This window comes from Sorex araneus, chromosome 5 (assembly GCF_027595985.1).
Source record: "Sorex araneus isolate mSorAra2 chromosome 5, mSorAra2.pri, whole genome shotgun sequence".
Taxonomy (NCBI): domain Eukaryota; kingdom Metazoa; phylum Chordata; class Mammalia; order Eulipotyphla; family Soricidae; genus Sorex; species Sorex araneus.
The window spans coordinates 108775245-109013301 of NC_073306.1; the positions used below are offsets into that span (position 1 = coordinate 108775245).

Consider the following 238057-nt stretch of genomic DNA (forward strand, 5'->3'; position numbering starts at 1 on the left):
ATTGCCGGGTGTGACCTAAAAAGCAAAAAATAAATAAAATAAATAAATAAAAACAAAGCTTGAGCCAGAGGGATAGTACAGTGAACAGAGCATTTGCCTTGCAAGCAGCTGATCCAGATTCAGCACCACTTATGGAGTGATTTCTGAGTGCAGAGCCAGGAGTAAAACCTGAGCACTTCTGGTTGTGGCTTAAGCAACAAAAACAAACCCCAAAAACCTGAGATCTGACATTTTCGGGTTTTTATTTTTGTTTTTGTCTTTTGGCAGTAGGGGTGGGAGTTCACAGTGGTGCTCAGGGCTAACTTCTGGCTCCGCACTCAGGGATCACTTCTGGCAGGCTCAGGGGACCATATGGGGTACCAGGAATCAAAACAAAGTCAGCCACATGAAAGGCAAACACCTACTCCCTGAATTATTCTCTAGCCTCCCAGACATCTGGCATTTTCTATTTGTCTTTTTCCACAACTTACCAAATTTGTACATTATATTTCTATCAACACAGTATAGAGGGGAAGAGCAGAACTGTTTGTTAGTGGCTAAATGAGCTTGAAGACTTACTGAAGGGGCTGGAGAGAGGGTACAAGAGTTGGAGACATGTCCCCAGCCCAGTTCCATTGCCTGCACCAATTGGTTCCCAGGCATTGTCACATGTGGCCGTGGAGACCCCGAAGCACCCCCGAGGTGACCTTGGTCCCCCTGACCCCTCGAGACCAAACAGCACTGCTCCCTTGGGCCCAAGCACCAAATCCCCAGCAGAGTTTGGCCAAGTGTCACTGAGACTGGTTTTCAGGGCTCTGTGAGCACCTTGTAAGTCTCCCTCACAACAGACTTATTAAATAGGAGCCAAGGAGATGGCTCAAGGGACTGGGTACACAGAACCAGTAAACTGTAGCGGGGGCAAGGGGTGTGGTGGGCAGTGGGAAACCTTGCCCAAAGCAAACTGTATTGCATGCTTCATGTCCATTCCCTGGGCCCCCAGGGCCCTCTGAACATCATTGGGAGCTGCCCTAGCACATGCGTAGGTATGCACACACAGACACAGAGAGAGAAGAGAGAGAGAGAGAGAGAGAGAGAGAGAGAGAGAGAGAGAGAGAGAGAGAGAGAGAATCTGATCTTCCGGGGCATTTGCCTTTCATGCGGCCGACCCGAGTTCTAATCCCAGCATCCCATATGGTCCCCTGAGCACCGCCAGGGGTAATTCCTGAGTGAAGAGCCAGGAGTAACCCCTGTGCATTGCCGGGTGTGACCCAAAAACCAAAAAAAAAAAAAATCTGATCTTCCATTAGTTAGGTTTTGGTTGTGGGGAACGCTCATCAACCCTTGTGGACTATTTCTCCTGTGCATTCTGTGTGTGGGTGGGGGGGTTACTCTTGGTGCTTCGCAGAGGACCATGGGTGTCCCCCTGATGCCCCAGGGCTTCTATATGTGAAGCATGTACACCAGCCCTTTGAACTCTTTCCTCATGTCCTGTTTGTTCTTTCATGACAGAGGTAACGTGCTGACGCCAGGTTTGAGGGGTGGCCTCTCATGCCGGCATGAACTGGTCATCATTCGTGCTGGTCATCATTCCTAAGAACCTTGAAAGGAACAAGTCTGCAATTTCTAATCTGCAAGACATGGGCAATTTCTTAGTGCCCATGTCATGTGATTATCAAACTAGATTTCTCAGCACAGCATATAGATATGTTCTTCTCATTTTTCTAGTGTTATATGTGAACCCCTAGACCTCCAGAAGAGACCATTATTCAGTCCATCACCAAACACTGGTTGTTGGCAAAATTGTGTGTCTGTGGGGCCAGAGAGTACAGTAGGTAGGGTGTTTGTCTTGCACACCCCAGCCTGGGTTCAATCCCTGGCATCCCAAATGGTACCCTGAGAATCACCAGCTGTAATTCCTGAGTATAGAGCCAGGAGTAATCCCTGAGCATCACCCTGAAGCAAAATGAAAAAGAACTGTGTGCCCAATATTATGTTAGATTGTCAAGACACAGAAGTTGGGCTGCGGGGACGTGGGAAGAGGCAGAGTGATAGTGCAGCTGGTAAGGCACTGCCTTGCACCTGGCCAATATGGGTTTGATCCCTGGCATCCCATATGGTCCCTCATACACTGCCAGGAGTGATTCCTAAGCACAGAGTCAGAAATAAGCCCTGAACAATGCCAGGTTTGACCCCAAAACCAAAAAAGAAAAGAAAAACGTTCATCCAGGGATGGAGAGATAGCTGACAACTCTTGTTTAGCAAGTGGATGCTGTCTTGATCTGGTTCAAATTCTGGCACCACATATGGTCCCTAAGCACTGCCAGGAGTAAATCCTGAGCACTGCTGGATATGGTTCAAAAGCAAAAAGGCAAAACAAAATAAAACGGAATAAAAACAAAACCAAAAGCTAGTAAAATTTGTTGATGTTATCCTATATTGGCAGCGTGATGAAGTATTGCATACAACTAGGGAGAAAACTGTTTTGTGAGAGGAGTAGGGAAATTAGGAGAAATTAGGGACTTAAGCTGAACTTTGAAATATGAGCATTTCTAGGTTGTTGCAAGAGAAAGAGTATTTTTTTAGTGTCTAAGGTGCTGAGAGATAGTACAGCAGATAGGGCACTTGCCTTGCATGTGACCAACCCAGATTCAGTCCTCAGTATCCCAAATGTTCTCTGAAACACCACCAGCAATGATTCCCTCCTGAGCTCAGAGTCAGAGTAACCCCTAAGCAACACCAGGTGTGACCGCCCCCCAAAACAGCAAAAGCCTGATTCCTGTCACTTGTCATTATAATTAGATAAAACAATGAATTAAAAATTAGATAGAGGTGGGCTGGAGAGATAGCACAGCAGTAGGACATTTGCTTTGCACATGGCTGACCCAGGTCTCAGCACCACATATGGTCCTCTGAGCCCAGCTCAGGGTAATCCCTGAGTGCATCAGAAGTAAGTCCTGAGCACTGCTGGGTGTGGTTCCCCAGAAGCAAAACAATTAGATAGAAAACTAACTTTATTTTATTCACTTATTTATATGTTTATTTTTATTTTATTTATTTAGAGCTAGGGTTTGAGCCCAGAATTTCTTACATGCAAGGCATGTGCCTTACTACTTAGCGTATATCCCTTTAATTTATTCTCTTCTTTATTCAATTGGAAGGGTTTTTTACAGTCAATAAGCATCAGATATATAATTGTAAATAAAAACTAGGTCTGTGCCTTCCATGGAGCTTTGACAGTAGTAAGAGAGACACAACTTTATCAAGTTATCACAGAGATTTGTGTAAAACTGAAACATAAGTCCTTCTCAGAGGAGAAGACTTGGTGCCTGGTGAGATAAGACCATGAAACAAGGAGAGATAGATTACGGGTGAAAGTACACTTGTTGGGGCTAGAGAGAGAGCACAGCGGGTAGGGCGTTTGCCTTGCACGCGGCCGACCCGGGTTCAAATCCCAGCATCCCATATGGTCCCCTGAACATGGCCAAGGGTAATTCCTGAGTGCAGAGCCAGGAGTAACCCCTGTGCATTGCCAGGTGTGACCCAAAAAGCAAAAAAAAAGAAAGTACACTTGTTGCATGTGGCCACTCTCAGTTTGATCCATAGCCTCACATGGTGATCCAAGCATTCCTGGATGCAACCCTCTACACACACACACACACACACACACACACACACACACACACACACTGTCACCGCCCCCCCCCCCAAAAAAAAGAGGGAGGATTGACTTAAACAAGAGGGTTAGATTAGGTTTCCTTAAGAAAGTGATGTTTTGGGGCTGGAGCAATAGCACAGTGGGTAGGGCGTTTGCCTTGCACGCGGCCGACCCGGGTTCGAATCCCAGCATCCCATATGGTCCCCTGAGCACCGCCAGGGGTAATTCCTGAGTGTAGAACCAGGAGTAACCCCGGGTGTGACCCAAAAAGCAAAAAAAAAAAAAAAAAAAGAAAGAAAGAAAGTGATGTTTTAGGGGGCCAGGAAAATAGTATGGAGATAGGACATTTGCCTTGCACTCTGCCAACCGGGGTTCAATCCCAGCATCCCATAAGGTCCTCTCAGAGCCTAGCAGGAGTTGATTCCTGCGTGCAGGGTTGAGTAATCCCTGAGAACTACTAAATGTGCCCTGACGCAAGAAGAAAGAAGAAAGAAGAAAGAAAGAAAGAAAGAAAGAAAGAAAGAAAGAAAGAAAGAAAGAAAGAAAGAAAGAAAGAAAGAAAGGCGGGGCTGGAGCAATAGCACAGCAGGTAGGGCGTTTGCCTTGCACGAGGCCGGCCCAGGTTCCAATCCCAGCATCCCATATGGTCTCCTGAGCACCGCCAGGGGTAACTCCTGAGTGCAGAGCCAGGAGTAACCCCTGTGCATCACCCGGTGTGACCCAAAAGCACACCCCTGAGCATTGCCAGGTGTGACTCAAAATTAAAAAAGCAAAAAAAACCCAAACATTTTTAAGTTACAGTGAACCACATTATTTCATATTTTATTATAGCTTCATAGTAGTTCATGGCTTATAGTCCACAATTCGTTTGCCCATTCATTTGTCATTGGAGACTTGTGATATTTTAATATCCCAACAATTGTACTAAGCGCTGCAAATATCTTTTGAATTCGTGTTTCTGTGTTTTGGGGGAAGACACTAAGGAGCATAATCAAAGGTCATATGGAAGCTCAGTTCTTACTTGTGAGGCTAAGAAAATAATCAAACCTATTTTAGCTATATTCAATTATGAAATGGAAAACAAGTTAATAAGAATGTATATTAAATCTCAACAGAAATAATATGTTTCAAAATAATTATTTTAGAGCTATAAAAAAAGCAAGCAAACAGAAAATGAAAACTGGGTTAGGTCCTGGTCCAAGGAGCAATTCCCTTCGCACATATCCAGGAATAGTCTGGAGCTCTAGTAAGTGTAGCCACAGAACAAAATACAGCATTCCAGCCTCTCCATCTTCCCTTCCCTGCTAACCGTCACCATCTGACACACTCTGTTTTGCTGATTTGTCTTCTTCACCTCCCACCCTCATTCTTTGATCAATGCCAGCTCCACAAGCTTTGCTAAGGCAGAGGGCAGAGGAATTATTTTGTTTGCTGCTATTGGCCCAGATCTTGCACATAATATTAACACAGTGATCATCAAATGAATGTAATATATTAGCATGAGCATGTGTGATTGTCCATTTATTATTATTTTTGTGTTTTGGGATGGAACTCAGGGCCTCATAATTTTAAAAACTGAATTGGTGAGATACACAATTATAGAGTTGTTCATGATTGAGTTTCAGTTATACAATATTTCAACACCCATCCATTCACCAGTGTATACACCCCCCACTCTGCCAATGTTCCCAGTTCCCCCCAACACACACACACACACACACACACACACACACACACACAGAGTTTATAGTGATGTGCTCTGCCATTGAGTCACATCCCAGACTCACTGTAACTTTTTTTTTTTTAATTTGTGGGAGCTATACTTAGAGATGCTCAGGGGTTATTCCTGTATCTGTGCTCAGGAGTTTACTGACAAAAGCCAGGAGATACATATATATATATATATATGTGTGTATGTATATGTATATATATGTATATGTATGTATACATATATGTGTATATGTATATATATATTCTTTATTTATTTCATTATGAAAATTAAGTCAAACTCTCTCATACTTTTCTCTTTTTTGGGGTTTTGGACCACACTCAGCAGTGCTCAGAGCTTACTTCTGGCTCTGAGCTCAGGGATCACTCCTGGCAGACTCAGGGGACCAGATTGCCACGGGTCAATTACCAGGGTCTGATGTGAACTGCAATGCCCTAGCCACTGTAATGTCTCTCCACTCCCTCTGCTATACTTTGCATGTAGATCCTAAAAGATACTTCCTGACATAGTATTAGAAATTGGGTTTCGGAAAAACAAACCAAGAGGAATTCATTTTTGCTCATAAGATTCATTTATGGCGCTGGAGAGATAGTACAGCAGGTAGGACATTTGCCTTGCACGCGCCTGGCCTGGGTTTGATTTCCAGTGTCCCATATGGTCTCCTGAGCACCTCCAGGAGTAATTCCTGAGTGCAAAGTCAGGAGTAACCCCTGTCCATTGATTGCCGAATGTGACCCAAAAAGAAAAAAAAAAGATTTATAATGTGGCATCTTTTTCTCCTACATATTTCCTTTTTTTTTTTTTCTTGACTTTTGAACTGCACCCAGCTGTGTTCAGGGCTTTGCACTCAGAGATCACTCTGGCAGGTTTCTGGAACCATATGTAGTTCCAGGTATTGAACTGCAGCCAGCCAACTACAAGGACAGCAGCGTACCCACTGTACTATTGCTCCTGCCCTGCAGACAATTTTATTAAGACTAAAACAGTAGGAGTCGGAGTAACAGGAGAGCAGATATGGCTAATGTATCTGCATGCCTTGCACGCACTCGACCCAGGTTCAATTCTCTGCACCACCATATAGTCCTCTGAGTCCACCAAAAGTGATCCCTGGACATAGAGCCAGGGGTAAACCCTGAGTCCTAGAGGGTGTGGTCCAATCTCCAAATTTAATCGCTGTATCAATGTATCACTGTCATCCTGTTGTTCATCAATTTGCTCGAGTGGGCACCAAGAACATCTCCATTCATCCTAACCCTGATATTTTAGCAGCCTCTCTTTACTCATCTTTCCCAACGGTGAAGGATGTCCTCTCCTAAATTAAAAAAAAAAAAAAGACTAATACTGTAGGTACTGTATCACTGTATCACTGTCATCCCACTGTTCATCGATTTACCCGTAATGTCTCTATTACACTCAGCCCTGAGATTTTAGCAGTACTGTAGGTACTATGAAACAAAAATACAGAAAGAAAAAATTATTTTACCTATTTTTTTTTGGTTTTCTGTGTCCAACTCATTGATAATTGGGAGTTACTTTTGCCTCTGTGCTCAGGAGTCACTCCTGGCAGGCTCTGGTGACAGGAAGGGGTAGGATGTGGGGTGGGACTCCATCAGCACTGTGCAAGCAAGAGCCTTACCCACTGGATTACCAATCTGGCCCCTCAAAACATTATTTTAGTCTCATTTTTCATTAATGATAAGAGAAATTCTTCTATCCATGTATTTTCTAAAGTCATGCCAAAACCACTGCCAAAAGCAGAGGTACAAGCACTAGAATCCTCTGTTATAGTGACATGTAAATAAAAAAATTTTTTTAAATACCAACTAGGATTATGGGACGCACATACAGAGGTACTCAGGGCTTAATCCAGGCTTTGCTGTCAGGAATCACTCCTGTCAGGGCTCAGGGGATCATAGGGGTGCCCGGATGGAATTTGTGAAGACTGAATGCAAGGTAAGTGCCCTACCTGCTGTACTGTCTTGCAGAACCCCAAATAAATTTTTTTTAATGGTGGACAGGGAGGGGGGTCACACTCAGCAGTGCTGAGAGTTTACCTCCAACTGTGCTCAGGGATCACTCCTGGTGGGCTAGGAGTGAACCCGCAGTGGCCAAGAGCAAGGCAAGAGAGCCTTGCCTGCAGTGTAGTCTCTCTAGCCAAGATATTACAACAGGGCTGGAGCAGGTAGGGCCTTTGCTTTGCATGCGGCCGACCTGGTTCAATTCCCAGCATCCCATATGGTCCCCCAAGCACCGCCAGGAATGATTCCTGAGTGCAGAGCCAGGAGTAACCCCTGAGCATCGCTGGATATGACCCAAAAGCAAAAAAAAAAAAAAAAGAGAGAGAGATATTATAACAGTATCTCTTCCAAGATTTTTTTTTTTTTTTGGTTTTTGGGTCACACCCCGCGATGCACAGGGGTTACTCCTGGCTCTTCACTCAGGAATTACCCCTGGCGGTGCTCGGGGGACCATATGGGATGCTGGGAACTGAACCCAGGTCGCCAGGGTGCAAGGCAAACGCCCTACCCGCTGTGCTATCGCTCTAGCCCCTACCAAGATATTTTTAAAAAGTCAAAACCGTCGGGGCTGGAGCTATAGCACAGCGGGTAGGGCGTTTGCCTTGCACCCGGGCGACCCGGGTTCAGTTCCCAGCATTCCATATGGTCCCCCGAGCACCGCCAGGGGTAATTCCTGAGTGCAAAACCAGGAGGTAACTCCTGTGCATGGCCAGGTGTGACCCAAAAAGAAATATATAACAAAAAAAAATTAAAAAGTCAAAACCAAAAGCCAAAAAAGCCCTAAAAACACTTTTTTTGGGGGGGGCAGACATTAGGTCTTCTTTGTTGTTGTTTTTATTTTTGTTTGTTTTGATCTCCAGCATTGTGCGTTGCTTCAGGCAAAAGGCAAATTTTATTCTTTTCTGTAGATGTGAATACTACCTCAAACATAAATTTAAATGAAACAAATGAAGGGCTGACAGTTTAGAAATCTCTCTGAAAAGAACTAAATGGTTACCCTTGTTAAAGGAAGCATAACAAAGAATAAAGATTGTGTGGTAATGGGGGTAGGACAGTGTGGAGGTGTGGAAGACTATGTATAATAGAATGAATCTTTCCACTCGGTTGAAGTTTGACCCGGGAGAATGAGTGTTTTCCAAACAGTATTTGCCTACCCACTGAGACCTGATTAAAAGGTCTGGATTCTGGGGCAGGGATGTGGCTCAATGGTAGAACCCATTGATTTGCATTTGAGTCCCCAGGTTTGATTTCTAATATTGAGGGGGTGGAAACATATTTAAAAAAATTTTAAAAAGGTCCTGAGGGCTAGTACCAAGGGCACAGTGGATGCCCACGTTTGTTCGTTCTTAAGCATCTCATGTGATCCCTAGAGCCCTCCAGCACTAATCTCAGAGCATTGGCCTGTATGGCCCCCTCTGCCCCCCGCCCAAGTTAAATAGAAATATCCTTTTCCGTGTAATGACTCAGAGTTGGAAGAAAATACAGCCATATAACACTTAGGGAGGAATCAAGATATTCAGTGTCTTAATTTTGCCTGAACACCACTCTTTACCTTTTCTAAAGATAAAAACTTAAATTTTTTACATTTTTTGCTTTTGGGTTGCCCCTGGCTCTGACTGGAAGCTTACTCCTGGCTCTGCATTCTGGGCTCTCTCCAGGCGGAGTTCCTAGGACCATAAGGGGTACTGGAGAACGAACCAGAGTCCGCTGTGTGCAAGGAAAGTGCCCTACCCACTGTATTATCGCTCCAATCCTAAAGATAAAAATTTTCTGTGCTCTTCTTTTTTCCTAAGGTGAGCATACTAGGTGTTACAGGTTCAAGTAACTAACACAAGTTAGTTAAAAAACAACAAAAGAAAACCTAACAAGGGTGAACTTTAAAAAAAAAAAGGATCATTTTTATATCAAGAACTGAGTCAAGGGGCTGGAGTGATAGCACAGCGGGTAGGACCTGAGTTCGATTCCCGGCATCCCATATGGTCCCCTGAACGTGGCCAGGAGTAATTCCTGAGTGCATGAGCTGGGAGTAACCCCTGTGCATCGCCAGGTGTGATCCTAAAAGCAAAAAAAAAAAAAAAAGAACCGAGTCAAGGGTGCACAAGAGCATTGAAGCATCTCCTCTCTCTTTGCGGTATTGAGGGACGCTTTTTTTTTTCTCTCCAGGTCTAGCTACTGACAATGCTGTCACATGTGACTAGACATCCCATTTACATCTCTACAACATTAAGTTTAGACACACACATCCCCCCCAAACACACACATAAAAAAACCATTTTTTTCTCTCAGCCCAAGAGTTCTTTAGAAAACAAGATAACAAGAAAATCTTGACACCTCTCTTCTCTCCAACACTCAAAGCTTAATAACAACGACCAAAAAAAAAAAAAAAAATCCCCCAAATCAAGCAAACCAAAAAAGGATGTAGGGTGGGGGGTGCGAGGAGGGCCAAGGGGAAGAGGAGGGGTCGAGGGGAGTCCCGCTCCTGATTGGGGGAATCCAGCTCGCGTTTTGCCTGTCGCCCCGTGGTGCAGGGTCCAGCCGAGGCAAAGCCCCATATCCACTCCCCGAGGTCGGTCCCAGGGAGCCTGCTGCTCCGGGGGGCTGACCTGGCGGCCGGGGGCTGCGCTCTCCGCTCGGGCGCCGCTTTGTGCGCGCAGCCGCTGGGTCGTCCGCGCGCGGGACTGTCCCCCTAGGACGCCCCCTGCACCGCCCAGCCATGCAGCAGTACCTGCCTCTGTGCCGCGGACCTCTGCCAGGCAGCCGCCCACCCCGGGGGCTCGGGCCCTGACCGTGTCCGGAGCTGGTAGGTGCCCTCGGAGGGCCCGTGCTGGGGCCGGGGCCCCGGAGTTGCGGGGCTGAGCGCGAGTTGGAAACTTTGGTGCGTGCTTGGAGCCGAGGGGGCCCGCGCTGCGTTCGGATCCCCGCTCCGCCCGCTCTGAGTTGGGGCCGTGGCAGGGGGCAGGGATGCGGGGACCCGCACCGAGGGGCCTCCAAGGGGCTGCTCGACCCGAGCGGGACCCGGGCGAGGGCTCGGCGTGCGCGGGTCCTCCCGGGCCGCGGGGGAGGGCTGGCTCCCCGCCGTGACTCCCCAGTCCGGGCCCTCGGGGCGCTTTTGTTGCGGGTGCTAAACAATGCCCCCTGCCACGACGCGGCCTTTGGTGTCCTTCCCCTCCAGCGGGGGGCCCGACGGTGGCGCGGCCGTGGGGGGCAGCGGGTGACCCCCGCCTTGACCCGGGCTCTCCTGGATGCCGGGCTGGGGAGGACCAAGGTGTCCCAAGGACCAGCCTCGCTGCTGCGGGCGACAGGCGCACCTCGGGGTGAGCGCGAGTGGGCGCAAGTTTTGGGTGGGGGACCTTAGCCGCCCCGCGCCCTGGTGTAACCCCCAACGAGTTCCCTCCCTCCCCCGGTGCCCCTTAGCGGTCTGGCTGTTGGGGGGACGCATCTTGGAGCCGGTCCCCCCCCTCACGTGCGGCCCCCCCCCCGCCTACTCCGGGCGGGGGCTTCGGGGTCGGCACCTTGGGAGCGAGGGGAGCTTGAGGCGCCTTGCCCGAGGGTGACGTGGAGGTAGAGCGATGGGGGGAAGAGGAGGGACTAGGGGTCTGGGTTCGGGTTGTCAAGACCGCGTTGAAAGCAGCTCGGCGCCCCGGGAGCCGCGGAGCCGCACGTGGGGGGGGGGGGGGCGCTCGGGGCCGGAGCGGGCGGCCGGGTGGCCGGGTGGCGCTTCACGTGCGGGCGAGGGACCCCGCCGCATCCTTCTCTCCTCCCTCCTCACCTCTCCCTCCCTCCCCTTCTCACCCCCACCTCCGGATCCCTTGGCGCCGGGGGGCCGACGGCCCCGAGCCGATTTCTGCGGGAAGGTGCTGGCCCGCCCCGGGAACTTTTGCACGTGAACTGAAAACCCAAAGAGGGCATTTCCGACCCCAATAAAAATTAAAGTGTCCTCCCGGGTACTGGCTTTGCTTGAACTGCGGGAGTCCTTCCTTCCCCCATCCCCAGCACGTCCTCTTCCCAAACGAACCATCTTCCTTTAGGTGACCCCACCCCACCCCCGCCCACTCCTTGCACTCCCCGGCTGAAAAAAAAAAAAAGCTGCAGAGTACCTCACTGTTCGGCGGTGTTTCGGAAGCCTTGTTTGAGGAGTGCCTCGGGACTTGGAGGGAAGCGAAGATTAGGTGCAAAGCCTCCAGCCGGCGGGGTGGCCTGCGCGGTGCCCGGGAAGGGCTTGAAGGGCCGCCCCCTCCGTCGAACCCGAATCCCAATGCGAGCCCCTTCCCCCTCCTAACAACCTAATAAATTAAAACATTGACTCTTCCTTAGGCCTCAGAAATGCCAAAAAATGAGCATGGCAAAGGATCGCCAGTTTTGACAGAATTATTTAGGGCGTTTTAGGAATTTATGACTGGGATTAAACAAGGAAGGTCAGGTAGCTAGGTGGGTGCACAAATTAGGAACTGTTTTAGGGAACGCAAAGACTCGGGTCACGTCGCCTTGAGTGGGTTTCCACACTTTGTGGGTTTTCATTACTAGTCTCTTTCCTCCTCTTAATTAGGCCGGTTGTCAACCTCTGACAAGTCTTTAAAACCCGGTTAGGATTTCAATGAAACTTCGGCGTTGAGATAGGCCGAACATATAGGGTACCTTCGAGACTGAGTGGCTCTTCACTCCGGAGACCCCCACTTACCATTTTAATGACTTAACTAGCTCTGGTATTTCAGAATTGATAGCTCCGAGGTTTGGGTCACCTCTGTCCCTGCCCTTTGTCTCTCTTCCTCCTTAAATCTTCTTTATCTGGTTTGTTCCTCCCCTCCCCCCCCTCTGCTTTGAATTTGTATCTCCCCCCCCTCCACCCCCCCACGCACACTTAAATTTCTTCCACCCCACCCCAGTCTGCTATCTTCAGCGTTTGATCCCTGTTTTCTTAAGCATTATGCTTGTAAATTTCTTCCTCCTGATTGGTCTTGCCTCTTTATTATTATTATTTTGACATGTTTTCTTCTAATGCTTCTTTTATTTCTTCCCAACGTGTTTTATGCTGCTCTTGTTTTTGGATGGAACTTTTTATATCTCTATTTTAACATCTTCATACTGCTTTCTGTAACCCTTCTCCGTCTTTTTTTTTTCTTCTTTTTTTTTTCTCTCTGCAGGGCTGCAAGGATGTTTTACATATGGAAGGAGGCTTTTAACTCAGTTGCCTGGCTAGCTAGTGCGTTTTCCTGAAGTGTCTGTCCACGTGGTGAGGGCTCTCATTTCCTGTAACAGAATTACCTAGGAATGGCAGTCTTGCCTACCTCCTCTGCCTAAGAACCTGGAGGACAGGATGAACATGGAGTATGTGGACCCAGCTGGTACCTTTTGAAAAAAGACTTGTTTTTAAATTTCTGTATTACTCAGTCAAGTGCAATCATTTTGAAAATTTAAGGCACTGAGGGGTAATCATGATATAGCTGGGTAGTCATATTCTTTGCAACTAGCTCTATGAATGCAAATAACACTTTGGCTACTGCTGGTAGTGGGAAGGATTGCAATATAATTTTAAATTGACATATGGGCTGGATGGTTTTTATCAGTTCAATCACTTCCTGCCCAGGGACCTGGGGAACTCCATCCTGGACAAAATGTAAGTGGGAGGGAATTGGCTGACAATATACTGTCAATAGTGTTCTTTCTAGACAAATAACACGGCTCGGACAGTGAGATTTTTATTAAACCCTCTCTGAAAAAAAACTCCAGTAAATTCAAGTCATACTGAGGTTAAAATTAAAGTCTGACTTATTGATGATCATGGCTAGTTATTGTTATTATTATTACTATTACTATCACTATTATTATTATTATTATTATTTTGGGGCACACCTTGTGATGCTCAGTGCTTAGGGGTTGCTCTTGTCTGTGCCTGAAATGAAAAACCCTGGCCTTCAGCCTGCAAAGTATACACTTGGGCTGTTCCAGCTATCCTTCCCCGCCCCTGGTTCATTTATTTTACTTTTTTTTTGCTTTTTGGATTACACCCGGCAATGCACAGGGATTACTCCTAGCTCATGCACTCAGGAATTATTCCTGGCAGTGCTCGGGAGACCATATGGGATGCTGGGAATCAAATCTGGGTCGGCCACATGCAAGGCAAATGCCCTACCCTCTCTTATACATTTCTGTTTGTTTGTTTGTTTGTTTGTTTGGGGCCATACTCCATGGAATTTAGGAGCTACTGATGATTCTGTGCTCAGGGGCCTATATGCTGTTCCAGGGATCAATCCAGGGGCAACTTGCTTGCAAGACAAATACCTTACCCCCTAGTACTATCTAGACAAAGTTTAAATTAAATGTGATTGTGACAGGAGATAGGTTAGTGGTAGAGCACATGCCTTGCTTATGCATCCCTGGGTTCAATCTCCAAATTAGAAATAATTAGCAGATTCATGCTTGTCATCATATTTGTAACAAAATGAGGTGGGTTGTTTTTTTGTTTGTTTGTTTTTGTGGGGGAGAGGTTTGTGCATAGTCCTTACTCCTGGCTCTGTGCTCAGGGATCATAGCTGGTGGGACATGTGGCACCATCTGTAGTGGGATCAAACCCAGGTTGGCTGGCTGTGTGCTAAGCAAGTGCCCTTCCTGCTGTATCATCTCTCTGGTAAACTTGTTCTTTTGGGGGGCCACACCTGGCAGTGCTCACGACTTATGCCTGGCTCTGCAACTCAGGGATCATCCCTGGTGGAGCCCAGGGATCACAAGGGGTTCCAGGATCAGTCCCGGGTCAGCCATGGACAAGGAAAACGCCCTACTTGCTGTACTATGGCTCCGGCACCTGGCTTGTTTTTACCAATGTGGGGTACTAGGGATTGAATCTAGGTTGGCCACATGTACGGCAAATTCCCTACCTGCCGTACTCTGGCTTTGACCCCTGGAATCCTCTTAGCACTTTCTCACTCTGTTCACTGTTGGATTGGTTTGATGTTTTTGTATTTCAGACCGTGGGTTGGTGTGTATATTTCCTTGTTTGTTTGGGGGCTACATCCAGTGGTGCTCAGGGTTTTCTTTATTTTTGGGAGGTGGTCACCCTTGGTGGTGCTTGGCTCTGCACTTAGGAATCTCTCCTGACAGGTTTAGGGGGATTGAACCCGTGTAAGCCTTGTGTAAGAGGGTGCCTTACCCACTATACTACCTCTCCGGCCCCTTGGGGTTTACTCTTGGTTCTACACTCAGATATCACTTGTGACTGGGTGGAGGACCCTGTGGAATAGTGGACTGAACTTAAGTCGGCTACAGGCAAGGCAAGTGCCCCCAGATTAAAATAAATACAATAAATGTACTTATGATTTAATAACAGTAAATTTTTTAAATTATTATTATTATTTTGCTTTTTGTGTCATACCTGGCGATGCTCAGGGGTTACTCCTGCCTCTGCACTCAGGAATTACTCCTGGTGGTGCTCAGGGGACTATATGGGATGCTGGGATTCGAACCCGGGTTGGCCGCGTGCAAGACAAAGGCCCTACCCGCTGTGCTATCGCTCCAGCTCCAATAACAGTAAATGTTTGACTTTATACTTATCTTATACTTCTATATACCATGGGGGTTGGAGCGATAGCACAGGGGGTAGGGTGTTTGCCTTGCATGCGGCTGACCTGGGTTCTATTGCTCTGTCCCTCTCGGAGAGCCCGCATGGCAGAGCTTGGCAAGCTCTTCTTAGCATATTCGATATGCCTAAAACAGTAACGATAAGTCTCACAATGGAGACGTTACTGGTGCCCGCTCAAGCATATTGATGAGCAACAAGATAACCGTGATACAGTGATATACCATGGATCTCATAAAAATTTCTCAGATGTGGCCCAAAAAACCAAATAAAAAAATTCAGCAAATCTCTGAGAATAATCTTATACTCAAATTGAATCTATTTAATAGAAGGGACTGGCAGAGCTGGCAGGGAGTACAGGGACCCCCAGAACAATACTGAGGTACCACACAGAGGTTCTCAGGGCATCATGTGGTTCAGGGCTGTAATCTAGCGCTCTCTCATGCAAAGTCTGCGAAATGGGGCACAGGAGTATGGCTCTTGCCTTGCACATGGCGGCCCTGGTTCTGTCCCCAGCACCATGTATAACCCTTTGAGCACTACCAGGAGCCCAGAGCCCAGAACAGCCACTGAGCCCCACCCGCATTACTTTCTCTCACCCGCAAATCCTGCACTCTGTTCCACAGCGATCCCTGTTTTCTATATTATCTCTTTTTTACAAACAACATTTTTAATGAGTATTCCATAATTTTTTTTTTCTTTTTGGGTCACACCCAGCGATGCTCAGGGATTACTCCTGGCTTTGCACTCAGGAATTACTCCTGGCGGTGCTTGGGGGACCATATGGGATGCCGGGGATCGAACCCAGGTCGGCCGCGTGCAAGGTGAACGCCCTACCCACTGTGCTATCGCTCCGGCCCCCTATTCCATAATTTTTTAAAAAAGCTTACCAGTTCTCCCCACAGAGGTCAGCCATGGGTCAATTTAGTTCTTCGTGAAAGGTTATGTTTTATCAGTGGAGCCAAGGATGATACAATTAAGATCTTATTTTGTTTCTGATTATCTGCTGTCTGGCTGCTACCAGTCATTTCTCTCATGTGGTTGGGGTTTTCAGGGGTCATCGGCCTCTTTCATGATCTCATAAAAAGGCAGCTACCATTTAAAGAGACCACATGCCTCCCATCCTTGTTGCTCATACCTTTTCCATTTCCATTTTTTAGGAGATAAGGCTTGAATTGTAAATAGTATCTTAATTACAAGTCTGAATTTCTAAAGCATTTCTTTTTTTTTTTTTTTGCTTTTTGGGTCACACCTGGCAATGCACAGGGATTACTCCTGGCTCTGCACTCAGGAATTACCCCTGGCCGTGCTCAGGGGACCATATGGGATGCTGGGATTTGAACCCGGGTCGGCCGCGTGCAAGGCAAACGCCCTACCCGCTGTGCTATATCTCCAGCCCCTCTAAAGCATTTCAATTAAAAATTATAAAAGAGAATAGAAGAGACACACCAATTTTAAAGCTACTTTCAAAACTAGATCCCAGTACACCCTTTGGCATATCCAGATTACTTTCCCTCATATGTGAATTTTAATTTTCATGGGTGATTGCAATAGCTAGATTATATGCCCCGAATAATTTTTTGGCATTGTAATCTTGATATGAGAAATGAAGCATGTATATTACTGATATTATTGATTTTTTTCAAGAATGGAATGTACTTTTTTTTTTGGTTTGTTTTTTATCTGAAAAGTATCCTGATATAGAGTGGCAATTTGCCAGAGGTTGGAATTAAAGTCTTTTGTTTTCTAAAAAATGTTGATAAAACAAGCAGTAGTTTTTGGAGAGATTATGTTACTGTTCTACAACCAAAGAGAGTAAAAGCCGAAACATTTTCCCCCTTTGGAAAGACAAAAAAGGACTATATTTAGGTGTAAGACTTACAGTATTTATTAAAAATTTAAAAAATTTTTTGTTAGTTTGTCAAAAGTTGCGGTGCTTGGGGCTTACTTATTACTCAGGAATCATTTCTGGTGGTGCTTGGCAGTGCTCAGTGGACCATATGGAATGTCAGGGATCAAACCCCAGTCTGCCATGTGCAAGCAGGTTACCTAGTCACTGTATTTTGCACAGATTTATTGAAATGTTTTTTTTTTGTTTTTGGATCACACCCAGTGATGCTCAGGGGTTACTCCTGGTTCTGCACTCCGGAATTACTCCTGGCATGGGATGCTGGGGATCAAACCCGGGTCGGTCATGTGCAAGGCAAACGCCCTACCCGCTGTGCTATAGCTCCAGCCCCAAATGTTCTTTTCTTAAGGCGAATGCTATCACTTGTCTTTTTTCCCTTTTTCTTTCTTTTTCGGGCATCATCCAGCTATGCTCAGAGTTTACTCCTTACTCTGTACTCAGGGATCACTCCTGACAGGATCATATATGGTGTCAGGGAACAAACCTGGGTCAACCACATGCAGGATAGACTCCTTACTTCCTGTACCATCACTCCAGCCCCATTATTTAAATTATTTATTAATTTAGAAAGTCTTCTTTTTTTCTGGGCCACATTGATGGTGTTCAGGAAGGATACCGTATGGTACCAGGGATCAACCTGGGCCTACTGCATATAGGACACACACTCAGCCTGTTGTTTTGTTTCTGGTCCATAAAAAGTCTTTCCTAAAGGCTTAATTCTCTGGGGGGATCTTGGTGCTAGTTGAGGGGTTTGGGTGCCAGTGGTCATATACCTGACCTGGGTCCCATCTCTGACATTACATGGCCCCCAAGTGCTGTTGTGTGTGGCTGTGGGGGCCTCCAGTACCTTGGGGCTCCCCAGTACGTTGGAGCAAGCAGCACATTTCCTCTGGCTCTGCACTGATTTGCTCACTGTATTGGCTGAGAATCACTGAAAGTGGCCCCAGGCTCTCTGCGCCCTTTAGGACACCCTTTATTCCCCAAAAGAAAAATAACTACACAATTCACTCTGGTGGTTTGGAATCTTTTATCAGAGCGTGTGGTCTACTGGGTGGGAAAAAAATAGTAAAAATCTAGGTTTTTAGTTGTATCTTGCTTTGAATAATATGGCAGACTGAGGGTTAATAAAAACTTTTTTTTTTTTAAACTCTTTTCTTTGGGTTTTTTTTTTTTTTTTTTTTTGGTGGGGCACTGGGCCTTGGACGATCATGATTGTCTTAGTACATATATGGCTCAGGTGTTAAGCTCATAAACTCTTGCTCAAGGCACTTCCTAACCCATCTTCTGGACACTTTTTTGGGGGAATCTTTTAACTATCTTTCTGCCCTCAACAGCTGGTTGCAACCTACGACATCATGTTTTGAACCTCTGAACTTACTCTTGCCAGTCAAGTGCTTTAAATGCTGAGCCATTTTCTGGGCCCTACCATCTCTCTTTTGTATTTGGAAGTTATAAATGGCATTTTATTTATTTGTTTATGCCTTTGGTCCATGTCAGTCACTCAGGGTTTATGCCTGGCTCATATTTTGCTCAGGGATCAATCCTGGCTGGATCACTCCTGGCTGGGCTCAGGAGACCATAGCGGGGGTGACCGAATGCAGGGCAAGTGCCCTACCCACACTGTACTATTGCTCCAGCCTATAAAAAACATTTTTTAAAACTTCTACTGGGAGCAGTAGTGGATAGGGCTTTTGCCTTTCATGTGGCCAGTTCTGGGTTCATTCCTAGAACCCAATATGATCGGACCAGGGTTGTAATTGAACTCAGATTGGCTGTGTGTATGACAATCACCCTGTCTGCCGTACTGTTGCTCTGGCCCATTCCTCACTGACTTTGGAAAAAAACGCTTTATTTTTGTTTATTTAGTTTTGGTTTGGGGATCATACCCAACCAAGCTCAGGGAGGGTTACTCCTGGCTCTGCACTCAGAAATTATTCCTGGCAGTGCTCAGAGAGCCATATGGGATGCCTTACACTCTGGATGTGGCTTTGGCACAAGTGATGCTCGTGATGAACATTCTGGTTAGGATGCTCATGGAGGCTGCGCTGGCTGCAGTGTTTGGTCTCTGTTACTGACAGTGCTCAGTGGGTCATGAGTGAGGGGATGCTGAGGGTGTTGTGAACCTCCCAGGACTCCTCAGTGTGTGGGGGTACTAATAGGGACCTATTCACCATCATCACCTTTGCAAGTCAGGTGCTTTCCGCCACTAACCAGTTTCTGTTACCATACTCTTGACTCTGATCTTTAATGAGTCTAATAATATTAATTTTATTATTAGTGATTTATTTTTGGTGGGGGGGTGGGCTGTTGGGTCATACCTGGCAATGCTTGTGGTTACTTTTGGCTCTTCACTTAGGAACTATCCCTGGTGGGGCACAAGGGTCCATGTGGGATGCTGGGGATCAAACCCGTATCAGTTGCATGCAAGGCAAGCGCCCTACCTGCTGCACTATCACTCCACCCCTTTATGGTGGTTTTTTTTTTTTTTTCCATTTGGGACTTACTGGCTCTGCTACAACCAAGTACCCACTGCACTATCGCTCTGGTCCCCCTCTTTTTTAAAGTTTTAAAAAACTTTTTGTTGTAGGTAATGTGACATTTTTACAATTGTGTTAATATTTATGATCTTGATGTACAGTTACTGTCCCTCTATTTTAGTCTACTTTTTTTTATTAAGCAAGATTTTTTTTTAAAGTTTTTTATTAGTGAATCACATGAGCTACAGTTACAGACTTACAAACTTTTGTGCTTGCATTTCAGTCATACAGTGGTCAAGTACCCATCCCTCCACCGGTGCCCATTTTCCACCACCAATGGTCCCAGCATACCACCCACCATCCCCAACCCATCCTCCCCCTACCCCACCCGGCCTCTGTTTCAGGTCATTCCCTTTTGCTTGCTCTCTCTCTCTCTCTCTCTCTCTCTCTCTCTCTCTCTCTCTCTCTCTCTCTCTCTCTCTCTCTCTCTCTCTCTCTCTCCTTTTGGGTGTTGTGTTTTAAGCAAGACATTTTTTATTGAGGGCTGGAGCGAAAGCACAGCTGGTAGGGCATTTGCCTTGCACGTGGCTGACCCAGGTTCGAGTCCTCCGCCCCTCTCAGAGAGCCTGGCAAGCTACCCGTGGCATGCAAAAACAGTAACAATAAGTCTCACAATGGAGACGTTACTGGTTCCTGCTTGAGCTAATCGATGAGCAATGGGGTGACAGTGACAGTTTTTAATTGAAAAGAAAGAGTTAGGGAGAAGAGCCTATTTGTGAGAACACAGACTACTCTAGAGTGGGAAAAGCAAGTGAAGAAACTGACAAATGAGTGAGATGCCTGTTCAAGGGAGAACAGGGGCTTTAAAAACAAGTCTATTTTAGGCTACTTTTGTGTTCATGTGAAAAATTCAAATTTTGTGTTTTTTTTTCTTTTTCAAAGTGAAGAAATTTTATTAAAAGGAGGAGAGAGCAGGGCTGAAGAAATAGTACAGTGGGTCGGGCATGCTGCTGACCTGAGTTCAGTTCCCAGCACCTCATATAGTCCCCCAAGCCCTGCCAGGAGTGATCCCTAAACACAGCCAGAAGTCAGTTTTCAGCTCCTCTGGGTATGGCATTTTTTTTTCCTTTTTGGGTCACACCCGGCCATGCACAGGGGTTACTCCTGGCTCTACACTCAGGAATTACTCCTGGCGGTGCTCAGGGGACCATATGGGATGCTGGGATTCGAACCCAGGTCAGCTGCATGCAAGGCAAACACCCTACCTGCTGTGCTATCACTCTAGCCCCCGTGTATGGCATTTTTAAAAAAAGGGTGGGGAAAGAGTGAGGAAAAGAATGAAGTTAGCTAGTACGGCGGGTAAAGCACTTGTCTTGAACACAGCTAACCTCAGCTCTGCCAGGAGTATGCCCCAAGCACAGCCTGCTATGGTCAAAAAACCCAAAAAAATTGAGGAAGAAAAAAGTCAGCATGTTCAAGAGACTGTGCCAGATTTACCCAGAGAGAAGAGAAAGTTATATGAAGTAAAAAGGAATTATATACCTCCAACTAGGATGTGGGTGATTTCAAAATGGAATGAGCCTCAAATTCTGTGCATTGTTCATTGGAATATGGCATTAATATGATCTGATCAGAAGTGGTAGAGTATCGGGGCTGGAGCGTTTGCCTTGCACGCGGGGTAGGGTGTTTGCCTTGCACGCGGCCGACCCGAGTTCGAATCCCAGCATCCCATATGGTCCCCTGAGCACCGCCAGGGGTAATTCTTGAGTGCAGAGCCAGGAGTAACCCCTGTGCATCGCCAGGTGTGACCCAAAAAGCAAAAAAAAAAAAAAAAAAGAAGTGGTAGAGTATTTTAGAGTATGAGCCTCTTTACCAGGTTTACTTTCAAAGAGACGATACTCTGCCTGCCTGCTGATATGCCTAGGAAAGAGATTGAGAGATAAAAGGTGTGGGGCTGGAGCGATAGTACAGCAGGTAGGGTGTTTGCCTTGCGTGCGGCCGACCTGGATTCAATCCCCAGCATCCCATATGGTCCCCTGAGCAACACCAGGAGTAATTCCTGAGCACAGAGCCAGCAGTAACCCCTGAGCATCACTAGGTGTGACCCAAAAAGCTTAAAAAAAAGAGAGAGAGAAAGAGAGATAATAGGTGTGGGGGCACCCAGCACTGTTCAGAGGCTTGTTCTTTCTCTGTGCTCAGAAATGAGCATATGCAGTGCTGGGCTTAGCATAGGCAAGGTAAGCACCTGCCTCCTGTACCACACGACCTAAATGTTAAAATATTCAAATTTATGCAGATTTTGACATTGACCTTAAAATACATGTAATTACAATAATGTTAGTTAATGATGTAAAGAATCTTGTAAAGGACTCTCCTCCCCACCCCACCCCCACTTATTTCTAAAATGCCTTCAGGGTTCAAAGAGAGTTCTGCAGGTCAGGCAACTGCCTTACATGCTGCTAACCTCGGTTTGATCCCTGGCCCCCCAGTGTATAGGTCCCCCAATCCCTGCCAGGAGTGATCCCTGAGTGCAGAGCCAGGAGTAAGCCCTAAGCAACACCAGGTATGATGACAAAACAAAATCAATAGAAAAATATCTTCAGGGTCTGAAGAGACAGTCTAGGAATTAAGGGTCTGAAGAGACAGTCTAGGAATTAAGGCCTCTGTCTTGCCTGCGGCTAATGTGAGTTTGATTTCTGGCCACTACGTACAGTTCCGAAGCCTATAGCAGTGACCCTTGAACACAGGAGCCAGTGATAGCTTCTGAACACTGCTGGGTGTGGGCCAACACCTCCCCCACCCAGTAATTAAAAAGTCTTTATTTTCCTTAATAAAGCTCCTTCATTAAGGAGCTTTATAGTAGGACTGAGAACATGGCTCAAGCGGTAGACGGCCAGGATTCAAAAACTGACATCACTTGGGGTGTTTCTGGTGACCTCTGGACACTGCTAGAAGTAGTCTCAAAGTAAAATAAAATCAAATAAAAATGACTTAATTTTGAATCCAGTGCTTATAGGATATGTTAGTATGTGCCAATTATATTTTCCCATTGCTGTAAACATTGCAACTCAGTTCCCTATAATCATTGCTAGCACAATATATATACATATATACACATATATATATATATTTTTGGGGGGGGGGGTCACAGCTGGTGATGCACAGGGGTTACTCCTGGCTCTGCATTCAGGAATTACTCCTGGTGGGGCTCGGGGGGCCATATGGGGTGCAGGGAATCAATGTATCGATGTGGGTTTTGTGGTGTGTGTGTGTGTGTGTGTGTGCGCGCGCGCGCGCGCGCCACACCTGGCAATGCTCAGGGCTTCTGCCCCTGCACTCAGAAATTATTCCTGGCAGTGCTCTGGGGACACTACGGGATGCCTGCAATCAAATCCAGGTTAGCCGTATGCGTGGCAAGTGCCCTACCCACTGTACTGTAATTCTGGCTCCCAACTGTGAGAATATTTAGGGACAAAGACTGACGTGAATAATTTTTATTGGTATTTCAGGCCAAGACCTCATGTGACTGAGTTCAGCCATGGTGCACCCACTTTCTCCTCCAAAGTGAGACTTTCAAGAGGACCGATGATCCTGTACCCTGGGCCTTACCACTTCCTTTTACTCCAAAGCTATGTCTCGCTCCCGCCAGGCCAAGTCTTCCAAATCAGTCCGGAAGGAAGACCTCAACAAAAAGAAAAACAGCCAGCTGAAAAAGAAGAAGGCCTCCAAGCCCATTCATAAAAATGTGGCCTCAGGAAAGACTGTAACCCCTGGAAAATCAAGGCAATCGATTCACGAAAGAGATGGGAAGAAAAAAACCGAACCGAAGCCACTGGTGCCCATCAGAGGCCTGCTGACTAGAGCTGGAGCAGCGCGAATGAATCTGGATCGGACCGAGGTTCTGTTTCAGAACCCCGAGTCCTTAACCTGCAATGGATTTACAATGGCTCTTCGCAGCACCTCGCTCAGCCGACGGCTCTCACAGCCCCCCGTGGTCAGACCCAAGAAAGTCCCACCTCCAAAGAACACAGAAAAGCAACCGAAAGCCTCTTCCGGCTCAGGAGTCAAACACTCAGAAAAGGATTCCACCCCAGTGCAAGATCCCGTCGTTCCTCTCGATCCACAGAATCAAAGTCTCATTCCAAATGCATCTCTAAGCAACGGTGAGAGTCAAGATGCCATTCTGGGGACCTCATGGCCCCCCGAGGTCGAGGATTCCAGAATCCTGGGCTCCACCCTCAGTGGTCCTGCCGCAGAGATCTTCTCGGAGTCGCCGGGGAGGACACTGGCCAATGAAGGACTGTTTTCCAAAGAGATAATGACTGATGCCTCTAGAATGTTTGCTCAGGACACCCCGTGTGCTCCTTGGGTCCAAAGAGCCACCCTCCAGGTTACCTCCCAAGAAAACCCAAACAATCAGCTAGAAGATTTAGGTTCCCGGGTGGAGTCTCTCAAGTTAACTGACTCTTCCCTGGATCCCATGGAAAGTGAACAGAATTACTGCCCTACCTCCAGTTTTAACCACACGGTCCCTGAATTGGACCTGCAGGACTGTTTGTCTGCTGGTGGGTCAATCTATCCTACCTCATTAATAACGCTCCTCTTGAACAGTGCAAAGCAGGAAGCCGTGGGGGACGAACCAGCTCACCCAGAGATCCTCCAGGCGCCCCCGGGGCAACAGGACGTTCCACATTCCACCCCTGTCCTGGAACCGGCCTTCCGTGATCTGCCACATCCATGGGGAATTCCTGGCGCTAACACAGTTCACAGAGCAGCTCTGGGCCCGACCCCAGGCCCTGCCCAGCTCCCTGGTGCTATTGCAGTCCAAGAAGAGGTCTTTGGTGCTATCCTAGATCAACCAGTCTTTGATGTGGGTGGGGGGATTGCCTCAGCCCCATCTAACTTTCTTCCCGCTCCTTTAAACCCAATTCCTACCTTTCCACCCCTCCCGGCATGGCCTGAACCCCAGAGCGCCATTCCATATGGGCCTGCGGTTCAGTGTGCTCTGCCAATATTAACTTCGGGACCCAGTGAGACTCCTGCGCCCTCATCAAGGCCAGAGATCAGTTCAGAACCTCCAGTCAGAGCCACAGGCAATCAGGACTGTGGGCAGCAGTTTCCCGGAAGCTTCCTGGCGCCTAATATTCCAGGGTTCATGTTAGATGCCAAGAAAGGTTTCCACCAGAACTCACACCCTCCCCAGATTTGTCCCCACCCTTCGGAAGGAGGAAACCCCCTCGTTGCTGGGACGAGCCTGGCTGAGTCCAACATCCCAGTGGGGTCTGCACCAGGGTCACTTCCCAGGACAGCTGCTTTTCCTTCCTCTACCGCTGTGCCACCATTGGAAAAGAAAAAAAGAAAGAGATGTGGGGTCTGTGAGCCCTGCCAGCTGAAGGTCAACTGCGGTGAGTGCACATACTGCCAGAACAGAAAGAACAGCCATCGGATCTGTAAGAAGAGAAAATGCGAGGAACTGAAAAAGAAACCTTCGCACACGGGGGCTTTGGAGGTAAGTGAACACTTAGGGTCTGCCGTGCTGGTTGGCTTGGTAGAGTGGCGTTCGTGGAGTTTGTGGTGTTATTTGCACAGGGGCCACTCCAAGCAGTGTTCAGACCCTACTCTCAACTTGGTACTGGGGTGGCTCCCTCTGTGTCAGGGTCAAACCTTGTGCTGGGGCTAGAACCCAGGGTTCCCACATGCAAAGCCCCTGTGCCAGTACTTTGAGCCATTTCCCCAGCCCTAAGGATGATGTTCTTGAAAAGAACAGTGCAGAGTTCAAAAACAGCAGTGCAAAGAAAAAAACAGTGCAAAGCAGTGCTTCTGTCTCTATGATCCTGGCTCTGCCTGAGGTTTGGCTTCTGCATTGATGCTCTAGGCTAGCTAGCTAAGTAGCTCTGTATTTTTTTGCTGTACAGGAATGAATGAACCCAGGGCCTCATACATGCCAGGCATTCCTGCTGTTGTGCCATATCTCTGGCCTTGTGTTGGCTTAGAGAGGGAGGGCTGTTTCAGCCACCACAGCTCTGCTCAGGGGCTACTCCTGGCTCCGTCACTGTTGGGTACTATAGGAGTGTCAGAAATTCAAGCCAGTGTTGGTGGGATGCAAGGTATCTTAAACCCCTATACTATCCAGCCCATTCATCATCATCATCATCATCATCATCATCATCATCATCATCATCATCATCATCCCGTTGATCGTCGAATTTCTCAAGCGGTCTCAGTAATGTCTCCATTGGTCCTAGTCCTGAGATTTTAGAAGCCTCTCTCTATTCGTCCTTCCCAATGATGCAGCATTGGAGGCTCTTTCAGGTCAGGGGAATGAGACCCAGCTTGTTACTGTTTTTGGCATACTAATATACCATGGGGACCTTGTGAGGTTCTCCCATGTGGGCAGGAAACTCCTGGTAGTTTGCCAGGTTCTCCCAGAGGGAGAGTCTCTTGCCTGCGCACCTGGCTGTCTTCCCCAGGGCCCCTCAGAGGGGATGGACTCCAGCTTTCCCTCCCCGCCCCAAGCAGAGCTCCTGGCGGCCAAAGACCTCTGGAGCCTAGCCACAGCCATGCTCATGGCCCCTCTCCACATGTTCAGACAAGCCTCACGCATGAAGGTACTGGCACAGGAACCCAGGTGTGTGGGACCCAGGCTGAGACCTTCAAGCCTGCTTGGATCAGGACTGGGCCTCATCCGCCCGAATTTCCTATTTCCCAGTAGCTAGGGGTTCACACCCAGGGACTGCCCCCAGCGCCGTGTAATACCATCCATGGCCAGCATCCAGAGCCTTAAAAGCAAGCTCCCGGAAGTGCATTATTGTTATTATTACTACTTTGTTTACTACTTTGTTTTTTGGGTCACCCATTCAGTCATGCTCAGGTGTTACTTCTTAGTAATAACTTAGGAATTACTCCTGGTAGTGCTCAGGGAACCATATGATTTGCTGAGGATTGAACCTTTTGAGCCTTCTCTAGTCCTCTCAGTTTCAGTTTGCTTTCTTTGGTGGCTAGGAGGCATACCTGTTGATGCTTCTAGGACATGTGGTATCAGGGACTGGCCCTGGCCTTCCTCACATACTTTGCATACCTTCAGCATGGTGAACTATATCTCTAGTCCCTAACAATGCATACATAGTTTAAGGGGTAGGAGATTAACCTGGCTGATTACTCCTGGCTCTGTGCTTAGGGATTATTCTTTACGTGACACAGATCATATGTGGTGTTGGGGATCGAAGAGGGGTTAGCCACATGTGGGGCAAGCACTTTAATCTCTGTACATTCTCTCTCTGTCTCTCTCTCTCTCTCTCTCTCTCTCTCTTTCTCTCTCTCTCTCTCTCTCTCTCTCTCTCTCTCTCTCACACACACACACACACACACACACACACCACTTACTTTGGGGAGGCATACTCAGTGGTGTTCAGGACTTCTGACTCTGTACTCAGGGATCACTCCTGGTGGACGTAGGGCCATCAGATCAAACTGATATATTTTAAACTCAAATAGGCTTATGAATTTAAAAATAAATTTTCTGTAAACTTAAGTGTAACAGGCAGGCAAGTGTGGCCATTGTCAAACTCTTCTGATGGTGTTTCTGCCTATTGGTCAGGATTTCATAAGCACTACTTTCTTCCCTTTTTCTTTTGGTTTTGGGACCACACCCAGTCGGTGCTCAGGGCTCACTCCTGTCTCTGCTCCGAGATGAGGGGACCAGGGCTTGAGAGATACTATAGCAGGTAGGACACTTGCTTTGCATGTGGTCAACTCAGGTTTGATGCCTGGCACCCCATATCATCCTCTGAGCCCACCAGGAGTGATCCTTGAACACAGAGCCAGAAGTAAGCCCAGAGCACCTCCTAATGTGACCCAAAATCCCAGAGAGAGAGGGGGGGGAGGGAGAGGGAGAGATAGGTATCAGGGGAATATATGTGGTGCCACAGATGGAACTGGGATCAGCTGCGTGCAAGGCAATCACCTTGTACTAGCTCTCTGGAAAAAACACATTTTGTTCATAAGTGTCATCACTATATTGGCAAAGTGAATGTAGTGGGCAAAAGTTCCTGGAAGGGATTCCCCACTACTGCCCGTTGATGTTTTTGCAGTTGTTGCAATGACCCGAGGTCACATGCCTGGCTGTGCTGCTGGCACATTTATTTGCACTGGCCAATTCTTCAGTTCCGGTGCTTGGACACATTTGGACCTCGTTACGGTGCTCACTTGTGTTTGCTTTTAGTGGCTTCTGGGGTTGATGGTTGTGTTTACACATGTGTTCTCAGAGGGTGGCTCTCCAGGTTTAGTGCTTGCACATTTTCGTCACAGTGCTCATTTAGACACTAGGGTCAGAGGCAGCCTGGCCCCTGGCCCTTGTTATGCAGCCCAGCCTGAGTGTGTGACTGAATGCAGAATATCCTCCAGCACAGAGCTGGGCTTAGCTCAAGCACAGCATTGGGTGTGGCTCCAAAATCCAAATCCAAAGACAAAAACAAAGTGAAATAACCTGTAAGCCAGAGCCAGTACCAGGCAGAGGGCATTTTCCTGACCCTGGCCCAATTCTATCCCCAGCACCCCATATGGTCCCTCAACCACTGCCAGGAATGATTCCTTAGTGCAAAGCCAGGAGTAACCCCTGAGCATCACTGGGTGTGGCCCCACAAAACAAAAACAAACGTCAAAAGTAACCTGTTTTTGGACCAGAGGTGTCCAAACACAAAGAGTGCCAGGAATGTAGGACCAGCCTGCAGAGGCCCGAAGCCCAATTCTGGGCACCCCAGTCATCCCAGCACTGGACCCAAGCACTGTCTCATCTTGCCTGGCCAAGCGTCTCTGGTCGTTGCTCCAAGGCATCCTGAGCATGGCTCGGAAACCTCCCTTCCCCCAGTGTCCCCATTGGGGCACCTTATGTGTTTAACTCAGAGTTGTTAGTAAGGAGGAGTCATGTTTTTGATCACTACCATACTATTATAGTAAGATCCCACCTGCAAAAGAATCAGACTAATGTAACTCACTAGGGTCATTCTTTAGATAATGAGACTTACTGGCGTGTTGTGTTTGCAATGAATATAACCTAAGAAAAAGAACTCTTGGGGCTGGAGGATAGTATAGCAGGTAGGGCGTTTTTCTTGCACACGGCCGACCCGGGTTCGATTCCCAACATCCCATATGGTCCCCCAAGCACCCCCCAGGAGTAATTCCTGAGAGTATGAGCCAGAAGTAACCCCTGTGCATCGCCAAAAAGCAAAAAAAGAAAGAAAGAAAAAAAGAGGAAAAGAACTCTTGGGCTATGCTGGAGCTTAGCATGAAGCACTTGCATCCTGGGCAACATGGATAAAGAAGGAAATCATAGAGGCTGGATGTAACTCTGGTCATGGACTTACATGGGAAGTGTGGGTTCAGGGTTCAATTCTGGCTTTTTAACTTTGAAACCACCCAAAACATGAGTTAAGAGAAATCTTGATTTTGTCTGATTTATGTCATATTAACATGGAATCACTGTGATTTTTTTGAGGGGAGGGGCTTGGGCCTCACCTACCTGTGCTTAAGTCAGGGTCACTCCTGTAAGGCTCAGGAGCTGTTATGGGGTGCAGGGGATAAACCAAACTTGGCCACGTGCAAGGCTAGTGCTTTCCTCACAATACTGTTGAGCCCATCATCATTTTCCCCCTAAATATCTGAAATATTTATTCTACATTTACATTAGTTTTTTAAAAACTAATATTAGATGGATAAGTAGATAAACTTTTTTGTGTGTGTGCTATAACCAGAAATGCTTAGGACTTACTCATGACAGGACTGGACTGGGGGATCATATGAGGTAGGGGGGGTTGGGGAGGCTCTAGCCTCAAGCAAGACAAATGCCCTACCCACTGTACTATTATGGCCTCATAGATTTATTTCATTTAAGTCACTCCTGGCAGTGCCCAGGGTACCATATAGGATGCCAGGGAATTGAAACCAGGTTAGCCCCATGTAAAGCACCGTACCTTATCCACTGTGCTATATCTTTGGCCCCAGATTGACATTTTTCTAATTGATAGTCACTTTGTGTCAAAAAGTCAAGCTAGGGCTGGAGCAATAGCACAGTGGGTAGGGCATTTGCCTTGCACGTGGCCGACCCGGGTTCGAATCCCAGCATCCTATATGGTCCTCCGAGCACCGCCAGGAGTAATTCCTGAGTGCATGAGCCAGGAGTAACCCCTGTGCATCGCCGGGTGAGACCAAAAAACCAAAAAAAAAGTCAAGCTAATCATAGAAAAACTGGAATATCAGAAAACTATAAAGTGTTATTTTCTCTCTCTCTCTCTTTTTTTTTTTTTTTTGGTTTTTTTGCTTCTTGGGCCATACCTGGCAGTGCTCAGGGGTTACTCCTGGCTCTGCACTGAGGAATCACTCCTGGCAGACTCCAGGGCCCATATGAATAGCCAGGGATCAAACCTGGCTGGCCGTGTTCAAAGCTAGAGCCTTACCTGCTGTTCACGCCCCTATTTTCTCCTCTTTTTAAAAAACTTAAAACTTATAGGTTTACATTTAGTTCAGTTTTGTGGCCACACTTGACTGTGCTCCTGGCTCTGTGCTGAGGAATCACTACTGGCAGGGCTCAGAAAACCATATGAAGAGCTGGTGTTTGGACCCCTGTTAGCAACTGTTGTATCTCTCTGGCCCTTTTCACTGTTGTTTGTTTTGAGGCCACACTTGGTGGTGCTGTGGGATGTACATAGAGCTGGGATTGAACATGGACCACCTGCATGCAAAGCATATATGTTTTACACCTGTGAACTATTTCTGGCCTTCCCATATATATGTACATTTTGAGGGAGTTGGGGGCCACACCTAGAGGTGCTTAGGATTTACTCTTGGTTCAGCACTCAGGGGTCACTTCTGAGGACTCAGGAGCCATATGGGGCCGCGGAGATCAAACCCAGTTCAACTGCGTGCAAGGCAAACACCCTACCCACAGTACTCTGGCTCTGGTCACCCCATATTATGCACTTTTTAACTGGTTTAACTCATCTCTCTCCCTATCTCTCTCCCTCTGACCCTCCCTCTCTCTCTCTCTCTGACTAACACTGTGTGTGTATATGTATGTGTATGTGTATGCGCGCACATCAAACAGGGCCTCAGACATACAGTGGTAGTGCTTTATCACTCAAGCTACACAGCTGTATCCCCATGCTTAGTGTATCAAATTAGCACCTAGTTTCTCCAAAATGTTTTGAGATTTATTTATACATGGCACATTCTCTTTCCTTTCCTTTCTTTTCTTTTTTTTGGGGGGGTGCTGGGGATTGAATCCCAGAGCTAACACGTGAAAAGTAAGGGCTCTAGTGCTCAGCTGCTTTGTCAGCTCCTATTGATATAATTCTCAAAGAGAAAGATGTATGCAATGTTGAAATCAAGAGTGTATGTGTGTGCGATCTGGCAGTCCGGAGGCTGCTCCCAAGTGTACTCAGGGATCACTCCTGGTGCTCAGGGGACCGTGTGGTGCTGGGGATTGAAACCAGGTCAGCCACAGGCAGGGAAAGAAACTTACCTTATCCTTTCAACTATCTTTTTAGACAAAATCGTCTATATTTTTTATTGCAAATGGAACTTAGAAAAATAATTCTAGAAGGAAACCTACCAAGATAAGCTGTTGGAAGTTTTTATTTTTGTAGATTAGATTATTCTGGATAGAGGAAGAGAGTGTATTAGAAAAAATATGTTACTTGACATTTTGGTTTAAAATTCTAGGGGCTAGAGCTATAGTACAATGGGCAGGAAACTTGTCTTGCATGCACTGACTTGGATTCAATTCCTGGCGTCCCTTATGGTCCCCTGAGTAATACCAGGATTAATCCTGAGCACCTGGGAGATATGGCTCAAAATCCAACCAAATAAGTAAATAGATACAAATAATTTTTTTTTATTTAGGGCTAGACATAGGATACAGCAGGTAGGATGCTTGCTTTGCATGTGACTGACATGTTTCCATTCTCAGCATCCCATATGGTCCCCTAAGCACAGCCAGGAGTAATTTTTTTTTTTTTTTTTTTTTGCTTTTTGAGTCACACACGGCGATGCACAGGGGTTACTCCTGGCTCTGCACTCAGTCAGGAATTGCTGCTGGTGCTGCTCAGGGGACCATATGGGATGCTGGGAATCGAACTTGGGTTGGCCGCGTGCAAGGCAAATGCCCTACCCACTGTGCTATTGCTCCAGCCCAACCAGGAGTAATTTCTGAGTGCAAAACCCAGGAGGGACATCGGGTATGTTCCTTCCCCACCCCCCAAAAAACCCATAAAATAATAAATAAAATTTTCTGAGGTTTTAATTTTTACAAAATTTAATTTTTACATAATTTTTAATTTTTAAAAATTTTTAAATTTTACATAATTAATTTTTGCAAATTAATTTTATATACACAAAATTTTACATACAAATTTTTACATGAGTTTGTTTTTCTTCATAAAGTAACTAGGGTCACGGACCAGAGCCATAGTTCAGTGGGTAGAACATTTGTCTCATGAGCTGCAGGCCTGGGTTTATTCTCCAGCATCCCATATGGTTCCCCTGAGCACTGTCCAGAGTGATTCCTGAGTGCAGACTCTGGTAATCCCTGAGCACTGCCCCCAACAAAACAAAACAGAAAAGTATCTGGGGTCAGAGATAAAGTACAAAGGGCAGGGCTCTTGCCTTGTGTACAGTCAATCTGGTTGATCCTAAGCACCACCAGAAGTGATCCCTGAGCAGTCAGGTGTCACCCCAAAACAAAACAAAAGGTAGTAACAAGAATAATAGGTGGAATGTAGGAAATTTAGACATAGAGGGCAAAGATCCCTTAGTACCTCACCTTTATCAACCATTTATGTATAAATCGGCATATTTGCTTCCAGCGTTTTTCTGTATTAGGGTAATGGAGATGGTGCTTTCCCCATTGTGGACAGGCCCATGTTCTCTCCTGAACACGAATTCCTTTCACTCCCCTCATATCACTCTCCAAATTTCTTTGAATGAAAGCTGCTTTTCTTCTCTGGAAAATAAATTAGCATAGGTGAGGCCAAAAGGGTCATTTTTTTTCTTTTTTTTTTCTCTCAGCATATCATCAGCATGCTTTAAATAACATCAACTTGTAATTAAAAATTTATAAATATATTTTAAATGTTCTTAATGTTTCCATGGTAAATAAACTTGGCTACTAAATTGCTTTGCATAACTGGATACTTCAGTTTGCTAAGATTTTCCCATATGCCAGTGAATTTTTTGTTGGTTGGTTGTGCCACACCAGTGGTGCCTGGTGGTGTTTGGAGTACCATGTGCTACCAGGCTGTAAACTCGGCCTGTCCAGTATGTGCTCTAGCCCCTTCAGCTGTTTACCTGGTTTGGCAGTGAATGTTTTCCTATATTATCTTGGTTGCTATTTCAGATTATTTCCTTGACAGCAGAATTATCAGCCCTTTATTTCATTTCTTTCTTTCTTTTCTTTTCTTTTTTTTTTTTCTTTTTTGGGTCACACCCGGTGATGCACAGGGGTTACTCCTGGCTCTGCACTCAGGAATTACTCCTGGCGGTGCTCAGGGGACCATATGGGGTGCTGGGAATTGAACCCGGGTTGGCCGCATGCAAGGCAAAAGCACTACCCGCTGTGCTATTGCTCCAGCCCCAAGCCCTTTATTTCAAGTTTAAAGTATGAGTATAAGCAAAGTATGTATTCTTTTGCTGTTGAATGAATACTTAATAATTTTGGAAAACAAGTTTGTGGTCCAGGTGTTTTTTAATTTATTTTTAAATCCAGAATCACTTTCTAGGTGAGAAACAAGTATATTACATCCATTTTTATAAACATGTCTAATGCCCTCTCGAGCTGTTCCGGAGCTGGTATTTCAGCATATCTACTAACTACAGCCTGGATATTATCCAGTTCAGATTTAGTACTGGGACTGGAGCAATAATGCAGTAGGGAAAACACTTGCCTTGCGTATGGCCAACCTGGGTTCATTCCTTGGCACTGCTTTGGGTTCTACCAGTGTGGCCAGGAGTTATCCCTGAGCACAGCAGAGTGTGGCCCTAAAGCAAAAAAAAAAAATATGAAAAAAAGGTTGCACAGGGGCTGGAGCGATAGCACAGCGGGTAGGGTGTTTGCCTTGCACGCGGCCTACCCGGGTTCGATTCCCAGCATCCTATATGGTCCCCTGAGCACCACCAGTATTAATTCCTCAGTGCAGAGCCAGGAATAACCCCTGTGCATCTCCAGGTGGGACCCAAAAAGCAAAAAAGCAAAAAAAGATTGTACAGATTAAGTACTGGATGTTTTTATAACTACCATGGAAAAAATAAAAAAATTTAAATTATTTGTTATTTTGGTTCCATTATTTTCTACTTCTTTATTTTATTTTGTTTTTATTTTTGGGTCACATGAGATTATGGAGAGGAAATATTCCCTCCTTGGTGCTCATGCTGCTTAGGAGATCATGAGTGGAAGGGCATCAGGGCATCAATACTATTAGTGTGAAAGTAGATTTTCCTCCACTGGTGGGATGGGGTGGTTTTTATTTATTTATTTATTTATTTATTACTTTTTGGGTCACAGCCAGCGATGCTCAGGAGTTACTCTTGGCTCTGCACTCAGGAATTACTCCTTATAGTGCTCGGAGTACCATAAAGGATGCTGGGGATTGAATCCAGGTTGGCCGTGTGCAAGGTCATGCAAGGCTTACCTGCTGTACGATCATTCCGGCACTTTATTGGTGGGTTCTTAAACCTTAATTTGCTCAAGAGAAGGCTTTGTACTCAAAACTTGAAGGTCAAAAAGTTATCGTACGTTTTAAATAGATAGGTCTGGGCTGCTCCCCAGTGTCCAGGCCTCCCCTTTTACCCATTCTCTCATTCTGTTCCATGATGCTTGGTCCAGAATATGATTCCTAAGTCCTGTCCCTTGCCCTCTACTCAACTCCCATATACAATGGTCTGACCCTTGTCCCTGTACCAATTTCTCTCCAGTGTACACTTTCCTAGTTTGAACTGTTGCTGAGTCTCTTTAAGGCGGTGGTACCCCAGTATTTCTGTTGCCTCAGCTTTCCTTGTCTCTGGACACTGCCAAGGTGCTCTGCTCGATGCTCATTAATGGGACTACAGTGTTCAGCACCTTGTCACTGCCTGAACACTGAGCCCTGCCCAAGTCTTCTATCTGTGAGCCCTGCCTATACACGGCCAGATTGTTTGGGGTTTTGTTTTTGGGGCCGCACCTAGTAGTGCTCAGGCCTGACTCCTGGATTTCTAGGTCCCGTGCTCAGGGTTTACTCCTGGTAGGCTTGGGGGACCATATGGGATGCCAGGGTCAAACCTGGGTTGGTTATGTGCTAGAGCCCTACCCACTGTACTGTCACTCTGACCCCTAGTACACAGTCATCTGCCTGACCATGAAAGCCCTACCTTATCCTGTGAAGAGAGAGGCTAACTGGAGGCTTCCTCCTCTGCCCCCCTCTCCCCTTGGTTTTGGGCCACACCTGATGATGCTCAGGGGTTTACTCCTGGCTCTGCAATCAAGAAATACTCCTGTCACTGCTCAGGGGACCATTTGGGGTGCTATGGCTCAATGCGGCCGCCTGCAAGGCAGGGGTCTTACCTGCTGTACTATCTCTCTGGCACCTGGGGGTTTCCTTTTATGTTGTAATCTCCCACCCTCCGCCAGCCATCCATGATCTGTTTGTACTGGGTACTTTTTCCTGAGCAAAATCCTCTCTGACTGATTCAACTCACCTTGTGCCACCCTTCTCTTCTGCTGCATCAGAAGCAGGTCTACACTCCTGCCCTTTGGGTGCTCTTCCTGATACTTCATGTGGTTTTTTAAATTTTATTACACAAGAATTCCCAAGACTTACTTGTTCTTGGTGTAAGTGATCCACAAGACTAATGTTTATAAGAAATTTCAGAAATAGGGGCCAGAGGGATGGTACAGCGGATAAGGCGCTTGCCTTCCACCTGCCCAACCTGGTTCTGTCCCATATGGTTCCCCAAACACTGCCAGGAGTAATTCCTGGGCATTGCTGGCTATGACCCAAAATCTAAAAAAAAAAGAAAAAAATTTCTGAAATAAGGGAACTGGGAAGATAGTATAGATGGGAGGGCACTTGCCTTGCACAGTGCTGACACTCCCATATGCTGTCCCGACTTATGTCAAGAGTTATCACTGAGCACAGCATATGTGGTCCAAAACAAACAAAAAGAAATTTCAAAAATAAAAGATAGAATTAAAAGGTTGGGGAGATGGTCAGAGGGTTGGAGTGCATACATTGCATGCAGGAGTCCTCACTACAGTACCCAGCTCTGCCAGGCTGCCATCTCCTACCTCCACTTGAAACCTATTAGGGTGTTTTTGTTGTTTGGGCGTCTGGGGCCACCCCTGGCTGTGCATCGCTCCCGCTGTACTCAGGGGCCACATTCAGTGCCGGGACTAACCCTGGGGAGGTCACTTGTAGGCAGCTGTCTTCTTATCCACTCATATTAGAGATTGTTTTATATTGTGGGCTTTAATACTTTGATCTATTCTCAAAATTATATGAGACAATGTTATATGTGCTTTTTTTCTTAGAGATGGTCCATAGCTTTTATTATATTTCATAGGAATATAAGTCAAGGGCTGGAGTACTGTAACTCTGGCGTTCGCCTTGCACACAGAGACCCAGGTTCAATTTCTGTACTGCATATGGTCATATCCTGAGCAATGCCAGGTGTGGCCCTAAAACAAAAACAAACAATAAAAATCAAAAGAAAAGTAAGTCAAAACTAACATTCCCCAAAACCAAAGTTAGGAAAAGATTCACACCTCTGCATCTTTGAGAGACTGCTGTTGGCAGTTTGTTTGGGGGCCACCACTTGCATTGTTTAGGGGACCAGATGGTGCTGGGGATTGAACCAGTATTGAGCCAGCCCTGGGGAATGCATGAATGCCTGGTGCACCAGCTCTCTGGCCCCCACGTTACTCTCAAGACTTTGAAGGAATGAAAATTTGCAACTGTTCATGTCATTAGGGAACAAAGTTAATGCTTGAGCTTTTATAGTCCCACATGTGGTCCTAAGTATAAGAAAGAATCTCTTTATAATCTTGAAAGAGTCATATTGTGAAGCTAGGACGCAATGAGTAGCAGCAATGTCTATAAAGGGACATAATGTGTGCTCATAGATGGTGCTTGTATGTGCTGGTTATTGTTATATATCCTTGAAGAGATTTACGTATTCTTAATTACTCTCACTCACTTTCCTCTTGCCGATTGATTCTTATTTTATTTTTTTCTTTTTTCTTTCTGGGTCACACCTGGCAATGCTCAGGGGTTACTCCAGGCTCTGCACTCAGGAATTAACTCCTGGCAGTGCTTGGAGGACCATGGGGGATGCTGGGAATCGAACCTAGGTCACTGCATGCAGGGCAAATACCCTACCCGCTGTGCTATCACTCAAGCCACTGCTAACTGATTCAAAATCCTCAGAACTAGTCAGCATACACTATTTCATGATACCGGCAAAAGCATTTTAATGACAGAGGGGGATTGAGTTGCATTATGAAAGAATTGGTTTTACTGTTCCACGTGATTCAGAATTATACTTGTGGTTTCCAGCAAGACAACAATGCCTCAGTCATTTTCATGTCCTTATGTAATAATGAGAAGAGTTTTGTCATTGTTGTTAGGTTTGAGGTGACACTTGGCAGTGCTTTGAACTTACTCCTGACACTGTGCTCAGGGATCACTCCTGGCATACTTGAGATCATATATTACAGATGTGTGTGTGTGTGTGTGTGTGTGTGTGTGTGTGTGTGTGGTGCTGGAGATCAAACTTGGGCTGGCTGCATGCAAACCCACTTTACTATTGCTCCAGCCCCTTCATTTGACTTTCTTTGTCTATAAATTTTCCTGTTATAGATACTTCACTGAAATGTTATATAAAACGTGTCCCTTAGTGTCCAGTCTGTTTCAGTAGTGTACATTTTTCACTGTTTCTGTTGGGCTGTAACCTGCTCAGAGGCTGTTCCCTCCAGATCAGTTCTCAGTGTTGCTCCCAGTGGTGCCTGACCCACTGTCTTGTCTCCCATTTTTTCAGTTTTATTTTGTTTTTTTTTTTCTTGGTGGGGTGCTCCCACCTGGCGATAATCAGGGTTATTCCTTGCTCTGCTTTCAGGGATCAAACCTGGTCATCTGCATGCAAGGCCGGTGCCCTCCCTGCTCTGCTATAGCTCTGGCCTCCTGTTTTTTTGTGTGTTTGTTTTAGGGTTGTTTTGGGCTTTTTTGGGTCACACCTGGAGATGCTCAGGGGTTTCTTCTGGCTTTGCACTCAGAAATTACTCCTGGTGGTGCTCGGGGGACTATATGGGATGCTGGGGATCGAACCCGGGTTGGCCACGTGCAAGGCAAATGCCCTTCCCATTGTACTATTGCTCCAGCCCCTGTTCCAGCCTTCTATTTCTGAGTTCAGAGTCCAACTCTGAGACTCCACTAGAGTCACATTTTGGTGCAGTTTCCTCTCCTCTCTCTTTACTTATTCCTAAAGCTTTATTTTCTCCATGGTGTTTGTTTTCATAATTAATTTTTACTTATGGGGTAATGTTGATTTATGACTATATTTTGGATTTAGGTTCACGCCTATTCCAATGTGTGAGCACAGCATGCCTCCCACTAAGTGAGCAATGATCTTCCACAGACCACTGGCCTTTCCACCCTTTGTACCCCACTGCCTTTTCTAGAACCTCAGTTGTACTCTTGTATCCCCGGGTTTGTTTGGTTTTCCTCAGTCAGTTTTTTTAGTTTTGTTTCTTTATTGTCCACCTATGAATAGTCATCTGGTATTTGTCTCTCTCCTTCTGAACGATTTCACTTTTGCCTTTTTGTTTTTTTCTTTTTGGGTCACACCTGGCGGTGCACAAGGGTCATTCCGGGTTCTGCACTCAGGAATTACCCCTGGCAGTGCTCAGGGCACCATATGGGATGCTGGGAATCGAACCTGGGTTGGCCGCGTGCAAAGCAAATGCCCTCCCCGCTGTGCTATCGCTCTAGCCCCTCACTTTTGCCTTTCGCATAATCCTTTAGTTTCATCTAGTTGTTGTGAGAAATGGGAAACATTTTGTCTTTTTACATGTAGCTGAATTACGCCCATCTTCCACATCTGGAGCTTTGTTTGAAAGGTTTTTAGGTTCATGCACTACCTCCAGGAGCCTACTGATGCATTCCAGCATAGGAATTCGGGGGGCCCAGTCCCTAGGAAATAAATCTTTCCTCTGGTAGTTGTCTCTTATCTCTTTGTTGCAATGCCGGGGGTTGAAACTGGAATCTGGGCTACACACATGTGGGGCATGTGCTCTGCCCTTGTGCCACACCCATGCACTCTGACCAATCCTTTTACTTATTTTTGAAAATTGATTATTGAACTTCAACTTTTTTTTTTTTTTTTTTTTTGCTTTTTTGGGTCACACCTGGCGATGCACAGGGGTTATTCCTGGCTCTGCACTCAGGAATTACCCCTGGCCGTGCTCAGGGGACCATATGGGATGCTGGGATTTGAACCCGGGTCGGCCGCATGCAAGGCAAACGCCCTACCCGCTATGCTATCTCTCCAGCCCCTGAACTTCAACTTATTGATTTGCCATTTAGTATCTTACAATACTACTTATGTAGACCTTCCCCCACCCTTTCTCCCCTTCCCCCCCCCCTTTTTTCCCTCCTTGGGTGGGTGCTGAGTGGACCTGGGCCACTCTCGAGAATACTGGGCCAAGTTGGCCCTCAGTTCAGTACTAGAGCCTAAGAATGCACTGTGTGCCCAGGCCTCTTGGTATCAGGGGCCCCTAGGACTGCCCCAGTGCATGCCTGCAGCCTACAGGGCACACCTGGTCATGTTTGGGAGGTCTTGTGGAGCCAGGAATCACACCTAGGTGATGCCCATTGTCTTGCATATGCCACAGCCTATTATATGACCCTGCCATAATTTGAGATTCTTTTTGTTTGTTTGTTTTTGGTTTTGGGACTGTGGTCCTGGCTGTGCTCAGGGGTTGCTCTGGGCTCTGCACTCAGGAATTACTCCTGTAGTGCTGGGGAACCCTAGGCGATACCAGAGATCAAACCCAGGTTTCCACATGCAAGGCAAATGCCCTACCCATTCTACCTTTGCTCTGGTCCCCAAAATTCAGCTCTCTCTCTCTCTCTCTCTCTCTCTCTCTCTCTCTCTCTCTCTCTCTCTCTCTCATAGTTGTTCAGGATGCACTCTTGGTGGTACTTAGGGGATGCAGAGACTGGGATGAACTGGGATTGGCTGTGTACATTTCAGGTGTCTTTTTTTTAAAAAAAAAAAACTTTTTATTAAATCACCATGTGGAAAGTTACAAAGTTCTCAGGTTTATATGTCAGTTATACAATATTCAAACACCCATCCCTTCACCAGTGCCCATATTCCACCACCAGAAACCCCAGTATACCCCCCGCCCCCACCCCCTACTGTATAACTAATGAATTTCACTTTATTTTTTCTTTACCTTGATTACATTCCATAATTCAACACAAAACTCACTATAGTTGTTGGAGTTTCCAACCAAGAGAGACAGACCTACTACATTTGATAATTAGTTTTTCATTGCTGGAAATGAAGAGATTTGTAGCCCCACTGCTACAAGTACATAACTCTCTCTCTCTCTTTTTTTTTTTCCTTTTTCCTTTTCCCTTTTTTTTTCTTTTTCCCCCTTATCCCCCTTCCCGCGCCTCATAGTATGGTGTACGCCACGCCACGCCGCGTCGGCCAGCGTGGGGCTTTTGCTTAGTTCACAGTCCAGAGAGGTGGCTGCTACGTTAAAAACCTTCAAAATTTGAACAAAAACTTACTGTTATTATTTGGAGTTTCCCACCCAAGTCAGACCTGTTCAAAAGGAACCGTTTCACATTGCTGACAATTATAAATGTTAAGTCGCGCGGTTTTGGATTTCTGTATAAAGTCCAAGGAAAATTCTGCCAGAAATTACATAGCCCAGCTCACAGTCCCAGTGCATTGCTGTAAGAAGTCTCTGAATTTAAAGTCTTTAGGCGCAGAGGGTCCAATTCGCGCTCAGTGGCTCCAGATTTATCTGGGCCGAGGGCGTGCCGGTTACGCCCCCTTCCCATGAGTTCCTGGGAGCCCCAAAAGTAAAAACCGAATACCTCTGGGTTTGGAGTCACAGAAGATGGCGCCTGCCACGTGGGTGCTGCCAGGCTGCTGCTTTCCGTGCAGGAAGACAGGGTGGGGAGGAAAAAAAATCCACCCCCGGCAGCACAGAGTTGTAGCCCAGTTCGCAGTCCCAGTGCATTGCTATCAGATGCTGCGCTGGATATCCCAATGTGTTACATCTCTGGAATCAAAGTCTTTAGGCGCAGAGGGTCCCCATTTCAGGTGTCTTAACCTCTGTCTTAATCTCTCTAGCTGCCAAATGGAAAATTTTTACAATGTTGAAGTTATACTAGTTTGAGTCAATTTGTTTCCCCGCCCATCCATTTTTCTATGTAGTAACTGGCATTTGGTAGTCACCTGACAAATAGTGGTTGAGTTAGTTTATACTGATCATAGATAAAAAGCTGGAATTGAGAGTGAAAAGAGTTAATTATGAATACTGAATACTTCCTAAGAAATTAGGAAGGGGCTGGAGTGATAGCACAGCGGGTAGGGCATTTGCCTTGCACACGGCCGACCCGGGTTCGATTACCAGCATCCCATATGGTCCCCTGAGCACTGCCAGGGATAATTCCTGAGTGCAGAGCCAGGAGTGAAGACTGTGCATTGCCAGGTGTGACCCAAAAAGCAAAACAGCAAAACAAAAACAAAAACAAAAAAACTTAAGAGATCAGGAAGATGTTCAGAACATGGATCAGAGAGAGCTCAAAGGGACTGAGTGCATGGTTTGTGTGCAGGAAGTTTGGATTTGGCCGTGACTGTGTGGTCCTCCTAACTTTTCTGAAGTGACCCCAAGGAGACAGCCAGGAGTAGTTCATGAGTACCACTGGATACAGCCACAATGGCCCAAAAAACAAAAGCAAACAAAAGAACTGATATGCTTGTTCTCTTACTGTTTTTTTTTTTTTTGCAAGTGTATCACCCGTGTTTTTTTCAACTTGTCTAAGTTCATATTTCTTTTTTTTTTTATAATTTATTTATTTTTAATTAGAGAATCACCGTGAGGGTACAGTTACAGGTTTATACACTTTTGTGCTTATACTTCCCTCATACAAAGTTCGGGAACCCATCCCTTCACCAGTGCCCATTCTAAGTTCATATTTCTCATGTTTTTCTTTCCCCTCTGTTATAGTGAGTGGTACTCAGAGCTCACTCTTCACTCTGTGCTCAGGGATCACTCCTGGCACCACCAAGGGCACCATATGTAGTGCAGGGGACTGAACCAGAGTTGACTATATATAAGAGGAAATTGCCTTTACCCAATGGTACTCTTTTTCCAGCCCCAGAACCACATTTTTTTTTTTTTTTTTTTTGCTTTTTTTGGGTCACAACCGGTGATGCACAGGGGTTACTCCTGGCTCTGCACTCAGGAATTACCCCTGGCCGTTCTCAGGGGACCATATGGGATGCTGGGATTTGAACCCGGGTCGGCCGCGTGCAAGGCAAACGCCCTACCCGCTGTGCTATCTCTCCAGCCCCCAGAACCACATTTTTGGTCTGTAATTTGAACCCTTGTCATCAAAGGCATGTGATTTTTGTTGTTGTTGTTGTTTATTTTGGCCACTCCTAGCTGCTCTCAGAGTTTACTTCATGGGACTAAACTGGTGGCAGCTGTATGCAATGCAAGCATCTTAAAATCTCTCTGTCTCTGTCTCTGTCTCTGTCTCTGTCTCTCTCTCTCTCTCTCTCTCCCCCTCTCTGCTGCCCCCTCCAGCCATCTTTTTTCCTTCTTTTTTTTTTTTTTTGTGCACACTTGACGGTGGGGTCAGTGTTGGAGGTGCCATGTAGTGTCAAATGAACATGGATTTCCCACATGCAAACCATGAGCTCTAGTCCTTTGAGTCACCTCCCTGGCCTCTCTGTGATCGTTTCATCCCTGTATTTTGCAACAAGTGAAATGTGAAGAACCAGAGGCTTCGGCACCAAGAAGTAAACTTGCTGATTGTGGTTCTGCTAAGGCCGTTACTGCTGTGTGGCAGGCTTCTATGAATGAGAGGTTGTGTAGAAGCTCATAGGTTTGTTTTGGAATAGTGAAACTTATTTTTTTTTCCTTTTTGGGTCAACATGGCAATGCACAGGGGTCACTCCTGGCTCTGCACTCAGGAATTACTCCTGGTGGTGCTCGGGGGACCATATGCGATGCTGGGAATCGAATCTGGGTCAGCCACATGCAAGGCAAATGCCCTACCCGCAGTGCTATCTCTCTAGCCCTTAGTAAAACATTTTTGACTGGATCAAATACTTAAAGTCATTGAGCTTGTCAATTATATTTTTATTTTTCCTATGTGCTAATTTCAAGGTTCCATTTCCCGTTAGCTGTGCATCTCAGCCGCTTCTCTCCGGCCACATTTCATTCCCCCCTTGCCTTTCCCTAGTTGGAATTGCTGCGGCCAGTGTGGGGTCATCGCGTTGTAGCTGTAACTGTGTGCGCTGGTGCGGTGCTGTGAGGGTTGCTCTCCTTAGCCTTTTTTTTTTTTTTTTTTTTTTTTGCTTTTTGGGTCACACCCAGCAATGCACAGGGGTCACTCCTGGCTCATGCACTCAGGAATCACCCCTGGCGGTGCTTAGGGGACCATATGGGATGCTGAGATTTGAACCCGGGTTGGCCGCGTGCAAGGCAAACGCCCTACCCGCTGTGCTATCACTCCAGCCCCTGTTTTTTTTTTTAATAATAGTTTTAAATAAAGGGTTGGAGAGATAGTACAGTGGGTAAGTGCTTGCCTTTTACATGGTGGAACTGGGTTCCATTCCCGACTCCCATATGGTTCCCAAAGCACCACCAGAAGTGATCCCTTAGTGCAGGCCAGGAATAGCCCTTGAGAACTGCCTGCTGTGGCTCAAATTCCACCAAAATAATTTAATAAACTAAAAATAAAATAAAAAATAAAAAAGTGATCGTACAGTGGGTAGGAAACTTGCCTTGCATGTGGCCAACCTGAATTCGATCCCCAGTTTCCCATATGGTTCCCCAGGCACTGCCAAGAGTGATTTCTGAGTCTAGAGCCAGGGGTAACTCCTAAGCATCATGGGCTGTGATCCCCAAACAAAACAAAATAAAATAAAGAAGTTTGCTCATAGGAATAAAAGGGGGGAAAGAGATACAGGTGAAAGAAAGAATCCTGAGGGGGAAAGGGCCCTCAAGCAGTTGTTGGGGGCTCTGAGGGCCATTCTATATAACAGTCTACCAGTGTGGGTGCTCTGTGTGTGTGTGTGTGTGTGTGTGTGTGTGTGTGTTATTTGTTTATTTGTCACAACCAGCAGTGCTCAGGGCTTATTCCTGGCTCTGCATTCAGGAATTACTCCTGGCAGTGCGATCATATGGGATGCCAGGGAATGCCAGGGAAGGCAAGAGCCCTACCACAGTACTATTGCTCCATCCTCATCTTTCTCTCCTAAATTTTTTATTTTCTCCTGGATCTCATTTGCCTTTCACTATCCTTTACCACTAAGCAGATTCTCTCTCTGTCTCTGTCTCTGTCTCTGTCTCTGTCTCTGTCTCTCTCTCTTTTTTCTTGTTTTTTTTCTTTCTTTGTTTTTGGGCCCCATCTGGAGGTGCTCAGGGCCTACTCCTGACTCTGCATTCAGATTTTGCTCCTGCCAGTGCTTAGGACAGTATGTGGTGCTGGGGAATAAACCCAGGTCAGTCACATGCAAGGCAAGTGCCCTACCCACTGTACTATCTCTATCTCCCCAGTTTTCCTCTTTTTCTGATCATTTTCCTTCACCAGTTTTAGGAAGCTGTCAGACTATTGGAGTGCTGATATGCTCAGTATTAAAATTAATTGTCTTGGCAAGAATTTTACCATTTTCTTGTTTGTTTACATGCATGTTAGTAAAACTTTGGACTCTCTCGTTTGCTATGGGGACATTCGTGGGGCATTCCTTTTCCATTGTGTCCATGACAGTACCTTGGAGATCTGCATGTATGTGGCCAAAGGAACAGCTCCATGTTTTCTGAAAGGTTGGAGAATGTAGAGTGGGTGCCCTTCTTCTTTCTCTTTGTGTTGGTCATTTTTTACAATTTCCTGGAAGATGTCAGATCCAATTCTGCATAGATACATATAAGAAAGGATATTGTGGGAGATGTGGGACGTATATTGGAAGGCTTTTATGCTCAGAATGGTCAATTTTGAGGAATAGTGAATTATTCTGTAGGTTAATTCATTAATTTCCCCCATTTTTTTTGGGAAGGGGGGGTGGCAGGGCATATCCAGCAGTGCTCAGGGCTTACTCCTAGCTCTATGCTTAGGAATCATTCCTGGCAGGGCTGGGGGACCATAGGGGATGCCAGGAGGAAACCCGGGTCAGCCTTGCATAAGCAAGCTCCCTACCCTCTCTGTACTATGTGTTGAGCTACCAGAAATTAATCTAGATAACAATGAAACAACTCCTTCTAGGCAGTGTATGTTTGCTTAGTTCTTTGTCTTAGTTCTTAGTTCTTAGTTCACTGTCACGGTCATCCTGTTGATCGTCCATCTGCTCAAGCAGGCCCAGTAACGTCTCCATTCGTCCCAGCCCTGAGATTTTGGCAACCTCTCTTCATCTTCCCAACAGTGCCGCATTAGAGGCTCTTCAGGGTCAGGAGAATGAGACCCATCATTGTTACTGTTTTTTGGCATATGCATAGCCACGGGGAGGTTGCCAGGCTCTCTCATGAGGGCAGTAAACTCGGTAGCTTGCCAGGTTCTCCAAGAGGGACGGAGGAATCGAACCTGGGTCGGTCGTGTGTAAGTACAATTCTTAATGCTCAAAGAGAAAGTAGCACTGTAGCACTGTCTTCCTGTTGTTCATCGATTTGCTAGAGTGGGCACCAGTAATGTTGCCACTGTGAGACTTGTTACTGTTTTTGCCATATCGAATATGCCATGGTAGCTTGCTAGGCTCTGCCGTGCAGGTGGGATACTCTTGGTAGCTTGCTGGGCTCTCTGAGAGGGACAGAAGAATCGAACCCAGGTCGGCCGCGTGTAAGGCAACCACAAATGCCCTACCCGCTGGGCTATCGCTCCAGTCCAAAAAGAGAGTAGAAGTTTGAATTTATTTATACATTTTATATCTAAGGGCAGAAAGTATACCTAAAGCAATATGGACTCCCAGTGTCTTCAGAATGGCTGCTGTTCCTCTATGCTAAAAATTGCTTGCGTAGATGTTTCTCTGAAGACACTTTGGGAATCTTTATCAACATCTATTCCTGGGTATGGACAAAAAATGTAGTAGAAAAGTGAAATGGTTCATGGAGGCACAAGTCAAATTCTAAATTGATTCTTAAACTCCAGTCAAGAACATGACCTCTCTCTCTGTGCTTCAGTTTATTTATTTATTTTATTTTTCAGTTTTAGCTTTTTAGTCACACCTGGCGGTGCTCAGGACTTACTCCTGGTTCTGCATTCAGGAGCCTACCCTGGTAGGCTCAGGGGACCACAGGGGATACCGGGGATCAAACCCTGGTCAGTTGTGTGTAAGGCTATACTATTGCTCCAGGCCCAGTCTATTTGTTGATAAAGTTGTTAGGCTAAATTTTATCTGATTTATTGATTTTTTTTTTATTTGTTGGGCTGGTTGTTTTGGTTTGCTTGGTTGGAGCCAGCCAGGGGCTTCTCCTGTCTTGCACCCGTGCTTGCTCTACCTTGTTGCACTGCAGATGGGCCTGGACTTGCCACATGCCCAGTTTGTGTTCTGACCCTTTGAACTAGCTCCTAGGTTGTTTGTTTTGATGGTGCTCAGGGAACCTAATGGCTCATACATGCAGGGCATGTGCTATACTCCTGAGCTACATTCTTCGCTTGGATGTCCTTTTTCAGTTCTAACATCCTTGGTTGTTTTTTTGTTTTTTTTTTTTAAATGATCAGGGACATTGCACAGTGGTGCTAGGGTCAGCTGTGTGCAAGGAAAGCACCCTACCTTCTGTACTATTGCTCCAGCCTAATTTGTGCACTTTTGTAATCATGTTTCTTTAAATGAAGTGCCTTACATGCTGTCCATTTAGGTTTGATCCCCAACATCCTATATGGTCCCCTGACCATTGCCAGGAATAATTCCCAAGTGCAGAGCCAGAAATAACCCTTGAGCACCACTGGGTATGAACCAAATGCCACCCCCACCAAAAAACAAAAGAGGGGGAAAAGATGAATAGATTTAAGTGACAAAGACTAAATAGCAAGTGCACAAAACCTCCAATTTTCTCTGTTTCTGATCTTTCTCTCAAGAGAAGCTAGTCATAGCACTTTGCCCTAAATAATAAAATACAAATGAAAATCACTCCCTTGACCGCCAGTTTCTCTGTAATTTGATCATTTTCTTTATCAGAGCTGGCCATCACCTGAACTTTGGTTTGTGGCTATCAAATAGTTAATGCAGGATTTAGAGCAGATGGTGAGAACTAATAGAGGTTACAGATCTGCTCTATGAGCATACAAGTGTAGATCTTCATGGTGTAGTATCTTCATTTGACTCTCTGGAGTTAATGTTAACTCTCTTCAATTTCATTAACCCTTGTATCTAGCTGAGATGAACTTTGGCTTTATTAACTCATTTTACCAAACACTGCTCACAGACCTTCCATGTTTGCTTAGCTTGCCAACTGCAATGTAGTGTGATCTCATGAGTATCCCATAGAGTGAAGAGGCTTGTTCGAAGGCTTTAAAAAAGATGAATGTCTAACCACTCCACTGGTTTTGTTGAATTTTACCAAATTTGGGACACCGAGGATCTGATTTTAATTCAATTTAATTTTTGTGGTATCAGGATGAAAACCCAGGAAACCCAGCTGCAAATCATGCATTTTATGACTGAGTGGGTTCCTGATTTTATTTTATACAAAGAAGCAGATATAGATCACATGGATAATAGATTCCACATAGATTTTCCTGCTAATTATTATTTCTTTGTTTTTAGGGGCACACCAGTTGTGTTTAGGGTTTACTCTTGACTGTGCTCAGGGATCACTACTGGCTAGGCTCAGGAGACCATCTGGGTTCAGCCACATACTAGGCAAGATCCCTACCTTATGTACTATCTCTCCAGCACCAAAGGATTTATTTTAGATATGTAATGATATCTGTATCATAGCATAATTATCTTGGCTTACTTGTTTTTATGTTGTCTCATTATTATTTGGAGCAGTATTGAGCACAAGTAGAAAATGTTAGTGCTTCAGCAGATAGGGTGTTTGCCTTGCATGCGGCCGACCCGGGTTTTAATCCCAGCATCCCATATGGTCCCCTGTGCACCGCCAGGAGTAATTCCTGAGTGAAGAGCCAGGAGTAACCCCTGTGCATTGCTGGGTGTGACCCAGAAACCAAAAAAGAAAAAGAAAATGTTAGTGCTTTTAATTTTATTTATTTATTTATTTATTTACTTATTAGATTTTTGGGTCACACCCAGCGATGCACAGGGGTTACTCCTGGCTCTGCACTCAGGAATTACTCCTGGTAGTGCTCAGGGGACCGTATGGGGTGCTGGGACTCGAACCCCGGTTGGCCACGTGCAAGGAAAATGCCCTACCCGCTGTACTATCACTCCAGCCCCTTATTTTGTTTTTTGTGCTATGCTCAGTGGTGCTCAGGGCTTATTCCTGGTTCTGTGCTCAGGGATCATTCCTATTAGTGCTTAGAGAATCATACAGGGTTCTAGGGACCAAGAACCTACCCACTATACTATCTCTCCAGCCTCAAGTATTGATGCCTTAAAAGTGATATTCCAGGGGCTGGAGCGATAGCACAGCGGGTAGGGCATTTGCCTTGCATGCAGCCAACCCGGGTTCTATTCCCAGCATCCTATATGGTCCCCCGAGCACCACCAGGGGTAATTACTGAGTGCAGAGCCAGGAGTAACCCCTGTGCATTGCAGGGTATGACCCAAAAACTGAAAAAAAAATTCTGGGGCTGGAGCGATAGCACAGCTGGTAGGGTGTTTGCCTTGCACGCAGCTGACCCAGGTTCGATTCCCAGCATCCCATATATTCCCCTGAGCACTGCCAGGAGTAATTTCTGAGTGCATGAGCTAGGAGTAACCCCTGTGCATCGCAGGGTATGACCCAAAAAGAAAAAAAAATTATGTTCAAAAATAAAGGCTGTAGGAGCTGGAGAGCTACTTCAATGGGTGAGTGTGACTGGGGTCAGTACCCAGCACTGCATGAAGCAACTCCCAGCTCAGAATTGGGAGTAGCCTCTGACTACCACCAGGTATGACTCTAGATAGACCCTTCAAAAATTGTATGTGTGGTCCAGAGATTTTGTTTAGTAGTAGAGCACTTACCTGGCCTGTGTGATGCCTTGGATTTGATCCTGACACTCCCCCACCCCCCCCCCCACACACACACATACATGTACAAGTCCTTAATTGGGATCAATTTAGGGCTACCTCTGCGTTTATTACTGGCAGGGACATAAAAATGGCATAGTGGTTGTGAAGAGTCTTAATGATGTCTCAAAATTAAATAGAATTCTCAATTTTCATCCTCACGAAAATGGGGATGCAAATAGACACCCATTTTCAATGTTAATAGTTAAGTGGCAGAAACAACCCAGATGTCTATTAACAAAAGAATGTCTTAACAAAATGTGATTATCCATACAATCAAATATTATTTATTTATTTATATTGGGTCACACCTAGTGATCCTCAGGGGTACTCCTGGCTCTGCACTCAGGAATTACTCCTGGTGGTGCTCAGGGGACCATGTGGGATGCTGGGAATTGAACCTGGGTCAGCCATGTGCAAGGCAAACGCCCTACTTGCTGTGCTATCACTCCAGCCCAATCAAGTTTTATTTAGGATTAAATGTGAATTAAAAATGAATCTCCCTGGGGCTGGAGCATTTGCTTCATGCACAGTCAATCTGGGTTTGATCCCCACAACGCTTATGGTTCCCTGAACCTGCCTGGAGTTACCCCTTTACATTTCCTCAGCATTGCCGACTGTGACCCCCAAACCATAATACATTTTTTAAAAAGTCCTGCAACATGGGTGAATGTTATAAACATGCTACTGTTAGAGAGCCAGTACAGGGGTTAAGGAGCTTGTCTCTCATGAGACTGACTCTCGTTTGATCCTTGGGGCCACATATAGTTCCCTGAAGACTGCTGGGTGTGTTCCCTCCGCCAAATCTGTAGAATATTTTGCTACATGGTTTGCCTGCAGGCCCACTGGTTCTATCCCTGACTGTGAATGGTCTTCAGAGCACCACTCGGAATGGCCCCCAACACAAGTTAAAACAAGCATTTTTTTTATGCATACATAAAACCCAGGTTCAATCCTAAACCTCGCCTGGTCTGCTCAAAGCCACAGGAATGACCCTTAGGGCTAAATTGGGAGAAAATAGCCGTGAGCATGGCAGGTGTGGCCCCTAGAGAGAAACAACAATTTAGAAAGTTACATTTGTTGAAAGAGCCCCAATATAAAAGGATACTTAAATAAAGTAGCCAGTGAAGTGTTACTGTTTCTTGGGCTCTCAATTCTACTTTATTGCTCTGTGATTCCATCCTTAGTCTAGTATCATATTGTCTTGATTCCTGTAGCTTTATAGTAAAATTTAAAATTCAAAAGAAAAGCCAGGGGGGCTGGAGCGATAGCACAGCGGGTAGGGCATTTGCCTTGCTCAAGGCTGACCCGGGTTCTAATCCCAGAATCCCATATGGTCCCCTGAGCACCGCCAGGGATAATTCCTGAGTGAAGAGCCAGGAGTAACCCCTGTGCATCGCCGGGTGTGACCCAAAAACAAAAAAACAAAAAACAAAAGCCAGTAAACAAATGGAGGGGAGGGGAGAGAAAGCTCTGCATCACTAATCAGGAAAATACAAATTAATGAGTTATCAATACAGATTGGGACTGGAATGATAAGACAGCTGGTAGGGCGTTTGCCTTGTACGAGTCTGACCTGAGTTGAATTCCTCAGTCCCTCTCTGAGAGCCTGGTAAGCTACCAAGAGTATCCTGCCCATACGGCAGAGCCTGGCAAGCTACCCATAGCGTATTCGATATGCCAAAAGCAGTAACAAGTCTCACAATGGAGACGTTACTGGTTCCCACCAGTGCAAAACGGGATGACTGTGCTACAGTGACTGTGCTACAATCGGTACAGATTAATGAGATATAATGTAAACAATGAGATATCATCTCAAACCAGGGATACTGACACACATAAAGAACCAAAACAACCAGTGAAGGCAGGGAATTGGGGGAAAGGAGCCCTCCCTCATCCGCCAGTGGTGGGGAGGAAAGCTATTTAAGTCTCTTTTGAAAACAACTTTTTTGTTTGGTTTTTGACTCAGGTGTGTTCAGGGCTTATTCCTGACTCTGTGCTTAGGAATCACTCCTGACTGGCTCAAGGGGACTAGGTGGAGTACTGGGGATTGAACCTAGGTGAACTGCATTTGCAAGACAAATGCCCGACCTGGTATATTATTGCTCTGCTCCCTAGTTTCATTGTATTTAGTCATGTTTTTTATTTATTTGAGTTTCTTTCATTACCTACTGACCGTTTCTTATTGTGGGCTATGTACTTAACATTGTATTCACTCCAGAGACCAGAGCGATGGCACACATGGTACAGGGGGTACAGTGCTTGCCTTGCACACAGCTCACGTTGATTAGATACCGGCATTCCATAGGGTCCACCTGGCACTGCCAGGAATAATTCCTGAGTGCAGAGCCAGGAGTAACCCCTAAGCACTGCTGAGTGTGGCCCCCCAAACCAAGCCCAAACAAAAGAAAACCATTGCATTCAATCTAGTAGATTGGGACACAAGAGGTGGCTCCATAGCTGAAGCACATACTTTGTGTACAGGGGTCCCAGGTTTAATTCCCAATGCTACATTGTTACCCAAGGATCATGGACCATAGAGCTTGGAGTAAGCCCTGGAAACTGTTGCTTGTCACCCCAATCTCCGCCCCTCCCGATAGACAATCAGAAAGAAAAATAATTGCACTAATAAATATGGCTATGACAATTTATGGGGTTTGCAATATGGGATTTGCAATAAATTATTTTGTGTTGTTGTTGTTTTTCCCCGGGAGGTGGGGGTGGTTGGGCTACACCCAGGGCTTACTTCCAGTTCTGTGCACTGGAATTTCTTCTGGTGGGACTCAGGGGGATATATTCAGTGCTCAGATTGAACCTTGTAGGGAGCCATTTTACCTTAATGATCTTATCCTGTCACTATTTGTTTAATCACTAGCTAACCCCATGCCACACCTAGTAAAGGTTGCCACTCCTAATCTTACTGATCTTATCCTATCAGCATTTGTTTATTACTAGCTAAATCCCGTGCCACATCCTGCATTTCTGTTGGGGGTCCTGGCACCACCTCCTCCCAACAGGGAGGTATAAATACTGTAACTGCCATAGAATAAATGCCTTTTCTCCCTCCTCCGGGCTCTGCGTCTGTTCTTTCGGCTGCGCCCTACGAAGGGTTCGCCCTGCTGAATAGAACGAGACCTCCACATCGACTTCCACAGAACCTGGTCCAGCTTGTGGTCCAGCTGCAAATACCTTCTATCTCAATGATCTCTCCTGCTCAAGAAGTAATTTTACTTCTTATAATTAGTTACATCTTACATATATCTTCTCACATTTTTTGTTATGGTTTTGTGCCACACTGTATTATGCTCAGGGCTTACTCCTGGCTCTGTGCTCAGGAATCACTCCTGCAGTGCCCAGCGGACCACATGGGATCCTGGGAATCAAACCCAGGTCAGCTGCATGCAAGGCAAATGCCCTACCCACTGTACTATCACTCTGGTCCCGCATACTTATATTTTCATATTTTCATACTCTCTCACCAGCAAACAAGTAATTTTGTTTCTTACATTTGTTAAAAATGTTGGTAGTGGGCCAAAACGATAGTACAACAGGTAGGGCATTTGCCTTGTGCTCGGCCGACCCAGGTTTGATTCCCGGCATCCCAGATGGTCAAATGAGCACTGCCAGGAGTGATAACTGAGTGCAGATGCAAGAGTAAACCCTGAGCATCAGTGGGTGTGACCCAAAAACCAGAAAAACCAAACCAAACAGAAAAGTTGGTCGTTGAAGTAGGAAACACAGCCTGTTGGCCCTCCTGTGCCACCAGGGAGAGCATGCTTCTGCAATGCACCCCGCGGCTTGGAACCCAGGGTGATGAAATCCAGGCCTTGCACTCTTGCCTCTGGCCCTGCTTTCTGGTTGTGGGAATTGGTGCTGAGTCCCAGTGCAAGTGGCAAACCTGTCTCTGGCTCAGCCGCCCGTGAGCCCAGTGCCAGACCCCTAGCGGGCCGCTGAAGCGCTGCCCCACTGCGCTGGAACTGGAGCCCTGGCCCAGGTCTGTGCAGCTGTCAAAGTGCGTGAGGGGGCCGGTACCACTGCCTGTGCCCATGACCTTGGGACCTGCCAGCTCCCTGTGGCGCAGCTGCCCTGGTCCTCTGCTGCTACTTCTGCATCACCCCAGGGGAGGGCAGGGAGGGAACAAAGCTTGTCTGCCGGACACCCTGGCAAGCTGCGCCTGAGAGTCCCAACTCTGCCCGTGTTGGCTCCAGGATAGAAGGACTGGCCAGGTGTGTGCAAGTGCCTGCCAGGCAGGTGCCTGAAAAGGCGCCTCTTAGGACCTCTCAGCATCGCTGCGTCTGAGTCTGAGATGTGCGTGACAGGCGGTGAGCTTGGGAGATCACCCCGTCCTCATTGGGTGCCCCTCGGGTCCACCTCCATCTCCTGCAAGGGACTGGTTTCCCTGGGAAATGAAGGTCACAGAACTGTTCAGCGAGACAGTCTTTTTCTCTCTAGCCACTCCTAGTGGCAAGTGTATTTCCCAAACTCCTCCTCCCTGTTTCCTTGTCCTCGTCCTGTCCTTTCCTTGTAAGTGGCTTGATTATTATTTTTTTAATCCCGCCTTTGTCATTGGTCAGTTATTGACAGAAATCAAATTGCTGTGTTTCTGGGCAAAGCGCCTGCTGCAAAGAGGTGTGGTTCCCGAGGAATGAGACACGCAGCCCAGCAGCTGAGCCTCCACTGTCCTCACATAACCTCCCTGCCTTAAATATCGCCAATATTAAGGCTTGCCTTATAAAGGAAAAACGCATCATACCTTCCAGAGTTTCAGCGAGCCCAAATGCCCCCCTCAGCTCAGTCATATCTCCTGTATGTAGAAGGCAGGACTGAACACCCCTCCCCCGTCTCTCCCCACCCCCTTACAGCCTTCCCACCCCCGCCCCGTGCAGACCTGTCCTCCTAGTGGCCAAGAGGTTACTAATCAGGGAGACTCCACCATCGATCCGATGGCAGAGACCTGGGGGATTTGTGTGCTTTGTTTTTGCTGAAGCCTCCTGTGATTTCGGCGCAACCAGATCCTCTGCTGCGAACTCCATGTCGCAGCTTGTGGCTGCCTGTGTCCTGTGGTGAGAGCTGAGCCGCACAGGAGATCCTTTGTCTGGGAAGGCTAAGCAGAGAAGATCACTTTGGAGTTGCTAAGCTCTGCATTGCCATTGGCTGCACTCTTTGTGGGGCTGTTTTTGCAAAAGGCATGCCCAGCACGTCTACAGTGCTGGCAGGCCAGGGCTGCCTTTAAACACCATGATAATCATACCAAAAAGCAGTTTGCAGAACAGTTCCACTGTAGACGCTTCCTCTGCAGAAGCAAGCAAGATGGCTACCTCGTGGGCTTCGCTGTGAAGAATGCAGAGGCTAATTAAGACAGACTTTAAGGGCAAAAAAGGGTATTTCCCTACTTCATCTTTGTTGTTGTTATTATTATTTAGTGACTTTTAAACTATACATTTAGCAGAAGCTCTTGAGGTTCTGCTTGGCAAACATGTTGATGCTTTTAAATGGTATAAGTAGTTTTACAGAGAAATAGCCAAAAAATTTTTTGGGGGGTGGGAGAATTTTTTTTTTCATGAAGGAGGCTCATTTTGCAATCTGATTTTTTTTAGGTTATAAAGGAAAACAAGAGGCCCCAGAGGGAAAAGAAGCCCAAAGTTTTAAAGGTAATCAGCTATTGATTCAATAATACTTAATTTTTTTCCATTTCATAGAGTATTTTTCTGTCAGGTAAGGGTAAATTTGGAGTACAGGGGATGTGAATTATCCCAGATTTTTAGCATTTAAATGGATTTTCACTCAAAGTGTTTTCTCATCTTTTAGATGTGATGCATAATGTTCATATTAGCATCCTTTATTTTCAACTTCACAAAAGTCTGAAGAAGGAAAAGTTTATATGCAAACTATTGTGAAAAGTTTATATGCAAACTGTTGTGAATAAAATTATATTTTCTTTGTAGCTCCTTTTGTAGCATCTGCATTTGTGGTGTTGCACCAGTGTGTAAACTTGAGCTCTTAAGGAGAAAGCCACTATTTGAAGTTGACAGCTATGATCTATTGTGATTTTAATAGACCTTCCATAAGATACTATTTTCATATAATGTGATTTCTTCCTTCCCCAAGAAATAAGCCTTTAGAGGGTTAGATCAGCTTGAAATGTTTAAACCATTGAGATTTTATAGCCAAACTATAATTGCTCAATCCCAAATCCTCATATTTTTCATCTTGGCATTCATAAAGCTGTAGGAATATGCATGTGATCTTTATATTCAATAGTTTGTCTGAGAAGTATGTAGTAGTAACCTAATTTGGTTATAAACTAGCTGTGTGTTATGAGCTTTGTACAATACATGGAAGGGTTAACTTAAAAGCATATGGCTTTACTAAAAGTTGCTTCAGTTTAGCAAATAGATGCTTATATGTCAAAGATTTCTGATAGTATATTGCTATTGTAGATGTAAGTAACCTGAGCAAACAATCCTTCAACTTGAAAAAGACATTAAACAATAAAATTTCTGGTCTTCAAAATTTCATTGTGTGTATATAATAAAAAATATTTTGACCTAATCATAGGTTTTCTTTTTGAATAAAGTTTGGAAACTTTAAGAGGAACAACATGTTGAACAATAGATGTGGCCAATTTTCCCTCTCATATGTTTATTCAGTTGTGCATCAGAAAATGTTAGTGACATGGTGACCAAACCTTGCATTGCCTTGTGATTGATCTGACCACCTCAAGTTTCTGATTCCTGTGTGGACACATTGACAGGTGCATTTTCCATCAACCGAGAAGTTTTTGTTTAATATTTACCATACAGTTATCAATATGTTGAGCACTATGAAATCAATGAAGTTGCTTGGCATCAATTTTTACTGAGCCTGGACAATTGGAATTCTGGATATTCTCAAGGTTATTTGAACCCTCTTCTGTTTTTCTGGTGAATATTGCCCAAAGCACTTTCCCTTCTCACTGATGAAATATATCACTGAAGTCACTGCTTTTGTTTTTTAATCTCTCTTTTAGTTTTCTTTCTGGGGACATACCCATCTTGACTTTTTTTTTTTCTTTATGTTCTAATGGCAAATACTTTTCCCAATTTTTAAAGTAGCTCTCAAGTTTTGTGGAATTTTGCTGTCATTTGTTTGTTTTTATTTGGAAGACTACACCCAGTGGTGCCCATGGTGCTTGGGGGCTGTTCATTTGGTGCTCAGGGAATTAGACCCCAACCTTGCACAATGCAAAGCTTGCACATTAACCTGTTGAGCTGTCTCTCTCTCTAGCCCAAGTTTTGTGGACTTGGGGTGGGGTTGGGAGGAAAGTAGAGAATGTTGGGTCAAAGGGGAAGAAGACTGTTGAAACACGAAGTTGCAGCACCTGGAGCAATAGTAAAGCAGGTAGGGCATTTGCCTTGTACACAGCCAACCCAGGTTCAATCCCCGACACCCTGTGTTGTTTCTCTAGCACTACCAGTAGTAATTCCTGAGTGCAGCACCTGAAGTAACCCCTGAGTATCACTGGGTATGGCCCTAACTTAAGAAAAATCAAAACACACACACACACACACACACAACAACAACAACAACAACAACCAAACATTCATAGGCTAGGCTCAGTAACTAAATTGCCACTGACTTTTGCTAGGAAGTAGGATTGGACTCTGGCAGGACAAGTTAGTTTCATGTTTATTATGTTAGTCTGTGGGTGTCCTGTCACCTGAAATAAATTTTAGAAATAAATATGCTGTGGGTGGTATTTTTTCTCTCTCTCTCTTTTAAATCTTGGCAGTGAATTAAAAAAAATATATAAGTGCACATGGTGGTTACTTGCATGTGCCACAGTAAACAGTACCAAACTGTCACTCACTTTCTTATATAGTTTCTTATATAGATTGTTATGAAAGTAGGGGAATGCTCTAAAAGGAAAAAAAAATTAATGTTCTATTAGACATGATTTTTTTTCTCCCAAGCAAGTTTTGCATCTTGGGAGAAACCTGAAAGTGATTTAAAATTTTGGCTTGACATATGCAAAATACAAGAGCAAATGTAGAATTTATGAGAGGTTATTATATAACACTAAAGGAAATATTGAGAAATCTAAATTCACTCTGCGGGGACAATGTCAAAAATGAACACTTTTCTGGTGAAGACTTAATATCTCCTCCAGCCACTCCTGAGGGCAGTGACGGGCAGCCACAGGTTATGACTTGGTCTCCTGTTATAATTTATCTGGCATTGTGCCAGAGATGTAATCTGCTCCTCTGACTCCAAACCCTGGCCTCATGGATATTCCAATCTCCTGAGTCTCTTGCTCTTTATCAGGGAAGTTTTCTAATTTTCATCATTATCATCATCTTCATCCTCCATAAGGAAGTAGGTGTAGACAACTGACTCAGACATTAAGGAATGAAGATAAGAGTAGAAGTTTGTCCATTCTGCTCTGAATCTTAAATAAATACTGAATCCAGTAGTGAGGTTGAAATTTTCTACTATGGCTCAAGCCTGTTTGTTGTTGTTGTCATCTTTTTTGGTGGGGAGGTGGTCATCTGGCAGTGCTCACAGGTCACTCCCAGTGTACTTAGAGGACCATAGGTAGTGGCAGGGATTGAATCTGGGTTAGCAGCACATGCATGCCAAGCACCTAACCCACTGTACTATCACTGGCCCCACAAGCCTCTTAAATTTTAAACTTCAATTATCTATATGGTTACCTGTTTTAATTCAAATTTTAAATAGATGCAGAGTGATCCCAACGCCTTGATTAAGGAGAGCAGATTCTTTTCATTGAAATGACAGTATTTTGTATGAGGTGGGTTGTGGTGGTGGTGGAGGAGGAAGGAGAGAAGGAGGAGGACACCTGGGGTACTCCTCTTTTACCACTCCTGGTGGTACTTAGAGCTAAGTGCTTTTGGGGATCAACCTTGGACTGGACACATGTGAAGCATATTCTTCAAGGCCTTGAGTCATCTCTGTGGCCCTGAAAGGGTAATTTCTTTTTTTTTTCTTATTTATTTATTTAAATTTCTTAGTAGTGAATCACCATGAGGTACAGTAGTTACAAACTTACAAACTTTTTTTTTTTTGGCTTTTTGGCTTTTTGGGTCACACCTGGCGATGCACAAGGGTTACTCCTGGCTCTGCACTCAGGAATTACCCCTGGCCGTTCTCAGGGGACCATATGGGATGCTGGGATTTGAACCCGGGTCGGCCGCGTGCAAGGCAAATGCCCTACCCACTGTGCTATCTCTCCAGCCCCATAAACTTACAAACTTTTGAGTTTGCATTTCAGTCATACAATGATACGAAAAGGGTAATTTCTTAAAACTCCAATAGCAGGTAGCTGGAGTCATAGTATAGCGGGTGGGGTGTTTGCCTTGCACATGGCTGACCCATGTAGGGTGTACATGCCATCCAGACACACAGAAATGAATGGCATACATCAGAAAATATTAATGGTCTATCATTTAATAATATAAAAATTGAGAAAAATTACAAAGTATATAGATGCCTCAGTTAAAGTTTCCCTCTCCAGGGGCTTGAGCGAAAGCACAGCGGGTAGGGTGTTTGCCTTGCACGGGGCTGACCTGGGTTCGATTCCCTCCGTCCCATATGGTCCCCCAGGCACCGCCAGGAGTAATTCCTGAACGCAGAGCCAGGAGTGACCCCTGAGCATCGCTGGGTGTGACTCCAAAAAAGCAAAAAGCCTCCCTTCCCCCAAAAAAGCCCATTCCAATAGCAGTGCTCAGGGGTTGCTGGTGGGGTCCTGTGGTGCCTGAGGCAGGAATTGAACTGCCCTCTATATTCAGTGAACATTCCAGCCTGTCCAGCTACCTCTGTGGCCCTGAGTAACTGATGCCGTAGTGGTACGAACTGCCAAGGTTTTAGGGTACCCGTGTGCTAGTGCTGAGGGTTCTTGGTCTAGGCCTACTCATGACCCATAGAGTTTCTTTGGTACTTCAGCAGCAGCTTGTTCGCTATGCTACAGTTGTTTGATGCTTGAGTAACATAAAGCTATAAAATAATTTCAGGCAATATTCCTCACTGGACTTGTAAATATCAGGGTTTAAAATTGATCCTGGACAAAACGTTTTTGGCAATAATTCCCATTTAGTTTTTGTTTTTCAGCCACACTTGGCAGTGCTCAGGGGTTACCTGGCTCTGCACTCAGGATACTCACTCCTTCCTGGCAGTGCTCAGGGGACAATATGGGATGCCAGGGATGAAATCAGGTTCAACCACATGCAAGGCAAGCCCCTTAACCATTGTACTATCTCTCCAGCAACCTACAGCAATAATTACCTTTAACGTGAGGGAGATGTTTCAGAGGTGCAAAGCACATTTTTTCCCTTTTTATTTTAAATTCAGTACTTTTTTCCTTAGGGACTTTAAGGAAAGAAAGAGAGGGAGACAGAGACAGACAGACAGACAGACAGACAGACACACACACACACACACAGGGAGAGAGGAAGTAGCATGGGCTTCTCCAGAAGTGAGAGAGCAGAGGGTATCCCGTAAAGTAAAGGATGCAGGTGACCCCAGCACTTGGAGCATACTCTTTACATGCAGGAACTCAGGAACTCTAGATTCAACCCTAGGCATTGTATCTATCATCCAAATAAAATAATACTAATTTCCATTCTGTGCATTGGGTAAAAGTATTTTCCTTTAGAGAAAGCCAATTTTCCAATCCTGTCACTTTGGCTCAGTTGTCCCTTGAGAAATTCAGATGACACAGTCATGTGGGGCTTTGAGTCAAGTTTCACAGAAGCATCCCTTGGAAGGTGTGGGTGCGTGGAAGAGAAAGCTGGAGATGGTACTGCTAACCTAGAGAGCTTTCACCTCTCCTAGGCCTGGAGTAGCAAGGAAAAGAGGGTAGGAAATGGGTAGAAGAGTTGTATGTAGCAGGATTTTGGTTGGGCCCCCCATAAAGGAAAGTTTCTGTAAAACAGCAAAATAAATAAGAGGTCAAAGGAACGTATGGCCGTCCAATCCTGAGGTTTTCAAAGGCTGAGACCAAAAGATAGAAAGTCCACAAATTCAATACATCCTGCTCAAACACTTGGGACACATATGAGAGTTTAGAGAATGGGATGCAGATCTGGTTATTTTGGTGGTTTTGTTTTATTTTTTTGCTTTTTGGGTCATACCTGGCAGCAACACTTCGGTCAGTTGCTCTTTTTCTTCTTCTTCTTCTTTTTTTTGCTTTTTGGGTCACACCCAGCGATGCTCAGGGGTTACTCCTGGCTTTGCACTCAGGAATTATTCCTGGCAGTGCTTGGGGGACCATATGGGATGCCGGGGATTGAACCTGGGTCGGCCGCGTGCAAGGCAAACGCCCTACCCGTTGTGCTATGGATCCGGCCCCTTCTTCTTTTTTTTTTTTTTTTTTTTTGATCACACCCAGCGCTGCACAGGAGTTACTCCTGGCTCATGCACTCTTGGATTACTCCTGGCGGTGCTCGGAGGGCCATATGGGATGCTGGGAATCGAACCCGAGTCGGCCGTGTGCAAGGTAAACACCCTATCTTCTGTGCTATAGCTCCAGCCCAACACTTGGGGGTAACTCCTGGCTCTGTACTCAGGAATTACTCCTGGCAGTTTGATCCTGGGGTTTTAGGGATCAAACCTAGGTCATTTGCATGTAAGGCAAATACCCTACCCATTGTACTATCACTCCGGCTTCTGGAATGTAGATCTGAAAAGGGCCCAAAATATCTACAATCAATCATTGCCAGAGGATAGTGTGGGAGGGTTTCAAGTATAGGACCAAAAGAACTAATGTTTAGGGGGCACTGGGGTGAAGCATGCACTTATATACTGTACCTCTACATCTCATCTATAAACTTAAAATCTTCTCTAGGGGATGAGGAAGTGGCTCAAGTGAGATAAGGCACAAGCCTTCCCGTCTGTTTGGGGCCTGGGTTCAATGATCTCTCTAGCCCCTCTCCCCAGCATCACTGAGTGAGCCACCACCTCGAAATCACAACAAAATCAATAAAAATCTTTCCTAAATTGAAGGAGTGTGATATTCCTGAGGGTGGAGCACATTTTGACACTTTTTGGATTCTCTCAACTGCGCAGGGATTATTTTCTAGCTCTTTGATTATCCAACCTATCTGGAAGAAAACTATTTGGAAGAACGTGTGAAGATATATAAGGACATGTCAGTGGATGTTGAACCAGAAAACCGATAAGCTGCTGGAGGTGGGGAAATCCCTTCCTGAGTTTTGCCCATGGCCGGTTCCCTTTGAGGTCTCTTAATACATCCCTGAAGAAGGACCGTGATGGGATGGACGGTGGTGTCTGGAGACCCTGCATAATTGTTCAGCGTAGTGGTTTTGCATCATGTTCTGAATGGAGAATCAACTCATGAGTGAGTCCCATTCATGCCTGATAGTGATGTCCCTGACATAGTGGCATTACAAAATATTTATTACTTTCATGGCCTATCACAAAATAAATGCTCATTAAGTATTCTTTCTTAAATATTCATTTTTGTTTGTTTTGGGGCCACACCCAGCTCTGCACTCCTGAATTACTCTGGTATACTTGAGGGACCGTATGTGGGGATCAAACCCCACATTAAAGGCAAGCACTCTATCTGCTGTAATACCACTCCTGTCCTCTTGTACATTCTTAAATTTAATAAATAATCGTTTTGGCACATATTAATTGCTGGTGGATATAATGATACCCACCATGAAAGTGATTTCCAGGGGCTCCAGCAAATGACTGAAAGGACTGGGGTGCATGCTTTGCATGCAGGAGACTCAAGGTACATAGTCAGTCACTGATAACATATTTTCCCTTGAATACTGCTTAAGAACAACCTTGTAGCTGGGAGTACCACCTGAGCACTAACAAGTGAGACCCATTTCTCCTTTATCCCCAACCCCCCAACACACACACACATATGGTAGAATATATATGTGCAAAGGCAAATATTATTTAGAATATATATATGTGTGTGTGCATATATATATGTATATATATATATATTTCTACCATCAAGGACATTAACTTCTGCTAGGAAAGGCAAGCAACCTTCTGAAGACAAGGCTGGTGGGGTATGCCAATGGCTAGAGTCATGTTTTCCATGTTGGAGCCCTGTCTTTGATCCCAGCAATGTATATGGTTTGCTGAGCTCCCTCAGGTGTGGCACCCAAAGCAAAAGAAAAATGAATAAATTAGAAAGTTTGCTATATATTTAGAAGGAAACAAAAAGCCCCAAGATTGGAGAAAACAGCTGGGGGGATTTACATCATCATTGAAAACTATACCCTTTATTTGTACATGATTATGGACCTGCTACTGATTGGAAAGCAGAAGGTAAAATGTATCTATACTGTAGATAGAATGGAGCAACTTTGTTTATTTTTAAATCCATTAAACTTTCTGCAAATAACAAAGTAACAGTTACTAAAGATTTTTCTATGCATACTCATTTACAACTATGTTTCCTTTTAAAATAAATCATTAGCAGAATGTTAAATTTAACTCTGGTTACAATGTAACATTTTAAGACTTGGCAAAATGTTACAAATTCAAGTGATAGATCAAATTCTGAACTTGGCTGCTGTTCAGGAAAAAAATACTTGCATTTTTAACAGTCCTTCCAGTCCCATACAATGAATCCCAGATTTCAAAATATAATGGACTAGTGGAGAAAGAAATTGAAGTGGTTGTCTACCTTAAAAGGGGAGAAGCTTTGATAACTACACATAAGAGGGACTAGAGATGGTATCTGGGTAGGGTGCTTGCCTTGAGCACAGCCAATTTGGATTTTATTCCCAGAATATCATATTGTCCCTTAACCACTGCCAGAAGTAATTCTTGAGCACCGGGCCAGGAGAAATCCCTGAGTACAGCTGGGTGTGGACCAGAAACAAATAAACAAAATAAAGTACAAAAGGGGCAGAGTTCAGTGGGTCAGGCGCTTGCCTTCCATGAGGCAAATCTCATTTCCCACCTCTTGGATTGATCCCTTAGCAATACCAGGAGTGATGAGTGCAGAAGTTAAGAGTAAGAAGTAAGGAGTAAACCCTGTGCACTGCTGGATTTAAAGAGAAAAAAAAAAAAAAAAGCCCAAAAGAAAAAAAAATACATATAGGGACTGAGAATGTAGCTCAGTGGTACAGAGTACTTGCTTTGCCTGTATGAGGCACCAGGTTGAGACCATGGTACCAGAAATAAAAACAAAAACTGGAAGAACACAATTTCAGAACATAGGACCATCGTGTTGTATTAATTTATTATTTTTTTTCTTTTGGGGCCACATCTGGCGAAGTTCAGGGGATACTCCTGGCTCTGCGCTCAGGAATTCCTCCTAGGTCAGCCGCATGCAAGGCAAATGTCCTCCCCCCTGTACTATCACACCGGCCCCCAAATGATGTAATAATTTAGTCCTATGATTTAACACATGGTCCTTGTTTTCTGCTCTGTGTCATAAAGTTGGCAGGAACTGTCAGACATTTGTGCTCATCCCTCATTGTTCATTCACACCATTGAGACACACATGGGACTCTGGTTTATGCACCCAGAAATGACAATACAGTGTTTTGCCGAGAGGTGAGTGGTTTGATTTCAGGGCTATGTTGTTGCTCAATCTGTGCGCCACTGAGTCATTCATCTGCTGCTACTCTATAGACTTTGTCTTGACTCAAAACTCAGATTCATTCTGTACTTTCTAGGAACTATCCCAAACTGAGAGCAGTTCCAAGTGGGGTGAATGTGCTTGAGAAAAATGTCATGTAGGTGACCGAAAACTTTTGAAAAAAAGTGAAGTGGATGTGAAATGAACAGCTTCCTAGCATGGAATGTCAAATCTGACCCAGGACTGTGTTTGTGTTTTTCAAATATGCTTGGTTTTAGTATTTCTTCCTCCCCCTCCTCCTGCTGCTGCTCTTCCTCCTCCTCCTCGTCTTCCTCTTCCTCCTCCTTATTTGCCACACCCACCAGTGCTCAGGGCTTATTCCTGGCTTGGCTCCCAGGGATCACTTGGCAGGGCTCAGGGGACCCTATGTGGTGCCAGCACTAGCACTCGGCTGTCTGTTTGCAAAGGCAGACCATCCGCCTGCTGCACTGTCGCTCCAGCCCGTCACCCTTTTTTTTTTTTTTTTGGTTTTTTGGGTCACACCCAGCGATGCACAGGGATTACTCCTGGCTCTGCACTTAGGAATTACTCCTGGCTGTGCTCAGGGGACCATAGGGGATGCTGGGAATTGAACCTGGGTCGTGTGCAAGGCAAATGCCCTACCCGCTGTGCTATCACTCCAGCCCCACGGCCCAGTTTAAAGCTGGGCTTCAAACTAGGGTCTCTGCTAGCTTCTAAGCAGAGCAAAGTGGCTTTCCTCTGTCTGACCTAGACATGGGCCCCACCCCTGTACTACCACGCCAAGCAGCACCACATCATTAGCCATGAGCCACTAACCCAGGGCCGACATTGCCAGGCCCAGTATCAAAGAGAGAAGTTGCAAATTAGAACAGCTGTGGAGGTCACCATTCCAAATAAGTACTGTCAATTGGTTAAAGCGCTTTAAGGCCCTACGGGGGACATAGTGCAGTGGTTTGGGTACATGCTTTGCATATGAGACTCCAGTTTCAGTCCCTGGAACCAGTAAGAGATGGGGAGGGTGGCGATGACATTGAGTATCTTAGTGTACTTTCAACTTACAATTAATTTGGTAACAGAATACTGGCCATCATATTAAATATGAAATGTATGTCTTTTTGGTTTGTTTATTTTTGGTCTTTGGCCATACCCAGCTGTGTTAAAGGATCAGTCCTTGCAGAGCTCAGGAAACCAGATATGGTGCCAGGGATCAAACCCGACTTCACCTTATCTCTCCAGCCCCACCATACAAAGGTTTTTTTTTTTTTTTTTTTTTTTGCCTTTTGCGTCACACCTGGCGATGCACGGGGGTTACTCCTGGCTCTGCACTCAGGAACCACCCCTGGCCGTGCTCAGGGGACCATATGGGATGCTGGGATTCGAACCCGGGTTGGCTGCGTGCAAGGCAAACGCCCTACCTCCTGTGCTATCGCTCCAGCCCCATACAAAGTATTTTTTGTGTTAGGGATCAAACTCAGTGGCACATCGTATGCAAGGAATGCACTCTCACAGTCACACCTCACATCCTTAGCCATAATTATTTGAAAATATTTGATTGTGTGGCTGGAGTTACTGTACAGTAGGTAGGATTATTGCCTTGACACAGTCAGAATTGGTTCAGTCCCTGGCACCACATAAGATCCTCTTATCCCACCAGGAGTGGTTCCTGAATGCAGAGCCAGGACTAGCTCTGAGCACTGCCAGCAGTGGTCCCAAAACCAATATAATAATAACAATAATAATAAATATTTACAGCTGGAGAGATAGTGATTACCTTCCATGTGCTCAGGTCGGTTTATCCCAGCACCAGATTACCAAAACTCCTTGATCACCAAATAAACAGTGGATGCCCAGATATACCCACCAAAGTAGCACAAAGGTGAAGAACCTATGAAGCTTCATAGCTTTTTATGAATATGGAGGGATGAGATATCTATCTTATTTAGCTTCATGGATTTGAATATTTAATCCTTTATTCTGTTTCTTAAAAAGTTTATTTTGTTTGATTTTGAGGCCACAACTGGTGGTGTTTAGGGAATATTCCTGGCTGTATATTCAGGGATCACTGTTGCAGTCTCAGGACTGTATGGGGTACCTGAGATCAAACCTGGGTCAGTCACGTGCAAGACAAGTACCTTATCTTGTTGTACTACTATCTCTCTAACCACTCTTTAATTCTGTTTGAATTTTTAAAAACATACATTTTAGTGTGTGAGTGTGTGTGTGTGTGTGTGTGTGTGTGTGTGAGAGAGAGAGAGAGAGAGAGAGAGAGAGAGAGAGAGAGAGAGAGAGCTTGTTTTTTGTTTTTGGCCACACCTGGTAGTACTCAGGGCTTATTTCTGGTTCTGTGCTCAGGAAATATGTGGCACTGAGGATTGGACAGGCAAGACTCCAGAAATAACATTTTTATTTTTAAAATCTTTTTGTTTATTTTGGGGCCACAAACAGTAGTGCAATTCCCGACTCTGCACTCTGAATCACTTCTGGCAATGCTCAGGGGACCATATGGGATGACAAGGATCAACCCCAGGGTGACTGGGTGCAAGGCAAATAAATGCCTTACCCACTGTACTATCTCTCCAGCACCCCCACACCACCAAATTAAGATTTTAAAAGGAAAATTGGGCCACACGATTGGGGGGACTCCTGGCTCTCTGTTCAAATGAGATGCTAGCATTGTTGAGGAAGCATGTGATGGTGTGGCGGGAGGTGTGGGTCCCAGGCCCTCTGTGCAAAGCATGCAGCCCTCTGAGCTATATCTTCATCCCAGAAGCAGCTTTGATGGAGGAGCAGAGGGAATGCAGGCCAGATGCAAATGAGCTCTGGACTTTTTCTTGTTATTTCTTGGGGGACCTACTAGTGCTACGATCAAAGCAGGGTCAACTCTGGGCATGACTTAACATCTGTACAATCTCTCCCACCCAGGGGGAACACTTTACCAAGGGAAGAAATGGTTTATGCATTGTATGATTATATATTTTAAATAAGACAATTATGTAAAGAAAGTATGAAAATGTACATCCTCTGAAGTGTTCATTTAGCATTTTATTTACTGATTTATTTTGGGTTGGGGCAAAACCCAGAGGTGCTCAGGTACCCCTGGCTCTTGGCTCAGGGATTACTCCTGGCACTTGGCATTAAACCTGGATTGTCTGCATGCAAGGCAAGCACCCTACCCACCATCTCTTGGGGCCCCCCACCCCTTTTTTGGGTGGGGCTCACACCCAGCAGTGCTCAGTGCTTGCTCCTGGCATACCCGGGGACCATACAGGATGCTGGAGATTGAACCCAGGTCATCGGTATACAAGGCAAGCACCCTACCCACTGTACTGTCACTGTGACCAAAGAACTATTTTTAGGGGCTGGTGTGACCCAAAAAGCTAAAAGCAAAACAAAACAAAACTATTTTCATTCTGCACAAAACAAAAACAATCATTGTTAGTTTATTGTTTTGTTTTATTTTGCGATATAACCCAGAGCTTCACACAGCCAAGACTGGTTCTTTGCCTTTAGTGCATACTTCCTCTGCATTAATTTTAATTGACTTAATTTATCCTACAGACAATGTTCAATAAATAATAGCTATCACAATCAGCTTTGTATTCGACATCTTTTTTTTTCCTTTTTTGCTTTTATTTTTGTTTCTGGGGATTGTACCCACAGTGTTATTTGCAAAACATGCCATCTCCCACCAAGCTCCAGCACGCTGCCTGCATCAGATGCTGATGTAATTAGTACTTTCTGCCTGCTACTCAGTAACTTTCAGGTTAGTGGTGAGTGAATGCATATTATGCTCTAATTACTGTTATCATCCGGTGGTGCTCAGGGACTACTCCAAGCACCGTGCTTGGGGGTTGCTGTGATGGGTGCTGGGGATCAAACCCGGTCAGCCATGTGCCAGGCAAATGCCTTAACCACTGTACTATCTCTCCATCCCATCACAGGGCCCTTTTTTTGGGTAGGGATCACACCCAGCATTGTTCAGTGCTTGCTCCTGGCGTACCCAGGGACCATATGGGATTCTAGGGACCAAACCCAGGTCAGCGGTGTACAAGGCAAGCACCCTACCCACAGTACTATCACTCTGACCAAACAACTATTTTTATAAAGTTTTCTCTTTGATCTGAACTAGAGAAATTACGATGATGCCACATAACAGAAAGAGTGCTTTTCTCTACTCATCATACCAGTTTCAGGAATGAAGTCATGGATGTCAGCATAAATCTTTATTATGTTTATTTTAAATTTATTTTTAGTTTATTTTACCAAAAGCCTAATGAATGGTACTCCTTATTATGATGTATTCATAATATCTTGGTGAACCGCCTCCTGTTTTTGTTTTGTCTGAGGTGCTTATTCCAAGTGCGTGCTAGAGTAATTCCTGCTCATGTGTTGGGTTTGGCTTCAGTGATTCTCCATGGACTGTGCCATGTAGGAACACAAACCTACAGTTCTCTGGCAAAGAATGTGTCCTAGAACTTTAAACTATCTTGCTGGATTGAATCATTCACATTTTTTGGGGGGGTCAAACCTGGCGATGCACAGGGGTTACTCCTGGCTCATGCACTCAGGAATTACCCCCTGTCAGTGCTTAGGGTTACATATGGGATGCTGGGAATCGAACCCGGGTTGACCGAGTGCATGGCAAACACCCTACTCGCTGTGCTATTGCTCAGCCTCCTCATTCACATTTTTTATTTTGGAGGTGACAGTAATAAGAATTTGGGTTCGGGATGGGCACCCTATATGGTTCTGGGGAATATGTTAAGGGTCATTGAGGTGCCCCAGCCCTGTCTTTCTGGCTCCTGACATTTTATTTGTAAATACTTTATTTTTTATTTTTTATTTATTTATTTTTTTTGCTTTTTGGGTCACACCTGGCGATGCACAGGGGTCACTCCTGGCTCATGCACTCAGGAATTACCCCTGGCGGTGCTCAGGGGACCATATGGGATGCTGGGATTCGAACCCGGGTTGGCCGCGTGCAAGGCAAACGCCCTACCCGCTGTGCTATCGCTCCAGCCCCTTATTTGTAAATACTTTAATTGCCTCCAAAATATACATAATCACAACACGAGGAAAATCTTGACCGAGTCTAATGTAATATGAAGGTAGTGTCCATCTCACTTGTACCGTGAGTCAAAAAAATCCTTTCTAGCTATTTTCCTTTTGAGGGAGTCATTTTCTGATATTTCTTACTTGTTTCCATGTAGTCATTGTTTTTGAACTAGTGTTCATGGTGACTTTCTGGAATGTGAATCTGTGTATCACTTGTCTTCTATTATATATATATTTAAAATTGGAGGTAGTTGGTTTAGAACCAGAAGTTCTCAGAAGTTACTCCTGCCCTCTATGGTCACGGTCACAGCTGGCCATTCTCAAGGATTCCTATACGTTAATGCAACTGAAGACAAGTGCCTCCCCCTTCTATCTCTCTGGCCCCTTAGTATATTTTAATAAGATGTTTTCATTTTTACAGCAGATCTCTGGATAGTTGGCACAGATTTTTAAGTTTCACAAACAGTCAAATGTACATTTGGCAGAGAGCAGTCATCTTCAGTGGTACACAGTGCAGTGCTCCTGCTGATCTCGTCCTAGTGGGGAGATTGACAGATGCAGGACCTGAGTTTAATCTCCAGCACCCCACACGGTCTCACGGGCATGGTCAGGAATGATCCCTGAACCAAGAGTAAGCCTAAGTAAGCGCTAAGCCCATTTAGGATGTGACCCAAGAATAAAAAGAGGGGGAAAAAATGAGTTATTGCTATTGACAGTGCCAAGGGGAACCCATTTGTTAAGTTGTCACAGCCCATGAGATAGCTCAAAGGGCTTGAGCACATCTTTGAACAAGGGAAATATGGATTTAATGGCCCTCTGCAGGGTCGGAAAGCAACTGAGCATTGTGTCAGGAGAGAGCCCCTCCCCCGCTCCTCAAGCAGCTCCCAGACTGGCCTAAAACAGCATTCTAGAAGTAAGGGGTTATAGATTTTATTTATTTGTTTATTTATTTATTGGCTTTTTGTATCACACCTGGTGTGATGCTTAGGGGTTACTCCTGGCTCTGCTCTGAGGAATCCCTCCTGGCAGTGCTTGGGGGATCTTATGGGATCCTGGGGATTGAACCCAGGTCAGCCGCATGCAAGGCAAACACCCAACCTGTTGTACCATCAATCTGGCCCCTGTTTTAAAATTCTTTTAAAAGCCAACATTACTTACTGATTACGATAAATATGATATTTCAAAGTGTTTGTTCCATCATCACCACTCCCCACTTCATGTACCATGTAAGAACTGCATATAGGAACTTTTCATTGGGAATTTAATCCTGCTGTCAAAGTTTATTTAGAGCCTTTGCTATTTGATCACTTCACTAAATGAAAGTCCACCAGGAAGCTTAGTTACCCAGGCCACGTTTCCTAAGATACCCCACATTGTGACACATGATCGAGTTATGTAAGGCCCAAGAGGCTCAGCTTTGTTCAATATAATTTCTAGTGAAAAATTGTCTGTGAAGATTTATTTAGGTTCTTCCCATGGTCAGAAAAAGTATAGGAAAAGTGAATTAAAGGACGAGAGAGATGTCCAAGGGACTGACCACGTGCTTTGCATGCTAGAGGCCTGGGTTCAGCCCCCCCCCCCCCCCCCACGGCTTGGTATGCCATGAGCTTAACCTCAATAAGAGCCAGAGGCAGCCCCCAAGCATAAGTTTGTGTGGCCCAAAGATAAGGAAAATTTTCCATTCATTGACTTTTTTTTTTCAATCAGAAAATAATCAAACTCTTACTTTGATTAACAAATGTGCTCATATTATAGATGTGACTGAGTGGTAGTGAACAGCCTTGTATATGGGAAGCCCTGGATTTGATGCCCAGCACAAGAAGAAAGGGAAAAGGTGCCAGAGAAATATTGCAGGGAGCAGGGAGGCTCATGCACTGTACTCGGCTTTCTCGGCTTTGATTCCCTGTGCCACTTGGTTTAGCTTCGGTGCCTGAAGGCATCTTTGTTGAAACACTTTGCAATGCTTCCCGCTGTTCCTTCTTAATTGGAAGTACCTTTCTGCATCTCTTGAGAACTATCAGGATGACCCAGGTAATCCCTGGCACTGCATAGTCTGAGATCCAGCATCCTTCCGTCCTCAAATTGGAGACCCGACCTGTTTGGTCCATCATCACCGGGATGGTCCCCCTAAACCTTTTTGGGAGGACTGTCACCAAAGGATAAAAATTAGGGGCTGAAGCGATAGTACAGAGGGCAGCAAATAGGATATTTGTCTTGCATGAGGCCGACCCCAGGTTTCATCACCAGCATCCCATATGGTCCCCTGACCACTGCCAGTAGTAATTTCTGGGTGTACAGCCAGAACAAACCCCTGAGCATTGCCAGGTGTGACCCCAAAAGAAAAAAAAATTAGTGTGTGTTTCTCTCTCAAATTAGGAAGCATCTTTTTTTTTCACCAATCAGTCTGTTATAATTTAATTGACTTTTTTTTAAGTTTTGGTATAATTTCAAACATTGTGAAAGTTGTGATAGTGGTACATATTATTTACATACACTCCCACCCTGTTTGCACACTGTTTGCTTTCTCTCTCTTTTTCTTTTTTTTTGGTTTTTTGGTCACACCCGGCAATGCACAGGGGTTACTCCTGGCTCTTTCACTCAGGAATTACCCCTGGCGGTGCTCAGGGGACCATATGGGATGCTGGGATTAGAACCTGGGTCGGCCGCGTGCAAGGCAAACGCCCTACCCGCTGTGCTATCGCTCCAGCCCCTGCTTTCTCATTTTCAATAGATAGGTTTGGGCCTTGGGAGTGGGGTGCCTAATTTCTTAATTTGCAGGAATGTTACAAAGACAACTTAAGTAGATGTCTTAGTAGTATTAAACAATATTTTATTTTTTTTTCTTTTTGGGTCACACCTGGTGACGCACAGGGGTTACTCCTGGCTCTGCACTCAGGAATCACTCCTGTTGGTGCTCAGGGGACCATATGGGATGCTGGGAATCGAACCCGGGTCGGCTGCATGTAAGGCAAACGCCCTACCCGCTGTGCTATTGCTCCAGCCCTAAACAATATTTTAATTTTAAGTTTTTTTTTTTAACCCTACCCCTAACCTGGCCACTGGTGGTACTTGCCTGGTCACACAGGTGAGTATACCTGGGGTCACACCTGGGGTGTTACTCAGGGAGTACACACGGCACCGGTATGCAGTCCAGGTCAGCCTGGTGCTAAATCAGCACCTTACTTCAGTACTATCTCTCAGCCCACTTCACAGTAATTTTTTTTTTACTGCTGTGGGGACATTCCTGGCAATGGTGCAGAGCGATGCTGTTTTAGGAGTCAAACCAAGGACCCTGATCATACAATAGTTGTGTTCTTGCACTGAGCCACCTTCCTGGCTTTGTTGGGGTACAATGTATAGGACGTTTCTGGAGACTCTAACTTGATCCAAAGCCACCCCGCAATGCGTGGGAGTCAGCTTCAGACTGAGCTCTTGGTATTACTATCTTGAAGGTTGTTGCTTGTCCAAGAGATAGTCTGCCCGTGATTCAGGGTGCTCGTCTCTCCTACAGATACACCTGCTTGGAAGACAGAAGGTCACCTACACTTGCCTTTGAAACTCCCTCTCCCTGCACACAGGCTTTGTGGTGCTCCCAGCACACGTACTTGCAGTCCGCAGGATGCAGAATCAGTCGATGGCAGCATGCAGGAGGTTGTGTCCTTCACTGAGGTCATTATGGGATCACAACCAGCAATGGGTGCGGGATGGCATTCAGCTTGTTGCCCAGTGCTGCCTGGCAGGGGTTCTGCCACTTAGTCATCCCCAGGCCCCTCAACAATAGCATGTTAAGTGAAAAAAAATTAGTTTACAGAATGACATCTGGGATAAATCTCATTTTCTTTTCAATAATACAGTGCCTCAAATATATTTGTATCCATAAGTAGTGATCTGGCAGGCTAGATCAAAGATTTCCCTGTGTGGGTGACTTGGTCTTTTCTTTTGCTTTTCCTTTGTGTTTGTTGTTTTTGTTTTCGGTGATGAGTTTAAAATTCAGGCAAGGGACCGGAGCCATAGTACAGTAGGTAGGGCATTTGCCTTACACGCAGCCTACAGAGGCTCATTCCCGGCATCCCAGATTATTCTCTGAGGACTGCCAGGAGTAATTCTTGAGTGCAGAGCCAGGAGTAACTCCTGAGCACTGCTGGGTGTGACCCCCCTCCAAATAAATAAAATAAAATTTAGGCAAAGGATTCAGGGCAGTTCTTCTAGTACCTGGAAGAACTCTTGCACATGGGAGAGGCAAGGTGGAGGGAGAAGGGAGTGGAAAAAAAATTGTTAAGGGGCTACAAGAATCCAGGTGAGCAGGGCTCTTGCCTTGCATGCAGCCAATCTGTTTTCTATTCCTGGCACCTAATAATGATCCCTGAGCCTGCTGGGAGTGATTCCTGAGCAAGAGCGAGGGATAAGAGCAGTAAGCCCTGAGCAATGACAGATGTGGTGAACTCCCTTCCCCCGTCACCCCATAAAATGACCAGAAAGTGTTTTTATCCGGGAGATAGCCCAGAAGCCTGGACTGCCTTCACAAACTGCGGGTTTGATTCTCCGCACCGTCTGATCCATTGAACTGAGCCAAGAGCAGCCCCTGCATTATGCCATGTATGACCCCAAACCTCCTTTACTCCCCCTCTCCCAAATAAAAACAAACAAATAAAAGGACTTAGAGATATAGCACTTGTCTGGCATGTGTGAGGCCCTTCGTTCTAGCTAAAAATGATAAAGTAAGACACCTCAATTTCCAACTAAACCTATTCCTAAGTTCATATGTAGAATGCTTATCAGCATATTGAACATGGTGGTAGTCATTTCCTTGGATTGGACAACAGATTATTGTAGTTACTTTTCTTTGATTTCGGTTTTGGTTTAGGTTTTTGGGCTACACTACGCAGTGCTCAGGGCTTATTCTTTGCTAAGGCATCACTCCAGGTGGGAGCACAGAATCAACATTTGGTGCAAAGACTCAAATCTAGGTCGATGCTTGCAAAACAAGCAGCTTGCCTGCTGTATTATCTCTCTGGCCCAAAGACTGGAATTTATTTCTAATTTCAAAAATAATGCCAAGTGTGGGGATGTGGTTTGAGATATTGAGGGCTAAGATTCCATCCCATGTACGTGAGTTTAATCCCTGGTAGCCCTGGGTACAACTGGGTATGTTCCCCATAATAGAACTGAATAAATAAATCAACTAAATAGGAAGTTGAGACCAGGCTCTTGGCTTCTACACAGCTTACCTGATTCCATCTCTAGCATCCCATATGGGCCTCAGCGCACCAGGAGTAGTTCCTGAGTGCAGAGCCAGGAGTAACCTTTGAACATTTCTGGGTGTGGTCCCAAAGCAAAATTAAAAAAATTAAAAATTATGGGGCTGGAGCGATAACACAGCAGGTAGGGAGTTTGCCTTGCATGCGACTGACCGGTGTTCGATTCCCAGCATCCCATATGGTCCCCTGAGCACTGCCAGGGGTAATTTCTGAGTGCAGAGCCAGGAATAATTCCTGTGCATCATCGGGTGTGACCCAAAAAGAAAAAAAAAGTTAAAAATTATGTCTTCTTGGCAACATTAAATGTTAACTTGCTACATCATTATGTACCATGATTAAAAAATATATATATTTTGCCTTGCACAGCATTGTTTACAATTATTTGTTTGTTTGGTTTTTGTTTGTTTTGGTTTTGGGTCATACTTGTTTGTGCTCTGGGATCACTCCTAGTGGGCTTGCGGACTATTTTGGCTGCTGGAGAAGGTTAGCCAAATGCAAGACTAGCATCTTACTCACTGTCCTGGCCCCTGTTTAAATTTTTTTTTGCTTTTTGGGTCACACCTGGCGATGCACAGGGGTTAATCCTGGCTCTGCACTCAGGAATTACTCCTGGTGGTGCTCAGGGGACCACATGGGATGCTGGGAATTGAACCCGGGTCAGCCGCATGCAAGGCAAACGCCTTAACCCTCTGTGCTATCACTCCAGCCCCCCTGTTTAAATTCTTAAGATATAATTCAGGGTCTGGAGTGATAGTACAGCTGGGAGGGCATCTGGCTTGCTCACAGCCAACCATGCTTTGATCTTCAGCATCCCAATGTTCTCCCGAGCCTGCCAGTAATGATCCCTGCTGGGTGTGACTGCCATGTGCCACCCACCACCAAGACATACTCCAGAGTTGACCAATTCCTGACTGATGCCCTGTTTTGAGTGTAGTATTCAGTGTGGACCCACCCACCACATTATGTTATGTGTCCTTTGTCTTTAAGCTGCAAACATTTCTCAAACCTTTGAACTCTTTAATGCCATTGGCACGCTTTTTATATTCTGATGTTTTGTTTTTTTTATTCTTTCTTTAGTATATGCTTCAAAATGCATATACTGGTGCTTCCTTAGGAGTAAACTTTTATTTTTTTTTCTTTTAAATTTGTTTATTAAATTTTGGTCTTGTGATTTCAGTGTTGCTGACTCTGTGGTTCGGTTATTTAGCTCTATCACTCCTTACCATCAAAGTACCTGCAATCCCCGTAGCCCCTGCCTTTGTTGCTCCTCATATATGTCTTCTACCCTTTCACTTCACTCTCTTCCTTTACTTTTCCTTCCTGTATTCTGGGGCCAAAAATGATCTAGGCACCCCCCATTCCCCCTCTAAATCACTGCATTTCCCCATCCAGTACAGTAAATACCACATGTACGCATGTAAGTGGTATCATCCTGTGTTTGTTTTTTCTCTATTTATGCAAATTTTAGATCTATAGACATAAATATATCATATAGATAATGTATATGAAACTTCTGAAGGAGTTACAAAAATAACTCATGCTAATCTGAAAGTCTTTGTATGATCAACTTTCCTATTATTTGCAGTTTAATTAGAAAAAGTTTGTGACATTAATTTGAAAGATTCGCAAAATGTTATAAAATATAAAATTACAGTTTCTTTTTTTTTTAATTTATTTTATTGAATCACCAAGTGGAAAGCTACAAAGTTCTCAGGCTTATATCTCAGTTATACAATGCTCAAACACCCATCCCTTCACCAGTGCCCATATTCCACCACCAATAAAAACAAAAACGAAAGCAAAAAAACCAGTATACATCCCACCCCTCATCCCCCCAACCCCCCCCCCCATGCGTGAGTGATAATTTCACTTCCTTTTCTCTTTACCTTGATTACATTCCAAATTTCAACACAGAACTCACTATTGTTGTTGGAGTTTCAAAACCGACTCACTATTTTTGTTGGACTTTATCCCCCAAGAATACAGCTCTATTAACAAGGAAATATTTGATAATAAGTTTTCCACTGATGAGAATGAAGAGATAATATGTCTTCATTTTACAATTTCTGTATTATAGTAATTAAGTCCGTGGAGATTTAAGTTGGAAAATGAATCATTTCCCTTCCTGGAACAGCATGTAGCAAAAGCTTAGTTCACAGTCTCCATACATGGTGGCAAGCACTTGCTGGAACCCCAAATCCTAAAGCTGTCTCTGATTCCTGCTCGTTCCACATCCACCGGCTAGGCAGAGGCATGGGCACTCGGGTCGAACCTCGGCCGGAGCCCAGCACCGGCCCCGGCTGGGACTGCCCCGGTATCCCGCGGCTGTTTCAAGTTCAAAGCACATTTCCCCCCCCCCCCCATGCCAAAAGTTCATACCAGCTCAAAGGACCCACAAAATGTTGGACACCACGCCTTCTCCCGGAGGGGAGAGAGACCAAGAAGGAAGGATATTTCCTCCATTATCCGGCGTGGGGCAAAAGCTTAGTTCACAGTCTCCATACATGGGTGCAAGCACTTGCTGGAACCCCAAATCCTAAAGCTGTCTCTGTTTCCTGCTTGTTCCACATCCACCGGCTCCTTAGGAGTAAACTTTTAGAAGAAATTTAGAATGTGCAGTTTTGGCAAGAATTCAAAGAGGAATTTATTTTCTCAGTCATCATATTTCAAGATCTTTTTCTCTTGGAGGTGGGGTTGTTTGAGTCTGTTTGGTTCATACCTGGCTATGCTCAGGATTTACCCCTGCAATGTTGGGGTCCATGTGGGTCTATGTCCTGTCCTTGGAATTTAATTGGGTTGGCTTTGTACAAGGCAATCCCCTAAATCCCTTATATCAGAGTTAACTTTGGTCACTTGCTTTAAATAACTACCAAAGTTCTTTATAAAATGAATGTTTCAGGGCTGGAGTGATAGCATAGCGAGTAGGGCATTTGCCTTGCACACGGCCAACCCAGGTTCGATTCCCAGCATCCCATATGGTTCCCGAGCACACCAGGAGTAATTCCTGAGTGCAGAGCAAGGCGTAACCCCCTGTGCATCGCTGGGTATGGCCCCCCAAATCCAAAATAATAAAAATTAAAAAATGAATGTTTCCCTTGATAATGATCAGATATGACACAGAAATACTTTATGTAGACATTCCCTGTTTTTATTGCCCAATAAAGTTGATATTCATAGATTAATTCTTTTTCTTCTCCTAGTGTATTGTTTTGTTTTGGTGCCACACCCAGACAGTGCTCCGGGGCTACTTTTATCTTAATCAGGTATGACTCCTGGTGGTACTTGGGAAACCATATCATCTGTGCCAGAAATTCAATGCTGGTTTCCTGCATGCTGAGCTGGGCTCAGCTACCTGCATAGATAGTTCTTGCATCCAAAAAATTATAATGTGGTGCCTAGAAAATGGGTATTTTCTAGTTTACCACTCTCCACTATATATTTATTAAGGGAAATTCTTTGTAAATAAGCCACTGGTCCTCTGTCCCATTATTAATTCATTTATTTACAATAATCATATGGACACCTATTTATTCCACAGGCTATATAATCCTTTAGTGAACACAGAAGGGTTAGGAAAAGCATGCCTCATGAAGGTACAAGAGGGAAAGAAGGCATGGGAGTGAGGGTTAGGGAGTAATAGAAGTTGTTTACTTCCAGGTAGTTACTCTGGGACCAGAAGCAAAAACACAAGAGCATTAATGCAGATGTAGTTCCTACCTAACACAAGAAGACTTGCCCTTGATGGCTCTTGTAACCTTGAGAGCCGCTCAGCGGCTTAAGCAGAAACACAGATGGCTGCTTCATAACTTGCTTAACTACTAAGCTTGTGAGTCAGGGTTTTATATCAGAGCATGTTTAGCCCCTGGTGTCTCTGTGCCATAATTAATAAAACCCAGCTGGCAAGCAGCAAAGGCTAAGTAAGGTGTACAGAACTTCGGTTATAAACAATCCAGAAATGCCTGATCCAACAGAATCTAGCACTTTTGGGTAGCTGATTTCAGGGTTTGCAGAACTAAACAGAATGACTGGAAGTTTGGCTCAAGGTGACCTCCCTTGACTGGTGTGCTTTGTAATGCCAAGTACAGTGCTTTTTAATTTGCTTCCTTCTGCCACTTCAGATTCCTTTTGGCCCCTTCTCCCTTAGAATTCCAGCTTCGACTTATTAATTTATCCTATTAGCTTGATGCAAATTGTTTCCTTTATTGCCATGATATTTTTTAACCTCCATAAAATAATTAATGTTTTTCTTCCTTAGGTTCTTTTGATGTCTTTTTCCCCCCTTTTTTTAGGGGGGGGCATTGTGCCCAGGTTGTGCTTAGGGACTTACTCCTGGCTCTGTCCTCAGGGATCACTCCTGGTGGCTTGGGAGCAATATGAGATGCTGGGCATCAAACCTGGCCATCCATATACAAGGCTAGTGCCCTACTCAATGCACTGTTTTTCCAGTTTTTAGTTCTGTCTCAAAACATTAATTTTCCTCCAGCATTGAAATATAGCATTATGTATTTGATATAGCATTAAGTTTTTGATATAGAGTATGAATATTTGATATCCATGTTATTAAATGATAGCATATTTAAAAATGATGGGTTTTGTTTTGGGACCACACCTGGCAGTGCTCAGGATAGACTCTTGGCTCTGTGCTCAAGGCATAGTCCTGACAGTGCTCTAGGGAGCATATGTGGTGCCAGGGATAGAACCTGGGTCTGCGGCATACAAGGCAAATATTTGTAATACCAGCTGCGCTCTCTCTCTAACCCAGTAATGATAGGATTTTTATGCAATTTATTGTTGTTGTTTTTTCTGGTACTGGGGATAAAACCCAGGTCTCTTGCATGCAAGCTATGTGCTTTCTTGTTGAACCACATCCCTAGCCTTTCAAGTAATTTTAGAATGCCAGTGAAATCTTTCTCATTTATTATTGACCCTGAAGTTGCTATTTGCTGTGTTTTTCAATTAATCGTTAGATTTAGAAAGTCTTAGATGTTATTTGACTCTGTATTATAAATACTCCTCACCCCTGGCAAGGATCCTTTGTTTACCATAGTTAATCCAGCTTTTAGTTCCTCTGATTGCTTTTTTCCCAAGCTTATTTGTTTGAATCAGTTTTGCAAGTGAAATACCAAGAGGTCTTGTAGGAATTGCTTCATTATTAATGGCCAAATGTATAACATCTGAGGCTTCTGGGAGCCTGGAGTCCTGAGCTTTCAAAACTCCTGTTGGCTTCTACTGCTGTCCTCTTATTTGTTAGCATGCATAGAAGAGGTTGAAGATTACCCCAGTCGTATCTGGCAGTTTTCCAGAAAGGTATGGAATAATTATTTTGAGTATGTTTGTCATTACACTCCCTACTTGTTAAAACTGCAGTTGGGTCATTTTCTCTTGTATAACATCAGTCTTTGTTATACAAGAGAAACTTTGGAACTGTGGATGGAATTCAGAATCTTACTCTTCCATTTCCCACTCCCAATTTTTGGGCCACACCATCTCAGAGTTCATCTTTGTGGCAGCTCTGGGGCTTCTGTGTGTTGCTGGGAATCAAACACAGGTCAGCCCCCATGAAAGGCAAGCGCCCAACCCACTTTCTTCTTTTATTTTTATTTTTATTTATTTATTTATTTATTTTTTACTTTTTGGGTCACACTCAGCAGCGCACAGGGGTTACTCCTGGCTCTGCACTCAGGAATCACTCCTGGCAGTGCTGGGGGACCATATGGGATGCTGGGAATCGAACCCGGGTCGACCGCGTGCAAGGCAAACGCCCTACCCCTTGTGCTATCGCTCCAACCCCCCACTTTCTTCTTAATTATGTTTTACTTTGTTCCTTTTCTTTATTGAATTCAAGAACATGATGTTTTAAATGTTTACAAGGATAGTCTCCCATTTGAATTTTTTTTTTAACTGTCAAAGAAATATGAGGAATGCGGGAAACACAGTGCTTGTCTCCATTGTTGCAACAGCTTTAATAAAAATGCTTGTAATGCTCTCATTTTTGTTGCTGGCACTGTGTCTGCACTCTGAAATAGAGTGCAGGGAACTATGGCACTGCATGTGCTGATGTTGCAGCTTTGTGTGTTCAGACAGATGACACACTAGATGAGGCTTTTGTTCTTTTAAATGTATATGTTACGGACAATTTGCCTCTGCTAATGCATCATGGTGGGCTTAATTTGGTGGTTGGGGGGCTGGACCACATGTGGTGCTGTTCCTTGCTTGGTGCTCAGGGAATACTCCTGACAGTACTTAGGGAACCAATATGATGCCTGGGTTAGAACCAAGTCAGCTGCATGCAGGGCAGGCACCTTTTCCCCTGTATTACCTCTGCACACTATAAATTTAGTCATCACTGTATCACTGTATCACTGCCATCACTGTTATCCCGTTGCTCATCGATTGGCTCGAGCAGGCACCAGTAATATCTCCATTGTGAGACTTGTTACAGATTTAGTAATAGAAGGGTTTTGGGTTTTTTTTCCTGTATAGTTATTTTCTTTTATCATTGTTTTGTTTTGCTTTGCATTTTGGGCCCCATCTTCAGGTTTTCTTCCTGCTGCATGGTCCTGGCAGTGTTCAAGGGACGAGATGCTGCCAGAGATTGAACCTTGACCTCCCAAATAAAAAGGATGCACTCCAGCCTGTTGATCTATGACTCTTGGTTTTCTGATTGCTTTAACCTATTTTCCTATTGCTTTCTCTTTGTCGATGACCTGGGGGTTGCAAGCTTGGTTGCATTGTTTGGTCAGCCACGTGCAAGGCAAGCACCCTACCTGCATAATATCTATCAAGAGTCATTAATATTTTTTTAATGTGTGTGAGCTATTGGAAAAAAATGTAGGTATCATCCTTAATTCTAGATGTCTAAATAAGAGCTTTCTACAAAATCATGGCATTACCATTACAATTCCCTAATATATAACATTTATTCTATACTTAGACTTACCAGTTTTATGTACCATTTGTTTGTTTGTTTGTTTGTTTTTAAGCCACACTCAGCAATGCTTAGTGCTTACTCCTGGCTCTGCACTGAGAAATTACTCCTGGTGGTGCTAAGACGCATATAGGATGCTGAGCATCAGACGATGGTTGACTGTGTGCAAGGAAAGTACACTACCTGCTGTACTATCTCTCCAGTCCCTTTTTCATTTTTTAGAATGAGTTAGAGCTGGGGATTCAAACATGGAAGGCTGGTCTTCGACAGTTGGAGTCTGTTTTTTTTTTTTTGTTTGTTTGTTTTTTCTTTTTGAGTCACACCTGGCGATGCACAGGGGTTACTCCTGGCTCATGCACTCAGTAATTACTCCTGGCAGTGCTCAGGGGACCATATGGGATGCTGGGAATCGAACCTGGGTCCGCTACGTGCAAGGCAAACGCCCTACCCGCTGTACTAGCTGCAGTCTTGAGGACAATCACAACCAACTTCTGTCCTCTGGACAAAATGTGGGAAAGGAGACAGGTGCAAACCAATGAGGAAAATCTATTGTTAGGGGAAATATTTAGAGCAAATACAGAAAGGAATGTTGGGTTTTAACGGATAAAACTGGGAGAGAAGAAATGCTGGTTTCTAATAGTTGGAGGATGCTTGATTCTAAGATTACCTTTCTTTTCTTTCTGGAGAGATATATAGGTGGGTTTTGTAGCAGCAATTGGATGCAGGGAGGAATTCTATATTGAGTTACCACATGAAAAAAGATGAAGCTGCTAAAAATAACCTCAGGTGATGCATTCAGGAGATGGTCTATAATATGGCCACATCTAGTAAACAGGGCAATTGCTTGCTATATTGAATCAAAGAAGGGCCAGAGAGATATCACAGTGGGTAAGGTACTTGCTTTGCATGTGACCAACCCAGGTTCAACCTCCAACTTCCCACATGGTTACCAGATCACTGCCAGGAGTGACTCCTGAGTGCAGAGCCAAACATAACCCCTGAACATTGCTAGGTATGCCCCACCTCAACTAAAATTTGTCTATGGGCGTTAGTTAGATCTAAGTGGAGCTCTGGAGGGAATTAGTTTTTGTTGTTGCTGTTTGGTTTTGTTTTTGGCTACACCAGACTGTGCTTAGGGCATACCCCTGGCTCTGCACTCAGGGATCTTGTCTCATGAGGCTCATGGCACCACATGGGGTGCTGAGAGAGACTGGGTCATCTACATGCAAGGCAAGTGCCTTACCCACTACACTATTGTTTGTGGCCCTAGAATTGAGTTTTTGCAGCCCCTTGGGGTGATGTTGTTATTTAGCCTGGTGCTTGTGTAATACCGTCTAAAGAAATGAGATTTGCAAAGATTGTTTCTCTTGGCTCTGGATTTACTCCTGCTGGTGCTCAAGGACCATATGGGATGCTGGGGATCGAACTTGGGTTGAATTTGTGCAAAGTAAATACTTTACTTGCTGTGCTATTGCTTTGGCCCCCACATTTAACTTTAAATGATCATCATGCAACATTGATCTGAGGCAGGTTGCGAAATGCACAGTGAATTCCTTAGCCATCATAGTGTTGCTGTTGGCTCAAGAACAGTCATCAGCTAGGGAGGTAGATGTGAGAAACCACCTCTCTGCTCAGCCTGCCTCAGCCACCAGTGCTCAGAAAATGCCTGGCTTGGATCAGGATTGGCCCAGCCAGCTCTGAGCACCTACATGACACAGATCCTCAGGTCCCAACAATGCCACGAGGCAGCCTTCAAGCCATGCCTGGAGCTTTCTTGTTCTGCACAGTGTAAAATAACCCCAGCCACCTGATTTTTCAGGGTCCCATGGACCCAGATCCGAGTGAGAATTGCTCTGTACCCTCAACACAGGCATTCTGGATCCGTCATCTTCTCTTGCAGAAAAGAATTGAGGGAGGAAGTCAAATAGTGAAACAGGAGCTTTCTATTGAATAAACCTTGTTCAGAAAGATGTCGGGGGAAATAAAGAGGAAATGTGGGGCTGGAGCTATAGTATAGGCCAACCTAGGTTCGATCTCCAACATCCCATATGATCCCCCAAGCACCACCAGGAGTAATTCCTGAGTGCAGAGCCAGGAGTAATCCCTGAGCATCGCCAGGTGTAACCCAAAAAGCAAAAAATAAATAAATAAATAAAAGGAAATGTGTTTGAGAGAACAGCCTTCTCCAGAGTGGAAAAAGCAAGGAAAAAATAGATAAATAAATAGATAAAAACAAAATAGAGGGGCTGGAGCAATAGCACAGCGGGTAGGGCGTTTGCCTTGCACGCGGCCGACCCGGGTTCGATTCCCAGCACCCCATATGGTCCCCTGAGCACTGCCAGGGGTGATTCCTGAGTGCAGAGCCAGGAATAACCCCTGTGCATCGCCAGGTATGACCCAAAAAGCAAAAAAAAAAAAAAAATAGAGAAAGCAAGCAAAGTATGTGTTCAAGGATAACTGGGTTTGAAGAGAAGCCCCAGTTACTTTTATACAGTCATCAAAACTTGTCCCATTTTTGTTTTTGGACCATACTCGGCTGTGCTGAGGGCTTTCTTCTGGCCCTGTACTCATGGATTCCCTCCCAGTGTGCTCAAGGGTTGGTATATGATGTCCTGATTGGACAGACCGAGGTCAGTCATGTTTAGGCAAACATCTTAATCATTGTACTCTGTTTTTTCACTTTTTTTATTTGATAAAGTAGTTCACAATATTTGATTACATTTAATATTCAAACACCAATCCTACCACCATTACACCTTCCCACCACCATATTTCGGGTATTTTTATCCTGAACCCCAATCCCTGCCCCAAAGCAGAACCGAAATAAAATAATATTTCCCTCTAAGGTTGGTTACCTCGTTCATCCACATACGAATCCCATCATATGTGGTGCAGTACTCTTGGAGTATGGGTAGGGTGTGTCCTATGAAGTGCCATGGCAATGGGGTCCAGGAAAAGCTTCACTTGTGACTGAGGTTCGGCTCGAGCATGTGAGAGCGGCTGTGAGCAGGGCTGTGGTTGAGTTCTGGAGGTTTTCGGCTGTCGGGGGCTGGGTCACTTGGCATGGAGGGATGTAGTATATCTCTTTTTTTTTTTTTTTTGGCTTTTTGGGTCACACCTGGCAATGCACAGGGTTTACTCCTGGCTCTGCACTCAGGAATCACTCCTGGTGGTGCTCAGGGGACAATATGGGATGCTAGGAATTGAACCCGGGTCAGGCCGCGTGCAAGGCAAATGCCCTACCCGCTGCGCTATCACTCCAGCCCCAGATGTAGTATCTCTTGACTCCTCCAATTGTTAGATTTTTTTCCCCCTGGACTTTATCATATATTAAAAATTAATTTGGGGACTGGAGTGACAGTATAGTGAATAGAGTGTGACTTGCACAGTACCAGGCCAGGTTTGATCCCTGCATCCCAGATGGTCCCCTCAACCCATCCAGGAGTGTCCCCTGATCACGACACCCAAACAAACATGCTAATCTGGACATTATCACCTTGCACAGAGAAGAGTCTTCTGATAATCTCATGCTGTATACTATTGAGGGTCTCATCATCTCATGATTCTCTGTAATTTCACTTCTGAGCATCCCATCCTTCTTGGTTGGACCTTGGATTTCTGCCTCTTGGTGGTGCTTCATATTCTTCTATCAAAGAGATGTGGACTTCATGCCCTGGGGCTACTTCAGGGCTTTCTTGCTGGGGGTTTGAGGACCATAAGTGGTGCCTGTGATGGAACTCAGCATGGATTCTTATTATTGGGCCCTACCCTGTCTGCCTACAACAATGTAAAAACTAAATATCTCACACTCAATTTTTTATTAATTAAATGTGAGAGGAAGAGTTTTATACTTTTTCTTTTTTCTTTTTGGGTCACACCCGGCGATGCACAGGGGTCAATCCTGGCTTTGCACTCAGGAATCACCCCTGGCAGTGCTCAGGGGACCATATGGGATGCTGGGATTCGAACCCGGGTCGGCCGCATGCAAGGCAAACGCCCTACGCACTGTGCTATCGCTCCAGCCCGAGTTTTATACTTTTACAAAAATATTTACAGTGGTTTCATCTGCTTTTCAAAAATAGATCAATTAGATACTTATTAGTATATTTCCACTGAATCATCCTTGACTCCTTTTTTCCTCTCTTCACTTTCTTCTTTTCCTCCATAATTGAGGCAGGTTGTGACCACACCCAGTAGAGCACACTGACAATAGTGCAGCAATGACTGATGCTGGGGACAGTGTCATGTGGGGTTTGAACTTCGGGGCTCCCATTGCCAGTCTTGTGCACAGTCCCTAACTCTCCAATGCCTCCACACCATCATTTTTAGGTGGCCAGAAGAATCATTAAAAAAAAAATCCTGAAATGATGGGTGCAAATTGGCTCTGCATTTCTTTTTTGTTTTGTTGACTCTTTGTACCACATTTGATGGTGCTTAGGGCTTACTCCTGGGTCTATGCACAGATCAGGCTTCACTCCTGTTTGGCTCAAGGGACCATATGGAGTGTCTGAAACTGAACCTGGGTCTGCCACTTGGAAAACAGCACCTTACTCACTATGTAATCCAGCCCCGAATTGGGTATATTTTGCAAAATAAGCCGGAGAGTCCAAAGATTCTCTGTTAAGCCTTTACATTTGACACTAACAAATCTTGGACTGTTTCAACAAGCAGGTTGGACCAAGAGCACTAAGCGAATGGCCTGTAGGATGAATATTGGACAATGACTGCAGATAATTATTTGTGGGACTTTTTTTTTTTTTGGTGCAATTATGCAATGAGTTAAAGACATCTGGAAAGTTTTATTTTCTTAAGACAGCAAAGAGTTTGCAATAGCCTGTGGGAAGTAGCTGAAAGGGAAAGATTTATAGATCTTGAAACTACGGCTGCAGAATGCGCTCTGATTTTTCTGTTAGGAATGTGTAAATACCACTGCATATCATCACCAGCTATGTGCTGTGTAAATACTCAGTATTCCTGGAGGTTATGTTCTTAGAAAGCTGAGACAGAAATAGATTATTTTTTTATTTGGGGGGAAGTATTGGGGTATGAATTAAAGACCCACGTCTTTGTGGGCAATTTGAAGAGAACTCCCAAGACTGAAGCTTTACTGGTGTCTTGTAGGTTCATGAATTAACCCCTTATCTGATGGTCTCTGGGTAGAGTTAGGGCCAGGTTGGTCCTTGCATGTTATCTTCGATCACTAAGGAGCATTCCAGGCCAGATGACTTGATAGTGGCTGAGCTAAACCCTAGAAGATAATAGGATTTGTCATGAGGCATCACTCTTAAAATATTGATGAATATTGAAGTAGTTTCTTAAAGTGTTGTATTATAAGCATTTACTTTGTGGCATTTGCAAAACTAGCATTACGGGATTAAATGAGGCCACCAAAAATTGATGTGGATCCCCCACCTCACCCTCTTCCTCTTCCTCTTGTTCTTCCTCTTCTTCTTCCTCCTCCTTCTTCCTCTTCTTCTTCCTCCTCCTCCTCCTTCTTCTTCTTCTTCCTCTTCCTCTTCCTCTTCCTCTTCCTCTTCTTCCTTTTTTTTTTTTTTAAAGATTTTGTGCCACACCTGGCAATGTGCAGGGCTTATCAATAGCTCTGCACTCAAGAATTACTCCTGGTAGGTTGACTCCATGGCTTCGAGGCTGGCCTCACGTTCTGGGGAAAGGTCAACTCAGAGAAGCGATCACCAACTACATTGTAGTCGAAGGCCATGTGGGGGAAGGGAGTTGCGGGCTGAATGAGGGCTAGAGACTGAGCACAGCGGCCACTCAACACCTTTATTGCAAACCACAACAGCTAATTAGAGAGAGAAAACAGAAGGGAATGCCTTGCCACAGTGGCAGGGTGGGGTGGGGGGGAGATGGGATTGGGGTGGGTGGGAGGGACACTGGGTTTACAGGTGGTGGAGAATGAGCACTGGTGAAGGGATGGGTTCCAAACTTTGTATGAGGGAAGTATAAGCACAAAAGTGTATAAATCTGTAACTGTACCCTCACGGTGATTCTCTAATTAAAAATAAATAAATTTAAAAAAAAAAAAAAAAGAATTACTCCTGGTGGTGCTCAAGGACTGTGAGGTGCCTGTGATCAAACCAGGGTCAGCCACATGAAAGGGAAGCACCTTTGGAATATATTATCTCTCCAGCCCTCAATGCGTCCCTTTTAAAAATAGTCAGCACCCACACCCACTCCCTGCCTGCCCAGGGACTTCATTAGCATCAGTCATTGAGGTTCACGAGAGTCACTTTTGGCACTGCTTCATACATCCTCTAGCCCCGTCTTAAAGTTAATTAAGAAGAAAATTAGGCAAAAGGGCAAAAACATTAGGGTGAGCCCAAAAGAGGTGTTTCAATTAAAAAAAATATATATATATATATATATATGCAGTGAACTTCCGCCCATCTCCCAGAGAATTACATTCTAAATTATGTTCTTTTTTTTTTTTTTTTTTACAGAATTCCAATCATTTATTTATTTTTTTTTAAAGAAATATTTTATTGAACTACCGTGAAAACAAAAAATACAAAGCTTTCAGGTTTAAGTCACAGTCAAATACTGATTAAACCATCCCTTCACCAGTGCACCCGTTCCACCACCAAGAACCCCAATACACCCCCCTCCCACCCCTCCCCCCATCTAAGTAGCTGATGATATTCCCATTATTCTCTCTATATATTGAGTACATTTCATATTTCCATACAGAACTCACTATTGCTGATTGGAAATTTTCCCCAACAATCAGGCCTGCTGAATAAGCATCATCTAATAATTTCTCTTCCTTGGTAAAGGTGAAGACTTTGAGTCCGCGCGGCCCCGATTGCGGCCGCGCGGTTTTGGGTTTCTAATATTTTAGCTCAGTTCACAGTCAAAATGGATGGCTGCAAGAATCTGCTCTGGTGCCAAAAATGGTTAGGAGACCTCAGGATCACAGTCAGTAGGCGGGAGGCTCTGCTTCTCGTGCCGCGGCTCTTGGTTCATCTCTGGGCGGAAGGCGCGCCGGGAACACCTCCCCTCCCAGGATCACCTACAGGCTACGTCACTAAAGAAAGTCCTACCTCCTGGTGGAGGGGTCTTAGAGGGTGGCTCTCACCGCGTGGCTGCTGCCGCTGCCGCCATTTTCGCTCAGAAAAATGGGGTGGAGAGGGAAAAAAATTCCTTCCCGGGCTGCACGAGGTTGTAGTTCAGTTCGCAGTCAAAATGCATGGCTGCAAAAATCTGCTCTGGTGCCAAAATGGGTTAGCAGACCTCAGGATCACAGTCAGTAGGCGGGAGGCTCTGCTTCTCGTGCCGCGGCTCTTGGTTCCTAAATTATGTTCTAATCTCATTTAACTTGCCTAATAATTTGTTGTAAGGGCCCCTGAGAGCTCAGCCAGAAATCTTGTTTTGCAGGTGAGAACGCAGGTTGCTTCCCAACCCAGCACCACTTGGTCCCCTAAAGCTGAGAATAATCCTGAGGCATCAGCAGGTGTAGCCTTCAAACACCCTGAACTGAGCAAACAATTTTTCTTGTGTAAGCCAGTGTCTCACATAATTAAAAAAAAAAAAAACTTTGGGGGTGGTGGGGTGGGGCAGGGGAGCTTTGTTTCTTAGGCAATGCCTGGACATAGTCCAGAGCTATTCCTAATGTGCCCCTTGGTGGTCCTCAGAAACATAAGCAAGTTTGGGCATTTGAACCCTAGTGATCTGAAGTAGCCTGGGGGAGCCTTGTGCAAAGCCAGTCAGTGCCTTATCTCCCCTACTGGCCCCTAGGCCTTCTCGTAATGAACTTAGACCCGGTGATACCATTTTAAAATACTCGCTCTACTGCTATCTCTCACAAACCAGTGAAGAGTAGGCCTGTGCTTTAAAACAGCTAATTTCCACAATCAAGAAATGAGCACTGGAATTTTGTTAGTTAAAGGTTTAAGGTGCGGTGAGTATAAAATAGGAATTAGTTGGAGAAGACCTGGGTTGAGTTCTGGATGTGAGAAAATAAATCAGACTTTAGTCAGTTACTTAACCTTCCTAAACTTAATCACTAGGGGTGGAAAGACAAGCTTCACACGTGGGGGGCCCCAATCAATTGAGCCTGGAGTGACCTGAGCACTCCCAGGTGTGACCTCCCCAAACCAAATAAGTTTGAACAAAACTTGAGCTATTAATAATACTTATCTCTGGATGAAAAACTGCGATACTCATTTTTATTAGATTTGATTGTGGCTGTTTCTGGCTCTGTGAGGAGTCTGATAATGCTAGGTTCAGACCAGGGCCTCCAGCTAGCACAGCCAGTAAGGCGCTTACCTTGCACATGGCTGACCCAGGTTCCATTCCAGGCACCCAATATGGTTCCTACTGGCCTGGCAGGAGAGATCCCTGAGTGCAGAGTCAGGAGTAAGTACCGAGCACAGTAGGGTGTGGCCTCCAAACAAAAACCACCTCCCTGGGCCTCCTGTATTAAAGCATGCACTTACCACCTTGAGCTGTCTCTCTCTTTTTTAATTTAATTTTATTATTATTACTATTATTATTATTATTATTATTATTATTATTATTTTCCTTTTGGGTCACACCCGGTGATGCACAGGGATTATCCTGGCTCTGCACTCAGGAATTACTCCTGGCAGTTCTCAGGGGACCATATGGGATTCTAGGAATCGAACCTGGGTTGGCTGCGTGCAAAACAAATGCCCTACCTGCTGTGCTATTGCTCCAGCCTTTGAGCTGTCTCTTAGGCCCCTGAAATAATGCCTATAAAGTGTGTACTATGGTTTCTGGCATGTAATTAATGCTTGGGTATATTAATGCACTGTCATCCCGTTGTTTATCGATTTGCTCGAGTGGGCACCAGTAACGTCTCCGTTGTGAGACTTGTTACTGTTTTTGGCTTATTGAATACACCATGGGTAGCTTGCCAGGGTCTGCCATGCTTGGTAGCTTGCTGGGCTCTCCGAGAGGGATAGAGGAATCGAACCCGGGTTGGTCACATGCAATGCAAACGCCCTACCCGCTGTGCTATCGCTCCAGCCCCGAGACTTGTGTTACTTTTATTATATGTTTCAGGGCATGTAGAGAACAAAGAATATGCATTTGTTCCTTAGTTAATTTTTCCAAATATTTTAGGTGCAACAGAATATGTAACTATATTTTATTTTAATAATTATCATTATTATTTTTTATGAGTCATAGCGGGGATTGAATCCCAGTGTCATGCATGAGAAGCTGCTCTTTACCAAAGAGCTGCATTCCCAAGTCACTTAATGCTTACTTTGTGAGCCTGGAGAGACTGTGTGCAGCTCACGGGGGCTTGATGCCCGACCCCATATGGTTCCATGAGCCTACCAAGAGTGACTCCCAAGTGCAGAAGCTTATGTTTCTGCACTGCACCCACCCCTCATGTGCCTGTATGCCCCTACCACTGTCCTAAAGCCCCATCTTGTATCCCCTTTCCTATCGCACCCTGACAGACTGTTTTGGTGGAATCTCAGAATCTCAGAATTGTTTCCATGCGGATTGTCTATACCCTCTCTTTATACTCCACAGGGAAGCAAGATCATCTGTTCTTTGTCGCTTTTCTGACTTAGCTTTTGCTGAGCTTGCTGCCCTCCTATTCCTTCCAGCTTGCAGCCAATTTTAAGGTTTCCTTCCCTCCCCCTCCCCTCATTACTGACTAGTATTCCGTTGGGATCATGACTTTATCCACTCAGGTATGGTTGGACTCTTGGATGGCTTCCAGATCTCAGCATTTGTAAACAGCACTGTAATCAATACAGAGGTGTGCAGATATCTTTCTAGTTGATGTTTTTGTGTTCATGGGACAGATGCCAAGGAGAACTGCTTGGTCATGTAGAAGCTTTGATTTGAGTGATTGGAGAAGGCTCCATACGGTGTCCAAAAACAGCAGGGCTGCTGACAGTCTTGGCGGCTGTGAGGAGAGGCAGCCCTGCCCCAGAGCTCCTGCCCACAGTACCTCACACACCAGAGGGGGAGGGGTGTAGATTTCCTTTTTCTTTTTTACCACATCCTGCAGCACTGTTTGTTCCTGGCCTTTTTCAAGTGGGTCCTTCTCACAAGTGTGAAATAATATTTCATTATTATTTTGACTTGCATTTCTGGAATAATCAGTGAGACTGACAACTTTTCAGTGGGGGTGGGGGGAAGGAAAGAGGGAGGATATATTTCCCAAAGAGATTCTGAAAATGGTGCAGAGGAATGCGGAGTTCCTCGATGAAACCCAAACGTTGAACATTTGTTTATTTTCTTCGTCTCCTTCTTCCCTTTCCTGTGATAGCACAGTGGGTAGGGCATTTGCCTTGCACGCAGCCGACCCAGGTTCGATTCCCAGCATCCCATATGGACCCCTGAGCACCACCATCAGTAATTTCTGAGTGCAGAGCCAGGAGTAACCCCTGTGCATTGCCAGGGGTGACCCAAAAAGAAAAAAAAATACACATCCTTCTTCCTCTTCCCTTTTCTTGATGGTCAGGGCCTGTTGCTGGCTTTGAGCTCTGGAATAATTTCTGGCAGGGCGTAAGTGACCATATATGGTGCTGGGGATGTGAACCGGGTACGCCACATGCAAGGCAAGACCTTTTCTCCTGGTCTAGCTATCTGCTGTGGATCCTTTTGGAGAAAATATCTCTTTAGCTCCCCCAACCACCTTTTTTTTTTTTTTTTCCTCCTGCTATAGACAGAACCAGGACCTCACACATACAAAGCAGATGTTCTGGTGCCTTCGAGATAATACAGTGGGTAGGGCATATTTTGGGTTCCATATTTGGCATCTTGTATGATCCCCTGAGAGCCACCAGGAGTGATCTTAAAGCTTAGAGCCAGAAGTAAACCCTGATCAAGGCTGAGTGTGGCCCCAAAGCAAAAGGAATGATCAACAAACAAGCTAATCAACTGTGTTGATTATTTCTAGTCTCCCCATTTTTGAATGGGGTTTTTTGTTTTATTGTTGTTGAGGGTTGTAAGTACTTCATAAAGCTAAATTCTTGAATATTAGCCCTTTGTCAGATATGAGTGCGTATTTTCTCCTATTTTTTTTATATTCTCCATAGTTGTTTTTTGTTTTTGTTTTTGTTTTTGGGTCACACCTGGCGATGCATAGAGGTTACTCCTGGCTCTGCACTCAGGAATTACTCCTGGCAGTGCTCAGGGGACCATATGGGGTGCTGGGATTTGAACCTGGCTCGGCCGAGTGCAAGGCAAACGCCCTACCCGCTATGGTATCACTCCAGCCCCTCCATAGTTGTTTTTTGTGTGGGCAAAAAGTTTTGATTTTGGAAGGGTATATTAAATGGTTATATAAATATAATTTACATTCGATAAATTCACTCAATTATCTCAAAGGCATTTATCAAGAATTAGAATTGTTTCTTTAACTTCTAATGATCTTTGCAAGTATCTCCTGATCTTTTAAAAAAACCCATCAATCTTAGCTTGATGGCCAATTAAATCAATTAACTGTGCTATATATTGAAGAATATTTTGTAAGCATATAGACTATGTTTATAAAAAAAACCTTTAAAAGCTTTCTTTAGTATACCAATAAAACAAAGATAGTCTTACATTTTGTTGTACATATGCTAGATGTCTTGCTCAGTGGAAAGATAAACCTAAGTTGAAATTAAACCTGTCTTTGCCAGAAATATTCTCTCCCTCATCAATAAGTAAAGATTATGTATACCACAAAATATATTGTATTTAGAATAGTTAATAAGTTAAAAGATTTTAAGACTTATTTTCAGTTCAAATACAGTTAAGAACGTTGTCCAAAGATAAAGGAGTAAGGGCGGGGAGACAGCTGAAGGGGCTATAGCCATATTTGGCAGTTGGAAGACCCAGGTTTGACCCTGGTACTTCACGATGCCCCAAATACACATCTGGGATTAGCCCCCTGGACACCTTGGTCCAAAAACAAAACAAACATGTCATGTGTAAACAATCAAGTCATATGTAAGCTTCAGGATGTGGCTGATGTTTTTTAAAAAATCTCATTTATATAATTGAGATAAATTCAGTGGAGAGCCTGATATGAAAGATAGTACAAAAGTTAATGAGCTTGGAGCTGGAGTGATAGCACAGCGGGTAGGGCGTTTACCTCTCATGCGGCTGACCCAGGTTCGATTCCCAGCATCCCATATGGTCCCCTGACCATCGCCGGGTGTGACCCAAAAAGCCAAAAAAAAAAAAAAAAGTTAATGAGCTTGCTTTGCCTGTGGCCAATACTGGTTCAATTCCTGTCTCCCCATGTTTCCTGAGACTTCCTAGAGTTCTCCCCAGCACAGCCAGGGTGTGGCCTTACAGGCCCTTCTGCCCCACCTCCCAACTGCCCAAATAAAGAGGACCACAGAGGAGGTTGTCACATGGAGCCCCAGTAGTGGTTTTCAGGATGCAAGGCAAGTAACCCCATTAACTCCCTGATCCCCACTCCTCAATTCTACCTTGGGGATTGTCCTTTTAGATTTAATGAAAGAAATAAAAAGTTGTTGAATATGAAGGCAGCTTGATGGAAGGATACCTTCAGGCAAATGTTGGATCTTTAAAGATTTTGTAAGGGAATAAAGTGTCATTGATAGGCTCATAGCTGATAGGCAGAGTCTTACATTTTACTGTAAATATGCAAGAGGTTTTGCTTGTATATTTAAAGGATGCCACTTTTTTGAAAAAATTATTTAATTACCATGTGGAAAGTTACAAAGTTCTCAGGCTTATGTCTCAGTTATACAATGTTCAAACACCCGTCCCTTCAGCAGTGCTCATATTCCACCACCAGAAACCCCAGTATATCTCCCACCCCCCACACCCTGCCTGTGTAGCTGATAAATTTCACATCATTTTCTCTTTACCTTGATTACATTCCATATTTCAACACTAAACTCACTATTGTTGTTGGAGATTCCCCCCCTGCAAAAAAACAGCCCTACTGACAAGGAAGCATTTGATAACTAGTTTTCCATTGCTGAAAATGAAGAGATTTGAAGTCTAAATGGCCCAAATGGCCGCGCAGTTTAGGATTTCTGTATTTTAGTATTTTAGTAATTAAGTCCAGGGAGATTTATGTTAGAAATTGCATCATTTCCCTTCCTGGGGCAGTATGGGGCAATGGCTTAGTTCACAGTCTAGAGACATGGCTGCAAGCAGTTTCTGGGACCAAAAGTAGTCTAGCTGGCCTCTGGATCATGGTCGATCAGCAGCAGAGTGGCCACACAAAAGTGTGGCCACCCGAGTCGAATCTTGCGGAGTGCGCGCTGGTATCGCCCCCGGCCCGAGACTGCCCACGAGTCCCTCTGTTTCAAATTCATAACCTTTTTTTTTCTCAAAAGGATGCCACTTTTACCAGTTGTGTTTTGTATATTTTCAGAACCAATCTCTAGGCTATACATTTTTTTTGTTGTTGTTCTTGTTAGTTGTCATTTAGGGCCACCCTCGGTGGTATTCAGGGCTTCTGACTGTACTCGGGAATTTCTTCTGGCAGGGCTCAGAGACCATATCAGGTGCCAGGGATCGTACCTGGGTCTGCCATTGCCTGGTTAGAGCCGTGCCTGCTGTACTCTTAACCCCTTTACCCCTCAATGAAGCTTTTATTTCTTTATTTTAAAATATTTTTGGATCACACCTGGTGGTGCTCAGGGCTTACTTCTAACTCTGTGCTCAAGATCATTCCTGGCAGTTTAGGTGTTCATATGGGATGTCAGGGATGTTGGCCACATGCAAGGCAAGTATCCTACCCACTATAGTATTGCTCTGACCCACATAAACTTTTTTTTTGGAGGGGTTACACCCAGCGATGCTCAGGAGTAACTCCTGGTTCTGCACTCAGGAATTACTCCTGGCGATGCTTGGGGGACCATATGGGATGCTGGGGATTGAACCTGGGTCGGTTGTGTGCAAGGCAAACACTCTTTCTGCTGTACTATATCTCCGGCCCCCCATATAAACTTTTTTTAAAATGAAATTTTATTTTGTTGACCTTTCTTCTCCTTTGTCCCTTCCCTACCATAAGGATTTACTTTTTCTAAGACCTTGTGGCCAAGTGAGGGTGGAGTTTTGCATTAGGTGAGAAACAGACTAGGATAAAAATAGAAAGGTATATTTTGAGTAGAACAAGAAGTTCTGTGCTCTGTGATGGCACTATCAGGCTATAGTGTGGAAGAACTATAACTCTTTATGGAAGCCAGGACGATGTGCTTGGCAATTGCATATTGAATTCCGTAGGCCTTTTTGACTCCCACTCTTCTCATGCCCATCGCTGCCCACATGTGGACTTTGAACCCTTTACTATCAGCCCAGCTCAAGGGATATAAAATTACCAAAACTGGGTAACAGGGATTTCTAATACCTAACAAATCTATTTTTTTTCTTTTCTTTTCTTAAAAATTTTTATTGAATCACCATGAGATAGACCATCACAAAACTATTCATGATTTGGTTTCAGTTTTACAATGATCCAGCACCCATCCCTCCACCATTGTACATTTCCCACCACCAATGTCTCCAGTTTCCCTCCCACCACCCTCCTAATACTCCTACTCTGCTTCTTGCCTCTCTGGCAGGCACCTTTCTTCTCTCTCTCCTTTTGTGCATTATGGTTTGAAATACAGATACTACGAATTCATCATGTTTGTTCAGTAGCTTTTTTTAAAAAACTGGTTAGCGGCTTTGGGGTGTGGATGTGACTGCCAGCGCTTCCAGAAGTACAAGGAGGTACGTGGAGGTAGCTCATCCCAACCTCAAGAGAGCCTGGAGATTTTAGTCACAAAACCCGCATACCTGAACTTTCAGCAGATTAATATCTTGGTGAGGTGCATCCCAGGATGGTAGAGTCTGGCCAGGGGCATGGCAGCAATTTTGGATTATGGCAGCAAGTGTCTGCTGGTGGCTCTGCTTGGGCCCGCACCAGGCAAACCTGCTCTCCTCTGATCTACCCGGGTCTATTCAGCCTTGCTCCAGTCCGAAATTTACTTCACCTTTTGATCTCTTTTGAGATTTGTTTATGGGTCTCTGAAGCATGGCTGATCAATGAGCTTGTAGAGCTGAGCCAGAGGGGAGTTGTGGGCGTGGCTCCCACCACACCTAACTTTTGGTGGTTTAGTCTCTCAGGAAATTTGGTCCTGAGTTGTTGGAGTCCGGCCAGAGGCACAGCCATGATTTGGGGGTATCAGGAAGCCTGAAGGCACCTTCAGGCCCCTCTGCTGGCAGTGCTGCACCCCGTGGGCCCAGTGGCGGCAGCGGCAGTGGCCCTGGTAGGGACCAGAACCCGGGTCAGGGCTTCTACCATTCGAACCCTGGACATTCTGGGTGGGCTGCGGTCCCTAGTGTAACAGAGCATGACCTGGGGGCACACGCCCCCATCCTCGGTCTCCTTAGGGAGGTTTTCTCTGTCATACGCTGCAGGCAACATGGGCTCTTCCAGGGAAGAAATGGTGCCAGGCCACCCTGTGCATCGGGGCCCAATGGGAACCCAGGGCGCCCCCTCAGCTCCAGGACCCCCACTCCACTGTGGTGTAGGTGGGACCCCAAGAGCCCTGTTTATTTATTTTTTAATTTTTAAATTTTATTGAATCACCATGAGATATAGTTACAAGCTTTTGTGTTTGAGTCACAGTTACACAATGACCAAACACCTGTCCCTCCACCAAGAGCCCTATTTAGGCCGTTACGACTCTGTGCCACTCTTAGCTCCAAGAGCTGCAGTGGCTCTCCCCAAGACTGTGTAAGGGGCACCCCCATTCTCTCACGTGGAAATGTTCTGACTCTATCGACAGTTAAGATCGCTGAGAGCTGCCGTCCCTCCGTCAGCTCGGCACTGGCTACTGCTGCGCTGCCTCCAGCTAGCCCGGAACCTCTCACCTTCCGTGCATTAGTGTTTTAAAGCTGCTTTTTAAGTTGTTTTCTGTTTGGGGTCACACACAGCCATGCTCGGGACTGACTCTTTCCTGTGGTCGGGAATCATTTCTAGTGGTGTTCAGGGTCTGACTGTGTGGCTGGGTACCAGTCTGGGATCTGCTATGTGCAAGTCACACTGCTTTTTATTTTTGTTTTTTAAGCCACACCCAGCTGTGCTCACAGCTTGCTCCTAGTTCTGTGCTCAGGGATCATTCCTAGAGTGGTTCCGGAACCACATAGGATGCCAGAGATCAAACTGGCTGGATTTGGCCACAAGCACGTGCTACACCTCCACCTTATCTGCTCTGCCCACATAGCTGTTTTTTTTTTTAATTGCTTTTTTAATGAATCACAGGACTGGAGTGATAGCACAGCGGGTAGGGTATTTGCCTTGCACGCTGCCGACCCAGGTTCGATTCCCCTGTCCCTCTCTGAGAGCCCGGCAAGCTACCGGGTCTATCTCGCTCGCACGGCAGAACCTGGCAAGCTACCCAGGGCATATTCGATATACCAAAAACAGTAACAATAAGTCTCACAATGGAGACGTAAGTGGTGGCCACTAGAGCAAATTGATGAACAATGAGACAACTGTGATAAACACAGTTCAAAGTTGTTCATGATTGGGTTTCAGTCATATAATGTTCCAACATCCATCTGTGAAGATGCTTTTTTTTTTTTTTTTGGTCACACCCGGCCATGTACAGGGGCTATGCCTGGCTCATGCAATTACTCCCAGCGGTGCTTTGGGGACCATATGGGATGCTGAGAATTGAACCCGAGTGCAAGGCAAAAGTCCTACCCACTGTGCTATTGCTCCAGCCCCCGGAAGATGCTTTGTAATGGGATTCAAAACTGCTTTGTGGAGTTAAGAAACTCTTAAATATTAGAATGATATATCTTGTGCCTTGGATAATTTATTATTATTATTTTGTTTTGGGGCCACACCCAGCAATGCTCAGGCTTTACTCCTGGCTCTGCACTAAGTAATTATTCCTGGTGGTGCTTAGAACCATTTCAGATGATGGGGACCTAACCCAGGTTATTTATAAATGCCCTACCTGCTATTATTATCACTCTGGCCCCAGGAGAAAATGTTTTGAAAGCAATTTGGAGGGCCACTGATGTGGCTGAAGAGATATAATATGGAATTTGCATGTGTGTCGGCCTGGGGCCCTGACTTCCATCTGGACTACCTTATAGCCCTGCCCTGCAATAACTAGGGGGAAGACTGCTGGGGAGGCAGGGAGGTGAATTGAAAATGGGTCAAGAAATACTCACTGGATTGTGGTTAATGTCATTTTTGCAAATTCTTGTTTCTGAATGTGCCTTGAAATTCACCTTTTCCTTCTTTCCTTCTTTCCTTCTTTCTTTCTTTCTTTCTTTCTTTCTTTCTTTCTTTCTTTCTTTCTTTCTTTCTTTCTTTCTTTCTTTCTTTCTTTCTTTCCTTCCTTCCTTCCTTCCTTCCTTCCTTCCTTCCTTCCTTCCTTCCTTCCTTCCTTCCTTTCTTTCTTTCTTTCTTTCTTTCTTTCTTTCTTTCTTTCTTTATTTCTTTCTTTATTTCTTTCTTTATTTCTTTCTTTCTTTCTCACACCCAGCGATGCTCAGGGGTTACTCTTGGCTCTGCACTCAGGAATTATTCCTGGTGGTGCTTGGGGGACCATATGGCATGCCAGGGATTGAATCTGGCTCTGCTGCGTGCAAGGCAAACGCCCTACCTACTGTACTACCGTTCTGGCTCCTTCTTTTTTGTTTTGTTTTTTGGGCCATATTTTGTGATGCTCTGGACTTTCACCTGGCTCTGCACTCAGGGATCATTCGTGACAGTGCTCAGGGGCTGTATGGGGTGCTGGAATGGAAATCCAGGTCAACCACATCCAAGGAAAACACCCTCCCCTCTGCACTATCAGTCTGGCCTGAAAGTATTTTGTTATTTGATCTCAGTTCCTAATTATTGATGTAAATGGGCCAGCTCAGAAGGTGAGTGTGTGCGGAGCTGCACGGAGCCTTCCCGTGGGCAGGAGTCACTCCTGGAGCTGCTGGGGGACCATATGGGATGCTGAGTCAGCATGGAAGGCACATGCCCCGCCTGCTGCCCTATTGCTCTGGCCCCTTGTTTGTTTTTTTATTACAGATGTAATAAAGCCTCCCCAAGTGCGGTTGTTTTGGGTACTGCTATGAATGCCTCAGGCAGTGCGCCCCTGCTTGCATTGCATATATACCTGGTGTTTACACACAGTGAGACCCTGTGGACCCTTTCACAGTGCCCAGTGGGCAGTCAGCATGTGGCTTGGTCCAGGGGTGCAATTGCCACTGCATATTGCTGGCCCTAATTTAACCTCACACACTGTCCCCTTCACCTCTACTGTGGGAGGAGAGGAGTGTAGAAAGTTTGGGGACATTAAAGAAGACAGTGTCGAGCAGCTGGCAGGAATTTGCTGGCCTCAGAATGAAGTCACTTTAGAAGGTGGAGTATTCACTGTGCTAATAGTTATGAGACATAATTTTCCAGGCACTGGGCTTCTCCATAGAGAAAGGTATTAACAGATAAGGTGAGATCCTAGATGAACATTAGAGAATACACTATACTTTAAAAATATTAAACTTCAGGGGCACTGAGCAATAGTACAGTGGGTAGGGTGTTTGCCTTTCACGTGGCTGACTCGGGTTCAATCACTGGCATCCCATATGGTCCCCCAAGCTCCACCAGGAGAATTCCTGAGTGCAGAGCCAGGAGTAACCCCTAAGCATCACTGGGTGTGATCCAAAAAGCAAATATATATATAGTTTTGTGGCTGGAGCAATAGCACAGCAGGTAGGGTATTTGTCTTGCACATGGCCGACATGGGTTCGATTCCCATCATCCCATAGGGTCTCCTGAGCACCGCCAGGAGTAAGTCCTGAGTGCAAAACCAGGAGTAGCCCCTGGCATCGCCAGGTGTGACCCAAAAAGCCAAAAAAAAAAAAGTTTCCTTCAATATATATTGCCTATAAATAAAAAATCATTTTCTGGGGCTGGAGTGATAGCACAGCGGGTAGGGCGTTTGCCTTGCACGCGGCTGACCCGGGTTCGATTCCCAGCATCCCATATGGTCCCCTGAGCACCGCCAGGAGTAATTCCTGAGTGCAAAGCCAGGAGTAACCCCTGTGCGTTGCCGGGTGTGACCCAAAAAGCAAAAAAAAAAAAAAAATCATTTTCTGGGGATGTAACTCAGCAATAATGTTCTCTTGTGTGTGGTTTCAAACCCTTAATTGATAAACAGAAACAAATAAAAAATAAAAAATTCTAATTGGACCCTAAGCTCTGCTAGGCCCTACACACATAGTAAAACCTGGGGCAGGTGCACTTGGGGTTTTTGTGTCGATGCTGGGAATCAGACCAGGCCTCATGCTCTCGCAGCTTATGTTTTGTCTTAGCGCTCTCCAGCTCATAACAGGTTTTTCAGTAAACATTTTTATGATGAAGTGCCTGGAAAATAGCATGAACAAACCTCTTGGTTCCATCTTCAGTATCACAATTAATTTTAATACAGTAGAAGCTATTTTAAGTACAATACTATATTTTTCCCCTTTTTCTTTTTCAATCTTTTTTTTTTTTTTTTTTTTTTTTTTTTTGCTTTTTGGGTCACACCCGGCAACGCACAGGGGTTACTCCTGGCTCTGCACTCAGGAATTACTCCCGGCGGTGCTCAGGGGACCATATGGGATGCTGGGAATCAAACCCGGGTCGGCTGCGTGCAAGGCAAATGTCCTACCTGCTGTGCTATCACTCCAGCCCCTCAATCCTTTTTATTATGGTGAAAATATAACATAAAAGGTACTGCCTTAATTATTTTTAAGTTTACAGTTCAATAACATTGATTGCATTCATGTTGTTGGACAACCATCAGCACTGCTTATAGCCATATGTCTTCCCACCATCAAACCAATGTCCCCGGTTTAGGCACTCTCTCCCTCCCTCTCCCTCTTCCCCCCAACCCCTTCTAGTACTGAGGTACTGAGAGATATTGTATTTGTTTCTTTGTCTGTTTTCAGCATGCAGTTCTTATCCAGAGTTATCATTTCTAACTATCTTTGTCATGTTGGTCTCTTCTTTATCTCAACCACCTTCTCCCCCAGCATTTGAGGCAGGCTTCCAACTATGGACCAATCCTTCTGGCCCTTGCTTCTACTGTTCTTGGGTAATGGTCTCATATTATGTTTCTTTTTTTATATATCCCACAAAAGAGTTCAATCATTCTATGTCTATCCCTTTCCTTCTGACTCATTTCACTCAACATGATATTCTCCATGTCCATCCATTATAAGCAAATTTCATAACTCCACTATTCCTAACAGCTGCATAGTATTCCATTAACAGACATCTGTTCTTGGGCACTTGGGTTGTTTGCAGCTACTGTGAACACAAACTGTATTCTTATAATGGAACCAGCTCTTCTAGCTCACTAATTTTTTTTTTTTAAAGTTTTGGTAGTATTTGTATAATGAAACAAGCTCTTCCAGCTCACTTTTTTTTTTTTTTAATTTATTTTGGTGGTGGTGCCTTTTTTTTTTTTTTTTTTTTTTTTTTTCAATACCACACCTGAAAGTACCTGGGAGATATGCCTGTTTCTGTACTGAGACACATAAATGATGTTGTGGGATTCAAACTGCGGTCCTTAAAGATGCAGAAGAGCATTTAGCTCAGTATTAATTCTCTGTCCCTCACTTAATTTCTTTCCAGTTTTTACTAAGTGTTCACATTAAGAGCTTATAATCCACCATAGAGCCAGTCTCTCTCTCTTACACACACACACACACACACACACACACACACACACGAAGCCAATACTGTCAATCAGGATTATCCCATTCTTTTTCCACTTTAATTGTTGGGGTTTTTTTTTGTTTTTTATCTTTTTAATTTTGATACCATATCCCTGGGTTCTCTGGGGCGCCTTCAGACTCAGGTTCCTTGGAGACAGAGATGTCACCTACACACTTATCCCATTCCTCTCCCGAGTTCTAAGTGGATTTGGAATACCTGGTGTTTAACAAAGGGTAGAAGATTTATTTACTCGTTATTATTTGGTCTCAGTTCAAGTTTAGTGAACCAGCTTCTCCAGATACCTATGAGTCCTACGATTTCCACTCAAGTGTAATTCTGTTTCTTCTCTGCTATGTTATTTAGTCACTTTCCTTTTTTTGGGAAATTTGTGGGAGTTCTTACAGCAGGAATAGCAAATATTTACAGCATTGTTCATATTTTACCCAGCTATTAATTAATTTTCAACTTTTTTTAGTGGCAATATTTCTATCAATTTTTCACATAACTAAATTCAAAAAATACATTTTGCATTCGTATTTAAATAATGCAAAGCATGGACAAAAGGTTTTTGTAATTATGCATATGTTTATGAAATGGAGTGTGGTTATACTTTTTCTTGACTATCCATTAAAATGTATGTGTATGTGTAATATATGTATATATGTATGTGTGTGTATATATATATATACACACACATATATCTATAATAAACCTAAGTTATTCTTAGGTCAGTTGTGATCAGTAGCTTGAAAAACAGTGTTGTATTATTTCAAATTTTGCAATTGTCCATGCAAAATTGCTGGGGATGTTTCTCAAAAACATGCCTCACGCATGTGACTCCTGGGTATACTCTCACTACAGACATTTGAGCATGAAATGGGCACCAGACATTCTGAGCCCCACTGCCATACCTGGACTGCTGCAGGTAAGGGCTTCGAGTTCAGTGAGCTTGGTAGGCAGGTGGGCCAGCAGGCAGACATCAGCAGCTGCTTTGAAACCCTGATCCTGTAGTAACTGGGAATAGGCTGGGAGTGGGAGTTAAGGGAATCTCTATTTTAAATTAGTAATGTAAAAATATGTATGACTTTGGGGCTGTAGAAATAGTACAGTGGGCAAGGTGCTTGCCTCGCATGTTTTTATCCTGATACTGAGTCCCCCAGCCTGCCCTGAATGATCCTGGCCTTAGTGCCAGGAGTGAGCACTGACTACCACTGTGACAATGCACTTTTGAATATTGACAAATGGAACAATGGGACATACCTCTACCCATACCTAGCTTGTCGTAGCTGAATTTAGAAATGGGAAGTCTGAAGAAGTATCCCCATGTTTAAGTACATACTTTGCATGTTCTCAGCCCTGCATTTCATTAGTTTTGCTAAGATTTTACTTTTATTTTTTTGGATGAGTACACTCCAATAGCGTTCAGGGAACCTGCAGGCCACTCCTAGACATTTTAAGCTAACCAGGCTGGTGGTTCAATGTGCAGGACTCAAGCCCGGCTACTTCCAAGGGACACGTGGCAGTGCTCCAACGCTCATCCCTCCGTGCCAGCGATCACACTGGGTTCAGGTGTCTGCCAGACGTGCATCCTAGCCCCTGCATATTTCCTTTCCCCCAAGATTTTAAATTAAAGATTGTTGTGATTTTGTGCTTGGAAGTAGAGGGGATAGCAGGCAATGAGTCTAGCGTGATACAAGGTTTATCTTCGAAGTGATAAAATGTTACAGAATTGAGTAGGGTTTTCTGCACAATATGATGAGCATTCCTACAGATGCTGGATTATACACTTGTCTTTCCTTTTCTTGATTTTGGAGATACATCTTGTGGCCAAGGCTTCTTTGTGCAGGGGTCACTCCCGCTGGGGATCAAACTTAGGTTGGCTGCATGTAAGGCAAAAGCTGCAGCCATTCTGATCTCCGGCCTACACATGATGCAGTTTTAAATGGAAACTAATTAGTTATATGATGGGGTGGGGTACATTTAGCTATGCATAGGGAACCGTAGGGACGCTGGGGGTCCAGCCCCATGTAGACTGGGATTTCTTCATTGATTTGAGTATGTAGGTTTTTACTTTGTGAATTCAAGAAGCTATTTTCTTAGCATTTGTACAATTTTAAGTGCACACTTTCACCCTTTGTACAATTTACTTTTTTTTTTTTTTTTTTTTTTTTTTTTTGCTTTTTGGGTCACACCCAGCTATGCTCAGGGGTTACTCCTGGCTTTGCACTCAGGAACTACTCCTGGCGGTGCTTGGGGGACCATATGGGATGCCGGGGATCGAACCCGGGTCGGCCGCGTGCAAGGCAAACGCCCTACCCGCTGTGCTATCGCTCCGGCCCTGTACAATTTACTTTAGATTAATAAGTATTGTGCATTGAACAGTAACAATTTTATTTAAAAAATTTTGGGTTTGGTTGGTTTGGGCTCACCTACTGGTTTTCAGGGCAAGCTTCCTATTTAGATGCTGTTAAATACTTTGAGTTACTCTGGCATCTATTCTGATTTTATTTTATTTTCTAAATTATTTTTATTTTATTTTTTGATTTGTGGACTTTGGGCCACACCTGGTGATGCTCAGGGGTAACTGCTGGCTCTGCACTCAGGAATTACTTCTGTCTGACTCTAGGGATTGAATCTGGGTTGGATCCGTGCAGGGCAAGCACTGTACTTGCTGTACTATCTCTCCAACCCCAGCTACTATTCATATATTGATGAAGTTAATATGAATGAATTTTTTTTTTCTGTTTCAGGCAAATTTTGACAACAAACCAGTAAATGGCCTCAAGTCAGAATCCATGGACTACAGTAGCTGTGGTCATGGGGAAGAACAAAGATTAGAATTGACCCCACACCCCCATGAAAATGTAACTAAAAATGAAGGAAGCAAGACTGTTAATGCAGTGGATCAGTGGCCACAAACCAAAACATCACAGTTCACCGATCATGTCCAGGGAGAGTTTAGGGCAGTGGTGACAGAAGCTGAAAAATGGAAAACTGCTGAAGGTGACAGGAATAAAGTCCTAGTTACTGACCTCCTTAAACCTCAAAACTCACTTGTACAAGCTATCAAAAATGGCATTAAAAATGCGCACTGCATACCAACTGAAACCAATGTGTCCGTTACAAACTCCAATTTGGATGAATCTGGCAAGGCAATTGGAAACAATTCTAATAAATTCCTGAAAGCCCCTGCAAACCACCACAATGCTATGAGCTCCATAGCAACTAATGAGACCGGCCATCATCTCACGGGCAGGAGCAGCATCTCTGTCTTCCAGAAGCCTGGCTTTAACTGCAGACCTTTCCCAAATCCTTCCGACTTCAGTACCAACAGTCACCCCATGACACACAATGAAATTGTTCAACCCAAAACTCCAGACACGATACCAAGTAGAGACCCAAAAGATGGATCTCCCATGCAGCCTAGTCTTCTCTCCCTCATGAAAGACAGGAGGCTAACGCTGGAGCAAGTCGTGGCCATCGAAGCACTGACACAGCTTTCCGAAGCTACATCTGAGAATTCCTCACCATCAAAGTCAGAGAAGGATGAAGAAACAGAGCAGAGAACAGCTAGTTTGCTTAATAGCTGTAAAGCTCTCCTCTATTCAGTAAGGAAAGACCTTCGGGAGCCCAAATTGTGTGGGGAGCCTCAAAGCCGTCAGCACGGTCCACCATTGGAAAAGCAAAATTCATGCGGCATGGTGGTATTTAATGGCCAGAATCCCATATCTAAGTCACCCAGTAACCCAGGTACCAAACAGGAATCTGCAAAATCCAAGGAGTATTCAAAAGACACGGATTCTCTTTTTATACCAAATTCAGCTTCATCTGAAACTGACATCAATAAAAATGTTTCCCAAGGAAGAAATACCCTTGACAGTTCCACAAATTTGAATCACTTGACACCAAAAATTAACAAACTGGTGTGTTGTCACCCATCACTAGATGCTAATAAAAAGTTGGACTCAAAGGACAATTCACCAAATCAAGATACTGTTCACAGTAAAATAGAGGAAGATGTGGCCACACAGTTAACACAACTTGCATCCATAATTAAATGTAATTATGTAGAACCAGACAAGAAAAACGTTGCAAGTCCACCAGCAAGCCTCGTTCCACATAATACACAGCAAAAACATAGTAAGGAGAAGACTACAGTACAACAGAAAACACCTTCAAGTGCACAAAATAAGCCTGGCTCAGCATTAACCAAGCAAAAGAGCACAACTCAGAAAAAGACAAAATCTGCTGCACCAAGAGATAGGAGGAAAAAGAAGACCACAGTCATGAGTTGTCAAGAAAATGATCAGATAAAGAAGGAGCAATTGGCCTATGAGTATACTAAGTTGCATGATATTTGGATAGCATCTAAATTTCAGCGATTTGGTCAATTTGGATCACATGATTTTCCTATTCAATTGGGAAAAATTCCTCCCCTGACCCAAGTGTTGAAACCTTTGAGTCAATCAAGTTCTGCATTAGAACATAAAAAATTATTTCCTCCACGCAGTCAAATCAAATTTGAGCGTCGTTATCCTGAGTTGGCACAAGAAGAAACATTTAAGGTCGAATCATTGAATAGTCTCCCCACAACCCAGATCAAAGTGGAATCCAATGGACAGGTGTTTACAGAAAAAGTTTCTAATTCTCAGGTACAGCCAACAGTGAATGTCAATCAGAAAACTCATTCATTACCCCAGTCCTCTCCATCTAACCAGTGTGCTAATATAATGGCTGGGATTGACCCATCAAAGTACCAGCAGGATGTCAAAGACCAGCTTGACCTCCAGAAGCTTCCAACAGTAACTGAGAATTCTCCCGAGGCACCCTTACCAGACCCAGCACAAATTCTCAGGATAGCAAATGTGGTAACTTCAGGTGGAATTACAGTGGTTTCTAGCAAAAGCGAAGAGGAAGTCTGCTCATCTAGTGTGGGAACAGCAGAAATTTCCCCAGAAGACAGAGCCCAGCAAAATTTTAATGATTATGCCATGAAGTACTTTACTAATGAGACAAGAAACTTTGTGTCTGCAACGAAAGAATCTGAGTTGCCAACCTGTGATTGTCCCGGTAAGAGCAAGCATGCATGCACTAAAGTATATGTGTATGTTTCTTGGTTTAATTACATGAGTGTCCGCATCATATATATTGTTAATAAATAAGATTATTTTACTGTGGTGCCAGTGTACAAATGAGCCCAAGACTGCAGACATACAAAGGAATGTGTTCTACTGCTAAATCCTAGCCCCATGCCTTTTTTTATTTTTAATTTATGGCTTGTTTCACCATTCATATTCTGGGTAATATAGACCAAGTATTACTCAATCCATTTTTCTTAGAAAGATGGATTTGTTCTTTATAGATAAATAAGTGGATAGTAGAACTGAAAGTTGACACTTTCTCAAGTGGAAAATATTCTCTTGCATTGTTACATATGTAAAAAAGTATTTATCTTCCCCAACCCCTATCCACATTTTTGGGTTCAGTGCTCAGGGATTACTCCTGGTTCTGTGCTCAGGGATCTCTCTTGGTGAGGTTCAGGTGTGCTAGGTACTGAGCCCGGTTTAATCACATTCAAGGCAATTGCCCCACCCACTGTACTATTGCTCTTGCCTCTCACTTAGTCATTTGTTTATTTATTTTTTGGTTTTGGGGTCACACATGGTGATGCTCATATGTTACTCCTGGCTCTGCACTTTAGGAATCTCTCCTGGCAGTACTCAAGGGTACTAAGGATCTAATTTGGGTTGGGTATGTTCAATCCAAATAGCTTACCCAAAATACTCTCTCCAGCCCCTGGCCTCTTAATAATTTATTAGTTTATTTTGTGTGTGTGTTTTTTTTTTTATTTTTTTGGTTTTTGAGCCATTCTTGTGGGGATTGTATGCTACTCTAGGACTCAGAGGTCCTTCCTAGTAGCACTCAGGAACCTGTTGAGCCATCTCTCCATCCCTATTCTTTTTGTTGTCGTTGTTGTTCTTGTTCTTGTTCTTGTTATTGATGCTGGGAAGATTGTTCCAAGGTGTATGGGGTGTATGCCAGTATGACATCCCACAATACTAGAAGACCATGAGGTCCCCAGGATTCATGGATTCTTCTGCATGCCAGCCATCTTCAAACTTTCTGCCTACCTCCTATAATTATTCTTAAATTTTAAAGGATTTTAATATTCTAAGGGTTTTGCTTAGGGAATTAGTTATTTTAAGAACTATCATATGTGGAGAAAAGTCTGAAATTGTCACCCTGGTGTGGAATCTTTTATGTTTTTTAAAATAGTATTTAGTGAGGCTGGAGTGGTAGCACAGCGGGTAGGGCATTTGCCTTGCTTGCGGCAACCTGGGTTTGATTCCCAGCATCCCATATGGTCCCCTGAGCACCACCAGGAGTAATTTCTGAGTGCAGAGCCAGGAGTAACCCCTGTGCATTGCCAGATATGACCCCAAAAGCAAAATAATGATAACAATAAAAATAATAATTTTTGCTTTACTTCTTTTCTATGTAAAAGTTCTCATTGTGAAAAGACTACAATTTTAACCAGTTTTAGTATTTCTGTACCTCAGAGTTAATAAGTCATTAGATTATTCATTAAATATTGATTTTCTATAAATATTAGATTTACACTAATGACTGAGTCATGAACCCATTTCTAACCAATGTACAGAATCAGTGTTCTATATTAATTAGTCCCCTTCCTATGGTTAAATGTAAGATCAGTTAGCGCTCAAATAGATGACATCATTTCATGAATACAGTTGTAAAAATTAGGGAAATTAATAGATTTCATAATTTAAACTTAATAGCCTGCTTAAGGAACTTTTGTACGTTGTCCTAGACTGCCATATTTATGAAATACCTTTTTTTTTTTTTTTTTTTGCTTTTTGGGTCACACCCAGTGATGCTCAGGGTGCTCAGGGTCACTCCTGGCTCTGCACTCAGGAATTACCCTTGACCATGCTCAGGGGACCATATGGGATGCTGGGAATTGAACCGGCGTCGGCCGTGTGCAAGGCAAACACCCTACCCGCTATGCTATCACTCCAGCCCGAAATACCTACTTTTTAACTCGGCTACTTTCATCACTTAAATAATGTTATTTACAATCTATTCCCAAACCATAAAAACTTGAGATTTACTTTGAACAGAATTAGGTTTATTACTAGAAGCAGGTGGCTTATGAGTATGTTGCAGAATTTTAAAGGTTTATTTAGGATGATATAAATTCCATTTTAAAAATATCACCATACTGAAACAATTGTGGCATTTATTGCTGTTAGTTCTTAATACCTAATATACTTTTGACATTTTTCCCCTTTTTCTGCTGATGACTCAGCAGTTTCGACAGCTAACCTTTGCCAGGTACCACGGTTAGGCTCTTTTGAGTAGAGTCGTACTTATAAATGATAGTAATGATTGGAGTTAAATTTGGTGCTTAAAAGCAACTTAGATAAAAGAGAGAATGATAATAGTTCCTATTCCAGGTTTTTAAACTTTAAAGTCTTAAATTTAAATTTTTAGCTTTTAAATATTGTGCAGTGTACGTGTTGACATTCACAGCCAGTCTGTCATAGAAAGAGTTACTGTCCCCTTTTGAAGACCCTTTCCTTGCTGACAGTAACTAGCAATTGAGCTAGCCTGGTGGTCCTTATTGCCATAAGCTAGGTGTATTCCAGGGAACGTCACTTAGGTGTCCTCCTATAATTACAATATATGGGGTTATTATGAGATCACTCCAATATGAAACAAAAATCCAGAAATTATTCTGTGTGGAACCCTAGTTTCTAAGTGTGAAGATCTTATCTCTATGGAGATAATTATGTGCTAGAAAATTTTGATAATTGATCTCTGAATCAGAATTCCTCAAATTTAGCAGAGCATAATTCTTTGTAGGAGATTGTCTTTGCTTTTTAGGCTTTTTGTTTCTCCCGAAGCCTCTACTCATGAGAAACCAATAAAACACACCAAACATATAGACAGACCATTTGCTAAACCCAAAATACTCTCTATTCCAGTGGCAGCCAAACTGATCCTAGTTAGAATTTCTACTGTAAGTTAAAATCAGATGTTGGGTTGACACAATAATTGAGTGGGTAGGGCACTTTCCCTGCCCTTGGCTGACCTGGGTTCTCTCCCGGGCACTCCGGTAGGTCCTGTGCACCCAGCCAGGAGTAAGTCCTGAGCACAGCCAGGTGTGGCCCAAAAACAAACAAAAGAAGTTTGTAAGGCAAAAATTTCTGTTTTATAAGAAATAAATGATTCACAAATAAAAATTATCACTGTAAACATTATTCTCTGAAGTAAAAACCTGTGAGTTTTATTATGTAGTAGCATTCTTATTGTTATTACTATTTTTTCCCATGCTTTAATTTGGGGGAATTTTTTTGGGTTTGGGGATCACACCCAGAGGTGCTTGGCTTCTGTTCTGTGTTCGTACGCCCTGCGTTTCCAGGAAAAGAACCAGGCTTGGATCCATACAGGGAGACTACCTTCAGCCCTACAAGATCTCTCTGATCATAAATGCTTATAATCCTGCTTGACAGCTATGTACTCAGTTCAAACTGTCACTCTTATAGCACCTTTTTAGCTTTTACATTGTAATCCTTACATGACATTTTAAAGATTTCAATTTGAAAATAATTATGACCCTCATCTTAAAATTTTTTTCCATCGTTTATTCCAAGAGAGAGAGTGAATAAAATCAAGAACAGGAGTTAAAGGATCAAGATAAATTTAAGGGCCTATTGTCTTCTACTTTAATTATTAAAATCGACCAAAACCTTTTCAAGAAACATTGATGCTTTGAAGTCAACTAAACCTCAGTTTAAAACAGTCCCTTTTTGCCCCTCTGCAATTCTGTGAAGCTTGGGTCTAATAATCTTATTCCTTCCACAGATCGAGGTATACAAAAAGACAAAGGCCCATATTATACACACCTGGGGGCAGGACCAAATGTTGCTGCCGTCAGGGAAATCATGGAGAATAGGTGAGGAAATACGCTTCCCGGTCACAATTCTGCCTGTCTGTGCACCTTAATGCAGAGAAGTTTTCTCTGAGAACAAATGTGAGGTGAATTTGGATGTTTCTGAGATCCAGGGCAAATAATTCTCTCTTGGTGTCTCTTTGCTAAATTACTCTTTCCATGAGCCATTGGGCACCCAACAAGATACCAAAACAGGCTGTTTTGTTAAATTCAGAAATACATTTTTGTCTTAATGTATAATGGTAGAAACAGTCCCATTGATCAGTATTGATCTTTATGATTCCTTTTATTGTCTCAGAGCTAGGTCATTTATAAGAGTATAGACTTCTCTTCCACATCAGTGTACATTTTTAACAAAAATGAGTGATGAAGAATTTGTTTTTTTTTACCCCCCAGTCTCTTCGATGACTGTTTTGCGTACAAAGATGCTGACAGGTATAGTTTTCAAGTGTCTGTTGCAGTTCATTGCAATTGTTTTTTTCCTTCACTGTGTTTTCTATTTAGATTTGGTCAAAAAGGAAAAGCAGTAAGACTAGAAGTAGTAGTGTATACGGGAAAAGAAGGAAAAAGCTCTCAAGGGTGTCCAGTTGCAAAGTGGGTAAGTATTCTGTGTTTGTTATTTTTTTTAATAGATTTAGGCCACATATTAAATGACAAAAGTGAACTGCATAGCAATTTTCATTATACTTAGGGAAATACCACGGAAGATGTCTTAGCATGACTGTTGGGGATGGTCAGGGTATTTTCATTGGGATGTTAGAACACATGTTGCATTCCTGTTACATAGAGTATAACCTTTCCCAAATATTAATTAGTGATCTCTTCACCATATTACAGTTTGCTTATCTACCTTTATTTTTCTTGGTTTGTTTGGGCCATACCTAGTGATCACTTAGGGTTACCTTTAACTAAGTGCTTAGATTCCATGTGATACAAGAGGGCTCCCACACGCAAACTGTACTTCAGTTCTTTTGAGTTCTTGCCCCAGGCCCCTAGTTACCTGTGTACTTTTAGAAATGATTCAGTAGATTTTAAATTCCAGGGGTGGAACAATAGCACAGCATGTAGGGTGTTTGCCTTGTACGTGGCCGACCTAGGTTCGATTCCTCTGTCCCTCTCAGAGAGCCCAGCAAGTGACCAAGAGTATCCCGCTTGCACGGCAGAGCCTGGCAAGGTCCTGGTGGTATATTTGATATGCCAAAAAACAAGTCTCAAAAAAAGCAAAAAAAAAAAAAAAAGTCTCACAATGGAGACATTACTCATGCCCACTCGAGCAAATCGATGAACAACGGGACAACAGTGCTATCAGAAAGAATGGATCTAATGGGGCTGAAAAATAGTACAGTGGATAAGCCCCTTGCATTGCATGCAACAGACCCAGATTCAATCTCCAGCATCCCATATGGTCCCCTGAGTACCATCAAGTGTGGCCCAGAAACAAAAAAAAAAAGGAAAAAATAGTATCGAGCCATTCAGAAGTAACTCATCATCATTTAACTTATTTTGAAAGTCTTTACAATTAAGTATCCATCAGACTTCATATTAATGAAGTTCAGACTATATTGAAAGCAAAAAAAAAATTTTTTTTTTTTTTTTTGGGTCACACCCGGCGATGTACAGAGGTTATTCCTGGCTCATGCACTCAGGAATTACTCCCGGCAGTGCTCGGGGACCATATGGGATACTAGGGATCAAACTTGGGTCGGCCGCGTGCAAGGCAAATGCCCTACTTGCTGTGCTATCTCTCCAGCCCGAAAGCAAAAATTTAATCAATTGCTTAATTTTGTTTTTCAGGCTTTGGCACTTTCTTTTTTTTTAATTGGGGACCATTGAACATGGCCTCCCAAATTCAGAGCATGTGTATTTTTTTATGCCCTCTCCCTGACCCCAAACCAAATATTTTGTAACATAGCCCCAAAGTTTTTTTCACAGCTAATTTTCCGTTTTATATATGCAAAAATGCATATATAAAAGAGTGATGTCCAACTACTTTCAAAAGTCTTAATTTAAAAACAATTCCAGGGACTGGTGCAATAGCACAGCGGGTAGGGCGTTTGCCTTGCACGCGGCCGACCCGGATTCGAATCCCAGCATCCCATATGGTCCCCAGAGCACTGCCAGGAGTAATTCCTGAGTGAAGAGCCAGGAGTAACCCCTGTGCATCGCTGGGTGTAACCCAAAAAGAAAAAAAGAAATTCCATGAGATGTTACAGATGCTGTCCCATCCCGAGGCCCTCCACAGACACACAATGGGAAAATTAAAAATTTTGAACAGTAACCTTTTTTTTTTAATATTCTATTATTGTTAAATCCTCCAAAAAAATCTTTAATGATTCTTAGTTTCAAAGAAACATAAGCCTGTTTTTTGACATTTTCATGTTCATTTTTCGGGGAGGATTTGTTTGGGGGACAAAAAACTGTGCTCAGGAGTTACTCCTGGCTCTGCAGTCAGTAATTACTCCTGGTGGTACTCGGGGGACTATATTGGATGTAAAGATTTAGCCTATGTGGGCCACATGCAAAGCAAAGAGGTTTTACCTGCTGTACTGTCACTCTGGCCTCTTACATGTTCACTTCAGTAAATTTGCTTTCTTATGTTTCAGTTTTCAATTTTTCCAAACAGAATGTTCCTATAATTTTATATCTATCTGACATTTTTCACAAATACTAAAACAATCTGAATAAAAAAACAAAAACCACAGTTACTAAGAAACAATTTTGAAAAAATTTAAGGGGGCTGGGGTAATACAGTTGGTAGGACCTTTTCTTTACACTTGATCTTTTATGTTTGACCCCCAGCCTCCCATATGGTCCCCAAGTACTGCCAGGACTGATCCCGTAGTGTGAAGCCAGGAGTGAACCATGAGCATTGTCAGGTGTGACCCCAAACCAACCCCCAAGTTTATTTATTTATTTATGTGGTTTGGACTCTAAACCCAGCAGAGCTCAGGGCTTGCTACTGGTTCTGGGAACCATATAGGCTGCTGGGGATTGAATCCAGTTCAGCACTGTAGTATGACTCCCATCCCTGAATTTCTTTTTGATGTCAGAGCTTGTCCACCACAACTGAGCATATTACCCACCGATACAGTTTGTGAATTTTCAGGACTCAGTGCTCATTCACTGCGTTGGTGCCCAGGAAGGCCATGCAGTGCCCCTGCTCCAGTGAATACTTAACTAGTAATTTGTAAAAGTAATTTGATGCCCTTCGCCCCTAAATACATTAGTATTGTTTTCAAAGAGAACAAGAACAGTCTCTTACATAACCACAATACAATTATGAGACTGTTACATAACCTCTACCCAATTATCAATGCTTATACAATATTATTATATAACCTTTTGGTCTTATATTCCATTATATCCTTTAGGAAAAAGGAAAACAAAGTTGTTTTCCTTATTTAGAGTTCTATTCTAAGATCACTTCTTTACATACAATTTGTAATTTATGTCAGATATTTTTTGTTTTAAGGTTTGGGACATGCCCAGAATTGCTCAGGCTTACTCCTGAATCTGTGCTCGGGTGTCATTCCTGATCAAACTCCAAGGATCATATGTCATACCAGGAAATAAAATATTTAATTCAAGGGCCAGAGGGTTAGTGCAGGGGTTAGAGACGCTTGGCAATTCTGCCAATCCCAATTCATTCCTGATTTTACATATGGTCCCTGAGCACCACCAGGAATGAACCCTGAGCAGAGCTGGGAATGGCCATTTAGAACTCCTGTGTATGTCCCAACCCACTCCCTTCCTCTCCTCAGTCATGGTTAATTCTTTGTACAGAGAAGGGAAGCAGCCCTGTTTTCCTGGACAATGAGAAAGTCATGGACAATATCAAAAATAGGAAGGAAATAAGAAATGAATAAAATCACTGTCACGTGGGAGGTTCATGGTATATACTGTATATAAAAAGAAGTGCTATTCAAAATAAAATAACAGGTACCAGGCTTTGTAGCTCAGCAGTATAACACTGTCCTTAAATGTGTCAGGCTCTGGGTTGGACCAACGTCACCTAGATTAGTGGATAGGTAGGATGGTCAGACCCATAAAAAAAAGCTCAGTCTACACTGGAAGTAGAGAGAAGTTTTTGCTGTTTTTGCTGTTCTTTGCTTTGCTCTGTTTGCATAGATCCTTCATCTATACTGCCCTCCATTGAAATGTCACTCACAGTCACAATGGGAAACCACTTATATTAGGATAAGAATGACCAAATGTCAGTGCCGGGGAGAATGAGGGAAAATTGAAACACATATTTTCTTAGAGTGGATTGTTTCTCTACTTTGCAAAAAATTATCTGGTAGCTTCTTAATGACATGAGATGCAGACTAGGGGGCTGGACCGATAGTACAGTTTAACTTGCATGTGGCTGACCTGGGTTCGATTCCCAGCATCCCATATGGTCCCCTGAGCACAGCTGAGTAATTCCTGAGTGCAGAGCCAGGAGTAACCCCTGTGCATTGCCAGGTGTGACCCAAAAAGAAGAACAAAAAAGAGATGCAGACTAAAGAGATTGTACATGGTCTTTACATATATGAGAGACAGCTGTAGAAAGAAACTAAGTGGGGGGGCTGGAGCGATAGCACAGCGGGTAGGGCGTTTGCCTTGCACGCGGCCAACCCGGGTTCGAATCCCAGCATCCCATATGGTCCCCTGAGCACCGCCAGGGGTAATTCCTGAGTGCAGAGCCAGGAGTAATCCCTGTGCATCGATCGCCAGGTGTGACCCAAAAAAAAGCAAAAAAAAAAAAAAAAAAAGAAAGAAACTAAATGGGTCCTGATATGTCTGAGAGGAGCTGTGGAGAGAACCTAGGCTGGGTGTGCCCCACCCTATCTAGTGCATGAGGACACAAGGCACTCACACATACACACACACTTGTAACCAATATGCACAGTTATGCATCTTAGAAAGCTATTTTGGGAGGCGGGGGGCTGGGGCTTGGGGTTACTCCTGGATCTGCACTCAGGACTTACTCCTGACAGTGTTCGGGGCCATATGGGATGCTGGGGGTCAAGTGTGATTGGGCCCGTGCAAGACAACTGCCCTACCCACTGTACTCTCTCCAGACCTTAGAAAACTTCTTATTCTCTTTCCAAAGCCAGTTGATTATTCCTCTGACAATACCCACTTTCCTTTCTTCTATAATGCATTTTTTCATCATGTATTTTCTTTCATGTAGCAATATAATTATAAGATTAGCCTGTAATAACTGAAATTGATTATTTTCATTGCTATTAAGACCAGACAAAATTGAGTGTGGTTGTAACTCAAGTAGTTAATAACATCCTTTGCTTGTGTACAGTCCTGGCATTAGATCTGGGCATTGCTAGACTTACCCACAGTTTTATCGAGGTGCCACTCCCACAATTGCGAAGATAGATAAAGTTTATTGCAAATTCTTTTGATAATTGATGTCGCAGTTGTTTTGAGTTGGGCTAATTATGAAGTGATTTTGTCTTTGGGAATATACTTCTGAAGGCCAGAGAGACAATGCAGTGGTTGAAATGCTTGACTTAGCCTGCATCCAAGTCTGGTGTGGCCTACGCTCACCTGCATTTCCTCCCCTACCCCAAAAGAATACACCTCTGTCATACACAAGTGGTGTATGGGGATTTACTGGCTGTTGGAGCTCTGTGTCTGAGCATTGTTGGTTAACACCAACATGTTGTATTAACATGAGCCATACTTAAGCATTAGGTACATTGGCTTGTGAAAATGTTGACTGTATGGTTATGTCTTAAAAGTCCGTCTCGGGGCTGGAGCGATAGCACAGCGGGTAGGGCATTTGCCTTGCACGCGGCCGACCCGGGTTCTATTCTCAGCATCCCATATGGTCCCCTGAGCACCGCCAGGAGTAATTCCTGAATGCAGAGCCAGGAGTAACCTCTGTGCATCGCCAGGTGTGACCCAAAAAGCAAAAAAAAAACAAACAAACAAACAAACAAAAAAAGTCCGTCTCTTCTATCATTCAAACAAATCTTCATTTTCTCACTCCTTCCCTTGCAAATCCACCCTTCTATTTTGATTTCTGTGAATTTTATAGACTACTTGTATGAATGGAATGAAAACATCTTTGTCTTTCAGGTTCTAGTTTATATCCTAAAGGGTTGTCTCTGCTGGTAAATGTGATAGGGCTTTTCTCTTTTTTTTAAGTTGGTGCACTATTCCACTGTATATGTACAATGTTGTGTTTCACCTATGGGCATTTGTAAGATTGGAACCTGTTGGTTGTTAGGGACAACCATGCTCAGAGCATGACAGTGCAAACAGCAGTTCAAGACTCATATATAGTGTTTTCCACAGCTGTTAAAGCATTTTATAGCCTGGGTAGTTATTTTATTTTACTTTTAAGAGGGGAAGGGAAATGCAGCCCCATGGGTGCTCAGGGCTTATTCCTAGTTCGATACTGGGCATGATCATTGGGACATTTGCGACACTCAAACCCTGCAGTGTTGGGGATTTTGGGTCACCCCTGTGTTGCTCAGGGGATCCCAGTGATGCAAGTGGCAATACATGGAGAACCATGTGGTACCAGCATCACACTCAGCTGAGCTGCCTCTTTGCTTGCTTGCTTGCTTTTTTTTTCTTCTTTATTACATTTTTGTTCCTCCGCCTCCCTTTTTTTTTTTTTTTTATGGAATCACAGTGAAATGCACAGGTACAATGTTGTTCCTGATTTGCTTCAGTGTTCTAGCACTCAACTTTTCACCTATGTACATATCCCGGCACCAATGTCCCTAGTTTTCCTTCCATCCCAACCCCAGCCTTTCTTTCTCTCTCTCTGTCAGACACCTCTCTCTCTCTGGGCTTGTGGTTTGTATACCGGTACTGAAAGTGATATACAGGTACTTGTATATCACTTTACCTTTCAGCACTCAGTTCTTGTCCAGGGTGATCATTTCCAACTATCATTGTCACGGTGGGCCTGCACTTTCTGCTTTCTCTCCAGCCCCTGATTTTTACTTTTTTGCCTAATGTGACTTCCTATTGTTATTATGTGTCTTTTCCAGATCTCCATCAGCTCCCCAGCCTTGACAGGCAGCACCTATTTCAAAAAGTTTCAGTTAGTCTTTCTTTACTGCTGTCATTTCATTCCTGTTCTCATATACAATGTTCTCACACTTGGTTTCAGAGCTTGAAAACACTGAGCTACTCCTTGTGGTGCCTCAGTGGAAGGGAACAGAGGTTTGCTGCCCACCTGCAGAGCAGATGCTCTTTTCTAGTACTTACTTGCTTTATCAACATGGTTCCTAGGTGCAGGCTTCTTTTTAGTTTTTGTTTCTTTCAGCGCCAGTGATTGAACCTGGGGCCTCAGCCTGCAAGGAAACTGCTCTACTGTAGAGTTACATCCTGGCCCTGGAAAAGTTGGTTTTTTGTTTGCTTTGTTGCTGTTGCTTGGGCCACACTGAGAGGTGCTCAGGGCTTACTCATAGCTCTGTGCTCAGGGATCACTTCTGGTTGTGGACCTTACTTGCTGTACTATCTCTCCCAACCCCTGGGAAGACTTCTTAAAGTAAATTTTACTTAAATTTCAAAAACATTTTGAGCACGAGAAAGTTAAGACCATACAAACCTCTTTAGTTCTAGTCATTTATTACTGAGGGAGTCACAACGGGCTGTGTGTGTGGGGGGGGGGGGGCGTGTCACAGAGTGGTGTCCAAGATCTGAGTCAGGTTCTACCTTATGCAAGACATGTGCCATTTGGACTACGTCTCTGGACCCTGATGAGTGATGTTTTGCTTATCCATTCACTTAGTACTCGTTTCTTAACCTGCTGTTTCATTTCCCTTTCTTCTTGTGTTTTGTTGTGATGACAGGGTTGTAGTCACATCTGACTTTGCTGCTTAAATGAGGGGATGCTGCCCAGTGTAGTTTCCCATTATGTGCAGATTTATTTTTCTATTTTCCTTCCTTTTTTCCTTTTTCTTTCTTCTGCCAGTTATTTCTCAGGGCCCCAGGGGCCCCTGCTGGCAGCCGAGTTAACAGATCAGTGTAAGGGAGTGAGGATTCAGCTGCAAGGCTCCTTTCTTCCATGTTGGGAGACCCCATGGCCAAACCAAAAGACTTCCAGGATCTGATAATGGTGCGAGGGATTGCCTTGGAGTGAGGTGCATCCTCTGATCTTCACCAAACTGTGGTGCTTGTCGAGGGTCACTCACATTTGGTTGTTGTGCTCATGCATATGTGACTTTTGCCCAGTTGGAGATTACTTTCCATACCAGGAACCACAAACAACACCAGGAACACTTTCTATGTATGTGGCACCACCAGAGATCAATTCACAAACTTAGAAGCCAGCAGTTCTAAATCCTGGAGTGATGTTTTATTAGTCCCACAGGTACAGTACAGTATAAGAAAAATGGCTACATATTCAAAGCTAATCACTGTATTTTGGATTCATCACAGCTTCTGAACAACCTTAAGCATATGAATTAGTATCTTCTGTTCTTATGAACACGGAAAATTTTAATTATTGTGGAAATGTTGTTTCAAATATTAATCTAAATGTAGCAGAATCCTTACCCTGGGAAAGCATTCGTATTTTTCTAAGGCTCCAACATTTACTTTCTGTGTTGTTGTTACTGCTGGAGAATCACTTATGATGAAATCGGGTTTAAAATTTTAGAACTTGCTCATACCTTACGTGGACTTGAGACAAATTTCTAACTCTCCAGTTCATTTTTTGTTGGGAGGCCACTCCTGGTAGTGACCAGAGTTTACTCCCAGTTGTGCTCAGGGATCCCTCTTGGAGATGCTCCATGAACCATGCGGTGCTGGGGACTGATCCAGGAGTCCCACATGTGGGAGACGTGGCATAGCACGTTACTGCCTGGCTCTGTTGGGTTGGTCCTGCAGGTTCTCAGTGGCTAGTGGGCTGCCTGGAATTGAACTTCCTGAATGCGTACCGTGTTCTTGGTTCACTGAGGTATCTCTCTGGCCCTTGAACGGTGAAGTTTGCATTGTTTTTTCCCTAAAACAATGTGCTCAAGGTTTACTCATGGTTCTGCTGCCAGTGATCAAGTCCAAGTTCAACAGCTGCTAGGCAATTGCTGGATGTGCTATACTATCTTTCCAGTCCCCACACACAGAGTTCTAAGGAATATTCATTATCTTTGACATTAGGGTTTTTTTGTTTTCATAAAACAATACTTTCTTTTCTTTCTTTTTCATTTTTTTCCTTTCAGATATTAAGAAGAAGAAGCAAAGAAGAAAAAGTCTTGTGCTTGGTCCGACGGCGACCAGGCCACCACTGTTCCACAGCCGTGATTGTGGTGCTCATCATGGTGTGGGATGGCATCCCTCTCCCGCTGGCCAACCGCCTGTACTCAGAGCTCACGGACAACCTGAAGGCGTACAACGGCCACCCCACGGACCGGAGATGCACACTGAATGAAAAGTAATCATTTGTTTTGCAATATTCTGCCACTCAGACCGCTAAGCAGACAACAGAAGAAAACCAAAAGGAAGAAGTATTTCTTTAGGTTCACAGGGAATCATGCTGTTGTAAGAGGTTTTCCTTTGCAATCTTCATCTTTATAATATCCAATTTTATCTCCTTCCCACTTGAATTGTCTCATCCTTAAGATTTGGGGAGAGGGGGGCTGGAGCAATAGCACAGCGGGCAGGGCATTTGCCTTGCATGTGGGTGACCCGGATTAGATTCGCAGCATCCCATATGGTCCCCCTAGCACCGCCAGGAGTAATTCCTCAGTAATTCCTGAGCCAGGAGTAACCCCTGTGCATCACCAGTTGTGACCCCCAAAAAAAAAGATTTGGGGAGAGGGATTGGAGCGATAGTACAGTGGGGAGGGCATTTATTTGCCTTGCACATGGTTGATCCAGGTTCAATCCCCAGCATCCCATATGGTCCCCCAAGCAACACCAGGAGTAATTCCTGAGTGCAGAGTCAGGAATAATCCCTGAGCATCACCAAAGCAAAACAAACAAACAAAAGATTTGGGGAGAAGTTTATTTTAGTTTGTTTGGCTTTTTATATACGTGTGTGTGTGTGTGTATGTGTGTGTATATATATATATATGTGTATATATATATATGTATATATATAACAGAGAAAATTTTGGTGGGCCAGAGCATTGGGTTAGCTAATAGTGGCATTTGCCTTGCATGTGTTTCACACGGGTTCATCACTGACACCTCATATGGTCCCAAAGTCTTGAGGAACTGATCCCTAAGCACCCCTGAGTGTTATACCCTCCCTCAAGAAAAAGATACAAGTTTGCCTGTAGATACTTGCTCTGTCTTGCATTTCCTCTCGTGTTGTTGGAGAATAGCTCCTTTCCTCTGATATTAACCACTGCGCTATGCTGTCACACTTGCTTCTTTGCCCTTATCACTCAGTGATAAGTGACTTTTTTTTTTTTCTTTTTGGGTCACTCCTGGTGATACACAAGAGTTACTCTTAGCTTTGCACTCAGGAATTACTCCTAGCGGTGCTCAGGGACCATATGGGATGCTGGGAATTGAACCCGGGTTGGCACATGCAAGGGAAATGCCCTACCCACTGTACTATTACTCCAGTCCCTATTATAAATTTTTTATACTGTAGTATTCAGTTCTGTCTAAATTTTATTTCAATATTAACCATCTATTATATTCCACTCTATTCCATTCTAGTATTCAATAAGATTTTTCACATTAAGAGAGAGCGAGCAAATGGGAATGCCCTGCCACAGAGGCAGGGTGGCGTGAACGGGACAGGGTCGGGGTGTTGGGAGGGATGCTGGGACCATTGGTGGTGGAAAATGGGCATTGGTGGAGGGATGGGTACTCGATCATCTCATCGTATGACTGAAACGTAAGCATGAAAACCTGTAAGTCTGTTAAAAAAAAATGCATTTACTATCTTTCCAAAAAATAAAAAGATTGTTCACATTGTATCTGCATTTGGGGTCTAGAAATTCTTCAAGTGATAAATGCTAGATACTTTCCAAGGTTTATTCTTTTACCTTTTCTTTCTTTGTTTTGGAGGGGGGATCACACCTAGCAATTTTCAGACGTTACTCTTGGCTTTGCACTCAGTAATTAGTCCTGGCGTTGGTCAGGGGTCCATATGGGATTCTGGGAGAATTGAACCCAGGTCAGCCTCATGCAAAGCAAATGCCCTCCCCGATTTACTGCTGCTCCAGCCCCTCTACGGTTTTTTCTTTCTTTTAATTTTACTGTCACTATTTACAAATAAAAGGTTTTAAATACATCTATCTCTCCCTTATTTGAATCTTCCTTCCTTCGTCCTCTCATAAGGTTTAGCACTAAGTCATATCCTTTGTCCCATTTCCTCTTATCTCTGCTTTTTAATTATGCAAGCACATGGGGGTTTTTTTCCCTCTGTTTTTGTAGGTTTTAAGATTTTTGTTGTAAGATAGTGGCAAGCTAAGAATTGTGTATTATTTTCCTACTTTGAAGGTATAAATTCATTTTTTTTTAATTAGCTGCTTTTACACATTTTTGTTTTGTTTTGGGGTTACACTCTACAATCCTCACGGGTTACTTCCGGCTCTGCACTCAGGAATTACTCCTGGTGCTGGGGTGACCATATGACTGGCTAGGGATCGAACCCGGATTGGCCTTGTGCAAGGCATGCACCCTAACTGCTGTGCTATCACTCCAGCCCTTAATATAGTATTTTTTTTTTCTTTTTGGGTCACACCTGGCGGTGCTCAGGGGCTACTCCTGGCTCATCCGCTCAGGAATTACCCCTGGTAGTGCTCAGGGGACAACATGGGATGCTGGGAATCGAACCCACGTCGGCAGCGTGCAAGGCAAACGCCCTACCCGCTGTGCTATTGCTCCAGCCCCGCAGCCCCTGATATAGTTTGATATACTAATATATTTAGTATTGCTACATTACCATGCTTACTCTTTTTGTTTGTTTGTTTTGGGATCACACCTGGTGGTGTTCAGGGCTGCTTCTTGGCTTTGCTTTCAGGGATTAACTCCTGGTGATCAAACTCCTGGTGATCAAATACGTGCGTGCGTGCGTGCGTGCGTGCGTGCGTGCGTGCGTGCGTGCGTGCGTGTGTGTGTGTGTGTGTGTGTGTGTGTGTGTGTGATTACAAGGTGCTGGGAATCAAACCCTGGTCAGCTATGTGTAAGACATATATCGTACCTGCTGTACTATTGTTTTGGCCCCTTTATGAGCTTTTTTAAAGCTTTAAAGCTTTTTAAAGGGGTAAGTTTAAAAGTAGATTTACCCCATTAGCAGTGTTCTTGCTATTTTAAGATGTTTTACAATATTTCACTTTTATTTTTTGATAGATTTTTTTTTTCTTTTTGGGTCACACCCTCCGATGCTCAAGGTTTACTCCTAGGTTACGACTCAGGAATTACTCCTGGTGGTGCTCAGGGGACCATATGCGATGCTGGGGATCAAACCCAGGTCGGCAAATGCCCTACCTGCTGTGCTATCGCTCCGGCGCTGGTGATAAACTTTTAAAATAATAGCTAAACTACTTCTCCCTACTTCCTTTATATTACACTGTAGTCTAACCTGTTTGGTTTTGAGTTCTGAGCCACCCCGTCTTTACTCAGGGCTTACTCCTGGGTCTGAGCTCAGTGATTAGTCCTGTTATAGCCCAGGTGCCATATGGGGTGCCAGAAATTGAACCCTGGTTGGACAAATGCAACACAAGTATCCTGCTACCTGTACTATCTCTTGAACCCCAATCTTTTCTCTTTTGCACCGTGTGTTGTGTGTGTGTGAACTTTTCCCAAGTAACATCTTCAAAATGCTTTTAGATGTGCACACAGCCAACCTGGGTTCAATTCCTGATATTCTATATTGTCCCTTGAGTATTGCCAGGAGTAACCCCTGGCTGAGTGTTGCCCAACTCCCACCCTCACTCCTACAAATACATTTAGGGTTAGGGAATAAATCAGCATTTATTTGGCTTGCAAGTATAAAATCCTGAGTTCAATCCCTGAATACTGTAAATAAGGAGGTGGCGAGGTAGAGAAGGAGACCCAGATTATATCCTTGGTAGTGCTGGGAGTAGCCCATGAGCTTAGCCAGTGTGTCATGAAAGAGAAAAACCAACCCAAATTTAGTTATAGTCTGGGTAGATTGCTCAAGTAGGCAATGCACATTAGTCAGATGTCGTGAGTTAGCTCCCTGGCACCACATGCATACATAACCCTGCTCCAATATTTGTATACTAATTAATGTATGCTAAAATAAGTTTATTCGAGGCTGGAGTGATAGTACAGTGGGTAGGGCATTTACCTTGCACGAAGCCAACCCGGGTTCGATTCCCAGCATCCTATATGGTCCCCTCGAGCACCGCCCGGAGTAATTCCTGAGTGCATGAGTCAGGAGTAACCCCTGTACATCTCCGGGTGTGACCCAAAAGCAAAATAATAATAATAATAAGTTTATTCACTATTTTCACCTTCAGGATAGTGCAAAACTGAAATAGTCTGTTTTCCTGCTTTGTCAGTTTCAATTCCCTTGAAATTCCGTTACAGTCGTACCTGTGTATGTCAAGGGATTGATCCAGAAACTTGTGGCGCTTCCTTTTCTTTTGGCTGTTCATGGAGCATGTATTTCAACGGCTGCAAATTTGGTAGAAGTCCAAGCCCTAGAAGATTTAGAATTGATCCAAGTTCTCCCTTACATGTAAGTGCTCTTTCTATTTTTAAATCACATGATGAATATATAAGTACATTATTTAAAAATACTTAATTCATAAATATTTAAAAAACTACTGACAATGTAGAAGTACAGTAAGTAAATAGTTTCCAAGTTAAATAAGTTAGATAAAATAAGAATATAGCTACCAACCCAAATTCCAGTTGTCCCTGGCCCCTGGCCCCCTCTCCCCAATAAAAACTCATTATTAAAAGGACATCAAAATTTATACCCAGCCAAAGTGGAAGAATAAATAAAGTCATTTGCCAACATTTCAAAGACTCAGAAAGTTTACTACCCACAGAGCTACTATGAAAGAATTACTAAAGGACGTATTCCAGAAAGAAGATATATGAAACCGGATCGAATCTGTCCGGGACAAGAGGCCATGGTGAGCAAAGAAATTAGTCAACCTTACTGTTAAGTTTAAATAGATTTAGTACTTACACTCTTAATTCAAATAATAACCTTTTGGTATTATTCCATAGTCTTAACAACTAAGGGGGGGTAGGTAGTGGGAGGGGGTTGGGCACCTGTAGTAACTAAGTATCGTGGTGTTTTATACTTGGTTTGCATTGGGGAAGATTTAGCTACCAATTAATTCTTAGATCAGTGTTTTTCAAACTTTGAGCTATGACTCAGAATAAAAAATTGTCCTTTTCAGGGCCAGATAGAGGGCTCAGTGGCCTGAATTCTGTATGGGAAAAACCCAGGTTTGATCTCTGGTACTACATGGATCCCAGAATATTGCCAGGTGTGGCCCAAAAGACAAAACAAAAACAATCTGCAACTGCACAGTGACATATATGTAAAAAATCAAAAACTATCAGAATTTCATTATATGTAACATAGTTAATATTAAAACACGTAAAAATTATTATCCAAGATGTTTCATGACATTTTTATGGTGCAATATATTTTTATACAATTTTATTGCCCTTTTTAAAAAATTATTGTCCTGAAGTAAACCAGTTTCCAGAACTCCTATTGAGTCATAGCACACAGCTTGGAAGACACTACTGTAGATGTTAGAAAAACACCAAGTGTATGATTAGAAATTTTTAGATGGACATAAAATAGAACTTACAAGTTTTAATTTATTTGGAGGCCAAAGAACCCCAGTAATTACTAATCCATTCATACTTGTAATACAATGAGAAGGCTCGGACATACTTAGGAAGCCTTTGCAAAGATAATCAAAACTCTGATATTTTGTAGAGTTCCCAGCTGCTGCAGTGAAATGAGGAAATGAGAGTGAACTGCAAATTTGCGGATGAAGTACTGTAAATTAAGTCTAAGGTGAAATTATTAACCTTTAGGAAGAAAATTATGAAACTTAGTAAAGTTGACTGAATGTGAATCACATTGACACTGTGCCATGTTTAATGGTCAGAACCAGTCATAATGTGATGACCTTTTGCCCTTAAAATAATCCAATAAATTTTCAGTCTAATAATTTCTGAATCACCTCTTTGTTAGAATGTAAATTTATTAATAGTATTGACTTAGCTGTTAAATATTTATTCTGTAACAATGACAGTTATATAATCAACACATGCAAGATCAGATTTACTTAAGGCTACTACTGTAGCAGCTAACATTTGTATGGTGCTTAAAATTCCAGAAGCATTCTTCTTTCCAGGATCTGAAAGACAAAATGAAATGAAGCTCACCAGGGCAGGGAAAAGCTGCACATCATAGCCTTGTCAACCAGTGCAGGAATTGTATATCAAAGAGGGTTTATGGAAGAGAGTGATTAGAAAGATCTCTCACTGTTCTTTGAATACTAGATTGGCAGTGTACAGGAGTAGTTTTTCTCAAGATGAGTTAAAGTGTAAGAATAGTTCATGAGACAGTTGATATTAATTTGGCATATTATATAATAGAATGGTCAGCAGTGTTGGAACACAAAAGATTTAAAAATTTTGCTGGTGCTTTTGTTTCTTGACATAATGTATTTTGATACAGGATCAAATTTGTCAAAGACACATAGGAATTCAGTTTTGTCACATTGGGAGATAGATTCCTCTAGGGAGTCCAAGAAAGTATATCAGATAAGGAAGAATCAGTAAGTTCTAAAGGTGGAATTACAGTCATCAATGTAAACAGATGGTACTGAATACCAAGTAGAGGCTGAGGAGCACTACAGAATGGTTCATGAACAAAGAATAGATAAAAATGAACCCTGTTTCATTTTTATTGTCAAGCCTAGTGGTGCTTGCTCTACTACTGGCTCAATACACTGGTGATTTACAATGCTGAAGAATGACTCTGAGTCTTCTAAAAGCAAAGGATGCACTCCAACCCTTTGGGCTGAAACCTGCCAGCTCAAAACTGCTGGATCATTCTTATAAAACAGTTTAAATTCACAATTTTCTAATACAGAATGTGAGTTAAAGTATACCAGTAGTCAACTTCATGACCTTATTTTTTTTTTCACTTTCCTGTTCAACACATTTACTTATTAAATAAGATGACAACTTAATCAGTCTGATTAGTGACTCTTGATGGTCATAATAAACTGGTCACCTGAAAACACAATTTTTCTACCTAACCAAATCTTGTAGATAGATGTCTAAATAATAATTTAAATGTTATCCAAATAAATTGAATGATTAATCTTTTGAGTATGATCCCAAAATCTTTTTAAAAAGCAGATCAGATTTTTTATTATTAAGCTATATTTAGTGACATATATAATTAGAACATTAAATGGAAAGTTATCATCTAGCTATACAGACTATGCACTTCATGGGTTTTTCTTCATAAAAATACCAACACAAACAGCAATTAAAAAAGTTATTAATCGTGCTTTGCAGTCACAAAGAGAGAGACTTTATGAAAGTCAAGAATTTACTTCTGGGGGCTGGAGTGATAACACAGCGGGTAAGGCATTTGCCTTGCACGCGGCCGACCCGGGTTCAAATCCCAGCATCCCATATGGTCCCCTGAGCACTGCCAGGGGTAATTCCTGAGTGCATGAGCCAGGAATGACACCTATGCATTGCCGGGTGTGACCCAAAAAGCAAAAAAAAAAAAAAAAAATTAAGAATTTACTTCTGTCTAAATTGCTGGTTTTGAATTTGGTGATTCTCTCATAAATATCTAAGTATCATTCATTCATATTAAAAATTTTCTGTTTTTCACATGCCCATCCACCAAATCTCAAAACAAGACAAGACTCTCATTTCTTTTTCCTTTTCCTTTATTTTTTGTGGGGGATGTAGGTATTTCATACCTGGCATTGCACAAGCATACCCATGGCTTAATAGTCTCATCTTTTTTCTTTCTAAATCTCATGTTTCTCCTATATATAGAAATTCAGAGTTTTCAAAGGTCAGAGGTTCGAGAGATAGTACAGTTGCTAAGGTTCTTGAACTATGATCCTCTGGAGGCCAGTAGGTGCCATCCCAGGTTCAGTCCTAGGCACTCTGTAGGGTCCCTCAGCCTGCAGGAGTAATGAGTTTTTTTTAACTTAAGTGAACAGCTTTTTAATTTAGCTCTAATGCCTTTGGGGGAGTGGTGTCACACCCAGCGATACACAGGGTTACTTCTGGCTCTGCACTCAGGAATTACTCCTGTCAGTGAACAGGTGAACCATATAGAATGCTGGGGATTGAACCCAGGTCAGCAGCTTGCAAGGCAAACGCCCTGCCCACTGTGCTATCATGCTGGCCCTTCCACTTATAAGCTTATTTCTTATAAGCTTATAAGAAGATTTCACTTAAAAATGTGGATTAGAGGTGCTGGTGAGATTATATAGTTGGCACGGCGTTTACCTTGCATACAGCCAATCTGGGTTCAACTCCCGGCATCCCGTATGGTCCCACCAGGCCCAAAAACTTAACTCAGGACAGCTAGTTCAGTTGGCACCTTCAGGCCCAAAAACATATATATTAACTCAGGACAGCTAGCTCAATTGGCCGAATGCACTCTTTGTATGAAGATGGCCTGAGTCTATTCTCAACAATGCGTTATCTCCCCAAACACGAAGCTAAGAATAACCCACACACACCACTGGATATGGTACCCATATAACCCCCAAAAGTTTCTCCATCTGTGTGGCAAAGTGGTAGACCTCATGTTTTACATTTGCTTGGCCCTGATTTCAGTCTCTGGTATCACCAAAAAAAATTTTAATCCATAATAATGACTAATATATTAGGGTTTTATAATAACTAATAGGCTCAAGTTTTTTCCTATGTTGGTTACTTTTCATGGTAAGTATAACTTAACTACATGAGCAACTGCAAAAACACATCTGATTTCATTCTTATCATTAACTTAATATGTCATTATGAAATAACTTTTATGGACTGTCTTTTCCCGTAGGAAAAAAACCTTGAAGATAATTTACAGAGTTTGGCTAATGAATTGGCTCCCATTTATAAGCAGTATGCACCTCTTGCTTACCAAAATCAGGTATGTTTGGGTCTTTATTCAGTGCTATTACATAATCATTTCTATACAAACAGTATTATCTTTTAAAGACTTTACAGATTTGACTTCAAACTTCTATCTCTCTTGATCAGGCAGCTTTTACAAAATGAGTCCCTTGGGGAGCTGCGACCTCCCTGAGTTCTATCTCCTGAATCCCATGTGATCCTCCTAACACTTCCAGGAGTAACCCCTGAGCACCACCGAGTGTGACCCAAAAACAAAACAAAACAAAGCAAAAAAAAACCTAAAACCACATCATATATCACACATTTATAGATATCGAAATAGCATTTGTCAAAATTCAACATTATTTCATGGTAAAAACATTCAAAACTGGAGCTGGGGTGATAGCACAGCGGGTAGGGTGTTTGCCTTGCTGACCCGGGTTCAAGTCCCAGCATCCCATATGGTCCCCCAAACACCACCAGGAGTGATTCCTGAGTGCAGAACTAGGAGCAATCCCTGTGCATCGCCAGGTGTGACCCAAAAAGCACAAAACAAAACAAAAAACAAACTGAAAAACACACCATTAAACTAATTTAATGGTTGAGTTAAAGCAGTATTCCATATATTTTTAAAAGGCTTATAGTTTTTGGACATTAATATATGTTAAAAATAAATGAATTAGGGGCTGGAGTGATAAAAGAGCGGGTAGGACATTTGCCTTGCATGTGGCCAACCTGGGTTCGATTCCCAGCATCCCATATGGTCCCCCTGAGCACTGCCAGGAGTAATTCTTGAGTGCAGAACCAGGAGTAACCCCTGTGCAACGCCGGGTGTGACCCAAAAAGCAAAAAAATAAAAGTAAATGAATTAAAAATTGTCTATCAGCCCCCAGAGTGCTAGCGGGATAGTACAAAGGCAGAGGGCCTTGCTTAGTAAGCTACTGTAGCCACCTCCATGGTTCAAATTCCAGCCTCAAGTGTGGTCCCCTGAGCTCAGGTACACAGCTCTTACAGGCTGGAGTGTAAGACTTAGGGATAGATAAGATCATCAAGGAGTCAGGGAGAGAACTTTAGAGATAGAACATGTGCGTAACATGTTAAGGGCCCTGCATTTTCAATTTTGGCACCACATATCCCTACCCACTCTCACCACCCAGTGTGGTCCTATAAAATATTCACCCTGTTTCTGCCCCAGAGTGAGAGCAGACAGCAAGAAACTTGACTTACACATTGCAGACCCAATTCAATCTGGTCATCCATATTCAAGCACCACCCCCCACCCCGGGCCATGGAAAATACAGAGGTTAAGTAACTTGCATTCCTCATGGCAAACTCTAGTTTGTTCTATCACAAAACATAGGATCCTTGAGCATCACTAGGACAGAGCCAGGAGCACTACCAGATATGGTGCCAACAAGAAAAATATTAAATGACCAATAAATCTGAGCATCACTTAGTGTGGCTCAAAGACTCCCCTCCAGAAAAAATCCTCCAAATTACATGTGATCAACTTTTCAAAGTTATTTTTTTTCAAAGTTATTTTGTATGTTTATTTAGGCTGAATTCTAAAAGCCATTATTTAAAGAGCAGGTGTAGGATAACACTGGGTTTGTGCTTTCAGCCTTGCCACAGGGAACTTAGTTTATCTTAAAGCAATGTCCTTTCTGTATGGACATGGGAAGACAGTTAATATTATGCTTTGTAATTTGGGAGCTGATTGACTCCGATAATATTTACTCCTGGGCATCTGCTTTCTTGACTCAGTTGCCCTTAGTTCCTAGCACCCCAAAAGCAGGATCCTGATGAGGGACAAAAGGGACCCAGGGCAAACTGTGAGCTACCGTGGCATCGAAATGGGCCAGGCCAAAGTGCCACAATACTCAACTATAAGTGGAGAGCATGGTCATAAACAAATGCTGTCATGATCCAAAAGTAATGACAAGACTAGGACCCTGCTGGGGTTAGGACGACTAGCCTGACCTGAGGACGGTGGTCTGGAATATATAGTGAGATGTCCTCAGAAAGAACCAAACTGTAAGTTTGTTATATCTCTTACTGTGCTCATACAGAATGGCATTGCTAGAAATATTAGAAGTAAATTTATTACAATTAATTAAGTGGATTACTAGCTGAGGAAAGAAGAAAGCAACACACCCTGGATGGGATCCCACCATTGAGCGGATCTCCTAGTAATCTGGAGTAATGTCTTTAGATGAGATTTTGTTAATCTCCTGGAGGAGTGGTCTTACCTCTCTTTGTTGATTTGTTAATGTTCAACCCACCTTTGTGTCACCACCCTATGTGATTGCTATATAAAATAAGACTGTAAGAGAAGTAAGAGAGAAGGCACAGAAGCAGGGAGAAAACACAGAAGTGAGAGGGCTTCAAAGAGAATCAGGGAGTCTCGGAAGAGACCAGAGGAGAGATGACAGAGATAGAGAGACAGACAGAAGAGACCACAGCAGCACACACAGAAGCTGACCACAAAGGAGGAGTCATCACAAGCCGGTCCATACACAGTGGCTCGAGAGCACCAAACTCGAGCGGCAAGAGAGAAAGAGATCACGCGCTACCCCAAGAGCCCGTGAACACAACATGCACACATCACCCCCTTCCGAGCACCCATGCATTTTTATTTTTTGCAGAGAAGGTTATAAATATGCTTTCTGTGGGGCTGGAGTGATAGCACAGCGGGTAGTGCATTTGCCTTGCACTCAGCCCACCTCGGTTCGATTCCAAGCATCCCATTGGTCCCCTGAGCACCACCAAGAGTAATTCCTGAGTGCAAAGCCAGAAGTGATCCCTGTGCATGACTCAAAAAGGGGAAAAAAATGCTTTCTGTTTATTGCAAGTGTTTTAAAAATATATAAGTTTGCTCAGGATACTAACTCACAAATAATGTGCATCTCTGCCTTTACTAGGCATTTCAACTCCATGGCCCTAGTGCTCTGCATTGGTTCTACTTCCTCATGTAAGAATTATTTCTCTTTCTTTTGGCTTTTTGGGTCACACCTGGCGTTGCTCTGGCGTGACTCCTGGCTCTGTACTGAGAGATTACTCATGGTGGTGTTCGGGAACCATATGGGGTGCTGGGGATCCAACCTGGGTTGGCCACATGCAAGGCAAATGCCCTACCTGCTGTACTATTACTGTGGTTCTCGCGTGTAACAATCAGGCTGCTCGTTCTCATACCCCACAATTATAGTCTGTGGAAGTGTCACTTTTGTCCATGTGTCCTCAAACACTGTTTTTGTTTTGTTTTTTGTTTTTGGGCCAAACCGACCTGACTCTGCACTCAGGGATTAATTCTGGCAGTGACCCGAGTGCTGGGGATGAAACCATCCTGTCACTTGACCCCTGTCCTCAAACTCTTTGGCAACTCCCTCTGTTATTAACCTACACATGCAGAAATGACCGAATCTTCTTAATTTGCCAGAAAGTTGTGGATTTTTTGTTGTTGTTGTTGCTTGTTTGTTTTCTTAATGAGGGTCAATCTTCCCTTAAGAACCAGATAGAAATGCTTTCTATTTCCAGGTGGAAAATGAACATGTTGCCCGAGAATGTCGGCTTGGAACCAAAGAAGGTCGCCCTTTCTCTGGGGTCACTGCCTGCCTGGACTTCTGTGCCCACCCTCACAGAGACATCCACAACATGAACAATGGAAGCACTGTGGTATGTATCTGGCCAGCTCCTGTTGGGCTAAGATTCTGAACTAGGATAAATATTTGTACTCTTCAATGGGATTACTGGTTTATAAAAATCATTTGCTTTTTATAATCATTATTTATAAAAATTATTTATTCAAAGTACTTTGAGAAACCTCTACCTTATCAATGACTATGATATTGGAGTTTTGTATATAATGATAGAGACTAAGATTAATTGGTGACTTGCAGTTTTATACTTTATACTTGTCTTTTATTGATTTATTTTCGTTTCTTGGGCTTCATCTGACGGTGCTAGGAGTCACTTCTGGGTGTTCTCTCAATCCTGTTTACCAGAGACTATACTCCAGCTCCTGTCTATGCTCTAGCCATTGAGTATTTGTGGTTTAGCCCAGTTATATTTATTTTGCTCATTTAGCTTAGTAATGGCAGGTGATTTCATGGTCCCATTTGAACATCATTATGAGGTTAACCGAAATATGTAGTATTTTAGCACCTCTCTGAAAGCATCATGCAGATTTTGATAATCCTGTTTCACATAACACTACACAGCTGGTTAAGCTCCTAGTGGCACAGGTCAAACTCAAACTGCTGCTTTTGGGTTTTTTTTTTGTTTTTTTTTTGTTGTTGTTTTTGTTTGTTTGTTTGGTTGGTTGGTTTTTTTTTGCTTTTTGGGGTCACACCCAGCGATGCTTAGGGGTTACTCCTGGCTTTGCACTCAGGAATTACTCCTGGCGGTTCTTGGGGGACCATATGGGATGCCGGGGATCAAACCCGGGTCGGCCGCGTGCAAGGCAAACGCCCTACCCACTGTGCTATCGCTCCGGCCCCTGCTTTTGGGTATTTGCTTTTGATTTTTTTATGATGTTTTTAACATTCTGGTTTTTTGTTTTTTTGTTTTTTTTTTTTTTCTTGTTGGGTCACACCCGGCGATGATCAGCCACTCATGGGATTCAGAGAACGCTCTTTACTTATTTTTTGTTTTTGCTTTTTGTGTCACACCTGGCGATGCACAGGGGTTACTCCTGGCTCTGCACTCGGGAATTACTCCTGGCGGTGCTCATGGGACCATATGAGATGCTGGGAATTGAACCTGGGTTGGCCGCTTGCAAGGCAAATGCCCTACCCGCTGTGCTATCACTCCAGTCCCAACATTTTGGTTTTTGAGCCATTTCTGAAGGTGCTCAGAGCTTTCACCTGGCTTGCTCCAGCTCTGGGCTCAGAGATCATTCCTGGTAGGGGCCCACAGACCAGAAGTGGTACAGGGATTCAGTCCAGGCTAGAGATTTGCAAGGGAAATTCCCTGCCCAGTGGAACCTCTCCAGCCAAAATGGCTACTGCTTTGACTTTTGATCTTTACTGGGTTTCTTGTTTCATTCCTTGTCACTGATAACAGACTGTGGGACCCTGCATCATTTTCTCCCCTGGAAGGTATGGGGAACCCAGAGATTGTCACTGGGGTTATTTGACCTGGCTTCTCTAAGTAGTGAGGGAGCCCACAGCAGCTGACCTCCCACTGCGCAGGCTGGCCTCAGCTCAGCTCTCCACAGAGCTGCCTGTTGGCTGAGGAGCTATGCTAGTGATTCAGCCTCAGCATCCAAGGGATATTGCAATTCACTATAGAATTGCTTAATAAGTACTGTAGTTAATGAAGACATATGTAAATTTATATTACACATATCAAAAGTATGTGTACTGAGAGATCGTGCAGGGTACCATATACGGTTCCCTGAGCACCACTGTATGTATACACTCCCTGCTCCATAAATTGCATTTGTTGTGCTTTTCTTGAAAATAAGCACATGCCCACAATCTGAGACCAGTGAAGAGATGTTAAAATTACATATTAGGTGCTGGCATGAATCATGAAATAGCCCTTTTAGTGAGAAATAAATTTGTTTCAAATAATTGTTTTCTCACCATATAAGTCACATTAATTAATCTAATAGCTTAAAGATTAATCACCTTACATTGACTCTGTTCTAGTTTGACTGATTTCATGCATTTGGTTCTTCTTCTATAATGTATTCATTAATTATTGCTTTATCTATTATCCTGGCTTGCCATTCAGTGAGATATATGCCAACCAATAGTATGTCACAACTAAAAGCTTCCCCATTTCTAAGTCCCTGAACACTTGTTATTAGGTTTTGGTGTTGGTTTTGTTTGTTTTGGTTAGTTGGTTAGTTTGGGGTTTTGAGGCTTGGTCCATGCCTGGCTTATTCCTGCAATAAGCACCCTGGCTCTGCGCATAGGGATCACTCCTGTCAGGGTTCAGGGGACATTATGTGTCTTCTGTGTGCAAGGCAAGCTCTTAACCTGCTGTACTATAACTCTGAACACGAGAATGCTTCACATACTACTGTTCTACTCTCTACTATTCTATTCTTTTTAATTTTATTGAATCATCATGTGGAGGGTTACATAGTTCTCAGGATTATGTCAGTTATACAATACTCAAACACCCTTCCCTTCACCAGTGCCCCTATTCCATCACCAACCACCCCAGTATACCTCCCGCCCCTCCAGTCCCCGCCCTTGTAAGTGATAAGTTTCACTTCGTTTACGTTTTATCTTAGTTACATTATATGTTTCAACACATAACTCACTATTGTTGCTGGGGTTTCCCCCCAAAGAGAAAAAGACAGTCCTACTGTCAAGGAAGCATTTGGTAGTTCTCCATTGCTGAGAATGTAGAGATATTAAGTTCCGCTGTTTGTTACATAACTTTTCTATTTTTCCCCCCCTCATCCCGCGCCACTGAGTTCACGCCTGTTTAGTAATCACCACACTGCCTGACAAAGGGAAAAAAAAACGAAAAAGATGGTTATTTCCCGTCATCAGCCGGCGTGGGGCTCTGGCTTAGTTGATAGTCTGGTAGAATGTCTGCAAGCAGTTTCTGGAACCAAAAGTAGTGCGCTGGTATCGGCCCTGGCTCAAGATTCCACCAGCATCCCGCTGTTCCATGTACATAATAATTTATTCCCTTGTATCCCATTCCCACGCCACCAGGTCCGTGCCAACTTAATGGACATCATACTATGGTTAACACCACGCCGCATTTCTTCCCGAGAAAGAAGGATATTTCTTCTCAGCCGGCGTGGGGATATGGCTTAGTTCATTCTAGAAAGATGGCTACCACTTTGATTGCCTTCAATATTTCAACAAAAGACTTACTATTCTTGTTAGGATTTCCCACCAACGTCTGACCCGTTAAAAAGGAACCATTTCATATTGCTGATGATTAGATGATATTAGGTCGCGCGGTTTTGGGTTTCTGTATAAAGTCCAGGGAAAATTCCGCCTGAAATTCTATTGCTACAATCTTTTACCCTTTTATGGTACTCATAAGATGGGAAAACCTAGAGAAATACCGGGCCCCGCAGGGGCAGCCTGGCGGAAACGCTCAGTTCACATACTGCAAGTTTTTCAGTGGGCTGCTGGTGTCCAAAGTAGCTCTTTTGGCCTCCTCGGTCATACTGGAGCAGAGGCGAGTGGGAAGCCCACGTGGCCCCACTGTCCATAAGTGGCAGCAGTGGGCGGAGACCGGTACTTCCCGGCCCTGCGATCTCCCGCATTTGGGTCCGTGTCTCCATTTTGTGCTCAAAGAAGTGGGGTGGAGGCTGTGTGCAAGTTTTTCAGTGGGCTGCTGGTGTCCAAAGTAGCTCTTTTGGCCTCTAATATGTTCTACTAGTCTACTCTTGGTTCTCCCATTTTCCCCAGTCTCTAGTTTTCTTCTGTCTAATTTTTCTTGTTTATTTATCCTTGTTATTTTTATTGTCCCTATGAGTAAATTTCTTAAACATTTAACTAATTAACTAATTGAAGCATTTCTTAATAGAAAAGAGTGACTTTTGGGCTGGAGCGATAGCACAGCGGGTAGGGCGTTTTCCTTGCACTCGGCCGACCCGGGTTCGATACCCAGCATCCCATATGGTCCCCTGAGCACCGCCAGGGGTAATTCCTGAGTGCAGAGCCAGGAGTGACCCCTGTGCATTGCCAGATGTGACCCAAAAAGCAAAAAAAAAAAAAAAAAAAAAAAGAGTAACTTGTAAGTTCAGTCTACAAACTATTAGATATGGTTTCATTTAGAACTTTTGGAAGGTTTTTTTATTTTTTTGGTTATTTGGGGACCAACACCAATGCAGCTGGGGGCTAGTTCCTGTTCTGTGTTCAAAGGTAATTTCCAGGGATCCTTATGGGACTGTTTGGTATAGGGTTTAAACCAGGACATGTGAAGTATATGCTTAACCCTGTGCGCTATCTCTCAAGCCCTTTTAATGAGTTTTTAATGTCATTTGAAGTTTTATTACTATTACTATAATTTATAGGGCCAGAGATACACTACACCAAACAAGCCACTGTTCTTTCACATGACAGACCCTGGTACACTCCTGCACTGCATATGGTTCCCTGAGAACTGCTGGGTGTGGCCCAAAAATAACACAAAAAGTTAGAAAGGAACTGAATAGAGTGGTTCATATGTTAAACTAGTAACTTCTGTATATTTCCCACCACTCTTTTCCCCAGTTTCCCTCCCATGCCAGCATCTATGGCAGCGCTCTCGCTCGCTCTATCTTGCTCTCTCTATCCTTCACTCTCTCTCTTCTCTCCTTCTCTCTCTCTCTCTCTCTCTCTCTTTTGGGCATTGTGGTTTGTAATACAAATACTGAAAGGTTCTCAGATATATTCCTTTACCTACTTTTAGCTCTCAGTTTCAGTCCAAAAGTAGGATAGAGAATGAACCAGTATGACAGTAAGAGTTGAAAATGATCACTTTGAACTAATAGCTTCTTAATATTTCATAAGAAGGTAGTGAATAACCCCAGCCATAACCATTCAAAATGAAATGGGATTGCAAGAGACTTTGTCCATGGCAGATAATTCAAACGGAGGACAAACTACAGTGAATGTTCTAGACCTTTATCTCCCATTTCTTCCCAATCAGGTTTGTACTTTAACCCGAGAAGATAACCGTGAGTTGGGTGTTATTCCTCAAGATGAGCAGTTGCACGTGCTACCCCTTTACAGACTTTCAGACACAGACGAGTTTGGCTCCACTGAAGGAATGGAAGCCAAGATCAAATCCGGGGCCATTGAGGTCCTGCGGCCCCGCCTCCGCAGGAGAAAACGCTTCACCCAGCCTGTGCCTCGGTCGGGGAAGAAGAGGGCTGCCATGATGACAGAGGTTCTGGCTCACAAAGTAAGGGCTGTGGAAAAGAAGTTCATGCCTCGAATCAAGCGAAAGGCCACTCCGACGGCAAACAACAGCAAGACTTCGTCGCTGCCACTTGTAGGTGAGGACCTTGGACAGGTGTGCACAAGGCTCATGCGAAGGAACGTGCCCTTCCAGCCTGCTCTCTCTCTCCTTTGTCTTGCTACACTCTGAAATGAGGCAATCTTGGGTTCTATGGTGTATCTTTTTAATTTTTTTCTTTTCTTTTCTTTCTTTTTTCTTTTGGAAATTTTGAGTGTTTTGGAGTTTGTGTATGTGGTAGGCCATACCTATCAGTGCTGGGGGCTACTCCTAGTTCTGTTGGGGACTTGTTCCCTGTAATGTCCAAGGGAACATAATACAGTATTATGTTCAGTATGAGGCATTTAGTTTGGTTTTGTTTGGTTTGGGGACCACACCCATTAGTGCTCAGGTCTTCCTTCTGGCATGCTTGGGGAATATAGGGGGTGCCAGGAATCAAACCGGGGTGTGCGGAGTGCAAGTGTCCTTGTTTCTTTTCATGCACTGTAGCACTGTCATCTGTAGTTCATCAATTTACTCGAGTGGGCACCAGTAAGGTCTCCATTGTGAGACTTATTGTTACTGTTTTTGGCATATCGAATATGCCACGGGGGGCTGGCCAGGCTCTGATGTGCGGGGATACTCAGTAGCTTGCCAGGTTCTCCAAGAGAGACAGAGGAATCGAACCAGGGTCGGCCGCATGCAAGGCAAACGCCCTACCTGCTATGCTATCACTCCAGTCCAGTTTATTTTCATATTCAGAGATATTTACTGATTATATTTCTGCCAAAACTAAAGTTAATATAATAAAAATGAGCCATCAGTGTTTCTTCTTGGGTTTCCTCTTTTTTTCAACTTTTTGTTGAATTCTTTTCTTTTGGCAGGGAATACTCCTGTTGGCGCTTAGTGGGTATCCCTGGCTCTGTGCTTCGTGACTTAGCTCTCCTACCTTTCAGGCTTCTTTAGTTTGGGGTTGTTGGAGGACTTCTGGTGGTGCTTGTAGTGCCATGAGATGTTGGATTGAATCCTGGCCTACCGCATTCAAAGCATGTGCTCCTGCCCATTGAGCTATTGCTCTAGTCTCTTTTTCTTTTTAAAATAAATTATTGTTTGATCCTTCTATGTTGAAGATACACTATCCTATTCATCTCTCTGGTATAGATAAAGTAATGTCACTTCCTTCACATCTGTCTGGTTTTCCTTTTTTAGCATCAATATAAGTAATCCAATGAACAAAAATTGTTACTGTTTCACAATTGTCACAATTCTTTTGGACATGTAGCCATTTATTAAAGGGCAGAGAGTTCTGTGGAAGCTTTTGTATGTTTGTTTTAGCTAATTCCTGTTCCAATGAGCTATATCTAGGTTGGAAAAAAAGTCTTAACTGTTTTATTTTGGTTTGGGGGCCACACCGGGAGGTTCGGGGAACTAACTATAGAGTAGTGGGGGCGGGGGGTCCTGAACTTGGGCCTTTTATAGGCCAGTCATGTGCTTTAGACTATCTAGCCTCTGACTCTCTGGTCCTGGAAGAATTCCTGGATTCGGGTTGTCAGTGAAAAATTGACTAAGGATAAGGCACTTGCTTCTTGAAGGAAAAGAGACTTGGCTCTAGAGTCAGGGATCGGCTTCTATTGAAATAAAAATTAAGAGCACTCCAGAAAGAGGAAATAGAAAGTGTGAAAGTCAGGAGGCAAAATACTAGTGTGGCTAGCTTGAAGGGGCTTCGTAAATGAGAACAAAACTAGGCAGCGATCCTGGTTTGTGTGGAAGGGTGACTGGTGAACCACAGCTGCCGAGCACCCTGTGGGGAGTGCATATCTCACTGCACTGGGCCAGCCAGGGCACAGATACACGATTACACCTGAAGATGATCTTAATAGGTCCTTCTAGATTGCATTTTAGTAGAGAAAGAATGAAACTGGTTTCTACTGAAGTCAGAGAAGTTCTTGTATTTGACTTAATTAGGTTTTGCTCTTTTTTATTTCTAAGGCTCTTTAGTGCTCATGGTCCAATTTTCTCATGATCATTTGTTCATGATGTAATTCTGGCTCTTTGCTTGTGAGTCACCCCTGGTGCTGGGGGAACCATATGAGATGCCAGGAATCAAGCTGGATCAGCCACAAGCAAGACAAGCACTGTGATCTGTTTGCTGTCTCTGCTGCTCCTGGTTTTGTTTCGTTTTTTTCTCTATTGTTGTTTTTTATTTGGGGCCCTCACCCAGTGATGTGCAGGGGTTGCTCCTGACTCTGCGCTAAGGAATTACTCTTCATGGGTATCAGTGGATGATATGTGAGGGGGAGATCAAACCCAGGTCAAAGGCATGCAAGGGAAACACCCGACCCACTCACTATAGTATCTCTCCTGCCCCTACTCCCGCTTATTTTTTGATAAAAAATTGACGAAATGAGAACAGGGATAGTATATGTCTTTAACTACACCACTTTATCCCCCTACCACACACCAAATAAGATTATAGGAAATCTGTCACTGTCACTGTCATCTCATTGCTCATCAATTTGTTCGAGCGGGCACCAGTAACGTCTCTCATTGTGAGACTTATTGTTACTGTTTTGGGCGTATCAAATACACCACGGGTAGCTTGTCAGGCTCTGCCATGAGGGCTAGATACTCTCGGTAGTTTGCCAGGCTCTGCCTCACGGGCGCGATGCTCTTGGTAGCTTGCCGTGGTCTCTGAGAGGAGCAGAGGAATCAAACACAGAGGGTCAGCCGTGTGAAAGGCAAACACCCTACCGCTGTGCTACTGCTCCAGCCCAACAATTATAGGAAATAAGTGAATTATATAATGAATCACAGATTCCTCATTTGCTCCCTTTTTGTTTTTTGTTTGGCTTTGGTTTTTGCATCACTCCTAGAGATGCTCAGGGGACCATAATGGAATACTGGGTGGGCTGAATGCAAGGCAAGTTCACCGGTATCACTCTGGCTCACCCAGTTTTGCTTTTTTATTTTTAATTTTGGTATGTTGCCACATCTAGCAATGCTCAGGGTTATTCCCAGTCCTCCCTGTCTTCCATCATTTGGATTAGAACACATTCCTTACATGTTTGATGCCCAGGTTTTAATCCCCTGCACCCAAAAATTTTTAAATAACAATATTTGAAACTGATGATAAGTCTTAATTTTACTTTCAAATACTGAATGGCCCTGCTATATGTGGCTTTAAAATAATCCAACAAATCCGGTGACCATAAGGAGGTTAATAAGTGGTAATGTGCTTACTTTGTATGCCACTGATCCCAGTTTTTTCATGGTCAGTTCCCTGGCACCCATAGTGTGTCCCAAACCTCCCAATAAAACAGAACTATGACAAGAACATTTTCTGCAATTTGTGTAATCTTACCTCTTCACATCAGGAAATCCAGTGTCTTATAGTTGCCCCTTTCTTGTGATATGAAAGCTGATTGGAAGGTGAAATGTTATCATTTTAATTCTCTAAAGGTAAAAAGTTTTACCCAACAAATTTTTATTGATTAGCATTTGTTTTGGGTCACACCTGTGTTTCTCAAAGCTTAATCCCAGCTCTGCTCGAGGTTCATTCCTGCCAGTGCTCAAGGTACTCTGCATATCAGTAATCAGACCTAGGCACAAGCAAGGGAAGTACTTTCCCTGCTCCACTATCTTCTGGCCCCACTCCCTACCCCAGATCCCAACAAATTTTGCTACTGGTTCAGAAAACATTCATGATAAGATTCTATATTGTATTATAATTAACAATGTCATCATTCTTTTTCCGTTTCCTCCTGAAAAGGCACTCCTTGAGCTGGAGAGATAGCTCAACGGGACTGAACATGTGTCTATCATACCAATCTGGTTTGATTCAGGCTACAGGAGCCCCTTTCTGAGAGTAGGCCCTGAGCAGAAACAGGTATGACCCGAAACCCCGAAAACAAAAACAGGAAGTGTATGAACTAGCACTTGGGGGGGTCTATCTGTGTCATGGCACACCATGGCTAATAAGTGTTTGTGCCTCAGTCTGATCAGAGAGACACACACCCTCCTACCTGCCCCACTGTAGCATTGCACAGTAGTCCCATTGTTCATCGATTTGCTCTAGCGGACACCAGTAATGTTGCCATTGTGAGACTTGTTACTGTTCTTGGCATATCGAATGTGCCACGGGTAGCTTGCCGGGCTCTCTGAGAGGGACGGAGGTATCAAACCCAGGTTGGCCTCGTGCAAGGCAAATGCCCTACCCACTGTGCTATCGTTCCAGTCCCTACTAGAACCTCCTACCTGCCCCACCACCTAAAATTTAGAAAGAAATAAAGACCTTATTCTTACTAACATTTTGCTAATTGAGTTAGATCTACGTAGGAAACAATATCTATTTTAAACACCAGTTCTCAGAATACAAATAAATTAGTTCTCAAGCACATAAACAAAATGCTCAATTGAAATATGAATTAATTTTTGATCAGTAGAAACCCTTCAATGTGTATAATTGCTATTATACCTACTTTGAAGGGGCCAGGAGAGATAGTACAATGGGTAACACACTTTTAGTGCATGCAGCTGACCCAGTTTCTCCAATGGCAGGAGTGATCCCTGAGTGCAGAGCCAGGAATCAACCCTGAACACCAACTGGAGGTTTCTGGGTTGGGTAAAACAAATACCATGAATGTACACTGCTATTCAGGGTTTGATTATGGACTGTGGATATGATTCAGTGAAAGTGCATATCCTTTGTGTGAGGTCCTCGATTTGTGGTTAATTTGTGGTTTAATTACAGTACTGATATTTATATTGTAGAAGGGAAATTTTCTAGGACAGTGGAGAGGCAGGGTAACTGGGGATTATTTCTTGCTTATAGCATGGAATTGTAACATAATTTTAGAGTTATTTTAATTTAGTTTTATTTCTAAATGAACAAATTTAGTTCTACCATATTTGTATATAGCTATGATCATGTTCATCTTTGTGTTATTCTCTATTGTCTGTTCATTAATAGCCATATGAACAATATTTGGCCCTCTTGTCTTTTTATAATTTCGCCCATAAGAAGTTAAAAAAAAAGTTTACCCAATTTAATAAGACTCTTCATCTTTTCTTCTTTTTATGTTTTGTTGAAAACTTAGGTTGTGCATTAATATTAAGGCATAGTCACTGCTAGTCGCACAGCTGTCTTGCCGTGCCTCTGATTTTGCCTTCTGTATAAGGTTTCTAGATTATATAGATTATCTGGTTGCCCTGTGTATATGGTTTCTAGATTATATGTGAGGGAGAAATTTCAGATTTCTGAATTTGATCTACGATAACCATCTTCCCAGCCCTGATTCTTTTTACCACTGCCACTTTCTTCTCTTTCTCTCTCTCTCTCTCTCTTTGCATCTATAAATCTTTGCTTTTGCACTTCCCCAAACTTAAAAAACATGGAGAAAGGTCACCCAGAAAAGTATTTCCACTTGATGTGACATTTTTTTTTTTCTGGCATGGCCAGCAAAGATTGCCAGAAGTGGCCAACATGATTATTATGTTTCTTCCTAGTGAGCAAGAGACAAAGCTTAAATTTTTCCTTATTTTGTTGTTGTTTTCGTGCCAGACCTGAAAGGTTTACTCCTGGCTTTGTGCTCAGGGATCACTCCTGGTGGGGCTTGGGAACCATTCAGGGTGCTGTGATTTAACCTGAGCCAGAGGAATGTGAGGGAAGCACCCTACCTGCTTTACTATTGTTCTGGCCCAGTGTTTTGTTTTAAATAGGGGCCAGCCTTGCAGTTAGAGGATTGCAGGGGATTGCGGATGTTATAGGAGATTGGTTTTAGATCTCAAACTTGCAAAGCATTTGCTCCACCCACATGTGTTAGCAGCAATTATACTTTTTTTTTTTTCTTTTTGGGTCACACCCGGCGATGCACAGGGGTCACTCCTGGCTCTGCACTCAGGAATTACCCCTGGCGATGCTCAGTGGACCATATGGGATGCTGGGAATCGAAACCAGGTCGACCGTGTGCAAGGCAAATGCCCTACAAACTGTGCTATCACTCCAACCCCCGCAATTATACTTTTTCTTGAAGATTTTGAGTCGCTTCTTAACAACAATTTTGTGTTTTTTCTCCTCTCAGTTACTTGTCAGTTATGATGCTTTCATTTCTAGATGCATTTATACTTTTGTTTAGCTTTCCTTTTCAAAATTGCCATCATATAATCCCTAAAATGGTTCTAAACATCTTTTGGGGGTAATTAAAAATTGCTGTCATCTCATTTGTTCCACTGAAATCCAATATATGTTTAATGAAGTAAATGATGAACCTTCGTTGCCAATTAGGTAATTTACTTTTTATTTATAGTTTTTTAATTTCCTAATTTAAAATTAGGTAATGTAAATGAACCTTCATTGCCAATTAGGTAATTCACTGTTCTGTTTACAGGGGGCTTGGGGGTGGGTAGGCGAAGTCCCGCATGTGTCCCGTGCTTGGGAGCTGTTCCTGGCTCTGTTCTTAGGTGTCACTGCTGGCAGTGCTCAGGGGACTATAGATGGTGCCAGCGTGCTCGGCAAGTGCCTTAAAAATCGAACAGAACCTCGTTTGATTTTCAAGGATTCAAACAACATTAAAACCTCCTCCTGGGGGGGACTGGAGCAGTAGCACAGCAGGTAGGGCGTTTGCCTTGCACACAGCCGATTGGGGTTCGTTTCCCAGCATCCCATTTGGTCCCTCGAGCACCGCCAGAAGTAATTCCTGATTGCAGAGCCAGGAGTAACCCCTATGCATCGCCAGGTGTCACCCAAAAAAGGGCATAAATAAATAAATAAAACTTTCTCCTGGTCCCCTAAGACTGCTTCAGGCACTGGAGCTGCTTTTAAGAACAATGGCACCGGTCCCCCCGGGTTTCAGAACGAAATTGCCACCCCCACTGCTCAGTGCCTTCTGCGAAACTCGGTGGTGCTAGTGCACTCGCCGGGCCGGCCTCGGGCCCCGCGACCTGGTGACGCGGTTCCTCTGGCCACCCTGCCTAGTCCCATGACGCGTTCCCGGGCTCCTCCTGGGCCTCCCACCGGGCCCCGCGAGCAGCCCCGCAGGCCGACCCCCGGCCGACCCCCTTGCCAAGTGTCCTCACGACGTTGCTTCCTCTCTGGTAGAAGAAGACGAGCCTCCCTCCGAAGCCGACGAGCCGCTCTCGGACGAAGCCCTGTCGGACGAGCCCGGCGCGGCCGGCCAGGCCCGGGCGCCGCACATGGACGAGTACTGGTCGGACAGCGAGCACATCTTCTCGGACGCCAGCGCGGGCGGCGTGGCCATCGCGCCCACGCACGGCTCGGTGCTGATCGAGTGCGCCCGGCGGGAGCTGCACGCCACCACGCCCGTCCTGCACCCCAACCGCAACCACCCCACGCGCCTCTCGCTCGTCTACTACCAGCACAAGAACCTCAACGAGCCCCACCACGGCTTCGAGCTGAACAAGATCAAGTTCGAGGCGAAGGAAGCCAAGAAAACCCATAAGACTTTCGAGCAGAGACCCTCGGCACCGCCGAAAGGGCCCGATCTCGCCCCCGAGGTCAATGAGCTGAACCAAATTCCTTCTCATAAAGCGTTAACATTAACCCATGACAATGTGGTCACTGTGTCCCCGTATGCGCTCACGCACGTGGCGGGACCCTACAATCACTGGGTCTGAAGGCTTCCCTCCCCTCGATGCCTTTGCTAGTGCAGTGTATTTTTCCAAGGTGCTGTTCCAAGAAAGTCATGTTGTCATTTTTATCTTCATCTCACCCACTTGAAGGCTGAGGTAAAACACAAAAATCGGGGTGGGTATTTCTTAACTGTGACTCTATTTTGACAATTGGTAGAAGGTGCACATTTTAAGCAAAAATAAAGCTTTTATAGTTTTGAATACATAAAGAAATGTTTTGGTTAGCTGTTAACCTTGATAGAATCACTCAGTTTGGTGCTTTAAATTAAGTCTGTTTACTATGAAACAAGAGTCATTTTTAGAGGATTTTAACAGGTTCATGTTCTATGATGTAAAAATCAAGATCACAGTGTTAACTCTACACAGTTCCTGGTGCTTAACCACAATGACACAGTAAAAAATAAGCTGAATTATTTCATGGTGCCATTGTTCCAACATCTTCCAATCATTGCTAAAAAATTGGCATGTTCCTTAGAAATGAACCAATGAAATGTTTCTCTCAAAATACCACTCCTGTATAAAATTATTCACTGTTGTCAGTAATGGTTGGAGGCTGTTCATAAATTGTAAATATATATATTTTAAAAGCACTTTCTATTTTTAAAAGTAACTTGAAATAGTATCGCCTAAGAATTCTATTGTTATTGTTTGTGCATATTTGCATACAAGAGATCATTTATTTGTGCTGTGTAGAGTTCCATCCTTTTTGCAGTATGTATTCTAATCAGGTGTAATGTTTGTGTCGTCAATGTGTCTTTATCCATTCAAATATTAGTTATAAAATAGATCATGCAAAAATTGTTAATTATCTCTTAATTCTGAAATTGGAAGCTTATCACCAATATTGATTCATGTTGTCTATGGGATTGAGAATGGTCTCCTGGTATTTCTAGCAGCTGTGGCCCCAATTTACTTTGATCCAAGCTTTCTCAGTACGATCCAAAAGAGATAATTCCAAAAAGAAAGGGGCATAATAGGATTCAGAAGAGTCAAAGGCTTCTCGTGTTTTAAGGTGATAAAAATACAAAAAAAAAAATTAGTAGCAAGATACCTACCCATTCTAATTTGCCTTATTCTGAAGTCCTTCTGGTATGGAACAAAGATAAATGCCTCTAAAAAACTTTAAGTTCTTATCTTCATACACCCCGAACAAGTCATTGGAAAAATAATATTGTTGGTATGATTAGTTCACTTAATGCTAATACATAGTAGTTGGAAGCATTTTTCACTATGGTGCCAGGGATCAAACTCAGGGCCTTACACATGATGCAAGGCAAGTGCTCTACTGCTGAGTTACATCCCTGTCAGAATGTTTTCATTTTCTAAAAATGATCATTCATGTTCATGCTTTCTGATAATTGCCTATGTTCTCTGGGAAGGAAGGAAATGGGCATTCAATTTATTTTACTTCTCACTTTTTCCCCTCTTTGTTTTATTAACACATCCTGTAGCAAAGGAAAAGGGATTGCCCAAATGTTTTTAAAAAAGAAAAGAATCTTCAATGAAATACTTGATTCTGTTAAAATGTAGAGGTGCTATATCATTCAAAGTGTCTGATTCCTTGGGAGTATGGAATTTCTAATGGTGCTTCTCCCTTGGAAATGCCATTGGAAACCCACAACCGCTAACACTCGCAATTTTGGTGCAAAAAAGCAAACAATTCCAGAAGCTCTATAAAATAATACTCATAACTTATATTAAAATAATATATGGTGCAAAGTATCAGTTTCAAGCTTTTGACTAATCCAAGTAAAGGAACATGAAGGGATTGTAAATATACTGTCCATTGATACACCATCATCTTGTACAAATAGATTTTTTTGCTTCTTGAATATGTAAAATAGGATAATTCATTCACTTGTTTAGTATTTGTGTGCCTTAGATTTCTGTTGAAGAACATGTATATTTTTGTGAGTTTAAGGTTTCTTATAAATATAAGTATATAAAATGAGTGATTATTGTTTCAGCTGCTTCAATAAGATATTTACTAGTATTGGATTATCAGGAACATACCCTAGTGATATTTCATTTTAGATTTTAGGCCTTAGATCCCATTAGAAATTATTTCCACACTGTTTTTAATGGGGAAAGTTTAAAGGTCTTTTATTCATCCAACCATCTACCCATTCTCCCATAATAAACTTATTAAATCACAGCAAAATTTAAGTATTACCTTTGTTTTTCTTTGAATCATACCCATGACATATTAATATTTAATTTAGATCCTAAATGATACCCTTTCAGAAAAATTGTGATTTCCTCCAAAATAATCCATTGTGGTATCCCTGTAGCAATTCAAATCATGTGTCACTAATTTACCAATCTAAACTTGAAGCACCAGTGTTAATTATGGGAATGCTGGGAATTGTGAAGTTAGTACTAATTCACCAAAATAAGTTAGTGAAAACAACCAGTCACAAGTGTGATGTTTTTATTCATTCCTTTGTTATAATTCACATTATGGATATTCTATTTCAGCTACAATCCCATGGTGGCAACCTCACAAGATCCCTACTTTGTTGATCTATAATAAGTTTATTTTATCCCCCTTGTCTGCCATGTGATTTTTTTTTTTTTAAAGCTCATGCTTATTCATTGTTCAGCATTGTGATTGTATGCTGGTTCCACTGCTTCTAGAATGCTCTTTCTCATGATTCAATGAAATAAATTTCTTTGAAATAGTATTCTTTTTTCACTCAGAAAATGGGTCATCTAGCATTATTTCTAAATTTCTGTGATATTTTACTGAAATAATTAACTTTTCTCTTAAGAGCTCTCGAATTGGGTTTTCAGTTTTATACTTATATAGTCATTGAATTGACACATGACTTCGAAGTTAGCCCAATCCACTCTTAATAAGTTTCTAGTTTAGCAATTATACTAAGTCCTGTTTCAGAATCTACAAAATATGCTACCCTCAAATCCCATTTCAATCTCCATCACTGAATTTTTTTGTGTGCTTTGTCAGCCTTAACTACATATTTTGAAGATATCCACAGAGTATCATATAACACGTCATATACCTAATTGAAATATATTACTGGGAAATGAGACTAACCAAAATGCTTAGCTGTTTGTAGATTTTTTGCAACATACACAATGGCAGAGTATTTGCATCTTATATAACCTTCCACCATCTTTATTATGCAATCTGCATGTGGATGAAACAATTTCATTTGTAAAAGAATTGCAGTAGATGAGAACCATAAACAATTTCCTTAAGACATAAAACCCAATACATATTTAATTGAATGTATATCGTTGTATAAATGCGATAATCCATAAGAAATATCCTACTTTAACATTATTACTTCACTGGACATCTGATTATCACTTATTTCACAATAGCATGTATGGAAATAACCCAGTGCCCCTTTAAGTTTAATCTCTTTATATTTGGGTGGGGGGCTCTCTTCATTTTGCCTGGGGTAACTATTTGGTGTCAGAGATTGAATTCAGGCCTCCAGGAGGCAAAGCATGAACTCAAACCCTTTGAACTGTTTCCTTGGCCCTAAATTTTGTTTCTTGAAAGCAAATTATATTGACACCTTTATCTGGGAAAGATTTTAGCATTGCACGCCAGCTTCCACCAATTGTGGGCACAGCATTTTCGTTGAACATGTCAAATTGGTTGCTGAATGTGAGTTAATGTATACCTGTCTCTTATTTCACAACTCTTGATGCATGGAAAGTTGTTTTCTTTTTGTGTAGATTTTGTACAATGGTGATGTTTGGTCTTGTTTTATAGAAATTAGTGATGAGAATTGTGAAATAAGGAAATGCGCGAGTGGCCTCTGACAGTGCTGGGAGCTCCCTTAGCAGTGAAAAGAGCTCAAACCCCATGAACAGATGTTGATGTAGGAGTGGAATTATGTTTGTAATTAGAATTTAATAGTCAAATGAGGGCCACTCTGGTTAGGACAATCTGACAACAAAAGATTTTCTCACCCAGAGGGTATTTATCACTGGAAAATAATCTCACTTTGGTACAAAAGTATTTGGTTTTTTTCCCCTGGAGCTTTAGGGAAAGAAGTTGGATTAAGATTTTTTTCCCTTATGGCTTCAGGGAAAGAAATTGGATTACGATTCTAGGGCTGGGGATAAAGGTCAAAGGGCTGGAGCATGTTTTGCCTGCTGTTGCCCTGAGTTTCCTCCCCAATGCTTCATGTTCCCAAGCACTGATAAGAGTGCTTCCTGAGCACCAAGTCAGGAGTAGCTCCAAGCAATGCTCTGTGTGACCCTAAAGAAAAATTCCAGACACTGGGGCCTGGGGTGACAGCTCCAAATTGGGTAGCACATGCCAAGCATGTGTGAGGCCTTGAGTTAAATCCCTGGTACCCCATTGTTCCTTCCCTCAGTAAGGCATTGATATTGCTGAAGGTGGCCCCTTATTGGTCCCTATTTTAATTAAAAACAAAAAAAAAAACTTTTCATATAACCTGCTTGGGGAAATAGCATTTCCCCCCTGCTGTGTAGCTGTCCTGTTAATGCCTACAAAACTGTGGAAATAGTCTTACTTGCTATTTTAGTAAACAGGTATCAAATGCTTATACAGTGCGACTTTCATTTCTGCTGGAATAAGTTTTAGATATAAATAGATTGTTTAAAAATTGTGGAAAGTATATTTCCATTGTATATACTACCTAATTGTATAGTCTATTTATGGTTCCTATCTAAGTTGGCCTCACAATTAAGCCCCATCATAGTTTGTTTTGATGTGGCTTGTATACATATATTAAGAGTATTTTTAAATTGTGCACAAGTCCTAAACTTGCCTGTAAGTGTATTGAATTTGTAACTTCAATGTCAATAGTATGGCACATTCAACCGTGACAGGGTCCCTGCCCTGATTCCTGAAGGAGTCCGCATTTATCCGAATCAGATTGTACTGAGCGTTCTAACAGGTTTAGAAAATGATGATGTTCTTGGCTCTGGAATGCGAATTGGAAAGATTCATGAAGTCTATTAAAAACTGACTTTGTATTTTCTTAGGACATGCTGGGATTAATTTGACTATTTTTGTTTTTTTTTTCCTTTTTATGAATAAAGTAGAATCTAAGTTCCTGTGTTAATTTCAGAGTTTGAAACTGACATTCATGTAGGACACCAATCTTTGACCACATTGAATTCTACAAACACTACTTCTGCCTTCCAGTATCCGCATGATTTGTTTCAATCCCTGCTGCTTTTGGATACTCAATCTAACATATTGTTTGATTCAAAAGGTATTTCTTGAGTCCTCTATGCAATCCAAAATTATTTCTTTAAGGGCTTCACAATGTTTCCTTGGGTACTTTGCAATATTTGATAATTCTAGCTTTAGAAATCCTTTCCTGGATCAGAGAGATGGCTTGGTGAGCTGAGTGCAGGCATAGCAGCAGGAGATCTGACTTCAACCCCAGCACCACGTGGTCCCCTGAACAGGTTCCTGAGTTGCCACTGAGCACCACGAGATATAATCTAAACAAAAATCCATCACTGGCGCCAGAGAAATAGCACAGTGAGTAAGATGTTTACCTTGCATGCAGCCAATTTGTGTTCTATCCCGACACCACATGTGATCCCCTGAGCACTGCCAGCTGTAGCCCACAAACAAAAAGAATGATAAAACTCCACTACTAGTCTTCCTAGACTGTACATTTTGTGGGAGTGGTGCTGGGATTTACACAAGTTCTAACATATAAGGTAAGTGCTCTATTACTAAGCTACATTCCCTAGCTGATGCTATGCTCCTTTGTCACCACTGTTGTGACTGTTTATGAACTTAATGGGGCCCCAAGTTTTCCGATTTGTTTAACCATAGATGATTCTTCCTTAAATTAAAGCAAAATCTTGATCTTACAGTAAGAATGACATTCAGCTGTTAAGTGTATTATCTGGCTTGGGGCTGGAGAGAAAGGACAGCAGGGTGAGCATTTGCCTTGCATGCCCCTGACACCATTTGGATCTCCAGCACCCCATGGTTTCCCACAAGACCCAGCAGATGCCCCAACCACTGCTGGATGTAACCCCCTCCCCAAATATATATGTATGGATATTAGGTGACTTAAACCATTTCCCTCTGAAAACAACTTTTGAAAAGCTCTCTCCCTCTCCCTTCGTTCTTGGGACATCTGGTAATGATGGGCTATTTCCAGACCAAACCTGTGCCCCTGGCGTGCAAAGCTTGCTCTCCAGCCTATTGAGTTCTCTCTATAGGTACTAACGTTTGAAGGTCTTGGTTAACAGTATAAACCAAATGTTTCCAAAAATAGAAAGTTTGTCCTTAGCAGCTACTAAGAAAGGCTTTCTCTTTTATTCATTAGTAAAAAAAGGGAAAACAAAAATCTAGTGCTGTTAATAATTTTTATGTGAGGAGAACCTACAGAAAATCTGATTTCTTTTCTACTTGGCGATTGTATTACTTGCCTAACCAAAAAGTATGCTTATCACTTTTCTTTCTTTGAGTTTGTTTTGTTTGGGGGCTAAACCCAACGAATGGTGCTGGGAAATGACTCCTGATAGGGTGCTGTGGGGTGGCCTCCAGTGGTGCTCAAGGGACCATGTACTGCCAAGATTGAACATTGGTTTCTCACAGGCAAAAGAATATAGCCCCCAAAGCCATCTTGCCAGTTCGTCTTTTTTTTTTTTTCAGTTCAGTGTCATTTGGTGTATTTCCAATCTTTTCCCACTTTTCATTCTTCACGTGTTCCGATTTTTGCAATTAAAATTCTATTGCTGGGGGCTGGAGAGATAGCACAGCGGGTAGGGCGTTTGCCTTGCACGCAGCCGACCTGGGTTCAAATCCCAGCATCCCATATGGTCCCCTGAGCATGGCCAGGGGTAATTCCTTAGTGCAGAGCTAGGAGTAACCCCTGTGCATCACCAGGTGTGACCCAAAAAGCCTAAAAAATAAAATTCTATTGCTTCCTCCCTCTGCTGTTTGGTCTCCATTTTGTATTTGTTGTATGCCCAAATACCCATCACACATTTAAAGAATAGTAATGACCTTGGTCAAATAATATTTTCATGTCTTTTGAAAACATGTTTTACAAATCCTTTAGGAATAACTGCTTAAGAGAATCAAACCTTTTATTCAATTGTTTTCAGTTCAAACAAATTCAGTTTTTAGGAATCAATGTGGCCATAAGACAAGTTTGGTATGGACTACTCTATTCTAACAATATTTGACTCTCAACTCATTTATTAGTGTTTGAGTGTTTTTTTGTTTTTTTTTTAAATCATGAGGCTAAAATTTCTCGCACTATTCCTAGTGCTTTGCTATTTCTGTATAATGCATCATGCTTATTATCAATTGACCAGACTTTGAATTCGTAAGGGATCTGATCTATAGAATAGACTATTTCTTTCTGCATGTTTTCCTTCTTTATCTTCCAGCCTAATTTTGTGGATGGTATCTCTGATGTAAAGTAAATTCACCGCTTTGAAATTTGGTTGTTGGCAGTAACACTATTCTATAATGTTGGTGGGAAAAGGTTTTTAAAGATGATCTGACAGTAATTGGAAGAATTTTTAAAGAGGGAATAAGTTAGTCATCAGAAACACAAATACAATGGGGGGAGTTAATAAGTACAATGGAGAGAAATTGTGTTCCTATTAGCAATTGGCTAACTTTTTATCAACACCAAGAAATTCTTTTAGTATTACTCTCCAGTGCAAATCAGAGCTACTATCTGAAAAATAGTAGCTCAAAATGATAAACCATTTTGAAAGCATAGTAATAAAAATTATCCTCGTGCAATTTCTATGAATGTTTTTAGGTTGTTACATTGCCTAAATAAATGCTTTATCTCACATTCTGGGAATTCAGATAAACAATTTTCCTATCTTAATGGTGAGGAACCTACATTTTGGCAATAGTAAGAAAAGGCTTGTTGCAAATCAACCTATTAGAGACTAAAACATTTACTTACAGTTTATTAAATGCTTTTCACCTCCATAAACTGATCCAGTCTTACCAAGTAGAAATTTTGTCAGGCTATGAAAATCCTTCTAAAGCTTCCCCGCCCCTCCATAGGACAAGCTATTTACTTATACATACGTCAGAAGGTCTTCCTAATTTTTCAGGACTCATTTTATAATCAGATTAATGAATCTTCATTTGTCCTATGAGAACTTTCAAAAACCATGTCCATATGATAATAAAGTGGGGAGATAGAAGTAATTATTTAAAGAAAAACTTTAATCAAAATTGAATGTACTTGTTAAACTGAAAGGTAGATTCCCTGAAGAAAATTTTCTGGGTTAACTGACTAGTTTCCCAGGACTTGTGCTAAAATTGTAAAACTGTTGGCCTCTCTAACAGACAGTACTGGATACCACCTATTTGTTTTGTTTTTAGTTTTTTGTTCTACTTTGTTTCCAGCCATACCTCTGAATCAAAGATCAAACATATCTTTGCCCAGAGCTAAGAAAATGATAGGTAGTTGTAAGAGTTTTAGTAAGCTCTTTATAAAGAAGTAGACATTGGCTTATCCTATCAGTACAAAATGGGTTAGTAAAGAAAAACCCAGGCCATATAGTCCTAAAGGATAAAGGATAGGCTAATTGCCTATCTTTACTAATGCCTGTTTAATATTATAAAAGAACTGATGACATAGGACTTTACAAAAAACAGCTCTTTAAAAGAAAAAAGATTAAATATTTTTTATTGCTATGTATGGTCATATTTTTTTTAACTTTTATGAGATAACATTGTTATAGGTGCTTTAAGAGAAATATTTTTTCAGAAATGGTTTTATAGTGAAAATGAAGGGCAGCTTTCACATTGTGATGTATGGGTGGGTGTTCATCTTTGGCTTGGGAAGAAATCATAAACTGTTCCCTAGAGAAAAACAAACTCTCATTTCATTTCCTCATTTTTTCTTATGCTATATGATGACCTACCAAATAGCAATCTTTTGGTTCAAAGGAGACAAGAATGCTTATCTCAAGTAGAAGTAAAGTAATTCCAGGTTCTTTCAGTGAAACAGTACTGAATTCACAACAGACAAAGATCAATATCACAAATTAATTCTTATCAGAAAAAAAACTGATTTTGGGGCCGGAGCGATAGCACAGCGGGTAGGGCATTTGCCTTGCACGCGGCCGACCCGGGTTCGATCCCCGGCATCCCATTTGGTCCCCCAAGTACCGCCAGGAGTGATTCCTGAGTGCAAAGCCAGGAGTAACCCCTGAGTAGCGCTGGGTGTGACCCAAAAAGCAAAAAAAAAAAAAGAAAAAAACTGATTTTTTTTTTTCTCTTTGGGATGTATTCACTATTTCGTACCCTCATTTTTTGAGTTTGGGAATTTGATTTTACCTTTGGTCATCCTAATGTAACTATATATCCCATACGATGAAGTAAGTTGGTAAGGAAAAGATTTTCAATTTCCCACGTATATTTTTGGTTCTGCGCATAAGGGGAACTTGTCATAAGAAAAACACTTCACCATTTAGAAGGGAAATTAATCTCAATTATAGTTATTTCAATTCATAATCAACAAGTAGTGCTCTGTAGACCAGGGAACACTTTGTAGCAGTACTTGAAGACTTGTAAGTTGGAATTGCATGTTACTTGAAAGACCTAATTAAGCTAAATTTTGGTGCAAGCAGTTGTACATGATTTCATGTTGATGTAGCAAAATGCATTGTACTAGTATTGAAACATAATTGTAAAGATATTTGTGCAAATTGTCTATTATATTTTCCTTGTGTGTCTCATTTATTTAGAACAGGAAGTTTCTTTTTTTAATTGTCCTCACTGAATAAGTCTAAATGGATACTGTAATTGAAATTATATTTTACATCTTTGTCATGAGTTTTTAAAAAAAAACTATTGCAAACTGTATCATTCCTGATTACACAGAACTTTGTGGGTGGTTTTAAATAAATTTTATACTTCTATTTTGCACCTGATTGTCTGATTTTTCTTTCCTCTTGGATCCCATTGTTAAAAAATTTGCTTCCAGTAAAATGCACAGGGACCAGAGAGATAGTTTATTAGGCAAAGTATTTGACTTGAACAAAGTTGACCCAGGTTAGATCCCCCAGTACCAAATAAAGTCCTTGGAGTACCACTAGTAGTGACCTTGAGCAGTCAGAAGCCAGCAGTGAGCACAGCTAGGTGTGGTCACAAAACAAGATAAAAATGCATGTTGTTTTAGCTACAAAGAACTCTTAAGATGTGGAGATTGTGAAATTGTGTTCACAAAGTCAAATTTGCTATTTTTATGAGATCCTCACTAGAGTTCATGGACCTGATAGTAAAGTGGGTAGGGCACTTGCCTTTCATGAGGCTGACCCTGGCTCGATCCCCAGTACCTAATATGGTCTCCTGAGTACCACCAAGTGTGAGTTAAGAAAACAAACTCCCAAATTTACCCAAAGCTTTGTATTTTATGTGTAATATTTGTTTCTTACAATGGTACTCTTAAGTAGCGACCAATCCCCATTTTGCAGATCAGTTCTGAAGCTTATTATGCTTAAATCGCACCCCTCCTAATTAACAGAACTGTTATTCCACTTTGCTTCAACTGACTTTTGCCCTTGTTTAGATATATCATTTCGGTAAACTAAACACATGGTGTCAATAATGTTTTAAAGTTGACTTCAGGTCCTGGGAGATTAATGCAGGGTTAGAGCCCAGGTTTTGTATACATAGGCAGATTTAGAGCCTTGTCACCTTAAGGGCCATTCAAAGACTTCTGGAAGCAATCTGAAAGCACTGAACTGAGAATAGTATTCCCACCCTACCCAATGTCTGTCACCTACAAACAATGGGCCAGAGACTTAACAAGGGTTAAGTCACTTGCCTTGTATCCCACTGACTCCAGCTCTCTCTGGCACTCCATTTGGTCCCCTGAGCACTTCCAGGGGTGACTCCTGAATACAGCCAGCAATAATCCCTATGCACTGCCAGATGTGATCCCAAAACAAAACTAAAATTAAAAAAATAATAATAATGTAGGCTTAAGGGATAGCTCAAAGGACCTAGCACATGCTTTGCAATTGATTGGTTCTTTCTTACCCAATAAAATATTTTTAAATGTGTACACTAAGGAACTGGAGAGATAGTACAGGAGGTAAGGCACTTGCCTTGCTAGTGACCTACATGAGTTTGATTCAAGGTCGTCATATTTGGTAGTCCAGCACTCCCAAGTGTGATCTCTGAGTACCACTTAGGGTGGCCCCAAACAAGCAAACAAGAAAAGATATGTTTTATGAGGCATACCTTACATGTAGTAAAATTTTCCGTTTACAATCAGTTCTACAAGATTCAACAAATATATATATGTATATATACATATATATAAATTGCTGCACCATATTCACATTCAAGATATAGAATAGCAATGTCTCTTAATCAAAGGAGAGTAACATTTTTGTTAATTTTTTTCTAGTACCAAACCTAAAGCAGTGGCTTAAATTGCCTGCCTTGCAAGCAAGCACATGGCAGGGACTTCAAGTCCCCGGTCCCCAGTGTCTCATGTGTGCCAAGGATGAACCTGAGTGCCCCGCTGTTTGAGACAGTGCTACTGTCTGCAACCTATTGCACTGCAAGTTATTTCTTTCGTTTCTTTTTTTTTTTTTTAAGTCAAAATCAGCTGTGCTCAGGGCTCACTCCTGGCTCTGTGCTAAAGGACCAATTTTGGTGGGATTCAGGGGTCCATATTTGGTGCCTAGGATTGAACCCGGGTTTGCCATGTAAAGCAAATGCTCACCCTCTGTACTATTGTTCTGGCCCTTACTTAGTTTTCTGCCTTTTCCAAAATATGAAAATAGGATGTGAGTTTATTTCAGTGTATAATACTTTTCATATTTATCTGTGTTGAGCATTTTATACTAAAGATGACCTTAAGTAAGAATCAGATGTTATCCACACTCATTTCCCAGCCCTCTAGTGATGAGGTTGCTCTCCTTAATCTGTTTCTGAAATTTAAATGGAAGTAGAAAAGATTTAAAAATCTAGGCCAGGGCTGCTAGGCCAGAGAGACGGCCGGCTGGGGCGCTTTCCTTGCACAAGCTGACCTGAGTTTGATCCTGGCATTCCATCTGGCCCTCTGGTCACCACCAGGAGTGATCTCTGAGTGCAGAGCCAGGAGTAAGCTTTGAGAACCACTGGTGTAGCCTATAAACAAGAAATGAAAAGCTGGGACCTAGCTGGGAAGATAATACAGGGGCTAAGATCCTTGTCTTCCATGAGGCTAACCCCAGATCATCAACCCTGAGCATCACTATGATCACCCGAGCACTGCCAGGTGTGGTTCCCCAAACAGAAAAATTAAATGGATGAATAAATAAAAAAGCTTCCCATATGCCAACGCTGTTCCCTAAAAACCATTACACATTCAGTCCTATCTCAGGTAGGATCTAGCACCAGAAGGGTTAAGTTGCTTGCTGAGCATTATCACAGCTCAGAGGAGCTGGGTTTGATCACCCTGGAGTCAGACTCCATAGTCCGTGCTCTTACCTTTCCCTTTCCGCGCTCCTCCCGGCCAGGTGATGATGAGCAAAGGAATCTCCTTGTGTGATAACTTGGCCACTGCCTCTCATAACTGCCATGGCCTCCCTCTTTTATACAGTTTGGTTGGGTTTGCGTTTGGGTTTGGGGCCACAGCCAGTGGTGCTCAGGGGTCACTCCTGGCTTGAAGCTTGGGAGTCACTCGTAGCAGTGCTCAGCAGTCTTGTGGTTCTTGATTTCTGCCTTCTTCCTGCAAATCATGTGATCCAGTCCATTAAACTATCTCCTCAGCCCCAAATTTCCTTTCCTATCTGCACCACTGCCAGATAGAACTTTCCTATTTAACAGAGTAATTCTAAAAAGCAAGCATTCTGGGCTGAGGAGTACCTGCATGCGAGAACTCCGGGTTTGATTCCTCTCACTGCATGGTTCCCTGAGCTCAGCTGGGAAGGACCCCTGGAGCCCTTAAAAGCAAAGCAAGCAAAAGACTTCCCCACAGACATTTCATGGTAACAAAACAGGGTAAGTGTTACTCCCCTGAGGCCAGGTTATTCCTTCCTTCTATTCACAGGTGAGGTAAATATAGTCCCAAGTCTTTTCATCCCTGCTAAAAGCTAATGTAGGCTCAATAAAGGAATATAAACAGCAACAACCAGATATGGTACAACAAGGGCAGACCCCTCCATTCAAACTGCATTTTGTTCCTTTAAGTTCATTTGCTAAAGACAAAGTCTACACTTAAAATCTACACTCAGCAAGTTCACATTTCTCTGGTAATTCTCTTAACTGTCCATCACAGATTTTTTTTTTTTTTTTTTTTGCTTTTTTGGGTCACACCCAACAATGCACAAGGGTTACTCCTGGCTCATGCACTCAGGAATCACCCCTGGCGGTGCTCAGGGGAACATATGGGATGCTGGGATTTGAACCCGGGTCGGCTGCGTGCAAAGCAAACGCCCTACCCGCTGTGCTATCACTCCAGCACCCCCATCACAGATTTTTTTAACAGTAATACTTAGAACTGCTACCAGCCAAAGGTCTGTTGTGAGCCTCATGGTAACATTTTATAAAACTAACTCCTTCCCACACATCCTCAAAATATCTCTCTTCAGGAACCGATAACGGAATACCAGAAAATAATTGCACCCACAGTAATAATGTCATATCTAAAATGATTTAACTAAAAACAATTCCAAAGTGCCACTGGCATATTTCACACAGAAGCGTGCTGCGACCCTTCCAGTGCTCCCTTTTGGAAGCGTTAGGTCTCCAAAGCATGCTGAACTCAGTTTTAAATGTGGTGCCCGGGGTTGAGAGCAGGGTTTTACCTGAAGGCTATTCAAAGTCCTTCCTACCTCTGAATGCCATCCCTGACCCCAACAGGCCATTTTGGGGAGGATAAACATAAACGGCGAACACAAGAACAGTTAAAGAAAATTCCGAGGTACGGCCGGTGTGCGGCCGACCCGGGATTCAATCCCTAGCAGCCCATATGGTCCCCCACAAAACCGCCAGGAGTAATTGCTGAGTACTGAGCCAAGAGCACCTTTGAACATCGCCTCACGTGACCCAAAAAGAAGAAAAAAAAGCAGCAAAGCTGTCCCCGGGTCCTTCTGCCCGCTCCTCAGGGGCGACTAGAGGATTGTTGCCGGAGACGGAATCCTGCAGTCCCGCAGGCTCATGACGCCTTGTATCTCTCCAGCCCAGAACAGAGCTTTTGTTATTATTTTTTGACTTAGACCACACGTGGTTGTACTCAGGGCTTCCTCCTGGCTCTACGCTCAGATCACGCCCGTCAGACCCCGGGGAGGGGCGGCGGCAGCATGCAGGGCAAACGCCCTACCCACTGGACTGTCTCTAATTTGGAAATTTAAACAATAATACTATCAAGTGAATTTTATCTAGAATTTTTTTAAAAATTAGTTATCTGTCACAAACTACGTCCATTCTACGATTAGTTCCGGGGAGGAAAAAAAAAACAGAGGAGGAAGGCCCATAAAATGGCTGCGCGGCTGCGATCACGTGACGCCGGCTCCGCGCCCCTCTGGCGCCCCGTTCCCCGCGGCGCCTGCGCGGAGCCGCCGGCCGCCTCGTCCCGCGGCGCCGAGGAAACCCTTCTGACGCGCGCTCCCGTGCCGAGCGTCGCGGGGGTGGCGGGGGCGCGCGCGTGCGGCCGGCGCGCCGGGGAGCGCGCACGTCGGCCGTGACGCCGTCCGCGCCGCAGCTCCCGGGGAGGGCAGAGGCGTGGAGGAATCGAGCGAGCTCGCGCATGCGCCCCAGGCTGACGGGTTTGAAATGGCTTCGCTGTTAGCCGGGACCCGATTCAGGTGAAGGTTTGGTTCCGCGGCTGTCGCCACGGCGGTCCGGGCCGCGGGGGGTGGGGGTGGATTCCTAGGCGCCGGGAGCACCGGCGGAAGGGCCGGGGACCGCCACTCGCGTTGCACGGCGGCCGCGGCTGGCCACGGTGGGGCTCCCGAGGGAGCCGGGCGGGAGGAACGCGGTCCCTTTTGTGCGGGTCGGAGCAGGCCCCGGGCGGCCGGCCCCTCCCCCACCGCCTCGCCCGCGCCCAGCGGCCCCTCGGGGTTCCCCCCGGCCGCCCTGACCCGGCCCGGCTGGCTCTCGAGGCTGCGGGGCCCGGCGCGGCTCGTGGCGGCGTGGTTCCGGGGCTGGGGGTGGGGATGGAGGATTTTTTTTTTCCTCCCCGGCCGGCTCGGGGGAGGATGAAGCCCGGGGCCCCCCGAGACCCCTCGCGGCGCCCCGCCTGGCCTGCCCGACGGAGCATCGCTGGACAGCGGGGCCCCGGCGGAACGGGGGGGGGGGTGCTCGCGGAGCGTGCGGTCGGCTTCCGGGGCCCGATTGGCGGGGGAGGGGGCTCCGTCACGATGGTTCTTTGAAAGGGGTATCCGTTATTCCAACTGCCTTTCTCTCCGCGAGAGCGGGGGTCGGGGGGGCGAGGAGGGGCCGCCCCCCAGGCCGGGCCCCCCTCGGGAAAGTCAGATGGTAATTGATGTTTTTTTTCTCCCACCCCCCCTTGTGTTCGTTGTCGCCTCCGGGTTTCCGTTAATCGGTTCTACAGCTTTTGTGGGGGGAGGAAAAGGAAAAAACCAGCTCTTTGCTGCTTGAAAAGACGCCCGGTGTGTTTTGGAAGCTAGAGCTACGAGCGGGGCACATTTGGGGGTCGCGTGGGTCCCGAGTGAGTGTCCCCCGACGGCTGGCCAGCCCCGCAGTGGACGGAAAGGGGGTTTGCACTGCTGCCCTTCCCGGGATGGAGAGATGAGATTGACCTATATGGCCTGGCTCGGGCTTTCGGGCTTTTTTTTGGGGGGGGGGGTCATCTTTCGGGTTTGAAAGAACCTTTAAAATGCGAATCTTTTTTAAAAAAAATTTTTCCTCCCCCCCCAAACAGTAGATCGCTGCCATAGAAGACAAACGAACGAAACGAAGGTGTTTTTCCCGTTTCGTCATGGCTCAGTTTGGAGGACAGAAGAATCCGCCATGGGCTACTCAGTTTACAGCCACTGCAGTGTCCCAGCCAGGTCAGGCCACTCTGGATGTGGTGCGGGTTGGGCGGAGGGGCACCTGCAAATTCTGTGCATTAGGCTCTGCCTGATGGGAAGGAGTCTGGGTGAGGTGGGGTTTTTTTGTTTTTTTGTTGTTGTTGTTGTTCTCATTTGTAAAACTACTTTGAAAAACTGGAGCTGTCAACTGGCAAAAACTGTTTCATACCTCTGATTGGACAGTTGTGGTTGTTTTCCAAACGTTACCTTGATGAACTCTGAATTGATTTCATTGTGGTTGCGATCAGGGCCATTCACTCGCCTTTCCTTCATTTGACCGTGTTAAGGAACCTGTTCATAAGTTACATTCAAAAGTAAATTATTAGAAATGTATTTTTTTGGAAAAGCCTGTACAATGATTTTCAGTTGTTTGCATTTCATTTTTTAAACTTGATTTTCAAGTAGGAAAAAACAAGTATCTAAAGAAATTTTTTTTTTTTTTGAACTTTTGGGACCACACCCCACAATACTCAGGGCTTACTTCTCACTCTGCTTAGGGATCATTCTCCGTGAGCCCCAGTGATGCTGGTGAGAAACCTGGATCACTGGTGCTCAAGGCAAAACACCTTACCTGCTGTGGTTGTTCTCTGACCCAATTTTATTCACGTTTAGGTAACATAGTTGAAATATGGCAGAAATAGCTTTTAAACAAGTTTTTGTCTTAGGGGAGTTTTTGACTCTTTTATTTTTCTTCTTCCACCCTATAGTTTGAATCTTATTAAATTTATTGAGATTTCTATAGAAGGAAATTTTAGACATTGTAGTCAGAAAAGTAGTAACTTATTTTGTTAGTTTCAATATATTTTGTATATCTAAAGCTAGTTGTGTTGTGCCTATATAAAATATTTGTAAGTGGAGGTCAGTTGCAGAGCTATTATGTATTATGATCTCTATCTTTGGTGTTCCAGAATTTCATGGACCTGATTGGTTAATGTAGGCCACCTTTAAAAAAAGGGGGTATTTTAGGGTTTTTATTTTAATTACCCTTGACTTGGAAGGTGAAACAGTCAACAATTACTTTTGCGGGCTACTGAAAATTTTTTTTATTTCTGGGTCACACCTGGCAATGCACAGGGGTTACTCCCTTCTCTGCACTCAGGAATTACTCCTGGCGGAGCTTAGGGAACCATATGGGATGCTGGGAATCGAGCCCCGGTCAGCCTCCTTACAGCAAACGCCTTACCCACTGTTTTTTTTTTTTGTTTGTTTGTTTTCTTTTCTTTTTGGGTCACACCTGGCGATGCACAGGGGTTACTCCTGGCTCTGCACTCAGGAATTACCCCTGGCGGTGCTCAGGGGACCATATGGGATGCTGGGATTTGAACCCGGGTCGGCTGCGTGCAAGGCAAACGCCCTACCCGCTATGCTGTCTCTCCAGCCCCACGCCTTACCCACTGTGTTATCACTACAGCCCCTGGCTACTGAAATCTTAAAGATCAGTTGTTAATTCAGGCTCAACTATTCACTATTAAGTAATGTTTCTGATTATTGGAACCATTCCCATTATTCCAATAATTTCCTTTATTTTTGGTATTGACTTAGTTTTGATGAAACAAATTAGTAACTGTGTTCAGAAGTACTGTGTACTGATATTCTAGCAAACTGCATGTTTCACCTTGCTTTTTCTGCAGTTAGTTTGTTTTATATTCACATCTGTATTGTTCCAATAAAACACCTGCTATCATAGAGTTCTGTTGTCTGTAGCTCTTAACATTTGTATTATAATTACTTTAACGCTATTCTCATTTTTTTTCCGTTTGTTTCTTGGGCCACCCCAGTAGATCCCTGGTTATTCCGTTTGCCAGGAGGGGTTTTCTTCCTGTGGTGGTTGTGGGGACTTAAGGTGCCAGAAAAAAACCCCAAGGCTTCCCTTGTGTAAAACATGTGCACTAGCCCTTTGATTGATTTCCCTTGACCCTTAAGACTGAACAAAAGTGACTGCAGTTGTTACCTTTAATTTTCTTTATCTCTTAATCCGCAAATCAGTTGTATATGAAACCCTAACTCCCTACTATTTTTTCTCCCTTCCTTTTTTGTTAGGATTAGTAGAGTGGCCCACAGTTGTGGGCACACCAAAGCTCCTAAATGTCACTGCCCCTGGGGTCATACTCAGCATGTCGGCCAGTGTCAGGCGTCCTGGCCTTGGGCCTGCAGTGCAGGCAGTCGATCTCAGAGTTATTCTGGCCTCCTGCCCCCAAACCCTTTGAAAATGCCCCAGATTTACTCCATTTTCATTTTATATTTAGGCCTCTACGCTTGACATTTAGGTATTTATATCTTGCATATAACTCTCATGTCAAAGTCTCCCATAAACTGCACTGACCAAATAGTTGAGTTACATGCCTTGCATGCAGGAAGTCCAGTTTCTATCCTCATCACTTACATGGTCCCTGAACACTTCTGGGAGTGACCCCTGAGCATCATCAAGTGTGGCTCAAACACTGTCTAACCCCCCAGTAAAATCTCCCATAGCTTTCAGGCCCTTCCTGTATTTCCTAAAACTTTGTCTTACTATTACCCGGGTTCGATTTCTCCATCCCTCTCAGAGAACCTCTCAGAGAACCTGGCAAGCTACTGAGACTATCTCACCTGTGTGGCAGAGCCTGGCAAGCTAGCGGTCGCGTATTTGATATACCAAAGACACTTAACAAGTCTCAAAATGGAGACATTACTGGTTCCTTCCTGAGCAAGTCGATGAGCAACAGGAGTAATACTATTACACATCCTTCCCTTAAGTGACGAATATCTCTTCTCTCACTTGGTAGTGCTGGTCAAAGTATTATCTTTGGTCTTTATTATTATTGTTATATTTGGGGGGCCACACCCACTTGTGCTCAGGGCTTACTCTTGGATTATGTACTTACTGGCTGTGCTTGGGGAACCCAATTTGGTGCTGGGGATTGAACCTGGATGGGCTGTGTGCAAGGCAAGCACTTTAGCCACTGTACTAGCACTCCGACCTGTTTTATTGTTCTTTATTATTGAGGGTTACTGTTTTGGTCTTTTTGTTGTTGTTGTTGTTGTTGTTGTTTGTGGGGGTCACACCGGTGATGCACAGGGGTTACTCCTGGCTCTGCACTCAGGAATTACCCCTGGCGGTGCTCAGGGGACCATATGGGATGCTGAGAAACAAACTTGGGTTGGCCTCATGAAAGACAAATGCCATACCCGCTGTGCTATTACTCCAGCCCCTATTAAAACAAAAAAAAAAGTTTGTTTTAATTTCTTTCATTTGCTTGTCTCTTACTGGATATGCAGATTTGTATTTTCATCCACTTTAAAACATTAGATAACTGATTTCTCTATCAAAATTTACAAAAAGAATTTAAGTGGATGAGGGCCTGGTTTGAGCTGGATTCTGTTTGCTTCTTTCTCTAACAGATCAGGAATGAGGTCCAGAAAGTTGAGACCTAATGTTTTTGGTTGGTTAGTTTTGGGGCTACACCTGGTGGTGCTCAAGGTTAACTCCAGGCTCTAAGAGCTAAGAGGATACTCCAGGAGGTGCTCAGGAGCCCATCTGTGCTTTTGGGGTTGAACTTGGGTCAGGGGCTTTTAATTTATTTTGGGGGGTGATAAGGTGCTACACCTGACTGCGCTCGGCGGTTACTTCTGGCTCTGCACTCAGAAATTACTCCTGGCGGTACTTGGGACCATAAGGGATGCCATGACTTAAACCCAGACTGGCCACTTGCAAGGCAAATGACTTACCCGACTGTACTATGGCTTGGGCCCTAGATAGTTTCTTTTGCACTATTTTTGTGATGTGGGAAATTATTTTGAGTTATCATATATGAAAATGTATTGGAAGTAACATTGAAAGCGATATTAAATTTGGGTGAAAAGATTTTTCGAAAAGGAGCCAGAGTGATGCTACAGCAGGCAGCGTGCTTGCCTTGCATGTAGTTGATTGAGGTTCGATCCCTGACACTGCATATGGTCCGCCAAGAGCTTCGCCCGGAGTGATCTGCACAGCGCCTGGGTGTGCACCCCCCATACATACACAATAAAAAAGACTCCTTGCAAAATGAGTAGCAATTTACGTCAGTAGCAGAAGAGATTATGAGACATTATAAGTGGTAACTTCTCTTGGCTGGAGGTTGACAGTTATTTGCCGGAAAAGATGGAGAGTCAGGGTCATTACCATGGGACATGGAGGGGGCCGAAGGAGTTTTTCCTTAATGAATGGCATTGTCTACTATTTAGAACTTTATGTAAACATAATGTATTTGTCTGAACTGTATAATATGGTAGCCATTGGCTACTTGATTTGTTTTGTTTTGGTGTTTGAGCCACACTTGGCAGTGCTCAGGGCTGACTTCTTGTGGCTCTACGCTTAGGGAACCATATGGGATGCCAGGGATTGAACCTGGGCCGGCCACATACAAGGCAAGTGCTCTGCTCACTGTACTCTTGCTCCTGCCCCACCACTGAGTACTTGAAATGGAGCTAATGTAACTGAATTTCTAATTTTATTTTTTCTAATTTAAACTAAAATAATCCCACATGACTTTTATATATTGGATAGTGTAGTTATAGAAAATTTCAACACTTGAAATATGCTGTGTTGGGCTGAAAGGATTGTGCAGGGGTTAAAGAGCTTGCCTTGTGTGCATCAACCTTTTGTTCCACCCCAACACCGTGCATGGCACATGCGCCTCTGAGTACCATCAGGGGTTACTCCTGAGCACTGCCAGGTGTGGGCCAAAAATTGCCAGCTTAAAAATATAGCAGTTGGGTTGACTGGAGCAATAGCACAGTGGGTAGGGCGTGCTAAAATAATATATATATATGGTCCCCTGAGCACCGCCAGGGGTAATTCCTGAGTGCAGAGCCAGAGTAACCCCTGTGCGTCGCCAGGTGTGACCCAAAAAGCAAAAAATATATATATACATATATATGTGTGTATATATGTATATGTATATATATATATATATATATATAGCAGTCGGGGGCTGGAGTGATAGCATAGCGGGTAGGGTGTTTGCCTTGCACGCGGCCGACCCAGGTTCGATTCCCAGCATCCCATAAAAAGCAAAAATATATATATATATACCAGTGGTCCCCTGAGCACCACCAAGAGTAATTCCTGAGCGCAGAGCCAGGATTAACCCCTGTGTATTGCCGGGTGTGACCCAAAAGCAAAAAAAAAAGTTATCTGTGAGGTATTAAATGTTTTGGGGTTTTTTTTTGGTAGTTGTTTAATCAAATATATATATATAAATAGATGTATAAAAGGGAGCTGAGAACCCAAGCTACATTTGAGTGCTTTGTGGTGTGGATATGTGAAACTGGGTTTGAATTTGGGGCCCTATTCATGCAACAAATGAATAGCTGCTGAGCTATATTCCTAACCTCTGATCTTCAGTTTTGATTTTTGTCTTTGGGTCACACCTGGAGATGCTCCAGAGTTATTCTTGGCTCTGCACTTAGGAATTATTCCTGGCAAGATTTGGGTGACCATACTGGGGTGCTGAGGGTCAAATCTGGTTTGGCCATGTGCAAAAAAAGTCCCTGTACTATATAGCTCTGATCCCCCCACTTTTTGTGGGGGCCACATTCAGCGATGCACAGAGGTTACTCCTGGCTTATGCACTCAGGAATTACTCCTGGTGGTATGTGGGGGACCATATGGGATGCTGGGAATCGAACCTGGGTTGGCTGCATGCAAGGCAAATGCCCTACCCGCTGTGCTATTGCTCCAGCCCCTCTGATTCCTGTTTTTATTATTTTTTGGTGGAAAAAAATGAACTCAAGATCTTGCAAATGCACGGCATGTGCTCTACCATTGAGCTATGGCTCCATCCCCAAAGTCTAATCATTTTTGGATATTGAATAGACAGTGACACTTAAAGTTCTAGTTCATTTGTTTTTAAACTTGGATTTAAATGTACTCCCATTATTTTTTTCTTGCCACACCCAGTGATGCTCAGGGATTACTTCTCCTGGCTCTGTTCTGGAGACCTACTATCTCTCAAAATAAAATAGCTTTTATTTTTATTTTTTTTGCTTTTTGGGTCACACCTGGCGATACACAGAGGTTACTCCTGGCTTTTGCACTCAGGAATCACTCCTGGCAGTGCTCAGGAGATCATATGGGGTGCTGGGAATCGAACCCGGGTCGGCTATGTGCAAGGCAAACGCCCTACCCGCTGTGCTATTGCTCCAGCCCCTGAAATCGCTTTTTGAACATACTGACTGCTATGTGAAAATTTTGTTTTGTTTTGTTTTTTTGCTTTTTGGGTCACACCTGGCGGTGCACAGGGGTTACTCCTGGCTCTGCACTCAGGAATCACTCCCTGGCGGTGCTCAGGGGACCATATGGGATGCTGGGAATCGAACCCGGGTCGGCCGCGTGCAAGGCAAACGCCCTACCCGCTGTGCTATCGCTCCAGCCCCTCTATGTGAAAATTTTGAAGAAAATAATTTTGCTAAGCAGTTCTAAATTTTTTAAATCAAGTTAAAACAAAAGTATTTTTTGTTTTATTTTGTTTTTTTGTTTTATTTATTTTTAGGGAACTTGGTGGTGCTCGAGGTAGCTTCTGTCAATTCTTGGGGACCTTGTCCTAGGAATAGAACCTATGCCCTGAGGCTTGCAAGGCAAGAGCTTTATCACAAAGCCATGACCCTGGCCCTCAGTAAACCCTGTTTGGGCCAATTTTAAGGTTTTGAATTGTATTTATTTCAGAAGATACAAGATGAGTCATCATCTTAGTAAAGATAGACCACTAAGATGTAAAGGTAATAGTACATTTTTGTTGTTTGGGTTTTTTGGTGGCCATACCTGCTGTGCTCCAGTTTTTCTCCTGGCTTTGTTTTCAGGAATCATACCTGGCTGTGCTCAGGGACCATGGTTGGTGCTGGATTTGAACCCTAGTTGGCCTCATGCAAGGCAAGCACCCCCTCCAAAGAAAACTAATTTAAAGTCAGAACACAAACTTGACAGTCACTTGAGAGTGTGTTTTCGTGAGTGTGCCTGTTGGATTTGGACCACACCCTGCGGTGCTTTACTCCTAGCTCTTTGCTTAGGGGCCCCTCTTGGCCGTGCTCAGGGAACCATAAGGGATGGAGGAGGTTGAGCTCAGATTGGGCACTTGCAAGGCAAGCACCTTCCCTGTTGTGCTTTCTCTTGCCTGTGGGTGCAGGGGGCACACCCATTTACTGTCGGGGCTTACTCCTGGCTCTGTGCTCAGGGAGCACTCCTGACAGTGTTTGGGGGACCATATGGGGTGCCGGAGATAGACCCTGGGCCAGGCGCATGAAAGGCAAAACACCTTACCCCAGGTACTCTCTCTGGCTTCTTAATTTGATACTTTTGTCTTTACATTTTTATTCCCTCCTTCTTTTTTTTTTTTTTTTTTTTATTAAATCACCGTGTGGAAGATTACAATGCTTTCGGGCTTAGGTCTCAGTTATACAATGCTGAAACAACCATCCTTTCACCAGTGCCCATATACCACCACCAAAAAAAAAAACCCACACAGTACACCTCCCATCCCACCCCCCACCCCCTACCTTGTAACTGATAAGTTTCATTTTACATTCTGTTTACTTTGGTTACATTCAATATTTCAACACAAACCTCACTATTGTTGTTAGGAGTACCCCACTAGATTCAGACCTACTGTGAAGACAAATAAGCTACTGCGGCCGCGCGGTTTTGAATTTCTGTACTTTAACAAGAAGTCCAGGGAGATTTCTTCCAGATATTAGATAATTGCAGGCTTGAAAACCCAATCTGTGGTCGTCTTAATATGGCGGCCACCGCGCCCTTCATCCCCGGAGAGAAAGAGGCGAGAGAGAGAAATACCTTTCCCCTCCTGGGCGGGCACGGGGCCGAGGCTTAGTTCTCAGGCTGGAGACATTCTGCGAGGGGTTGCCCACGCCGAAAGAGGTTTTGCTGGGTCTGGATTCACACTCGTGCAGCTGCGGAGAGGCCGCACATGTGTGCGGCCCCCGGGATCACATCTCGGCGGTGGGAGGGGTATTCCCTCCTTCTTTCTCTTTGTTGTTGATGTTGGGTTCTTGGAGGTTGCACAGACATCTCAGCCCTCACCAGAGGGATTGCATAGCTCCCACACTTGGCCGGGGTGCTTGCAAACATGCTCTTCAAAACTCACTCTTTTGGTTGTAACAACCTAGATTATGGCTGGGCTGTGGCTCTCCCCCTGGGTTGCCGCTGTGCTCCCGCTTTTTGGGTCTCACCCGGCGATGCATAGGTGTTACTCCTGGCTCATATACTCAGGGATTACCCCTGGCGGTGGTTGGGGGACCATATGCGATGCTGGGAATCAAACCTGGGTCAGCCACGTGCAAGGCAAAATGCCCTACCTGCTGTGCTATGGCTCCAGCCCAGGTTACACTTTTTTTTTTTTCTTTTTGGGTCACACCCAGCGATGCTCAGGGGTTACTCCTGGCTCTGTACTCAGGAATTAACCCCGGCCGTGCTCAAGGGACCATATGAGATGGTGGGAATCGAACCCAGGTCAGCCGTGTGCAAGGCAAATGCCCTACCTGCTGTGCTATCACTCCAGCCCTCCAGCCCAGGTTACACTTTTGTTCATGGCATTCAAACATCTCTTCATTCCTACCTCCTCTTTAGTTGTAATGTCTACTGGGGATTGCACCCTTTTTGTGATCTTCCCATGGTGTAGCCAGTATTTTTGTGGCACTGGTGAGTGTAGACAGTGTAACTATGCTTATTGCATGTGGGAAGTGAGGGACTCCAATCACAGCTGTACATAAGCAAGACTAAGACTGCTAATCTTCCTGACTCGGATTTGAAATTTCACTTAATTTTTAAATTGTTTTTGTGTGAAGCAGAGTCATTTTATTTAGGAAATATGAGAAGAGATGAAAGAGGTAACCCTAAGTTCCGGATGGGTTGTGGTGTTTTCAAAGTTGAATTAGCTCCTGTTTTATAGTTCAGAATTCATGAATGTCAACAATTGAAAAGAAGTTGTGGTTGCTGCTATCATTACACTTAATGCTGGGCTGCTTAGTGGCTTAGTGCCAAGGTCCAGAACATCTAGAAAAGCAGTGAGGAATAAACATCCTGCTCGTGATGGGCAGCTTAGAGGGGTGGAGTTGAATTCCTGGTCGCACTTCCTGAGCACTGTAGGTGTTGTCCTTGATGACCTTGGCAGTGTAGTGGTCCCTATCCCTTCACCAGGTCTGAATACTGGTATAAGAGGAAAATAGCCTTTGTACAATGGGTAGGCTGCTTGCCCTGCACATGGTCAACTAGGTTCGAGCCACAGCACCCAATATTGTCCTCTGAGACATGCCAGTAATCCCTGAGCATACAGGCAGGACTAAGCCCTAAGCATAGCCAGGTGTGGTCAGGAAGGAAGGAAGAGGACGGAAAGAAGAGGAATAAAAGAAACTGACTTAGGATTTGAGGCCAGTGCTCAGATGGGTGAAGGAAATGGGTGTTATTCATACATGTTTCAGATTTTGCATGTTGTGTTTGAGGCTACCAGAATAGAGTGAACATTGCAGTAAAGTGGGTCACATGAAGTTTTTTTTTCATGCTGTAAAACTTAAATTTACATTATCTTGTAGTTTTATTAAGTATGCAATGACATTATATAAAAGTACAGGGTTGATTGAGATGGCCCAAACGGCTGTAGTATATGTTTTGGGTTTGAAGGTATGGGGGATGGAGGATGGAGGGGGTTAGGGGTCTACACTCAGGGATTGATCTCTCCAGGCAGGGCTTGGGGGGATTGCATCAGCTGTGTACAAGCAAGTGGCCTTCCCACGGAACTATTATTGCTTAGGCCTCTTGTAAATCTGATAACAGCATTTTATGGGTTTTTCTTTTTACCACATTTGACACCATTTGGGGTCTCCTGGCACCGGTTGGGAGGAGGTGTTTGGGGATCGACTGGGGTAGCCACAGGCACCTTTACTACTATCTCACCAACTCAGCTTTGAATTTCTTGCCTACAATTTATGCAGATTCCAAAGGTGTGAACAGGGTTCACTAGTTCTGTGCCCTAGATTTCAGTACCTGTAGTGCTAGGGATCAAACCAGCATTGCAAGGTGAGTGAGTACCTTACTGCCCTTACCCTCCAAAAATTCTTTTTAAAAAATATTTATTTGTAGTTTAGGTAGCATGGTTTCAAGAATGTTAACACATTTATGGCTTTTTATGCAAAGTGGTTGCATCTTTGCCATCAATTTCAGAAATAGTTTTGTGGGTTTTTTTTTACTTTTTGGGTCACACCTGGCGATGCACAGGGGTTACTCCTGGCTATGCATTCAGGAACCACTCATGGCAGTGCTCAGGGGACTATATGGGATGCTGGGAATCGAACCTGTGTTGGCCGCGTGCAAGGCAAACGCCCTACCCGCTGTGCTATCACTCCAGCCCCAGAAACAGTATTCTTTTGCTTGGTTCAGTGGTTCTTGAACCCACAGATGCTGACCAGCAATGCCAATGAATAAAACCCAGTACCTTGAGCCTGCAAGGCATATGCTCCTCTACGTGAGGTACATTTTAGTCTTTTTACTTTTAATTTATTATTATTATTATTATTATTATTATTATTTTACTTTATTTATTTATTTTTTTGCTTTTTCGGTCACACCTGGCAATGCACAGGGGTTACTCCTGGCTCTGCACTCAGGAATTACTCCTGGCGGTGCTCTGGGGACCATATGGGATGCTGGGAATCGAACCCGGGTCGGCTGCGTGCAAGGCAAATGCCCTACCCGCTGTGCTATTGCTCCAGCCCCACTTTTAATTTTTTTTAATGGTGGTTTTACCTGGAGAATTTGGAACTTATCAGAATTACGAACATGGTATTCGGTGTAAGCATACTTTCTGGGCTTGGTTGGTTTTAGACTTTTTTTGGTTGTGTTCTACTTGTTCTGTGTATAAGTACTACACTCGGAGGTGCTCAGGACCTTGCAGCCACATTGTCAGGTGTGGCCCTGGGTTGTCTGCCTGGAGTGCTGTGATATGATTGGCGGTACTCAGGGTTTCACACCCTGTCATTTGGGGAGGAAAGATTGATCACACACCCATTGTGCTACAAGCACCATTTTTGGCTCTGTGCTCACTAGTGACCTATTGTGGTGCTCAGGGGCTCTTATGTGGTGTTAGGGAATGAACCCTGGTTGGCCCCATGTAGAGCAAGTGTCTTAACCATGTGCTGTCTCTCCACCTTGATAGTTTTATAATATATTAAAGTAGAATTCCATGAAAATTCTGTGTAACAATTTTCTGTTTACGTGTGTGTGTGTGTGTGTGTGTGTGTGTGTAATAGTACCTATGCTACTATCATTCTCTATTTTGGGTGCTGTTAGTAATGAGTTTTAAGGGCAAATCACTGAGCAACACTTTCCTTAATACATGCGCACGTTGCATGAAGATAAAACATCGAATACTAGATTAGTGAAGTAAGCTACTTTCTGCTCTGCTTCCTAAAAGTGCTACTGGGGAGGTCACATTGCAGTGCTCAGGGTCTGTTCCTGAGGCTTTATGCCAGGAGATGCTTGGGTATCATCAGCAGTGCCTCGGATCTAAAGGTGGCAGGGTGTGGGACGGAGGAGACAAATATCTTACCTCCGGAACTGTATTTCCACTCTCAAAGTGTTATTGTGGGTATTTTAGCTTTTTTTGTCTAGGGAAGGTCGGTTGGATGTACTTAATAGTATAGTTCTATTTTGTAAAATAGTAGGGTTTTTTTGTCTTGAACATTTAATAAGAACCTATTGGAATCTTGGCTCAAGGACCTGAATTGGTTAAACTGAAACATTACTGAGATTTCTCCTTACTTTTTTCACTGTGTCACTCACTGTATCACTGTCATCCTGGTGATCATCAGTTTGCTTGCACGGGCACCAGTAACATCTCCATTCTCCTAGCCCTGAGATTTTAGCAGCCTCTCTTTACTCATTCTTCGATATGCCAAGTACAGTAACAGCGATGGGTCTCATTCCCCTTAGCCTTACTTTTTTTACTGGACTTATTTTTTTTAGGCCATATGCAAGATTATGTGCTCATGTGTAATTCCTAGAAAGAAAGAAATAATTGTTTTTCTTTTCTTTTTCCTCTTTAGCTGCGCTGGGTGTTCAGCAGCCATCACTCCTTGGAGCATCTCCTACTATATATACGCAGCAAACTGCATTGGCGGCCGCAGGCCTTACCACACAGACCCCAGCAAACTATCAGTTAACTCAGACTGCAGCTTTGCAACAACAGGCCGCAGCTGCAGCGGCTGCATTGCAACAGGTGACTCTTGAATAGCTGACATAGAAAAATAGAAATATGAGCCCTCTGGGTAGATAACTAAGCTCTTTAAAAATACGTGTGAGTTTTTATTTATTTGTTTGTGTTTTCCTGATGATTAAAGGTATGTATGTCCAGGTCATCTAGAGAATGTTAGTTGCATTAGTCTAAATTCTTTTTTTCCCCTAGAATTCATACTACCACCACCACCACCACCCCCAAATTCTTAAATTGGACGGTTCATATACCTTATTACATATAAATCAGTTATTTTTGTTGTTGTTAATTTTGTTTTGCAGTCACACCCAGTGATGCTCAGGGGTTACTTCTAGCTCTGTCCTCACTCCTGGTGGTGCTTAGGGGCCCATAAAGAGTGCCTGGGATTGAATATGGGTCAGACTGCGTGCACGGCAAGCACCCCACCCACTGTACTATTGCTCTGGCTCCTAATCAGTTCTTGATGGATTCCAGAGTTTTTTGTTTATATTTTGAACCACACTTGGTGGTCTTCGGGGTTTACTCCCGATTCACCACTCAGGATAACTCCTAGTGGTGCTCAGGGAACCACATGGGATATCAGTGATCATACCTCGGTCAGTCGTGTGCAAGGCAAATGCCCTACCTGCCCATACTGTCATTTAGCCCCAGTTCCAGGGTTTTTATTTATTATAATTTTGGGGCCATACTTGACTGCTCGCATGTCTAACTGCTGACTCTGTGCTCAGAGATCATTCCTGGCTGTGCTAAGGGGACCATATGGGATACTGGGGATCAAATCCAGGTCACCTATATGCAAATAGGTGCCCTACCCACTGTACTATTGCTTGTGCCCCTTGGATTCCAGAGTTTTAAGTAATGTTTTATTTAATTTAGGTGAAGCTACATCTGTTTCAGAAATTCTATTTTTTTTTGTCTAAATTTGATTTTATATGTGTCTGTCTCATCACTTTTTTTGAATGAATAAAACTATTAATATCCATGTTTTTCTTTTAACAAATCTTTTTTTCCAGCAATATTCACAACCTCAGCAGGCCTTGTATAGTGTACAACAACAGGTTAGTTTTATGTTTTTGTATTAAAAATTGATATAATCATTTGTTCCAAATTTGGTTGATAGATTTTATTTCTTACTTTGTATCTTAACCTATCATTTTAATTTTGGTGGTGTGGGATTAGATAGTAAACGGAATTTTTTCAAAGGAGAGCCTGAAAACCCAAACCCTCCACTAACAGCATTTGTCGATGTTTCTGAGAAAGCAGACAGAGGAAAACCTGGAATCACTAATATTGGCCCATTACCACTACTGCTTTTTTTCTCTTTGGTTTTTGACCTGTGGCATACCTGGCGGTGCTTGGGGTTAGCTTCTAAAAAGTATTTCTCTGGAACCTTTCACTTTATGTGCTATTCTAGACCACATGAAAAAATGCACAGCTCTGCGGCCAGTGCAGTAGTACAGCGGGTACACCTTCCACATGGTTGACCCAGGTTCGATCCCAGCACCCCATGTGGTCCCCTGAGCCTTCCCGGAATAACCCCTAATACAGAGCCAGGAGAAATACTCCTGAGCACTGTGGGGTGTTCCCCTGTCCCAAAATGCGCGAGACACACACACACGCACGCGAGCTTGCAGCTTCGGCCTTGTAAGCCATCTCCCTGGCTCTGAGCCTTAATTTTATTGTTAACGTAGCGGAACTTATCTTTTTCTTCATGGGGTAATTGGGAAGGTGGGAGGAGGATGGTGGGGAACCAATGTATGTCATCATCATTATCATCATCATCATCATCTTGAGCGGTCTCAATAACACCTCCATTCATCTTAGCCCTGAGATTTTAGAAGCCTCTCTTTACTCGTCCTTCCAAACGGTGCTGCATTGGAGGTTCTTTCAGGGTCAGGGGAATGAGACCCATTGTTGTTACTGGTTTTTGTTATATTGAATATGCCACAGGGAGTTTGCCAGGCTCTCCACGCGGACAGGAAACTCGGTAGCTTGCCAGGTTCTCCCAGAGGGAGAACTAGGCTATAAGATGCCGCGCAGCCACAAAGCAACCCAAATAAACAATATTAAAATATGGGAATCAGAGAGATAATCCAGTGAGTATGGAGTTGCCTTACATGCAACCAACCTGAATTAGATCCTGGCACGTTGTATGGTTCTCTTGAGTCCTGCAGGAGTAATTCTTGAGTAATTTTCTGGGTCAGGCATAAGCCAAGAGCATCACCAAATGTGGCCCAAAAAATAAAGACTGTTGAAAATGGAAGGCATCTCTTGTAAATTTCCTCTTTCTTCCAAAGCACTTTTGAGCAAATTGAAAACTCAGTAAGATGTTTTGAACCCTTTTTTCTTAGATTCCCATTCTAATTGTGTCCCTCTAGGTCCTATGTGTGGCTAATAGTGGCCTAATAGTGGCTAATGCAGAGAAAATTGAACCCAAGGAAAAGCATGTTTAAAAAACAGAAAAGTATGTCCTGCTGCAATAGGTTCCTTCTGCCTAAGCCCCCATTTTAAGGCCTTTAAGGCTCAGTAGGTAGTAGTTGTTCCTTACTATTGTCATTAAGAAGGTTCAGAGAAACGAACATTCAGGAGAGGCAGAAGGTGATTAGGATATAAGAGAAAAGGAGCAAAAACCAGGTTCAGAAACATTTTTAGAGACATGAAGTTCATTATTACGTAAACTTCTCCCTTTGTTGTTTTGGTTTTTGTTTTGGGCCACACTTGATACTTAGGGGTTACTCCTCCTGATTCTGACTTAGGATTTCCTCCTGGTGTGCTGGGAACCATGTAGCACGCTAGGGACTGAACCTAGGTCTGCTATGTGCAAGGCTAGCATTTTACCTACTGTACTATCTCTTGCCACATAAACTATTTTCTTTATAGGTTGATCGTTTAGGTCATCCTTGGCTGAGACTTTGGGGACTTCAGTAACTTGTGTTTTCCCTGAAATTTTGCTGTCTTATAAATTGCTTTTGTTTTTCAAAAAACTGAAAGGAAATTGCTGTCAAGGTTGACTATTTTGTGTTCAAAATATCTTTAGACCATCTTCAGTACATTATTAAAGATACTGTATTGAACCATATGGAAATAACAATACTCAAAACATTATTTTAAAATTTTTTTAATTGAATCATTGTGAGATCGACTCTTACAAAGCTATTCATGATTAGATTTCAGTCATACAGTATTCTAACACCTATCCCTCCACCAGTGTACATTTCCTCAGTGTACATGTCCGCAGGTTCCCTCCCATCACCACCCCAACCTGCCTCTGTTGCAGGCGTTTCTCTCTCTCCCCTTCCCCCCTCTCTCTCTGTCTCTGTCTCTCTCTGTCTTTTTGGCATTGTGGTACTCAAAACATTCTTTCCATTAAAAAAATTTTTTGTACTGTTCTTTAAAATAGTGATATTAATAGATACAATGTTTATCAAGGTGACCTTGAATATTATCTTTGAATGATTGGTCTCTGGTATACAGTGTTATGAATTAGAACTTCGTTTTTTGTGTGGGGGATGGTGGGGTGTTTGGTTTATGCTTTTTTGTTTGGGGGCCATATCCAGCTATGCACCCAGACTTACTCCTGGCTCTGTACTCAGGGATCATTCCTGGTGGGTTTGGGAGACCTTATAGGATGCTGGAGATCAAAAGGGTCAACTTCATGAGAGGCTAACACTCTGGAGAGTGCTTGGTGTCTAACCAAAGCCCTTTATATAAAAGCTACATCACTGGCCCTTCGTAGACATTCTGAGGCTCATGCTGGCCTCCTGCATGTAAAGTCTTCACTCAGTGCATCGAGTTCTGTGATAGCTTAATCTAGTTTCTTTCCCAGAATTTTAGTCCCCATCCACTGTCTTCCTTCCGCCCCTGAAAATCAGCTTCTTTAACTTCTCGTAATGGTACTTTTTCTCATATGAGAAAATCCACTGGAGAGCATGGTGTTCCTTTATGGTTCCCATCCTTGTGGCAAATCTGGCCATCAGGAGTGGTTCTTGTTTTCGTGATATATATTTAAGTGTGACGTCTTTTATAACAAGTAGCATACTGATGGTGACTCCGTTTCTGTATGATTCTGAAGTGTGGCAGAACTAAACATTTTTTCTGTATGGACTTTGGTTTTTTGATGGCTATTATTCCTGTGGAATAAAGACCAATTCCTTTATTCACTGACGTGTGTGTGTGTGTGTGTGTGTGTGTGTGTGTGTGTGTGTGTGTGTGTGTACGAGCACGCCTGGAATCTACTTAGAATCAGTTTCTTGCCACATATTTTAGATAACCTGTTTCTTACCACATATCTCTTGATTAGAAATGAAGTACTATTTTAGAGAGTTTACCAAATTATATTTTATTAATCTTTTTTTCCCTTTCCCTGTTTTTTTTGTTTTCAGTTACAGCAACCTCAACAGACCCTTTTAACACAGGTTAGTTTGGTATTTCCTTTTTTTGGGGTAAAATAAAACTTTATTCCTTTTTTTTTTAAGAACTTAGAGAAGAATGTTGTTATAGCAGTGTTTTAGTAATAATACTGTAATATTGTGTTTTAGTAATAATAGCTGAAAAATGGTTTCTTTTTAATGATTGTTTAAATTCTAGATTCAGTTGTGATATGGTTTGAATACATGTTTCACTTTGTTTTTATTTATTTCTTTGGTTCTTGGACCATGCCCAGCAATACCTGAGGACTACTCTGAGCTTTGTGCTATGGGGGGTCATACAAGCAGGGCTGGGGGTGGGGGGTGGGAAAGTGCAGATGCCAAGGATGGAGCCAGCGTCAGCCACATGCAGGCCAGAGCTTTGGCCTTTGTCATTGAACCATCGGCAAGGTGGTCCCAGGGAATCAGCCAGGGTTGGCAGAAGCTACCACATGTAAGCAGGTGCCTTACCTCCCAACTATCTCTCTGACCCCGTGGCCATTTCTGCTTAGTGCTGCTGGGATTGGGATGTGACTTGTTGGTAAAGCCCTAAGATTGTATGCTTCAGACCTGGCTTTGATCCTAATACTATAAACAACAGCAATTTCTTCTGTTACTTTCTTTGTAACAGAAGAATTCTTTTTGTTGTCGCACCAAGAGATGCACAGAACTTATTCCTGGCTCTGCTCAGGAGTATCTTGTGGTGGGCTCAGGGGACTCTGCGGGACTTGGGATTGACTTCAAGTTGGTCTCGTCCAAGGCAAGGCCCTACATCGCTGCTGAGTGTAACTAGTACTTTTATGGAGGTGGGGAACCCAGACACCCAGTGGGGCCTGGGGGCTGCTGCCAACTCAGTGCTTGGGTGACTCCTGGTGGTCCTCAGGGACCATGCAGAGTGAACCTCCAGCATGGGCCTCCAGCATGCGAAGTGTGATTTAGCTAAGCAGGACTTGGGCCACTCCTGATCAGACCAGACAGTCCTGACTAGGATTTGAAACCGTGGTGCTTCTTCAGCTTTGTTGTATAAAGGATTTCTTGGGCCACCAGCAGTCCTGGAGGTTTGGAGAGCTTCCTGGGCAATACTGAGCCATTTAGCTCTCTGATAGACCCCTGTGCTCTACTGGGTATGGTCTGGTAGAGCCTAATGTGTGCTCTGTTTGGCCAGGTACCGCTGGAAGATGCATTGCTTAGGAGGCCAGACGTTTTTTAAATAAAGGGCAGAGAGATAGTATAGGAATTTGGGTGCCTACCTTGCATGCTGATGATCCCGGAATTTGGTTCGCTGGGAATGACTCCAGGCACACAGCTTGGAATAGCCCCTAAGCAACACTAGGTGTGGCTCAGAATTGTCTTTCCTCACCTACTCCAAGTTACCGGATCAATGGAAAACTGTAAAATTTTATTTTATACAGTATTTCCTAATTCCTCATCAGGTTTAGAATCTTAGAATATTAAACATTTTTCATTAGAAATGTGCTCACTCTGGGCTGTAGAGATAGTACAGCGGGGAGGATGCTTGCCTTGCAATGCTGCTGACCTGGATTTGATCCTTGGCATCCTGTATGGTTGCCTGAGCACCTCCAGGAATAATTCCTGGGTGCAGAACCAGGTGCAGAACTGAGCTTTGCTGGTGTGCCCCCCAAAAAATAGGAAAAAATGTGCCTACTTTTACAGTGTAGGAGTTGCATATGTAAGACCTGGGTTTGATTCACTGTAACACCAAAAAAAAACTTTTTTTTTTTTTCATGATAGGGGCTAGAGGAATAGCACTTAGCTTAAAGTGCTTCTCTTGGGGGCTGGGAGCGATAGCACAGCGTGTAGGGTGTTTGCCTTGCACATGGCGGACCCGGGTTCAAATCCCAGCATCCCATATGGTCCCCTGAGCACCGCCAGGGGTAATTCCTGAGTGTAGAACCAGGAGTAGCCCTTGTGCATTGCCGGGTGTGACCCAAAAAAAGCAAAAAAATAAATAAAGTGCTTCTCTTGTATGTAGCTGACCCTGATTCAGTTCCACTAGCACATGTGGTCTTCTGAGCACTGCCAGAAGTGTCCCGGAGCACCACTGGGAGTGTCCCCAAAAGTGTTTCACGTGAGAAAATAATTTTGTGTTGATGATTTAAGAAATGCCTTGCTTTGATCCCTGGCATGCCATATGGTTCCCTGAGCATCAACAGGTGTGGTCCAGAAGCCAAGAGATAAAAGATACACCGAGTTTATTTACTTTTAAAACTTTTAAAAATTAATTGTAGAACTTCGAGAGTTGGTTTATTTGATAGGTATAAAACAAAGTTCGTGGGGCCAGAGAGATATAACATTAAGTAGGGCATTTGCTTTTCATGCATCTGACTTGGTTCGATCTCTGGTACCACATTTGGTACCTGATTCCCCACCAGTAGTGATTCGTGAGCTCAGAGCCAGTAATAAACCCTGAATACTCCTGGGTGTTGACCAAAAGACAAGAACAACAAAAACACAACAAAACAGAATCTATGGTTTGACTTTAAAGGATTAGGTGATAGTTTTATTATTATATTTAATTTTGCTTCATTTTGTTTCGGGGCCACACCTGACAGTGCTCAGGGTTCACTTCTGACGGGCCTGGGGGATCATATGGAATGTCAGGGAGCAAACCCAAGTTGGCTGCATGGAAAGCAGGACTAGCTGCTATGTCATCTCTCTAGCCCCTATTTAAACTTTTAATTTATTTACTATTTATTTATTATTTATTTAAAGTTTATGGACTGAGTTCCTGAGTGCAATGCCAGTAGTTATCTGTGAGCATCGCCAGATGTGGCTAAAATTTTTTTTCTTTTGTAATTGCTTTTTTTAAAGTAATATTTATACACATTAATTTCATAAAAATACATTCAGTTGGGGTTGGCATTTTGCTCAAATGGAAGAGAATCATGGCTTATACTTGTGAAAGACCTTTTGTTCTGTCTGAAGAACTGTTAGACTAGGGCCGGGGCAGTAGTACAGCAGGTAGGGTCTTTGCCTTGCAGGCTGCAACTCCAGGTGTTACCCAAATTCCCTTCACCACAAAAAAGGAAAAAGAAAAACCAGCTGATTAAATCATGATAGTCCTGTTTTGTTGTTTGTTTTGTTTTGTTGTTTGCCACACCCAGCAATGCTCAGGGATTAACCTGACTTTGCACTTAGAATTTACTCCTGACATTCCTTGGGAGGTTGTTTGGGATACTGGGGATTGGACCTCTTGCAAGGCCTTACCTGCTATACTCTCTGGCACCTCAAATAAACCTTTATGAAAGGATACTGGTGGGTTGGTTTTTTTTTATAACTAATATGTGCGAAAGCCCATAATGCCAAACTTTAATTAGGCATGTATCTCCCACTCACACAGAAATGAGAACAACAGTGAGTCTATTTAAATTTTTTTTTAATGTAAACTCTCCTAACTGTTCTTTTTTTTCCCCCCCAATCCTTAGTACCAACTCAGGATGTTAAATATAGTTCCTCCATGTGCCAAGGGACCTTACATCCTAATCCCTTCTTCTAGTGACTTTTCAGATAATCAATACAAAATTAGTAATACACCATAGGGTGTATTACTAATTCACCCCCAGAACACTGACAGCTTTTCCCCATTTCTCCAGTCTTTCCTCAAGCAGCCATAACCAGTTCTGACTGTGGGTTTTGGGTTTTAGATTGCACGTGTGAGAGTATGTAGGATTTGTCTTTGTCTTTGACTTATTTCACTCATGTAGGATTTTTCTGACTTGATTTTGATAAATGTATTATTATGTGACAAGATTAAAATACTCAGTTTTTTAAAACTCATGTTCTGTTGTATCTTTAAACATCCAAGGGAACCTAATAGTTGAATAATAAGTTTTTAAACTTGAATTTTTATTTTGAGTTGTACAGATGTATTTTTTCTAAATTCAAATAATTTTTTAGACATTTTAGTGTAATTAGTTTCTTATTCTATTTCACGTCATTAATTTTGCATTGATTTTGTTTTGCAGCCAGCTGTTGCACTGCCTACAAGCCTTAGTCTATCTACTCCCCAGCCTGCAGCACAGATAACTGTATCATATCCAACACCAAGGTCCAGTCAGCAACAAACACAACCTCAAAAACAGCGGGTTTTTACAGGGGTGGTTACAAAGCTACACGATACATTTGGATTTGTGGATGAGGATGTATTCTTCCAGCTTAGGTAAGCTTCATTACATTTCAGCCGATGCCTTCCTGTTCTGTAGTATTAAATATATTGATAATGCCCCTGCTAGTCAGTATATAGAATTTTGGATTAGTTTTAAGTTTAACACACACCAGTACTCGAGGCTAAATCCTGGCTCTGAGTTCAGAGACCACCTAGGGTGCTGGTCAGTCATCTAACCAGGGCCAGCTGCCCACTGTACTGTTGCTCCAGCCCTTTGTACCTCTTGATTTGATGGGAACATGACAGAATTGTTTATTATTGAACAAACCTGTTATAGTAAATATTTAATGAATGGTTTGGTATTTCTGCCTATATTCCTGGTCAGACTTACAGTGCTACTTTAGGGTGGGGTGCCTGACATTTCTTGGGGCTACTCTCACGAAGCTTTGTTGCTGGAGATCGAACCTAGACTGAGAATTTGAAACGATGAGATCTTTTAAAATTTAATGTTTTTTTTTTCTTTTTGGGTCACACCTGGCGATGCACAGGGGTTACTCCTGGCTCTGCACTCAGGAAATACCCCTGGCCGTGCTCAGGGGACCATATGGGATGCTGGGATTTGAACCCGGGTCGGCCGCTTGGAAGGCAAGCGCCCTACCCGCTGTGCTGTCTCTCCAGCCCCCTTAACGTTTGTTTTAATGTAGCTTGTAATATAAATTAAAACTTCTATTTTAAAATTAATTTATAGGAGTAATTGATAGGGTATTTTATTAGCTTTGGTATTTGCAGGAAATAGTTCCTTTAGATAGTTCAGGTTTTTTTTTTTTTTTCTTTTCTTTTTGGGTCACACCCAGCAATGCTCAGGGGTTATTCCTGGCTTTGCACTCAGGAATTATTCCTGGCGGTGCTTGGGGGACCATATGGGATGCCGGGGATCGAACCCAGGTCAGCCGCGTGCAAGGCAAACGCCCTACCTGCTGTGCTATCGCTCCGGCCCCAGTTCAGGTATTATTTCTGATAAATTTAACTGGAAGTTCCTTTTTTCCCTCCTGTATTGGGTCATACCCAGCAGTGCTTGGTTGCTGCTCCTGACTCATGCTTGAGGACTGCTCCTCAAAATGTCGGGGAAACCCTGAAGTTCTGTAACTAGAACCCAGGGCTGTAGCGTGCACATATGCACTTCAGACTGTACTGTTTTTTTCGTTATTCTTCTGTGCATCCCTATTTTGCATTTTATGTTCCCTAAGGGATCCTAAAAAAATACTCTGGTATTATGAGACTTGCATATTTCTTTAGAGGGAGGGATTGCAGTACTCCGAGAACACAGGATAGTAAATTCTTTTTTTCCACCTTAAACCCCGTGTTATAGAGAGATTGAATTCAGTCAGTCTCTGGCATCACATGGTCCCCTAAGCATCTCCAGAAATTTTCACTGAGTACGGAACCAGAAATAATCCCTGAGCGCTGTCAGATTTTGCCACAAGATTAATAAGATGATTCCTGAAGAAATGTATCACCTTTTAAAAGGGGTTTCTTACGCTTTTATTTCAGATACTATTTCCTTTGGCTATTACATTAAAATTACTTTGAATATTAGATTTTTAAAAGACATTACATAAATCACTGTATCACTGTCATCCCGTTGTTCATTGATTTATTTGAGCGGGCACCAGTAATGTCTCCACTCATCCCTATCGTGTGCTATTGTAGCCTGATGGCATATTGGGGGCTTTTTCGGGGTTGGGGGAATGAGGACCGTCATTGTTACTGTTTTTTGTTAGCATATCGAGTACGCCACGGGTAGCTTGCCAGGCTCTGCCGTGTGGGTGGGATACTCTTGGTAGCTTGCTGGGCTCTCCAAGAAGGACAAAGACTTTGGGGCAGCCTCTTAATCACCTTTACAGGTGTTTCTGGTCTACCAAATGTAAGCTTTTGGTCGACTGGCATAAATACATAATTTCTTTTTTTTTTTTAATTCTTTTATAGAATCACCATGTGGAAAGTTACAATGCTTTCAGGTTTAAATCTCAATTATACAATGCTCGAACACCCATCCCTTCACCAGTGCACATATTCCACCATCAATAATCACAGTATTCATCCCCCCTCCCCCACCTCCCCAGCCCCCCACCCCCCATGTGTAACTGGTAAATTTCACTTTACTTTCACTTTACTTTGATTACATTCAATATTTCAAAAAAAAATTCACTATTGATTTGGAGTTTCTCCCCCCTAAAGTCGACCTGCTGAAAAGAAAGCATTTGATAATTTGTTTTCCATTGCTGAGAATGAAGAGATATGAGGTCGAGAGGCCGCACTAGCAGCCACACGGGTTTGGATTTCTGTATTTTAATAACTAAGTCTAGAGAAATATCTGCCAGAAATCGCAACATTAATACGTAACTTTTAAGAGGAAATTTTTCTTTCTGTTCATGTGTATCTTTTACAGTGCTGTAAAAGGGAAAACCCCTCAAGTGGGTGACAGAGTATTGGTTGAAGCTACGTATAATCCCAACATGCCTTTTAAATGGAATGCACAAAGAATTCAAACACTACCAAATCAGGTATTTCCATATTGAGTTGAGGTTTTGGTAAATGGTTATAATGACAAGTCTTTCCATTGATAAAACTTAAAAAAAATTTTTTTTAAATTTTCTTTTTGTTAAGAATCAATCTCAAACCCAGCCGTTACTGAAGACTCCTCCTGCTGTACTTCAGCCAATCGCACCACAGACGACATTTGGTGTTCAGGCTCAGCCTCAGCCCCAGTCACTGCTGCAGGCACAGATTTCAGCAGCTTCGATCACACCATTATTGCAGACTCAGCCACAACCTTTATTACAGCAGCCACAGCAGAAAGGTACTACATGCCAGGGTTCTTTGCTTTTGAAGTTCAACCTGATTTTTGCTATTGTTGTTGTCGATTTTATTTTTGGAGTGTGGAGGAGTCCTCTCCTGCAGTGCTGGGAGTCACCAGGGCCACTGTTCCTCAGCGTGTGCAGGAGGCCGTGCCAGCATCTGATACTTGGCCAGTCTTCCTTGAGTTATCACTCTGGCCAACCATTTAGAGAACTTGAAAGTTGAGATCTTTTTCATAGATGATGATTTTGTTTTTGTGTTGGGGTTCGTGCCCAAGTTAAGCTCAGGGCTTACTTTTGGCTCTGCTCAGGGATCATTCCTTGGTGGGGCTCTGGGGACCTCATGCGATGCCAGGGATCCAACGCAGGGTGGCCATGTGAACAGCAGTGCATTCCCCCCGTACTCTCTGACCCTCAATGACTTACTTAGAGATATTTGGTGTTACTTTAATATTTTTCTAGTAATAAAATAAGTTCAGTAAATAGGAAATTGAAGAATATGTTGGGGATGGAGAGAAAGTACACAAAGTTCATGGAACATTGAACATTGTTTTAAAGGTTTTTATATTATTCCATGTGGCTCTCATTTCTTTGATTTTTGTATAATGCACTATTATATCAGTATTCTGTAATGTATTTTTTGGTTAATATTTAAAATGTTTCTAATTACTGGTTTCTGAAAAATGTTAATGTGTATCTGTGTTGAAGGCAGCTATGTTTGGACATCTGTAGGATAGGTATACGTTTGGGTGGATTCTAGGTTTGACTGAGGCTTGTATGTGTTCTAAACTTCCAGATAGGGGGCAGAATGATAGTATAGCAGGTTTGGCTATACTATCTATAGCAGGTTTGGCTGGCGTGTGGCTGACATCGCCAACACCCTGTGTAATTTCTCAGACACCATCAGGAGTGGTCCCTGAGCTTAGTCAGAAGTAAGCCACCAGCATTGGCATGGTTTATTTGCCTATACACAAAACCAAAGCTTGCTAGGTAATAGCTGTCTGTTTCCAAGCTAACTGGATTTGTGGACTTTACAGTCTGATATCTCTTGTTTGTTTTTGGGCCACACCCAGTGATATTCAGGATTCAGTGTTTTGGAGACCATATGGGATACCAGAGATTAAACCTGGGTGGGCTGCATACAAAACAAGCACCTTACCCACTGTGTATCTCCAGTCCAGAATTGTGTGTGTATGTGAGGAGAGAGGGAGGGGGGGAGGGGGAGAGAGGGAGAGGGAGAGGAAGAGGGAAAAAGAGAAAGAGATATCAAATTTAGGATGTTACACATGTAATAAGCTCCACAACTACATTTCCCAGCCCTCCATCATCAGTTTTTCTTTTCCTTTCTTTCCTTTTCTTTTTGGACTGGTGGGGCAGCCATGCCTTTGGACTGTATCTGGCTGGTCAGGGCTCACTCTTACTCAGGGGCCATTCTTGGTGCTGGGGATTGAACCTGTCTCCCCAAATTTTAACTTTTTTTTTTTATTTTGTTCCTTTCGGGAGGCAAGGTGTTTACGCAGTTGTGCTCAGGGCTTACTCCTGGCTTTGTGATGAGGGATCACTCCTGTCAAGCCTTGGGGGACCATATGTAGTGTCAGGCATCAAACTCAGGTCAGCCATGTGCCAGGCAAGCACCCTACCCTGTGCACCATTGCTCTGCCCTGTTTTGTGTTGTACATTTTGGCCATACCAAGCTCCATCCAGTTGCTCAGAGCAGTGCTCAGGAAACCAGGGAGTACTGGGGATAGAACCTAAGGAAAAAAACATAGTATTTTACATTCAGTGTTCCCAGTTATTGGCACAAAGCGTGCCCTTCAGCCCCTTCAGTTATCTTCAATCCTCTCCTCCAATTTATTTATTTATTTATTTATTTATGCCGTGTCCAGCTGTGCTCAAGGCTTACTCTGACTCCTGTTGAGTCACTCTTGGCAGGCTCGGGAACCATATGAAGTTCCCAGGATTAAGCCTGGGTCAGCTTCACACAAAGCAAGCGCCCTACCCACTATACCATCTCTCTAGCCACAAACCCCAACTTTTTGTGTGTGTGTTTTGAGCCACATCCAGTGAAGCTCTGGGTTATTCCTGGTTCTCCTCTCAGAAATTACTCCTGGCAGTGCTCCAGAGGTCAAACCTGGTTGGTTGTGTGCAAGGCCAGCATCCTACCTGCTGTGGAATGGGCCTATCTCTATGGCCCAGTCCATCAACTTTTTATCATAAAAAATTTCCAGTATATAAAAAACATAAAAGAACAGCGTAATGATAATTTTGAACATTTTACTTTGTTTTGTCAGCATATTTGTTTGCAAATATACTTACACATTTTGCTTAATTACCAAATCCTGAACACTTCACCTATACTTTAAAAATGCTCTTTAAGGGGCCGGAGCGATAGCACAGCGGGTAGGGCGTTCGCCTTACACGAGGCCGACCCGAGTTTGATCCCCGGCATCCCATATGGTCCCCCAAGCACAGCCAGGAGTAATTCCTGAGTGCAGAGCCAGGAGTAACCCCTGAGCATTGCTGGGTGTGACCCAAAAAAAAAAAAAACACTTGCATTTATTCTCTTAGATTCAGTATCCCAATTTTTTTTTTTAATAAAAATTTTATTTTATTAAATCACCATGTGGAAGATTACAATGCTTTCAGGCTTAGGTCTCAGTTATACAATGCTGAAACAACCATCTCTTCACCAGCACCCATATAGCACCACCAAAAAAAAAAAAAACCACACACACACCTCCCATCCTGCCTCCCCACCCCTGCCTTGTAACTGATAAGTTTCATTTTACTTTCTGTTTACTTTGGTTAAATTCAGTATTTCAACACAAACCTCACTATTGTTAGGAGTACCCCACTAGATTCAGACCTACTGTGAAGACAAATGAGGTCGCGCGGCCGCTAGTGCGGTTTTGAATTTCCGTACTTTAACAACTAAGTCCAGGGAGATTTCTTCCAGATATTGGATCATTGCAGGCTTGAAAATCCAATCTGTGGTCGTCATAATATGGTGGACACTGCGCCCTTCATCCCCGGAGAGAAAGAGGCGAGAGAGAGAGAGGAATACCTTTCCCCTCCTGGGCGGGCATGGGGCCGAGGCTTAGTTCTCAGGCTGGAGACATTCTGCGAGGAGTTGCCCATGCCAAAAGAGGTTTTGCTGGGTCTGGATTCACGCTCATGCAGCTGCGGAGAGCAGTATCCCAAATTTGCACGTGACCTTGTAAAGTTTTTATAAAGAGTATTTTTTTTTGGAATGTTAATCTCAAGATTTGATATGATTTCATTCGTTATTATCATATTCTTCTTTCTCAATATTTATTATCTGGAAGGTAAATCTAAAGGATTTTGGCAAGAACATGTTTTATATCTCACAGTGTATTGTATTAGAAGGCACTGTTGTCAGTCACTGTCATTCCCCTGTTAGGCTGAAGTTGATTATTTGGTCAAAGTGTCATACATAGATCTAAACATAATTTCTCTGGGCAGGTCATCTCTGGATTGTACACTTTGTATCCTGTGACTATGATATATAACAATCCATAGTTTAATGGAATTTGGAAACTATCTCTTGACTTTGACCCATAATCTGACTTTGTGTGGTTCTGAGCTAACAAAAATGGTTTTTAGAGATGGAAATGTGACTTGAGTGGTAGAGTACCTGCTATGTGTGAGTGAGGGGCAGGGTTCAGTCTCAATACCAAATGTGCCACCAGCTCATGCCCCCACAGCCTTCTAGTGCAGCTTGTGTATCACTGCAAGAACAATGAAGTCTTAAGTATTTTTTGATCACTATTGTGTATGGCCCTGCCAGGGTAACTCTGACTGGTATTTTTGGAGTCACACCCAGCAATTCAGGGACTACTTCCTTGAGCCATATTCTCTCTGGTTTTGTATTTCTAAAAGATTGCAAAAAATATGTACAAATGGTCTTAACTTTTCCTCAGCCAGAAAAGGCAGGAAGCCTAAATAAAAGCCAAATTTCTTCTCTCTCTCTCTCTCTTTTTTTTCTTTTTGCTTTTTGGGTCACTCCTGGCTCTGCACTCAGGAATTATTCCTGGCGGTGCTCAGGGGACCATATGGGATGCTGGGAATTGAACCCAGGTCGGCTCATGCAAGGCAAATGCCCTACCCACTGTGCTATCACTCCAGCCCCTAAAAGCCAAATTTCTATCCATAAAATGAATCAAGTAATGCTTTTACTTAAAATGTTTTTTCTCTTTTAAAGCTGGTTTATTGCAGCCTCCTGTTCGTATAGTTTCACAGCCGCAACCAGCTCGAAGATTAGATCCACCATCCAGATTTTCAGGAAGAAATGACAGAGGCGATCAAGTGCCTAACAGAAAAGATGATCGAAGGTATGTTTGCAAAAGTATAGTGTTGCAGGGACAGTGTTCTAGGCGGGAGTGGGGGATCTATTTTTAGGCCACTGCTTGAAAACACTGCAGTGTGTGGCCCTGTGTGGGCAGTGTCCAGCCAGCACGTTGGTGCTCAGGTACCACTAGAGCCACACCCCGCCGAGGAAGGAGCTCTGGAGGGTCAAGTGGTGCCAGTGATGAAACTTGGAACTTTCGAGCACTCTAACATTTGGATTATTTCCCTGGCCCTGAACACAGTTTTGGATGGCTGGGAGTCACACCTGTGGGTGTTTGGGGATTACTCTTGTGGTAATACTTTGAGATGCTGTGGTGATCAAGGATCTCGGACTCTCACACAGAATCCTTTTTGGCCTTAACAAGTATTTCAAATGTTATTTTTTGAAAATCATTGCTGAATCTTGCCTGATTTTTTTTTTTTTTCTTTTTGGGTCACACCCGGAGATGCACAGGGGTTACTCCTGGCTCTGCACTCAGGAATCACTCTTGGCAGTGCTCGGGGGACCATATGGGATGCTGGGATTCAAACCTGGGTCAGCCGTGTGCAAGGCAAACAAACGCCCTACCCACCGTGCTATCACTCCACCCCCTTGCCTTATTTTTAAATTCAAGAACCTTGAGATGAAATGTAGATACTAAAGATTACAAGTAAATTACTTTGGGATTGGATACCTTGGTAGTAAGGGATTAATAGTATGGTAAAGGAATTAGACTTTCATTGTTGAATTAAATGTTACATTCACAATGACGTGCACTTGAAACGGACACAAATGTTGTAATGCACTACTACAATTATGTGGGTTTTTTTTTTTAAATAAATTGTGTTTTTTAAAGATTTTCTATAATTCCAGAAATGTTAGTAATTTCAGAAAATTCCTTTTTAAGTCGTGAAAGGGAGAGAGAAAGACGTAGATCTAGAGAAAGATCTCCTCAGAGAAAACGCTCCCGGGAGAGATCTCCTCGAAGAGAAAGAGAACGATCACCTCGCAGAGTTCGTCGTGTTGTTCCTCGTTACACAGTTCAGTTTTCAAAGTTTTCTTTAGATTGGTAAGCTCTTCTTAAGTTGTCCTCTTCGTACAGAATTACTAATTTTGTGTTTTTGTGTAATTTGATAGAACGTGTTTCAGAGGCTTTTGTTTGTTTGGGTGATCAGCTTTTATTTCTTGACAGTTTGTTAAACTTGCTTTATTTAAAAATAGAAATTCAGTTTGAAATACCAGTATACATTTTTGCTGTGGTGCATTGTTTTCATATATTCATTAATATTATCAGCTATTGATTGAGAAAGGCTACTGTCTTTAAAGATGTTTCTTAAAGTTAGGATCCAGATTTTTTAAGTACATGATATTTATTTTTATAAAGTAAATAATAAAAGATTTTTAGGTTGTGACAATGTGATATACTAAAAACAGGTCTATAAATAAAGTACTTAATCCAGTTTGTTACGGTTATAGATATACGCACTAATTAATTAAAGATAGTAGAAGTATTGGAAATTTTTAAATTTTTTTTATTGTGGGTTGGGAGGTCGATGGAGCACCAGATCTGGTCCTGGAGATCAAAAGTGCGGGCTTCAAAACATGGGCAGTATACCTTTGAACTTGCATCCCAGCCCCTTAAAGTTACCTGGTTCCCTGTTAGGTGGTATTCTGGGAAAAGTAACACCTAATTTATATGGACTATACATTGAGAAACTGCTGGGGGTGTAACTAAGTTTGAGAGTATTTGCCTTGTGATAAACTGAGGGCCGGAGGGATAGTACAGCAGGTAGGGCTACCTTCCATGCATCTGATTCAGTTTGATTCCCTGTACCACACGGTCCCTTAAGCCTGCCAGGAGTAATAAGCCCTGAGGACAACCAGTTGTAGCTAAAAAATTTTTTTTTTTTTTTTGCTTTTTGAGTCACACCCGGCGATGCACAGGGGTTACTCCTGGTTCTACACTCAGGAATTACTCCTGGCGGTGCTCAGGGGACCATATGGGATGCTGGGATTCGAACCCGGGTCGGCCGCGTGCAAGGCAAACACCCTACCCGCTGTGCTATCTCTCCAGCCCAAGTAGCTAAAAATTTTTTTAAAAGTCACTTTACAAGTGGATCTTCAGTTTTTTTGTTTTTACTTCCTAGCACTCAGGGCTCTGAGAACATTAAAAGAACTTAATACAAAAGGAAGTGATTAAAATGTCTAACTCAGTATAGGAAGTCAGGCCTGACACACACATTTCCCCAAGTATTTGATAGGGATTGCTTCTGAGCACAGAGACTGCTGAATGTGGCCCAAACCCACTCCCTTAAAAGTTACCTCTATTTGGATCTCATTTATAATCATGGAAATCAGGGATGCTGGAGAGATAGTGCAGGGCCTATAGCACTTGGATCATGTGGCCAACCCCAGTTTAATCCTATTACCACCAGGATTAGTTTTTGAATTCCAGATTTTTTTTTTAATCGTCGTTTTTTATGTGAAATTCAATTTTCTTTTTACTTTTTGGGTCACACCCGACAATCCTCAGGGGTCACTTCAGGCTCTGCACTCAGGAATCACTGCTGGCGGTGCTCGGGGGACCATATGGGATAATGGGAATCGAACCCAGGTCAGCAGCATGCAAGGCAAACGTCCTACCCGCTGTGCTATCACTCCAGCCCCCAGGATTAGTTTTTGAGCACTTCTGGATGTGATCCCCAAACTGTCCCTCAAAATAAAAAAATATTACGGAAATCAAGATTTTTATATTATAGTCTGTTATTCTTACAGATTGCCAGGAAGTGATTATTTATTTTAATTTTGTTACAGATTTTACAGGTTAGCTATAGCAGAATATTCTGGTTATGGAAGCTGAAAATTTATATACACTTTCTGTTTGTAATACTCCTTAAGAATACACAAATAAGGGGGCTGGAGTGATAACACAGCGGGTAGGGCATTTGCCTTGCATGCAACCAACCCGGGTTCGATTCCCAGCATCCCATATGGTCCCCTGAGCACTGCCAGGAGTAATTCCTGAATGCAAAGCCAGGAGTAACCCCTGTGCTTTGCCAGGTATGACCCCCCCCCAAAAAAAAAAAAGAATACACAAATACCTAATTTTCACCGTTTCAAAGAATTTTATTCATGTTAAATATGTCAGCAACCCTAACAAATTTATCTCTCTTAAGTCTTATTTTTTAGACTCCTAATAGTAAGGTGTTCCGGGTATGGGTGATTGTACAACAGATTGGGTGTTCACCTTGCATGAGGCCAACCCATTTGGATCTCTGGCATTTCATGTGGTGCCCTGAGCACTGCCAGTTGTAACTCAAAAAACCAAAATAAGGCATCTTGTAAAAATCTAAGGCTCTCTGAGGGGCGAGTGCACTCGCGGGCTCTCCGGGCGGCTCTGTCTCACCACCCCCGTTCGGTGCTCTGGAACCGCAGTGTGTGGACTGGACCGGGACGGCCGGTGGTCAAGAACAGGCGAAGGAAGAACGAGGACCAAACTGGTTGCCGATTAGTTACCGTTTATTCAATCTTCAAACTTTCTCATCTCCCGCACTCCCAGCTCCGGCCTCTCTCTGGATCTACTGCTCAACTGCTGCTTCTCTCTGGCTTCTCTCCCTCCTCCTACTTGTCTCTCCCACCTTGCCCTCTAGGCTACACCCAGCCAGGTAGCCAAATCAACATAAGAAAGCCCTTCCTGAGGGCAGGGCACTCCAAAGCCCTTCCTCACTCTTAAGGTTTTTTTCTTTTCCTTAGTCCAGGAATTCATTAACATCTTTTTTTTTTTTTTTTTTTTTTGCGCTTTTTGGGTCACACCTGGCAATGCACAGGGGTTACTCCTGGCTCTGCGCTCAGGAATTACCTCTGGCCGTGCTCAGGGGACCATATGGGATGCTGGGATTTGAACCCGGGTCGGCCGCGTGCAAGGCAAATGCCCTACCCGCTGTGCTATCTCTCCAGCCCCATCATTAACATCTTAATACTAGTTATTTTTGTATGGACATAGCTAGAGATACATTGAGGCTTGCAAGGCAGCTCTCCTGGCAACATCTTGCCACAGGCTCAGACCACAGCACTCAGGCCAGATTAATCATTCCTCACACTAGCAGGGTCCAAATCTAGTATCACTGTTTGGATCATGACAGCATTTGTCCATGATCAAGCTCTTAACTTATAGTTAAGCATTAGGCACTTTGGCCAGGCCCATCTCGATGCCAGGGTAGCACACAACTCACCGCTTGCCCTGGGTCCTTCTGGTCCCACGTCGTTGGGACCCTTCTTTGGGGATGCTAGGAAGTAAGGGCAGCTGAGGCTTAGGTCCAGAGAACAGATGCCCTGGAGGAAAATATCATGTAGAGTCAAATGACTCCCAGGTTACAAAAGCATAACATTTGTTAAGTCTTTCTGTGTCCATACAAAAAGGACTTGCTCTGAATAAACTATGCAAAGGACTCAAGGAGAAGAGAAAAACATTATTTACAAGTCAACAGAACACTAAGAAAGAAGCTACAAATAAACAAAGAGGAATAGGAGCACTGTAACGGGAGTAACCCAATAAACCTAAACTACTGAGGCTATGTTATCCTACAGCATCTCATTTCATTTAACAAATCTATTTAGTTCACATTTTATACCTTTGTTTCTAGTTTTCCTTAAAAGAAACTAGGCACTGAATAAATTATGTAGCTGTTAATATTATGTAGCTCTTGCCTGAAGCTGACCTGAGTTTGATCCCCTGTACTGCATATGGTCCTCTAAGAACTGGCAGGTGTAATTCCTGAGTACAAATTTCCGAATAAGCTCTGAGCATTACCAGTTATGGCTTAAAACAACAAAAACTTTAAAAAAAGGAAAAGAAAACCCAGTATAGATTCTCTCATCACACCTTTTAATGCTTTTTGATTTTCTTTTTGTTGTTATTGTTGTTTATTTGAGGGCCACAGCCATCGATGCTTAGGAGTTTATTCCTGACTTTGTTCTCAGGAATTATTCCTGGCAGTGCTTGGGGGACCATATGAGATACCAGGGATCAAACTAGGGTCGGCCGCCTGCAAGGCAAATGCCCTAATCGCTGTGCTATTGCTCTGGCCCTTGATGTTTTCTAATTTTCATTATGCTTTCTTCAACAACTCTTCACCTTTTGCCATATTGATTTACATTTGAGTTCTTCTTTTCATTTGATTTTTGGTTTTTTAGGGAACACATTTGGTTCTTGTACTCAGGGTATCAGTTTTATTGTTGCCAAAATTTGAACCGGTCTGGTGCTGTAGCCTTAGACTAGATAGCACCTTTTATATTTATACCATCACTCTAGCCCTAGTTATCTCCCTTATAAACTCTGCTTTAGGCCTGTGTGGAAGGAACATCAGGGCCTTACACAAAGGGTCTTTCTACACCTCTTCCCCAAATTGCCTTTTCTTAGGACAAAGAAAATTATTCTTTTAAAGGACTAATTTAGGAGCTGGAGTGATAGCATAGCGGGTAGGGCGTTTGCCTTGCACGCAGCCAACCCGGGTTCAATTCCCAGCATCCCATATGGTCCCCTGAGCACCGCCAGGGGTAATTCCTGAGTGCAGAGCCAGGAGTGACCCCTGTGCATCGCTGGGTGTGACCCAGAAAAGCAAAAAAAAAAAAAAGAAAAAAAATAAGGGACTAATTTAAAAGGCAAGATACTTAGTCTTTCTTAGTTGTGGATGTTATATATTAACTTAAAGAGATATGAATATGTTGATTATAAAACATCCTAATTTTACTCTCATATTTTATATTAATTTTGAATGTCAGCATGCTTGATCTAGAATAAAAGTTGTTAGTATATAAATATTATTTATGCTAATTTGCTTCTCTTCAATTCTTTGTATCCATGTTCTCCAAACCATAATTTTCTAAAAAATGAACGGTTTCAACTGAGATAGAACTGCTTTTGTTCCTGTCTTCTCTGGATCTGGGTTTGAAGTTATTTCAAAGGGTCTTCTTTAATGAATTTTAAGGTATATACATAAAGTTAAGAAATGAAGGTAGTACGTAGGTAGCAGAAACTGTTGCTCAGTTTTTGTGTCTATATTTTGACTTGCTTTTAACCATATCATGTTAATTAATGTTAGAATTGAGTGAAGGCATACTTTTTGGTATTTACTGCAGCTTATTCACTACTTATGTCTGTTTTTTTCAGTCCTAGTTGTGACATGATGGAACTAAGGCGCCGTTATCAGAATTTATATATACCTAGTGACTTTTTTGATGCTCAGTTTACATGGGTGGATGCTTTTCCTTTGTCAAGACCATTTCAGCTGGGAAATTACTGCAATTTCTATGTAATGCACAGAGAAGTAGAGTCTTTAGAAAAAAATCTGGCCGTTCTTGATCCACCAGATGCTGACCATTTATACAGTGCAAAGGTTTGTATTCCAGTTTCTGTATTCCAGTTTATGTGACTACAGTTTCTAGGCTCTTGGAGATGTACCATACCTAGAGATGCTAGGGATCAAATCAAGGAATTAACATATACAAAGCAAGTACTTCCAGTCTTTTGAACTCTTTCCCTAGTCCCTACTTTTTGGAAAGTGGTTTTAAGTGTTCAGCCCTGAGTATGTTTAATTTTGTCTGCCTGATTCTGTTTTGGTTACATAGTTTAGTCTTATATACTATCATTTAATTTACACAAAAAAAATGTGTAAATTAAATCTGTATTTAATTTACACATTTTACATCATGAAAATGTGAAATTGATGAGTATGAAATTGATCTTAAACATTTTGGAATGTTACTTATTTTTAATAGCCCAAGATAAAGTTAAATGTGCATCGTGTCGTGGAATCCATAGTACTGTTTCAGTAGTTTATGATCAGTAATTTTCTGCTGTTTTAAAACATTGTTCAGAAATAGCGTCCCGTCAGCCTGGTATGTGGTGTAGTGTGCCTTGTATATTTGAGGCTCTGTGTCCAGTCTAGGCATAGCTCCCCCTAGCTCCCCAAATAATGAAAGATACCACTTGATAAGTTAAAATATGGAGTATCTGAAGTAAGTTTATATGGTATCTAATGCCTTCCTATCAAAATATTTACCTTTTTGACTGGGGTGTACACCATGCAGTACTTGGGGGTTACTCTCATCAATCCATCAGTGGATTCAGGGACCATGTGGTACCTGGAATCAAATGCAGGGTTCCCAAGTGCAGAGCAAGTACTCAGTCCTCTGAGCCATCTTTCTGGCCCTCATTTTCCATTTTGATTTTAAAAAATAATGTTTGGTTGTCTAATATGTAAGGATAATTAGTAGTGCTTCTCATTTTTTTACATTACTTTAGACTTTTGACAGGATTGAATTATTTGACTATAATAGGTAATGCTGATGGCTAGCCCTAGTATGGAAGATTTGTATCATAAATCGTGTGCTCTTGCTGAAGATCCACAAGAACTTCGAGATGGATTTCAGCATCCTGCTAGACTTGTTAAGGTAAAATTAAACTTTTCTTTAACTCTAGGTGTATACATAAATTTTGATTCTACAATGTGTTTGTAGTTAAAAATGACTATAATCATGATTGGTAACTTTTATATCGTTAAAGCACTCAGAATTTAATCATTTGTCTCCTCACTGCAGATAATGGCTATCTCTTGTATGTCACTAAATTAAAGTTCATTTTGATATTTTGTATTTGCAGCATAGTAAAATCTTATGGTAACGGATTTAGTATTATCTTTGGATGATGTTAAGGTTGAGTTATAGCTGTTTCTTTAAGATAACTGAAGAACTATTTTAGAAGGATGAGTTATGATGTGTAAATCCTATTCCATTGCTGAAATGCAGTGTGGAACACGATGAACTGAACTCTTCCTTGACTGACAGATACGAGAGGTAGTAAAATTGATATTGGAAAGGTTTGTACCTTTCCTTTTCAAGTATTTTATTTGTAATTTAACATGTTGCATAATGTTCATAAATGATTCTTTGTTTTGGGTTAGTTTCTAGTGGGAATGAAAGGCAAGGATGAAGCCATGGCCATTGGAGGCCACTGGTCTCCTTCGTTAGATGGACCAGACCCAGAAAAGGACCCTTCTGTGCTGATTAAGACTGCTATTCGTTGTTGTAAGGCACTGACAGGCATTGATCTAAGTGTGTGCACACAATGGTAAGTTCCGACTCATTCTTGATTAGAAGTGTTTTTTCTAAAGTTTATGTAGTTGCTCTGATTGGTCACACTTCTCCCCCACATCCCCAATCCTTTTTTAGCAACTCTGATCATGCAGGTAATCTCAAAGGAAAATCCCCATTTGTAGCAAAAGAATCTTATTTGGTGCCAAAATGTTTTGGGGGAAAGGGATTAAAAACTAATCAAAATAAATTGAAAATTTAAATGTTTTGTTATGCTGTACTTCGGAAGTTGGATGTATGTTGAAAATATTTTTCATTTCATGCATAGCTGGAGAAGATCGTCCAGAGAACTTCATTTCATTATAATTCTTTTGTTGTAAAATGATGTAGTTGCTGGTTATTTTTGTTCAGCCATATTTTCTCTTGAGACTTACTTGTCCTGTGTATCTTAGTATATTTCTTGTGACTTAATTGAGAATATTCTTTTTTAGCACATGAAATCTGAACAGCTATCCAGCTTCTTCAGGTATTCTCTAAAATGTGGTTAGCTATGTATTCAAACTTGAAAATGCTTTGGGGAACATACTCTTCTTTTAACCATATATATTGTACAAATGTACCAAAAGAGGAACTATGGCTTCTATAATTTTTTTTTTCTTTAGACCAACCTCAAGTCTTGCAGCAAAATTTCTTTACTTGATGTGCTACAAGTGAACTAGGGTCTTTAAAATGTATTTTAGAATTTTTTTTCCAACATGCTTCTTCCCTTGCAACAGGTACCGTTTTGCAGAGATTCGCTACCATCGCCCTGAGGAGACCCACAAGGGGCGTACAGTTCCAGCTCATGTGGAGACAGTGGTTTTATTTTTCCCGGATGTTTGGCATTGCCTTCCCACCCGCTCAGAGTGGGAAACCCTCTCCCGAGGATACAAGCAGCAGCTGGTCGAGAAGCTTCAGGGTGAACGCAAGGAGGCTGATGGAGAACAGGCACTGAACGCTAATCCCTTTTTCTATTTCCGCTTCTCACAGGCACAGGAACACAGGCACAAATGCACACCACACACTACATAACACACACACACATGAAGGAACATAACTGGTAACAGCGACTGGTAATCCAGCTTTCAGCACTACTGTAGCTCTTTTCTCTTGAAAAAAAAATTCTATCTATTACACTAACTTTTAAGACTGTTGAGACCTCAAAGAAAAAAAGTGCTTAAATTGCACAGAATTTCACTTTTTATCATAGGTCTAGTTGCTGGAATCTGGGACCAGTTGTTGAGCAAGATTCAGTGTTAAGCCATATTTTAAACATTTTGCCATTTTCTAAAATTATAAAAATTTTCTCTTTCACGGTCATCAGTTCTAGTCATGGATATTTGAAATTGGACAACCACAAGTCTGAGAATTTGAAATTTCAGGCTATGTGGCATCGTCTTTGGTACATTTGAAATGTCTGACTAAATCAGTCTTTGGGTGGATTGAAAATTGGGACAAGATCACACACTGTGTGGTTAGTGGAGACCGGCAGTGTTTGTGTATCGCTGCTATCCTTTGTGTCGTAATTTATCACCCTTTTGTGTTTCACAGATCTGGCTTTGATTGGCTGATGAGTGTCTTTGTGATCAGTTAAAAGTGGTAGAATGTATGTACGTGGACTTGCTTAAATAATAACTTTAGGAGAAGACAATCTGAAACATTTGTGACCTTGCACAGATCAGCAACAGACTTTTAAAAATAAATTACCTTTATTTTAAGACTTCAGAATACTAATTACGTTCTTTATATATCAGGATGAAGAAGAAAAGGATGATGGTGAGGCTAAAGAAATTTCAACTCCTACCCATTGGTCTAAACTCGATCCAAAGACAATGAAGGTAATTTTGAAAGGAGTTGAGTTTGCCTTAGTGTCCTTTAGAAAGGACTAGGGGATAGAGCTGTTCATTTTCAAAGTAAAAGTCATTAAAAATACTATTCTTGGGGGCTGGAGGGGGCTGTGCACCACTCTGCACAAGGCCAACCTGGGATTCCCAGCATCCCATATGGTCTCCTGAGCAACGCTAGGAGTGATTCCTTAGTGCAAAGCTAGGAGTAACCTCTTTGCATCACCGGGTTTGACTCATAAAGCAAAAAAAGAAGCAAAAGCAAAAAACTTATCCACCATTCTGGAGTGAGAGAGGACAGCTCGTAGGGCTCTTACCTTACGTGCAGCCAACCCCAGATCCATCCCAACACGGACTGCATACAGTCTCCTTTGCAAGCCAGGAGTAATCTCTAAGCACTGCCAGGTGTGACCCAAAACCCAAACTGAACACAAACAAAAGTATGTTACATATATATGTACTATATTATATGTATTTCATCTACCAATTGAGACCTGAATATAATGAATATAATGAATATGAATTAATTATGAATATAATGTGTTGAAATTTATAACAAAGGCGCATTTATTAAATCAGTTCAATGCCTATTAAATGTATTACATAAGGGCTTGGTGTGAACAGCATTTTTTCTGGTTTGAATATCTATTTGAATAACAAATCAAGGAAGAAACAGGAAAATGAAACTGATTACTCTATTACTAAGCTCCTTGTTTTAAAATTTGTGTTTCTTGGGGCTTGACCTATGGATCAGTAGTAGAGTACTTGCCTTGGGTTCAGTCTCTATTACCATAATAAAATTAATTATATAATTTTTCACTGTAATATGCTCAATCAAAAAATTGGCATATATTTCAAGATGGACTGGAGTGATAGCACAGCGGGTAGGGTGTTTGCCTTGCACTCGGCCCACACCCAGTTTGATTCTTCCGTCCCTCTCGGAGAGCCTGGCAAGCTACCCGTGGCTTATTCGGTATGCCAGAAACAATAACAAGAAGTCTCACAATGGAGACTTGAGTGGTGTCCGCTCGAGCAAATTGATGAGCAGCGGGATGATAGTGACAGTGACTTCAAGATAGCAGAAAAATAGGAACTAGAACGATAGCACAGCGGGTAGGGCGTTTGCCTTGCACGCGGCTGACATGGGTTCGATTCCCAGCATCCCATATGGTCCCCCGAGCATTGCCATGAGTGATTCCTGAGTGCATGAGCCAGGAGTAACCCCCATGCAACACCGGGTGTGAACCAAAAAGCAAGAAAAAAAAAAGATAGCAGAAAAATTATTTAAACCTACAACAATCATTTCTAAAAACATTTTTTCGGGGGCTGGAGTGATAGCACAGCGGGTAGGGCGTTTGCCTTGCACGCGGCCGACCCGGGTTCAAATCCCAGCATCCCATATGGTCCCCTGAGCACCGCCAGGGGTGATTCCTGAGTGCATGAGCCAGGAGTGACCCCTGTGCATTGCTGGGTGTGACCCAAAAAGCAAAAAAAAAAAAAAAAAAAAAAAACATTTTTTCATTTCACATAGTTTTGTGATTAGTTTTAGATACGTTATATGTTGTAAAAAAAGTTACTTTAATCATTTTTTATTAATATTTTAACATTAATGTTTCCTATATGAATCTTTTTCTGTATTTAGGGTAAAGTCTTAATAAATTTCTTAATCCAAATTTTCAGGCGTTAGAATTACTAAATCATTGAGCACTAACTTAAAGCATCTTAAGAAGACATACTGGAATTTATACAAGTGCCCTTATCAGAAGTTAATTTGGATGCAGGATAATTGCAGTTAGTTGTTCCTCTATTTCAGTATTTTACTCTTTTTTTTTAATTTAGGTAAATGATCTCCGGAAAGAATTAGAAAGTCGAGCTCTTAGTTCTAAAGGATTAAAATCTCAGTTAATAGCTCGATTAACAAAGCAGCTTAAAGTAGAAGAGCAAAAAGAAGAACAAAAAGAGTTAGAAAAATCTGAAAAAGAAGAAGAAGAGGAAGATGATAGAAAATCTGAAGACGATAAAGAGGTACATCTTATTTAAATATAGTATTAAATGTAATACTGGTTTATAGGAATTCCTTGTGATGTGTGTTAAACATTCGTAACATAAGCTTTGTTTTCATGACAAAGCTCAACCTTCTTAGTTAACACTTCTGCCTCCTTTGGGAAATGCTTGTAACTACCACCAAAATCAGAATAGGAGATAAGTATATCACTCTCAATTTCCTGAAGTGCTGAGGAGATAGTTCAAGTAGTACAAGGTTTCTCCCTCTTTCCTTTTTTGACGGGACACCCCTATAGTGGTTTGTGGTGTGACCGACTGGTCCAAGGATGTGGCACTGCTGAGGCTACCTGGGTTACACCCATTGGTTTTGGGTAATCATTCAGTACTGTCATACGTTTCAGCCCTCTCACTCTCACCATTGAATTCCGTGTCTTCTCGCCTCTCCACTCTTACCCCCCCCCCCCATGTCCCCCTGCTCTCCTAGAAGACAGTTTTTGCAGGATATCTGGAATGAAGATGGGGAGGGGGGAAGAGGAATGGCATGACCTTGCATGGCATCAAGAAAAATTTGATACGCATTACCACATTACCGCATTATCCCTCCACGGTGTCACAGGGTACTGCACTGTGTATAGTCCCTGTGCACCATCAGGGGTGAGCTGCTAGAAAGCACTGCAACTGAGCCCTTTCGTTGAAAAACCTGCAATCAGGCGGGGCCCTGACCCTTCTGGGTACTGCTTGGGTGGGAAACTTACCCCACTTGATATCCCCCCTCCCCCCCACCCACCACCACCACAAAAAAGACAGTAGGTGGGGCTGGAGTGATAGCACAGCGGGTAGGGCGTTTGCCTTGCACGCGGCCGACCCGGGTTCAAATCCCAGCATCCCATATGGTCCCCTGAGCACCGCCAGGAGTAATTCCTGAGTGCAGAGCCAGGAGTAACCCCTGAGCATCGCCAGGTGTGACACAAAAACAAAAACAAAAAAACAGACAGTAGGGAGCCAAAAAGCAGCAACTCTTGTGTGTTCCATTCTCACTGTATCAGGAGACAACATGTTGCATGTCTTGGGACAGCAGGTAGAGGGCATCCTGGGCCAAACTGGGTTTGGTCCTCATCACGGTAATGGTCCCCAGAGCCCCACCTGTAGTGATCCCTGAGAATAGAACCAGGAGTGATAACCCCCAAGTGTTGTGCCCCCAAACAATCTGCTATCCTGTTAGTAAAATTCACCTTTCTTTTTTTATCCTTATCAATATAATCACCCTGAGAAGTGATGGAATTTTGTGGATTTTTATTTACAGTCATGTAAAGGCATTTGATATGGAAGTGTAATTGTACTTAAATTTCTTTTTAAATGTAGGAAGAAGAAAGAAAACGTCAGGAGGAAATGGAACGCCAGCGTCGGGAAAGAAGATACATTTTGCCTGATGAGCCAGCCATCATTGTGCATCCAAATTGGGCTGCCAAGAGTGGCAAGTTTGATTGCAGCATCATGTCTTTGAGTGTGCTTTTGGACTACAGACTAGAAGATAATAAAGAACATTCATTTGAGGTAATATTTAGGCATGGAATGGAATCAAAATAAGGCTGTCTTCTATTTCTTACACATTGATTGCTGGTTATGAAGCCTTTTCAGTTCAGCTTTCTTAATTTTCTTTTTTTTTTGCTTTTTGGGTCACACCCGGCAATGCTCAGGGGTTACTTCTGGCTCTGCACTCAGGAATTACTCCTGGCGGTGCTCAGGGGACCATATGGGATGCTGGGAATCGAACCCGGGTCGGCCACGTGCAAGGCAAACGCCCTACCCGCTGTGCTATTGTTCCAGCCCCAGCTTTCTTAATTTTATAACTCTAAGACTATAATGCGGTGTGTCTTATTCGCACTATATCAGGAGACAACATGTGAGTTGTGATACATATGATATTTGGCATGTATGTTGTGTCTGTTGTGTGTAATATGTCTATCATGTGATTTGTATCACATGATACATATTTCTTTTGGAATGAGGGTCAACTATATAGATTTAAGTATCATTTAATAAATTTTACATTTAATTTGTGAATGAGGTGTGGTATAAGAAAAAGCAGTTAGTGCCAGGAAGTTATTTCAAAAGGAGATATTTTTTAAAATATTTCAAAGGGCTGAAGCACATGGTGTGCATATAAGAGGCTTCTGTTAGATCCTTGGGCCAATTGGTCTCCTAAGCAAGCAACCCCAGAGCACCAAGCAGACAGACAAAAAGGTTAAGACAGGGGCTGGAGCGATAGCACGGGTAGGGCATTTGCCTTGCACGAGGCCAACCCGGGGTCGAGTCCCAGTATCTCATATGATCTCTGAGCACCACCAGGAGTAATTCCTGAGCGCAGAGCGAGGAGTAACCCCTGTGCATCGCCGGGTGTGACCCAAAAAAAGCAAAAAAAAAAAAATTCAAAAACAAGCTGTTGGGTCAGAGTGATATAGTACAGCAGGGAGGGTGTTTGCCTTGCATACGGCTGACCTGCATTCAATCCCCAATATCCCATATGGTCCCCCGAGCACCACCAGGAGTAATTCCTGAGTGCAGAGCGAGGAGTAACCCCTGTGTATCGCCGGGTGTGACCCAAAAAAAGCAAAAAAAAAAAATTCAAAAACAAGCTGTTGGGTCAGAGTGATATAGTACAGCAGGGAGGGTGTTTGCCCTGCATACGGCTGACCTGCATTCAATCCCCAATATCCCATATGGTCCCCCGAGCACCACCAGGAGTAATTCCTGAGTGCAGAGCGAGGAGTAACCCCTGTGCATCGCCGGGTGTGACCCAAAAAAAGCAAAAAAAAAAAAATTCAAAAACAAGCTGTTGGGTCAGAGTGATATAGTACAGCAGGGAGGGTGTTTGCCCTGCATACGGCTGACCTGCATTCAATCCCCAATATCCCATATGGTCCCCCGAGCACCACCAGGAGTAATTCCTGAGTGCAGAGCCAGGAGTAAGCCCTGAACATCACTGAATGTGGCTCAGAAAGCCAAAAAGAAATTAAAACTTGTTAAACTTCTCACAAATAACATCCCAACACCATACCCAACACAGGAGTGCCCACTTCCCGCAGCTGTGCTCTGTGGACCCTATCATGGTAGCCTAATTATGTAGACAAAACCTCTGGTTTGTATGGCTTTCGATATTGATGTTCCCTCACCGTGTTTCTTTATTGCCACATAGGATAGGGGTTTTTTATTTTGGAGGTGTAACACCTATACATGTACAGGTAAATAAAGCTAAATTCATGAAATTCCACAAAAGTCATAACTCAGTAAGTTAAAAGCTTTTTTTTTTTTTTTTTTTTTTTGGTTTTTGGGTCACACCTGGCGATGCACAGGGGTTACTCCTGGCTCTGCACTCAAGAATTACTCCTGGCGGTGCTCAGGGGACCATATGGGATGCTGGGATTAGAACCCGGGTCGGCTGCGTGCAAGGCAAACGCCCTACCCGCTGTGCTATCGCTCCAGCCCCCTCAAATTTTTTTTTTCCCAGTGGAGTTCATGCCCAATTCAGTCAGCTTAATCAATGGCTGAATAAATAGCAGTACTCTTACATTATTAAAAAATAAATAAAAATTTAAAAATCTTTATTCCAGTGCTGGAGTGATAGTATAGTGTGGGTAGAGTGCTTGCCTTGCACATGGCCAGCTGGGGTTCAGTCCCTAGCATTCCATATGGTTCTTTGGATGTCTCCAGGGGTGATCCCCTGAGCACAGAGCCAGGTGTCCCCCTCCAAAAAAAAAAAAAAAAAAACTTTGTAGGTGAGTACATTTTAAAAATTGATAGTATGAATAATTCTGTCTTGATACTCTTTTTTTAAACTTGCATGATACAGATAATCCTACAAATAAACAGTTTAGTAAGTGTGGAGAGGTAAATTAACTTTTTTTTGGTTTTTGGGTCACACCTGGCGATGCACTCAGGAATTACTCCTGGCGGTGCTCAGGGGACCATATTGGATGCTGGAATTTGAACCTGGGTTGGCGGCGTGCAAGGAAAACGCCCTACCCGCTGTGCTATCACTCCAGCCCCGGTAAATTAACATTTTAAGGAAAAGTCTGAATAGTCCTAGAAGAGTATAAAAGTGTATCTTGGGCTGGAGTGATAGCATAGCGGGTAGGGCGTTTGCTTTGCATGTGGCCGACCCGGGTTCGGTTCCCAGCATCCCATATTGTCCCCTTAGCACGGCCAGAGGTAATTCCTGAGTGTAGAGCCAGGAGTGACCCCCCAAAAAAATAAATAAAAGTGTATCTTAGCCTAAAAATCTTAATATACGTGGTTTAAGCAATAGTATAGCAGGTAAGACACTTGCCTCGCCCTGCATATGGCTCAAAGAAAAAAATAGTGAGTGTGAGTGAGTGTGAAAATAGGCCTATGTTAGAAAATATTATAGATAACACGTTAAATATTTGCATTGTAATTAAAAATAATAATAAAAATTTGTGCAAGTGCAAAAAAAAGTCCCACCTGAACTAGCGTAGAATGTTCAATATAAATGGACCACTAATTCACTTTTGAAGAGGTATTAAAATTCCTTAGGGACCTGGAAATATAATATATACAGGCATTTCTTTTCTTTTCTTTCTTTCTTTCTTTTTTTTTTTTTTTTTTTTTTTTGGTTTTAGGGCTAATACCCAGTGATGCTCAGAAATTCCTCCTGGCTCTGCTTTCAAGAGTTACTGCTGGGCCAGAGTGGATAGTACAGTGGGTAGAGTGCATTTGCATTGCATGCTTCTGACCTGTATTCAATTCCTGGTCAGGAGTGATGGCTGAAGTGTCTGTGACATGTTTGCATGTAGGAGGCCTGGGTTCCTAACCTGTACCACATGGTCCCTGAGAGAGACGTGGAGTAACCCCCTTTTTTTTATATTTTGAAGTAAATAGATTTTATTTAGAGGTTTCTGAGGGAAGGAGGAAGGGATAAGTGGATAAGTGGGAGAGAGAATAGTGAAAATAACGCGCTCAAGAGAGAACGCGGGCTTCTCTAAGGGTGGAGGAAGCCCCTACATATAACCGAGCTTTAGACACAAAAGTATGAAAGTACACATCTCAAGAGGGGAGATGCAGGCGACACATGTGCTTGGGCGATACATGTACTCGGCCACTTGGGCACAAGCAGCACATGGGCTCAGGCAGCATATGTGCCCAGAGTAACCCCTAGTACTTTGGTAACCCCTAGTACCAAAACAGTTTGAACGGCTTTGTGGTAACATGCATTGCTTGCACTTTGTATTCTTGGGTTTGATCCCGAGCAGTTTGATTCCCCACAATGAAAAAGACAATTTAGGGGCTGGAGTGGTAGCACAGCTAGCAGGGCGTTTGCCTTGCACGCAGCCAACCTGGGTTCGATTTCCAGCATCCCATATGGTCCCCTGACCACTGCCAGGAGTAATTCCTGAGTGCAAAGCCAGGAGTAACCCCTGTGCATCGCCAGGTGTGACCCAGAAAGGGGAAAAAAAGATACATACGTCATTTTAACTCTCACTTGATGATTCTGTGACTTGAAATGACTCATGGATTTATTCAGTATTTCAGTATTTAAGTGACTGATTTTTTGTTTTCTTTTGATAGGTTTCATTGTTTGCAGAACTTTTCAATGAAATGCTTCAAAGAGATTTTGGTGTAAGAATATATAAATCATTATTATCTCTTCCTGAGAAAGAGGACAAAAAAGAAAAGGAAAAGAAAAGCAAAAAAGATGAAAGAAAAGATAAAAAAGAGGAAAGAGATGATGAAACTGACGAGCCAAAACCCAAACGGAGAAAATCAGGCGATGATAAAGAGAAAAAAGATGACAGAGATGATAGGAAGGTCTGTAAATCATTTTCATGAGCAGCAACCTCATTTAAATATTTTTATTGTCCTCTAAATTTTAGTTAATGTTGATGAATTTCATCAGTATTATGAAATTGAAAGTGAAATCTGAATTTATTATTAAAAATCTAAGTCTTGGGGCTGGGGCAGTGGATAGGGCACTTGCCTTATATACGATCGGCCAGCCAGAGTTCAATTTCTGGCACCTTATAAGGTCCCTGATCCCCACCAGGTGTGTTCTTTAGGAACTGAGCCAGAGTAAGCCCTGAGCATTTCTGAGTGTGGTGCTCATACTTGTTTTTGTTTTTGCTTTTTGGCTTTTGGGCCACATCCATTTCGGTGATGCTCAAGGGTTACTCCTGGCTCTGCACTTGGGAATTACTCCTGGTGATGCTCAGGGGACCATATGGGATGCTGAGGATTGAACCTGGGTTGGCCATGTGCAAGGCAAAAAGCCTTCCCCACTGTACTATGGCTCTGGCCCCTGTAAAAAATAGTTCACTTGTATCATTTGTTGTCCCTTTCCTCATTGATTTGCTTGAGTGGGCACCAGTAACATCTCCATTTGTCCCTGTCCTTCCTAATGCTGCTGTTTTAGGGGCTCTTTCAGGGTCAGGGATTCGAATGAGACCCATTATTGTTAACTGGTTTTGACATCAAATTTGCCACAGGTAGCTTGCCAGGCTCTGCCCTGCGGGCAGGATACTGCTTTGCTCTCTTCAGGGAGCTTTGTTTTATGGTCTCTGGATCTTGGCCATTGATGTGATTACATGGCGCCGGGGGCAGTTTGTGGGTGTGGCTGCCGAGCTATTGGAAAACTGAGGATCTTGGTAGAGGAGGCCCAGTCCCGATCCCAGCAGGCTTGGAGATCTCAGCCCCATGTCCTGCATACCTGGGTTCCTCTGCCTGTTCCTTCATGCGTGAGGCTTGTCTGAGCGTGTGGAGAGGGGCCTTGAGTACGGCTTTGGCTCAGTTCTGGAGGTTTTTGGCTGCGGGGCTCTGCTTGGGGTGGGGAGGGAAATTCAACCCCCTCCCCCCTACGAGGGGGCGGCCGGTGAAGACAGTCTGGTGCAGGGTCAGGAGATTCTGCAAAAAAATCGTCATTGAAAGAAATTTAGAGAGACCTGAGGACAGAGAGAAAGAAACTTCTTCAAGAGAATGCAGGTTTGCAAAAGCAAGCAGAGGAACAGATAATATGTTCAGGGGAGAGTATGGGCTTCAAACAGCAATCTTGTAACTTATTTTTATAGTGTATGACTGTTCGAAGAAACTTATGAGACTGTTTCAAGTACATTTAAAGCAATGCTTATTTTTTTAATAGTTTGATTAGCTATTTTAACTTTAAATTACAGAAAGAGGATAAAAGAAAAGATGATTCTAAAGAGGATGATGAAACTGAAGAAGATAATAATCAAGATGAATACGATCCAATGGAAGCAGAAGAAGCAGAGGATGAAGAAGATGGTATATTTCATATTTATTTCTTCTGAAAATAAAAAATTTTTTACTGTCACAATATTAATTTTGATAAAATTGTAAAATACTCTTCAGCAAACATCAGCTTCTTTTAGGTAATTTTCTGGTGAGAAGATTGTTTTAAAACATGTCTTTTGGGGGACCAAAGAGATAGTCCAGGGGTTTAGGGTGCTTGCATTGTCCCCACTCCCAAAAAGATTCATTTTGCAGGGATTTGGCCTTTGCTTTTGGTTTTGGAACCATACCTATAGGTGTTCGGAGGTTCTCTCAGGCACAGTGCTCTGGTACCCTTTGCATTGCTGGAAATCAAACTGGGATCAGCTATGTACAAGGTGGCAAACAACTTTAACTCCTATAGCAGTCTCTTTTCTGTTTTGTCTGAGCACCACTAAGGGCATAAAGGACTGGAGCTCGTGCCTGGCATGCAGAGGCCCTGTGTAGATTTCCACTCCTGCCTGGTCCCTGCGTACCAGAATAGTAGGCCTCATGGGCCCCTACCCCGCTGGACCCAGGCAGCACTGAGTGGACTGTTGCCAGGGAGTGACTCCAGGGCCCCCTCCCCAAAGTGAAGGAAAAGTATTTTGCCTAGGTTTCTGTCTATTGTCATAGGGCGTATATGTTAGTGTCAACAAGTCTGAAGAGTGATAATTCTTAAACACTATTAGGTATTAATGCCTTGAGGACATCTCCATTTCCAATGTATTGTTTTATGGTTGAAATTACTTTTATTGTACTCATGGTTTTTTCCAGTTAGCTTTTTCTTTTTTTTCTTTTTTAATTTTCTGCTTGTCCTTTACTTTTTGTTTAAACTTGGCATTGTAATTCTTTTTTTTTTTTCTTTTTATGTCACATCCAATGATGCACAGGGGTTACTCCTGGCTCATACACTCAGAAATTACTCCTGGTGGTACTTGGGGAACCAACAAACCCGGGTCCGCCACGTGTAGTGCAAACGCCCTACCCACTCTGCCTCCAGCCCCTTGGCATTGTAATTCTTAATTTTATATATAAATCCCCAAATGTTTAAACTGTCCTCTAAATCTTCTGTAGTTCTATCCTTTTGTTTGTTTTAGAAGCCACTATTTTCTCTGTACTCTGAATTTTGTGTGTTCATGTATGCACACCTGGCAGTGCTTAGGCCTGACGTTAAACTGCAGGACTTACTCCTGGTAGGGCTCTGGGGACCGTATAGCATGCTGCTCAACCTAGGTCAGCCATGTGCAACACAGCACCTTACTCTCTTGCTCATTAGTTTTTCCCACATCAAACCTATTTCATATGACTCTCCTATTGTGTCAGGGTGTGGGGGGTGCAGGGTATTGGGCTCCACTAAGCTGTGTGCTGGGCTTAGTCTTACCTCTGTGCTCAGGGACCACTGTTGGTCGTGCTTTGGTTACCAAATGGTTGCTGGGATCAAATATATGTGTCTGCCGTGTCCAAGACAGGTGCGCTGACCGCTGTACTATCTGTCCAGACTCCTATTGTGTCTTTTGGTAACTGATCAGTAATAGAAAAAGAATTGTTTAATATCTTTTTTTTTTCCATTGACAGACCATGATTTACAAAATTATTCATGATTGAGTTTCATGCATACAACGTTCTAACACCAATTCTTTCACCACTGTCCACTTCCCTTATAGCCTGCATCTGAGGTAGTCACCTTTGCACCCCTCTTGGCACTGTTGTTTACACACACTTTTAATGATTGGGTTTCACGCATATCCCCTTATCTTTCAGAGTCATCCTCTCCAGAGTACCCAGAAAAGTGATTTTGACTTTTGTTAGTAGTTGAAATTGTAATTGTTTGGGGACAGCTCCTGGTGAGACTTGGGAGCCATATGGGATGCCAGGGGTCAAACGCAGGTCAGCCACATGCAAGGCAATAATAGCCCTACTCTCACCCTGCCATCCTGTTCTAGTGCTTTTGTTTTGGAACCACACTTTGCAGTGCTCAAATGTCATTCCTGGTGGGGCTTGTGGGCAACCATATGCAGTGCCTGGAATTCAACCCAGATGGCTGTGTACAAGGCAAGCACTTTACCCACTGTATTCTTAGCCCATTGATAACTTTTTCAATTAGGAAATGTCTCAACGACTGGAGTGCATAGTTTGAATATGGGCGGCCCAGGTTCAATTTCTGATGCTTCATCTGATAGCCCTGATCACTACTGGGGAATAACTGTCAAGCCGCGCACCAGGCATAACCCCCAAGACCCAATTAAACAGCAACTTTATTTTTTATTATTATATTTATTTTACAGATCGGGATGAGGAAGAAATAAACAAACGAGATGACAAGAGAGATATTAACAGGTATTGCAAGGAAAGACCCTCTAAGGACAAGGTATATATTGAATACTGTATTATAATATTAGTTTTCACATCCTGTGTTATCTAGCTTACTGTTAAAACATAACACTGCTGTAAAGTGTGTTAGTCGTTAATTTTTTTTGGTTGTTTTGTTTTGGGCCATACTGGTTATGCTCAGTAATGGCCCCGCACTTAGGAGTCGGTCCTGGCAGTAATTGGGAATCATAAGAGATGCTGGGGATCGAACCCAGGTGGGCTGCATGCCGCTCCCTACCTGCTGTACTGTCACTCTGGCCCCAGAGTCTTTTTGTCTGTTAACATATATACATAGTACTACTAAGAGCAGAGTTTGGCTTTTAGTGGTGTTTGATTTGTTTTTGTATGGTTATGTCAGGCAACTAGAATATCTTTTAAACCATATCAGTTTATTTCTGCAAAGATGTTTCAGACTTTTGTTATTTATATGGTGCCAGGTTATTCATTTTTAGGGTAAGAATTGTATACTGTAGCTTATATTCTTGTTTCATTTCCTAAAGACTTGTTACTTTATTGGTGTCAGGTTACTCTTTTGTAGGGTAAGAGTTGTATTTTTGTTTAACTTCCTTTAGGAAAAAGAAAAGACTCAGATGATCACAGTTAACAGGGATCTCTTAATGGCGTTTGTTTATTTTGATCAAAGCCATTGTGGTTACCTTCTTGAAAAAGATTTGGAAGAAATACTTTATACGCTTGGACTACATCTTTCTCGGGCTCAGGTAACATATCTTGTGCTTTTTGTTTTATTTATTTTGGGGTCACATTCAGCTGTGCTCAGGACTTTCTCCCGACTCTGCACTTGGGGGACCACATGGGGTGCTGGGGATTGAAGCCATGTCGTCCACTTGCAAGGCAAGCACTCTGTCTGTTGTGCTATCTCCAATCCCTTTAGTAAATTTTTTTTTAAAAACATAATTTAAAAGGTAACAGAACATACTTGGTTGTATAGATTTATTTTGAAGTTAAAGTGATACTGGCTAATAATGAGGTTTGCTCAAGCAAGCACCAGTAACGTCTCCATTGTGAGACTTGTTGTTACTGTCTCACATATCCAGTACACCACGGGTAGCTTGCCAGGCTCTGCTGTGTCGGCGAGATACTCTCGGTAGCTTGCCGGCTCTCCGAGAGGGACGGAGGAATCGAACCCGGGTGGGCCACGTGCAAGGCAAACGCCCTACCCGCTGTGCTATTGCTCTAGCCCTGTATAAAAAAAAAAAAAAGTTTTTTAATTAATTTTTTTCATTTTTTTATTTTAAAATAATGAGGTAGTTTTAATATATATAACAAATAATAATGAGTTACATAAAGAAAGCTGAAAGTCTCCACTTTGTCTAGTTTCGGTCTTCAGGCCTAACGAGTAAGTTACCTTCTACCTTCTTTGTTTTGGTTTTTGACCCACACCCAGCAGTGCTTTGGCTCTGCTTGGGTGTCATCCTGGCGGGCTTGGGCAACCATTGGAGTTCTGGAGATGAACCAGGGTCGACTTCATGCAAGGCAAGCACTATATTAATGCTCTGGCCCCTTATTATCGGTTTTTAAATAGAGACCATCCTCGGTGATACTCAAATTGAGTCACTCCCAGATGCTTGTTTAGTGTTCAGGCAGGCTGTGTGGTGCTTGAACCCCCAGTGTCATCCAAATGATGCTCAGGAACTACCAGGACCTTGGTGGTGTTAGAGGTAGGAGGCATTTGGGTGGCTTATGGTCCAGGAGATATGTCTCAGATGGGTGCACATGCTAGGCATGTGCTCCACCACTTGAATGCTCTTTCTTACCCATCACGTTGTTGTTGTCTGACTGCATTTGATCCTATGACAAAGAGCAGGCGTTTCCCTGGAAATTTTCATCCTTTAAGCAAAAGGTAGCTCAGGCCCACATAGTCACAGTGTTCCACAGGAGTCGGTACTCCCCACTTTGGGAATCACAGATACAGATGTGCTGTAATTGCCTGACCTGGTCGAGGTTACTGTGTGGTTCCCATTTGGGATTTTAAAAGCTATGCTTGTAATAAGCATCATTGTACATATACATATGTGTGTGTGTGTATTTTTGTTTGGGGCCCATACCAGGAGTACTCAGGGCTTACTTGTGTCTTTGCACACAGAAATTAATCCCACTATCGCTTGGTGGTACTATATGGGATGCCAGGAATCAAATTCAGGTCAACTGTGTGCAAAGCAAATGCCATACCTACTGATCTCAACCCCCTGTACATATACTTTTTTTTTTTTCTTTTTGGGTCACACCCAGCGATGCACAGGGGTTATTCCTGGCTCTGCACTCATGCACTCAGGAATTACCCCTGGCGGTGCTCAGGGGACCATATGGGATGCTGGGATTCGAACCTGGGTTAGCCGCATGCAAGGCAAATGCCCTACCCTACTGTGCTATTGCTCCAGCCCCTGTACATATACTTTTTGTGCATATGTTAGTCTTTATATCAGTGTCAGACTTTTAACATTGTTTTCCAAATGATATTTTGGATTTTAGGTTTATAGAAAATGGAGACTGAAAAGAGCCCCGTTTTGGTGGGAATGAGAAAGAAACCTGAGTAAACAAATGCCATTGATACTTATCATCTGTGAAAATTAGAAGTTATTAAAGAAAAATAAAAATCTTATATTCATATCCATCTTATATTCATCTTATATTTATTTGCCTTTATAAAAACAGGTCAAGAAGCTTCTTAATAAAGTAGTACTCCGTGAATCTTGCTTTTACCGGAAATTAACAGACACCTCAAAAGATGAAGAAAACCATGAGGAATCTGAAGCTCTACAGGAGGACATGCTAGGTTTGAATTTATTAGTTTTTTAAGATCTGACTATTTTATAACAATAGTATCACTTAAACCTTTCTAAAACATGGTGTCTTTATGTTATAGGAAACCGGTTGTTACTGCCAACACCAACAGTAAAACAAGAGTTAAAGGACGTAGAAGAAAATGTTGGCCTTATTGTGTATAATGGTGCAATGGTAGATGTAGGAAGCCTATTGCAAAAATTAGAAAAGAGCGAAAAAGTAAGAGCTGAAGTAGAACAGAAGCTGCAGCTATTAGAAGAGAAAACAGGTAAGTAAACTGCATAGTAAGTGTCCGTCTTGTTTTGTGTTTTGTCTTTGAGTCACAAATGGGTTGTGCTCAGGAGCTACTCCCAACTCTGGGCTCTGGGTTCACTCCTGGCTCTGTGCTGAATCTTGCAGTGCCAGAGATCGACCCTGGTCGTCCTATTTGCAGAGTATGTGCTCAGCACTGTGCATTGTCTCTCTGGCCCACCGCACATATTCCACAAGGGTATGTGCACAGTTAAATTAGAGGTGTTAGGTATGGGAATGATAAATTCATGTTTATTTTTTAACAGATGAAGATGAGAAAACCATATTAAATTTGGAGAATTCCAACAAAAACCTCTCCGGTGAACTCAGAGAAGTTAAAAAGGACCTTAGTCAGTTACAAGAAAACTTAAAGGTTTCAGAAAACCTGAATTTGCAATTTGAAAACCAACTGAATAAGACAATCAGAAACTTATCCACAGTAATGGATGATATTCACACAGTTCTCAAGAAGGTTAGCTGTTTTGTGTTTATAACGTTTCTGTGGTTTCTTTTTATTTAAAAATGTATTTCTGGCAGTTTTATTGTTAGTAAGTGCTTAGAGTATTTTATGGCTTTTTTTGGGGGTGGGGGATCACACCCAGCAATGCACAGGGGTTACTCCTGGCTCACACACTCAGTAATTACTCCTGGCGGTGCTGGGGGACCATATGGGATGCTGGGAATCGAACGCGGGTTAGCCGAGTGCAAGACAAACGCCCTACCCACTGTGCTATCGCTCCAGCCCCGAGCGCTTAGGGTGTTTTAAAGAACTATCTAGCAATCTGTTCTTTGAGTCTAAAACAGTTCCCAGAGCTTGTAATTTTTGTAGAATTTAGTTGGGTTGTCAAAATAGATCATACGAGTAAACTGGGTTCATTTGGCCACTTCGGGCACTACTTGCCTCTGTGCTCGGCCTGATATGTAAGTACTGGTTAGATGCGCAGGGTCACTGGTGCTGGGGACGCATGGGATCAAACTGACAGATCCTGCAGTCCCTTTTTTTCCCCTTTGTTGTTTTAGGGCCACACCTGGGGGTGGGTAGGGATCACTCCTGACAAGGCGTGGGGTACCAAATGGGGTACGGAGGATTAAGCACAGGTTGGCTGCATGCAGTGCAAGCACCTTCCATACTGTCTGATCTCTTGTGCCCTTCGTTCCTCCTCTTTGTGCTCTTTGGCCCTGTGTGTGCAGGCTGCTGTTTGACACCCCCCACTCCCCGTTCGCAGGCAACTTCAGACTTTTCTCTGTGCTATCTCTCCAGATTTAAGAGGGTCCTCTCCAGTGGTGCTCTGGGCCGGGGTCCAATCCCAGTGATACTCTGTGCAGCTCTGTTGGTCACCCCTCATAACAGTGTTGCTGGGAACACCAGGACCAGGGTCGGGCAATGCATGGGGGCTGGGAGGTGCTTCCCACTGTAAGGCATGTACTTCCTATTTTTTGAGATTTTTCTTTTTTTTTTTTGTTTTTTGTTTTTTGTTTTTTTTGTTTTTGGGTCACACCCGGTGATGCACAGGGGTTACTCCTGGCTCTTCACTCAGGAATTACCCCTGGCGGTGCTCAGGGGACCATATGGGATGCTGGGATTAGAACTCGGGTCGGCCGCATACAAGGCAAAAGCCCTACCCACTGTGCTATCGCTCCAGCCCCCTTTTTGAGCTTTTTCCCCAGCTCCAAGCACTGCTATTCTCAAGAAGCTCTTAATTTCTTTTTTCTATTACTGTTTTACTTTGTTCTGGGGCCACACAGTGCTCAGGGGGTTTTCCTGGAGTGGCAGGGAATAACCAGCGCACACCTGGCGATACCCAGAGGTTACTCCTGACTGCACTTAGGGATGACTGCTGGTGATGCTCAGAGGATCATATGGGATGCTAATGATCAAACCCAGGTCAGCCGCATGCAAAGCAAGCTCCCCACCTGCTGTACTATCTCTCCAGCCCCATGGGTTACTCCTGCTTCTGTGCTCAGGAATTACTCCTAGCAGTGCTTGGGAGGACCATATGAGATACTGAGAATCAAACCCTGGTCAGCCACTTGCAAAGCAAGTGCCTTACTAGTCTTTATTTCTCTAGTCTTTAATTTTCTTTTCTTTTTTGCTTTTTGGGTCACACCCGATGATGCACAGGGGTTACTCCTGGCTCTACACTCAGGAATTACTCCTGGCGGTGCTCAGGGGACCATATGAGATGCTGGGATTTGAACCCGGGTCGGCCGAGTGCAAGGCAAACGCCCTACCCGCTGTGCTATCGCTCCAGCCCCTAGTCTTTACTTTTCTGTTATTTTGTAGCTTTTGTATTTGTCTTGCCAGAGATTGAATCTGGGGCCCTAACGCATGGAGGCAATTTCTTTTGGGGCAAGGGCAGTTTGTAGGCTCCTTCTGATAATTCTCAGCCAGTTAGGCCATTGGTTTACTTTGAGTTCAAGAGCCTGGGGAGGTGGTACTTCTCGGTCCATGCATTGCCAAGGATTACCTGGTCTGCCCCAGTTGTGCCTTATGCTTAGAGAAACATGGTGCCAGGTCAACTGCATCTATCTCCTGTGTAGCAGATAAACATTTGCCTTGCATCCAGTAGACCCTGCTTTTGTCCCTGGCACCACATACGGACCCAGGAATACTGCTCCCAAAAATACATGTGTTATTTTTAGTAACCAGAATCTATTAATTCCTCATGCTGCTTACAAATAGCTTATATGCCTAAATACTAGAAGTGATTCTTTTTTGGTTTTGGAGGCCACACCTAGCTATGTGCAGAGCTTACTCCTGGCTCTGCACTCAGGAATTATTCCTGGCAGTGCTCAGGGGCCATATGGATCAAACCCTGGACAGCTTGGCTCAGGCAAAAACAAACTCCCTACCCTCTGTATTACCTCTCCAGCTCTAGAGAGGGTTTTATAGTTTCCTTCACTCATCAACTTCCTATAGATGATTAAAGTTAACACTCTAGATTATCTGTTTACCTTATGTTCACTGTCTTGAACTTAGAAGAATTTAAAGACGTACATTTTCTTTTTCTCTTGTTTTATAGGATAATGTGAAGAATGAAGATAAAGATCAGAAATCGAAGGAGAATGGTGCCAGTGTATGATAAAATGCATATAGTGATGAGGAATGGTGTGAAATAGTGTAATATATAAAAATCATGATACAAGAATGTTTGGAAGTGATGCATGTTTGATTCTAGTAGTATAAATATCTGTTAGTTCAAATGATGTATAAAGTTTTATGAATGTGAGAGTCTCTGCTTTTGAAAATTGCTTGTAATTCCAGCATTCAAATTATTAAAACACTCCTTGAGTGAAGTAATTTTGCATCGCAAAATGTTTTTTAGGATGAACTTTGTTATAGTTTTAACCCCAATAAAGTTCATCAATTTAATTGACAGTAATTACCAAATGTCTTTTATTACCTAGAGAATTAAAAATTTATTTATAGAATGATTAGGTTTTAATTTTATTTTTTTAGTCTTAAATGTTCAGTATAAATCATACAGTAGCATGCTGCTTTAATTGTTGCAAGGTTTTTGAACTAGAATTCTTTACTAATTAAAAATTCCCCTTTCAGCTTCTATAAAAGCATTCATGAAAAATTCGATTTATGCAAACCAGTACATGAGAAAGTAAGAAAGTAGTCAACATCACTATTGTTATTAGGTTAGGCTTTACATAAAACTAATGATGTTACTGTTGCTGCTTTCAGTTGCTACTTTCCAATTACACCTCCGATATTCTAATTTTGAGGATTTTTTTTTAATGCAGCATATTTTAATGTACAGTTTAGTATCAAGCCAGTAGATGTCAGTATGATGTTTAAGTTAAGTGTTGTTTAATTAAAGTAATTTTTTTTTAGTCTGCGCACTTCTGTCAATTTTTTTTTTAAATTTTTATTATATCACCATGTGGAAAGTTACAAAGTTTTCAGGTTTATGTCTGTTATATAATATTCAAACACCATCCCTTCACCAGTGCCCATATTCCACCACCAAAATCCCCAGTATACCCCCCGCCACTGCCCCCCCCTCAACTGTATGACTGATGAATTTCACTTCATTTTCTCTCTACCTTGATTACATTCCATATTGCAAAACAAAACTCATTATTGTTGTTGGAGTTTCCCCCCAGGGAAGACAGCCCTACTAAGGAAGCATTTGATAATTGGTTTGTCATTAAAAGATTGTATATTTTCAGTTTTTAGAAAAGGTCGCGCGGCCGCGCGGCTCAGATGTGTTCCAGTTCCGCAACCCGGAGCCGTGTTAGTTGCTGCTCAGTGTCGCCAGGGTTCCATCCGGAGAAGGTGTACCAGCTGTACCTCCTCTGTCTGGATCCCTGGTGTTGTTGGCCCGGATTCGGGTCCGGAGCATTTCTCGGGCCGCGTTGCTCACCAGACTGCCTGGCCTCTTCTCTGTTGAAGGTGGGAAGATGGCGCCGAGGGTGGGTCGAGGGCAGGACTTCCGGCGGCCGGGACCATTTGGAGTTCGGGCAGGCGCTGCCCCACTCCAGTGCCCCCCCGCGGCTCGGATGTGTTCCAGTCCCGCAACCCGGAGCCGTGTTAGTTGCTGCTCAGTGTCGCCAGGGTTCCATCCGGAGAAGGTGTACCAGCTGTACCTCCTCCGTCTGGATCCCTGGTGTTGTTGGCCCGGATTCGGGTCCGGAGCATTTCTCGGGCCGCGTTGCTCACCAGACTGCCTCTGTCAATTTTTGTTTTTTGGTATTTGGACCATACCCACCAATGCTTGGGGGGCTATTCCTAGCATCATGTGCTTGGAATACAGGGACCATGGGGTGCTGGGGATGGGATCCTGAATGTGAAAACTGTTTCAGTTCTTTGAGATGTATCCTCAGCCCCCTCACGAGAATTTATGGCTACAGAAGTAATGAGGTAGGCAGTGGAATACTTGAGACTAGTAGTTCTTACTGGGGTGAATTTGACCTCAGTGGAATCTTAGCAGTTGTCATTGTCTAATGACTGTTAGTTGTTACAACTGGTTGAATTCTCTCGGCATCTAGTTTGTAGATTCCAAGATGTGACTGAGAATCCTCTGTTGTATAGGATAACCAGCACAGCCAGTTGTGCCATTCGATGTATTAGCAGTACTTGGTCTGTAAGGATTTAGGCTTATAGTTGCTTTCCAGATAACTCTAGTGAACACTGAGGCACGTCTTTAGAAGCTATACAGTGGGGTTTTTTGTTTTCCTGTTTTGTATTTCAATCTTTACTGGAATGTTTCACTACTGTGCTGTGTTTGGATTTATTTAATTTTATTTTGCTTAAATAACGAGGTGTTCCTAGTAGGTGAATGTAGGAATGTCAGTGCCATGTCATAGATTATCTTACTAAATGGAATCCACATGGTTTTTGCTAAGAAAGAGATTAAAATATCTGAAATGCTTTCAGACTTATTTAAATTGTCATATGCCCCCCTTACTCTTGAGCTGTAGCACTTAAAATCACAGACAGCAGAGCTTCCGGGGTCACCTGCTGCGCATGCAGCAGCTTGGGGGATTCAAACTTGCCGCCTTACTCTTTCTTAAAAGGCAAGCATGCTGAGCCACTGAGTTAGTGCCTCATGAGGCAAAGTAGTTTTGGGGGGAGTAGCTTCTCAGCTGTTCTCAAGCTCTCTGGTGCTAGGAACCATACCAGTACTGTTCACAGGCTATCTTGGCCCAGATCGAGCTAGGAACCTTGGTGTGTGTGGAGCATATATGTGCTATCTCCCTAGACCATGTAAAATATTTTGCACAAGGGAAAAATTTTTGTTTTCCCTTTTGGACTACGCCCAGCTGTGCCCAGGGATCATTCCTGGTGGGCTCATGAGCATATGTGTGCTAGGGATTGAATCCAGGTCAGTCTCACGCAAAGCAAGTGCCTTACCCACTGACCTCTCAGACCCACAGGGGAAAATCGTAAGAGATAAACTTTTTTGGGGGACCAGACCAGACAGTGGGTAGGGTGTTTTTGCCTTGTACCCCCCAACCTGGATTTGATCCCCGGCATCTCATATGGTTCCCCGAGTACCACCAGGAGTAATTCTTGAGTGCAGAGCTAGGAGTAACCCCTGAACATCGCTGAGTGTGACCCAAAAAGAAAAAAAAAGATAAACTTTTTTTTTTTTCCCGGGAAAGTGGTGTTGGACCACACCTGCTGTGCTCCAGGCTTATTCCACTTATTCCTAGCTCTGTGCTCCAATTCTTTGAGCTGTATCCTCAGCCCCTTTTTCACAGTTGAAATGGCTGCATAAGTAATAAGGTAGGCAATGGATATAGAAACCAGTGGTTTCAAGTGCTTATGGGATCACTTATGGTGGTGCTTAGAAAACCATACATGGTGCCAGGGATTGATTTAGGGTCAGTCCGAATTTTGATTTTTTTCAGAATTTGTTGTCTAAACATGTAGGCAGGGTGTTTGCCTTGCACATGGCCAGCCGGTTTAGTCCCCAGCATTCCCCAAGAAAACTAAAAATAAATGAACAAACTTAAGAATCTTTTGCTTTTAGTTTTGTTTTGTTTTGTTTTCAGGCCATACCTGACTATACTCAGGACTTATTCCTGGCTCCACTCTCTGTAACTCATTCCTGGTGGTGTTCAGGGATCCACATGGAGCACTGAGGATTGAATTTGTGCACAAACTGATTGCCCCACCTGTTACACTACTTCTTCAGCCCAACTTGTAAAATTTTTTAAATTTGGATTTGGGGGGGGGGGGCACACCAGGTGATGCTCAGGGATTCCTCCTGAAAGTGTTCACGTAGTACTAGGGATCAACCAAAGTCAACCACTGTGGCCCAGTAAACGAGGGACCTTTTGGAAAAAGAGAAGGTTTCCTAGGATAATTTTATCAAGACTCCCAACAAGCCAGTATGGTCTAAGGCAAATGAAATATTATTTGTTTATCATTTGTCTCTTGGGTAACTTTGGTATTGGGTAGCAAAAAAGCAAGACTCGGGCTGATGAAGTAGAATATATGCTTCAAATTTGTTAAACTCTGGATATAATTCCCAGCCCCCAAAACGAAAATGAAGCTTCAAACTTGATTCAGATTTTCATTCTATGAATGAAGTTGTAGAGCACTTACAAATTATATACTTAATTTTTCTTGTGTGTTAAGAGCACATTATGTCAGATAGGGTACTACTTAAGTCACTGAGTCAGCTCCTTATGTCAGCCTCAATGATGGTGTCTAAACGTGATCATTATGCCTAAGCTAGTGTGGTGGTTATCAAACTCACATACATCAAAATCTCCCACAAGAATGTTTGAAAACACAGGTTGCTGTACTACATCCCAGAATGCCAGAATTTGACATTGTGAAGCTCTGGTGTAAGGTCCCAAAATTTACATTTCTTATACTCAAGTGTTATTGCCATTCCAGGAACTCAGCTTCCTAAAGTATTCAGAGACAAGTTTTTCTGCTAGATAAGTGATAAAATACTGCAAGAAATTTCTCGGCCTGGGAAGCTTCAAATTACTGGAGAGCATGCTTTACATGCTGAAGGCCTGGTGTCTGATCCCGCCGTCATTTATCGCCACACACATCCTGCTCCCAAACAGCACAGTTAGCAATCCTAGGATGTGGGACAGACACGCCAACCATTTCCTTTTTTTTTTTTATTAAGTTCACAATATTTGATCACATTTAATATTCAAACACCAATCCCACCACCAAATTCGGAATGTTTCCGTCCCAAACCCCAATCCAAGCTTGTCCCAAAACACAACCAAAGAATATATTTTGTATTGTCTGCTACAAAGAACTGCTGAACATGCTTACAAAAAAGTGTTCATATAGGAAACAGTGTGAAGATTGTTCTGTTTTGGCAGGAGCCATTAAGACATTCTATAGGTTATCACTAACATGTTAAAGTTTGAGTGATGTGAGCTTTGGTATATATATCTGAAAATACATATATATGCATATATATACATATATATATATTTCCCTCTATGATTTGTTACCTACTGTCTGGACCCCATCAAATATGGTGTGGAAATTACGGAGAATGGGTAGGGAGTGGTCGTGCGGTCCAGAAATATGTGAGGCTTGGCCAGAGCTTATAGGGAGCAGCTTGAAGCGTGATGCTGGTTGGATGGTGGAGGTCAGCTGCTGGGGTTGGGTTCCTTTGGGTGGGGAGGGCTGGCCTGGAGTCCAGTGGCGTAGCTTTGGGGGCCTCATTTTATGCTCTCTTCCAGGAGAAGCAGCTTGTGTGTTGTGGTGGTGTCCGATGATCAGATTGTCTGGCACCAGCAGGAGGTGGCTTATGGGAGTGACCCCTGGGTCGTCTGAGACTGGGGGAAGCAGGCAGAGGATCTCTGCTTCTGGGTTCTTTTGAGCCCAGAGTCCAAGTGGACACCATTTCTTTATGGGATGAGTCACGGCTGCTTAAGCAGTTGAATTCAGCTGAAATAAACCAAGGTTGGTTTGTGTTCTCCACTTTACGCCAAGCTGATCCAACTAGAGGTTCCTTTGGGAAGTATCGAATTACAGATGATGGCACTTTCCATCTGTTGGGTGACAAGTGAGTTACTCAGACACAGTAGTTGGTAGAGCTGGTTAAGTCCTAGATTGAGAGAATGGCTACATGGGTGAGAGTCTGTTCACTTGGGCAAGAGCAAATGACTCAGTTGCTAGACTGAAATGGAAAAAAGAAAAGAACTGGGATGGTCACTAGTGGGGAGAGGGTTAAATTTTTTTTCACAAAGTGAAATATTTTTTTACCATAGAGAGGTCTAGAAATTGAGTAATAGAGGCAATAAGGAAGGATTTCTTGGAGAGATGTTGATTGTGAGCACATTCTCTCCACTGTCTAGTCACGAGTTCGTCATCTACCTGGATTGTGGTTTTGGTCTTGAGTGCTGCCAGACCTTTCCATGAAGTGTTTGTGCACCAGCCTGTTGAGCCTCCATCCTCCTATGAAGGCTTAACTGAAGAGCCAGTGGTCTTTGCAGCTACAGGAGAGCTTCCATGGCTTGTTTATCTCATACAAAAAGTGCTTTGAATGGCTAAGACAAGTGGTGAGAACAAACTTAAGTTGACTAAATTAGGAAACTGAACTTTGGTCTGGGTAATGTAATGGATAAGGTGATTTACCTTGTACATGACCAACCTGGGTTTGATCCCCAGCAACACATGTCCCCACAAACCCTGTTAAGGAGTGATCCCTGAGCATCACCACGTGTGCCCCCATCTCCCAAAAAATTAGTTAAGTTCCTGAGATGACACTCCAATGAGTATTTGAGGAACTAGATTGTGTTTGGTGATCAATCTGGTACGTAGAGTCATCTTGTTTTCCCCTAGACCCTGCCTGTGGGTAGCTTGTTCAGGTTCAGGTGTACAGTTTGACTTCTCTTGTCCGAGGGTGTAAACTGGTGGGTGTAGAGGTTGCAGGTGGTATTGTTAGTAGTACCTGCAAGATTGTCAGTGCTACTAAAAGGAAGAGTCTAAGCGGTAAGTTGGAAGTAAGACTCAGTGTTGGGGCTGGGAGGCTCTCTCCGAGTCATGCCCCGAAGAGAAGACTTTGCATGTCTAGACCATTACTAAAGAGAGGATTCAGGACTGAGGCTCCAAGCTCAACTAACAATTTTAATTTTGTTGGAGGCCTGGGGCAGAAAGGGGAGCAACTGGACAGATTTTGAAAACTAGACTTTGGTGAGTAGTGGCATTTGGGTTTATACCACACTCAGGACTCTCACAGTGGCATTTGGGGTCATAGGACTATAACAGTAACCCTGTCTGTGTCATAATGTGCTGGGGGGCTGGAGCGATAGCACAGCAGGTAGGGCGTTCTGCCTTGCATGCGGCCGACCCAGGTTCGAATCCCAGCATCCCATATGGTCCCCTGAGCACCACCAGTAGTAATTCCTGAGTGCAGAGCCAGGAGTAACCCCTGTGCATTGCCGGGTGTGACCCAAAAAGCAAAAAAAAAAAAACTAAGGTCATAATGTGCTGTCAGGTGGTAGAGATTCACTCAACGCCTCGTGCACCTAACTCCAAAGGTTGACATTGCCTAATAATAACAAGGCAGGGCTTAAATAGGCTGACTTTGGGTAGTTTTACAGATATTTAGTAACCAAAAATATCTACCCATTTGAATGCATTTAGTATGCTTTGTTGATATGAGCTGCCTAATTCAGGTTGAGCAAAATCAAATCCAAGGTAAATCTGGATTTGCTGTAAAATGAGACTCCTGCCATCCAAAAGTTAAACTTCCGGTTTCACAGTTTCTGTGAGAACTTGGTCTTATTTAATCTTGGTCATGTGGGAATTCAGCAATCTGCAGATCAAGATCATAGTAGGGACCTAAGACCCAGAGAGACAGCTGTGCCCCACCAGCCTGGTGGCGCTTCCTCTAGTCCTTTACACTTAGCCATTGCTCCTATGCTTTTAAGGGGTTCTTTTGTTTCCATAGGAAGTCTCTTAGGTTTCGTTATGAAAAGTATAAATCTGTGCAGAGAACTACCTTCTAATGGGAACAAAAGTCTCATTGTGGGCTCTGCAGGTGTGACTAGTCTCACATTTTCCCCTTCATGTTTTCCAAACTGCTATTTTGAAACACCTATTTTGTGTATTTATGGTGTCAGGGTTTAGACCAACAGTTTCATAATACAACGCATGTGTTCTAAACCACTAGCTACTTCACTAAGCCTGAAACCTTAGTCTTTACTAAGATATTTAAACATAAAAGTAGTATGTATTTGAAGTTAGTTTAGGTATCAGTCACCTTATAAATAGTTGTCCCTTGGCATTACTTTAGTGTCTTGAGAACAGATGGCCTTCCAGTTCACCAGGTTTTAGAAACCATGTGCTTTGGACCTAACATCAAAGAATGTCAGAATTTCTTTCCTTTATTGCACTACTGCAGTCTCATTATTGCTAACATGGTTAAGACATGAACCAGAGGGCTCGAGAGGTAGTGCAGGGATTAAGACATCTACTTTGAATGTCATCTGGCTGACCCTGGGTTGAACCCCAATAGTGTTTGAGCACCATTGGAGGGGGCATACCCCCATATCACCCCCAGGTTTTTTCTCTGTGTGTTTCTTGTATTCTGGCACAGTGCTTGAGGGTCATTCCCAGAGGTCTGGACCAGGCATAACCGGAGATCAAATTTCTGGCTTCTGAATGCAAAGCATGTACTGGGCCAGAGCAATAGCACAGTAGGCAGAGTGCTTGCCTTGCACACAGCCCACCTGGGCTCAATCCCTGGCGTCCCATATGGTTCCCTGAGCACTGCCAAGAATAACCCTCGAGCAATGTCAGGTGTGACCCAAAAACTTAAATAGAAAGAATGTGCTCCAGCTCATTGAGCTATCTCCCTGACCCGGATACCTTTTTTAAAAACTGACTTCTGGGGCTGGAGCGATAGCACAGCGGGTAGGGCGTTTGCCTTGCACGTGGCTAACCCGGGTTCGATTCCCAGCATCCCATATGGTCCCCTGAGCACCGCCAGGAGTAATTCCTGAGTGCAGAGCCAGGAGTAACCCCTGTGCATCGCCAGGTGTGACCCAAAAAGGAAAAAAAAACAACAACTGACTTCAATATGTGTCCCATGGCTATGTGTCCCATGGTGGCTTTTGCCTTAAGAATTCTTTGAGCAAGGATATTTAAACATATCTGCATGAAGCCATTAGGTAACAGTTACTAAAACACCAGTGGTAGAATAAAGCTGAAAACCTTTCTCACATTGGAAACAAAATATGGGACCTGTCTGGGAGATAAGGGCTGGAACATGTGTTGTGAGTGCTGAAGCCCTGGGTTTGATCCCTGTCAGCACCACCACCCCCACCTCCCCCAAGCCCTCTCCCCCCACCCCCCATGCCTCCCAAAACAACCACCTCATTTCCTAGTTGAACCTGGCCTCCCAATCTGTGAATTGTATTCACCAGCAGGTCGCTGCTTATCTCTCACCTTTTTCTCTTCCTTCAGGCACGGAAAGAACAGAATCTACTTAAAACAATAAAGGATTAATATTTAATGCCCATTCATTTTCTTAGGCATGTTGAAAGCTGCTCACTGCCCACACAAAGACAGATTGCTGTTTTTGGTTATGACATAAATATTTAAGGAAGCTACTTTTGAACCATTCTTCCTTAAGGGATAGAGTATATTAGCTGTGAACTGTACACTTAGACCTTTTAAACATCCATCTGTTATTTATCTCGGGTTTTTTACCAGCTTTGCAAACAGGACTCATACCCCAGGCTGTTGGAAACATTTCCAGGAGCTGACTGTGGACTTATGTTTTCAGAAGGGAACCAGCCAACCAACCTTCACTGTAAGAACTCAAGGGGCCCAGCACTTGCCTTGCACACGCTGACCCAGGTTGCACCCCAGTACCACATATGGTCCGTGGAGCACTGCCAGAATCACTCCATGGAATGACCCTAAGCATAGGAACCCTGGAGGCACATGGAGCCCCTGCAGGGAGGCGGGGTAATCCCCAGTAATCAACCCATTGGCTTGGTTGACCAAGAATTGCTGGGAGGGGCCCCCAGCCCTTCAGAGCACTGCTTAGGAGAGTCCAGCCGTTCCCTAGAAAACACATAAACACAAAAGATGTGATAAGGCCTGGGAGTTAGCTCGGGGGCATAGAACACCTGTCTCAGAAAGGTAAGCTTTGAGTTTAGTCCAGTTCACAAACCCCAGCACAAGCAACTTCCGGCTGTAGTACAGCCAGGAACGTGTGAATGCCACAAAAAAAAACACTCCTGGCGGGCGAGCGTGTGTGTGTGTGTGTGTGTCTCTGTGTGTCTCTGTGTGTCTCTGTGTGTCTATGTGTGTGTCTCTGTGTCTCTGTGTGTGTCTGTGCACCCCAGCAATCACAGGCAAGCTGTACATCCAACTTATGCACTGTTCAAGAGCACCACGACTCCAGGGGGTGGGAGGCCCACCCTGGAGCATTGCACCCAGTGTACCAGCTCCACATGGGTATACTACCCCCAACGAGCAGCAGCCACACCCCGAAAACTGCACAGCCACACGGAGGGGGGACTGGGCTGTGGCTCCACAGTTGAGTGCCAAGTGCCTGCTTTCCACATGAACTGGGTGCAGTCACCATACTGAGGGTACCTGTAGAGAGTACAGCGGGTAGGGGTCTTCTTACAGCAACCAACCCAGGTTTGATCCTGGCACCATATCTGGCGTGACCCTCAGGCAGAGCTTGCAAGCAATAAGCCCTGGCCACTGTTGGGTGGAGCCCAACACCTGAAGAAAGAAATGCCAGCCACCTAGAAAGCCCACGGAATCTCTTTCCAGGTGATCACAATCCGTTTAGAAGACGTAGTTTTCTTCACATCCGTTATTGTAATTTATCCTTCATCCACGGTTGGCAGTTTCAGGATTGGTAGATCACACGAAGGAGAGTGTTTGCATTGCATACCGGAGGCCTGGGTTTGACCCCAGCATTTCAGGGTCCCCCAAAAGACCCCAGGGTATTCCTGAGCACCATCAGGTGTCAACATCCCCCAAAATATGGGCAATTTGAATATCCAAAGTGATAGTTTTAATAAATTTGGTTTCGGGGCTGGAGAGATAGTACAGCAGATAGGACATTTGCCTTGCACTCGGCCGACCCGGGTTCAATTCCCAGCATCCCATATGGTCCCCTGAGTATCGCCAGGAGTAATTCCTGAGTGCAAAGTCAGGAGTAACCCCTGAGCGTCGACGGGTGTGATCCAAAAAGGAAAAAAAAATTTGGTTTCAAATTTATTTGGGGGACAATGCATTATGTGTTTATATACCCTCTTGGGTTTGTTTCGTTTTGTTGGATTTGTTTTGTGCAGTAGCCCCTGAGCACTGTTTCCTCCTCACCACACCGCTGGGTGTGACCCAACACCCCCACGCCTGGTCTGGAGATGTGACTTCAATGTCAAGGCACATGTGAGGTCCTGACCTTGAGTCCCTGCACCACGTGGCTCCCCAAGGAGACACCAGTGTGGGCCACACAACAAATAAATTGATGGGCGTGCAGACCTGAGCAGCTCAGGGCCCATCCCTGACATTCCCAACAAACACCATGTGGCCTCTCTACTACAACCAGTTGTAACTCTGGTAGCCCAGGGTAAGCAGGAGGCTCCTTGTACCAAAAAATAACAAATGGCAGTGGCTAAGACTACCTCTTGGCATTGGAACACATGCCTCATGCATATAGTACCACCAACACAAAAGCTCATGCAGTGATACTGAGTGCCACTGAACTATGCACAAGTGCACAATTTTTTTAGAATAAATCAATTCGGGCTGGAGCAATAGCACAGCGGGTAGGGCATTTGCCTTGCACATGGCCGACCCCGGTTCAATTCCTAGCATCCCATATAGTCCCCTGAGCACCACCGGGGTAATTCCGAAGTGCAGAGCCAGGAGTAACCCCTGAGCATCGCCTGGTGTGACCCAAAAAGCAAAAAATAATAATTCATAGTATGTGACAGTCTCCATGTTGCTTGGGGGCTACTCTAAGCACATACTCAGAGTACTCCATATACTCTAAGCACATGGGCTCTAAGCACATGGGCCATTCCTGGAAGTAGTCTGGGAGCCATGCAGTGCTGGAATGGAGTCTGGGCTCCAGCCTGCAGAGCGTGCAGTCTACCCACAAAGCTACCTCTGGCGCTGCAACTTTGTAAAATTACATATGCTGGAGCCAGAGGAACGATACAGCAGATCAGGTACTTGCTTTGCATGTGGTGGGCCTGTGTCTGATCCATGATACCCTGTGTGGTTCTCTGAGCCTTCCCAGAGTGATCCCTGAGTGCAGAGCCTGAGTAAGGCCTGGGCACTGTCAGCTGTGGCCTCAAAGCAGCATATGCATTCTCAAAAGAATATATTTTTATTACTTATGAAAAGATTTAACAAAGAGTGGTTATTTGGTCACACCTGGTTCCTCACTGTTTCCTCCTTACTCTGTACTCAGATCACTCCTGATGGGGCTCCAGTGACTATTTTGTGGAGCCAAGAATCGAACCAGAATTGGCCGTATGCAAGGCAAGCACCTTACCTGGCCCACTATCTCTAGCCCACACCAAAAGATTTTTAAATACGGGGCCGGAGCGATAGCACAGTGGGTAGGGCGTTCGCCTTGCACGCGGCCGACCCGGGTTCAATCCCCAGTATCCCATATGGTCCCCCAAGCACCACCAGGAGTAATTCCTCAGTGCAAAGCCAGGAGTAACCCCTGGGCATCACTGGGTGTGACCCAAAAATAAAAAAAAAAAAATTTAAATACTATATTTCCCTACATAATCACAGGGGTTTATTTGGCCTCAAAACCAAAATATTTTATATTTTGGTTTTGAGGCCACACCCAGGATGCTCAAGCTTTACTCCTGACTCAAGGATCTCTCCTGGTGGGGCTTGAGGGACCATATGCTGGTCAGTTGCGTGTTAGTCATCTGCCCTACTGGCTGTATTATCTCTCCAACCCCAGCATCCTGTTTCAAGTAACAATGGCAGGGGACTGGAGCGATAGCACAGCGGGTAGGGCGTTTGCCTTGCAGCCGACCCGGGTTCAATTCCCAACATCCTATATGGTCCCCTGAGCACCTCAAGGAGTAATTTCTGAATGAAGAGCCAGAAGTAACCCCTGTGCATTGATAGGTGTGACCCAAAAAGAAAAAAAAATCAAGTAATGGCAGGTTGGTTTGTGGGATTTTTATTTTTGCAGTTTATTTTTTTAAGTTTCTTACGATCATTATATCCTACTGTTTTACAAAATATTTTGGTATGCTGGGTCCAGAGAAATAGGACAGCGGATAGTGAGACACTCAGACACTTGCCTTGCAAACTGCCAACCTTTGTTTGATTCCTGGCACCACAGATGGTCCCTCAAGCACTGCCAGGTTGACCCTGAGCACAACAGGAGTGAGCCCTTAGCACAACTGGGTGTGGCCCAAACCCCTCAAATAATTCAGAACTCTGAAAAGGGCCTGCTCTCTCGTGCTCTGGAATTGAATTTCAGGGAAACTGAGTACCACACATGGTTCTAATCACCGTTATTGGCTAGAAAACATCTGTGAGAAATATGAAGGTGAACTGTGGAGGGATATTTAATTTGCAAGACCTGTTGGCTGCCTCGCCCCAAAGTGTTAGGTTGCTTTCTGCTAAATGAGGTAAGTTTGGGGGTACTTTTTCCTAAAGAGTCTGGAGAGCTCCAGGGATTCCTAAGAGTGCAGCCTTTCACTTGCAGGCCCTGGTTTGAATGTAACCAGAGTTAACCTCTGACCCTAGATTGTGTGCAAGACAGTGATGGCCCCTGGTCTGCCTTGGAAACACCTTGGTCTCTCGTTGACAGACTGAGCCAAAAGGCTTCTGGTTGACGGGGCAGTGAGAAGAGAAACTAAATGAGCTCACTCTGGCTCTGAGCAGAGGCTGGAGCTTCCAGTCTTCTCTTGCCACAGCTTTGACGCTAAAGTGACAGGTTTAGACTAAGAGACCCAGGAAGGCATTTAGACACTGAGAATACTTCCCTCGGGACTGGAGTGATAGCACAGCGGTTAGGGCGTTTGCCTTGCACATGGCCGACCTGGGTTCGATTCCTAGCATCCCACATGGTCCCCTGAGCACCGCCAGGGGTAATTCTTGAGTGCAGAGCCAGGAATAACCCCTGTGCATCACGGGTGTGACCCAAAAAGCAAAAACAAAAAAAAGCCTGCTTTATAGGAACAAGGCCAGGCAGAGGGAAGTGCTATTGCTTCAGCCCCAGCCTTTTTTTTTTTAATCCATTCACCACCCCCAACCCCCACCCCCACACTTGCCCCCATAAAGCAATCTTCACACTGATATTACTCTACACCAGGAATTTTTAGGTATTTCTGTAAAGGGCCCGAGAGAAAAGATTTTAGGATTTGTAGATCAGTCTGTGTTGCAGCCTCTCTCTCTGCTGAGACATACTCAAATGAATGTCCCAGTATTCTAATAAAACACTTTGAACACAGGGACTGGAGCAATAGCACTTCCCTCTGCCCGGCCTTGTTCCTGTAAAGCAGGCTTTTTTTCTTTTTACAGGCCTTGTTCCTATAAAGCAGGGTAGGGCATTTGCCTTGCATGCAGCCGACCTGGGTTTGATTCCCAGCATCCCATATGGTCCCCTGAGCACCACCAGGAGTAATTCCTGAGTGCAGAGCCAGGAGTGACCCCTGTGCATCACCGGGTGTGACCCAAAAAAAATAAAATAAACACTATGAACACAAATTTAGATTTTATATAGCTTTTACCTGTCAAGAAATGTTGGGGTTTGGGGCTGGAGTGATAGCACAGCGGGTAGGGCGTTTGCCTTGCACGTCGCCAACGTGGGTTCAATTCCCAGCATCCCATATGGTCCCCAGAGCATGGCCAGGGGTAATTCCTGCAGAGCCAGGAGTGACCCCTGAGCATCGCTGGGTGTGACCCAAAAACAAAAAAAAAAGAAAGAAATGTTGGAATGTTGGGGTGGGGGGAGCAGCGTGATAGGGTAGGGCTGCCTTGCACACTGAGAACCTGGGTTCAATCCCTGGCACCCAGTGTGGTCCCCCAAGCCTGCCAGAATGATTCCTTAAGTGAAGAGCCAGGAGTAAGCCCAGAGCATCCTCCAGGTGTGGCCCCAGAACAAACAAAAACAAAAAGAAAATTGGTCACCAACTACACCAACATAATATATTTTTAAGGTGGAGGATTTTAAGAATATTTTTAGGGACTCCATTCCCCTGAGCACCCATATGGGCCTCTGAGTCTTGCCAGAGGTAAATCCTGAGTGTGAAGCTCAGGGTAAGCCCTAAGCATGGCTGGGTGTGGTCCAAATCCCCACCCCTTACCCCACAAAATAAGAGGTTTCTTAGCCCTGGAGATCACTCAACAGTGTGTGCTTGAGAGGTTTGGCACACACAATTTGGTTTATTCTTTAGATTCAAATAAATTCCACGTTTTCAAAGAGATCCAATGAAAGTTTGCTTGCTTTCATCCTCAGTTCATCTTTTCTCTTGGCCCACTTTTCCTCCCCTCTCAACCCTCCCCAACCACATCCCTTCCCTTGTGCGCAGGGACCATATGTGATGCCATGGATTGAACTGTGGTAGCTGCATACGAAGCAAGTGTCTCAACCCCCTTACTCTATCCCTAGTACAGGAATGAATGCCACGGACTTTCCTGCCCCGGACCCATCAAAGCTAATAAACTCTAACCAAACAAGGAGAATGGAGTTCCCCCCACCCCCTTGTCATAAATTTCCTAGGTAACTTCTTTCTTTTTGTTTGGGAGCCACACCTGTCAGTTCTTAGAGCTTACTCCTAGTCCTCTGCTGAGGGATCACTCAGGGTGCTCAGGGACCATATGCCATGCCAGGATGCTAGGTCTATTACCAGTAAATCAGGTAACTAAGTCCTTGTATTTTCTCAGACCACATTTTCATTCTTTACCATCTTGTTCAGAGAACCACTTTCTTGCTTTTGAACAAGCTGAGGTTGAAACTCTAAAGGATACACACAAAGAGATCACCAAGAACTGCTCTGGATCCCTGCTAGGAAGCGAAAACAGCTGGAGAAGGCTGATGGTGAGATGAGGGAAGATTCCCCAGTTTGATGTTTTCCAGTCTGATCCCTTTGGTGTGCAGGAGATGCTGTTGCGAGTTTCCCTTCTCCTTTAAGAAACAAAAGAGAGATCTACAGCCAGAAAGAGTTTCTTTGAGATCTGGGCACCTAGAGTGAGGCCCACTCATTTTTTACGTGATTTGCATGTAAGTGGCATGATAGGAGGCCCAGTCTCACACTCAGCTGCTATAAAACTGAAGAGCAGTGGTTTCCCCTTAAAATCCTGAATTAAAATCTTGGGCTTGGCATTTTGCCTTGATCTCTCTTTTTTATTCTTGTTTAAGTGTGGGGGAGTGATGGAGGGAGGGGGGTTAGGGGGAGGGAGAGCATGGGGTAGGCAGAGCAGGGGAGACCAAAAGAACAGGGAAAGGACAAGGCTTCACTTCGCACACAGAAGTCATTTGCTCTTTAATGCATACCTTTTTATTTGGTTTTGCTTTGGGGCCACACCCCCTGATACTCTGGGCTTCCTCCTGGTTCTTCATTCAGAGAATCACTCCTAGCAGGCTTAAAGGGGGACTGTATGGGATGATGGGGATTGAACAAGTACCCTACCTGCTGTACAGTCGCTCTTGCCCCAGTCTCCTTATTTGGCTAGAAAGTATTATCTTTGGTGGCTCTAGTTCAGAAAAGCGAACAGTCTTCACTTCTTTTAAGGCCAAAAAAAAAAAAAATGGGTGGGCCAGAGAGAAAATACAGCAGGTAAGATGCTTGTCTCACATATCTAACCTAGCTTTGATCCCCAATACCTCAGATGACCCTCCAAGCACCATGAGGAGTGATCCCTGAGCCCAGAGTCAGGAGTAAGCCCTGACTGCAGGAGGTGGGGGTTTTGGACCACAACCAACTATGCTTGGGGCTTACCCTGAGCTTTGCACTCAGGATTCACCTCTGGCAAGATTCAGGGGACCATATGGGTGCTCAGGGGAATGGAGTCCCTAAAAATACTCTTTTTTTTTTTTTTTTTTTTTGCTTTTTGGGTCACACCTGGCAATGCACAGGGCTTACTCCTGGCTCTGCATTCAGGAATTACCCCTGGCCATGCTCAGGGGACCGTATGGGATGCTGGGATTTGAACCCGGGTCGGCCGCTTGCAAGGCAAACGCCCGACCCGCTGTGCTATCTCTCCAGGCCCCCCTAAAAATACTCTTAAGATCCTCCACCTTAAAAATATGTTGGTATAGTTGGTGACCAACTACCAGGTCTAGCCTGAAAACTGAAAAAAAGAAAAGGAAAAAAAACATTCAACTAATCCAATCCAGATGTTAACCTCAGTAATATAAATAATATAAATAGACTCAAAAAAAACACCAAAATCCAGGTGCCTGGGCATGTGAGGCCTCGGTATGATGTGAAAGCATTCCCCTGGACATTGCCTGGATGCTGGATGACCAGGTCTTCCTGTGACTCCTCAAACTAGAAGTGCTTTTGTGCATAGTGACGTTAAGCCAGTGAGACATCAGCAGAAGCATTGCCCCTCCTGATTCGAACACTGGTTCAATTGGATTAGATTCAGGTAACCAGAATCTATGGCCAAGACTCTCGGTTGTGTGTCTGGTCACAAACGTGAATCAGGAAGGAGCCTGACCTGGCTGGAGTGGCTGCTTTGCCAGTGAGACAGGTAACTAAATACATGTGCTGTAAAAGGGTTAACAATGTGCTCTGAGTAGAGATGAAATCTTCCCGAATGTGTCACAAGCTTTATGAGCCTTTATGACCGAGGTGTTGCTGAGTACCACCTGGCAGGCAGGGGAAAACCTCCGGGGCAGAGGACTGGTGTAAACAGAGGAGCCGGCATCTGTTTTGGGACAGGGCATCAGTCGATCTTAGATGTGGATGGGACCCACGGAGAAAGGATAGAAATGGAGATGGGGATGGTCTCCCGAGCAATGCCAGGAGTAACCCCTGAGCATCACCGGGTGTGGCACAAAAAGTTCCCCTTACCCCCACAATAAAAAAAAAAAAGAAGAAGAAATGGAGATGGGGGCCTGGGGACGTGCAGGGGTATAGGCATTTGTCTTGCACACAGCTAAACCAATTCCTGGTACAACATGTGCTCCTAAAGCACTTCCAGGCATGATCCCTGAGTGCAGAATCAGGACTAAGCCCTGAGCACCCCTGGATGTGACCCAAAAATCAAAAAGAAACAAAGATGGAACTAGAAAGGCAGGCTATGGCTCAGAAGACAAAGAACACTGAATGTTTCAAGTAGGACAAATGTCAGGCGGATCTGAGCATCAGAGGACGGTGCTTGTGGTCTTCAGCGGTTAGAATACAGTAGTCAGGCCGCATTTGTTCTTTTTCAGGGTCAGTTTCTAGAATCCCATAAAAATATAACTCCAAGTTCCTTGGCCTTGAGCAGGCAAAAAAAAATTAGCATGATGGCCTTGTTGAGGGGAATTCTCTCCTCAGAGTTGTTCCCCCAAAGCATGGGTACTTTTTGGTACCCATTAAACAGAGAAGGGAGGGAGCCTGGTCTTTTTCCTGGGGTGCTCATTTTTAAAGGGTACTGAGGACCGGGGAAGCCCGGGTGGTCACACCATCCCCACCAAGTCCAGGTCTCTAAAGCTCAGTGTGGACTCAGCAGGCACCTCATTGGCCTGTTTCATTGGCGTGTGTGAGTCTGAAATGTATCTGAAATGTCATCTCCAAAAGTACCTGCCAGACGTCCTTTCCATGGGGCAAGTTTAGGCCTTCCAGTAACCCTCTCAGTCCTGTCACAGGCACTGTCTTTCTGTACCTCGAACCTCTTGGTGACTTACTCTTCCAAATGGTCCTGAAGCCCAGAAGCTCTTTACAGATCCTGTGTCCTGCTGGTGCAGTCAACAGCAGCTTGGCTGCATTCAGTGCATCTTTCGTTTGTCTCCCTCTTTGGGTCTTAGAACCAATGGTGCACAGGGTTTACTCCTGTCTCTGTGCTCAGGTATCACTCCTGGAAGAACTTTGGTGATCCTGTGTGATGTTGAACCCTTGCGTACAGGTGACTTGGGTTCAATCCTTGGCACCGCATCTGGTCCCCTGACCCCCACCAGGAAGTGATCCCTGAGTACAGAGTCAGGAGTAAATTCTGAGCACTTCTGGCTATGGCCCCAAAACAAACAAAAAGCTGGAAGGGATTGAGAAGTCCCTCTTTCTCCAACTTTCCCAAGTAAGCAGGCTGGAGGCCTCCAGTATTTCATTTAGCATTTTTTATTTTATGCCCTCCAGCCCCCGCCATTCTTTTTGTTGCTGTTGATGTGGTGGGTTGTACATGGCTGTTTGTGGTGCTCATGCATTTTTAGCTGTGCCATTGGCAGGAGCGGGGCGGTCACCCACCCAACTAAGATGCCCACTGAGATTGTACTAATTGCTGGGCTCACTCTCTCAGCTGAGACCTATATGCCATGGTTGTGGTGTTCAGGAAGGCACCACTGTGCTCATATGCATGTTCACTGGAGTTCATACTTCCTGTGCCTGTCACTCTTGCATCCCTGCAGTCACTGGCTGTCATGCTCCCTCTTCTGGCATTTACATCAGCTATCACAGGCAACTTCTAGGGTCAGACTTGAACATGTGAACCTGTAATCGCTCTTCACAAGATATACTCTAAGTCCCCAACCTATTCCTCCAAGCCCTTATTTCACTTCATTTGTTTTGTTTGGGGGCCACACTAAGCAGTGCTTGGAGTACTCCCAGCTCGGTGCTTGGAGCTCACTACAGGCTGTGCTCAAGGCTTGGTGGGGTACTGGAGATGAGCCCTCTCTCCGGCCCAGCGTCCTTATCATTAAGGGAGAGATGCTGGAGGCTTGTGCTCTCGGGTGAATACCATGGTGCTCTCGAATGGGGAACATGGGCAAGTCATTCCTGATCTACAAGGTGAGTGCCAGGAGAACTCAGAGGTAGCTCTGCCCCAGTCCCTCGGAGATAATGCAGCAGATGAGTATAGCTCATTAGGACTCCGCTGTATTTATTCTTTCATCTCTCTCAGAGTCAGAATTCAGATGGGAGATAGTCGTCTCCAGTTCACATCTTTTTTCAGTGGAACATGCTCTCAGCATGATTTGCCATAGAGAACCCTGACCCGGCTTCTTTTTTTTTTTTTTCTTTTTGGGTCACACCCAGCAATGCACCAGGAAAAGCAGGTCAACAAATGAATGAATAAATGAATGAAAACAAAGTATTGTTTTCAATACTTTGCAAATGTTTTAGTTCTTTCATTAGAAGAGTGGAGCTTTTGTTTGTGTGGGGACTAGAAATATGCTGTAGGAACTTAAATTCTTTTTTTTTTTTAAGAACTTAAATTCTATTGTCTTCAATTTGTCTATGGTAAGAATTGATTTCATTGTACTTATCTGGTACACTGCAAGGTATGGCCCCAAACAGTAAACAAAATGGTGACCTACATATTTTTTCTTTATTTTCTTTCGTTATTTTTGGAGGGGGCTGTGCCCAACCAGTTCAGGGCTTACTCCTGACTGCACTCAGGAATTACTCATGGCAGGGCTTAGGGGACCCTGTGGGGTACCAGGGATCAACCTGGGTCTGAAAATGGAAGGCCCTACCAACTGTACTATCTCTCTGGCCCCAATATATTTTTTTTCTTTTTGGGTCACACCCAGCGATGCTCAGGGGTTACTCCTGGCTTTGCACTCAGGAATTACTCCTGGCGGTGCTTGGGGGACCATATGGGATGCCGGGGATCGAACCCGGGTCGGCCGCGTGCAAGGCAAACGCCCTACCCGCTGTGCTATCGCTCCGGCCCCTATTTTTCTTTTTTTAATTTAATTTTTTTCATAAGCTAATTTTTATACTTTTTTTCAGTGATCCTTTTATTTTATTATTATTTTTTTATTAGTGAATCACCATGAGGGTACAGTTACAGATTTATATATTTTCGTGCTTATGTTTCAGTCATACAATGCTCAAGAACCCATCCCAATTTTTTATACTTTTGCTTTGGGGGCTGTAACCAATGGTGCTCAGGGCTTACTCCTAGGTTTGCGCTCAGAGATCACTACCTGCAGTACTATCTCTCAAACCCCAAAGGGAAACACTTCTTAATCCAACCTGGCTTCAATGTCCTCACCTGTAAGAAAGAAAATAAAGAAATAGTCACTAATACACAGAAAGAGAGGGACAGACATTGAAGGACTGCACTCATTTGTAGAGTATAGAATAACATCACATGAGGCTGACACCCAAGGACAGTAGATACAAGGGCCAGGAGGATTGCCCATAGCTGGAAGTCTGCTTCATGAGCAGAGCTCCCCTCTGCTAAGGAGATAAGCCATCTGTATTAAAGCATCTATAAGGCAGATGGAATAGAGAAGGGATCACTAGGAAAATGGTGGCTGGAGGAATCAGTTGGGATGGGAGATATGTGCCGAAAGCAGATAATGGACCAAACACGATGACTTCTCAGTGTCTGTGTTGCAAGCCATAATGCCCAAAAGTAGAGAGACAGTATGGGGAATATTGTCTGTCATGGAGACAGGGGGAGAGCGGGTAAGGGGGAGTATAAAAAACCTGTATGAATTTCAAAAAAATAAATAGTCATTAATACAGCTCTGTGAAATTGATGCCCTGGGGCTGGAGAGATAGCACAGCGGGTAGGGCGTTTGCCTTGCACGCGGCCGACCCGGGTTCGAATCCCAGCATCCCATATGGTCCCCTGAGCATGACCAGGGGTAATTCCTGAGTGCAAAGCCAGGAGTAACCCTTTGCATTGCCAGGTGTGACCCAAAAAGCAAAAAAAAAAAAAAAAAAAGAAAAGAAAGAAATTGATGCCCTACTGTGTTGTGTTCGGTACATGTTATTTATTTAGTTATTGCTTTTTGGGTCTCACCCAGCGATGCACAGGGGTTACTCCTGGCTCATGCACTCAGGAATTACGCCTGGCGTTGCTCGGTGGACCATATGGGATGCTAGGAATTGAACCCAGGTTGCCAACGCCCTACCTACAAACGCCCTACCCACTGTGCTATCGCTCCAGCCCCTT

The 238057-nt window shown here is 43.5% G+C and overlaps 2 protein-coding genes and 1 non-coding gene across 6 annotated transcripts; all 3 read left to right on the top strand.

Moving 5' to 3' along the window:
• The first annotated feature begins 22968 nt into the window (after window positions 1–22968).
• Window positions 22969–154728, top strand: TET1 (tet methylcytosine dioxygenase 1). Of its 2 annotated transcripts, XM_055139547.1 has the most exons (12): window positions 53735–54154; window positions 54371–54424; window positions 104041–106360; window positions 110180–110270; window positions 110772–110865; window positions 119450–119661; window positions 123747–123897; window positions 124214–124300; window positions 128242–128331; window positions 131829–131966; window positions 136908–137256; window positions 144292–154728. In XM_055139547.1, exons 3-12 carry the CDS (start codon window positions 104086–104088, stop codon window positions 144825–144827), a joined length of 4023 nt encoding a protein of 1340 aa, XP_054995522.1. In that variant the 5' UTR covers window positions 53735–54154; window positions 54371–54424; window positions 104041–104085; the 3' UTR covers window positions 144828–154728. The 2 variants fall into 2 exon arrangements, with proteins under 2 accessions (XP_054995521.1, XP_054995522.1); XM_055139546.1 differs by lacking the exons at window positions 53735–54154; window positions 54371–54424 and adding an exon at window positions 22969–24846.
• A 4764-nt stretch (window positions 154729–159492) lies between these two features.
• Window positions 159493–217380, top strand: CCAR1 (cell division cycle and apoptosis regulator 1). 3 transcript variants are annotated; one of them, XM_055139075.1, is made up of 25 exons: window positions 159493–159611; window positions 160694–160820; window positions 172911–173083; window positions 174091–174135; window positions 177460–177492; window positions 181470–181663; window positions 184059–184173; window positions 184277–184469; window positions 188690–188819; window positions 189723–189884; window positions 194985–195210; window positions 196154–196267; window positions 196777–196943; window positions 197683–197893; window positions 198700–198783; window positions 200629–200814; window positions 202156–202347; window positions 206380–206619; window positions 207975–208086; window positions 210360–210442; window positions 211017–211163; window positions 213118–213238; window positions 213329–213514; window positions 213804–214009; window positions 216561–217380. In XM_055139075.1, exons 2-25 carry the CDS (start codon window positions 160748–160750, stop codon window positions 216618–216620), a joined length of 3453 nt encoding a protein of 1150 aa, XP_054995050.1. In that variant the 5' UTR covers window positions 159493–159611; window positions 160694–160747; the 3' UTR covers window positions 216621–217380. The 3 variants fall into 3 exon arrangements, with proteins under 3 accessions (XP_054995050.1, XP_054995049.1, XP_054995051.1); XM_055139074.1 differs by having other exon boundaries at window positions 159496–159611; window positions 160691–160820; XM_055139076.1 differs by lacking the exon at window positions 174091–174135 and having other exon boundaries at window positions 159496–159611; window positions 160691–160820.
• On the top strand, window positions 196581–196645 carry LOC129405440 (small nucleolar RNA SNORD98). The gene has a single exon (XR_008630583.1). It is a non-coding gene; the product is annotated as a small nucleolar RNA SNORD98 (small nucleolar RNA).
• Window positions 217381–238057: the final 20677 nt, after the last annotated feature.

Bases quoted from the DNA above. Each gene is read 5' to 3' on its own strand.
- CCAR1 (XM_055139075.1), top strand. From the start codon at position 160,748: ATGGCTCAGTTTGGAGGACAGAAGAATCCGCCATGGGCTACTCAGTTT. The intron at 173,084-174,090 runs GTGACTCTTGAA...CTTTTTTTCCAG, and splicing joins CAGCGGCTGCATTGCAACAG to CAATATTCACAACCTCAGCA. The intron at 181,664-184,058 runs GTAAGCTTCATT...TATCTTTTACAG, and splicing joins GATGTATTCTTCCAGCTTAG to TGCTGTAAAAGGGAAAACCC.
- TET1 (XM_055139546.1), top strand. From the start codon at position 22,969: ATGTCTCGCTCCCGCCAGGCCAAGTCTTCCAAATCAGTCCGGAAGGAA. The intron at 106,361-110,179 runs GTAAGAGCAAGC...TTCCTTCCACAG, and splicing joins GCCAACCTGTGATTGTCCCG to ATCGAGGTATACAAAAAGAC. The intron at 110,271-110,771 runs GTGAGGAAATAC...TTTTCTATTTAG, and splicing joins AGGGAAATCATGGAGAATAG to ATTTGGTCAAAAAGGAAAAG.